A 288,358-nucleotide genomic window follows, 5' to 3' on the forward strand; every position below is an offset into this window, starting at 1 on the left:
GAAGTTCTTGTATCTTTTCAGGACAATCCCTTTAGAACTTTCACAAAGCAGCTTGGTAAAGGCGGATAGGATCTGTCATAGGTTTATTTGGGGGTATCGCCGCTCATGCAGGGCTGCTAAGTGGAGGTGTCTTCCTTGGGATCGAGGTGGCTGGGCGGTACCCAACCTGTTATTATATTACTGGTCTGTGATGGTGCAATTTCTGGGAGTGCCACTGTTGGGGGATAGTGTGGATGTTCCGCCATGTAATAGACCTACTATTTTTTAAATCGGTCTGGGCATGGCGGCTAAGGGCATTTTGTTGGAGGCTTTGGAGCCGAGATACTTTAAGAGAACCAGATTCAAGGTGATTATGGCTATGTTTCTAATTTGGCAGAAAATTCGGCGGAAATTATCTCTTCCCAATGATAACATATATACTCCATTTAAAGCTGCCCGACTCCTACCCTCTATTTTTCAGGATCAGATTATTTTTAGATGGCAAGTACATGGTCTGCATGTAATAGGTGAAGTAGTGGGGGGTGGACAAATATCTTCTTTTGCGTCCTTGCGGGATAAATTTCAGCTGAATATTCGCGATTTTTTCAAATATCTTTAGATTAGAAGCTTTATTTACAAACGCCTTAGTGAGACTCCCTCAATGTTAGATAAATTAATTATATTTGAATTGTTTCAAAAGAATGCCAGAATAGGGACGGTGTATCAACATTTACTCTCGAGGCTTCCGGATGATTTGGAGGTACAAAATCTTAATTGGGAAGGGAAATTCGGAAAGACAGGGGTTGACTTAAGGCCTGTGCTGGAGCTAGCTAGTGAGGTTCTGGTCTCTGGTAGCCTTCGGACCCAAAACTATATGGCCGTGTTCGACCTTTACTATACCCCTGCAAGAATAGCGAAATGGGGGGGGGGGGGTAGAAAGGGCGATCATTGTGCAAGGTGCGGGCTATACGCAGCTGACGCTATTCATATGTTTTACTCTTGCCCTAGCTTGTCTGATTTCTTGTCTGAGGTGGAGCGTTTTATCAATTCTACACTTAATATTCCGTGCATTTTGACCTCAGAGATGGTGATAATGGGTTTCGAAAGCTCAGGGACAACCTTAAACTCGAGGTACGTCTCTTCGTTTCTGTTTATAGCCATGTCCATGATTCGGCTGTGTATAACCTCACAATGGCTATCTCCTGATGCACCTACATTTATGAATTGGAGAGCTAGGTTGTTAGCCATATATAATTTGGAATTTTCAGTATTTACATGAAAGGGTAGGCAGAGGCGGAGGATGGCTTCTAAGATCTGGGCCCCGGTCGAGGAATGGATAAAAAAGTAGTGATGTCCATTATCTTTACGGTGCTTATTTTAAGGTGTCTTAGTACTCTGAAATTTTTCTATTTTATGTTCCTCTGTCTGTCCTTTCCCCCCTTTTTATTTCATTTTTTTTATTTTTTATTTTTCCTGTCCTATCATATTGTAAACTCTATTGTATTACTTAATTTCGCTGGTTTTCTTCTCTGCTGCATATGAAATTTGAAGTATAATTGTACTGACTGCCAGAACTGTATTGTGAAGTTTTAAAATAAAATGTAAAAAAAAAAGGAATTTTGCCATTTTGGTCTTGTTTTGTTTATAGTATAGTAATCTGTCTTCAAAAACCTGCGCAGATTCTTTATTGTGGTGTAGTCATTATGTTACTGTGTGTGTGTTGTACATTACTTTATACATTCCCTCATCAGATAGACCTGACTGCTCTGTGCGACCAAAGGATGAGAAGAGGTTATCTTTTAATGTGTATGTAACTTACCCTGATTAGAGGGGTGGTTTTTCCCTGGGTGCTTACTTCAGCCAACCAGGAATCCCAAATCTAACAGTGTCACAATAAGTGCTGCCGGGCCACAAATAGCATTTAGTTTACTAGCCCTGGGTATATGATATTCCACTTTACAAGGGGCGTATACGTAAATTAAATATGCCACCTAAAAGCAACTGAGGAGCAGCCCATGAATGGGACTGGTCTCAGGCAGCCACCATAAATTCAGCATAGAGTTTAATCAGGAGCATGCACTGGTTATGAGGCAACTGCAAGTATAGGATTGAATTAAAACATTTACAGCTACATTGGTCTATAGAGAAATATATCACAGGCATAGAAATTGTTAAGAAAGTTGTTGTCCTTCACCAGACACCTTTTGGGGGGTAGTTTAGGAATCCATATAGTCTTGAAGATGGTGACTGTATGAAAGTATCCCTTTTGTATGGCCACTGGGAGAGGTTGGCCTGGTATATGCTGTCCACTAGTTAAAGTGGGCACGTCGCACCAGTCCAGCCAACCCTTATGGTGATTTCAGCGGTCAAAGATAACCTTAGAAAGCTATCCAAGTGGAAGCTGTGGAGGGCCGCCTTCAGGCTTAGTCTTGAAGGAATGTTAAGCAGCTTGTTTTACCAGAATGCAACCTTATTGTATTGGTTAAATGAAAGGAGAACCACACAGTAGTTATACAAAATATGTATTTATTAATATAACACACTCTAAATACGTCACAATGTCTGCTACATGCAGATAAACATAAAGCACACAAGACTGTACCACAGAAACAATCGTAAGTAGCACTAATACACAGTGGGCTCCAGGGGTGGACCAAACCATATACTAAAATAGTTGTATAAGGACCACAACTTAAGTCAAGACAGTGTCTAGAGCATGTAGAATCGCTGGGACCCAAAGGAACCACCCAAGGTGAGTAAGTAGGGACCCCACGGAGGACGGGTGCAATGTGTCAATACAGTTCTATGGGAGAGCCGCAGTTGAAGTTTAAAGTTTAAGGACCCTTCTTCTAAGTAGACTTCGAAGAAACCCTGTGGAAGTTAGGACGTTGGAGTGCCACCCCACCCATGGATACCGTAGTACCAGAGTTACCTATCCCAGGGAGGCCAGGTGAATAGCCCTAAAGTGGCATCAGAAACTGCAGTTGATCTCTATGGAGGACTTTGAAGAAGAGCCACTGCTGGGAAGAAGAAAAGTGTCCAATGGAACCTAAAGGTTGATTCTTGTTGAAGAGTGCCTGAAAGCAAAGGGGACAAAGTCTGGGTCACTCAGGAGTGACCAGGGGCTTGGTAGACGAATGCCCACTGATGTCAGTTGCTTCAGGTACATTGAGGGGGTTCTAGACTCTGCAGCCAACGGGACCAGGAGATACCAAGGACAGCTAGGACCCTGATACGAGCTGTCCCACGAAGGATGTCGAGTGCTGAGGGGTCAATGTCTAGCGGGACCACCAACAGGCCTTGGTAACAGCAACCCACAAAGAAGGCTAAGAAAGGTTACAGTTTGGCCCAGCAAAGTCCAGGAGACTCACCAACCACAGAGCAAGCTTGGAGCAACCAGAGGAGCCCTAAAAGCAGTGTTTACCCTCAAGAGGTCCCACATGCGGGAGGCACAGGAGTCGCAAGGGGACCTTGAGCAGTTTTACAAAGCAGCAGCCCATTGAGCACTCGGTGCGAGGAGGCCTGTAGTTCTTTGTAGGAAATGGCGACAGAGGTTGGGGCTACTCGGAGCCCAGTGCACTTGTTTTGGAATGCCAACAAGCATATACACCTTCAAAAGTATGCGGTGCACAGGGGTATGGGTATTGCAGCCCCCACCAGGAATTTTGACCTCAAAGTTGGTGAGATGGCAGCTCAGAACTCGAAGGACTTGGAAACCCACCTCCTGTGTTGCCGAAGTCTTTGGAGTCTGTAGGAGTTCAGGAACAGCAGACCTGTCAATCGTGATCTGGTGCCTGTGGTTGGAGGGGAGTGAATCCTTCACTCCAAGCGAGATGTCTTCAGTTGTCCTTGATGCTCCACAGGTCTTGCATTGAGCCTGTATCCTGCACAGGCACAGACGATGCTTTGGACTGAGAGGGAGATGAAGTCAGGTCCAAACAAAGTCCAGCAGAGTCCAGAGTGTCCATACGGTCAAAGTTCAGTGGTTTCTGGTTCAGAGTCTTGTCCAAGTCGAATCTAGGGTCCTACAGCCCGGTAAGCCCTTTTGTACCCACAGGAGAGGGTTAGACCAATCCAGAGGACCCTCCCAGGTAAGGGTCTGGACAGTGGGGAGGTTACTCCCATGTCTTTGTCCAGTTTTGCGCCAGAGAAGGAGCCAACGGCACCCAGGACTGGTTTGAACTGGACTATGCAAAGGGACACCAAATCTGCCCCTCATGCAGACTTTCGGTCTCTGGCAAGCAGCCCCACTCAGGCCTAATACACTAAGTTCTGTCTGGGAGGTGGTCACACCTCCCTCTGACAGGATGTCTATTTTTCTGCCTTCCCCTGCTCGAGCTTGGCCTAGCAGCAAGAGGGCAGAAATGTGCCTCTGATCGGCATCAACCATTTTGGCCCAGGACTAGTAGGCTGGTAACGGGAACACCATGGCCCTCACAACGCTCGTTTCTGATTCCACTATGCTTGACACCAAGCACGATAGTGTTACTTTCAGACGTTTTAGAGTTGATCATTACACGGTCGCATAATGCCACTCTATGTCGTAAATGGCAGATGGACTGACAACCCGGCGTGAGAATGGACTCCGTAAGCTGCAGGGGTGCCCTGCTCATGCAGTGGTACCCTCTAGCTTAGAACTAAGCACCCTGCCTTCAGGATTGTTAAGCCCTGCAATAGGGGTAACTTATAGGTTTTATGTGCAGTGACACTTAAATGTCGTAAATCCATATCTAAAGTAAGGGTGCATGCACCATCTTACACAGGCTGCAATGGCGGGCCTATAATTCCATTTTGTATGGCCTCTCATGGGTGGCATAATACATGCTTCAGTCCATGGGAGGCATCTGGGTTACCTATGCCCTGGGTACATGGGTATTATATACTAGGGACTGACAAGGGTACCCCAGTATCCAATATGGAGTGTACCTCAGTACATAACATAACATTTTAGGGAGACAGCTGGTAGACTGGGGTCCTGATTAGCAGGAACCTAGCCAGACTAGTCAAAAACAGTATCACATGAAGCAAAAAGTGGGGGTAACCATAAGAAGCAGATACCACTTTCCTATAGGCAGCCCTCACGTTTTGCTCCAAATGCTGATGGTTATGACTCCAATAGTGCACCAGAGTCTGCTGTCCAGACCCCAGTTCATGTGCTCTCTCCCAAAACTGTTATGTACAACTTGGTAATCCCAAATTGGCAACGACGTTACCACCTTATATGTCCCTAGTGCATGGTACCAGGGGTCCCTAGGGCATAGGAGGAAAAGGGTTCCCCATGGCTGTAGCATTTTTTATGCCACCCTGGATGACCCAAGCAAACTACTGACTGCAGGCCTGCCATTGCAGACTGCAGGAGCAGTGCAAACTGCTCAAACTCAACTGTGCCATTACCTTGTATGGCACAGTCAAATGCACTACATTTACTATGTATAAACTAGCCCTTAGGTAGGCCTCCTGATCCCAGGAGGCAGGGTGCAGTATATTTAAGGTGAGGACATATAAGTGCACACCAATACGCCCCTACAGTGGTATTCCCCATTGGAAACTACTGTAAGTGTTAGTGGTCCACAGTATTACATGGGCTATCAACCGAGCACTCCTGAGATTGACAGCTCCATTATGGTACAACTAAAATATGTCCTGCTTGGTATCAAGCAACATGCCTTCTCACCTCTGACATGCATTTTGTGTTCTGGGGGACTTGGCATGCACCCAGATGGTGACCTTGGTGGTTACCCACCTGGATGCCCAGCTACACCATGTTCTGGCTTACCAGCCCATGCTTTCCCCCACCTACTGCCACCAAGACAGGATTCTGACCTACTGCCAGACAGTTTGATCACACCCAGGAGTCAGGATCAAAGGCTTGGGCCAGTCTCACCTCCCTCCTCCCAAGCAGGCTAGTAAAGCGGAACATCAAAGTGGTGTGCTTCAAAGGCTGCACCACCTCTGATATGCATCAGGGCTGACTCCCAGTGGAGGAAACAAGCTTCCCCCTACCCCAGGTACGATTGCACCTGAACAGACAGGGAATTAGCTATGCAGGGAGGTGTGCACCCCCTGAAGGCTGGCCACACCTCCAGGGAGAGCAGCCTGGTCTGTACACCGAATTTTGAATTCAGCTATTTTTTTTTTTAGGAATGACAGGATAGAGGTTTCTGGGTAGAAAAGGTGACCTACACCCCCAGACGTGGTGATCTCAGGGGATGACTACCAGCAGGGACTAGCTGCCCATTGGCTACTAGCTCCCATATCCCATAACTCCCCATAATCTAGGATTAAAGGGACCTCCGGACCCCAGAACCTCAGATCTGAACAATTTGCATGAAGGAAGGACCTAGAGGAGACCTGTGTCACCGACAACAGTTCTTTGACCACAGCACCAAAGCAATGGAGGGATATTCTTTCCCGTGGCAACAGAATTGGAACTGAGTGAACGACCCTTGTCATTGGCTAAAAATCAGCACTTCTGAAGAGAGGAACCACTGTGGAAGTCAGAAACCTCAGCTCCCCCTGGACAAGTGGCTCTAGTCCCCTGCACACTGGGGTTAAAAACACTCACCAGATCCCAAAAATTGTTGGCCATCGAACCATACATGTCATCGCCCCAATCCAAGTGGTCCGGTGCATTGTGGGAGTTGTAGTCCCGCCTATCCAAAAGTTTTAGCTCACTACTTCCCTCCCCCGGAACCAGTGAAGTTCCAGTACATTTTTGCTTTTCTTACTGCTGTCAGGTCTTGTTGGTCTTTAATCTGGTAAATGACCCCCACACTTGACGCTGCATATACAGGGAACACCATGCAGCTATCATCCAAAGTCAGCAGCTGTGTATCTATTGGATTTTTGCATTCTTTTTTTTTTGCAGCGCTGTGTAAGAGGTAAAATCGACAGCCCGCTCGGCTCCGGTTCAGCACCAAAGACAGCCAGGACAAATCTGCACCTGGACTCCACAGGTTAGATAAAATTGATCTACCTGTCGTGGCCTGGGGCCCGCATGGCCATAACCCTGTAAGGGTTCCAAGTAACTCGATCTACAAGTGACCGATTGTCACCAGTGATTGTTTTTGCCATTGACTGCAATGTTATCTTTTCCACGTATTTTACTACACTTATTTAATATTGCTCCATCAATCTATAACTCCGGTTATATGGGTACTATTTCATTCAGTTTGGTGTCTAAATTCAGAATCAAATACACTCTATTTTTATAAATTGGTGTTGGATTGCTCGTGAGTCATGTCAATTACTTATCGTCCATGTTGGTACTCTGAAATGCTTAACACATGTTCTGCTAGTAAAGCCACTCTACGAGGACTGAGGGAAGGATTTATTCGTGTGAATCCAAGGACCTTCTTTGGGGGTATTGTGATAATATTACATGGTAAGGCTAACCAGCCATACCACATGATATTTCACTTCCCTACTGTGGCATTTTAGTGTTCTTTCTCGGAATAGTGTGTCTAGCCACTGCAGTAACAGAGATTCAGGGCCTAGGTCCTTCCATGCCTACCAGATCCAAACAGGAGAGTCAATTCAGGGAGGCACTCTTTCCCCCAGACACGTCTAACCACAGGAAGCCCAGGCAATGGATACCTAGGCAAATGTGAAGAAACTGCCTGCAGCCTTGTCACACAACATACTTACATCACAACTCAGCGGAGTTCACATTTTAAAAAACAGCAAAGCTTAAGGCTTTAACATTTTTCCACAGAGACATTTATCTAACAACAGTGTCTATCTCTGTGGATGCAATTTCAAAAGAATCCCCATGATATAGGTATGCTAATGATTCTGCTATAAGATCAATGGAGTGATTGATGATTCAGGCACACATCTAGCAAGGACTATAAAAGGCAGTGTTGTTGGTGGACCTCATGGGTGCCAAAAATGTATATACCACACATTAGAACAAGCATGTACCAATGTTGCTTCTGTGAAAGATTTCAGGCTGACTCTGTTTTTTGGAATCAGTCTGAAGGATTGTGAGAAGTTGGCCTGATAGGTGATGTTTCCAATTCTGGAACCACCGGTTATCAGACCAAACAATCCCTTATGGTGTCTGGTTGTAAGTCAACCTTATTAGACAAGCTATCCTAGGGGTAGCATGGACTAAGCAGCCTAAAGGCTTAACTTAAGAGGTCGTGTTAAGCGAGCTGTTTTACCACATACAATCCTGTAATATCAAATGAAAGGACACCACACAAGTATATATTATAAAAATATATGTGTTTATTACTAAAAACAATCCCCAGTATTCTTTATGAATAAAGGGGCACAAGCTTTAAATCAAAAGCACAGTTTAAACATATAAAGTTGCACAAATATGGATGAGGGCGGGGGGCCACTCAAACCATATACTAAACAAGTGGTATAAGAGATACCAATCGAACAGTGGTTAGGCCTAGGGCCTAGGGAATTGCTGGGAGCAGTCGGGACAAGCAATGCTGAAGTCGGGAGAGGCCCACGGGATTCGGGTGCAGTGCGGAAAGCGCACGCATGCACCAATGTTAACCAATGGTGCGTAAAAGTTGTAAAGTTAAAGTTTAAGGACACTTCCGCTGAACCTAGAGGAACAAAACTTGAGACACAGACCCTAGAGATGTGTACCAGTGTGGGAACACCGGCGGAGCAAAGTTACCTCACCCACAGGAAGCGGGTGCACAGGGTCGAAGTTGAGTCGGGTTTCGTCACGCAGGCTCTTGGTGCTTGAAGCTGAAAGGGCTGCAGGCGGGGTGAAAGAGAAGTGTCCGGTGGAGTCCAAGGGTGGACTCAAGTCGAAAAGTACCTGAAGGCAGAGGGGACAGAGTCTGGGTCACTCAGCAGTGACCAGGGTGGAACCAGGACGGAACCAGGCAATGTTGGGCGCAATCAGGTGGTCGTCGAGGAGCTTCTCTCCGCTGTCACGTGGGCTCTGGGGCATATACGACGTCCAGGAGCAGGTCACGATCTGTCCCACGCAGGCTCTCGCCGTCGGCGCTGTCGGCTTCAAGATTGGAGCAAACAACACTTGGCAAAAGCAATCCACGCGGAACCGGGAGATTGCTTCTCACTCGAACCAGGAGGGTCAGAGTGGGGGCTCCTTTTCAGGGGAGCTGGTGCAAATCTGGAGCAACCAGAATCGCAGGTTGAATTTCAAGTTTCGTCGGCACAGGGGCCACAAGCCGGCTGGCAAGTGACCGGGCCAACGCATTGAGCCAAAAGAAGCAGAAGGGCCCCACGCAGCACTCGTCGAGTGTGGAGGGCTGAACTTCGGTGCAAGTGTGGCTCAGGGTTGGGGCTTCTCAAACCCCGGTGTACAGCTTCGAGGGTCACTTGTGGGCTGCACGGTCAGCGTCTCGTGGTCTTTCCAAGATGGCGTGCCCCACGCTTCCGGTCGCCTCCACGGGTCTCAGCTCTGCAGGGACTGTGGATCGGGCTGTTAGAAGGCAGGCAAGCTTGATCTCGTCGATCTCTGTCGCTCGAGTTCCGGCGGGAACTGCGACAAAGCAGACGTCGATGGCTGGATGGTGCCTGTTTGCACAGGGTGGTCATTCCTTGACCACAAGGGAGATTCTTCGGGCTTCTACGTCGAGTAGGATGTCGAAGGGTCCAGAGTTTCGTTTCTTATGTTTCATCAGGATAATCTGAAGTGCATTGGCACTGCTCCCAGTCTTATACTAATTTTGGGGGCTGGATTACCTGCTAGGTCCCCTCCTATGGGTGGGACCCAGGAAGTGGGTGGATACACCCCCCTTCCTTTGATCCAGGCCGCCCTGGCACGAGGGCTGGAGTGCCCCAGAACCGGTTTGGCCGGATTATGCAAGGGGCAGCCTTGTGCTCCCCAGGCAGTGTCTGGTTTCTTTCAAACCTCCCTGCTACAATCCACTATCTCCTGTCTGGGGGGGGTGTAACACCTCCCTGCGACAGGAAACCCTTTGTCCAGGCCCCATTTGGCTGAGTTTCAGTCAGCTTCAGGGGGTCAGACTCGTGTCTGTGGCAGAGGCATCCATTTTTTGGATCCAAGGTCCTTTTAGAAATTAACCGCATTTAAGTAAAGTAACATGTCTTACCCCTCTAGAGGGGTGGAATGCTATCCCCGTCGCCAGAACTGGCGAGGGGATAGTATTCCAAATCGTATGACACCTTACACGACATGTTTTGATAAAGCCAAACCAAAGTTGCTATATAACCGCGAGGATTATAATGCACTTAAGAGTATATGGTATGGCATTATCCTGAAACAGCTTAGGGAGTGGTTCCCGACCGCTGCAGACAGGCTCAGCTCATGCTAGAGCTCCATCTCTCATTAAACCACGCACTCTGCCTCCAGGATTGATGAGGCCTTCCATAGGAGGGGCTCACAGGTTAATATGTGTCCAGATATAGGTTTAGATATAGGTATACTATACCTAAGTAAGGGGTGCTTACACCACCTTACCCCAGCTGAGTGATCAGCCAGTTGTGTCAATTTAAGAACCAGCCAGGGGTGGCAAAAGATATGCTGCAGCCCCTGGTAGGCCTTGGTGGCTCCTATGCCCTGGGCACCTATAGTGCATTATACAGGGGCTGACAAGGAGTCCATTTCCAATTGTGGTATGTACCTAGGGTACATGGAATCCATTTTACAGAGAGAGCAGATGGCCTGGGGCCCTGATTAGCAGGGAACCAGGTCAACTAAGTCAAAAACCAGCTAAACACAAGGCAAAAAATCTGGGGTAACCATAGTCAGGTAGCCACCTTCCTACATAACCCCCCCCCCAAACGAAAGGAGATAAGGCTATCCTTGGCCAGGTAAGCCTATATTGCCTGAGTGGCCATATAAGGAAGTACCTGCACTAGCATGGGTACCCCCTGTCTCATGTTCCACTAAGCAGTCCCTCACCCTTGGGGTATTAGAGGGTCTCCACCATAGGGAATCACTACCTTGGGTGTGTTTATGCAAAGTTAAAGGCTGGTTTGGATATGGAGTATTGAAGTGAGGCTCCACTAATTTAGGGCTCAGCTTCCTCCAATTATCTTCCACCATGTGTGCCTTTCTTTCTTTAACTGAGTTGCACTGTGCTCTCAGGGTCAACCTCTGGCTACCTAAAGCTGGAGGCTGGGTCCCTCTGTTTGGCTTGCTGGAGGGACAGTTCAGGTTTGGGCCCTTTGGGTCCCAGGTCTGGCTGTGCCCAACAGAATCCATCTGTGGGAGGTCCCTAACTACTTTTAAGGGGGCTCCCTCGGGAGTTTTTAAAGTTTTCACCTCACTAGGGCTACTAGTTTTGGTGCCCCTAATCTGTTGATGGGGGTGCTTTATTTGACAGGGGGGCCTCTGGGTCTCACTGTCCTTCTTGTCCTCTGCAGCCCTGGGCTGACTAAGGCAAGGTAGAGAGGGGCAGGTTACCTGCTCCAGACTGGGTCCCACCTGAGAAGGGTCCACTGACATCAGAGGCTCTGTCAGGCTAGGCCTAACCACCTCTGGGGCAGTTCCTTCATCAGGGGTAAGATCAGTTCCCTGAGGAGGCTGATCCTTTCCTAAAGTCTGGGGCGGGGGGGATTTCTCGTCCTCCTCTGTGCTCTCAGTTTGTGTGGAGTTATCCATCATTTCAGGCTTCACAACACACATATCAGTTTGAGTTTGGGCTGTGGCCATCACAGCCCCACCAACCTTTTCAGGAGGAGACTCAGTTTGGGTTTCTGCTGTTATCATAACAGCTTTGCTATTCTGTTCAGGAAGAGCTTTTGCTAAAGATGGGACAGAGAGTTGCTCAGCCCTACCAACCTTTTCAGGAAGGACATCTTGAATTGGGGCTGTAGCCATTACAGCCCCACTAACCTTTCCATTGGAATTTACCATTCTAGAATGGGTTTCCTGTTCAACCTCAGCCCAGGCTGAGATTTCCAAATCATTACCAAGTAGGCAGTCTACAGGCAAGTTTGGTGACACTGCCACTCTCTTTGGGCCAGTGACACCTCCCCAGCTGAGACTTACTACTGCCATGGGATGATTTGTTTGGATTCCATCACTGTTTGTTACCTGGTATGTGGCACCTGGTAAAAGTTGCTTAGAGTGGACTATGCAGTCAGCCACCATGGTGATGCTAGCCCCTGTGTCTCTAAAAGCTTCAACTTTCAAACCATTGATGATGGGTTCTTGTCTATATTTGCTCAAAGTATTTGGGCAATCAGAGAAGTTGGCAAACCCCATGCCAGTCTCATAAACAAGATTATTTGGGGATGGGGACCTGGATAGGCCAGGGTCCTCCTGGGCTCCAAAAGTAAACCCACCCAGATTCCTGGGTGTGCTCCCACTTCCTGGGGGATTACTGCTGACAGTAACAGGAGGTGTTGGAGCTGGCTTTGGAGGTATATTCTCTTTATTGCCATTCTTGGGACAACAGTTGTCTGTTTTGTAATGCCCAACCTGCTTACAGACATGGCAATAGGGCTTTTTCTCAGTTGAAGAAGTGTCTTGGGACCCACCCCCATTCTTGGAGTTTTGGGGCCCTGGGGAAGTCTTTTCTTTACTTTTATCCCCACCCTTATCTTGAGGCTTGGTAGACTCCTTCTTCTGGTTACTGTCCTGATTCTTAGGCCTAATCCTGGTTCTGACCCATTTATCTGCCCTCTTTCCCAATTCTTGGGGACAGGTCAAATCTGAGTCCACCAGGTGCTGGTGTAAGAGCTGGTTCTGACAATTACTTAGGATCTGCTCCCTCATAATCAAATTATACAATCCTGTGAAGTCATGTACTTTGCTGCCATTTAGTCAACCCTCCAGAGCCTTAGTAGCACAATCTACAAAATCAGTCCAGTCCTGTGTCTGTGTCTTCTGGGTGTCTCTGAACTTTAACCTGTACTGTTCAGTGGTTAAGCCAAACCCATCTATTAGGACACTCTTCAGGACTTTGTAATTGTTTGCATCCTCATGTCTGACAGTGAGGAGCTTATCTCTCCCTTTCTCTGAAAAGGAGTACCATAAGATTGCTGCCCACTGTTCCTCAGGAACCTGCTGTACCATGCAGGCTCTCTCAAGAGCAGTTATCCACTTGTGGATGTCATCCCCTTCTTTGTAGGGGGGCACAATCTTTGTCAGGTTTCTACTATCATAGGACCTGGGTTTCTCTTTAGGAATATTGCTGCCACCAGTGGCATCTAAGCCACACATTTTCTGTTCTCTTGCCAAGGCAAGTCTAGCTTGAGCCAGGGCTACCTCCTCCCTCTCTATCTGGAGTCTGACAGCCCTCATTCTTGCCTCATGCTCTTTTTTCTGAGAAGGGGTCATCCCTCTCTGAGATTCTCTTGAGGCACTAGAAATATGAGAGTCCCCTGCTGGAGATCTCACTCTTCTGTTGCCTGGGAGAATGTTATAGGGTCTGGGGAGGTGCTGGCCCTCTCCATTCCCAAGTAGGTTTAAGTTGGCCTGGCTAAGCCTGGCAACTATAACCTGGCTACCCCTCTGATCCTGATCTTCTAGGTCCTCTACATCTGAGTCCTCCTCCTCTTCTACCACTGGGGGAATCTCATTCTCAGGGGGGTGTACTCCATCTCCTGATCCTAAGGGAACTGCATTCGCCTTTTCTAAGTCATCCTGTTCTAGAATGGCTATCAGGGAAGGACGGGTGGGACTTCTGCCCCTTTTTAACCCTCTTGAGATGCACAAGGCAACCAAGTCTTTGTGGGTTAGTTTGTCATAGCTGGAAGTTGCCTTGGTAAGGTCAACTGTCACAGGCAGAGAGCCTGAAGCTTCACCTGTGCCAGACATGACTGCTAGTGAGGTGTAAGTGGTGCACTTACCTACACTAAGTGTTTTCCTACTGTACCTTGCTAGTGAGTTGTAGTCAGGGTGTGCTAATCCCTTTAATCTACAACTACTAAGTTCAGTAGAACTTAATATGCTAAGCTTTTGATTTATATGTACCTAGAGGTACTTGATGTGATCTTTCAATTTGATAAAAGATTGCAATGGTAAAACAACAGCAAGCTCAAATCCGCACCGCTGCTCACCAATGTGAGAAGTTGGCCTGATAGGTGATGTTTCCAATTCTGGAACCACCGGTTATCAGACCAAACAATCCCTTATGGTGTCTGGTTGTAAGTCAACCTTATTAGACAAGCTATCCTAGGGGTAGCATGGACTAATCAGCCTAAAGGCTTAACTTAAGAGGTCGTGTTAAGCGAGCTGTTTTACCACATACAATCCTGTAATATCAAATGAAAGGACACCACACAAGTATATATTATAAAAATATATGTGTTTATTACTAAAAACAATCCCCATTATTCTTTATGAATAAAGGGGCACAAGCGTTAAATCAAAAGCACAGTTTAAACATATAAAGTTGCACAAATATGGATGAGGGCGGGGGGCCACTCAAACCATATACTAAAGAAGTGGTATAAGAGATACCAATCGAACAGTGGTTAGGCCTAGGGCCTAGGGAATCGCTGGGAGCAGTCGGGACAAGCAATGCTGAAGTCGGGAGAGGCCCACGGGATTCGGGTGCAGTGCGGAAAGCGCACGCATGCACCAATGTTAACCAATGGTGCGTAAAAGTTGTAAAGTTAAAGTTTAAGGACACTTCCGCTGAACCTAGAGGAACAAAACTTGAGACACAGACCCTAGAGATGTGTACCAGTGTGGGAACACCGGCGGAGCAAAGTTACCTCACCCACAGGAAGCGGGTGCACAGGGTCGAAGTTGAGTCGGGTTTCGTCACGCAGGCTCTTGGTGCTTGAAGCTGAAAGGGCTGCAGGCGGGGTGAAAGAGAAGTGTCCGGTGGAGTCCAAGGGTGGACTCAAGTCGAAAAGTACCTGAAAGCAGAGGGGACAGCGTCTGGGTCACTCAGCAGTGACCAGGGTGGAACCAGGACGGAACCAGGCAATGTCGGGCGCAATCAGGTGGTCGTCGAGGAGCTTCTCTCCGCTGTCACGTGGGCTCTGGGGCATCTACGACATCAAGGAGCAGGTCACGATCTGTCCCACGCAGGCTCTCGCCGTCGGCGCTGTCGGCTTCAAGATTGGAGCAAACAACACTTGGCAATAGCAATCCACGCGGAACCGGGAGATTGCTTCTCACTCGAACCAGGAGGGTCAGAGTGGGGGCTCCTTTTCAGGGGAGCTGGTGCAAATCTGGAGCAACCAGAATCGCAGGTCGAATTTCAAGTTTCGTTGGCACAGGGGCCACAAGCCGGCTGGCAAGTGTCCGGGCTAACGCGTTGAGCCAAAAGAAGCAGAAGGGCCCCACGCAGCACTCGTCGAGTGTGGAGGGCTGAACTTCAGTGCAAGTGTGGCTCAGGGTTAGGGCTTCTCAAACCCCGGTGTACAGCTTCGAGGGTCACTCGTGGGCTGCACGGTCAGCGTCTCGTGGTCTTTCCAAGATGGCGTGCCCCACGCTTCCGGTCGCCTCCACGGGTCTCAGCTCTGCAGGGACTGTGGATCGGGCTGTTAGAAGGCAGGCAAGCTTGATCTCGTTGATCTCTGTTGCTCGAGTTCCGGCGGGAACTGCGACAAAGCAGATGTCGATGGCTGGATGGTGCCTGTTTGCACAGGGTGGTCACTCCTTGACCACAAGGGAGATTCTTCGGGCTTCTACGTCGAGTAGGATGTCGAAGGGTCCAGAGTTTCGTTTCTTATGTTTCATCAGGATAATCTGAAGTGCATTGGCACTGCTCCCAGTCTTATACTAATTTTGGGGGCTGGATTACCTGCTAGGTCCCCTCCTATGGGTGGGACCCAGGAAGTGGGTGGATACACCCCCTTCCTTTGATCCAGGCCGCTCTGGCACGAGGGCTGGAGTGCCCCAGAACCGGTTTGGCCGGATTATGCAAGGGGCAGCCTTGTGCTCCCCAGGCAGTGTCTGGTTTCTTTCAAACCTCCCTGCTACAATCCACTATCTCCTGTCTGGGGGGGTGTAACACCTCCCTGCGACAGGAAACCCTTTGTCCAGGCCCCATTTGGCTGAGTTTCGGTCAGCTTCAGGGGGTCAGACTCGTGTCTGTGGCAGAGGCATCCATTTTGTGGATCCAAGGTCCTTTTAGAAATTAACCGCATTTAAGTAAAGTAACATGTCTTACCCCTCTAGAGGGGTGGAATGCTATCCCTGTCGCCAGAACTGGCGAGGGGATAGTATTCCAAATCGTATGACACCTTACACGACATGTTTTGATAAAGCCAAACCAAAGTTGCTATATAACCGCGAGGATTATAATGCACTTAAGAGTATATGGTATGGCATTATCCTGAAACAGCTTAGGGAGTGGTTCCCGACCGCTGAAGACAGGCTCAGCTCATGCTAGAGCTCCATCTCACATTAAACCACGCACTCTGCCTCCAGGATTGATGAGGCCTTCCATAGGAGGGGCTCACAGGTTAATATGTGTCCAGATATAGGTTTAGATATAGGTATACTATACCTAAGTAAGGGGTGCTTACACCACCTTACCCCAGCTGAGTGATCAGCCAGTTGTGTCAATTTAAGAACCAGCCAGGGGTGGCAAAAGATATGCTGCAGCCCCTGGTAGGCCTTGGTGGCTCCTATGCCCTAGGCACCTATAGTGCATTATACAGGGGCTGACAAGGAGTCCATTTCCAATTGTGGTATGTACCTAGGGTACATGGAATCCATTTTACAGAGAGAGCAGATGGCCTGGGGCCCTGATTAGCAGGGAACCAGGTCAACTAAGTCAAAAACCAGCTAAACACAAGGCAAAAAATCTGGGGTAACCATAGTCAGGTAGCCACCTTCCTACAAGGATACTTGAACTAAGAAGATGGCAACAAATGTTTATGAAAACACAATAACAATTTATTTAAACTATTATCTTGGAGAAATTGCAAGACCCATTGATGTAAGATTGTTGACACCCATGGACGATTTAAAAAGTAAACAGACAACGTGAACAGATCATCTCTTGTACAGTGTTACCATAGTCATGAATTTGTAACTGCAAGCGCAGTATAACATTTCTCCTGTTAGCGCCTCCTAAAACAGAACCAACTACTAACAATGATGATGGGGAGACGATGGGGCGTAATTGCCAGAGCTGCCTACTTTGGAGCTGGAGAACCAGGTTTGAGTCTCAGTGTCAGCGCAACATCCTGTGATTCTTGGCAAATGACTTAGGGCCAGATGTACGACCCTTACATTTTGCAACTCGCAAAATGCTATTTACAACAGTGTCTCAGACACTGTTGGAGATTCCTAATGGGGTCGCAAATTGCCTGCCTCATTATTATTCATGAGGCTGCTGCTATTTGCGACCCCATTAGGAATGGCCAGCACTCACAGAGATGGTGGCCTGCTGGGGTCAGCAGACCGCCATGTCTGTGATTGTTTTTTTAATACAGCAGGTTTTTTTTTAAATGCAGCCCGTTTTTCTTCAAGTAAAAAGGGGTGCATTTAAAAAAGAAAAATGAAACTTTTATGTTTCATTTTTCAAGAGCAGGCAGTGGTCTCTGGGACCACTGCCTGCTCTTAAAAACATTTTCGCACACACCCACAAAGGGGAAGTAGTCCCCTTGGGACTCCTTCCTGTTTGCGAGTGGCTTACCACTCTGACGTAGGTGGTAAACTGCGAGTGCTTAAATACGCAAATGTGCTCGCAAAACAATCGTACATTGAAGTGCATTTCACTATTAGGAAGGGATGCCCTTGGCACGCCCCTTCCTAATAGCGAGTCGCAAACCCTATTTTTCGAGTCGGTCACAGGTTACTGACTTTCAAAATACGGTTTGTACATAGGACAGTCCAATTTTGCAGTCAAAAACGGGCTGATTACCCATTTGTGACTGCAAAAACATAGTTGTACATCTACCCCTTAATCTCCTCGTGCCTACCGTAAATTAATCCATCCTTAACTGCTGCTCATGAAAAGTGCTGGTGTAAATGATTAGTGTCAGTGCTGAGCACCGGAAACCAGCAGCTCAAATTAACCCCTTTCGCAATGCGGGAATTTGCACGCTGTGCAGGGGGTTTATTGAGAGGGCCGGATTCGGACGCCCCCCCCCCGGCCTTCGTCAGCACACGCCCACCATGACGTCGGACGGCCAGGGGCCATCCGAAGCACACAATGGGTTAAGTGCTGGCGGGAATTTGTCACCACGTGACATGTGAGAAGCACCATTAGCAACAAGCATTTACAATGCAATGGTTTCGCCTTTGGAAAAGTTAGTTATTGGCATTGTAAATGACAAAATTTGTATTTATGTGTTGGTTTTGAAAACAGATAAATAAATGGCATTGTCATTTACATTGCCATTAGCTTAATCTCTGCAGTCACTCTGCACTCTCTAGCACTCTCCACTCCCTCTGCACTCTCCACTCCCTCTGCACTCTCCACTCTCCACTCCCTCTGCACTCTCCACTCCCTCTGCACTCTCCACTCCCTCTGCACTCTCCACTCCCTCTGCACTCTCCACTCCCTCTGCACTCCCTCTCCACTCTGCACTCTGCACTCCCTATGCACTCTGCACTCACTACTCTGCTCACTCACTACTCTGCTCACTCACTACTCTGCACACTCACTATGCACTCTGCACACTCACTTTGCACTCTGCACACTCACTTTGCACTCTGCACACTCACTTTGCACTCTGCACACTCACTTTGCACTCTGCACACTCACTTTGCACTCTGCACACTCACTTTGCACACTCACTTTGCACTCTGCACTCACACTCTGCACTCAATTTTATCAAATACCGAGGAGAGGGGACTGCCTGGAGTGTGCTTATGTGGAGAGAGAGGCCGCCTGTGAGTTAAAACACCCCGTCATTTCTGCTCCACGTAGCCTGGGTGCATTCTCCAGGGCTCCCGTGACTGACATAGGGGAACTAGGTATGAAGCATCCACTCAGTACACAGGGCAGGCTGCATCTGAAGCGGATGATTAAAGTCCGTGAAAAAAAGATGTAAGTAAATGAGGAAGTGAATTTACACAGGGCACCAGTGCACTGCACACGAACGGTTGATGTACTCACCTCATTTTTAAGCTCTATCAATTCACTTTGTGGTCTGTGGTTACGGTTCAAAATAATGCACAAACAGGATGTCAGGGAAGCCCTTTGTCTGATGATACCCTACGAACGGCGGTCTCGGAGCAGGGATAGTCACAGCTGGGCAGAGCAGAATTCAACCAGTAACTCGTAAGTCTTACTCAGCCCCCAGCTTGGCCTGCAACGTTCAGTATAATAATTGGAAATGTACTTCCTAGTACTTCACTTCACACATTCTCTCTCTGCAGGTACAAGTCTTATTGGACAGATCCGAGCCCGTATCTTCTCCACTGTTTAAGGACTCCCGGTCGTCAAAGAATGTTTCACTTAATATTTCGAAAGGGGCTCTTCTCTTTACTCTCACTTACTTCTTCCTCATCACTCTTCTAAACTCCACACCCAAAACACACAATGCTCTGCTCTCCGAACTTCCTCACAGCGACAACACTCTTTCTTAAAAGGGCAACAGCAGTCCTGCTCTTTTAAAGCGGCGATAGGAGTTAGAGGCAGGAGGATTGTTTGGAGAGAGAGAACGTTCCAGGATGTCACTCAAAATCCAATGATAATTAAATAACAATGGAGGTGGGCGAGCCAACGAATTAACTGTGAGAGCTGAGCATAGGTTCTTTTATATTAACTGTTGTATGCGTAGCTGCTAATTCCTTCACTGGCCGGGCCGTGGTTCTACTCACTCTTGGGATGAAGCAAGACCCTGGATTTACTCGGATTGCCTTGTGCAGCCCTGTCAAGTGTCACGCTTTCCAGGTTAAACTACCACCTTTTTATAATATTTCTGCATCCCCGACAGGGACTACAAATTACCACGCAATTTCGTTGCACTTACCAGAGTCGGCAAAGTTGTCTGAGAAAATACAATAAAGCAGATGGTCGCGCACATTCCGCCCTATAGTTTATAGGAGAGAGGGTCCGTCTGCCCATAAAAAAAGCCTATATATAGGCTCTGTTGAATTCAAAGGGAAAGTTACTTTCTAAACGAGTGAGATCTTTGCAAAAAAAGAATTAAATAAATAGAAATATTCACATATTTTAAGATCATTTGTTCTGAGGATGGGGAACATATGTCTGTGTGAATAACTTAATTAATGATGTGGGTGAAGAGTTCCGATCTCAACCCTACGAAATGGACGCCAGGAGGCTCGCACGCTCTTATGAATGTGACTAATGCCTTTGGCCACCTCTGCTTTACAGGAGGACAATTTGCATTCTGCCCATTGACGCATCTCTTATCTTTTTAATTTACCAAGAACGGACTCCAAAGTCCCGGAATGTTCGGGTCAGTGAAAGGACATTGTTAACTGACCTTGCATATGTACTGCAGAAGCATCATGACTGTTTAAGGCAGAAATAACGAGGCAGTTCACGCATCTCCCCGTCTCTCGGCTGGTGCAGCGCCCAGAATCTCTGCACTAGTAGTAAGGCACTCTTACCCGCTGTACTTTGCAACTGGAACGATGGTCCGCAGCGGCTGGACAACTCCCCCTTCAGCGCCACGGGAGAAGTTGGCCAGGGCTCTCTCCAGCTGCTGGATGAGTTCAGGAAATCTTAAAAACTCCTCGACGACTTCTGCCGCTATGAAAGCCGGGCGCGCGCTCATGGTGGCAGGGTTCACAGCTGAAGAGGGCTCGTGCTGCAGGTCCTGCTGCAGTACAGGCGAGCGGTCAGCGAGGTTCGGCCACGCCTCCTCCTGTGCTCGGGCAAAACGAATCATCCAATCGGGACCCCAGTTCTGGTGGGTAGAAGCCTTTCCAGGCAAAAGGGTGCCTTGCAACTCACAACACGATACAGCCCAGGCTTGTGTGTGCTCTGCCTCTGCCAAAAGTGCATTTAAAGGTTGGCGGATGTCACCGCCTGATGCGTGACAGGGCAAATTTACAATGAACTGAGCTTAGAGGTCGCCTCCTGGAATTGTTTAGGCCTTAGTTACTTAAAGTGAAACTACAAGACAACAAGCACCTACGAGGACAGGGGGGGGGGCGGGAGAGGACACGAACGGCGGGAGAGGACACGGACGGCGGGAGGGAGACGGGAAACGTGCACAGGACAGCGAGGGGAGGGGGGACGGCGGGAGGAGGGACACGGAGGAAGGCAGGACAGCAGCAAGCACGGCCCGGCCGGACCAGATTCGGGGGCGTTCCCGGCTTTTGGCTGACGTAGCATGACGTAGCCAAAAGCCAAAGATTCTCGGGAACGCCCCCGAATCTGGTCCGGCATTGACGGACAGGCCCCTCGTCCAATGGCTAGGCTCCATTTATGGAGCCAGCCAATGAATGACGAGGGCCGACCCAAAGCCACACTACAGTTCTCATTAGATTTCTCCTGCGCAAAAGCTGCTTGCGCAGCTTTTTGCAGTCGAAACCTAAAAATGCATGCTAGACAGGCCTACATGTGCAGCCATGTGCAACTATTTCGGCATTTTGTAATTTTAGGAACAAACCCCCTAAATAGGGGTTTGCTTTTGACAATCGAAAAGCAAATGTCTCTTTACAGAGGGAGATAGATTGCTTCCTGCGCTTCGGGGACACTTCTGCTTTTCGCTCACGTGCTGGACACAAGCAGAAGAAAATAAGATTTGAAAGCCTAGCTAGCATAGAGCGGACCAAATAATATTCACATACTGGTGATATTGTAGTAAATGGGCCAGAAACAAGAGTCCGCCATTCTATCATAACACATTAGCCAAACAAATTACATGTATGTTGAGAGCGGCCTATTAAAAGGCACATTTGATCATTATATTACGCTGTTTATACTACGGGATTGTGCACACTAGTTTGACTTTAGGCACTTTGTTAAATAAACTTCAAGTTGTTTGATATGCCTTTGTTGAACAATAAAACATTTATTGGTTATATTAAAATTTTCATTACAAATTACTGTGCTACGAAGTTGGATCAAGACATCTTTCTAGAAACTATATGCAATGAATACATTGGAATATTATTTCTAATGAATCTAAAATTAAATGTGAAACAGAACCTAACAAACTGCTTTAAAACATTAAGGACTGTAAAACGATGTAGTTGATTACTACATCACTTGATTTGAGCAGAATTTTTAGACTGAAATTAGAATTAAAAAACGTCCACTGTTGTAAGAGGGCGGGCAAAAGAGTGTTAACCACTTTAAAACCAAAAGAGAGCATTACAAGTTGCTACAAATTAAAGATAACAAGTATAATCGCATTAAAGTAAAAGTTTCAGTGACGTTTATAGAAAAATATAACACATTTGCATGAGGGCAATAAAAGAGCTAATGCATTATGCTTGTCTCCACATCTTTAATAGAATCTGAGTTTTCTTGTCATATTTTATTTGCAGAATCATCACTCTCCCACCAAGAACTATAGGATTGATGGAAGATTCAAATGAAGACTTTTCATTTCCTGCAGGTGGTCTGTACAAAGCAGGGTGCACTTCTCGAGGAGAGGGAATGACAGCCGAGTTCGGGAAAAGCTCCAAAAGAGGTATGGTAGAGGGAAACGACCAGGCCCCAACATAAAGCACATCTTTTCTACAACACTATCAATGATTTGTGATTTGTTTGCTGACATCAGCCCCAAAGGTTGCACTTTAAATTGACTTAGAGTGATGTAAACAGAAAAATTCAGGGGCCTCATTTATGAGGCCTTGCGTCAGTTTTGCGCTTCCGATGCATCACTTTTTGTGACGCATCGGCGGCGTAAAACATGCCTCCTGATGCGCACTATTTACAAAGTGACGCATCTAAGCAGATGCGGCACTTTGTAAACCCCTGCGCTACATTATACCTGCGTCAGGTATAATGTATGCAGAGGGGGCGTTCACCCGCAAAAAGCCTCGTAATAGTGACGCAGTGAAATCTATGAGATTTCACTGCGTCACTTTTAGGACGCTGTTGCATCAAAATCTTGCGCCTGCCTCACATCAGACGTAAGACTGATGCAAGCCCTTTCACATGGGGCTTTCCCCATGTGAAAGGAAGCATTGCTGGAGTTGCGTCACTTTTGTGACACACTCCAGCAATGCGTCACTTTTGCGCCTACAGATACGTCAGAAATACTGACGTATCTGTAACTCCTTGCGACATGATGCGTCATATTATAAATATGACGCATCAATCATGTCGCAGGGAGAGCGCAGTGAAAAGTGACGCATCGCTGTTTTCACGCAGCGATGCGTCACTTTTCATAAATGAGGCCCCAGGTCATTATAATTCAGGTAAGAAAAGGCAGACAGCAGGGAAGAACATTTTAAATTCTGATCTCGAACAGTGAATTCAGAAATAGGAGGTTCACTCTAAGCTGGAAGGGCTTTAAATTCACATACAGTAATCCCAATGTCATAGCACTCTTTGTCATTCCATTTTCCATTTGCAACCATTTCTACACAGTCTTCGTCGCCACCACCGTTGTTTGGTTCATTGACATTCCAGTTTGCAAAGGTGATGCGCTTTCCATCAAGACGCTTGAAAACTCCTTCCTCTTCCTTGTCAGTTATCCCCAGGAATACCCTCTTGTTCTTGCTTTTCCTGATCTGGGCGATAGCGCTATCTTCTTCAGGGTTGAGTGGCGTTGGCAAGATACCTCCGGCCGCCTCACAGGCTTTTCTGGATGCTTCAAAATTAACTTCTTTCCCATTTGTAGCATAGATTTTATCACCAACTTTCGCGAATTCCTCTTTAAACGTAACCCCTGTTAACACATAAACATGTTAACATCTCCATCACAAAACTACATTTTTCTTTAAGGCAGACAGCTTCCCTAGGTAGAAAAGCTATACATTTATAAGAACTTGGATTACATGGTCTTATAGCTAGAATTGATCTAGAAGAGACTCCATAGACAGAGAGGCCATTATCTGAATGTGCATTGAGAGAGTTGCCACAAAGGAAGTATTTCTAGGGGTACCAAAGTCCACCGTTTGCGGGTTCTGTGTTGCAAGGCCAATGGTGGAACAGGAATTGAATCTGTTCCTCCTAGTAAGGATTTCTTGCAGAACAGGCATTGAAGCTGAACCAAGATGTGGTTCCACTTTTGGTAGATTGGCAGAGTAGAGGCAACAGATAGGTGTTGGATTTAGTGTTGGGCACAGTTTTTAATTACGGTTTGCTCCCTGTACTGTCATCATTGTCACCCTATTCTACCAGCCAGGGCTAAATCTTCAATTTGAGTAATTTTTAACACTTGGTATTACCACATAACAGTTGTTGGAAAATGTCACTAATAAAATACTCTATATTTCAATACTCAATCACCCTTGGAACAGAATGAAACATTGTTTATCAAAGAGGGAGGGCTTTTTGTCAGAGGTCCAGCATACGAGTACAATGCAACAGAGTAAAGTAATAGAGTATGCAGTTCCTAAAGAGACCAGAAGTGACTAGGAGGGAGTGTACAGGTGACTGTCTACCAGGAAGGTGGAGGGGAATTCCTCCTTTCAGATTTAGGGCCCTCACACACCCAACCAGCTGGGTGTCATGCTTCATCATTGGGCATGCTCCTCATCGGGTCAGCGCTGCAATACCCGACGGGCCCCCTCAGTGGGGGCTCTTTGGCAGAGATCTTTTAATCCTTGCCGTAAGGGTGAGTGCGTGTAAGGGACCCTATTGTGTAGGAGTGTGGTGAAATGTGATAAAGTGGAAGGTTAAACAAGGAGAGGGAGGATCAGGGCAATTAATTTAATAACCCTGTCTGCCGCCTTGGTTAAAAGGGAAATGGTGGCAACTGTCTATAGTGAAGTTATAGTCAGTTGCTCAGAAACTCATAGGGTCAACATGTTTCTTGCCTTGTATGTCCCATCCGGGATCAAGCGGCAATTCTTCAGGACCATTGGCTAATAATGTGTACTGTCCTACACTAAATAACTGGTGATGCGATGCAATAATCTAAATATTACTAGCTTTGTTCGCACCCATGGTGTTCGGTGCCCGAGGGTGTTGTAGACAATCTAGGGAAAAAGCACAAGCATAAAAAACAGTAGTCTCTAAAGGTCTGACTAACCCAGGTCGGGTTCTCATAGAGCCACTTGTCTGCATTAGAAGCCAACAAGTTTGTAGCACATTACTGCGGTACTAATTACATGTGGAGAAATAAAGGGAACAAGTGGTGAGAAGGTATATAACTAAATGCGTGGTAAAATGGAGTAAAAACAAAGTCATAGATAGCAGCAAGCAGTGGTGGTAGCATGGGCGTAGCCCGTATAGCCACTCACCTAAATGAAGTGAAAGATTTGCCCCTTAAGCAATGCGGCATCAAGAGGACACGTTTGTCCTATTGAATGTCCTAAAAGAAGGGACCAAAAGTTAAAAAGTGATTGCGGTAGGTGGCCTGGAGTGTGGTGGACCCAGCGTTCGTGGATGGCATGAGCAGGACTACCCAACGGCACCAAGGGGTGTGCCCTCCTGTGGCCGCCCCCTTGCGCCCCCGCCACGAGCGCAGAGCCAACACCAACGCCCATTACACCAGACAGGTAGAAACACCAATGTCCTAGAACGTAGGGAACTTGGTTATTGAGCGTTGGTGGATCTTACCTCGTATGCCCCTGTCATTCGTACGGGTAGGAGTACTTACTGTAGATCGAGCCCACTTGGCGTGTAACCTGCATCTGTTTGCCGCATCCGGGGTAACGTCTCTATCGCTGACAGGTTGTTATTGTATCGTCATAGCGCACGAACTAAAGCGTTACTCCGCGTACATTCTAACGGGTGGGTGAGGTGGCCTTGTTTAGTTATGTGTGACCGAGGTAAACAAGGGCGCCATCTATAAGTTGTGTTTCTTGATGATTGTACTCTCTAATCTCTGGAGAGGAGGTGGCCAAAGACTTTTGAACAGAACAGATGCACCAATGTTGGTATTATGGGATGCAAAAATGTCAAAATGTAAGAGCACACTGGGTATCTTAAGAGCCTTTGTACTCGTGTTCCGTGAATGTACGGATGACCAGTAAGCCGTGATGGTGTATCGGCATAAAGCCTGCACGTCAATAAGGCTAGTGTGGCCCAAGCTAGGATTTATTTTGGTCTGTGGTGGCATCGGTGTCCACAGTTTATTCGGAAAGGGACCGATGATGCTAATGTAGACATGGTAGAGGATCATGCGAATTGAGCAGGATGTTGAAGGACCCTAAATTACTTCAGCCATGTCAAAACCGCTGTCCCAGAAGAGCAGTGCACTAATGTATCCCTTTATACGGTCTGTTGTATGCTGGCTAATGATGTGCGTGTAACTCAACCATAGGTGGTGCAGTGTTGAAGATGCTGGAGGGTTGAGATGATGTGGTTGCAATCAAGGCCCCAGTACGATCCAAGGGATCATGAGGAAGTCCATGAGGGTCTGAGATTAGTTGGTTGCCCCAGCGTTGTTCTATTCGAAATAGCGCTGCTGGGGTTACGGATGCATGTGCCTCCAGGATTATCCATTTGAGTGAGACACATGTTTGCCAGCTTGTCAAGAAATGAGTGTAGAGCTGTGTTGTTGTTTTCTGGCATCTAATATTGCTCCTATGTTCCGTTAACCAAACCCTGACTGGCCTGCTGGTCATGCCCACATAGTGGAGGTTACATGGGCAGGTTAGAGGATAGATGCAATTCGCAGTGTTGCAGTTAGTATGCTTGCGCATCTGCCATGTAAAGTTGTTGGCAAAAGGCATCTCCTTGGTACGTTCGGTTTGGGGGCAAACCGAGTATGTTCCACAAGGGTAGTGGCCAGTCACGGGAGGTAGACCCCATAGGTATGGTTGACTCTGTGTATTTTTTGGTCTTGGTCTGGTATGTATTAGTAGATCCTTCAAATTCTTGGTCCTCTTGAAGGCAAATCTGGGGGAGGTAGTGTCAGTTCCCCTGTGTTTAGAATGCCCCAGTGTTGGCGAATGATCTTTCTGATCTGGTTAGATGCCGGGGTGTATGATGTTAATAATAATCAGTACAGGGTTCGGGCCTGAAATCAGCAGGGCTAGGACGACTCAATAATCCAAACACAAAAGTTCCAATGCTGATACCACTAGTACAATCAAATATACCAATCACTCGAGCCACTCATAGTGATTGAAAATAATTTTTCAAATTATTTAAATAGATTTCTTTTTATTTAGTATTTTAAATCTACTATTTGGAATCTTTTTATTTTTTGATACACAATAGAACAATTTTCCATAAGGGGTGTATGATGTGACACATGCGATTGCCTCAGTGGGTGTTTTTACAGTTTTCTCTAGTAGTGCTTCCCTATTGTTATTTCTAGCTCTTTTAATAGCTACTGCAGCTGTCTGCTTAGGGTATTCTCATTGGCATAGGTCTGCTGCTAGTTTAGCGGCTTCTACCTTGTAGTCCTCAATAGAGGTACAGTTCTTCTAATACAGAGAAACTGTCTGAATGTTAGATAGTTTTTCAGAGATCTGGGGTGGTGGCTGCTGAAGAGCAAAAGACTGTTGCAGTCTGTATGTTTTTTAAAGAGTGTAGTAAAAATTGTACCTGACCCCAAGTTGATTTTCAGATATAGAAAGGAGATGCTAGTCCCGAAGGTGGTGTGGGTGAACTTCAGGTAAGGATTTAAGGTATTAATCCACTGGCAGAATGCCACACAGCTCTCCATGTCTCCCTTCCAGAAGACTAGAACATCGTCGATGTATCTCTTCCATAGGATGAGATTGCTGGTAAAAGGGCTGGAAGGGTGGAAGATGGATCTCGACTCCAAAGCTGCCACATACAGGCAGGCCACACTGGGAGCGAATGTGCTACCCATAAAAGTCCCCTGGGTTTGGTGGTAAAGCCTCTTGTCGTATTAAAAGAAGTTGAGGGTTTACCACCTAGCGCCGACCCGATGAGGAGCATGCCTATTGATGAAGCATGACACCCAGCTGGCTGGGTGTGTGGGGGCCCTAAATCAGAAAGAAGGAATTCGCTATCCATCGTCCTGGTAGACAGTCACCTGCTCACTCCCTCCTAGTCACTTCTGGTCTCTTTAGGAACTGCATACTCTATTACTTTACTCTGAAACAGAATGAAACAGACATAGAGGGAGATCTCCCAGCTTACCTCTTTGAAAGGCAGTTAATTGATTCCTTAATATTGAGATTTGATTTTCCAAAGAAGTGATCCGTTCTTCTGTGAGTGTATCTTAAGGATAAAAGCACATGGTAGATGTTAAAAAGGGTACTAATAGAAAGAGGTCTAGTTGCTGCCAAGGCCATCCCTGTATAACAGTTCACGGTGAAGAAAGAGGAGGCAGCTTCCTGTTACCGAACACATAGTAGTGCATAAAGGTCAAGATGAAATCAGCAGTATCATTTCAAATACAATTTGTAATACAATTTGCTGCATTGGAGCTGCTAAAACTTTGCAAACATTATTTATTATTTATAATAGATAGCTTCTAACTCCTTATGTTTAAACAGAAACTATTTTATTTTCATATAGTTTCTATAGTTAGAACTGCACCCATTCGGGTTCCCCTGAGCTGTACAGCATGGAAATAACGATAACAAGAATAGAGGATGGCTAAAGGTGTGTGTGTGTGTGTGTGCATGTATGTGTATGTGAGTGTGCATTTAACGTTGTTTAGTCTAGTGTTTGCAAATATTGAAAATGGGGAAAATCTTTATGGGAGAATTTAAACTTCATGTCTATTGACCTTCTTCCATGCCAAATTAGTGTGTCTGTTCTGTGTGTGTCTGTGTGCTTACTCAAGTGTTTGCAATTATCCACTGTACATTTGTGGGGTTTTTCCAAGTCTGTCACGGGGTGACCCTTGGCTACAGTAACTTAGGGTCCAATTTAGAGTTTGGGTGAACTGGGTACTAAATTGGACACTGACAAATAATGTTTCTGCCAGCACCTAAGCATGGAATATTACAATGTGATTGTAGGAAGCAGAGTTTTTTGTTTTTATAAATTAGCAGTGGGATGGGGGACTAGGAGAGTGAGGAGGAATCTCTCCACAAAGCAAACAAAAAAAACATGGGCACTGGGAGTGACCTCTGAAATACAAGAAAAAAAGAGGAATGAATATCAGGGCAAATACCTCCCTTTCCACATTAAGACATTTGACTCAGGGGAAGGCAACATGTATTCAAAAAGGTATATGGGGGTAAAAATGGAAAAGGGACAAGGAGTGGTGTGCTATCTGTGGTAAATTCACTGTCCCAAGGTGAAATTCAGGGAGTTTCCTGCAAAGAGATGTCCTAGGATCCTATGACATCACTCTATTGCTTGATAGACAGCATGATGTATGGTTTTATTGCCAGTCTGATGTGTTAAGAAAATTTTAATTTACAGATGAGTCATGCAGCAAAGTTTTGTGAGCTTCATAACTTGATTAATGATTTGGCTGGGAGGCCTCCATTAATAATATTGCAGTGGTCATTGCTTAATCAAGCATGCTCAGGATGCTGCTATAACAAGGCTGATTCAATCCTAAATGTGAAGTGATGGGAGAAAGGCCTTGAGGCAGCAGAGGTGGAAATCATATTTTTATTATGTGATTAACCTCTGGAAAATGGAAAAATTGTTGTTGAAAGTCATTGCCAGATTTTTGACTGAAAAAGCAGGGAAAAGGGATGCGAGAGACAGAGACCAGATCGATGCAGGTCTCAGGTAATTTGAGTTCATAAGCAAAATCTCAGACTCTGCAATTCTGCAGAGAGTGTTGCGTCTCCTTTTTTGAATGATTTGGAGGCGACAAATGATATTGCTGCTTTGTTTATTTCAGAAACCTAAAGCATACTTTAGGTATTGTTAGAAAACAAATGACAGCCAACATTATGGCTGATGTAGATTATTTCAAGGGCATCCTTGAGCATTGAAGAGGGCGAATGAAAAAGGTGGTCCTAGAAGTAGGCCACAGATATTATGAGTAATACTGCACACCAAAACACTTAGGGCCCAATTTCTATATTGACATTAAGCATACTCCACTGCAACGGCGAAGAAGTATGGTTGCAAACAAGATAATGGTCCACCCGCCTGATTTAGATGCGGGCGGACAATAGGTTTGACTATGGTGGTGACTACTCCTTCCCAGCCAAAGCCAAAAATTACAGACTAAGACCTATTGGAAAAACGGCAACCCAATTAGGGTGGATGGACAAATAGCCATTTTTTGTTTAATGGCCACCACTGCCAAAAAAATCTCTGGCAGAAAGGGACAGTAAAAAAGCAATAATGCCATCCGTCCCATGGGTGATGACTCCTGTGGCGAGGAGGGAATTTTCTTTTTTATTTTCAAAAAGAAAATCTTGCTTTGGGATTTTATTTTTGAAAAGAAAAAAGAAAAGTATTTGACGCAGGCCTCCATCTTGTGGCCAGAGCCCTGCACCAAACAGCGAAGAGCATTGACACAAACCACTGTGATGTCGACTCCTGCCAATGCTTCATGAATGACCACCATTCTGGCAGTCCTCTATAAATTTGGTGGGTAGTCCTCGACCAGAGGGGCGGAGCAATCTACTCCTCCCCCTGATGGAAAAACATACCATCCACTGAAACATAAATCAGCCCTTAGTTTCAGTGACATCATAAGGAATTGTGGGGGCTTGGGCAAGAAATTATTTAGGACCCTGTTCTTTAAAACAACTGGATTACCCCTTTTTCGCTCATCCAAGCCCTCATGATGCTAAATGATATTGAATTATATGTTGAACCTTCAGAAATGGAGCCAAGCAAAAACAGTTGAAAGCTCAAGTTGCCTGTTGCCCTCAAGCCAAAAAGTACCAAAAGAAAGCTCAAACAAGCTTTGATAAATCAATTTTTTTCTTAAATCTAGATTTTAACTCGCAACAACATTTTATAAGGAGTACGGTGTTTAACCTGAGGAGAGGTTGTGGCATTATGGCCAGAGCTGCCGACTTTGAAGCTGGGGAACCAGGTTCAAGCCTCGGCGTTGGCTCAGCTTCCTGTGATTCTTGGCAAATCACTTAACGTAACTGGTGCTCATGTGAAACGCTCCAATACCTTTGGGTCGAGTTTGGGCTATTTAAAGTTGCCACTGGATTCAAGCTAGAAGGGTGACATACCTTGAAACCGGTCCGAGGATGATTGTTTCTGGTCCAGGGAGGACCTGGCCTGGCAGTTCGGTCCGGACTATTACCATGAGGCACAGGGTCAGGACTGATTTGCATATGGCTGGGTCCAAACTGGGGTGGCGTAGTGGACAAACGAACAATGGATTTAACCCAGATCTTTTGACTTGGGGAGAATGTTTGTATTGTCAGCATTCCGTCCATCATTTGTTTTCTGTAACACTTTTCGCCCTAAGAGGGATGGGTATGCCCAGACGTTTGTCCCTTACTCACTGTGCCACTGGATTCAAGCTAGCCTGGCTGAAGAAGTGTGACATACCCTGAAGCTGATCCCAGGATGCTTGTTTCCGGTCCAGGGGGGACCTGGTCTGGCAGTTCCGTCTGGACTGTTGCCATGAGGCACAGGTTCAAGACTGAATTGCAAATGGCTGTGTCCAACCTGGGGTGGCGTAGTGGGAAAACCCAGATCTTTTGACTGGGGGAGAATGTTTACATTGTCAGCATTCCGTCGATCATTTGTTTGCTGTAACAAATTTGATCTACAATAGGCTAAAACATGATAGCATTGAACACTCTACTGGTCCAACGCCATGGGTGTTCCCAACAGTGGTCATACTTAAACAGTGGAGGGTCTCTGTGAATCACTGTTGACATGCGTCAAGTAAACAAGACAATAGAAGGAGAGCTCAATCAAATGGTGCCAAAGTCTTCTCGCGACTGGATCTGAAGAAAGTATATCATCAACTCGAACTGGAAGAAATTGGCCTGTACATTCCTGCCTTTTCACATCATGATACAAAAGATTGACTTTCTGAGTGTCTTTAGCTGCCAACATTTTTCAAGATGTTATTTGTTGCATTATACAGCCTGTCATGCATGCTTTCAATTAATATGACGACAAACTAGTATTTGGGGCCACACGGAAGGAACATGATGAAGCCCATACTCTAATATGCTGTCTGCTTGCTATACTGGTCATATGTTGAATGCTGAGAATTGCAATTTCCACAAAATAAAACTGAAATTCTTTGGGCACACTTTCTCTGAAGGGGGAATGACTCCAGATCCAGCCAAGGTTCAGGTTTATTTATCTGCCTCTCCTCTACAGGATGTAACCATGATGCGTTCTTTTCTTGGTATGGCCAGCTACTGTTCGAGGTTCACCTGTGACTTTGCCACTTGAGTGTCCCATTGAGAGAGTTCATGAAACAAAATGTTTAATTTCAGTGGTCACAGGAGTATGATCAAAGTTTCAAGATGATTAAGCATGCAATTGAAAATACTACTGGGATGGCTTATTTTGATCCGAAATTGCATACAGAGATTGTTGTGGATGCCAGCCCAGTGGGCTTTGTTGTGATTCTTCCCAACATAGTAGATATGGAAATGCACAAAGGCATATTGTAGCTTAAGCTAGCTCAAGTTTGTCACAGGCTGAACTAGCTGACTTGGAGCCTGAGAAAGAAAGCCTATTTGTTGTGTAGGCATGCACACATTTTCATGTGTTTCTGTATGGGAAACATGTTACGCTTGTTGCTGATAACCAAGCATTGCTTACCATCTTAGTCAATCTAAAGGACAATTTTCCCCCTAGCATTGAGAGGTGGGGGTTGAGATTGCAAGAGTAAGACTACACCATTGTGCACCAGCCAGAAAAAGACCAAAACCCTACTGACTACTTTTCTCGACTGCCCATGTAGGGTCAGGGTATCCCTTCCAAAATGACCAAGGCCTATGTTAACTTTATTGTGAGACCCAGGACTCCTACAGCTGAGTTCATATAGCAAATAAGTGCTACTACTAACACAAACAAGAATATGCTCAACCTCAACGACATTATTATGCAGCAGTCCTGGAGAACACATGCTTGCCCTCTTGATAATGACAGTGAATATCAGCAGTTCAAGAATGTGCGCGGTGAACTGTCCCTTACACAAGAAGGGATTTTCTTGTGAGGGTCAAGAAATGTAATTCCTGAAAGTCTATGACAGCAAGTAATTGAGGTGGCACATGAGGGACATTGTGGAATTGTCGCTGAAAAGCGAGCCCTCTGAGACCATGTTTGGTTCCCTCATCTTGATGGGCGAGTTTAGTGAGAGCTCTAGGCATGTCATTTGAGTAACAGTTTATCTCCCAGAACAACACAGCATCCTTTGAACATGTCAGATCTTCCAAGACACATCTGGGAGGAAATTACATTTGACTGTTGTCACCTTGAAAATGTCCATTACCACATGGTAATCCTATATAAGTACTCCCAGTTTCTTCTGGAGCAAGACTTTTCGTCAATCACTCTTAATCGAGTAATTGAAAGACTAGAAGGCATATTTGCAACCTTGGGTGTTTCGTCTATTCTAAAATCTGACAATGGCCCACCAATCAATGGTTGGGAATTCAAAGACTCTCATACTCATTTGAACATCAAGCAACAGAAAAGAACACCTTTATAGCCATAGGCTAATGGGGTTGAACAATGTTTTATGAGCACTCTTAAGTAGGCTGTCCAGGACACTATGCTATAGGGACTCAAATCTATTCTTCACTCTACGCTTTGTATCCACAGATCTGCCCCTCATTCTATAACTGGCGGATGCCCGGCTACCCTGATGTTTGGGAGAGCCGTGGGTACCAATCTGCCTCAGTGGACCACTGAAAAAACAATTTAGATGCTCAGAAAGTTTGATTCTCTGATTCATCTTGCAAGTCCAGAATGAAGACTTATACAAACAAGCATCAATGTGCTTAGGACATTGTGTTTCAGACAAGAGACTGTGCCCTTATCAAGCAGAGGCGGAAATGCAAATCCATTCGATGTCAATTCATTGCAGGTTGTGAAACATGATGACTGCTGACCATCCTAAAAAAAAGTTCATTAAGAGGGATTCCTCACATTACAATTGCCTACCTGGGATACATCTGGACTGAGTCTTGTTGGGGCCAGGAGAACTACATCAGCGATTGGATCACTAATGCCTGGTGCTGTTGTTTCTCCTGTGTTTCCTCAGCATTACACCTGAAGATCTGGAAGAGTTAATCCAGCACCTCAATGACTCATTGAGGATCTAAGATGTATATGTATTTATTTTGTTTGTTCTTTTTATTTAACAAAGGGGGAGATGTAGTGTCTTGTGTATTTTAGAGCTGACAGATGCAGTAGTTACGTAAGTGATTGGGTATGGTTAATTAAATGTGTAACGCAGTTTTTGCCAGTTAACGGCTACATTCTAGACAATAAAGACGTGTTATATTGATCTCTGTGTGTGGCATGATTCATTAACATGCCACTGGGCTGGGGAGGTCGCTACAATGTGAGGTAGGGAGAAAAGTAAATAATATAAAGAACCATGAGTAAGCCAGAAGGAAAGATAAAGAGAGGTCGAATGAGGGAGATGCAGGTAGAGAAACGGAGGCAGGGAAATAGGTATGGTTCTAGAGTGAAATAGATAGGTGGGGTGAGACATACATTGGGAGAAAGAAACTGAGAGAGATAGCGGGATGGAGAGGGAGAAGTAGAAGAATACTGTGCTTGAAGTTGGTGAGGTAGGGAGGGATAATTTAGGAAAAGAGATGAATTGCAGAGAGGTAAAGGCAGAAATAGGTAGAGGTTGACACATAGAATGACTTCTGAAAAAACAAAGATAAAGATGAAAATGAGAATAAATATCGAAAATTGTGTCAGGTAAAGTTGTGGAGGTAGAGAGAACAGTGACAAGTAGAAAGGAACATAGTGTAGGGTAAGGACAGAAAGTTGGGAGATGTACATGAAAAAGAGAAAAGGTATGAGGTTGATATAGAGGTAGACTGGGTTGTGAGATTGACACGTTAAGGTACACTGATCTATAAAGAAGGAGGGGGAGAAGATTGTTTAGGTGGAGAAAGTGAGTTGAAATGGAGAAAGAGATATGTGTTTGTGTCTGAGAGAAAGAGGAGTTGAATGATAGAGGTAGGGGAGTATACAAAATCAGAAAGTAATGAGATAGTTAATGAGGTGAAGGAAAGGGGACAGAAGCAGAATGAGAGAAAAGGAAGACAGAGGTGAGATAGTGAAATAATGGTGATGTAAATTCAGAGGTTTGGCAAACAGAGAGCTGTTAGGTAAATAAACTTGAGGTAGTGTGGTGAGTCTGAGGTAGAGTGAAAATTGTGATAGAGAGTTGAGAGGGAGTTGTGAGTCAACGAAAGGGCTAAAAGAGAGATAAGGTAGAAGAGGCATGGACAGAAAACTGGAGAGTTGAGAAGTGAAGTAGATGTAGGAGAGACATAGAAAAGAGCACTGGGGAAAAGATGATGGATGAGGAACAGAGGGTGTTAATGCAGAGAGAGGGGATTGAGATTGATAGATTTAGAGGCAGGCACAGAGATTGGCATAGAGGGAAAGTCAGGAGAGAGACGTCGAGAGACATAAAGTTGAATATGTTTTATTGGGTATAGTCAGAGAGAGGTGAGATAGACAGAAGTCATTAAAGGGATGAGGCAGAGAGAGAGGATGTAGGTGCATTTAGCTGTAAAGAAAGAAAGAGTTAAGGTGTCAGTTGTGAGGTGAAGTAAGAGCGATATGACACAGAAAGATTATTTTTCAATGTCATTGTCACTACCTACCTGGAGGAAATATATCTTGCCAGTAAACAAGTAAAAGTAAACACCTGTATTTACTGTTCCTAGACAGAAGAGACCTGCTGTACGAAGCACTATGTAATATACAAGTGTTTATGAATAAAATATTTTTTTACCTTCATGACATGTGCTTTGTGGCCTCCCTTTGCTAAATGTATAGCATTTCTTTCATGCTGTACCCCTGATGTATGCTTTTGACTGAATAGCTGAGTCTACGTTTTAACTTTAGTATACCCTATGCCTATAACTAGCAATTGTATATGTGTCTGGTGGCTTTCTCAGCCTTATTTGTAACGTTGCTTTCGCCCTGGTCAATCAATCAATCAATCAAGCATTTGTATAGCGCGCTACTCACCCGGAGGGTCTCAAGGCGCTTGGGGAGGGGGGGTCCGCTACTGCTCGAACAGCCAGGTCTTGAGCTGCTTCCTGAAGGTGAGGTGGTCCTGGGTCAGGCGGAGGTGAGTCGGGAGGGAGTTCCAGGTCTTGGCGGCGAGGTAGGAGAAGGACCTTCCCCCTGTGGTGGCTCTTCGGATGCGGGGGACGGCGGCGAAGGCGTGGCCGGTCGATCGAAGCTGGCGTTTGGGAGCGTAGAAGTTGAGGCGGCTGTTGAGGTATCCTGGGCCTTGGTTGTGCAGGGCTTTGTGTGCGTGGGTGAGGAGACGGAAGATGATTCTCTTGTTGACTGGGAGCCAGTGCAGGTCTCTCAGATGTCTGGAGATGTGGTTGCGACGGGGGATGTCCAGGATGAGTCGTGCTGAGGCGTTCTGGATCCGCTGGAGTCTCTTCTGGAGTTTGGCGGTGGTTCCGGCGTAGAGGGAGTTGCCGTAGTCCAGTCGGCTGGTGACGAGGGCCTGGGTGACCGTCTTCCTGGTCTCGGTGGGGATCCACCGGAAGATCTTGCGTAGCATGCGTAGGATGTTGAAGCACGACGAGGAGACGGCGTTGACTTGTCTGGTCATGGAAAGGGAGGAGTCCAGGATGAAGCCCAGGTTGCGTGTGTGGTCTGTTGGTTTGGGTGCGCTGCCTAGAGCGGGGGGCCACCAGGAGTCGTCCCAGGCGGATGGTGAGGATCCCAGGATGAGGACTTGCGTCTTGTTCGAGTTCAGTTTCAGGCGGCTGTTCTTCATCCATTCGGCTACCTCTTTCATCCCTTCGTGTAGGTTGGCTCTAGCGGTGGCGGGGTCGTTGGTGAGGGAGAGGATCAGCTGGGTGTCGTCGGCGTAGGAGGTGATGTTGAGGTTGTGCTGGCGTGCGATGGCTGCGAGGGGACTCATGTAGACGTTGAAGAGGGTTGGGCTGAGTGAGGAGCCTTGAGGAACACCGCAGATGACTTCGGTGGCTTCTGATCTGAACGGGGGGAGGCGGACTCTCTGTGTCCTTCCGGAAAGGAAGGAGATGGTCCACTCCAGTGCCTTCTCCTGGATTCAGACGTTGCTGAGGCGCTGTACTAGGGTACGGTGGCAGACAGTATTGAAGGCCGCGGAGAGGTCTAGGAGGATGAGGGCCGCTGTTTCTCCGTTGTCGAGCAGAGCTCGGATGTCATCGGTGGCTGCGATCAGGGCGGTCTCGGTGCTGTGGTTGGCCCGGAAGCCAGACTGCGAGAGGTCGAGGGATCCGTTTGTCTCGAGGAAGGCAGCCAGCTGCATGTTGACGGTCTTCTCGATGACTTTAGCGGGGAACGGGAGCAGAGAGATGGGTCGGTAGTTCTTAAGGTCGGTGGGGTCGGCTGATGGCTTCTTTAGTAGGGCGCTGAGTTCGGCGTGCTTCCAGTTCTCCGGGAAGGTAGCGGTGTTGAAGGAGGTGTTGATGATGTCCCGCAGGTGGGGTGCGATGACAGCGTCGGCCTTGTTGAAGACGTGGTGAGAGCAAGGGTCGGTTGGAGATCCGGAGTGGATGGAGTTCATCGTGCGGACGGTGTCTTCGGTGCTGATCGGGGTCCAGGCGCGGAGGGTGGTGGTGGGGGGCGGTGGTTCGGTCGTGCCGTGCGTCGGTTGAGTGCTGAAGCTGTTGTGTATGTCCGCGATCTTGTTGTGGAAGTAGGAGGCGAGGGAGTTGCAGAGGTCTTGAGAAGGGGTGATGTCGTTACTTCCGGCGTTGGGGTTGGAGAGCTCTTTAACGATGTTGAAGAGTTCCTTGCTGTTGTGTGCGTTGTTGTCCAGTCGTTCCTTGAATGCAGTTTTCTTGGTGGTGTGGATCAGTTGGTGGTGTTTTCGGGTGGCGAGCTTGAGGGCAGTCATGTTGTCCGGTGTTGGGTCTCTGCGCCAGGCTTTCTCAAGGGCTCTGCAGTTCTTCTTCGAGTTCTTGAGTTCGTCGGTGAACCATGGGGCTTTCTTGCTGCCGGGTCTGCTAGGCGAGGCCCTCAGGGGGGCGAGGTCGTCTGCGCAGTCGCTGATCCACTTCGTGAGGTTGGTGGCCGCTTGGCTGGGGTTCGTAGCGCTGGTGGGTGGGTTCTTGCTCAGGGAGGTTGCGAGCTGGTCGGCTGTGATCTTGTTCCAGCTTCTGCGTGCAACCTGTTGCTGTTGGTGGTGGATCGTGGTCCTTTTGAAGCTGAAGTGGACGCAGCTGTGGTCCGTCCAGTGGAGTCCGGTGGCGTGGCTGAAGGCGATGTCCTTGCTGGAGGAGAAGACGGGGTCGAGTGTGTGTCCGGCGTAGTGGGTGGGGGTGGTCACCAGTTGCTTGAGTCCGAGGTTAGCGAGGTTGTCCAGCAGGGTGGTGGTGTTGCGGTCTTTGTTGTTCTCCAGGTGGAAGTTGAGGTCCCCGAGGAGGATGTAGTCAGCGGAGGAGAGGGCATGCGGGCTGACGAAGTCGGCGATGTCTTCGCTGAATTGTGTGCGTGGTCCCGGGGGTCTGTAGATGAGGGTGGTCTTGGGGTTGATGTGGATCTGGAAGTGCAGGTGCTCGGCGGGTGCTCGGGTGTCGTCGGTGTTTGTCGTGATGCGGATGGAGTTCCTGTGGATGATGGCGATGCCTCCTCCTGTCTGGTTGACGCGGTCCCTCCGGATGATCTTGTAGCCGTCCGGGATGGCGATGTCGGGCGCTGAGGAGGCGTTCATCCAGGTTTCCGTGAGGAAGGCGACGTCTGGGGTTGTGGTGTCGATCAGGTTCCAGAGCTCGATGGCGTGTCTGTGGACTGAGCGGGTGTTGAGCAGGATGCACTTCAGGTGGCTGCTGCTGTTGCTCGTCGAGGTCTTGGGCACTGCTGGAGTGGTGCAGGTCCAGATGCAGGTGAACTTGCAGGAGTTGCAGCAGAAGGGTCCGTGGGTGCGTCTCGGGGTGGCTCGGCAGCAGCCCGGGAGTCTGCCGGCGTTGAGTGCGATGAGTTCGGTGGCGTCGTAGGACCGTCGGGTCGTCTTCCGTCGGTGGGGGCCAGGGGTCCGGGCCCTGGGCGCGGTCCAGGCGCGGACGGGCGCAGACGGGCTTACCTTTGGCGCGCCTTCGGCGCACAATCGGCGCGCCCGCTGCGCGTCAACGCTGGTCATAGGGCTCACAGTTTGTGCCTTTCACCCTTGGGAAATGTAAAAGTTGGTTGTTATGTATGGTACTGCATTTTTTAATGAATATCCTCAGACATTAACAATTTCTAGACAGTGACAGGCATTCATGATAAAAGTCAAATATTTTTCTATTTAATTTCATTGTGAATACAGTTGTACCTGGGTCTCCTTTTTGACCTCTTTCGCCCTTGATTCCTGGTTGGCCTGGCTCGCCTTTCAAACCTTGTTTTCCTGCATCACCCTGTGGGCCTGTAAATATAGTGATCATTATAACATAATATTCACAGTTAAGGACAAAAAGTAGCATTCATCACTTTTATTATAATCTTTTGAATTTAGAAATAAAATAGCATTTTTATGTGTAATTTCCATGTTAGCAGTAACATAATCTAGGATCCAAAAACGATCTACACTTAGGGACCGATTACGATGCCACAGACAAAAAAAAGGCTCCGACCTTTGGTCATAGCTATTTCTACTGCATCATAATCAGCAGTTTGGATTCATTTCTGACTGACCCATTTGGATGGAGCCAGTCAGAAATGAATCCAAACTGGATTTCCGAATGGCTTCCGATGGGTTCGAAGAGCTTGTCTGCCATTCAGAAAGCCTCGTATAATCCCAAGGGAGACTCTTTCTGCCCAAGGGATTACAATGTTGGATTCCGACAGCCTTTCTGTGTCGACCTTTCCAACATAGAAAGGCTGTTGGAAGTTGACTTTGGGGGCTGCCAGCAGGCTCCCCTTAGGTGCAAGGCAATAGGTGCCCCCCTGTTGATCCCTGCACCCCGAGGCACGCACCTTAAGTTGCCTGCTGCAGGGTGCTGGGATGAACTGCACCACTTCTCTTTACAATGAGAGCATACAACCGGTCAGAATGCATGCTCCCAATTAAAGAGTAGAATTGCGACCGGACAGTGTTTGGTCACATCCTAAATGCTGGGTTGGGACCGCAGACAGGTTAACAGTCGTTCCCAGTACCCAATCGATGTCGGACGGACTCAGGCCCGTCCGACACTGAAATCGGGCCCTAGAAGCAAACTACCTTCGGACAATAGTAGAACATGAAAGGCAACTAAATAAGAGATTGAAACCAAATTTGCAAGAATTGGAAATTTATAGTAAGCGAATATATGCAGCAATTTGTGTAACGTGCCCTAGAAAATATGCCATCATCATTATAAAAAAAAAAACACACCTCAAGTTAGTGCAAGATGCTCTCTAGACAGATGTATTCAACAGACATATCAATTATACATTTCTATTCATTCATTTAGTTCTTTTGTGGGGCGATATTTGTCAACTTTTGGTTACATCAGTGCACTTGTAAAATACACAGACCCTGATTACGATGCTGGTCGGACGAGCGTCCAACCGGCATTGAGTTGGAATGGAAACCGACCGACTAGTAGTCAGTGGTTCCATCCAATGAATTAGAATGTGACCACCAATGAGGCAGTCGTAAACATCCATTTTTCTATTGTGGCTTGTGTAGCGTCCAGAAAGGGGCCACAGCACAAGCCGCATTGGGCAAATGGATGTTTACAAACATCCATGCACTGTGTGAAAGGTACCATGTGGTGCATGGCACATGGGTATTGATGTTTGGGAGGGCACCACAGGTGCCCCCAAGGCCTCATAGCGGAGGCCACAGAGGGACGAAGCCCTGCTAGGGGCCCCCAAAGTCTGTTTTCGACAACCTTTCAATGGCAGTCGGACCACCATTGAAAGGCTGCCTGAAGGACACATAGCAATCCCTGCAGTGGTGCCTGACATGTTGAAGTGACTATAGGCAGATAATTACATTCAGGCATAGCTATACATCTATGTCTGGGAATCTCAGGTTTGATGTATCCCTTTCAGATTTGTCTCAAAAATATGCATTCATTTATGAAAATCTGCTAACATTGTGGAGTAAAATTTCTTAAGAAATGGCTGCAGAGAGTGAGGGTGTGAAGACGTAGTCATTAAAGGGAGATGAGGCAGAGAGAGAGGATGTAGGTGCATTTAGCTGTAAAGAAAGAAAGAGTTAAGGTGTCAGTTGTGAGGTGAAGTAAGAGCGATATGACACAGAAAGATTATTTTTCAATGTCATTGTCACTACCTACCTGGAGGAAATGTATCTTGCCAGTAAACAAGTAAAAGTAAACACCTGTATTTGCTGTTCCTAGACAGAAGAGACCTGCTGTGCGAAGTACTTTGTAATATACAAGTGTTTATGAATAAAATATTTTTTTACCTTCATGGCATGTGCTTTGTGGCCTCCCTTTGCTAAATGTATAGCATTTCTTTCATGCTGTAGCCCTGATGTATGCTTTTGACTGAATAGCTGAGTCTACGTTTTAACTTTAGTATACCCTATGCCTATAACTAGCAATTGTATATGTGTCTGGTGGCTTTCTCAGCCTTATTTGTAACATTGCTTTCGCCCTGGTCATAGGGCTCACAGTTTGTGCCTTTCACCCTTGGGAAATGTAAAAGTTGGTTGTTATGTATGGTACTGCATTTTTTAGTTAATATCCTCAGACATTAACAATTTCTAGACAGTGACAGGCATTCATGATAAAAGTCAAATATTTTTCTATTTAATTTCATTGTGAATACAGTTGTACCTGGGTCTCCTTTTTGACCTCTTTCGCCCTTGATTCCTGGTTGGCCTGGCTCGCCTTTCAAACCTTGTTTTCCTGCATCACCCTGTGGGCCTGTAAATATAGTGATCATTATAACATAATATTCACAGTTTAGGACAAAAAGTAGCATTCATCACTTTTATTATAATCTTTTGAATTTAGAAATAAAATAGCATTTCCATGTGTAATTTCCATGTTAGCAGTAACATGATCTAGGATCCAAAAACTATCTACACTTAGGGACCGATTACGATGCCACGGAAAAAGGCTCGGACCCTGGGTCAGAGCTATTTCTACTGCATCATAATCAGCAGTTTGGATTCATTTCTGACTGACCCATTTGGATGGAGCCAGTCAGAAATGAATCCAAACTGGATTTCCGAATGGCTTCCGATGGGTTCGAAGAGCTTGTCTGCCATTCAGAAAGCCTCGTATAATCCCAAGGGAGACTCTTTCTGCCCAAGGGATTACAATGTTGGATTCCGACAGCCTTTCTGTGTCGACCTTTCCAACACAGAAAGGCTGTTGGAAGTTGACTTTGGGGGCTGCCAGCAGGCTCCCCTTAGGTGCAAGGCAATAGGTGCCCCCCTGTTGATCCCTGCACCCCGAGGCACGCACCTTAAGGTGCCTGCTGCAGGGTGCTGGGATGAACTGCACCACTTCTCTTTACAATGAGAGCATACAACCGGTCAGAATGCATGCTCCCAATTAAAGAATAGAATTGAGACCGGACAGTGTTTGGTCACATCCTAAATGCTGGGTTGGGACCGCAGACAGGTTGTCAGTCGTTCCCAGTACCCAATCGATGTCGGACGGACTCAGGCCCGTCCGACACTGAAATCGGGCCCTAGAAGCAAACTACCTTCGGACAATAGTAGAACATGAAAGGCAACTAAATAAGAGATTGACACCAAATTTGCAATAATTCAAAATTCATAGTAAGCGAATATATGCAGCAATTTGTGTAACGTGCCCTAGAATAGATGCATCATCATTATAAAAAAAAAACACAACTCAAGTTAGTGCAAGATGCTCTCTAGACAGATGCATTCAACAGACATATTAATTATATATTTCTATTCATTCATTTAGTTCTTTTGTGGGGCGATATTTGTCAACTTTTGGTTACATCAGTGCACTTGTAAAATACACAGACCCTGATTACGATGCTGGTCGGACGAGCGTCCAACCGGCATTGAGTTGGAATGGAAACCGACCGACTAGTAGTCAGTGGTTCCATCCAATGAATTAGAATGTGACCACCAATGAGGCAGTCGTAAACATCCATTTTTCTATTGTGGCTTGTATAGCGTCCAGAAAGGGGCCACAGCACAAACCGCATTGGGCAAATGGATGTTTACAAACATCCATGCACTGTGTGAAAGGTACCATGTGGTGCATGGCACATGGGTATTGATGTTTGGGAGGGCACCACAGGTGCCCCCAAGGCCTCATAGCGGAGGCCACAGAGGGGCGGAGCCCTGCTAGGGGCCCCCAAAGTCTGTTTTCAACAACCTTTCAATGGCAGTCGGACCACCATTGAAAGGCTGCCTGAAGGACACATAGCAATCCATGCAGTGGTGCCTGACATGTTGAAGTGACTTTAGGCAGATAATTACATTCAGGCATAGCTATACATCTATGTCTAGGAATCTCAGGTTTGATGTATCCCTTTCAGAATTGTCTCAAAAATATGCATTCATTTATGAAAATCTGCTAACATTATGGAGTAAAATTTCTTAAGAAATGGCTGCAGAGAGTGAGGGTGTGAAGACGTTTATTTTTAAATTATCTTCCTGTTTTACTAACTTGTTGATTTTTTTGTGAGTTTCAGAACAATATTTGTTAGGGATTTAAGGATATTATTTAGAGGTCGACAGGTGGGCTGACTGTGGGCTGGGGTGGCAGATCACCTTGCAGCTCTGGCCACAGTTCAATCTCTATACTGAAAGCTGCTTTCCTTATCATGTGGGCTTTTCCATTGAAAACAGGTGTTTCTTTTGGTAAACAATCACTGTAACTCGTAAGCTGAAAATATTCTCTCTTTGCATGGGTTCATTGCAATTTTTTCTGTCCAGGACTGCTAGGCTTTCAATAGCAGGCCGTTGCAGGAAAACCAAAACAAACACAGCTAAAGAAGACTCACTCCAAATGTCTGATCCATCAGATCCATATCTACTGCTAAATGGTGGCACAAGACACAAACAAACATTTTACTCAAGCTTAGACATACCATACAAATTGCAACTCTTGTGGGGTTATTAATTGCATTCAGTGTCTGTGTGCCCAGACAATTTTTGGTAGACCTCTTAAACAATCATAGCATAAGTTAACCTCTTCCATGCTCATGACAGCTCCCGGCCGTCATGAGTCACGGTGGGCGTGTGCTGATGACGGCCGGGAGCCGTCATGACCACGCCCGCGATTGGAATGCTCAGCACTGCGGCGGAATTCGCACTGCAGCGATGAGGTTAAGCATAAGTTAAGTAACAGCGGAGAAACATTTGCTGCATGTGAAAGGACACATTGCTGGAGTTGCGTCTGTTTTCAGACACACTCCCGCAATGCACCACTTTTGCGCCTACAAATACGTCAGGAATACTGACTTATCTGTAAATCCTTGCGACATGCCACATCCATGGTGTCCTCCCAACGAGAGCGTACTGAAAAGTGTTGCATCACTGTTTTCAAGCAAAGATGCAACACTTTTCATAAATGAGGCCCATAATGAGAAGGACATAAGATGGCAGGTCATTATAACCAACACACTTCTACAAGGTGGTGATCTAGCTAGCCTATTCAACTTAAAAGAAATACTTGGTTGGTTGAAATCCCCTAAAGATGGCCTAAATGAAATTGATGAATGCAGTTCAGCTCTTTTCTCTTGTGGTCCCGGAGTCACTATAAGTTGTCATGTGAATATTCCGATTTCATTGAACACATTATACTCATCTTAGGGATCTTGCTCATAGATTTACTTTTCAAAGTGTGCATACCTTCTTCTCCTTTGTCTCCTTTTTGACCAGGGTCCCCTTTGCTTCCTGGTGGTCCATATTTTCCAGGTGGTCCAGGATGCCCCCGTAAGCCTGGAGGTCCATCTAGTCCCGGTGAACCTTTTAACAAAGCGTTTTATTCAAAATAGTTTAAAACATAAATTATTGTTTTATGATGTAAAAAATATCTAAAATAGATCATATTTTTTATTTAATTTTGACATGTTTTAGTAACCTGCTTTCAAATAAAAAAATTAAGGTAATGTTATTTTTAAAATATTAAATTGTTTTAAATTGACACTATGCATCACTTTTAACAATTCTTAATAAATAATACAAAATATACACTTTCTTATTTTAGTTATGATTTTAATTTACACTTAAGAAAAAGGGCCTGATTACGATGGCGGTGGGCACCATAGGGATTACAATGTCCCTTTGCACCCACTGTTTCATGGCGGTTAACCTGCCATGAAAATTCAGGCAGAAAGGGGCTTTGGTGGCCTGAAGTGGGCACCCCTTCCCCACTGGCCCTCAGCTGTGGGTTTTGGGGGGCACCTATGGTGCCCCATACATATCCCTGCACCATGTGCCAGGCACCACATAGTGCCTGCCATGTAGTGCAGGGATATGTGAAGTGTCCCCTATTTGTACTGGGGCGTGTGCTGCAGCAAGTCGCACCCGCCACAATACAAAACATAGGAATTGAAACCGCATGGTATTGGTCGCATCCTAATACTTATGGTGGGACGGCAGACAGCCTTTCTGGTGATCCCATCCAAGAAAGGATGACGGTCGGAACGAAAAGATGACGGTCAGACTGAAGTCCGACCGCCATTCTAATCAGCCCCATCGTTTTAATTCAAGTAAACATCAAAATTAATGATATGTTATATTTAAAATAAGTTATTAATGCTGTCATGAGGTAGTTTTTTAAATGTTGTTCTACATTTAAAATACATATAACAAGAAATTAATTTACAACAATATTTAACAGCAAAATATTCTTTCAATTTTTAAAAAGTTTAATAAACATTTTCCTTTTCCGTCTAGTATACCATAGGGAGGTCTCCATCATGACTGCCGAGTCTCCCTATGATAGAGTATAGGTAAAAAGTAGTTTGGGAACCGCATTTTCCAAGACTTTTGTATTACTATTGTAGTACTATAACAGGTACGACAAATACAGTTGATAAATTCGCCCCTTAGAATTTATCAGGTCAGGATGCTATATAGTGTCAGTGACACAACCCTAACAAATTGCAATCCCCCAGCTCATTTAGAGAGAAAGGAACTGCGGGATTTTCAACAGAGGTGCCCCAACTGCCTCTACTATGAGAACTCCTTAACCTGGGGGCCCATCCACCACATGGTCGCCAGAGCAAAGAGGAGGTACTTTTATAGATTTTCATTGTTCGAGCCACAATGCAATGCATGTGCATCAATGACATCCGTTTTTATTTTACAGAAACCAACTGCTGCCTTTGAAGTTCCAAATGCCTGGCATATGAAATACACATTTCACACGCTCAGGATTCATCTGTATTGTCAGTGTATCCTCCCCACCAGTAGCCCTATCAGGCAGATGTGGATCTCTAAATGTGGCAGGTGGTCTTCAACCATGATGGTGGAGGTGATGGAGCAAGGACTCGTGAATAAGAGACTTGCTCAGATGTAATCCTCTCTTATAATCTCGTAATAAAGTATTAATAATGTTTGTAATACTTCCTTTACACAACATTTCACATTTCTAGAAAAGGGGGAAGCTTGCCTATGTGTTTTACTAACAAGTAATCCGAGTGCAACTAAAGTGGAAAATAAACTGCACATGCGTCAGCTGCATGACGTCCTAACGCTTGGAGGGAAAACTTTGCTTCTGCGCAATAGCATTTAAAATGTCCGCATGAGAACTCATGTGCTGAGCATCTGCTTTGCTGAAACTAAACTGCGTTATATACTAAATGCTAATGCATAAATAGTCTTTATAAGTAAATGGGATTAGAATATAGATAGGTGGTATACAGTGAAATCATTTCATTTGAATCTAATACTTTGTCTTTTTGACCTCTCTATTAGTTTGTATTTGGGCCTCTTAGAACGCTAAGGTCTGATAACCACGTGAATGGTGGGACATGCACAAGAGAGACCACTCTGGAGCAATGAGCTCAAGTCTTGGGACTCTTCCAAGGAAATCTAGTGGACGAACCCTGCGAACCAGCTGAACATCTTAAAGATTCAATGAACAACTGTGAAATCGTATACATTGTTGTCACATAACTTTTTCAAATATGGGTGGGAAATAAAGCTTGGGAGAACAAATTAATGGGCTGTACCTTAAAACAATAAGCTGTTCAGAAAAGTATTAAACTTAGCATGGTGTGATGATCATCCCCTGAGCTTGTCCAATCAGAATTAGGAATTTCATAAGGTTGAAACATTTACGGGTTGAACATGCCATTAAGAACGTATAATTGGGGTAGTTAGTTAGTTTAGGGGGTCAGCCGCTACCAGAGCGCTGTAAGACAGAGATGCTGTCTGAATGCTGATCGAATACCTGATGAAGCAGACTTAGAATTGTACAAGAAAATTAGAATTAGAAGAATAATGTGCAAGAACTGAGGAGGTAATAGAATTAGAAGAAGATTGCGGAAGAATCGAGGAGGTAATAGAATTAGAAGAAGATTGCAGAAGAATCGAAGAGGTAATAGGTTTAGAAGGAGGTTGCGGAAGAACCGAGGAGGAAGTTAGTATCAGAGAGGGGTGAGATGCAGGCCTCAAATCCAATAGTGGTCATCTGTCCTGTCCTATCCTGTCTTGAAGAACCTGTAACCAGAATTTCTTTAAGAGGCCCTTAACTCTTGGTTCATGGGGTCTAATTTTCGCACCATTCTAGGTAAATATAAAGCTGTGTATTTTGTCCATGTGCTTTCTCTCTCTGTCCTCTTTTTCCTAAGGCACTATTATTGTGAAAATTTAAATAATTTTATAGATAGATTCTTCTTCCTCTGAAAGAAGGAGTTATTACTTTAATATGTTTTGCTCTTTATGATTAATTTAGATAAATATTTAACATTTTCCTGAGTCTGTGGTCATTTAATAAGAAATCAGTTGAATGAGACCAAAGTCATTGGTCATCAACTCTAATCAACTAAAATAGATCCATGTATATTGAAAGGGCGTGGATTAAATAAGGATTTTAGTCAGATAAGCAATTTATGTATGAATTCAGCCCTATAAATTGATCCCCAGTGGTGCTCCCTGGCCTATATTGTGTGAGTGTGTTTATGGGCCCAAATGAGTATTTAGTGATAGATGTCCTCAGGTTGGTGGCCCGCTGGATTAGAGGCAAGAGTCTCAACCAACCAGACGGATTGGATGGCGAGCTACAACAATGTAAGTGGGCCCTCAAGTACCTTATGATCCCTATATGTGGCATCCGGTCCTCAGCCATGGCGGTGGAGGCCAGAGTCTCCACTGACCTGACGGACCGATGAGTCAGCCATAGCACTTTAAGTGGGCCTCTAAATACCTCATATCTCTCTTACTAAGATTTCTGGCACATACTTTGTACTGTCCTGGTACCTTTTCTTAGGACTGTTTATTCTTCTGGAGGAGCTCTGTCCTTTAAAATTAACAGAATGTTCCAGGAAAACAATAAATTACACAGTAATAATATATTTTCGCATCTGATCCTTGAACCCAGGGATCCTTTTCGCCCATCCCTTTACCTCCTAATGCTTCAAGGTTGCTGAATACCAATTAGCCCCCACTAAAACTGCTTCCAGGGATTTTGTCAAATTATTTGCTCAAGTGTTTTGCTTACACATTATCAGCCAAGGTATCTTTGCTTGAACAAACTCTAGTAAGCACTCCTGAGGGCTCAGATAGCTTGTTACAACATGCCTTTCTTTAATTCATTTCCATACCTGGGATTCCAGGAGAACCAGAAGCTCCATCTTTGCCATCTCTCCCATCCTTGCCATTAAGTCCTGGTGGGCCTGGCACTGCTGGGCACATGTTTGGCAAGGGCTCTGAAGATACATCACATGAATGGAACAGAAACATAATTGCCACCAGGGCGCTCGAACTGATGTGGTTATGCATCGCTGCAGCCGAGAACCAATGTATATAACAGTCTTCAACCAGCTTGGACCACTATTTGAAAGTAAATGTCTGGCGTCTTGTTTGCCACTTATTGTAGGTGGAACCAGTTTGTAAGTGTTTTCATTACTTCAAGATTATGAAACTGAAAGACAAGGAGAGAACATTGTTGTATTCAGTATAAAGTGAGATAAGGTAAGCTTCTAGTTATTTATCCAAAGACAGAAACAAAGGAACATTATCATTTTCGTAGCACGACTAGCCAAGTATAACACATGTCAAAGTCATCACCTGTGTATTTGTAATGAAATTCAGGAAGTGACAGATGTGGGTTACCAGCTGCTTCTCACTTTGCAAAGCACCCTTGTGTATGTTTAAATGTTGATTGAGCCTAACTCATCTGTACAGCATCCATTTTAGGATATCCTCATTCCTCTGTCCTCATCCCTTTGTCATATTCATCACCCCCTACTTCTCATCACTATTTCTTATCGATCATTTTACTTTTCATTCATACTTTTCATCCATAATCTCGACTTCACATCCATCATCCCTACTTCTCACCCTTACTTCTCATCCATCATCCCTACTTCTCGCCCCTAATTCTCAGCCATCATCCCTACTTCTCATCTTTACTTCCCATCCTTCATCCTCACTTCTCATCCCTACATCTCAACGATCATCCCTACTTCTAATCCATCATCCTAACCTCTTAGCCACCATCCTTACTTCTCATCCCTACTTCTCAGCACTGCTTCTCATCTTTACATCTCATCCATTATCCCTATTTATCAGCCATTATACGCACCTGTCATCCCTAATTCTCATCCATCATTCTTAATTCTCATCCCTACTTTTCACACATCATCCCTACTTCTCAGTCATCATTCCTACTCCTCATTCATCACCTCTGCTTCTCATCCCTATTTCTCATCCATCATCCCTAGTTATCATCGATCACCCCTACGTTTCATCCGTAATTCTCACACCTGCTTCTCATTCCGACTTCTCATCCGTTATCCCTACTTCTCATCCATCACCCCTTCTTCTCATCAATGATTTTTACTTCTCATCCATCATCCCTACTTCTCATCCATTATCCCTGCTTTTCATCCATAACATGTACTTCTCAGTCCTACTTCTCACCCAGCATCGCTTCTTCTTATCCAGCATCCTTACTTCTCACTTATCATTCCTACTTCTCATCTATCATCTCTACTTCTCATCCATCATACATTATCCCAATGTATCATCCTTACTTCCCATGCATCCTCCACTATCCTTACTTTTCATACATTATTGATCATCCCTACTTATCATCCATCATCCCTACTTATCATCCATCATCCCTACTTATCGTCCATCATCCATGCTTGATGCAACCTTCTCTCTTAACTCTGATTGGCTGTTACTAACCAATCAGTATCAAGGGGTGGTTCAAAACATTGAAAGTGGCATGAGTGAGGAATGAGGAATTAGAGGTAGGGATGATGGATGAAAGCTAGGGATGAGAGTTAGTGATAATGGATGAATTGTAGGGATGATGAATTGGGGAGGGGTAAAATGTACTATTCCTAATCTAGTCAGTGCAACAGTAGGGAAAGTGTTGGGTTGCGGAGGGGTAAGATTTGCTATTACCATTCAAGTCAATTAAACAGTAGGGAAAGTATTGAATTTCGGAGGGGTAAAATGTACTATACCCACTCCAGCCAGTGCAACTGTAGGGAAAGTTTGGATTGCAGAGGGGTAAAATGTACTGTTCCTAGTCCAATCAGTGAAACAGTAGGAAAAGTGTTGGATTGCAGAGGGGTAACATCTACTATTCCTACTACAGTCACTGCAACAATAGGTAAAGAGTTGGATTACGGAGGGGTTAAAATTACTATTCCCATTCCATTTAGTACAAGAGTAGGGAAAATGTTGGATGGTAAATGGCTAAACTTTAGTACTCCCAATGTACTCTGTGCAACATTGGAAACAAAGATATTCACTTCAACAAAATAAAATAAATTCAAAACTATAATTATTAGCTAAAAAATTTAAATATGTAAATATAAAAAACGGTATATATATATATTTTAAAAATAAACAAATTAAACATTATTACAATGTTTGATAGATATCATAAAGTAATAGAATTATTATTTCGTTAAAAACATCAAACTATGGGCCTGATTAAGATGGTGCTTGTGAGAAGGTGGCCTTGTATATGCCGTCCACTAATTACAGTGGGCACCCTGTACTAGTCCACACGACCCTTATGATGTATGAAGTCAAAGATAACCTTATTGAAAGCTATCCTAGCGGTAGCTATGGAGAGAAGCCTTCATGCTTAATCTTGAGGGAATGTAAAGCGGCTTGTTTTACCAGAATATCACCTCCTGAATGACTAAATGAAAGGAGAACCACACAGTAGTTATATGAAAATATGTATTTATTAATATAACACTCTCTACTATTCCCTACGTGAGAATAGAACATTAAGCAAACAATACTGGATCAATAGAACAGTCGTAAGTAGCACAATATACAGCGGGCTCCAGGGGGAGACCGAACCATATAATAAAAAGTGGTATATAAATCACAACTTGAATAGACACAGTGCCTAGAGCACGTAGAATCGCTGGGACCCCAAGAAACCACCAAAGCAGTCACACAAGGAGCCCATGGAGGACTGGTGCAGTGAGGAAACACAACCGTGTGCTCCGTACAACTCTATGAGAAAGTCGCAGTTGCAAAGTTACAGTTTAAGGACACTTCTAGGAGGACTTAAAGCAAACCCCTTGGAACATCAGACCTTCTAGAGCCAACCAACCAGTGAGTACTGAGGTACCCTTGTGACCTATCCCAGAGGAGCCGGGTGCATAGGGGTAAAGTGGTCTCGAGAACCTTTGTCGTTGTCAATGGAGTGCTGAAGAGAAGTACTGCTGCCGTGAAGGTGAAAAGTGTCTGGTGGAATCCAAGCCTGGATCCTGGAAGGAAGGAACATGAAAGCAGAGGGGACAGAGTCTGGCTCACGTCAGGTGACCAGGGGCTCGGTAGTTGAATGCCACTGATGTTGGTGCTTCAGATGCGATGAGGTAATGCTAGACTCTGCAGCCACAAGGACCAGGAGGTGTCGAGGATGGCCAGGATCTGGAGGTGATCTGTCCCACAAAGGCTGTTGAGTGCTGAGGGGTCGGTGTCCGACTGGAGCACCAATCAAGCCTTGGCCAATGCAACCCACGCAGGAGGACAAACAGGTTACAGTGTGGACCTGCAAGGTCCAGGGGACTCTCCAAGCAATGGAGAGTCAGGGCTCATCTGGAGCAACCAGGAAAGCAGAAAAACAAACAAGGTGACCCTTGCGAGGACCCACTGGGCAACAGACCAGGAGTCACGAGGAGACGTCAAGCAAGTTAGCGAAGTACCAGCCCACAGAGCACTCAGTGTGAGGAGGCCAGAGTTCTTCTGTGGACATACTGCTCGGGGTCAGGACTAAACTGAGTCCAATGCACAAGCTAGGGAATTGCCAACAAGCATATGCACTTGCAAATGTATGCAGTGCACAGGGGTTCAGTCACACCGTCCCCACGAGGGATACGGGCACGAGGGACTTTTGGAAACCCACCTCCTGTGTTACTGAAATCTTCGGAGTCCTCAGGAGCTCAGGAGCAGCAAGCCAGTCAGACGCGCGTAGGTGCCTGCTAGTGCAGGGGAGTAACTCCTTTACTCCAAGGGAGATTCTTCAGTCATCCAGTATTGTGCAGACAGTCGATGTATTTGATTTCTTCTTAGTAGAATTTTGTCCAGGTAAAATCTAAAGTCCTGGAGCAAGGTAACCCACCTTGTACTCACGGGAAAGGGTTGTACAGTTTCAGTGGATCCTCCTAGGCGAGGGGCAGGACAAAGGGGTGGCAACACCCATGTCCTTGCTCAGTTTCGCGCTAGAGCAGGAGCCAATGGCTCCTAAAACTGGTTTGAGCTGGACTATGGCATTGCAGCCGTCTTCAGCCGGGCTTGCTTGAATCCAGTGGCAAAGTGAGCAAGGGACTCACGTCTCAGCATACCCTACCAACTTATGGGGAACAAAGTAAAACCAAATTAAATGATGGACGGAGTGTTGACAATACAAGCACTCACCCCCAGTCAACTGATCTGGGTTTAATTCATCACCATTCTTTAGCCCACTCTGCCACCCCAGTTCAGACATAGCCATATGCAAATCAGTCTGACCCTGTGCCTCATGGGAACAGTCCAGCCCAAACTGCAGGGTATGCTCAGACGTGAGTCCCTTGCTCACTTTGCCACTGGAGTCAAGCAAGCCCATATGAAGACGGCTGTAATGCCAGAAACCAGACCTGGGAAGCTTGATTCCGGTCCAGGGAAGACATGGCTTGGCAGTTCGGGCGGGACTGTTGCCATGAGGCACAGGGTCAGACTGATGTGCATATGGCCATGTCTGAACTGGGGTGGCGGAGTGAGCTAAAGAACGGTGATGGATTAAACCCAGATCAGCTGACTGGGGGTGAGTGTTTGTATTGTCAACGCTCCGTCCATCACCACCTTTGGTTTTTCTTTGTTCGCCCTAAATTGGCAGGGTATGCTCAGACGTGAGTCCCTTGCTCACTTTGCCACTGGAGTCAAGCAAGCCCGGCTGAAGACGGCTGTAATGCCAGAAACCGGTCCTGGGAAGTTTGATTCCGGTCCAGGGAAGACATGGCTTGGCAGTTCGGGCTGGACTGTTGCCATGAGGCACAGGGTCAGACTGATTTGCATATGGCCATGTCTGAACTGGGGTGGTGGAGTGAGCTAAAGAACGGTGATGGATTAAACCCAGATCAGTTGACTGGGGGTGAGTGTTTGTTTTGTCAACGCTCCGTCCATCATCACCTTTGGTTTTTCTTTGCATCACAGACAACCCTGGAGAATGGTCTCCTCTCTCATAAAACCCAGCACCCTGCCTTCAGAATTGATAAGGCCTGCCTTAGAGTTGACTGATTTTTTTTAGTGTAATGATGTAGATAGATATAGTGAACCTATAAACTAAGTAGGTGGTGCAAGCACAAGCTTACACAAGTTGCTGTAGCAGACCAGTTGTATCATTTTGAATGGCCTCTCATGGGTGGCATAATACATGCTTCAGTCCATGGGAGGCCTCTGGGTACCTATGCCCTGGGTTCATGTGTACCATATATTAGGGACTGATAAAGGTACCCCAGTATCCAATCTGGAGTGTACCTAAAGTACATACATAACAATTTAAGGGAGAAAGCAGATAGACTGGGGTCCTGGATAGCAGGCTCCCAATCAGAGTAGTCCAAAACCAGTGAGATATCAGTAAAAAGTGGGGGTAACCATAAGAAGCAGATAGTACTTTCCTACAGGGGTGGGACCACCACTATCTGGGCATCGGTGGCTGGCAGTGACATCGGCCCCGGCAGGTTCCCCCACCGCATTACGATGCAGAGGGCTGAGGCATCTGGCGGCTGGACTGTCCACCGCGCTTTCAACGGGTAATCCCTTGATTAGGGGCAGTGCCTGCTCTGGCATCGCCATAGGGGTTACAATGTCCCTTTCCGCCTGCCCTTTCATGGCACTCTGCCCGCCATGAAAAGGCAGGCAGGAAGTGACTTTGGGGGCCCATAACGGCCCCCTTCCCCCCGGCCCACTGCTATGGGGCCTGGGGCACTTATGGTGCCCCCCTAACCATCACTGCACCGTGTGGCAGGCACTGCATGGTGCCTGTCACAGGGTACAGGGATGTTTACAAACATGCCTCTTAGCAGTGAGGCTTGTGCTGCAGCACTTTTTCGGGCAGCAGCAGAAGCCTCAATGCTAAGAGGCATGTTTCTGACAGCCTCCCCGGCTGTCCGATCGTAATTTGCCTGGCGCGACCGCCGACTCCCTGCCAGCGGTTCCATTTCAACAATGATGGAGGTTTGATGCATGTCCTTCTGCCATCAGATTCAGCCCCTATATTCTCACTATAAGAACAAGCAATTAATACATTCTTATTCAAATTGAGAGTGGTGCAACACAATTATCACCTACAATAATAATTTACATATTTTTTATACTATTTTACAATTTATTACTTAATTAACTTTTCAACCTATAACTCTACAAACTACACAATACAGCCTAAACATTTTTAAAAAACGTATATCATTCACACATTCCACATAATTAGCATCTATTACATTATTATTAATATTTATCAAAAACAAAAAGAATTATATTTAATTACCTTTCCAATCTTTATCCATACAAAGCGAAGAACCCACACCTAACATTTAAAATTAAAAATATATTAATGTCATAATCTACATATTTAATTATCAATTACATTTTTTTTTAAATAATTAACTAATAATAAATCATATTTAATGACCTTCCCACCCTTTACGACTACAAATGCAACAACTCACACCTAATATATATTAAATGATATCTTAATTACACATTTTACATACAAATTTATTATTTAAATAAATACTTAAAATGAACATAATTTTTTAAGTAAAATAACAAATTACCTACTCACCCTTTATCCATAAAAAAAATACACTCACCCAATAATATACTAAATCATACAGTTTACCTATTTAATTACTAATCAACTTATTGATATAAATAAAACATTCATTATTAATTAATTTAAAAAATGTCCCACCTCCCACCCCTACAAAACCTTCAACGCACACCTAAAACATAATTTTACAAAAAGAAAATTACACAATTAACATAGTTATCAATTAAATAATTAATATTATTTAAACATTAATTATTAGTTATAATTCATTTACTTCCACACTATAACCCTACAAAACCCACAACCCACACCTAAACTTAACTTAAAAAAAGAATTACACAATTAGAATACATATTTATTATTTGACTAATTAATAATAATTAAAAAGGCATTATTACTTTAGTATAATTAATTTACTTCCCACCCTATTCCCCTACAAAACCCACAACCCACGCCTAAAATGTAACTGTAAAAAAATGAATTACACAATTAACATAATTAATGATCAATTAAATAATTAATATTAAAAAAATTGAATATTACTTAATCATAAATGACTACCCACCCTATACCCCAATAAAACCCACAACACACATAAAACTTAATGATAAATAAATCATTACACAATTAACGTAATTATCAACTAAACTATTAATATGAATTTAAAAACTATGTATTCATTAATTATAATTAAGGCTCCCTGTTTTCTGTTTTTACTGATTTTTACAGATAAATACAGACAGAAAACCATTTATTTTCCTGTATGTATTTATTTTTAAAATATGGATAAAAACGGAAATTGGATTGTTTTTGAGTGATTCAAATGGTGTCAGTCATGACTGCCAGGCCGTTAGCTGTGCAGATTGACAGGCAAGAGGATTAAAAAAAAATAGTGATTTTAGTAAAGAGCCTAAATTAGCAGTAGATTTGTACAACCTTAATACAAAAATTTACATATTTTCTTATAAGGGCATATTTTACCATCTGAGTGTGTATATATCATTGAATGCTGTCAGGCGTTCAGGCACAAGTGTACATTAACTGGTTAAATAAATGCAGAAATATACACATTTCAGCTTCATTTTTTCACAAAACCTAAAATAAATATGGATAAATACAGGTGAAATTAGCAAAAAAGAAATATGGATAAATACAGAAGGAAAAGACAAAAATATAAATACCATAAAACCGGGAGCCCTAATTATAATTAATTTACTTTCCACTTTGTACCCGTATAAACCCCATAACCCGCTCCGGCATTAAGAATCACAAAAATTTATTATTAACTACTAAAAGTGTAATAACTGTATTAAAAATATAAACAATAGCTATACAATGAATTTATTACACATACTTTTAACATATATACTAAAATACATATCAATAATTTAAAAACGATATTAAAAACAACTATATTTTTGGAAACAATATTAATAATTTCCATATTTTTTAAATTGATATAACTTACCTTAAAATCGATATTCTTGATGACGATATTTCTATATCGCAATATTATCGACACAATATGTTGGTATGAAGATTTTTTAAATATTTTGTCTTACTACCAGCCGCCAGAGTTCTCGGCTTGGAGACGGGACTTCCTGGAGTGGGTGTTGGCAGATAGTAAAGTAAAGTAAAGTCCACATTTGTAAAGCGCACAATCACCCGTAAGGGTCTCTAGGCGCTGGGGGCCGTCGGGAAGATTAAGCGAGCTATTGCCCAGAGTCACATGGTGCTGGACTAACCTGCCGCCGGAGCCGGGGATCGAACCATGGTCCCCAGATTCCAGCGTCAGTCGCCCTGGCCGCGGCGCCACACCTCTTCCAGATAAGCAGCACGTTAAGCGCATCCGAAGGGACGAGCTTGCAGAAGACATAACAACATAACAGGAATTCCTCTGCTGATAACTCACAGTGAAGGATGCAAAGGGGCACCTTGTAAGGGTATTGGGTGAGTAGATAGTGGATTTAAGGCAGGACTGGTGGGGGGAGAGTACTGCTCCATGGTTTGAGAGAAATTGTACTGTATGTAACTTGACTGCACTAATGACACGGTTGTGTATTGTTATACATCTCTGTTGATAAACCATTAAAAACTCAAATAAATACATAGAAAAAAAAGAATAAGCAAGTTATCCTGTTTGCACACTTCCCTCTCCAAAGATATAGATAGCAAGAAGACAGGGTGTCACTTTTAAATTTGCATTGATAAATGTTTTATTGTATCTAAACCGAGAATGATAATGCTGTATAAACTGTTAAATAAATATTTTGTTGCATTTTGTAAAAAAAATATCTGCAATCACATTTGATGTAGGGGTTTAGGGACCTTTAATTCACAGGGTATGGCTACATTATTCCTTCTGAACTCTTGTGTGATGGCCCTGGAGAATAAGGGCCCGATTACGAGTTTCGGTGTTGAAAAAGTGGGGGGTACGCCACCACCCGCCCACCCGATTATGACTTTAAAGTGGTCTGGCGGTCCCGCTGCGGCGCCTCTTTAAAAGGCAGCGATGCCTTTGGAAAAAAAGCACCTAAATGGGAATGCACAACAAGGTTCCTGCATGCCATTGACTCGAAAGTCCATGCCATGCAGGAACTGTTGTGCAAATGGAAGAGGCACAGGGGACCCTGGGGGCCGCCTTTGTTTTCTCTCCACCTTGGTGTACATGGAGGATGAACCTCCAGACACCCCTGGCGAAGAGGAAACTCACAGTATGCTTGGTGGGACTGCGGCAGTCACACCAAACATATTGTCGCCCCTGACCACCACAACACCATCAGGGAACAGCGGTTCCTTGGCGGCAGAGGAGGTCCCAGGACGGTCCTACCATCCAAATTGTAGTGGGCAGTCTGACTGCCGGAGTGGCGGTAGCGCCACCACCATCTCCCTACTAGTCTAGTGGTCCTTGGACCGCCAGTCTTGTAAATAGGGCCTAAGTTTCTGCTTTGCGTTCAAGCAAATTTAGCTGCCTCTGGCATACATTTTTCTTCTGGCATCATCTCATGGTGTTATATTATGTTAATAATTATTTATACAGCACATATACCTAGGCTTTGTGGCATTGTAGAAAACCCAACAAAGGATAATATTACATGTTAGGGGCCTGATTACAAGTTCAGCGGTCCATGGAACAGCCAAAGCTGTGGTGGAGGTGCGATGGCTGTGATGGACTGCCGCACCAGTGGTCCGACCGCCGCATTCTGAGTGCGGTGGTCGGACCATGTGAGGACTGACGCATCAGGGGGAGAGCTACAATTGCCGGTGGTATTGCAGTGGTCCTGTGGCTGCAATATGCTTGGTGGTGCCACTGCGGCACCGCCAAGCATATTAGAAGTTTCCTCCCTGCATCTCTTTTCAGTGCAGTTAGCCCCTCATGAAAAGGATGGTGGAGATGAAACAAAGGGGTCCCTACAGGGCCCTCTTCTGCCTCACGGCCTGGGTTTACATGCCGGGGAGGCACATGTGCCCCCATGTTCATGCACTCCCTATTCCTGCATGGCATGGACTTAGCAGTCCATGTTGTCCCCCTCCTGCACCACCAAAGTCATAATCTGGCCATAGGAATTGAGGACTGACACCCAACGAAAAACAGATTGTTGGGTTGAACAGCATTGGGAAACCTGAATCAGTCCTGTTCAATGTAATTTATCAATTAAATATTGACGTTTCAGATGTTTTCTAAAGTTCATTGGGTTGACTTTGAATGAAGTATGAGAAAAATAGTAATACATATTTCTATGGTCTGATCACCGAAAGTGGTATTGCAGGGTATGGCGGGCCCACTAAGCATATTGCGTCCTCCTGACTGCCACAACCTCACCAGGGAACGGTGGTTCCATAGCAGCTGAGGCCAGGATATGGCGGTCGCACTGCCCTAGTTGTAATAGGGCGGTTGGAAGATCGCTGTGTCCCCATGAGTCTGGCGGTCCACCCTCATAATTGGGCCCTAAATGTGTTGATATGTTTAAGAGCCTTAATAAGGAGAAAACATATTTGAGACTTTAATAATCTTCACGTCTGATAAGAGAACAGTGGCAATGTAATTGCTGATATTACATATAACTTTAGCTACGTGAGGTGAAGGAGACATTATCTTAGTATATAGTAATGAATTGCAGATAGTGGGGGCTTGTTTGGTTAATAGAAGCTCTGTTTACAAGCAATTAGGTTTTTGAAGGTTATTAACCATTGAGTTCATGAAAGAAAGTTCACTAATGCTGATGCTGAGATATCCAGAGCTAACTGTAAATAGGCTGTGAGAGATCATTTGGGTGTGATCAGCCTCCATTTAGAACTTGGTCCATGAGGCTAGAGGACACAGGTTAAAAAAGAGGGGAGGCAGAATAGATCCTTAATTAACACCACAGGATATCCTGTTGGGCTCTGGTGGGACAGCTATGGCTTGATTTATTTTGGAGAGAAATGAATGCATCCAAGAGAGATCAGTGCAACTTACATCTGCCTTGTTATATCATGATGTCGGAATTGTATGGTCAACAATATCAAATGCTGCTGAAAGGTCGAGCAAAACCAATACCCAAACACCACTGATATCAGCTATTCTTCTAAGATGGTGAAGGACTGACACAATGACAACATTTGGTACTTCCACTTCAGTGGATTCCAACTTGAAACTAGTTAACAGTTTATTAATTTCTACATGTGTTTGCAAATTGCTGAAGAATAGTGATCAAAGATTGTTTTATTGTTTAGGTAGAAAGCAGGAAAAGGGATGAAAGCTGTTATGTTTGTCTTTTCCGGCAGTGTCTTTTAGCAATTGCTTAATGTTAGCCACTTTCCAGCTAGATGGATGAGACTTTTTTGGACAGAGCTCCTAAATAATTGCAGTAGCTCTGTTGTTCGAAAGGGGTCTCCATGGTGAAACTGGACCAAATGGTCGTTTTGCTTCATGTAGGTGTATGGATAGAAGTCGTGTGGTGACACTGAAGGACAGCTACGGCTGAAATCTACCTGCAACAAATTATCTGTAATAGGAATAAAATGGTCCAGTGTCACCATGGAGACCTTTTTTGTAAAAGGCAGAAGCACATTCATTCTGGTATTACATTTTGCTTCTAATTTATTTGGCTTCTGTTGCTCCCCCTAAATTCATGATAATCCCTCAGATTTATACAGCATAAACGTGTGTGGTATAAATCATTCAGATTTGAAGTGTGTTGATCTTTTCTAACATCACATGTTTGGTCCGAGAAGACAACACCTGAAATATCAGCAAATGTTGACAATTGTTCTCAGAATTATTAACAGTTTGGTTTGGATTTACTTAGACCACTGCAGGTGCATATGGGCTTTATTGAGGGCAGAACGTTTAATCTGAAAGACTTACTTTCTACTGCACATGTTCATAACTTACTTCAATTTTTTTAAATCAATGCTGAATTCACCAGCTCAGAGATCAAAGCCATGGTATGCACATTTACTGTAACCGCCCTACAGTCCATATTTATTGTCAGTGTCAGGTCCTGGTCTTTATCAAAATACTAATTTCCTCAGATTTCAAAATGACAAGTGGTCCTATTCATTGATCCTTGAGATTTGCAGAGGATGGTAGACATTATTTTGATTTTATTCATCCGTGTCCTGTAATGGTGACTGGAACACAAGGATCTCTGCCAAAAACATGGTACATTATTAAAGTTTCAAAGACAATATAGATTTTGTTTTGGATTGAGGGCCCTGGGCATTTTACCCAACATATTTTCATAGACTTTTTATCAGTTTATTTAAGCTCAAAGTTACAGTGCAACAGAAAACAGCACTGGCTTTAAAGAGGCTCACATTTTACTCTTGGAATAAACATTTTTGTCTAATTGAAAGCTGTACGTGTAATTAGGACTGGGCATAATTCAAATTAGGGGCCCTTTACCACGCCTGCAAGGGTGATGCAAAAAGTGCCATTCCAACATCACTGCTGACGTTTTGAGCTTAAAATAAATAAACAGAACACATCATTCCTTTCACGTGAATCAGTGTTCAGATTTCCAAGCTGCCCTGAAAGTCTGACTGAGGGCTTGAATCCCACTCAAGGCTCCAGGAGGCTGTCTCCATTTTTTTGGATGTCCCCCTCTATCACTCGGTGTTCTTGGATTACAAGAATTGGTAGTGCTCAGGCAGGTCCAGGGTGAGGACCCTGGGACCTTGTTTCTGTTTCTCAAAGTGCCCCAGATGGGGACTAGCAGGTCTGGGTAGGCCTCCCTTTCTTGTCTGGGATAGGAAGATTTGACCAGATCCTTGGTCAGAGCACCAGCAGGACTGGGGGTGGAAGACCTTATCCCTATGCTCTGTTCCATGGCCCACCGTGCCAATTGAACCGTGGGACAGGGACCCACAGGCCCAGGGAGGCATCTCCTGCTTGCCCAGGATAGGAAACTTTGAACGGCTCTGTTCAGCGTCTAGCTGGTCTGGGGTAGAAGGCCCTCAGCCCTGGTCTCTCTTCAGTCCGCCATGTCACAAAGTCCCCGGGAAAGGTTCTCGCATGCCCTGGGAGGTCTCCCCTGCTTCTCTGGGTTCAAAGTGTCAGAGCCCTGGAGTGGAAGACCCCAACACTGCACTCCATTCTCTTGTCTGCAGTGGCGCAGAGTGCTGCTGATGGGGACTCTCAGGCCAGGGGAGGCCTCCCTCCTTTTCTTGGTTCATAAGCTCTAACCAGGCCCCAGGATGAAGCTCCAGTAGACCCAATGGTAGAAGAACAAGACCCTGGGTTCCCTTTTCCAAACCGTCTTGACACAAAGTGCCCAGGGAAGGATCCCATAGGCCAAGGAAGGTCACCCCTGATTCTCTGAGTTTAGAATCTCTGACCGGGCAGCAGAACCGAGCCCCAACAGGCTCTGAGTTGGAAATCCCAGTCCCTTGGGTCCCATCTCCAGCCTGCCACATCGTAAAGTGCCTAGGACGAATTCCTCAGGCCTGGAGAGGCCTACCCTGCTTGTCTATGTTAAGAAGCTCTGACCTGGCACCAGGTCAGAGCCCTGGCAGTCCATGAGGTGGAATACCCTGGCCCTGGGCTCTGTTCCTTAGCCGGCCATGTCTCAAAGTGCCCTGGACAGGGACCCTCAGGCCCAGGGAGGCCTCCCCTCCTTTCAAGGGATATTAGGCTCTGACTGGGCCCAGGTCAGAGCTCTATCGGACCCTAGTTTGGAAGCCCCTGCCTCTAGGCTCCCTTTTCCATCCTGCTGTTTCACAAAGCTGATGGGATGATGTCCTGGAGTACAGGGGAGGTCGCCCCTGCTTGTCCGGGTTCAGGAGCACTGACTGGACTCCGGGCAGAGCCCTGAAGGGCCCTGGGTTAGAAGACCCTTGTCCCTGTTACTTTGCCCACCATGTAGCAGAGTGCCACTGATGGGGCCCACAGTCCTGGACAGGCCTCCTCTGCTTATTCAGGATAAAAAGCTCGGACAGGGCTCTGGAACAGAGCTCAGGCAGGTCCTCGGGTGGAAAACCACGGCCTTGCACTCTGTTCTCTGGCCCGCTGTGTCTCAAAGTACCACGGATGGGGACTAGCAGGTCTGGGTAGGCCTCCCTTTCTTGTCTGGGATAGGAAGATTTGACCAGATCCTTGGTCAGAGCACCAGCAGGACTGGGGGTGGAAGACCTTATCCCTATGCTCTGTTCCATGGCCCACCGTGCCAATTGAACCGTGGGACAGGGACCCACAGGCCCAGGGAGGCATCTCCTGCTTGCCCAGGATAGGAAACTTTGAACGGCTCTGTTCAGCGTCTTGCAGGCCCTGGAAGTTCTCCCCTGCCTGTCCATATTCAGAAGATCTGACCATGTGCTGGGTTAGAGCCCTGATGGGCCCTGAGGTGGAAACCCCAGGCCGTGGGCTCCCTCCCTAGCCAGTTTTATAAGTTGCCCTGGACGGGGCACCACAGGTCTGGGGAGGCCTCTCCAGCATACCTGTCTTAAGAAGCTGCGACCAGGACTTGGGTCAGAGCTCCGACGGGCACTGGGTTGGAAGCCCCTGGCCCACTTCTCCACCCTGCCATGTTGCAAAGTGCATGACAAAGGGTCACGGAGAACTGGGGAAATTGTCCCTGCTAGACTGGGTTTGGAACCTCTCCTCTGGCCCTGGGTCAGAGCTGTGTAAGACCCACACCCCATGCCCCTTTCTTGATAGCCTGCTTGGATTCGGAGAACCCGGATCTTAGAGTACCTGTTGCATCCATGGAAGAACAGAATCCTTTTTCAGACGTCACGGTCCAACCAGATGTCCATCCTTTGAGTCCGGTATCTTTTCATTCCAAACCCCAGACATCTGGATGCAGTGCATGAGTTCCAATGGTGTGTCCAGATGTATCGGCTGCCCTGGAAGTCCTGATGAGGGTTCATTTGATGCTTCATTCTCAGAAAGGGCTCCATGAGGTTGAGTGTATTTTCTCCTGCAGCCTCCTTTGTCACTCAGCATGCACTGATTACAAGAAAAGGGGTTAGCCTTATTCTGGATTATTATGTGCAGGTCCCTAGGACACTCTTGTTGTCTGTTCGTTCTCACCCAGGTGCTGCCTATGCCTGGCAGGGGCCTGGGGGCACCGGGGGCATGTGTCTGCTGTTGTCTGACAGCCCTGTCTAGTGGGCCATTCCTTCAAGCCTTGCTTCTTGCCGAACATGCAGGGATACAAAACTGACATCTGTGTGCAGGGCAACCCGCTCCGGGGGGAGGAGGGTGGCTTAGCCAGCACTGTGCTGTGATCGTGATGGCTTGGCTGACTTGAAAGTCCAGATGACGGCTTATTTGACACTCCAAGCACAGCCAGGGCTCCAGAAGGTTGGATGTGTTTCCTCTGATAGCCCCGTTTCACACAGTGTGCATGGACTGAAAGAGAGGCAGGTAGCCTTCCTCTGGATAATTAGAGACAAGGAATGAGGCACCCCATTGTCCTCTGATCTTTCGCCCCAGGTGCTACGGGGGCCTGCCTGGCCAAACCTAGGGGTCTGAGTCTCTACTGTTCTTCCAGCTCTGTCCAATGGACATTTTAATCGAGCCCTGCTTCCCTTAGAGCAGGCAGGGATGCAAAGACAGCACTGTACTCTGATTGATTGGGTTCAGAATCTTCGACTGGGCCCTGGGTCAGAGTTCCAGTTCACCAAGTGGCGGAAGCCCCTGGCCCTTGGCTCCCTTCTCCGACCCACTGTGTCACAAAGTGCTCAGGGCAAGGTCCTGAAGGTGTGGGGAGAACTTCCTTGCTTGTCTGGGTCCAGAAGCTGACACAGGACCCTGGGTCAAAACTCCATGATCTCCCCCAATAGCACTTTGTGCCTGATTCCCAGTTCTGGCTCTTAGAACCCAGGCCTTAGAATCCCTATCCTCTCTAAGAGAGAGCGGACTACTTTTTAAAAATGAGGCACTGAGTGACCAGATGGCTGTCCTTCAAGTCCAGGCACCTGCCTGCATGCCATGGTTTCCCTTGCAGACATCCAAAATGAGATTTTACAAATAACTACTATGGCCAAAGAAGCAGGGTATATCTCCAAAAAAGAGTTTGAATTCCTCAATGCTGAAAATCCCAGGACCCCAGTGTTCTACACCCTACCCAAGGTTCATAAGAGCACAACGAGCCCCCCAGGTGGTCCTATACTATCAGGCTGTGGATCCATTTTGGAACCCATTGGGGTGTATATAGATTACTTCATTAAGGAATATTTTCCCCTACAAGAAACATTTGTCAAAGATACCATGTATATGATTAACCTGGTAGGTTGGATGCCATACAATTTGGAAACGGACATGTTGGCTACTTTAGACATCAGTTCACTATACACCAACATACCCCAGACTGAGAGTATATCAATCATTGAACAACTGTTAGAAAGCAGACCTAGACCCATCCAGGTACCCACCACATTTATCATCACACTATTACGGATTGCCCTTCAGAGTAATTACTTTGTATTTATTTATTTATGGGTTTATATTGCGCTAGAATAAACTCCCGAAGGAGTATCTCCGCACCCAGAAACACCAGAAACACAGATTAGGAGAACAGTCACCTATAGAGAGAGCTAGTTCTGAAACAAAACGGTTTTCAGCTTTTTCTGGAAGCTCAGATGTTCAGGACATTGCTTAAGAATCAGGGGGAGCTTGTTCCATAATCTGAGGCCGACCACTGACAGAGCTTTACCGCCCTGTCTTGCCTTCTTCACAATAGGCACTCAAAGGAGGAGCTGGTTGCTAGACCTGAGGGAGCGAGCAGGATTATATGGTACAAATGTATCCGTCATGTATGAAGGTCCAATACCGTTAAGACTCTTGTGGATTACACAACAGATCTTAAATCTGACCCTTTGGCAAACGGATAGCCAATGAAGTTTGTCCAAAAGGGGTTTGGACGGAGATCTAGGAGGGGCATTCAAAACCAGCCTAGCAGCACTGTTTTGTATTACTTGAAGTTTGGCTAATACTCCATCGTTGGCCAATGCCAACAGTCCGTTGCAGTAGTCAAGACGACTAAGAATAAGGGCCTGCACCAAGGTTTTCCTGGTATAATCAGGGAGTAGGGGGAACACTCTGCGGAGAAGACCTATAACATGAAAGCAAGACCCCATAATGTTGTTCCCATGCTGCTTTAGGGTTAGCTCCTGATCCAAGCGCACCCCCAAGTTCTTAACGATCTGCTTAGGATCAGGGACCGGACCTAGATCTTGCGGCCACCAATCGGGGGTCCATAAAAATGTGGCCTCCCCAAAGAGCATAACCTCCGTCTTAGCAACATTGCATTGTAGGACGTTCGAAGACATCCACTGGGCAACTGTCTTCATGGCGTTAGAGAAAGCTGTTTTAACCTCGGTGGTGAGGGATTTCAAAGGAAAAAGGAGCTGTGTATCATCTGCGTATGATACCGGGATGAAACCAAATGATCTTATGATCCTAGCCAGGGGGGGCCACATGAATATTAAAAAGAGTGGGGCTCAGACAAGAGCCCTGTGGCACCCCCTTTGTGATCTCTACCTCAGCCGAGCGGAACGCCCCCATGTTAATACATTGGGTGCGATCGGATAAATCACTCCTCAGCCAGGCCAATGCCATCTTCTCAAGGCCAATCTCTGCAAGCCGTCCGAGCAGGATACTATGTGATACGGTATCGAACGCAGCCGATAAGTCTAACAGTACCAGAACCACGGCGTAACCCTTGTCCTGGTACATGTGGAGATCGTCCATGACTGACAGTAATGCTGACTCCGTACTGTAATTCGGCCTGAAGCCGGATTGAGAATAATCCAGGCTACCTGACTGTTCGATGAAATTCGAAAGATGTTTACTCACATGCTTCTCTGTGAGTTTTCCGAAAAATGGAAGCAGAGATATTGGTCTGAGGTTGGACAAATCCGTCCAAGGAATTGCGGAGTTTTTCCGGATAGTTCTCACCATAGCCTTTTTCCACTCTAGCGGGACTCGGCCTTCGGTCAGCGAAAGATTGATAAGGCGCTGAATCCCAGGGCCGAGTGTGCTGTCAACCATCGGCATTAGTCTAGCTGGAATGAGGTCAGATGGACAGCCACTCTTAATTTGGCTCACTAAGCTTTCTACCTCTTCTAAAGAGATAGGAGGGAGCACAGTGAGCGTCATAGGGTGTGCTTTTTCCATGACCTGGGGCAAAGGTACAGGCTGACTTATAGATAGATTGGAGATAGTGATTTTTTCATAAATCGTATCTATTTTATTTGTGAAGAAACCGGAGATTTCATCACATAGATACTGCGACGAAAAGTCCGAACTCTCACAGGCAGCTGGTTTCACAAAGGACTGCAAGATCTGATACAGCACCTTCGGAGCACCACCGGCTTCAGAGAGTTGTAACGCAATGTAATTTTTACTAGCGGCTCTAATGGCTTTATGATAGATGGTTAGGGTTCTCCAATAGCGGTTCTTGTCCTCATTCAAGTGGGATGTTCTCCATACCTTTTCGAGCTTCCTGGAGGCTCGTTTCAAGGACCGTAGATGTTCAGAGAACCATACTTCCTGCCTATGTGCAGGACGTAGTTTGAACAGTTTCAGGGGGGGCAATGGAATCTACTGCTGTGTGGAAAGCACTTTCATATTTAGTTATAGCCACCTCAATGCCCTCCCCAGGAGTAATGTGGGGTTCTACAAACCTCTCCTTAAGAGCCTCTTTGGTCATGTTATGCCATTGTCTCCTCCTGGTGGGTAGCGCCGATTGTTGGGGGGGAGATTTGTAAAAATCAGGTGTATAAAATTCTAGAATAAAATGATCAGTCCAATTTACCTGCCTAGGAGGAAGGCAGTTGATCGTGGGGGAGTTCGAAAAAATTAGGTCCATTGTATTCCCTGCCTGATGCGTAGGGCCACTGTGGACCTGGGCTAGACCCAATGATGAGAGGTCGGATAGTAGAGACTGAACCTCCCCACAATTTTGCAATTCGCTATGGACGTTAAAATCCCCAAGGAGTAGAAAATCGCTATCAGGGTTAACGTACGGGGCCAGCACCTCAACTAGAGAAATGGAAAAATTCATACAAGGGCCAGGGGGGCGGTACACCAGTGCCCCTTTTCGGCTAGCCTTGGTTGAAATATTGATCTTAAATATCAGTATTTCCAGTTCCGGGGTGCAGCATTGGTCTAATATGGAGATCGATGTATCGCTTCTATATACAATAGCTATCCCACCTCCTGTCTTGATGGGACGGTCTAATCGGATTATTTTATAACCAACAGGGATCCCTAAGGTGATGGCAGGGACCGAATGGGGTTTCAGCCATGTTTCTGTTAAGAAGCACAGATCGGGTTGTGATGATAAGATAAGATCCCAAACCTCTGTATAGTGCTGGGTAATGATCTGATATTGCAAAGCAGATTCTTCCAACCTGGCTGAGTGTTAGGGCCCGCCCCCCTTACTGATGCTAGATGGTAGAAGGCATGCTCATCGTATTGTGCCTGAAAGTGACAGTGACGACAAGAAAACGGGCCCTCTGGGAGGGATTCCACCTCCCTTATGCAACCCAGCTGAGGAGTAATCCACAACCCCATAAGAGCCTGTGAGGAGTAACTCACCCGGGACATTGAGTAGCCGTCTAGGTCAACAGATGTAAGAGCCATGGCCCCTGGCCCCGTCCCGTCACGGACGGGCACAGACTGGCTTCTCTTTGGCTTGTCTTAGGCTTGTCCTTAGGCGCACCCCTGCGCGCGACCGCTGCACGCTCAGAGCGACGAGAGGGCTAAATAGCCCTGCCAGCCGGAGAGCTAGAGCACTAACCGCTTGTGTGGGCTGGAGTGTCTGGCTCTTCCTGTCCCGCCCTCCGCTCAACGGTACTAATTACCGAGTCGGACCGGGGCGTGCAGGCTGTGAGATCGAGCACACACCTCCATGTTTAGGATGAGCCTCAAATCCCCTTGTGGCCCCCTGAGTATAACGTGATCAACAGTGAAGTAAGTGAAATAAAATTAAATCGGCAACAGGTTAAAATTCAGCACTTTTTAAAAGAGTCATTCTGGGCATCAGGCAACCAAAACACATCAACATTGGCAATGCGCTCGAAAACTGCTTACTGGCATTAAGCGGGTCGGGGAGACTCTGCCACCGTCCTCCCTACCGCGATCAGCCCGCGGCTCCTCGCTGCCTAAATAGCCCTGCCAGCCGGAGAGCTAGAGTGCTAACTGCTCGTGTGGGCTGGAGTGTCTGGCTCTTGCTGTCCCGCCCTCCGCTCAACGGTACTAATTACCGAGTAGGACCGGGGCGGGCAGGCTGTGAGATCGAGCACAGACCTCCCTGTTTCGGATGAGCCTCAATTCCCCTTGTGGCCCCCTGAGTACAACGTGATCAACAGTGAAGTAAGTGAATTAAAATAACATCGGCAATAGGTTAAAATTCAGCACTTTTTAAATGAGTAATTCTGGGCATCAGGCAACCAAAACACATCAATATTGGCAATGCGCTCGAAAACTGCTTACTGGCGTCAAGCGGGTCGGGAAGACTCTGCCACCACTACCAGCAGTGCTCTGGCACCAGCATGGGAGCAGTTTTTGCGCCAAATCTGGCAAATATCTTTATGGACTATGTGGAGCAAACATTTGCTCTCAACATTGACAATGTGTACCGCTCCAACATTAAATTTTGGAAGCGGTACATAGCTGACATCTTTCTGATTTGGTGGAGAAGCGTGGCTCAGTGGTTAGAGGCGGCAGACCCGGAAGCTGAGATCGGCCGTGGACCAGGGTTCGATTCCCCGCCTCGGCGGGTCTCGGGCTCAAAAATTCCACGGACTCGACAATTCTCGCTCCGGTGCCTACTCGACTCGCGGGGTCACATTCTGCGACTCTGGGCAATAGCTTGCTTAATCTCCACTACGGTCCCTCGCGGCGGGATGCCTGGCTTTCACCTTGTGGATACCCTGCCGGGGTATCTCACAGGGGAATACCAGGACGGGTTCCCTATGCAAGCGCCTTGATACCTTCGGGTGATACGTGCGCTATATAAGTTGCAATACATTTACATTTGGACAGGAACTGAGACAGACGTTGGCAAATTTGTCACGTACCTCAACACCATCCAGACCGTTATCACATTTACATCCACAGTACATATATCCGCCATCGCATTCCTTGATTTAAACATCAATCATGACGAAGGGAGTCTATACACTTCCCTCCATAGGAAACGCACTGAAAAGAACACCCTCCTTTTATACCAAAGTCAACCTCCACATGCACTTAGGGATGGACTGCCTTCGGCCAATTCCTTAGGGTACGCCACAATTGCACCCTTAAAACAGACTACATGCGAGAGGCGGATATACTAAGGACCAAACTAGTCACGAGAGGGTACCCCAATAGACTTGTAAAAAAGTCTCTCATACGCGCCTGGCACTGCCCCAGGGAAGAACTTCTCAAGACAAAAGAGAAACCCAATCTTAACAAGATTGTATGTGTCACCACCTTTGGCACACACCAATCAAGTCCGCAACCTGATTACCGAAAATTGGAATATTATCCAGAGTATTGATCCTACAATAGACATACCTCTGTTTGCCTACAAACGAGGAAAACATTTAAAAGATCATCTGGTCAGGTCATCAAGAGACTTAACCACCAATAGGACAAACACACTGCCTACTGCATGGGGCCTACCCAAAATGCAAGGACACCACAATGTGGCAACTGTGTTTCCTGCAATTTCACGTTCAATACCAACACATTTGAACATGGTAGTGCAAAACACGATTTACAATCATTCTCTAACTGCAACACAAAGAATGTTGTTTATTGCATATGGTGTCCATGTGACCTCTTCTATATTGGACAAACACAGCAACCGGTCAAGGCTCGCATTGGCCAACATCGCAGCCATATATGCAGATCAGTTGAAAACGCACCACTTGTGTCTCATTACAATGTAAAAGGTCATACTGCTGATGAAATAAAGTGGCAAGTAATTGAGATCGCCACTCTTTCAGAAAGAGGAAGTGACATCCTTCAGGTGCTCCAACGGAATGAATGCCGCTGGATAGACAAGGTTAATTCAATAAATGAAGGGCTTAATTCTGCTGAGGAATGGAGAGGAAATGCCACTACCATTTGTTAGACAACTGTCTTTGATATAACAATTGTGGCCTAAATACACCTGTATGTCATCTGACACCCGACTATGCCTGCTCCAACAGCTTTATTTAATTCATTTTTGCTGTGACATTTGAACTGTATATATTAGATCTACTCTCATGAAATACGTGTTCACTAACTAAGAATTACAACTGTGAAATGTCTGCCCGCATACAATGTTCACACTCCATGAACGCTCAGCATGTGTGATTGCATATTACAAATACAGGCGAAATTCAGATTTTTGTAAATATATAAAGTGTATATTTCTTTTTACCTGTTCTTTCCTATTTAGTGCCCATCACCGATATTATGCCTTAATTTCTATTAACAGAGAATTCTCCACTGTCATTAGCGCAGCAACACCACCATTGTGCCACACCATCTAGTTTTTCACCACCCACTTTTTTCACTCTTTACTGATCACGGAACCGGAGCACTGGATTGCTCGGTGCAACGGTTTTCGCTAGCTAGGTCTGCTGGTTTTCCTTGGCAAAAAGAGTGGGAAAACTTGTATATAACAATCCTCTCTGGATGAGGATCTCTTTCACTGTACCCTTTCAAGCTGACGGATGCAGCTTTCTCTGAATCTGCACGCGGAGCACTGTCCCACTTTTCTAATCTTCTCCCGAGGTAAGAAATGGCACATCCAGGCTGCTTAGCCCTTGCGCTCAGCCCTTATTTTAGCATACTGACCGCTATATCATTATTATTTGAATTTCAAAGAAACTCCTGTGGCATTGTTACTGTTAATCCACAAAGGGGTTCTACAACGCTATGGCTGTGGCGTAAAATTAATTGAGCCCCTCTGGCCTACCTACATACCCCATTGGATTGACAGCCTGTCCTCACATTGAGGTAAGATCTTCGGTGAAACTTGTATTTGATTATACACAGCGCATTGTCCTATTATCAGGAATTGCAACATTCTTCTTTGCTTCTTTTCTCACAATCATAGTACCCGGACGGGTGCTCATGTGAGTAAACCTTTGTACTCTATTCTTCACATGTGGCATATCATTTTCACAAGGCTGCGCAATAATAAAGTTAGGTACCTTTTATCCAACAGCCTTTATTTTCCTTTTTTCGCATTTGGCCGATATATGGGCCTTATGCTATTTTTATTTCATTCCCATTTAGATGTCCCTTCATCAATAGTCCTGAAGAGACCCCACATTGTTTTGAGGGTCAAAACGCCGTCGAGAAACAGAAGAAGCGAACCATTTTCCCAGCACATATCATTGTATATAGCTGCTGTTTACATGGAATTATTTTGATAATGGTCGACTTGTACAAACTTCGGAAACCTTGTATATAATATTCACATTGTCACTTAGGTTTAGGTTCCCTTTGTTACTTGGGACACTATGCACAAATGTTTTGATGTATAATGTTTACTCCTAACTTTATTGTTTAATAAAATCCTTAAAATACACTACACTGGAATCTGTGTGTTAGTAGTTCCTTCGCGCTCTGCCATTATCTAACCCTCTATATTATGATTGTGCTTATGTATCATAACCTCATAATATATCATTCCACAGGAACCACTGTTTTTCCTATATATAGATTTCCCATATGGCTCCTGGGCTGCCCTGGAAGTCCAGATGAGGGCTCATTTGACTCTTTAGTCCCAGCCAGGGCTCCAGGAGGTCAGGTGAGTTTTCTCCTGTGCCCCTCGGTCACTCCTGGTACATGGATTACAAGAAAGAGGGGGCAGCCTTGTTCAGGATTAGTAGGGATAGTGTACATGGGACTCCCTTGTGGCCTTCTGACTCAGATGCTGCCTGGGTCTGTGTCTGCCTTCCAACCCAGTCCAGTGGGCATTTCCTCCGAGCCTTGCTTCCTGGAGAGCAGGCAGAGATATGAAGTCTGACATCCCGATGCAAGAGGCATGCTTGGGGGTGGTTTAGCCATCACTGTACTGTGATCGTGAAAGCTGGGCTGATCTGGAAGTCCTAATTAAGGCTCATTTGACTCTCCAAGCCCAGCCAGTGCTTTATGAGGTCATATGTATTTGCTCTAATGGTCTCCTTTCTCTTAGTGTGCATAGATTCCAAGAAAGAAAGGTGACTCTCCAGTGGATTATTAGGAGCAAGGTATGAGGGACCACTGTTGTCCTCCAGTCTCGCTCCTCATGTTCTGCGAGGGCCATGGCTGGCCCTCCCTGGGATCTCAGGGCATGTATCATCAGCTGCCTTCAAGCCCCGTCTGATGACTCTTTCCTCTGAGCCTTCTTTCTCAGAAAGCAGGCAGGGATGCAAAGCGACACCCCCGTGCCAGGGGCCTGATTGGGGCTGGTTTACCCAGCACTGTACTCAGATTGAGTGGGCACTCTCGGTCCACTTGGGGATGGACTGCTGAAATAGCCTCAGCAGTTGTTTCAAGCAAAGCTTACATTAGCGGAAAGCGGCAACAATTGCCTATCGCCCCCCTTGATAATATGCCCCTTGGGCCCTTCCACTTGCTACAATTAGTTGGCTTTATTGTCACTCTCATTTGCTTGCTTTTTATTCGATGCTTGCCTTCCTCATCTTATGTTTGTCCCTCCCATGGCGCACAGCCTCTTTACCATTCTTTTGATTAGCTTGCTTGTATCCTTTTACTGCTTACTGTTAAGGAACTAATTAGTTAAGCACTCTAAGAGAGTGCATGTGTTTTTCAGCTCTCTCCCTCTTGTGCTTCTCCTGTTAAACACACTAAGACAGTGCATGTATTTTCCAGCTCTCCCACTCCTGTACCTCTCCTGAACAACGCTCCCCACACACTCATTTGCGATCTCCCTCGTGCTGTCTTTACCCTCAGCTCACTACCCAGCTTTATTTTTATTTTATCTGTCCACGAGTCCCCCTCTCTATCTCTCCTGACCCAGTTCTCCATTGCTCCCCCACCGCTTGAAAGCATTTGCATTTAAAAATAAATAAAAACAATTCAGTACACAAAAAAGTGCTTTGCACACTTAGGGCCTCATTTACAATATTTTGATGCACAGCAGTTCAGCACACCTTCCTGCAGTTCTGCCGCCATGCATCACAATAAAAGGGCAGGAATGCGCTGTATCTACAAGATGCAGCGCATTCCTGTCCTTCTCCCCTGCGCCTGAGCACAAACAGCAGCAGTGCACCAGCGCAGACACCCTTGCATTATTTTTCAACTATGCCTGCGCTGACGGGATGATTGTTTTTGTGCAGGAAAGGACACCTTCCCACATAAAAACAATCATTAAAGGCATTTTCTTCTTTCTAAGCATGCTACAGAATGCATTATGCATAGAAAGAGGAAAAAATGAGGAGAAATCAAGCATTTCTCCTATTTGCACCTCCTTATGCCTCACCTGGAGAGGCGTATGATTTTGATGCATTTCCAAGTTTATAAAGTTTTGTAAATCTGAGAATGTGTCAAGTTCCATATTGCGGGGTAACACCCACAGAAATACGCATGAAATTACCCTTTCACGCAAAGTTATGTGTGAGAGGGAAACATATTTACAAGGTCATGAAAAGTCACGCAGGGTAACTTTGCATGGCCTTATAAATATGGGGAAGCCTGATGGAGCAAGAATTCGTACGTAAAGCGGCTTGCTTGTATTCGAGAACCTCGAATAACTATAATGAACTAAACAAATATGTTTGTCTCACTAATTTCCCATTTATTCTGACATTTGGGGTGTCCCAGAGAAGCTTGCATATGTGTTTACTAACCATAATACGCTTGCCACTAAAATGGCCGCTGCTTAGCGGGAATTTCTTCTGCGCATGCGTTGGTCACACTCACGTGACGTGACGTACTCGCAGTTCTGGTGGGAAATCTTTGCGCTTGCGCACTAGCTTTAAAATGGCCGCTTTGTGTTCTCACATGCTGAAGCTTGCCCTGCCGCTTTCTGCATTGCTGTTCGTTTTGCATTAATATTAATGCTATAGTTAATATAAAGTAAGGGGAGTCATATAGGGATTCTTGGTATACAGTGCATTCATTTATTTCTGTGTTCTAAATTGTTTTCCTTTACTTTTCATGTATCGTAATCCTTGGGCATGAGGGATGGGAATACTCCATATTGAACAGCCTTTCTGCGCATGACAGTTTCCGCCAGAGGATGAACTCTGTGACATTGAACGTGCGCCAGCCCAGAGGTCCCCGCCAAGATGCGCCTGGGAAGATGCACCTTCGCCTAGTAGAAGAAGCTGAACTGTACTGCATTTGTAACAATTGTATATAATCTTTGTATTCTCCATTGTATTTTGTGGAATATGTCATGGGAACCCCAAATTCACTAGGCGGTCCCAAAAGATGCAAATTGGGGCTTGTAGAAGTTTAATCCTGGTTGGTGTGTTCACCTGTCCTACTTGAGGACCAATCGAAATTGGGGATTCTTACACTTGCAACATTTGGGGGGTGGTACACTGACCCGAAAACAGTATAACTAGACTAGGTTTAGCTAGAGAAATTGTCCGACTTGTCCGAATAGCTGACCTGTCACTGACCCAACGCACTCAATAGGTGACTGATACAGAGAGCTGCGGAGCACTCTGTCCGTAATTTCCATAGACCCAAGCGAGGTTTTGGGAAACCTTAAGTGCTGGCGGAGCACTTTGCTGGAGAATTCGATAACCCAATCGGGGTTTTGACTGTTAGCTGCAGAGAGGGTGGAGCACAGGTGTTGCTTCCGAACTGCGGGTGCTGGTCTTACCTTGGTGGTCCTATCCTGATCCTAATCTGGTTTTCCTGTCCTGTCCTGGGGTGTCCATTCTGCACCTGCTGGCCTACTGGCGACTGTCTTTCCTTGGGGTTTCTCCTGTCCTTGACTGACCCGAGGCCAGGGTTGGTCTCCACACCGTTTTAGGTCAATATAAATCTGAGGGAACCCATTTTGCATTCTCCATTTCCTTGCTTTGAATAAATTCGTACTTGTTTTTAATTCCTTTTTCTTACCTTCCCGTTGCTGACAAATGATAAAGTCCTACATTGTAGTTGTTATACTAGCATGTTCCAATTTTTCCCCATCCTATGAGTACTGTTCTACATACTGTTCATAAAATATAGATGTTCCTTTTCTTTACCCATCCTTTAAGTCGACTCAAGTAATTACACTGTCTTATTAGTATGGTCCATTCTTACCTTATCTATAGTTCCTCTTCAAGGGGTAATACTTCACTGTGAAATTCTAGTATGTTCCTTATTTTTCCCGTCCTTTAGACATCATACTGAGTCTAAGCTCTGAAACTTATATTAGTATGTTCCCTGTTCTTACCTTTCCTTTAGACTCATAAATGGTTGGTCTTATCTACTTCCTATATGGATATGTGCTCTTTATAATCTTAGTTATAGACAGTTTGCTTACTGTGAACCTTATGTTTTCTGAAGATGATGAAACTAGATAAAGATTTTAAAACTTCCCGAGTCTGTGGTTAATATATGAGTGCAAATTATAGTATATGACTTTTGTATTTTTTGTGTCTGCCTTTCTTTTACAGCTAGCTCCCTGATCCATTTTGATCATAGGTACCCGTGATAGTGGATTGGTAAGTCGGGTACATTGGCAATAAATAGGAAGGAACAGGGTTACTGGTAGTAGAGTGTAAGGTTTAAGCATTGGTGTAAAATCCGTTCCGCTCGCGGAATTTGCGGATTTTCGGCAAATTCGCAATCCGCGAACTCTCGCAAATTTGCCAAAAATTCGTAAATTCGCACACGGCGGATTTTTTTGCTTGGTGATACAATATTGCGGCGCGCGCCGTTCACTTACCGTCATTCAGCGTTTGCCGAGTTGTTTTTCTCGATATTTTGCGAGTGCTGCGCCATTTTGGATCTTGCTGCGGGATCCCGCGGGAGTTTGTCGACCGCGATTACGTCATCGCGGCTTGCCACATTGCACAGCACGCATCGCGAGAGTTCTCAATTGCGAACACGTAGGTGCGGCGGGCAGCAACAATCTCGCACTCGCGAAATACAGATTTTGCAATTCTGCACAAGAAATCCACCAGCAAACAGCATAAACCTTCAGAAAATGATGTTTATCAGAATCACTCCTCAGGTTGACATTTGCCTGCACTTTTTTTTAGCAAGGAGTCCATTTTTTTGGGAGGGGGGAAGGAAGTGCCCCACAGTCTCCAACTTCCTGTTCCTGTCCAGCAGGCTCCTCCCAGTGCTTTTTTCATGTGCTGGTCACTTTCATTTTGGACCTTGACCTGGAAGGATTACTCTTTGTGGATGCTGCTGGATATTTGGATTTAAGGCCTTTTTGACTTTCTTTGGATCACTTTTGGATTAGAAATCAACTTTCACAAGTAAGTTTGTTTGGGGCATTACAGTTGCTGCAACTACAATTTTGGAACTTTTTCAGAACATTAAATAAAATATATTGTGGGTAGCCACAGTATCCAGTAGGACCAGGGTTAGTTATGGGTGCATGATACAACTGTTTTGTTGAATTTAAACATCATTGAGGCCATGGATGGGCTGGGATTGTGCTGAATTTTGTGGTTTTTGTCAATTTTTTGGGGCTGCTGTTGTGGCCTTTTGTCCAGGGGTAGTGAGTGGTGCATGGACTGAGTCTGCCTGTGGGGTCTCTTTAATGTAAACATCCTGGATGGCATTGGATTGTGGTGATTTTTGTGTGTTTTTTGTTTTTTTTGGGGTGTACTGTTGATGTGGACTGGCCATGTGGGTGGTGGTGGCCATTTTGAGTGCTTGTACAGGCAGGCCCTCCACATGTGCTTGGGGTGCAAGGGGCCATTTTGAAGACAGGCAGTGTCTGAGGCCTGCACCCATTTTGCCTAGCTTTCATCCATTATGCCCAGGGGTAGTGAGTGGTGCATGGGCCTAGTCTTTCTGTGGGGTGTCTTCTTGAATTCAAACATCATTGAGGCCATGGATGGGCTGGGATTGTGCTGAATTTTGTGGTTTTTGTCTATTTTGTAGGGCTGCTGTTGTGGCCTTTTGCCCAGGGGTAGTACTAGTGAGTGGTGCATGGACTGAGTCTGCCTATGGGCTCTCACTCTCTTTAATGTAAACATCCTGGATGGCATTGGATTGTGGTGATTTTTGTGTGTTTTTCGTTTTTTGGGGGTGTACTGTTGATGTGGACTGGCCATGTGGGTGGTGGTGGCCATCTTGAGTGCTGGTACAGGCAACATGTGCTTGGGGTGAACCCATTTTGCATAGCTTTCATCCATTATGCCCAGGGGTTGTGAGTGGTGCATGGGCCTAGTCTTTCTGTGGGGTGTCTTCTTGAATTTAAACATCATTGAGGGCATGGATGGCCTGGGATTGTGCTGATTTTTGTGTGTTTTTTCGACTTTTTGGGGTGTATAACTGATGTTCCTCTGTCTTCCATTGCTTTTAGGTGCACAAGAGAACCACCAGTGCCAGGAAGAAGTCCTGCTGTGGTGTGTGCAGCACAACGTCACGTGTGGCCACAGACAACTCTGCAACTTGTGTGAAGAAGATGGCCCCAAAAAAAGTTCCCCGTAGCTCCTCTAGCAAGAAAGTTGCCAGAAAGGAGCAGAAGAAGCAAGTTACCAAGCAGACTGGTGTGCCGCCCGCCACATTTTTTGGGAATAAAAAAAAAAGTACGCCTGCAGCAGCAGCGGGATCTGCTGGGGACCAAGCTGGGAGCAGCACCCCCGCTCCATTGGCCTCAGTGCCACCACCCCAACTCCAACTTAAGTCCAAGCCCTTGAGTGCTGCAGAGGCAGCCAGTCTACTTGTTCAATCAACATCGACCAGTGATGTTGGCTCATCGCAAGAAAGCAGCAGCAATGTCGCTCAATCAACACAGGTTACTGTAACTCATCTGACGAGTGTTGAACAACCACAGCCGCAACAACAACCACATGTGCAAGTACAAGCCCAAGTACATGTGGAAGGAGAGGCGGCGCAAGGAGAGGCGCAAGCAGAGGTGCATGGAGGGGCACAACAAGTGCCCACAATAGTTGTTCCTCCAGAAGTAGGGGCACAACTGGAAATCGACAATCAAGCCGAGGTATCATTCGAGGAAGCCACTCCTCCTGATGATCATTCATTGTCTTCCACATCCAGAGCAAGGAAAAGATTAAGGGTGGTGGTGTCTACATCTTCTTCAAGCCCACCTCCTTCTGATGATATGGATCTTACTTGGGAACCAGCACCGCTGCCGTCTGAGAGTGAGGCTGAGGCACACCATGATCTGACAAAGGTAGCTAAGCGTAAAAGGAAGGTCGTCAAAACTCTCATAGTTATGGAGTGTGATGACGCTCAACAAGAAGTGGCGTATACTCCTGCTGCAGAAGACTCTCACGACGACGACGCAGTCATCACTAACATCACTCAAGCCCCAGCGGGCATGCAGCAAACAGACATTTTGACCCTAGCTCGACAAGCTGCTGAGCGTGATGATGAAGTTGACGAGGAGGCAATGGGAACACCACAATCATTGAAGTTAACTAGTACACTACCACCTACCGCTTCCATATTTCTTCCTCGCCAGAAGGAACCTCCATCCACCTCGACCTTAATTAGTGGTGGGCAAAGTGCACAACGTAGTAAAGTTCAGCAATACGCATCCTCCACTTCATCTGGCATTAGCAGCATGACCATCACCAGTATCGCCTCCTCCGGCCCCCGCAGACATTTCAAGTCCGCAGTTTGGGACTTCTTTAGTATTTGCCCAAAAAAGGAAAACCCAGCCATTTGTAGCATTTGTAACCTTGCAGTTAGTCGTGGTAAGCTTGGTACCAACTATGGGACTGGAGGCCAGAGAGGTCATCTTAGGAGACAGCACACTGTCCAATGGTTTGCGCACCTAAAGGAGATCAAGGAAGCCCGAATTGCAAGTCAAGAAAACGTTGATGTTCCATCTGATGATGACAAGGAGGAAGAAGCGCCACACACTTCACTTACACCCAGTACCCCTGTCAGCACACCCCCTGTGAGCCACACTAAGAGTGTGGGACAGAGTGAGACACCAATGCGAAAAAGTTCATCAGCGAGCATAACTGGGTCGAAGAAGTAATCATCATCCCGTAAAATGGTCCAGGGCAACATTAGAACCATGTTGTTTTCAGACGCGCCATATGAACGCAACCACCCAACGGCGCGTCTGTATAACACTAAGCTGGCTAAAATGCTAGCGCTGGATCTTCTCCCTTTTTCTTTTGTGTAAGGGGTTGGTTTTCTAGAATTAGTGGCAGCGCTCTGCCCTAAATGGAAGGTTCCTAGCCGGTTCTATTTTGCCCGAGTTGTGGTTCCAGCACTACATGAAGATGTGCTGGAGGTGATTGGGGCAGCTTTGCAGAAGAGTGCTGTTCACACTATACATCTGACAACAGACATGTGGACCAGTGGCGCAGGCACTGATTACATGTGCATCAATGCACACTGGATCTCTTTTTCAGGGGTTAAAGCAAAGCTAAATGCAGGTGTTGACCTGGACCAAGTTTTTAAAGCTGCTCGGAAACATGCAACACTAGCCATGTTTGGCTTGGAGAAACGTCATACAGCAGAAAACATTTTGAATGAGTTTAACACAAAGGTCTTTCACTGGCTGTCCCCAAAAAAACGCGAGATTGGTTATGTTTCCACGGATAATGGCGCCAATGTAGTTAAGGCCATGGATCTGGGTCATTATTTCAGAGTGCCGTGTTTGGCGCACTGTATAAACCTGGTTGTTAAAAAACTCTTGGATAAAGACAGTCCAGCGTGCGAGTTAGTTAGCCATTCTTTTAAGGCCCGGAAGCATCTGAGGAGCCTGCTACATGAACGTCGAATGCCAGTGAAAGCACTCATCCAGGAGGTGCCAACACGTTGGAACTCAACCTTCTACATGCTTGAGCGTCTGTATGAGCAGTTTACGGTACTCAATCAGTATTTCTTAACACTGGGTACAGCTCAGAAGGACCTGAGGCTAGATGCGGCGGAATGGAAGCTAGTTAAAAGCCTGAGAGACATGCTTCGTCCTTTTGAGGTCTTCACGCATGCAGTCACCAGGGAGGACTGTAATTTGGGAAAAGCTATCCCATTGTTGCGCATGCTGGAGCACAAACTGAAGGCGGTGTCTTCTAAGTTTCAAAAAGATGAAGAAAAGCAAGAAGCTTTTGTTTTGGCGGAGAAATTATTAGAGCGCCTACTTTGCGATGAACGTCTTCAAAAGATTCACTCAGAACAGCATTACATTTGTGCTACTATTCTGCATCCACGCTACAAAAGGGCGCTGGCAGGCAGTGCATTATTTCCTTTTGGTGATGAAGATGTTACAAAGTACAAACATTGGCTAGCCTTGTCAGCCATGAGGTTTGACAGAGAACGGCCGAAAATTCAAGGAAAAGGCAGTACATCAGCATCAGCAGGCCATCCCCAGTCAAAAGACTCCACTTCTGCACCTGTGGCTGTGGCAGAAGTGACCTCTCAGCCGTTAAAGACACCGGCAACCGGATCATCTGCACCAGACACAACAGAAATATCGGGTGATGATAGTGAAGAGGATTGGCTAGCTGAGCTTGGGTTTGGTTCTCAAAAGGTCCCAGCAAAAAGTAAGCAAAGTGGAGGAACCGTGGAGAACCTTGAGTCGATGGTGCAGGACTATCTGAATGACTCAACAGAGGTCTATGTTAATGCTGACCCATTGGCGTATTGGCATGGGAAAAAAGGATTGTGGCCAGAGATCACCAACCTGGCTATAAATTACTTGTCTTGGCCACTCGCAAGCGTGTCTTCTGAACGTGTTTTCAGTGCTGCTGGTGGCATTGTAACTTGCAAACGGACCCGCCTCTCGCCCAAAAATGTGGAGAGGTTAACAATGATCAAGATGAATCAGCACCTCATCCCACCAGATTACAAAGTATCAGATACACGACGGATGAAGACGAGGAGGACAGCAATTTAGATGAGGGAATTTCTTCTGTGTTAGGTGACACTGACCTACTCCTGCCTGAATTTCCAGAGTATGAGGACGAACTCTTCTTCCCTGACACCGAGCCCTGAAAATGAGCCAATGAATCAATAACTTTCTTTTTCGTACTTATTCACTTTTATTCCTGTGTGTCTGTCTTTCTTTGTTTTGCACAGTTAATATAATTAAAACTTTAATCACCTGTACTTTTGCTTTTTGGCTGTTTGGGGTTCTTCTACTTGTTTTCGCCTAGGTTGACGGCTCTGGGGCCATTTCTGGGAAGGTCTAATACCGGATAAAACTGGTTTGGACAAAATCCATGAGGAAAAAGTTTTTGCATTTTCTGACATTTCGCTCAATGTAGCATTTTCGGGGGCCTGTGTGGGGGGCTTCCTGGTGTTTGTGGGTGGGTTTCGGGTTCTGGGAGCACTGCTGGGTATGGATAGTTTTGATAGCAAGAGGTTTGAAGGAAATCCATAGAGGCAGAGGGGAGTTAGGGCCTAGCTGCAGAGCGCGCACTGAGTGATTTTTTGAAATTTTCAGAAAAGTGACAAAGTCCCCATTTTTTTACTTTTGCTTTTTGGCTGTTTGGGGGTCTTCTACTTGTTTTCGCCTGGGTTGACGGTTCTGGGGCCATTGCTGGGAAGGTCTAAACCGGATAAAACTGGTTTGGACAACATCCATGCGGAAAAACCTTTTGGCACTTTTTGTAACTTAGGGTTCGTTAGGGTTAGCCCTAGCAGCAGGATTGCATGTGTTTCGGGGTGTTCTTGATTTTTGCAACTGAGTTCTGGGGTCTTAGAGCACTCGTGGGAATGTGTAATTTTGGTTGCAAGTGATTTGAAGAAAATCCATGGTGGGAAAGGGGGGATCACTTACTCTGTGAGAGGCACTTAGTGTTGAAAACATTTAGCCATTTACACTTAAAGGAAGAAAATGACACAGACTTAAGTTTCAGGAAAACAAATTTACTGTTAAACCCCCACCCACCAGACTCAAAAGCAGTAAAAAACAGGTATGCTCAGATAAAGTTTCAAAAAGTATATTTGTGTAGCCCTAACAAAATAATCTCCCGCAAGACCCTTCCTAACCCCAACGATTGTCCTTCAAAAGTCCCAAAAACAACCCAACTCCCAATTCCCACCCCCCAAAAGTCTCTAAAAAAGGGGCAAGGGACACTACAGCAGGATGCTGTTCACTTTAGCGGCCAGGGCATCATACTCCTTGCGGAGGGAGGCATGGTCGGAGCGGAGGCCCTCCACCAAGTTCTTATATGTTAAGACCTCCTGCTCCAGGTAGGACACTCTGAGGCATAAGCGGCGCTGGCGTGCCTTGCCACTCCTGTGGGGGGCAGCTGCTGTCTTTGCTGCTCGGTGGTGGCAGTTGGCTTTGGTAGCCCGGCTCCGTACCGCTGGAGCACTGCGCTGGCTGGCAGCCCGTGTGGGCCCGGAGGAGGATGCAGCTGTCGCAGTGGATGTACCAGTAGACTGCGTGTCCTCCTCCTCCAGGGCCAGCAGCCGCCGATATTCTGCGACAGTGGCATCCAGCCTCCGTTGCCGGGCCATTCGAGCCTGCTCCTTCCTTGATGGTTTTTTGATTTGGAAGGAGCAACTATATGAAGAAAGAAAGACATAGTCTGTAACCAATGCTCCTTAAGCTTAACACAAAATGATTGAGCAGAAACCTGTGTCACAGTACAACTAGCAACTTGAAAGCACAGTACATAACTATTGAGGCCAGTATCTATCTAACCTCCCACTTCTTCATCCTTGCTCTAACATTAGTGGGAGTTTAAGGAACAAATTCTACGAGCACTATGGACTTCCATTACAGTCGACTATGACAGTACACCAGTCTTATTCTTCTTCTTCTCTCTTGTTTAGGAAAATTGGTACGTTATCTTCTGCAAGCCGGCATAATGCCAGCGCAGTGAACTTGCACCCGAGAAAAACAGACGCACACCATGATGAGTGAGACAGACTGCGTTACTGTACTGGTCCAGTACATGCAGGTGGTGAAGCTCTTACTTTTCTATTACGGGCGGCACTGAGAATACTCTGTTAAAAGGGCTACTGCTTAATTAATTTAACTTTCACCCTACAGTGCAAATGAGTACTAGAAAAGGAAAATGAAGAAGCTAAATAATCTGATAATCTATCACTTCACATGGGATGTATTTGATTACATAAGGGATGACTTTAGGTGCTTTGCTTTTTATTGAGTGAACAGTGATACACCCACACATGAATGACGTACTACTACTAAACTAAACTTATTAAGAGAGGTAGGGAGTGTCCACCGTAATAACCGGATATATGCTGTGCTTGCAGTTGCAATACAAACTACTGCTACTATTCATGGTAGTATTTGGACAAAATTACAACTTCTTTTCCTTGCCTTTCCTACACTGGAACGGACGTGCGGGTGCGGTGTTACATGCTCTTCAAAGTAACACTTAGTTCATCCAGTTACCGTCTACTCTCTCTAGATACACATATGCTATCTAAGAGTCAGATAGTACCATGATCCAGGCATCCATCCATTCAAAGTATATGCACACATACAGTTTCTGTTTCACCCACCCAGGCTGTTCTCCTTCCACCCATCCAAGCTTCATCATTCACCCAGCCATGCACCATACCATATTCTTTCCTTCCCAGCCACCTCGGGGACCAAGCAAACACATATCATTCTTCTTTGCCAGTCATCATTAAATTTCTCGTCCTTCCACACTTACTTACACCCTTCTTTCGCTTTTCGTTCATCCCATCCATCAAGTTCATCTTAGATCTGATTGGGATTCTTCTCGCCAAAAACTTCACAGGTAAGTCGAAGTACATTTAGAGGAGGCTACTACATGGTTGATTTATAATACACCCGTGCAGAAAGCACACTCTGCAGTCTTCAATCTCAATAAGTAAGGAATATATAGCTTACCTCTGCCCGCCACCACCGTATGAACCCTCACAGGCACATTGGTGTCGTCCGGCACTTGCACCGCCTCCTCCCCAGAAGTGTTCTCCTCATCCAGCACCACCACCTCCGCGCTGGCCCCGCCACCAGATGTTCCACCTACAAAGTACATTTAAGAATGTTAGAATACACCACTCACTACTATATAATATTTGGTCTAGGAATAAAGAAATGTGAAAAAAAACAAAAAACAATGTAATAATTTGTGACTGTCTAACCTAAAGTAAAAATGTCCCTTTTTCCAGGGAAGGCTCAGTGCATAGAGCTATTGCTGACTAGAATGGGATTCCAATGGAATTGCCAAATGTGCAATCTTAGTTTGCTACATAGACAGACTAATAAGAATAATCTATTAATACCACAAGGAGTCATAATCGAGGCAGGATAAGAATTTAGATACAGTCTACAAGAAGATCAAAGACGATTTAGAAAAAATCGAATGAGGAACGCTAGGAAAAAATAGGTACTCTATATTAAAATGAAAACTTACTGAGGCCAGCAAAGGAGCCCTCGCCTGGCCGATCCTGGCCTTCTACAGCAGCAGCAGCAACCACCTCCTCCTCTGTCCTCTTGCCCCTGGGGGGAGCTGATGTACAACATGAAAGAAAGAAAGACCCGAAAACATGGATGATTGTTGTCAACCAAATCAAACATTTCAAAAGAACAATAACAAAATATTTTGGTGAAATAGCAAATAGACAACTATTCCACGGGATATATTGACCGATCTCATGTGGTCTACTACGTTATTAGTATTGCTTGATTTGCGGACCGTCGACTTGGAAAGTTCTTATGTAACTCACTAAACAAACTACTAAAAAGGTTCGCCTAGGACTGGCAGGCAGCAGTCCGCAGCACACAAAGTGACAGACAAAGTCCATCGTGATTGCAGATCAGCGACAACACTAAAAAGTTTCCTACTACATTAACCAGTCATTAAAATACTCAAACTATCAATCCACCACCACTATTTCTTCTTATCGCCATGTGTACAAAGGAAGGACTGGACTTGAGTCTGTAGGGGCTGATTTAGAAGCCCCTTGCGGCTCTTTGGCTCCATTGTTGCGTGACTTTTGTGACGCAGCGGCAGAACAAAAGAGGCGCCATGGTGCGGCGTATATTAACAACGTGACGCATATGGGAGATGCATCACGTTGTAAAGCCCTGCGCCATCAGGGGGCGTTCCGGCGCAAGGGAGGGCGTTCCTGCGCAGGAACGCATCCTAAAAGTGGCTGAGGGACATCTACAAGATTTTAATCGGTCACTTTGAGGACAATGATGCGTGACTCAAACCCTGCGCCTGCTTGAAGAAGACGTACGGCTTGACGCAGCATTGGGGAGATAGGGCACCCCAGAGCATTGCTGGAGCTGCACCATCGTTGCGACGCAACTCCAGCAATGCGCCGCCTTTACGGCACAGAAGCGTAATGCTTCGGTGACGTTTTGGGCACATGGTGCGCCGCATTGTAAATATGGCGCACCATGGGTGGTGGTGGCGTGGTGCACAATTACTGGCGCATCCCTGCTACTTTGCAGGGATGCGCCGGTAATTAAAAATCTGACCCTTAGTGTCTAGCATTACGCAGTTCTTTAAACTACACTCATGCATAATTTCACAGGCCAATGAAATGAATAGAAAATCGAAAACAAATAAGCATAGTAGCAGCGCTACTGAGAAGGAGAGCAGTGCACCTGAAATGCACAGAAGATTTTGAAATATAATTTACCTACAATGTAATCAGCAGCATTATTGCTCTTGGTAAAAAACAAAAATTTGCAGGATAATAACACACAGAGCAGGAGAAAACAGAGTAGTAAAGAAATAGCTACTACTACTCACCAAGCCCGGGGATCTCAAGGCCGAGCAGGTCCAGCAGATCGCGTTCCCGGTCCAGGATATCCGTCCAACGGTGGGTGACTTGGTTTTAGGTGCGCCGGACCCGAGATTGTTGGTACATGGCCCGGCACACCTTCTCCCACCGCTTCCGGCGCTCCCGGATCCCGTACCCGCTAGCGATCTTGCCGCCTGCCATGATGGTCCTGGGGAGGCGGCGCTGAACATAAAAAACTAGGGCGCCCACCTCCTCGGCGCTGAAGATCTCCCGGGCTTGGACATTCTCCCCCCTCAAACGCCCGCACGGGAGCCGGGCACGGGGTGCTGGACCCTTCCCCTTCTCAGGATGCTTCCCGGCTCCCTTTACCATGGTCTGGGCAGAAAGGAAGCTAAATAATAAAGAAGAAATAGAATAGGGAAGAAGAAAAGAAAAGAGTTTAAAAAAGTAGTTTAAAAATAACAAAAAGTAGCAGAAAACACAAAAATATAGAGCTAGAAAAATAGAGGGATAGATAATAAGTAAAATAGATCAAAAAAAACTTCAAACAAGCAAAGGATGGCAGAGATTCAGAGAGGATACAGCAAGCATGCCCAGAACCATAGCAATGAATGAGAAACAAGATGGCCGCGCCCGTTCACGACTGCGTGGGTAAGTTAGCGCAAGATTTTCCTCGCGATCACACGCGAAATTGTACTAGCGAGCCGCACACTTTGCGAGATTACACATAGCGCCCGGAAACGGAATTACGTCACACAAACAAGATGGCCGCGCCCATGTACGACCGCTAGGGTAACTCCGCAAACCTGTGATGATGAACCAGACGTAGAAACAACATAGTCGCGGCCGTTGCAAGCCGACAAGTAAGTTCGCAATTGCGAACTGGTACACAAACCTCGCGAACTGGCAGAAACCCTTTCGAACACAAAAAAAAAGAAAAATCTGCAAATTCGCGAGAGTTCGCGGATTCTGCGGATTGCGAATCCGTAAATACGCACATTCGCGAACGCCAGATTCCCAAAATCCGCCCATGCTTAGTAGGGTTACCCGATTAATAAATATGGTAAATTGAATTTATGGGCCTGACGCGTATATGGTAAAATTGTGAGTCGGGTGACCTGCGCGCTCTATCAGTAATTTTCTGGTAGCAGAGGAAATGGTTAGGGACTAGTTAAAGGTAGGTAGGACTAGTTAGGATAGGTAGATAGGTTATTTGCTGCTAAACTGTGAAAATTTTAATTGCTGCTAAAACAATCGATTGTACAATTGTTGCTTATTGCTTTGAAAATTATGAAATGTTTTAAATTGTTTTTCTTGCTGATATATTGATATATGTTTTAACAAAACTCATTAGTGATTGTTATATGTTTGTCTGGAATCCCCGGGGGCAGAATAGCGGGTGGTGAGGAGAATCCACGTCGCAGTGAGGTCAGTGGCTCGAGGAAAATTGGTGCAGGTTAGGCAGGACTGGAAGCACTAATTAGGTTTTTCTGAATAAATGTGTGAATAAATGGTAGCAAAGAGTTCGCTGGCAAAACTTCTATTGTGATATAACCTAGTAAGGGTCACACGGAAGGAGTAGCAGGTTTGTCTAAGCTTGATTGATAGCAAAGGAGTTCACTAGTGAAACTATTGGCTTAGTATATATCCCAAAGTGGATGAGTCGAAGGAGTAGCAGGTTCACTAATGCTTGTGTGAAGAGTAGGCAGAAGGGATCTACTCGTAGTATTTGAAAAGTAAATAGAAGAAGTTTACTTGCAGTGAAACAAATCTTTTCTTTCTAGACACTCGAGTACAGTGGCGAATGTGTTTACGTTGTAAATTAAATAAAGCACTTGCACTTTAAAAGGTAGAAATTGAAGCGTTTCTTACCTTGTGAAGGAGGGAGTCAGTTGCGGAGATGCGCTGACGTCACTCAGTGCCGCGCTGGTATTGGTCGAGACAGCGGGCGTGTAGCTGAGGCAGAATTGTAAAGGAGGGGTGAGCACAGGAGCGTGAGAACTCGTTTACGAGAAACGCCGCGCACCCATTGGTTGAGGTTATTTGAAATCGCGCAATTGATTGGTTGCACGAAAATAAAAGACGCCTTTGTATTGGAAGTGATTTTGTAAACAAAAGTAAGTTGCGGAAAGTATATGTGGCATACGTATACTCCGGAGACTAGACCTGATCCAAGATATTTAGGGTTTGCTAAAGAAAAGTGGAAAGGGCGTAACTGTAGCATTATGTATGGAAATAAGAGGAAAATGACCTTAGTAAACAAAGTAAAGAATTATTTCAAGAAAGACAAGCCTATCAAAACTAGAGAAGGAGTTGTCATTCCACCACCTAATACTCCCGCATCATTCATGATGTTTGATAAAGGATACCACTCTTGTGTATGGTTGGAAAATTGGGTGGAATACACTAAAAATGACGGAATTTTGGCATTTCCGTTAGATGGTACATTTGATAGCAGGATTCTGTTCAATTTGAGGACCCGAATGAATGATTTACATCCCAGACCTAGATTAACGCAATATGAGGCCTTAGAGGAATGGGAGATAGAGGCTTTTGAGCGAGACAAACCCCGAATGGACAAAGGGTTAACCAAATGGTATCCAAAAGTGAAACAAGAAACCCGAGAGAAAAGAATGAAACAATGGAGACAAAACATGATAGTAGAAGGACTGTACCCTGTAATAACCCTAGAAGCACCCATGGGAGAGAAGAGGACAGAGAAGACAAAGCATTTGATGACCTGTGGGGATTCAGATGATGATTATTTGGAGGAATTATTAATGAAGAATCCACCTCCTTATAATGAAGGTTCAAGACCCATAAGTGCGAGAGACACCTGTTTAAGACCCCCCTTATAGTGAAGGATCAAGACCCCTAAGTGAGAGAGACTATGGTGTACTACCTCTTTATGAGGAAGAGTCCAGACCCTTAAGTACAGGAAATCCATTCCTAAAACCAAATTATGGTGAGGGACCAAGTATGACACATCCGAATGCCCCGAATTATACTCCAACCCTAACTCCGCAAATATTGCATGAAACCTCCATGGAAAGGGCACTACAGGATAGAGAGCGAGAGGCTCTAGTTAAACAGAGAACAGAGTTAATTCAGAAAATTTCCCAACTAAATACAAGTCCTGAAGCTTTGACAATCCCAGTAACTATTGGACCAGTTGTTCCTTTGTATGAGGATAAACAGGGAAATCCAAAGACTCCAATTATTACCCCATCAGTAGTACAGCCGAGAAAAGAGCCATTGATTGTAGATAATCAGGCAAGTGAATGTGAATCTATGATTTCCTTGATAGATTTGCCAGTAAGGGAGCCAGAGAGGGGTTCACAGAGAAAGAACACTCCTTTCACTTCAAGAGAAGTGTAGATTGAGTCCTGTACGGGTACTAGAAGTGCCACGGTAGTGACTCCTGAAGAAATTGAAAGATTGAGTCGAGAATTAGAGAAACAAAATCCTCAGACGAAACCATTGGCTATTTACAAATTAAGAATAGAATTGGAAGAACTGATGGCTGGAAATGTGAGGTTAAACAGACTGAATACCTTTACTGAAGAAGAATTGCTGTTTATTTGCAAAAGTATCACCCGTAATACCAGAGTGTTCCATGAGAAATTAATGGACACCGCGGCTAGTATGGGAATAGATATTGGCAAATCTAAAGTACTGCAAACACCCTACAGAGCAGAGTTCTCAGACAGAGACTTAGAAAACATGAATGTGTCAGGGAAAAAAGTACAGATCAGACAGTTATTGAACTTTTTGCAAAAATGGGGAGAATTAGAAAAATGGAAAGCCAGGTGGGCAAAGAAAAAAGAGGAAATTAGAACCAAACAAATTACTTCTGAATATGTCTTAAAAGAAACAGACAAGGCAGGAAAATGTTATCCTATGAGAGAAGTGCCAGGTGGAAAGTATGTCCATGTTCCATGGTCCCAACAGGATATTGTGTCCTTTACCAATGACTTCCCAAAATTACGAGAAAAACCTGTTTGGTACCGACAGGTTGAGAGATTCGTGAAGGTCCAGAAGTGTCTCTGGAAAGATTTGGATGGGTTCTTTGACATTGTAGTTCCCGTAGATTTGTGGACAGAATGTAAAATTGCTATTGATTGGCCTAGTGAGGAATACCCGAGAGACCCAAACACAGGAGCTCCTTCTGCAGAAGTAATGAAAAAGGTACAATCAGGTAATATTACATTTAAAAGGAAAGGTGCCTGCAAAGGAAACTGATTGGACCCGAATAGACAGAACTACCCAGAATAGAGATGAAACTGTGCACTCCTATTATGAACGACTGTTACAGGTGTTCAAGACGTACAGTGGTCTAGACAACATTGAGATGAAGGACATGACCCATTTCATTTATAGATTCATGCTAGGATTAAGACCGGAAATTTCACAGTGGATCAAAGAAAATAAAATCTGCTGGCAGTCTAAACCAATTGATGAGGTCTTGAAGTATGCTAAGTATTGCGAGGATAAATTGGCAGATAAACGAAAAGAATTAAAGGAAAAAGTCATGTGGGCTCAGGTGAAATTAGCAGAACACCAAGAACAGCAGCTAAATAAATTGACCAGCAATCAGAATCAAGGCCCCGGGGGTGGGGGAAAACCCAGAGTAAAAATGAGCAGAGAAGAGGCCAAAAAGAAATTCCCCTGTCACGGGTGCGGACAGATAGGTCACTGGAGAGACGAGTGTCCACATGCACAGAATGGTAATGTACAAATAACTGATTTAAATCCACAGACGCAGAATGAGAAACCACGAAAGACCCAGCAACAGGTAAAGCAGAATCAGTTGCCTCGTTCACCTAGACAAAATTATAGGAGCAAAGCACAACAGGGTGAAGACACCGAAGTATGGGAAGGAAGGGAAAATAGAAATGCAGCTACTTCACAATTTCTGTTAAATGACATGTTTCTCTGTGATGACACCTACTGACGGTGCCTGAGGGGGGAGGACGAGGAGGGCGTGCTTGGCGCCTCCTTGCCGGTGGACCAGTCAGGGCCATACATTGAAGGAAAGGTTGAAGGAAATGACGTCACCTTTCTGTTGGACACTGGTGCTACCCGTTCTACTGTGAGAACAGCAGACGTTCCAAACCTACCCCTCTCGGGAGAAGCGATCCAAGTAGTGGGCGTTTCTAATCAGCTAATTAGTACCCCAGTTACAAAACCTATGGAGATTAAAATTGGGAATTTTAAAGAAATGCATAGGTTTGTTGTCTGTGATTCCAGTCCTGTAAACCTGCTAGGACGAGATTTGTTGTGTAAAATGAACAGCACTATCTTTTGCACACCAAATGGCATTGAAATTCAAACCCCAGACGAAGATGGAATTTACAAATTAATGTTAGCAAGACCCGACTCAGAAATTAAAAGACTGACAATACAAGACTTACCTGAAGAGCTCCAAGAGACAGTGAAACCAGAAGTATGGGATTTTACTGGTAAAGATGTAGGATTAATGGAAAATGTTGACCCAATTAAAATAGCCATAAAGAAAAATGCAGTATACCCAAGTATTAAACAGTACAAAATGAGTGCAGAAGTAAAAGCAGGAGTCGCCATTGAAATAAAAAGATTGTTAGAAGCAAATATCATTCAAGAAGTGATGAGCAGCCCATGTAATTCGCCCATAATTGGAATCAAAAAGCCTAGTGGTAAGTACAGGGTAGTACAGGACCTGCGCAAGGTTAACAAAATTGTGGTTCCTTGTTGTCCTGTCGTGCCAAACCCTGCAGTGATTCAGTACCAAATTCCATGGAATGCTGGATGGTTTACCGTCATTGACTTATGTCATGCATTCTTTTCAATTCCATTGCACCCAGACAGCAAATTTCTTTTCTCATTTGAATTCGACAGTCACGTGTATGTCTGGAATCGCGTCCCTCAGGGGTATACAGAAAACCCCTCAATCTTTAATCAGATTCTGAAAAAGTGCCTTGAGACCCTAATTTTGCCCCGAAAATCAGTTTTGGTGCAATACATAGACAACCTATTGGTGGCGTCTAAAAGTCGAAGAGACTGTGTAACTGACACCATTGCCTTGCTGAACCATTTAGGTGAAGGAGGACATAAAGTATCACCAGAAAAGCTGCAATCCTGTACCACATCAGTAAAATATCTGGGGCACCAGATAGAGAGAGGTATCAGAAAAGTCACCACGGAAAGAATCAGGATAATTCAAAACATGGAATTGCCAAATACCCAGAAGGAAATCAGAATGTTCCTTGGAGTTGTAGGGTACTGCAGGCAGTGGATTGTGGGATTTGCAGTCCTAGCAAAACCATTGATAAAAATGACAAAGAAAGGAGCAAGTGATCCAGTAGAGTGGGATGACGAAAGCATGACAGCTTTTACAAAATTACGAGAATGTCTGTGTACTGCTCCTGCATTAGGAATGCCCGATTACTCAAAATATTTTGCATTGTTCTGTGACACACAAGATAATTGTGCACTTTCAGTTCTGACCCAAATTCATGGTTTGACTCGACGTCCAGTGGCATATTTTTCTTCCACATTGGACCCAGTAGCAGCTGGATTACCTGGATGTTTGAAAGCTGTAGCTGCAACTTGCATGAGTCTTGAACAGAGTGAGTCCATTGTTATGGGACATCCTGTAACTGTGTATGTTCCACATTCTGTTGTAATTTTACTGACAAGAACAAAAACCCAGTATCTCACACCTAGTCGGCTGACTAAGTATGAGAGAATCCTTGTAGGTGCAGGAAACGTGACCCTTGAACGATGTAACATTCTGAATCCAGCTACCTTACTACCTAGCTCATTTGCAGAGGAGGTGAGGGAAGAGTTTGCACATAATTGCTTTGATTTGACTGAGTTCAGTACCAAACCACGCCCAGACATCAGAGAGAGCCCTCTCTACTGTGAAGATTATGAGCTGTTTGTAGACGGCTCATGCATGAGACATGAGGATGGTGGCCTAAGCGCTGCCTACTCCGTGTGCACTCTAGGGCGTCCAGTGGAAGCATCCTATTTGTATGGAGTCAAGTCTGCACAAATAGCCGAATTAATTGCATTGACAAAAGCATGTAAATTTGGGAACATTTGAGAATAACCATATACACTGATAGCCAGTATGGTTATGAGGTTGTGCATGACTTTGGCCAATTATGGCTACAGAGGGAGTTCCTGACTTCTTCAGGCATCCCTATCCGAAATGGAAAATACGTGCAGGATTTACGGGAATCAATCCAGTTACCTAAAGAATTGGCTGTGGTCAAGTGTGCTGCTCACAAATCTGGCGACGACAATGTGACAGCAGGTAATCGATATGCTGACCAGTTAGCCCAACATTGTGCAAAATACAAAATGGCAATCAATATAAAGGTTGGGGGAAACGGAAGCAGCTGCCAACTTTTGATGCTAGAGGGAGTGAATACATGGGAGGAAGTGAGAGACTTACAGGAAGCAGCAGAGACACAGGAGAAACAAAGATGGAGAAGCTTTGGTTGTCGTAGGAGAGGTGCAGATGGTGTCATTGTTTACCTTGATGATATGCCTGTGTTACCAGACTGTATGCTTGCTCCTATGGCTAGGCTGATACATGGAGATGCACATGTAGGCAGAGATGCAATGATTCGCATGTTCCGCCAGACATGGTTCAATTCAAAATTCAGAAGCGTAGCAGAGGCACTCTGCCAGAGGTGTTTGACCTGTCAGCAATTTAACCCTGGAAAGAAAACAATAGTCTTGCCAGGGAAAATTGGAAAGGCAGAAGGCCCTTTTATCAGACTACAACTTGACTTCATTCAATTGCCCCCTTGTCGTGGAATGAAATACCTACTTGTCATTGTCTGCCTGTTTTCAAAATGGGTGGAAGCTTTCCCTGCACGAAGAAATGACAGCATCGCAGTAGCAAAATTATTACTTAGGGAACTCATACCTCGTTACGGTTTCCCAGTCTTAATTGAATCTGACAGAGGAAGTCATTTCCAGAATGAAATAATAAGTCAAATCTGTGAAGCATTCAAAATCACGCAAAAACGGCACTGTGCATATCGTCCAGAGGCTTCTGGAGTGGTAGAACAGATACATGGCACAATCAAATCAAGATTGGGAAAGATGTGTGAATACACTCAACTGGAATGGCCAGATGCTCTGCCTCTTGTTCTGATGGGACTCAGCAGTATTCCAGATCGGAACACGGGCTTGAGTCCCCATGAAATCCTGATGGGAAGAGCAATGCGGCAAGCATGGGTGCCAAGATACAAAATAATAAGCATATCTGATGATTTGGTACTGGAATACTGTAAAGAGCTGGCTGACCAAGTACGTTCTATCTCTCGCCAGGTTGGGGGAGAAGACGTCGCCAGGCCAACGACTCCAGCCCATGGCCTGAATCCAGGTGACTGGGTCGTAATAAAGAAGCACACTCGGAAAAGTTGCCTCGAACCCAGGTGGGGAAAGCCACGACAGGTGATTCTGGTTACCACCACAGCTGTGAAGTGTGCAGGAGTACCTCGCTGGATCCATGCCAGCCACACGAAGAAAGTGACTGAACCTGACGAAACTGAGGCTGAAGGTTGCGCAGCTGAAGGATCCCAAGACATCGGTCCTGAAGTAGCTGAAGAAGTACAACCGAGCTCCGGTCAAGAAGAGTGGATTCCATTAATCGATCTGACAATTGACCCTATACGAACTAGAAGTCAAGCCCAGTTAGATAGACATTGGGATAGTGAGGACGAGACAGGGGAAGAAGAAGCTACTCAGATCATCGAAATCCACGTAAAATCTGATTCTGAGGAGGACCGGATAGGGAAAGAGCAGGTAATTGACACTCCACCCAGAACACCTGCACCAGAAAAGGGACAGATAGAGATTAGGGTGGAAGTTCATGCAGAAGAAAATCAAGAGTTCGAAGAGCTTGAACAGGAACAGATAGGACTAGACAATTGTGTTCAGGAAGAAGAAATCGAAACAGATCAGAGTCAAAATCAGCATACACCTGAACAAGGCCAGTTTAGGGATCAGGCAGAAGAAACAGATGAAAGACCTGGACCTAGTCAGTTAGGGAATAATACAGAGGACGAACTTGATCCCATTGTGCCACAACTGAAAGAAAACAAAAGAGTGTTTGAAAAAAGCCAAGACACTGTGCCAGTAAAGAGACTGAGGAAAGGTGACTCAGTACCTAGATTTGTAAAAAGGCTGAGATTGCGTCTAAAGACGATAAACTAGGAGCCTGAACGAATAAAGGAGATCTCGAGTCAAACTGACCCAGTGGTGACAAAGCAAAAGAGAAGAAGTGCTCGCATCAAAAAGCTGCATAATAAGTATTCGAGCCCTGAATGGACTTACTATGTACTGGAAGAATTTGAAAATCTGGAATTAAGTGACGAAAGTACTGAAAGTGACGAAGAATTGATTGCTGAACAGACTGAAGAAGAAGCAGAACCACCCTGAAAAGTTACTCGAGTAAGCAAGTTGTGCAGAGTTACAAAGAGGGGTTGAAGCTTCTTTAGAGCCAAAATGTCTGATTTCTCTGAGAATGGGAGACTGAGACGAAGTTGTTGTAAAACATGCTGCCAAGTATGTTTATGTAGTGTAGCATTAGTACTGATACTTTGGATAGGACTAACAATAACTATTCCTTCTATGATGAGCAAGAACCCGAGTTTGTACCCAAACAATAACTTACCTGATGACACTGTAGAAACGCACACTAGAATTACATCACGGAGAGTAGACACATTGGACAAACCACTTAGCCTGAAACGGAGACAATTAGATTTAGAAGCACCAGATGAGGAAGGATTACACTTTAACAAGATTAAGAACAAAACTCATTTAAATGTTTTCGCAAACCTGTTATTGCATTATGTAGAAACTATGGAAATAGTCGACTGTTATGTCTGCATGAAGCTACCCACTTCTGTAGCTGAAGGTGTGACTTACCACTACTTGCCCTTAACATATGGAATTTCCTGTAGTATACTAACTAGTTTATTTTATAAAAGAGGACCATTACAGTATTATTACTCAAACTTTGACGTAACATTTTCTGAACTTCCTGTCCGACGAAACCTGAACCCTGTACATACAACTTGAGATGTAGCTAAAATACATGAGTGATTATTTTCTAACTGTAGGAAAAATTAATATAGATGATGCACACAAAAATAACCTAACCTGTTCATTACATGAAAAGGAGAAAGAGTTTCTGGATATGGTAGAAAAGAGAAGAGAGGGTTTCCAAAAGAAACCCAAGTACAAGAACCACAAAGTTCCTAAGTGGGCAGAGAGTATAGGGAGCACCCCAAATGGTGGAGCTAATGCTGCGATGCTTCTGGATTTCGAAAAGAAGGGGAAACTCTGTCTTAAAAGAGAAATGACTAGTTATTATAACAATATTTTCTTTTTTTTAATCTTTTTTTTTATTTTCACCTGGTATAAGATTACAAAACATTCGACAAAAATTTCCATACAACCAATAGATACAGAATTTAACATAAATTAATCAATCTTTTCACTTTGTCAGAAGTAACTAAACATAAAATCAAAAAACATGAATGACCATATAATTATCTTAAATACATCAATTCGTTTCTAGGTTCCCCCAAATTTTCTCAAATTTTTTGAGCGATCTAACACCCCTGAGTTCTGCCAGTGTACATTCCATAATTTTTATTTCGTTAACCAAGTACCACCATTCCAAAGCGTTGGGTGGGTTAGGGTTGATCCAGGCCCTGGCTAGAGTTAATTTGGCACAGGAAAATAGAATTGATAGTAGTATGTAATGTGGTTGATTTGTCAAATGTGGACCTAATATTGCCATGGGTGCAGTTATTGGTAAGCTAAGAATTTTTTTTGTGGTTAAAATCTTTCCCACTTCTTCCCAGAATTTCCCTAATTTCGGACATGAAAACAGCATATGGACAAGATCTGCCGCGTATTCGTCACATTTCAGGCATTTAGTTTTTTCTCTCATGATGTTGTTCGAGGGCCATTTAGAAAATCTTTCTGGGGTATAATATAGCATATATATAGTTCTAAATTGTTGTAATCGTAAACTGGATGATCTTACATTGTCATGAATGTTAGTGTAAGATGTACTTATTTGTTTCCCAGTTAAGTTGGTTCCAAATTTTAAATTCCATTTATTTGCTAATGTGTCATTATCGTCGGAACTTAGACCTATAAAGAATTTATATGCCGAGCTAATTATTGATTTCTCTTTTTTAGAGTTTAAAAGTTCCCATATACCCCCACTTGATATAGTGTTAATTCTGTTCTTCCGTATTAAAAAATCGTATATTTGCATATATTTGAATCTATGTGATTCAGAGAGACCATATAATTGCTTTAAAGTTAGAAAATTTAGTATACCTTGCGAGTTATATAGGTCACCCATAACCTTAATTCCTTTCCGTTGCCATTCACGAGTTGCCCCATCGCTAAATATACTAGGTAGTCCGGGATTATCCCATAAAATTAATTGTGAGTGAAATAAAGTAGTTTTACAATGTGAAAGTATGTCCTTCCATATCCTTACTATGTCTCGTAAAGTCTTAAATTTGACCCTTTTATAGAAATTTGGGTCTGTAATACGAAGAAAAAATTGTTTAGCATCAACCTTTAATGATAAATAATGATAAAAAAAGTAGGTCCTCTTCATTTAGTAGTGATCGAATACGTCTTATGAAAGAAGCCCAAAAGTATAATCTCATATCAGGGAAGTTAAGACCACCAGATCCTATTTGATTTTTCAGTGTTTTTAACGATCGCCTAGCCTTCTTGTAACCCCATATAAAGTTACAGAAGATCCTGTCTAGTTGTTTGAAGAAAGGTCTATTCTGTGCCAAAGGAATTGATCTAAATAAGTATAAGTATTTTGGTACTATTTTCATTTTTATCAGATTTATTCTGCCGATTAAATTTAGTGGAAGTCGGTGCCATTTTTTTAAATTTGAAGTGGTACTTTTCATTAAATTTTTGTAATTGATGTTATTAATTTCTTTGATATTTGAAGTAATTTTAATACCGAGATATGTCGCGGGCTTGCAAATTTCAGGTATTGGTTGAGGGGGGACAAAGTTAGCTATTATTTGAGTTTTGTGAGTATTTAATTTATATCCTGATACGTTGCCAAATTTTGATGCTTCAGATTTAATAGCTTTTAGAGAATCAGTTGTTTCGATGGAGTAAATAGCGATGTCGTCCGCATACGCAGTAATTTTTAAGCTTTGACTGCCAGTCTTGAAGGGTGTTATTCCTGCCTGAATATCCAAAGCCTTTAAGAACGGTTCTAATGAAAGGGCAAACAATAAAGGTGATAAGGGGCACCCTTGGCGAGTGCCTCTCTTGATTGGAAAACATTGTGAGGTAAGACCACCATAGCTAGTGTATGCTATTGGATTGTCATAGAGTGCCCGAATCCAGTTTAAAAAATTTCCGCCGAACCCCATTGATCCCATTACGTGCCATAGATAATCCCACCCAACCCGATCGAACGCCTTTTCGGCACCGAGCATTATCATAGCCAGGGGGGTAGCCTCTGTTGCTGCTATATCGAACGCTGTTATTGCTGTATTAACATGGGCAGATGTATCTCTCCCTGTTATAAACCCATGTTGTTGTGTGTTTACAATTTTAGGCATTAATGGTGCTAATCTTCTAGCCAAACATTTTGAAAAGATCTTAGCATCCACATTGATCAGGGAGATTGGCCTATATGAGCCCATCTCCTCTTTAGGCTTACCCTTTTTATGAAAAAAGATGATTTTTGCTTGATTCCAAGAGCGAGGGGCTGACCCGGTTCTACCAATATAGGTAATTACCTCTAAAAGAAAAGGTGTTAGCTCGTCCAAACATGATTTATAAATTTCTAAAGGGATGGTGTCCTCACCAGCAGATTTTCCTAATGGCAGTGACTTTATGGCTTCTTTTAGTTCTTCATTGGTTATTTCTGAGGTCAGATCCTCTGTCTCATTGTTTGTTAACTTATTTGTTAAATTTTCTTTTAGATAGTTTTCAATTATTTTATCGTTAGACCTATTCTCTGGTGTATATAAGGTTTCATAATATTTGGCAAATTGTTGAATTATATCCTCTGGCTGATTATATCTCTTATTATCAACCCCCGTAATTTGGGAAATCATAGATTGTGCTCTATCCTCTGCTACTTTAAATGCCAAAATTTTCCCAATTTTATCGCCGCCTTCATATTGTGAAAATTTATATTTGTAAACTTGTGCACTTCTTTTCTTTAAAAGAGTTTCTTTAGTTTTGCATTTTAGCTGGCTAAGATTTGCACTAATCTCCAAGGTTGGGAGGTTATCTCTTAAAGCTTTTACAAGTTTTATCTCCTCAGCTACAATATCGGAAGTCAGAGTTATTTTATGATTGCGTCTTTCGTGATTTTGTTTTAAGACAAAGGTTTGCGTAAACCCTCGAATACTGGCTTTACACGTATCCCACACTGTTAAACATGAAGCTGTGTTTCTGTTGAAAGTCAAGAATTCTATAATGTGTTGTTTTAATTGTGAAATAAAATTCATATCTGATACTAAATTCCTGGGAAAGGTAAAAGCCCTTGGAGGTTTATGTTTCAAAGACAAAGCAATTTCAATCATAATGGGGTTGTGGTCAGATGTAATACGTGGATATATTACCATATTTGTGGATCTCATCAGAGTGTCTGATATAAAAGCCATATCTAACCGTGAACATAGCCTGTGGGGGGCTGAATAAAATGTGTAGCCTGGAGTGTTTGGATATAATGAACTCCATACGTCTTTGACATTATGTAAATTACATAGGTCTAAAATAGATGCTCTATTTTTAGGCATTCGTTTATCATTGCCCGGACGTGTTGTATCCGTCTGACAGTTCAGAATACAATTAAAGTCACCCATAATTATTACTTCTCCCTCCCAATCTAAGAGCGCTATGTTTAGTTGTTCAAATATTCTAGGATCTTCTATGTTCGGTCCATATATAACACATACTACAAACTTCATATTATCAGAACAAAGTTGAGCGATTGCCCATCTCCCCCATTTGTCACCCTGTGTTTTAATTATTTCTGTCTTCAACCTTTTGTCTTTTAATATGGCTACCCCTCTAACAGAAGACGTTGCTGCAGAACTTATTATCATCTCAAAACCCAGTTGGTTTAACAGCTTTTTATCTTTGTCTACGATGTGAGTTTCTGACAGAAATACTAAATCAGGATTATATAACTTTAATTCTTCAGCCACTAACAGCCTCTTGCGCTTGTTGTTCAGCCCTGAAACATTCCAAGCCAAACATCTAATATTATGCATCTCTAATGAAAAAGATATTGTCAATACTCAGCATTATGTTTTGTAATTCAAAATAACGAATAAATTTTAATAGCAAAAGACTTTCATCAAGCTTTTCTACCAGGTTGAAAATATTTTTTTTCTTTTCCTCCCCAACCCTCCCTCCACCTTCCCCCATCTCCCACATCCCCACCCACCCCAGCCTGCGAAGACCCACCCGCCCCTCCCCCCCCTACCTACTGCTGCCGCTGACAAGGCAGCGCCTGCGACCGGAACCATGAACCCCCCCCCAACTCCACCCTAGATGCAAACTAGTGTTATTGTTATACTTCATCGAGATTGGTGACTAAATGTGTTACCAGAAAAAAAACAAAAATTTAGTATTTTAATGCTAAGGATGTCCTTATCCGTGCCCTAGCCTATAACCCGGCCTATATCCTATAACCTATAACTAAAATCTAGATACTCAATTATCATCTATAAAAGTTTTTCTGAATTTCTTATATGAGGACAACTGAAGACAACTGAAGACGGCTGAGGCGCTCCTTGCTACTTTTCAGTCTTGACTCTTATTAGTTCTTACTGAGACTGACCAAATATTCCTGCGCCTCATCGACTTCGCTGAAGAAGTTAGTGTGTCCTTTCATGATTACTTTAAGTCGGGCAGGTTCTTGTAAGTATGCTAAGCCTCCCAATTTATTTATAGGGTCTATCAATTTGCGCATTTCCCATCTTTTGTCCATCGTGGTTTTGCTTAAATCTGACCGAGCAAAGATGGTAAGATTATCAATAATTATTGGGGAGTTAGGCTTAGCTTTTTGCCAAACCGCTTGACGGAGCAGAAAGTTACCGAAATACATCAAGACTGGGCGTGGGAATTTACTACTCTGACGCTTTTGGACAAGTGGAAGTCTGTGTGCACGTTGCACTTGGGAGTCCCAATCCCAATCTGAGAGATCCGGGAATGCTCGAGAAAGTAACTTCACTAGAAAGGCCCTCGGGTCGGGCCCTTCCAGTCCTTCCGGGATCCCATATAGTTTGAGGTTGGACCTTCTTTGACGATTCTCCAAGTCATCGACTTTCGCCTGGAGTCGAGTTAGCTCTGCGTCATGACGTCCCACGGTGGTATCTAGTCGTTGTGTTCCTTCTTCAACTAAGACTGTGCGTTGCTGGAGTTCTATTATCTCCTGTGTAATGCCCTTTAATATAGAGGCTATATCAGTTATTGAGCTTTGCAGTCTTATATTATCATTTTTCAGCTGTTGATAGTGTAGCTCCGATTCTGCCCTTTGATTTAACAGGAGTTTTAGTATAGTGTCTAATTGGGAGTGATCAGTACCTCCTAGCTTAGTAGCTTCAGTTGTGTTTGCATTCGACCTTTCATCTGATAGTTTGTTTAGCTCAAGGTCTGTATCCACGGATACTGGTACAGCAGATAGAGCAGAAGTTGTTGCCTCTGCCGTTGATGGAAATTCTTTTTCTTCTTTTGTAGACTCTATGGTAAGAGCATAGTTATGAACTTGCAGTGCCTCATTATCTATAGGACTATCTGTAGGACTCCCCCCAGAGAGCCTTAAAGTCATATTCTTAACTAGCCCTTTAGCCTCAATCCACTTCCTTAGCGGGCTTTTTACACGTTTTACGCTGGCCATTCTTTTTGAGTTCAAAAGAGCTGTTCCTGTAGCCAGGCTAGACAAGGCTTTACCTTTCTTCTTGTAGGTTGTCTTAGCTTTACCTCTAAGTCTCTTCTGGGGTATCTTACTCAGAGTCTTGTCCATGCCCTTATCCTGTTCCTCTTCTGTATCGTAATCACAGTCTTCAAAAGAGAGATGTTCATCAACTAGCTCTAAAGTATGTTCTGAGCCACGGTTGTTCACTGCAATTATGGCATGACCATCGCATGCTTCTAGAGTCTCTTTATCTTTATCCGTTAAATCCTCTGCCCTCGAATATGTAGCCAAATCTGAAACTGAATGAAATGAATTTAGTGATTGAGACCCCCCTTCTGTTGCCTCATTTAACTCCTTTTTCTCTACTGTTATCTCAGTATGTATTAGTGCTTCCTGAGTCTCACAATTTTCATTGGAGGTAGGAGGTGCTGTCTGGTGAATAAATAAGTCTGAATCGTCTTCATGATTTATATTGGCCAGAGCGGTGTTATTCTCATAGCTTTTTATAGTTCCATCCTCCTCCAGAAAAGACCGATCTTTACCAGTTTCATTAGCATTAGTATTTGCGTTTGTATGTATTAGATTTTTTGAAGCAGTCCCACAGTTGAATTGAGGAGGACGCAGAATTGTCTTACCTGCCGCCTTCCTGTTGCTCCCCTTTAAAGTACTTGGCGGAGCCGGCGCTGCCAATGCTGCTATCTCAGTGCTCCCTGTCCTGTTCTCAGCCTTCCCCGTCTTTGTGTCTTCAGTAGCTACCAAAGCCGTCACGGGAGTAGCGCTGGTTGGAGCGGGGGTTATGATTGAAACTGAGGCTGGGGACATAGTTTCTAAATTGCATTTATGTGCCGCTGCCGCCGCAGCTGCCGCCGCAGATGCAGCGGTTTTAGTGTTCCGCGTTATGCGAGGAAGATGTTTAGGTAACATAGTCTCAGATGAGAAAAAAGCAAACCTCGCCTTGGCCAGACCCAGACCCAGACCCAGCAAATCGCTGCCAGATCGATCGAGCCTTTTCTCCAGCCAGCCCCGCACTGCACGCCAGATATCGGAGGAAAGCCACAGCATCGACCGAAGTATCAACTAGGAGCAGTCGGAGAAAATGTGTTGCTATATGTATAGCAAAAGCGTTACAGAGCTTTACCAGGTGAGCAAATCCGGACCTGATACTATTTCTGCACTTCCCGCTCCACCGTTTGTTTGTCTCAGTAGGCTCCGTTTCCAGCCGTTTTTTTTTTCCTTTCACCGGCTCTATCACCGGCTCCGCACTGACTTGTGGCTCTCAGCCTGCCGCATTAGCAGTTCAAAAATCACCACTCCAGGCTTTGTCTCCGTTTCTTACGGTTCTTGCAAAACCTCACGGGGTGACTGTAGTCGCTGTCGGCATCAGAGTCGGCATCCGAGTGGAGGAAGAGGGAGAGAACTCACGGTCCTGCCGCCAGCAGAGTCCTCACTCCGCCATCTTGGACCTGCTTTCTCCTATTATAACAATATTTTCATTGGTTCCAGTGAATGCAAACATAATTACAAGGTAATTGGAGGGTGGGGTTTCAAAGATGGGACAGAGCCTGTGTTTACTGGAATTTATTTTATATGTGGGAACAAGGCTTATTTCAAATTGCCCAACCATTGGTACGGGAGTTGCTATCTTGGTATTGTCTTCCCAAAGATATACCATATGGGGAAAATCACTGGAAGCAATGAACAAACTAACCAATTAGTACGTAATAAAAGAGAAAGTGCTGCTGAAATTGTAGGAGATATTTTTAGTGCAATGATACCTACAGTGGGAGTGGTTCTGAATACACACAGAATTTGCAAATAGTCAACAGTAGTAGATCGGTTATCTACTGACACTGCTGGAGGTTTCCTGATGGTCAATACCGAAATGGTTGCGGTCAGATCAATGGTTTTACAGAACAGACTTGCTCTTGATACGCTATTAGCAAAAGAGGGCGGAGTCTGCAGCATGTTGAAAGTGCAACATTGTTGCACTTACATACCTGATAAAAGTATAGAGATCAAAGGGTATGTAAGGAACATTACTAATTTGGCGAAAGAACTCAAACCACTGGCGGTTGACAGTGCCTGGAAGAGACTTACTGATGGTCTATCCACCGTAGGTCATTGGTTTGCTAATTTAGGTAGAAGTTTTCTGATTGAAGTACTAATGCCAATTGCGGGAATAGGTTTAGTTATATTCATCATATTCATCTGTTGTAAATGTCGAAAGCACCAAAAGAAGTACACTGTGAACCAGAGAGGAGTGAAAAGAAATGTGGATGAACTTGAATTAGAAGAAATGAATAATCAGATTTATAAAAGGGTGAAAAATTCTCACCCTAATAAAGAGACAAAGGAAAAGCTGAATCGAATGTTTGAAGAAATTGAATTGGGAAAATTGTGAAAAGTTGTCATCTGGTTCTATTTTTTATTTGTGATGATATAAAATATCATCAAAGAGGGGATTGATGGAGCAAGAATTCGCACGTAAAGCGGCTTGCTTGTATTCGAGAACCTCGAATAACTATAATGAACTAAACCAATATGTTTGTCTCACTAATTTCCCATTTATTCTGACATTTGGGTTGTCCCAGAGAAGCTTGCATATGTGTTTACTAACCATAATACGCTTGCCACTAAAATGGCCGCTGCTTAGCGGGGATTTCTTCTGCGCATGCGTTGGTCACACTCACGTGACGTGACGTACTCGCAGTTCTGGTGGGAAATCTTTGCGCTTGCGCACTAGCTTTAAAATGGCCGATTTGTGTTCTCACATGCTGAAGCTTGCCCTGCCATTTTCTGCATTGCTGCTCATTTTGCATTAATATTAATGCTATAGTTAATATAAAGTAAGGGGAGTCATACAGGGATTCCTGGTATACAGTGTATTCATTTATTTCTGTGTTCTAAATTGTTTTCCTTTACTTTTCATGTATCGTAATCCTTGGGCATGAGGGATGGGAATACTCCATATTGAACAGCCTTTCTGCGCATGACAGTTTCCGCCAGAGGATGAACTCTGTGACATTGAACGTGCGCCAACCCAGAGGTCCCCGCCAAGATGCGCCTGGGAAGATGCACCTTCGCCTAGTAGAAGAAGCTAAACTGTACTGCATTTGCAACAATTGTATATAATCTTTGTATTCTGCATTGTATTTTGTGGAATATGTCATGGGAACCGCAAATTCACTAGGCGGTCCCAAAAGATGCAAATTGGGGCTTGTAGAAGTTTAATCCTGGTTGGTGTGTTGACCTGTCCTACTTGAGGACCAATCGAAATTGGGGATTCTTACACTTGCAACATTTGGGGCGTGGTACACTGACCCGAAAACAGTATAACTAGACTAGGTTTAGCTAGAGAAATTGTCCGACTTGTCCGAATAGCTGACCTGTCACTGACCCAACGCACTCAATAGGTGACTGATACAGAGAGCTGCGGAGCACTCTGTCCGTAATTTCCATAGACCCAAGCGAGGTTTTGGGAAACCTTAAGTGCTGGCGGAGCACTTTGCTGGAGAATTCGATAACCCAATCGGGGTTTTGACTGTTAGCTGCAGAGAGGGTGGAGCGCAGGCGTTGCTTCCGAACTGCGGGTGCTGGTCTTACCTTGGTGGTCCTGTCCTGATCCTAATCTGGTTTTCCTGTCCTGTCCTGGGGTGTCCATTCTGCACCTGCTGGCCTACTGGTGACTATCTTTCCTTGGCGTTTCTCCTGTCCTTGACTGACCCGTGGCCAGGGTTGGTCTCCACACCGTTCTAGGTAAATATAAATCTGAGGGAACCCATTTTGCATTCTCCATTTCCTTGCTTTGAATAAATTTGTACTTGTTTTTTATTCCTTTTTCTTACCTTCCCGTTGCTGACAAATGATAAAGTCCTACATTGTAGTTGTTATACTAGCATGTTCCAATTTTTCCCCATCCTATGAGTACTGTTCTACATACTGTTCATAAAATATAGATGTTCCTTTTCTTTACCCATCCTTTAAGTTGACTCAAGTAATTACACTGTCTTATTAGTATGGTCCATTCTTACCTTATCTATAGTTCCTCTTCAAAGGGAAATACTTCACTGTGAAATTCTAGTATGTTCCTTATTTTTCCCGTCCTTTAGACATCATACTGAGTCTAAGCTCTGAAACTTATATTAGTATGTTCCCTGTTCTTACCTTTCCTTTAGACTCATAAATGGTTGGTCTTATCTACTTCCTATGTGGATGTTAGGAATCAGCTCTCAGTCCTCTATTTATGATCATGTTTTGCTATCACATGACCTATCTGTTTTAGATATAAGCCAGTCCTACCTTGCTTTCAGTGCTTGATATTGCTAACCTGTGGGTTCTGGTTTTCTTGGTTCCTGTGTTGCTTGGATCGTTTTTGCCGTTTCTCACGGGCCCGTGAGAAACGCTGGAATTATTCCCTTTCCCTTGGAGTTCTCTTCTGGGGTTCTGTTCGAATCCTTTTCCCTTCCTTTCCTTCGTTTTCCCTTTCTTAGTGAGTTAGTCAGGGAGTCCTTGTCCTCGTTTTTGTCCCATTTTTGGTGCTAGTACAAAGGCTTCTATTTTGCCGGGTTTTGGGTATTGGTAGGGGCTCCTGGTTCCCCCCGACTTGTAACCGTTTCCTTTTACTAACGTAAGGAGCTTCGGTGTTGTTTCAGCGCTTCTCCTCTGTTATGCGCGTTTCACATCGGCACCGCTCCACATCGTTAGTCTCCGGAAATGACGTTTGAGGTCATTCCGCGAGCGTGATTTCCTTTTCGGTTGCTAAGCCATCGGCACTGTAAGATTATTATTCCTTGCCCTTTACCAAGTCACAGGGATTTACGTATTTACAGTCAATATATAAAGGGGTTTTTTGTGCATGTCGAAAGCAAGACGTGTATTTTTTCCCCTGCAAACGAAAAGAGCAGAGTGATACTCCCTATGGGTTCAGTCATTTCCCTAGTATTCAAGAGACGTTATCTTGGAGGGGTCTTGCTAGTTGACTGAAGCCTCCGCGACACAGAGCCTGCACTTTCCACTGGTAAGATTATGTTAATGTTATAGCAGGATATGGTCATTCTATGTTGAGACGCTGGGGACAGATTGTGATTGTGAAGTGTTTCTTCCCTGTCTGTGCAGGTGCGGAAGCGCGGAGGAGGGAACAGTTTATTCTTCGCTCAACAGGGGTGGAAGACTTGGTGTCTCTGCGTACTCCACCCCCTTTTCTGGGTCATTAGTGCACTCACTGTTTATATCTTGTGAGTGGCTGGTGAGTCGGGGAAGTGGATTGGAACATACCTCGTTCCTGCAGTGTGTGGGTAGAGGGGGAACCCAACAGAATATCAAGCCCACGAATCAATACACTGCCCGGACGGGTATGGATGTGGACGCAGGACACATGTTGGGGGGGGGGGCGCTGAGGCCTCTACCATGCAAGATGTGATGGGGGCTCTGGCAGCCCTACAGGCACAGGTGCATGACTTACGTCAGGAGAACGTGGGCCTGAGACAGGAACTTGGGGCTGTGAGGGCCAGAGAACAGTCACAAACGAGAGGGCAGGGTCCCGTTTTACAGCCTGCAACGTTTCAGTATGGAGGGGCGGGACAGAGTACTAGCGGAGGTGGGGCTCCTATACCGGTCACCGTGACGTCCCCTGTTCCTGTTCCTTTGGCTCCTCCTGAGAGATTTTCCGGGGACAGTGAGAAGTTTGGGATGTTCATGAATCAGTGCCAATTACATTTTATGTGTAAGCCTGGCGCCTTTCCCGATGACTCTGTCAAAGTTGCTTTCACTATTTCTTATTTGGCTGGCACGGCTGCTCAGTGGGCTATTCTCTTGGTGGAAAGTGGTGATCATGTGTTGCGCGATTATGCGGCGTTTAAGGAGTTGATGCGGGGGTTATTCGCTAAGCATGCTTTTATGCAGGCGAGTGATTCGGAACTATTTTATTTTTTTATTTTTTTTTTAGTATTTTTTATAAGGCGCGCAGCTGCCCCAGCCAAGGGGCGTCCCGGCGCCTGATCAGGTACCACAACATAACAAATCGGTGCTGGAAAAGACGAGAAGAAATCATTCAACAGTTATTATTATTATTATAGAGGCTTTTGTAGCGCGCTCTGTTACTAAACCAATAGTATCCTGGCGCGAGAGAAAGGGAAAACAGATCAGAGTAAATCCAGAGTAGAGAAACAGCCATTAAGCAGTGACGTTAAAGAGATGGGTTTTTAGGCCCTTCCTAAACACCATGATGGATGGAGATGTTCTCAACTGGAGAGGAAGGGTATTCCAAGCTCTTGCCGCTCTCACAGAGATGGATTGGCCACCAAGCCTGCTATATTTAAACTTTGGTACATTCATTTGGTGAAGATTAGCTGACCTGAGAGGGCGATTAGGAACATAAAGGGAAAATCTTCTCCTTAGATAAACTGGGCCAGTTTGATGGACTGCTCGATATGCCAGAACAAGGATTTTAAATAAAATCCTTTGAGCAACTGGCAACCAGTGAAGAGTTCTAAGAGGTTGACGAACACTAGAGCTTCTGGGTATATTAAACAGCAGCCGGACCGCAGCGTTTTGAATGACTTGGAGGCGATGAATCAGATAGGCCGGAAGTCCGCAAAAGAGGCCATTCGCATAATCCAATCTGGATAATATAAGAGCGCGAATGACCGTCTCCTTGGCCTCTCTCGGGAGCAAAGGAAGAAATCTGCGTAATGTTTTAAGTGTGGAAAAGCAAATCCCAGTAAGTTTTTTTAGATGATCCTCATATCTGAGGTTATTATTAAACCAGACTCCTAAGTTTTTTGCAGGTCCACCGATGGATTTGGGGCATGGCAGATCGGTGGGCCAGAGAGAGTCGCTAAAGTTATCAGGAAAAGAGCCATACAGCAGGATTTCAGATTTGCTTTCATTACATTTAAGTTGGGCACGGGCCAGCCAACGAAAAACCGATGATAGACAAAATTGAGCTCTCGACGTGTCCAAGTTGTTTTTTGACCATGTGAACAGAAGTTGTGTGTCATCGGCGTAGGCCATAATTTTTGCTCCCAGCTGTTCCGCAAGATAAATGAGAGGGGTCATATATATATTAAAAAGCAGGGGGCTAAGGGTGGAGCCCTGTGGAACACCAGTTGTAAGTTTTTTGGGAGAGGAGGCAAAGGGCGGCATCCACACTTGCTGAGATCTATTATCCAAAAAAGATGTCAGCCAGTCAAGAGCGGCGCCAGTTATGCCTATGGCCGCTAATCTAATAAGCAGGAGGGAGTGAGGAACCGTATCGAAGGCGGCAGAGAGGTCCAATAAAATCAGAGCCGCTCTGCCACCTCCGTCCAGACATTCCCGGATAGCCTCAGAAACTTCAACTAAAGCCGTCACTGTGCTGAAGGCTGCTCTAAAGCCTGATTGTGCTGGGTGAAGAGCCTGAGAGCTTTCAACAAATTTGTCCAGCTGTGTAAAAGCAACCTTTTCGCATATCTTTGCCAACAATGATATGGGCCGGAAGTTAGCGGGGACCGTAGGGTCTAAGCCATTTTTTTTAAAAGTGGTAGCAGTTTGGCCTGCTTCCAACATGCCGGAACAGTGGCAGTGGAGAGAGAGAGGTTGATAATGTGTGTCACCTCATGTCCGACTGTGTTAGCCAGGCCTGCAAGAACTCTGGCAGGGCAAGGGTCAGAGGGGGATCCTGATTGTAGAGTAGCAAGAATTTTAACAACGTCTGTTTTATCAGCTGAAGTAAAATGGGCAAACTGATCCGTAGGGACAGGCATAGTGGGGGATGGGATAATCATTGAGGGTGAAAAATTATTACATACAGTGAGTAGATCGTCTTGAATTTTGGCAATTTTGTCCACGAAGAACACAGAGAGTTCTTCACACCATTTGACCGAAGAGGTTAGAAGGGGTTGAGCAGCACATGGTGAAACAAAGCTTTTGACAATAGCAAAGATTTCCCTGCTATTGTTGTTAGCCTTGGTTATTCGCCCATCGTAGTATAGACTTTTTGCCGATTTAATCGCTGCGTAGTACCTCTTTTGTGCCGTCCTCAGTTCTTTCTTAGCCTCAGGGAGATAGGCTTGTCTCCAACGTCTTTCAAGTTTTTTGCAGCCTGATTTAAGATCGCCGAGAGTGTTAGAAAACCAAGGTTTAGAAGGGGTAGAGCGCACTCTACAAACACGGCCTGTTTTAATTGAGGCAGCAGCTCCACATTCAATCCATGAGTTGAAAGAACTAACGGCTGACTCAATTTCAGAGGGGAGAGTAAGGCGAGAGTTATCTAGTTGATCACATAAAATGTCTATATTAATTTTCTGTGTATGAGCAGCTGAATGATTGGTCTCAGCGGGGCGGGATAAGGGCCAGGTGAACCTAATCAGCATATGGTCAGACCAGGTCACTATTTCAGGGTGAGTCATATTTATATCAAAATTAGTGCATACTAGGTCAAGGACATGTCCCCCAGAATGAGTAGGAGCCTTAACCCACTGTTTTAGCTGAGCCATAGCAAAAGCATAATTTAACCGAACAATATCAGGAAGATCTAGATGATCCACATGAATATTAAAATCCCCCAAAAGGAGATATCTAGAATATTTCAAGGCCCGTGGGACTATCATGTCCTCTAGTGCCTCTAGAAATTTACCTGCATGGCCAGGTGGCCGGTACACCAAAGTTCCCCCTAAGGTAAAATGTGCCCCCAAAGATAGGGAAAAGTGGAGCAGCTCAGCATCAGCTGGGGGGCCCAGAAGATCAAGAGAGAGTGTCCATTTTTCTCTAAAAATGGCTGCTATGCCACCTCCTCTGCCTAAGGGGCGATCTTGTCTAGTGATTTTAAAGCCACGTGGAATAGCAAATTCGACCGCTGGATTGCATGTCTCATTGAGCCACGTTTCTGTGACAAAGAGAAGGTCAAACTCATTATCACTTAGTAATTCAAATATGTCATTAGAGTGCTTGACCAATGATCTAGCATTGATCAAGCCAGCCCGAATACATGACGTATCGATGGGAAGCTGGATAGGACCAGTTAGAGTAGGCTGAAAGCGAAATTTGCATGCTTGACAGATCGGCCGAGAGTTATCGACCAGCTCCCATCGATCCCTGCAGGGGCAGGAGTTCGCACTAAGTGCCGAGAGATACTCACGGGAGTAGCGAACTCTGGACCTGTCAGTAGATGGAGGAGCACCGGCAGGGGGGCTGGCGCTGGCCACGTCCGGGACACGGACGGGCACAGACGGGCCCTCCTTTGGCGCTCCTTCGGCGCGCAGACGGCGCGCACGCTGCGCGTGGCCGCTGCGCGTCCTAAGGAGCATGGCTGATTATAGGCAGGAGCCCCAACCTCCGCTGGACCGCTAACTCAGGTCCGGCAGGGTCCGACCCACACTAAAGATGGCGGCCGACCTAGCCCTCCACAGCAAACGGCACGTGAAGCCGCGGTGGAACGGGGCTTAGGGGGACCACAGTCAATGAAAAGCAAGTAGCGGTAGGTTTCTAAATGAGCACACAATATTAAACACAGTAATGGTTAAAAGTATTTAAAAGTTTAAAAAACGAGTCAGTTCAAATGCATCAGAAGGAATAAGGTGCAAGCAGAGGAGAGCCCTCGCAATCTGCTCCCCTTTCTCAAGCGTTGTGCCGAGGTACTGTCACTGCCTCTACACAAACGCGCTGCCCCACAAGCATGAGTTCTAATTATAGACAGGAGCCCCAACCTCCGCTGGACCGCTAACTCAGGTCCGGCAGGGTCCGACCCACACTAAAGATGGAGGCCGACCTAGCCCTCCACAGCAAACGGCACGTGAAGCCGCGGTGGAACGGGGCTTAGGGGGACCACAGTCAATGAAAAGCAAGTAGCGGTAGGTTTCTAAATGAGCACACAATATTAAACACAGTAATGGTTAAAAGTATTTAAAAGTTTAAAAAACGAGTCAGTTCAAATGCATCAGAAGGAATAAGGTGCAAGCAGAGGAGAGCCCTCGCAATCTGCTCCCCTTTCTCAAGCGTTGTGCCGAGGTACTGCCACTGCCTCTACACAAACGCGCTGCCCCACGAGCATCAGTTCTAATTATAGACAGGAGCCCCAACCTCCGCTGGACCGCTAACTCAGGTCCGGCAGGGTCCGACCCACACTAAAGATGGCGGCCGACCTAGCCCTCCACAGCAAACGGCACGTGAAGCCGCGGTGGAACGGGGCTTAGGGGGACCACAGTCAATGAAAAGCAAGTAGCGGTAGGTTTCTAAATGAGCAAACAATATTAAACACAGTAATGGTTAAAAGTATTTAAAAGTTTAAAAAACGAGTCAGTTCAAATGCATCAGAAGGAATAAGGTGCAAGCAGAGGAGAGCCCTCGCAATCTGCTCCCCTTTCTCAAGCGTTGTGCCGAGGTACTGCCACTGCCTCTACACAAACGCGCTGCCCCACGAGCATCAGTTCTAATTATAGACAGCAGCCCCAACCTCCGCTGGACCGCTAACTCAGGTCCGGCAGGGTCCGACCCACACTAAAGATGGCGGCCGACCTAGCCCTCCACAGCAAACGGCACGTGAAGCCGCGGTGGAACGGGGCTTAGGGGGACCACAGTCAATGAAAAGCAAGTAGCGGTAGGTTTCTAAATGAGCACACAATATTAAACACAGTAATGATTAAAAGTATTTAAAAGTTTAAAAAACGAGTCAGTTCAAATGCATCAGAAGGAATAAGGTGCAAGCAGAGGAGAGCCCTCGCAATCTGCTCCCCTTTCTCAAGCGTTGTGCCGAGGTACTGCCACTGCCTCTACACAAACGCGCTGCCCCACGAGCATCAGTTCTAATTATAGACAGGAGCCCCAACCTCCGCTGGACCGCTAACTCAGGTCCGGCAGGGTCCGACCCACACTAAAGATGGCGGCCGACCTAGCCCTCCACAGCAAACGGCACGTGAAGCCGCGGTGGAACGGGGCTTAGGGGGACCACAGTCAATGAAAAGCAAGTAGCTGTAGGTTTCTAAATGAGCACACAATATTAAACACAGTAATGGTTAAAAGTATTTAAAAGTTTAAAAAACGAGTCAGTTCAAATGCATCAGAAGGAATAAGGTGCAAGCAGAGGAGAGCCCTCGCAATCTGCTCCCCTTTCTCAAGCGTTGTGCCGAGGTACTGCCACTGCCTCTACACAAACGCGCTGCCCCACGAGCATCAGTTCTAATTATAGACAGGAGCCCCAACCTCCGCTGGACCGCTAACTCAGGTCCGGCAGGGTCCGACCCACACTAAAGATGGCGGCCGACCTAGCACTCCACAGCAAACGGCACGTGAAGCCGCGGTGGAACGGGGCTTAGGGGGACCACAGTCAATGAAAAGCAAGTAGCGGTAGGTTTCTAAATGAGCACACAATATTAAACACAGTAATGGTTAAAAGTATTTAAAAGTTTAAAAAACGAGTCAGTTCAAATGCATCAGAAGGAATAAGGTGCAAGCAGAGGAGAGCCCTCGCAATCTGCTCCCCTTTCTCAAGCGTTGTGCCGAGGTACTGCCACTGCCTCTACACAAACGCGCTGCCCCACAAGCATCAGTTCTAATTATAGACAGGAGCCCCAACCTCCGCTGGACCGCTAACTCAGGTCCGGCAGGGTCCGACCCACACTAAAGATGGCGGCCGACCTAGCCCTCCACAGCAAACGGCACGTGAAGCCGCGGTGGAACGGGGCTTAGGGGGACCACAGTCAATGAAAAGCAAGTAGCGGTAGGTTTCTAAATGAGCACTCAATATTAAACACAGTAATGGTTAAAAGTATTTAAAAGTTTAAAAAACGAGTCAGTTCAAATGCATCAGAAGGAATAAGGTGCAAGCAGAGGAGAGCCCTCGCAATCTGCTCCCCTTTCTCAAGCGTTGTGCCGAGGTACTGCCACTGCCTCTACACAAACGCCTGTTGGAAACAGAAGAGTTTTTATGAAGCTACGGCAGGGCAGACAGGACCTTCTAACGTACATTGCCTCTTTTAACCGGTTGGTTTCTGAGACTCATTGGCCGGCGGAGAAGCGGACTTCTTTATTTTACCAGGGTCTTAGTGAGGAACTTAAGGATGTGGTATCACAAGTGGTAGACCCACCAGAGGAATGTGCTGCATTCATAGACCTGGTGGTGAAATTGAACCATCGACTACCCGAAAGGAATGGTGGTCGTACTCGGTTCCAGGCATCCCGGGGAAGCTATATAAAATCAGACGCTAAGCCACTTGGGGAGCAGAAGACAGCGCCTGAACCAATGGAGATAGGGGGAGTAAGAGGGCCATTGACCTCTGTGGAAAAGAAAAGGAGAAGAGAGTTGAATCTATGCCTATATTGCGGAGAGGGAGGTCATTTTGCTAGGGAATGCCCTGTTAAACCATCAGGTGCTGGGTATGGTAAGAAGGTAGCATATGTTCAGGTGGACGGTTGCCCCCAACAGGAAGAAGAGTTGAAGGGACAGTATGAGGTACTGGGTGCAGTGGATTTGGCACCTAGACATTTCGTCATTACAGCCCATCTTTTGCTTTCAGTGCACAGACGAGTACCGGTGTCTGTGTTGTTAGATTCCGGCGCCACCGGCAATTTCATTGATATATCTTTGGCGGATAAGCTGAGGGTTTCCTGTCATTATAAAAAACAACCAGAGCCAGTAAGAGCCATAGATGGGACGGAACTGACATCAGGGTGTATCACCCGTCAAACCGTTCCTTTACGGTTGTTATGCGAGAATTGGCTCTCCGAGATGGTGGTGTTTGATTTGATCGATGCTCCTTCCTTCGGTCTAGTGTTGGGGGTTCCATGGCTGCAGGAACACAATCCTAGGATTGATTGGGTGCAGCGTTTGGTGACATTGGATTCCGCTTAATGTTTGAGACATTGCTACAGTGAGGCCAGTGAAATGGTCCCTCCGCTGTCTTGTGCAGCGACGGGGGTAGGCGATGTTCCATCACAGTATTCCGCCTACAAAGATGTCTTTGATAAGGGATATGCTCAGAGCCTTCCCCCGCACCGATCATTCAATTGTAAGATCGATTTGGTGCCCGGTATTCCTTTGCCAGGCAGTCGCATTTATGCGTTATCCGAACCCGAAGAACAGCATCTCAAGGAATATCTGGATGAGATGCTGAAGTTGGGTTTTATCCGTCCCTCCTGTTCACCTGTGTCATCAGCGATCTTCTTTATACCGAAGAAGGAGGGGTCGTTGAGGGCTTGTGTGGACTATAGGACTTTAAACAAGGCCACGGTGAAGAACAAGTACCCTCTTCCACTCATCCCCGTGCTGTTGGACCAGCTCCGCAAGGCCAAGGTGTTTACCAAACTGGATTTGCGGGGCGCTTACCATCTTATTCGTGTTCGGCCCGGGGATGAATGGAAGACGGCTTTTAAGACCAAACATGGCTTGTTTGAATACTGTGTGATGCCGTTTGGCTTATGTAATGCGCCGGCGGCGTTCCAGTATTTCATTAATGATGTTCTTAGTGAGTATCTGGACAGGACAGTCATCGTCTATCTGGATGACATCCTCATATATTCGGAGACCGGTGCTGAGCATGACGAACACGTGACACAAGTGTTGCAGGAATTGCAGGAACATCGACTATATGCTAAACTGGAAAAGTGTCAGTTCAGCACCTCAGAGGTGGAGTTCTTGGGTTTCCTTATTTCAGCTGACGGTATCCGAATGGACCCAAAGAAGATACAGGCGATTGTGACCTGGCCGGTACCAACAACTGCGAAGCACATACAGGTGCTCTTAGGGTTCGCCAACTTTTATCGGCGATTTATTTCTCATTTCTCCGATATCGTGGTACCCATGACCCGCCTGTTGAGGAAGGGGGTTCCCTTCGTTTGGTCAGTTGAGGCTCAGGAGGCCTTCCGGTTGTTGCTTAGGAACTTTACGTCTGCACCTGTGTTGGCACATCCTGATCCTGCCCTGCCGTTTTTTGTTGAAACGGATGCTTCATCTTGTGCGGTGGGTGGGGTATTATCCCAGCGGGAGGAGGGTACGGGCCATATGCACCCCATCGCCTTTTTCTCTAAAACATTGTTGCCAGCCGAACGCAACTATACAGTAGCGGAAAAAGAATTATTGGCTGTGAAACTGTCCTTTGAGGAATGGCGCCATTATCTATGGGGCGCCCGGCATACTATTACGATCTACACAGACCATAAAAACCTGGAGTTTTTTCGGTCTGCCCTGGCCTTGACTCCACGACAGATGAGATGGGTTCTGTTTTTCAACGAATATGACTTTGTCATAACCTACAGACCCGCAGCTCAGCAGATTAAATCTGACGCTCTTTCCCGGATCCATGTTGATCCGGGTGAGGTGAGTCCAGTGAAGGAAGAAAGACCGATGATCGATGAGGAAAGGATCATTGGGGTAGTAACAGCTGATGACTTCCCCTCTATGGTGAAAGAGCGGTTACGTCAGACGGATCTAGCACCTTGGTTGGCATTGCCTCAGGTGGTATCTCGGGATGGGTTATTATACCATGAGAACCGGTTGTTTGTACCCCCAGACTTGAGAGGGAAGGTCTTGGAGTGGTGTCATTCCTCAACATTGGTGGCACATCCGGGGATGGGTAAGACGAAGGAGTTATGCATGAGATGGTTCTGGTGGGAGTCACTGGCGAGAGATATTCAGAGCTACGTGTCCGCTTGCCCTGTTTGTGCCGTTTGTAAGCCATCACACAGTAAGCCCTCTGGTCTTTTGCAGCCTTTAGAAGTCCCTCCTGCTCCTTGGCATACTGTTAGTATGGATTTCGTAACTGACCTTCCATCTGTGTCTGGATTTACCGCCATTTTTGTCGTGGTAGATCTGTTTACGAAGGTGGCGCATTTCATTCCGCTAGCTAGGATCCCTACCGCAAAGGAGATGGCTTTGGAGTTTATGACCTCGGTTGTGAGGATACATGGCTTACCGTCGGTAGTAATATCAGACAGGGGGGCCCAATTCGTGTCCCACTTCTGGACAGAGCTTTGTTTGGTGCTTAAAATGGAAATACGCTTGTCAACTGCATATCATCCGCAGTCCGATGGTCAGACGGAGCGTACCAACCAGACCATGGAACAGTACCTGAGGTGTTTGATTATGTCCCTGTCATGCGACTGGGTAACCGCTCTTCCCATAGCAGAATTCGCCTATAATAACAGTATGCATGCCGCCTTGGGTATGACTCCGTTCTTTTGTTCATCAGGCTACAGTCAGAATATCTTTATTCGACTTATTCCAAGTCATACAAAGAAAAAACAATAAAAAACATGACATGCAATACATATTCCTACATTTTTCTAAAAAAGCAACAGTCTAGATGCACATTTAAAAAGCTATATACATAGTTAAAAATAGACTTACATTTCATGTCAAGAAGAACATAGTAACCATTAATTTTAAGGCGAAATTTGGCCAACAGCTTTCGCCCTAGCAGCGGCCACTTAAAAGTTAGCAGTGCAGAAAGTGATGCGAGGATTTGACAGGAGCTGTAGGAAGAGCAGCGCCGGGCGCACCTGTGTGAAGCCCGCTTCTTTCAAGATGGGGAGCAAATATTTTTTCCTCTGCTCATGATACAAACTACAAAACATGACAAAATGCATTGTGTCCTGCACGGAAAAATGGTCGCAGCTACAAGGAGGGGCTAAGTCGGGCTTCTGCCAGCACTTAAAAGAACCTAAATAAAAATGTAACCGGTTAAACCTAAACTTAGTTAATAAAAACCTGTGATAAGGGAATGTAACGAAGCTAAGATAAGGTGCGAGTGAGGATGCGCTAACCAAAAGGCTGTGTGCCCTTACTGCTGGTTTCATCAGTTCGTGTTCCTCGCGGCGCGCTTCCTTCCTTTCCCTGAATGACTTTTTTATATAATCTATGTCCTGAGCCCTAATTTTTTCTGGGCATAAAAAAAGTTCTGGACGACCCAAATCTGAAAATGATTTGACTAAATAGGCCAGCCATGGAATGCTGCTGTATTTGTCAAGCGATAAGACATCGTGTAAAATTTTATGGTTCAAAGGGAGATCTTCATTCAACCACATTTTCAACCACAGGGTCAAGGGGGCTAGACTCAATGTATCTGACAGGTAGGGTAGGCCCACCTCTTTGTGAATAGAATAGGTGGGGTTGACTGTGGTACAGAGAGGAGAGATCTAATAAATCTATTTTCTGCTCTCTGAATAGGGTCAAGATTTACATACCCCCACAAAGGGGACCCATATAGTGCGATAGCCACAGGCTTACACTTATAGATTTTTAAAAGGGCTTCCATAGCAGAATTTGCCTATAATAACAGTATGCATGCCGCCTTGGGTATGACTCCGTTCTTTTGTTCATCAGGCTACCATCCTAGAGCGTTAGCTATCCAACCCACTGGGCACGTGCCAGCCATTGATGACGTGTGTAAGCGGTTGAGTGATATCTGGGAAGAGGCAAGAGTAAGGCTGCAGGAAGCTAAGGCTGCTATGAAACACCAGGCAGACCGGCATAGGGCCCCTACCCCTAGTTATCAGGTGGGCGATCAAGTTTGGTTGGCTTCCCGTAATTTGCGATTGCTGGGGTCGCGTAAGTTACAGCCGAGGTTTGTAGGCCCTTTTCCGGTGATCCAGGTGGTTAATCCGGTGGCGATGAAATTCCTGTTGCCACAGGACTATAAAATCCATCCTGTGTTCCACACTTCGTTGTTGAAGCCCTTTGTCCCTTCGGATCAGGTGCTGCCCCCTCCCGCTCCTGTGGTGGTCGATGGACAGGAAGAGTTTGAGATCCAGGCTATTCTTGACTCTAGGCGTAGGAGGGGACGTTTGTTTTATCTGGTTGACTGGAAGGGGTATGCCCCGGAGGATAGGACGTGGGAGCCTGCTGGGGGGGGTGCATGTGCCTCGATTAGTCAGGTTGTTTCACAGACAGCATCCCCTGAAACCCCGGCCGGTGGGGAGGATCATTGGGGGGGGGGTACTGTTAGGAATGAGCTCTCAGTCCGCTATCTATGACCATGTTTTGCTATCACATGACCTATCTGTTTTAGATATAAGCCAGTCCTACCTTGCTTTCAGTGCTTGATATTGCTAACCTGTTGGTTCTGGTTTTCTTGGTTCCTGTGTTGCTTGGATCGTTTTTGCCGTTTCTCATGGGCCCGTGAGAAACGCTGGAATTATTCCCTTTCCCTTGGAGTTCTCTTCTGGGGTTCTGTCCGAATCCTTTTCCCTTCCTTTCCTTCGTTTTCCCTTTCTTAGTGAGTTAGTCAGGGAGTCCTTGTCCTCGTTTTTGTCCCGTTTTTGGTGCTAGTACAAAGGCTTCTATTTTGTCGGGTTTTGGGTATTGGTAGGGGCTCCTGGTTCCCCCCCCCTACTTGTAACCGTTTCCTTTTACTAACGTAAGGAGCTTCGGTGTTGTTTCAGCGCTTCTCCTCTGTTATGCGCGCTCCACATCGTTAGGCTCCGGAAATGACGTTTGAGGTCATTCCGCGAGCGTGATTTCCTTTTCGGTTGCTAAGCCATCGGCACTGTAAGATTATTATTCCTTGCCCTTTACCAAGTCACAGGGATTTACGTATTTACAGTCAATATATAAAGGTTTTTTTTGTGCATGTCGAAAGCAAGACGTGTATTTTTCCCCTGCAAACGAAAAGAGCAGAGTGATACTCCATATGGGTTCAGTCATTTCCCTAGTATTCAAGAGACGTTATCTTGAAGGGGTCTCGCTAGTTGACTGAAGCCTCCGAGACACAGAGCCTGCACTTTCCACTGGTAAGATTATGTTAATGTTATAGCAGGATATTGTCATTCTATGTTGAGGCGCTGGGGACAGATTGTGATTGTGAAGTGTTTCTTCCCTGTCTATGCAGGTGCGGAAGCGCGGAGGAGGGAACAGTTTATTCTTCGCTCAACAGGGGTGGAAGACTTGGTGTCTCTGCGTACTCCACCCCCTTTTCTGGGTCATTAGTGCACTCACTGTTTATATCTTGTGAGTGGCTGGTGAGTCGGGGAAGTGGATTGGAACATACCTTGTTCCTGCAGTGTGTGGGTAGAGGGGGAACCCAACAGAGGATATGTGCTCTTTATAATCTTAGTTATAGACAGTTTGCTTACTGTGAACCTTATGTTTTCTGAAGATGATGAAACTAGATAAAGATTTTAAAACTTCCCGAGTCTGTGGTTATTATATGAGTGCAAATTATAGTATATGACTTTTGTATTTTTTGTGTCTGCCTTTCTTTTACAGCTAGCTCCCTGATCCATTTTGATCATAGGTACCCGTGACAGTGGATTGGTAAGTCGGGGACATTGGAAATAAATAGGAAGGAACAGGGTTACTGGTAGTAGAGTGTAAGGTTACCCGATCAATAAATATGGTAAATTGAATTTATGGGCCCGATGCTTATATGGTAAAATTGTGAGTCGGGTGACCTGCGCGCTCTGTCAAGCCCATTCCGCTGCCGGTGCGCCAATAAAAGTGACGCACCGGCGACGGAAATGGCTTGTAAATAAGCCCCATAGAATGTAACGTTTTTCAGTTACCAATCTAAGCATCATCAGCAATCTTTGATAAATTATTGAAAAAGAAAGCACAGGCAGCGTGGCGGTGCAGAGCTGCCCAACTGCTGGTGGATGCTCAGACTGCGAGGTATATGGAAGCTTTCACGTACAGTCTTTCCTTGCTGCCTCAGCATTTAGAGGTGTCTTTTTCTATGGGCCTTTTTAGGAGGACCACTGGAAAATCCCAGTAAAATCATTACCCTGGAAGTGACGCAGACAGGGGAGGCAAAGCCGGACCAGAAAGGGGCCCTCAGGTAAGCCCTACCGATGGTGGGAACACCAGAAAGTCGAGACAAAGGCATACGAAACGGACATGCAGTGATAGGCGCACATTTTTTGAACCGCCCAATGGAAGCAGGAGGGCGGGGAGTGTGAAGGGGTCAAAAGGAAGGGCGTGAGATCCTTGGTCACAATTGACCCTCGCCATTGAGCCCATCCACCCGCAACAGTGGAGGAGTCCTAGGCGAAGGCAGCACAGAAAGATACCCAGAGATACCCAGGAAGAAAAGCTGCTGAAACTGCGTCCTTGGGGTGCCACACGGCAGGACCCTGGGAGCAGGCGAGTGGTCAGCAATGGTCTAGGGCAGACGGAAATGACACTTGCAGCCCAGGCCAGGTCAGACGGCCGCCCTCAAGCTCGGTAGCAAGGGAAGCCTAGAATCCGTACAGCACTGAGACACCTGCAAAGGGGCCATCACTCAGGGTTAGTGCTGTCAGCCAGAAATGGAGGTCAACAAACGGGACAACGTCTGATATTGACAAATGTGATGTGTAACAATCAAACATGAGGATTTCGAATGACCGGCCAATAAGTTGTGAAATGTATGATCCATGTTATGTGTAATTTATGGGGCCTTTATGCACTATAAACTGTTCATATGTGATTTGGGAGGTTGTTAGAGGGTGCACTGGGTGGCCAAGAAGGTGGGGGTGAACTTCCACATCTGGTAGGGGCTTTACCTCTACTTGGATTCTAGTAATTCTGATGGCAGGGAAGACATAACACGTTTTGAGGGTAAAACTTGTGGGAATCTGTGTTTCTGCTCCTATTCCTGCATGTTTTTTTCACTGGTGTGTCATACAAATTGGAGCTTCGTTTAATAGCTGAACTTTTTGTGGTAAACTCCACAATGTGTTCTCCCAGTGGGACAGGTAACTTCTGTTACCGACCACATAGAAATTAACAGGGCACGCTTACTAAGGCCCTATGTGTATTCAGTGCCACAAAGATGCTTTTTCCCTTCCACACTATCAAACTGACCTCAGAGAGGCTGATGGTTCTGGAAAAAGACTGTCACATATACCAGTTACAGATATAGGTTGGTTGCAAAATTGGGAGATTTTCCTACAACACAGCGGTATCCGGTCCCAAACTGTTTACAGAGTTTGCCTGGTTAAGGAAATTGCCATAATGCTCTTTTTTTAGGTGAGGGTAGACATCCTTCATGAATTAACATCTTAGGGAAATGTTTTAAGCACTGAGATGTTAGTAACTGATTGCTTCTCATTACTTAATATGAGCCGGTGGTTGCAGGTGGGGCTCGTTGGCACAGATTTTTTAGGGAGCAGCACTTATTGATTCAGAACAAGAAGCAGAAAAACACAAAAGATTAGGTGAAAAAGTAATAGGAAGATGGAAAAAAGCGAAATGGGGGGAAAGCAGGGGTGTAAGAGAACCTGCCGATGTGAAATAAAGGGGCAGGGAGTTCCTCGTAGTGCATAAAGGAGGCATGAATTAGAATGAAGACTACTCAGCCATGGTATTCTGCACCCAGGACCAGCTCTAGGGCGGTGCGATCGGTGCCACCGGGCGCTGACTTGGGGTGGAGGCGTTATTTTTCTAAGTATATTAACATTTTAAAAGTACCTGCTGCCATTTTTCTAGCCTCCGGCAATTTTCAGGGATCATTTAAAATGTCAAGATTACTACAGTGATTAGTCGTCTTCCTGGAAAGAGACCCGAGGTTTGCCTAGTGGAAGTTTTGGCTCATCCTAAGGTAGCTCAGAGGGTTAGAATGTCTGCTGCTAAGAACGTGTATCATGTGAATCACAAGGTACATATAATGTAAATAGGTCAGTGGAATACTGCTTCTGTAAAAGAGTTATTTTTGTTACTTGTAGTTCATAAGTCAAAATCCTAATATAGAACATTGAATTGACTGTCATCACAAAACTGCATGCAAACTGCAAGGTATATGTTAGAGCTATATTTTTTTTGCACAGTCTTTCATTATCCTAATCTTCTCAAAAGGGTTCATTTGCGCAGAAAACAATTCTTAATATTAAAAAGAACCCCTTAACAAAGGTGCTACGTTTTAAATTCTGAATTTGTGCTTTTCCAGAATAGGGACTCTTAAACGATACTGCCTACCAGTATCAATGACATGTCACTCCTATACTACACCTTGTAGTCCTGTCTGATGTAATATTTCCTATACACTGATTTACACACATATGATTGTCTCTGTGCAATGTGTGCGTGATGTAAAGTGCACTGATACCTTACACTGGTGTAAGTGGTGCTTTAAAACTACATGAAACTGAGAGACGGTGGTTATGGAGACTTGAGGGGCAGTGCTAAAAGGTGCTGGTGAGGGAATCCGTGGCAGAGGTGGTCATGGGGGGGGAGGGAGGGGGAGCGCCAACAAACATTGTCACACAGGGCGCCACCAGTGTTAAAGCCAGCCCTGTCTGCACCCCCGACCTTCGATAGCGCTGATGGAAGGCTTCTGAGCAAAACTTTGGACCCCGGCACTCAAACGTCTTCAAATTAACGACGGGCAATGCTCCTGACAACAACCCCCTTAGGATGTATGACATTACAATGCATACTTTTACATCGCATGCCTTTACAACGCTGTTTTTACAACGCATGCCTTTACAACGCACAGTGCTTTGGGGCGCTGGGAAGTGAATAGTTTAATTTACTATTCCAACTCCAGTCCCCGTGGATAGTAGGGAAGGTGTTGGATAGTAAAGTAAACCTATTCCCTATCCTAGAGCGCCCCCCAGCGCAATGCGTTGTAATGGTTTGCATTGTAAAAGTTGCGTCGTAAAGGCACTGCGTGGTAAAAGTTGCGTTGTAAAGGATGTTTCCCACCCCCTTAAGTCAACCACAGTGGAGCTACTCACCAGCAACAGAAGCCGGTCGATGCCCGCGTCCCTGTTTATTCTCGTTGGTGCTGGCTTATAGAATATATTTCTTGCACTCAGATTCAAGCTTGGGATATTTGATGCAGGAGGGCAGATATTCCAAGAGAAGCGCCAGGTTGTGCCAGTCTCGCTTTCCCCTCCTAACTTACCGGAAATAGAAAGCTTAGCTCTGAAAGATAAGAGGTCGAGGGAGCTCGCACGGCCCCCTTTAACCTGAATTTACTTTCAAAGCGGCGGTGAAAAATAGGGAAGCATAAAAAAAACACACTTGGCAGAGTCATAGCAGTCCTGTGCTCGTGGGTTTAACCTGTGAGGTTTCTTAACACACCATCACATTTGCGTAAGAGCTTGCTGGCACTCTTTCACAAATACCATGGCTGACCTTAGTTCATGTTCTGATTAGAATTGATTGCCAGAATTGATTCTCTCACTTTTCATTCCTGTATGAGCGAATAATAGTTAAAAGTACATATATGGTGATGCTCAAAGAGAAGAGTAGAGGAGTTGCACAAAACCATAAAAGGGATACTAACCATTAAATAACTTGTTTGGCAACTTGTTCGATAATGTAAATAATATGCACCATGGAACTTTTATCATAAAACGTGTGTGCCGTTTACTGCCACTAAACGTTTGCAATGGTCTTATGGAGAACAAGATACATGCCAATGCCTATGCAATAGTGCAGCTCCTGATCCAATTAGCAATTTTCTCTTCTTTGGCGCTCTTTTAAGATCAAATAAAACGACTAATGCCATTCCAAAATCAAACAGTTTTAAAACAATTCAAACTACCTCTCTGTTAATGGTCATGGATTCACGAAATGGCCTAGGGTAGCAAAAGTTAAGTCACATTTGACCCTGATCACATTCAAGGAAGCCACTTTGCTAAAGCAAACATAAAGATCACTTTTAAAGAATACGTTCAAGATTAAAACAAAATTTAAACAATGTTAAAGAAGGTAGACACATTTTTGTTATTATACCAATACTAATTTGCTTCCAAGCATGACATGCCAGGGAGGCAGCCATTACAAACCAAGGGCCACCTAACAATCGCCAGGTGGTCCTATCAGAGCTTAATTTGAGCCAGTGAATGCAGGTGGGGCCCACGGCACTGATTTTTGGGGACCAGCACTTACTTTATCTCAACAAACTTTGATCCAGAGAAACAAATAGAAAAACACAAAAGTAGGGGAGAAGGAATATTAGAAAGAAGGAAAAACAGCAATGAAGGGAGAAAGCAGGGGTGGAAGAGAACCCAAAAGAGTGAGATTAATGGGAGGTAGGATCAAGACGGCCTTTGTATTCAGCACCCTGACCTTCAATAGCACAGGCCATAGTCTTTTCAGCAAAACTTTGGCCCAGCATCTATTGCTTTACAAATTAAGCACTCAAACTGGTGAACAGTCACAACATCGAAAAAAAAATATCGACTGCATAGATTATCGAGTTTTTTTTATATAGAATGGACAGAATATCGAATTGCAAAAAATACAGTGGTGCAGAATATCGAAATTCAGGTAAGAAATATTGATTTTCATAATATCGAAGTTAGTAATATCGAAAGTCATAATATTGTCGTTGAAAATATCGATTTTTTTTATAGTGTTATAAGTGTTAGTATATGTGTTAAAAGTATGTATTATTTTTGTAATGTATGTTTGAATTTTTTTAAAGGAATGAATTTTATATTATTTTAATTTTTGCTACAGGTTGTGGGTTTATTGGAGATTAGAGTGGGAAGTAATATAATTATAGTAAATTAAATATACATTTTTAGGAATTATTAATAATTTTTAATTTAATTTTGCGTTTTAGTTCTGTAGCAGGTTGTGGGTTTATAGTGGAATAGGGTGGGAAGTAATTGTAATTAAGTAATTATTTATTTTTAATTATTGGTATTGCTAATTAACTTATTGTTAATTAATTATTAATTGGTAATTAATTTTTATTAATTGGTAATTCATTTCAGTTGATTGAATAATTGAGAATTATATTAATTGTCTTAATTTATTATTCAGAGCGGGTTGTGGGATTATAGGGATTATAGGGGAATAGGGTGGGAAGTAATTTAATTGTAATTAAGTAATTATTGAAGTTATGTTTGTCTATTGATAATTAATTTACTGTTAATTATTAATTGTTTTTTGTTATTACTTATACATGTTTGGTATTGAAATTAATTTGTTAAATAATTATAGGTAATTCATTTTTAATAAATAATATTGATTGTTATTTGTAATTAATAATTAATATTACATATTTAGTAATTGGAAATTAAGTTTAATTAATATTTTATTGATATTGATGATTCATTTATTTTTATTTAATTATTACATCATTAATTTCCCTACTGTTGCACTCACTGGAGTGGGAATAGTAATTTGTACCCCTACGCTATCCAACACTTTCCCTACTGTTGCACTCTCTGGAGTGGGAATAGTAATTTTTACCCCTATGCTATCCAACACTTTCCCTACTGTTGCACTCACTGGAGTGGGAATAGTAATTTTTACCCCTACGCTATCCAACACTTTCCCTACTGTTGCACTCACTAGAGTGGGAATAGTAATTTTTACCCCTACGCTATCCAACACTTTCCCTACTGTTGCACTCACTGGAGTGGGAATAGTAATTTTTACCCTCCCGCTATCCAACCCTTTCCCTACTGTTTCACTCACTGGAGTGGGAATAGTAATTTTTATCTACCCGCTATCCAATGCTTTCCCTACTGTTGCACTCACTGGAGTGGGAATAGTAATTTTTACCCTCCCGCTATCCAACGCTTTCCCTACTGTTACACTCACTGGAATGGGAATAGTAAATGCTACCCTCCCGCTACCATACGCTAAAAATATTGAATATTTTTAATATTATTAAGTTAATATATATGTATTAAAAAAAGTATCTTTATTTTTTAACTTCCATTAATTATTTATTAATTTGAAGGTTATTTAAGTATTTTTAAGTATGTTTTATTTAATAATATTTATTATTTCATTAATTTGACATTACTTTTAAGACTTTTTTAAAATTCATTATTTTAACATACTAAATTATTTATAACAATATTTTGGATTCGATATTTTTGTACTTACCTGCTTGTAGATAGGAATTTGATATTCTGGTAGTCGATATTTTGTCACCGATATTTTTGCAGGTTGATATTTTGCTCCTCGATATTCTGTCAGTGATTCACTCAAACTATGCTGCCCATTAACAGCTCCCACTTCCTAAATAGAGCCCCCATTGCCAGACGTAGCCCAAAATGAAAAAGGCACAACTGTGGTAGGAAGATTCCCTCGGGCACAGGGATCAGGAACAACATCAGCTGTGGCACTGGTGGCTTAAAATACACTCAGGAAACAGGTACTGCAGGAATAGCAGTACACACGTCACCACCACACAAAGCTGACACAAAACTGGCAGTGGTAGTAGAAACATGCATGCTGTAACACAGGCAAGCAGAAACCTTGGTTTCTACCCACAACAGTTAATATTCCATGCCACAAGCTCCAGGTGATAATGCTTTGGGTGAGAAATATAGCAGCTAAGTGCTTGAAACACTGCAAAGAACATAATATCTTTCAAAGTAATAAAGATATTTCACACTTATGAAGTTATGAAGTTGTAACAATCATATTCTATGTATAGATACACGTACAGGAGTCATGCATAACAATTCTCGGGTGATTCCAATATAATCTGACCGGCAATCACTAAAATTATCAGTGGACATTGCTATTAGTATAATGTTCTACATGGCTGCCACTGGCAGTGTTGTTTAGTAATGTGTCAACCTATCAATTGCGCATTCCGAGGAATGGGTGGAGGGTGGGGTTTGACCAGCCTCTGAGGAAACTGGCCACCTCCTAGAACGGCTCTGTAATTTGACAATCTAATCCCCCGACATCCGTAAAGTGATCCGTCCCAAGACTGTAATCTAACAATATTCTTTGGTCGACAGTCAGTGGGAAACCGATAAGCCCATCATTATTGAATTCCGTTGGTGGATGACAGCTGGAGGACACTAGGGCTTCGCTGTTACAACGGAGCTCTGGCCTCGGATTCATCTTGGTCGTCTGTGAAGGCGCTGTGGAAGGCTACGGCTGTGTTTGCTGCCACGACCTGGTGGTGGTATACGCCTGTTTTTTATGTTATCGGGGCTGGTAGGCCCACGATTGCAGGAGACGTGCCCACCCCCCTCATGATGCCATGGGAGCATTCACATCACATGCTGATTGGCATGTGAAGCGGTTCTGCCAGCGGACTGACTCAGCGCATCCCAACTTAAAGTGGTGGGAGGGACCGCCTGAAACAACCTCCACATGTGACTACCAGTGACGGGCCCATGAAAGAAGTGATGGCCCTGCGACAACCAGAGGTGGTGCTCAACTGCGGCGCTGGCCCCCTCTGTAAACGGGAGCTCAGAGAGGTGACGAGGGCTGCCTGTGATAGATGTGACTTAGGTGGTGAGTGGAGGCAATACCTTTGTTTGGAGGAGGTCCCGGGGATTTGAAAGCGGTAAGGCGACTTCCTGGACATCTGGTGACTTTGAACGCCAGGAACACTAGCATAACAGCCCCAAAAAGTTTATTGGGTAGATTCTTCATTAACTCTGCCTGAATATACTTTTTGAGTACATCTCTCAGCTACTAGACCTACCTCACTGTATTGGGTGTGAAGATTACTGTCTTGCCACTTCCCAGGTCAGAGGAGCCCTTCAGAAGCCTGCTGTCTTCATTCTCTGTAAATTGTTGATTTGAATTGGGGGAACCTGGAGGCCTTGAGGACTTGGGGTGGGGCGGAGAAACATGGTGAGAAACCTGTCAGGCCGCATGATGTGCAAGTGAGCACCCACAGATAGGTGGCAGCAGGTATCCCCATGGCCCCAGAGCCTTCTCTATCTTGTTCTCCCACTGCAGCTCTCCCACCATGACAGGCAACAAGAGTTTACAGAACTCCCATGAAACCAAACCCCAGGGGTCCAGAGGTCACTGATAGATCCCCTACACTATTGTCACTGACTACCCATCTGGTCGCTTAAGGGAAATCTATGACACTCCACAATATTATGGCGGCTATACAGTGAGTACGAACCGCACTGGAAGCATGAATAGACTATTTCAGGATGGAGGTCTCGTTGATGAGAGCTGACCTCAGCAGCATGAGCTCCAGAGTTAAAGAAACGGAGGAAACAACGGCCACTCTTCATCAGAATACGAAGACCCTTAGAGCCCAGGTCGGTGAACTTCAATCCTCAAGCACGATCTTAGGAGCCTAGCTTGAAGACTATGAAGGCAGGTCAAGGCACAACAGCATGCACATTCTGGGTGTCCTGAAATGGTCGGAAGGGCCAGCAGTGGACTTATTCACGAAAGAGCTCATTCTTAAAAATCTACAATCCCGCAGCCTGTCTAAATATTTCTCAGTGGATTGAGCTCATCGCTTAATGGGTGGATGTACGCGACTGGGATTCGCACCGCACCCCATAATAGCCTGCATCTTCAACTTTCGGGACTGTGATGAAATACTACAGATGGCCAGCAGTGCCCCGCAGTGACTTGTGAAAACGCAAATGTAACATTCTTTCCTGACTTCACGCTCAAGGTCCAGAGGCAGTGTTGTAGCCTTTTGGAAGTTAAAAAGAACCTGAGAGACAAAGAGGTGAAATATTTAATGCCCTTTCGGGCACAGCTATGAGTAGAATCGGAGGGGAAAACATTGTTCTCAACCCCTGAACAGGCATGGGACTGGGTCGACGGGTGGCAGACGGAGAGGGGCAACGGCCCCAGGATGCAGCGAGAGCGGCATAGGAAACATTCTCTGACATCAACCGGACAGCAAATGGATGATTCTAGCCAGGGTGGAAAGAATTGCAGCAACGGTTGCCTTCAGGAATATCTGAATCAATGTAATAGGCAACATGCTTTCCCACGGGTGCTGTGGCGAGGACTGAGGGCAAAATTACTCTGCTGCCTGGCGCCTGACCTGGGTGTTGCTGCTACCTGGTTCCTGACCTGGGTGTTGCTGTGGCATTTATGTGCATCGGGTGCCCTGCAGAAGTAGCCTGACAGGCAGAACAGCACCATGGCTGTGGGTAAATGAGGACTGGACTCCCACCAACCACCTTACTGTTTCATGGACCATTGGTAACTGTGTGATTTATTTGGGGGAATGGTGATGCATCCAGTGTCAGCCACAGTCTCCTTAGTGTTACATGTTGGGTTGGGACGATAGGCACTCTGCAGAGCTGGGGGGGGGGGGCAGTTTTAAGACCACAATTCAGGGAAGTGCGGTGTGGGGATTTGTTATCTTAAGTTTTAATCTGGAATCTTCAGGCTGAAAAGGAGGGTGGGAGGTAATGAGGAGAGCACCTTTGATTGTCTTTTTTGTAGTTCAATTGATTGACTGACAGCAACTGTTTTACACCACACTGACCATAATTGGGTCATCGTATACACATGGTCCACTGCTTGCCAGGTTACTTGAGCCTATAGCCACGTTGGGGAGTTCAGTTACACTACTCTATAATAGAAAACTATGATGGCCACACTTACCACTTCCGATATTAGAATAATGTTAGAGTAATGTCATGGAATGTAAACGGCCAGGGAGACAAAATCAAACGGGGGTGGTACTTTAATATATAAACTGACATTCTCTTGAAATGGGCAATAACTGCAAGGCTGTTGATCACTGGGGCTACAAAATGGTGGTTCATGAGGGTTTTACCTCCGGTTCCAGAGGGACAGGAATACTCCTTTGTAAGCAATTCCATCTCACTATTGCTCGAACCTGGCCTGATACACCGGGTAGATATGTGTACCTCTCAGGGAGGTTGGAGGGAGAGACAATAAACATCCTCCCTGTTTATGTCACTCCAGCCATGCATGGTGTCACTCTTCCCGACTTGTGCTCTCTCTTGTTGGTGTTGCCAGATGGTGAAGTCTTTATGGGTGGAGATTTTAATATGACAATCGCCAACATCCAGCGCCTCACTGGTAGAATTATTCTCATGCCTAGAATTGGTTGGTGTGTAGCGGACCCATAATCCTTACATGCAACAGTTTACATTTCACTCAGGAGCCCATGGTAGCCTTTCTTGCCTAGATTGGCTTATCCCGTTCCCGGCTTCTGCGATGTCCGAAACCTTAGGAGGGGCATTTTTGATCATTCTCCACTGTGGGCAATCTATAGTCGGAACAAGTCAAAAGATCGGAGGGCTATCACACTCAATCCTTGGTATTTGAAGATCCCAAGTGTGAGGGAACGACTATTGTAGGCCACATAAAACTATTTTACAGACAGCAAATCCTCAGTCGAATCTCCTCAGATGTTATGGGAGACCTAGAAGGCTGTCAGTAAGGGATAGGCACTCTTCTTCCTAGTTGGGCACAAGAAAGAGAGGAGAGTCGCAGTGGAGAAGATAGAGTACAACATACTTGACCTTGAGGCGAAATTGGTGACAGATGAGAATGGGGCCTTAAAACATAAGTTCAGCCTCAAGCAATAGTAATAAGACATGTTAACAGAGGCGACCAAGGCCAGATACCGTGCGATGCAGTATCGTGTTTATAAGGTTGGAGATAAAGCAGGAAAACTACTATCATGACTGGACAGACACAAACGGTAAAATAAATGGCTTACAGAAATCTGCACAGAAGACGGGGGACACATGCTTGATCCCCAAGATGACGCCAATGCCTTTGCTGACTACTATTCCTGTCTCCACTTTCCTACCGGTAACGCTACCACAGAGGATTGCAGCGATCTCTTCGCTGATCTCAGGATGACATTTCTCTGGCGATACGAAGCCTACGATTGGGCAAGGCACTGGGGCCAAACGGCTTACGTGTAGAGCTCTAGGAGTGCACATCATTTTATCCAACACAAAGAGAATCCCTATCTTTGGTGCCTTAGCCCACTGAGCAATGAAAGCAAAATACATACTGGAGGTGGATAGCACATCTGACAGTGCTGGCTCTGACAGAGCTCCATCATATCAGCTCTATCCTGGGCATCAAGACATGGGGAAAGGTGGAGCAGTTTCAGTCAGCAGTTCTTGTTCCCGCCAACTCCATCCATCACCAGACTCACACTGTGGCGATGGCAGCTTGTGTCTGGCCCTGGCTCCCCCGCTCATTGATGTCTTATCTCACTTACCCATGCCCCCCTCCAGGCATTTCTGGTAAGGCTATTGATATCAGTGATCTGACATGCTCTTTAAGCCTGCCTTTGCCCAAGCGGCTGGCCCTTTAAAATCTGCACTCAAGCTAGGGTTCGAGGGGGGCAGGCATGTGCCATTTGCAGTCTTTTCTACCCTCTTCATCTCCAGGTCACGGACAGCAGTAAGGAAAATAATCTTATCACCTTCTCTTCCTCTCCCAGCTCTTTAGCAGCTGAGACGAGACTGCTGAGAGCATGAAGAAGGTACTCTTTGAGAACCTTGTTTCCTTATTGTACTTGGCACTGCCAGTAAACTCTCAGCCAGGGATTACAAGGGCAGTACCCAGGGTTGCAAATGGAAAGGCAGTTTTAGCAGCAACTACCTCTGACTACCCAGTTGACGTCCATGCCCTGGGGCGCAGCTTTATCAATAGCATTAGAGGTGGGGTAGCCTGAGATTTCCCAACAAGAAGCATGGAGTACCCAACTAAAAAGGGCAGAGTGTGGACTGGGGTAAGGGAGAGTGAGGAGGGATGGAGCGGGCATGATGGGCCGTGTAGAGGGTTTAGTTCATAGTTACATGTAAAAGGAAGAACATTCTAGGTAGCAGTAATAAACACACAGAGACATGAACCACAACACAAAAGGTCACAAGACTCAGACGAAAGAGCAGTATACTCTTATTCAAAATGTTTAAACTTTACTTGAGGACATGACAGCACACTTCTAAACAGATACCAACAATTTTCACCTGACAACTTGAATCCACTAAATTCATTTTTTTCCACGAGTCTGGTACTGTACATTGTTTGGTACACTGAGAGTTAATATTATGCATTTGACCAGCCTCATTCATATACATAACGGTAGTATTTTGTGGTTTTCTCAGGAGAGGAGCATTCTGTTTTTGCACTGATACACTTCTGCTTCACTTTAATCAACTGCTAAGCAAAATAGGTCAGATTTGCAAATGGTCTGATGACTGATTTTAACAACACCCATACAAAGCAGAACATAACCAGTCACCTACTGAACCAGACGCCACACTGTAACTCTGTCAGAGCAACTGTACTCCAACATTTCTAAAAACAACAACCCATTTTCACATAATGAGGAATATGCGAGACAACAACATGTATATTGAGCCATGAAGGAGTCCCTGGTGGATGAAACGCGTGGTATACTGCACGTTTGCTGTGTTTTTTAGAAAAGGATGATGAATAAAGATTTTTTGGGAAGAAGAAACCACTTTCACATTTGTTTATTGGGACGACAATAATTGATCATTACAAATTGTGCACTATGTACTGAAGACTTATGATGTGCATATAATTAAACTAGAAATTGAGTGCTGAACCACTGCTGTTTATAATCTATAATGTTGCTGGGCCATGTTGATAGAAGATAATGTAAGCCAGTCATGTATTTGTAAAATACTGAGGGCCTTATCACAAGTTTATCCGTCTCACAACGGACAGTACAACGCACCGTCCGCTGTGGAACCACCAAACACGTGGCGCGACCACCTCCCAGATCAGGAGTTTATTCCTGGTCGGGCGTGCAGTCCTGCGGCAGTCTGTCAGGCTAATATAAGAGCCTAACAGGCGGACTGCCGCTCTCAGAGCGCCGCCTGCCCAATCCTGCATGGTTTGACATACATGCCACACCATGCAGCAACTGGGGGTACATATTTACAGAGGGGCACGACATGTGCCTCCCTGCATGCACTGCCGGGTGCAGAGGCACAAGGGGGCCCTGTCAGGGCCACCTTTGTTGCCTCAATGCTACCCTTGAAAAGGGTGGCGGTGAGGCAACTCAAAATATGCTCAGCAGTGGAGCTGTGGCACCTCCAGCATATTTGGCCTCAAACCATTGCAAGACCGCCATGGGAACCTTGATCCACAGCGGTAAATTGGCGGTCCGACCTCCACACTTAAAATACTGCGGGCGGGTACGCAGTGCGAAAGTGGTTGGACTGCCAACACCGCCAAACTTGCAATAAGGTCAATATTTTGTACAAGAGCTGCAATTTGTGTGAGTTGTGTGATTGGTGCCATAGAATGATGAGCTTGCTACAGTCAGGTTAATCAGTGACTTAGATTGGCAAGAATGGTATGAGGAGTGGTTAGTGCCATAGCATGCCAAGATTAATCATAACCAAGCCTAGATTGTGTCATATCAATCAGACATTGTTTGTGATGCAGTACCTATCCTGAAACTTCTCCAATAGAATACCGAATCTGGGCAGTGACGATGATAATTTGCTTCAATACCAATGTGGATTGGGAGTGGCTTGATAACAGCTTGTTTGCATATTCTGAAGATGTCTGCATATACTGATGAAACTAGTGCAATATTATGCTAAGTCGTATTCAGAAACTGCTGAGAACTGGTGCAATAATATTATGAGAAGCATGGATACAGTAATGAGAATAGTGCAATATTATGTTGCCTGATATGCAAATGCAATATATGCAGCAGCGATATATGCCTACCGTACATGTGCTGCTGAGAGTTGTGGAGTAAGCTGATATGCATGCATACTGGGCTGAGATTGCTGAAGTTTGATGCTTAGATATAGGCCTACACTTCTGTGATCAGTCCAATATTATGCTAAGATGTAAGCATCTGCTACTGAGACGGATGCAATGATGTGAACAGATTTATTCCTACACTATTAAGACTGGTGCGATGTTGTTCTTAGATATATGCATAATGTGTTGCGAATAATGCAAATGTACTCTGAGATATATGCATGCATTCCTGCTATTGGTGCAGTATTATGCAGAGATGTATACATACTTTAATATTGCTTCAGTGTTATGCTGTGATGCGTGCACATTGATGCGTGCACAAAGTGCTGACATTTTGTATTCGCCATGTATCACTGCCTCTAAAGCTTTTCTTGACTGGGAATCCCATGCTATTTGATAAAAGAATGATCGCGTCCACATTTTTAAATAGTAAATTGTGGAAAACTACTCATTTACCCATTGTGCCTATAAAGCATGTATGCTATGAAAAGTTCACTTTTGAAAAAAATATTTAGAAGATGCACCAATTAATTAACATTTTACGTAACATTTATAGCAAAGTACCAAGACAAGAATGAGAGCATTTAATCACTTTACTGTTTTCCTGTCAAATGTATTTTAAAATACACTTTTTGAATTGCATTACTCATAGATCCTTTGGAACTTAAATTCGTGAAGTCTACCAAACCAAATATTAGTTACCTAAAACCCCGATATTCTTAGCAGAGTTTTTAAGAGAACCTTCCTTAATAAATCACCATTCAACACGTTTTATCTAAAGGTTACTAGGCAGTGGCTAAATCCTTTTGAACCGGCTCACTTGTGAATCCTCATAGAATTTCCAGTTGACCAGTTACAAATGACTTCAACTGTATACGAGCATGGCATACGGTCTTTTTGGACATTGGACAACATTTGACGACGTGTAAAGCAGAAAAAGAAAATAAACTTTACTGGTAAAAGAACGACTGAAACCACAGACACACATAGATGCCACTAACTAGTTTAATATGTAACTGTATTTTTTCCGTGACAGTCCAGCAGATAGATGTTGAAAAACTATATGCCACATGCGGGATCGGATCTAAACCATTTGTAAGTGGTTAACTGGAAAAACGGGGAAAAATTTGATCTAATCCACTACCAGGAAACGTAAGACCCGAGCCTGTTTAAAGTTCAAAAAATTTACTTCTGCGTAGTGTTAGTAAGGGATGGTGTGAGCATTGGTGAGTGCCGAGAACCTACCTTGACACCGATGCAGCGGAACTGTCTGGCGAGTATATGTCGCCCAACCGGTGAAGACATTGAGAACATTGCAGGTTTATTAATGATTTATTCACCTACCCCATTTTGAAATCCCCATTGAACTTTAAATGATTGTTGACTGTAATCTTGGTTGATGACCTTGTGCAGTGCTCCATTGCCCTTCGCCAGTTTTTTAGGTTTTACAAATGCATGCATGTATGTCCACTAGTCAGTTTGAAAAAAATTAAATCCCAGGGCTAGAAATTTTGCTCAGAGATCCGCTGCCGGCGCTATTGAATGTTGTGGAATACCAATGCTGTCTAGACTTGATTCCACCTCATTTCTCTTTAATCCACCACCAGATGCTCGCTCCCTGCTCCTTCACCTCACTCTTGAATGTTATTTTTCTTCCCTGCTTTTTAGGTCGAGCCTATCCCATTCCGCAGGAATGGATTGGGGAGAATTTTAGTGTGCAAAATAGGTTCTCAAACCATCGGGCAGATTTAAGACAGTTCACGTGAAATCACGTGAACACAACAGCACGCTCATTTCCCCACATCAAAGCCATCAGCCTCCCTCCCACAGGCTTCCGCAGTGTGCGCAGTGCGCGCTGGCCTCACTTCTCCTCCCCCTAATTGCTTTCACTTTCACGGCAACCAGGCCGTGAGCTACTTCAAAGGGTTCCGCTGCCCCGCCCCCTGCTTCACGGATGCTTCTCAGGCCACCAGCCTGCCCAATACTTGGGTTTCATGACCCGCTTTGGCTTTCTAAAAAAAAAATGCACTCATTCACCGCCTGTTACAGCTCTACTTATATTATAGGAGTGTTTCCTTTTAATAGTATATTCTCCTCTTTCCGTGTGACATCAAAGAGGAAGCTGTGATGTTTCATGGCCCGCTTTAGCTTTCTAAAAAACGCGCTCATTCACTGCCTGGTACAGCTCTACCAGCCTGCCCAATACTTTTTTTTTTGCAGTTTGTTTTGTGTTTTAGCAGTTTTGATATAGAGCAAATTGAACTTGAAGCTATTGAAATGCTTAACATGGCACCAGTTACATTACACAAGGACACATTCGCTTTTTTGTACACACTGGAAGATAACGGGATTTGCCCAGAATCACAGGGTGTCAAGGCAAGCCGACGCCAAGATTAGAACCTGGATTCCCACACTCAGAAGTCCCAGCCCAGGCCGTGATGTTACATTCTCTCCCCGTGGCCGAAACTTCACAAGCCCGTGTGACATCAAAGAGGAAGCTGCGAGGTTTCATGGCCCGCTTTGGCTTTCTAAAAAAAAAAAGCTCATTCACCGCCTCTTACAGCTCTACTTATATTATAGGAGTGTTTCCTTTTAATAGTATATTCTCCTCTTTCCGCTTGCCCTTTGTAATTGCAAACTTACGCATGGGGCTCCGTTACTTAATAATGAACATTGAACAAAGAGCATGCAGGGCGCCAGCTCGTACAGGGGGGGGGGGGCCGGCATAGAATATTTCTTGTGGCGTGTGCCTCAAGCACAGAGCCCTAGCCGCCCGAGTCTTTATTTCAGGTACTATACAAGAGCAAGCCTTGAAATAAATAAATACTGCTCAGGAAAAATAAACCAAATTGTCCAATACATTAACAGTACACAAACAGGGATAAATGTGTGGAGGAGGCTTGATTGAAATATTTATATTAAAAAAACACACACACACCAGCATCAAACATTTTGTGAGACTAACAGTTTCATGGCCCTCTTTGGCTTTCTAAAAAAAAAACGCGCTCATTCACTGCCTGTTACAGCTCTACTTATATTATAGGAGTGTTTCCTTTTAATAGTATATTCTCCTCTTTCCGTGTGACATCAAAGAGGAAGCTGCAAGGTTTCATGGCTCGCTTTGGCTTTCTAAAAAACGCGCTCATTCACCGCCTGTTACAGCTCTACCAGCCTGCCCAATACTTGTTTTTTTGCAGTTTGTTTTGTGTTTTAGCAGTTTTGATATAGAGCAAATTGAACTCGAAGCTATTGGAATGCTTAACATGGCACCAGTTACATTACACAAGGACACATTCGCTTTTTTGTACGCACTGGAAGATAACAGGATTTGCCCAGAATCACAGGGTGTCAAGGCAAGCCGATGCCGAGATTAGAACCTGGTTTCCCACACTTAGAAGTTCCAGCCCAGGCCGTGATGTCACATTCTCTCCCCGTGGCCGAAACTTCACAAGCCCGTGTGACATCAAAAAGGAAGCTGCGAGGTTTCATGGCCCGCTTCACCTGTTACAGCTCTACTTATATTATAGGAGTGTTTCCTTTTAATAGTATATTCTCCTCTTTCCGCTTGTTTCACTCTTGATGTAATGCCCTAAATTGCTGCCGCAGCTTTTTCCCCGTCAGTTCCTTTCTTCCCCATTTGTTTCTGGCAGGTTGCTCATCTTACTTCAACCCTCTGAAACACTTGTCTAAATGTGAACATGATGTGACCACCACAGCATCACTCAGCACCACTACAGCACCACCACAGCATCACTCAGCGCCACCCCAGCATCACTCAGCGCCACCACACCATCACTCAGCACCACCACAGCACCACTCAGCACCACCACAGCATCACTCAGCACCACCCCAGCATCACTCAGCGCCACCACAGCATCACTCAGCACCACCACAGCACCACAACAGCATCACTCAGCGCCACCCCAGCATCACTCAGCACCACCACAGCACCACTCAGCACCACCATAGCATCACTCAGCACCACCACAGCACCACTCAGCACCACCCCAGCATCACTCAGCGCCACCACAGCATCACTCAGCACCACCACAGCATCACTCAGCACCACCACAGGACCACTCAGCACCACCATAGCATCACTCAGCACCACCACAGCACCACTCAGCACCACTCCAGCATCACTCAGCGCCACCACCGCATCACTCAGCACCACCACATTATCACTCAGCACCAACCCCAGCTCCACTCAGCACCACCACAGCATCACTCAGCACCACCACTGCACCGCTCAGCACCACCACAGCATCACTCAGCACTACCACAGCATCACTCAGCGCCACCCCAGCATCACTCAGCACCACCACAGCACCACTCAGCACCACCACATTATCACTCAGCACCACCACATTATCACTCAGCACCACCACAGCACCACTCAGCACCACCACAGCACCACTCAGCACCACCACAGCATCACTCAGCACCACCACAACATCACTCAGCACCACCACAGCATCACTCAGCACCACCACAGCACCACGCAGCACCACCACAGCATCACTCAGCACCAGCCAGCACCACCACAGCATCACTCAGCACCACCACAGCACCACCACAGCTTCACTCAGCACCACCACAGCACCACTCAGCACCACCACAGCACCACCACAGCATCACGCAGCGCCACCCCAGCATCACTCAGCGCCATCACATTATCACTCAGCACCACCACATTATCACTCAGCACCACCACAGCACCACTCAGCACCACCACAGCACCACTCAGCACCACTCAGCATCACGACAGCATCACCACAGCACCACTCAGCACCACCACAGCACCACTCAGCACCACCACAGCACCACCACAGCATCACTCAGCACCACCACAGCACCACTCAGCACCACCACAGCATCACTCAGCACCACCACAGCACCACTCAGCACCACCACAGCATCACTCAGCGCCACCCCAGCATCACTCAGCGCCACCCCAGCATCACTCAGCGCCACCCCAGCATCACTCGGCGCCACCCCAGCATCACTCAGCGCCACCCCAGCATCACTCAGCACCACCACATCATCACTCAGCACCACTCAGCACCACCACAGCATCACTCAGCACCACCACAGCACCACTCAGCGCACCACCACAGCATCACTCAGCACCACCACAACACCACTCAGCACCACCACAGCACCACTCAGCACCACCACAGCATCACTCAGCACCACCACAGCACCACCACAGCACCACTCAGACCACCACAGCATCACTCAGCACCACCACAGCATCACTCAGCACCACCACAGCACCACTCAGCGCCACCACAGCATCACTCATCGCCACCCCAGCATCACTCAGCACCACCACAGCATCACTCAGCACCACCACATTATCACTCAGCACCGCCACATCACCACTCAGCACCACCACATCACCACTCAGCACCACCACATCACAACTCAGCACCACCCCAGCATCACTCAGTGCCACACCAGCATCACTCAGCACCACCACACAGCACCACTCAGCACCACCACAGCATCACTCAGCCCCACCCCAGCATCACTCAGCACCACCACAGCACCACTCAGCACCATCACATTATGAATCAGCACCACCACATTATCACTCAGCACCACCACAGCACCACTCAGCACCACCACAGTATCACTCAGCATCACCACAGCATCACTCAGAACCACCACAGCACCACTCAGCACCACCACAGCATCACTCAGCACCACCACAGCATCACTCAGCATCACCACAGCACCACTCAGCACCACCACAGCATCACTCAGCACCACCACAGCACCACTCAGCACCACCACAGCATCACTCAGCACCACCACAGCACCACCACAGCATCACTCAGCATCACCACAGCACCAATCAGCACCACCACAGCATCACTCAGCGCAACCCCAGCATCACTCAGCACCACCACAGCACCACTCAGCACCACCACAGCATCACTCAGCACCCCCACAGCACCACCACAGTCACTCAGCATCACCACAGCACCAATCAGCACCACCACAGCATCACTCAGCGCAACCCCAGCATCACTCAGCACCACCACCGCATCACTCAGCGCCACCACAACATCACTTCGCGCCATCACAGCATCAATCTGTGCAACCATTAAACAACAACTGGTTCAAATATGTTCTCTCAATGTTTCAAGCTTTATTACAAATGTCACAAAAAGATGTCAATATTTCACTTCTGTTCTTGGATTTTCATCACAATAAAATACACTGAACATAATCTTCACAAAAGTTATTTGCAAAAGTTTAAGCTATTGCCATTATAAATTACAATCACTTTTATTTAAGTATTAATTATTTAAAAAAATTAAAAGCCATTGTTATTTGTAATATCAATACATCTAAGTCACGTAAATACAAAACATGTTGCATTACAAATGCTATAGGTGTCACATTTGCGAAAGTTATAACTATTGGCATTGTAAATGACAAAGCTATTAATTTAGCTATTTTCAAAACCAACACATAAATAAAAAAATTGTCATTTACAAGACCAATAGCTCAAACTTTCATAATGCGAGACCTATTGCATTGAAAATGCTTGTTTCCTTTGTCACTGGATGTTATGTCTTTCTAGTCCTTCTTTCCCCCTTTTATGTTTTTCTCTCTCTTGCTCTGGATCATGTTGAGAAAAGATTGGTGCCAGTCCCCAAAAATGAGTGCCTGCCGGCCCCACTTGCAACCACAGCTCAATTTTGCTATGTCATGTTATATGTATTTATATAGGGTGCTCATCACTCGGGTATTAAGGCACTTTGCAGGTCGGCAGACAGCTGTTGCATGGTAATCGAAGAGCCAGGTCTTTAGCCTTTTGCGGAACTAGAGAAGTGATGAGGTGGTTCTGAAGTGTTGCAGAAGGTAATTCCATGCCTTGTGGGAGAGATTTGAGAAGGAGCATCCTCCTTCTGGGGCTTTGCGGGTGGAGGGTATGCATGTCAGTGGGAGACCAGATGAGTGGAGGTGGCTGGAGGTATGTAGAAGTGTATGACTCTTCAGGTAGTCAGGACCTGCTTTGTGTAGTGATTTGTATGTGTGTGTGAGCAGTTTTTAAATGGGTGTTTTTGTGGATTGGGGGCCAGTGCAGTTCTCTGAGGTGAGGGATGATGTGGGTGCAACAAGGTAGGTTGAGTATGAGTCTTGCTGCAACGTTTTGAGTGGTCTGGAGCATGTTCAGGAGCTTCTTAGTGATGTTGGCATAACATTTGTTGTAGCAAATGTGTCTGCTGGTGATCAAGGCCCGTATAACTGTTTTCTTGATGCTCTCAGGTAGTCATTTAAAGGTCTTTTGTAGCATCGTAAAGATGTGGAAGCAGGTGGAGGTCACTGCGCTTACTTAAACTGTCATGTTGAGCTTCTTGTCCAAGGTGATTCCAACATTTCTTGCATGGGAGGTGGGGGTGGGTACAGGTCTGAGGTTAGTTGGTCACCAGGTGGAGTCCCAGGAGATGGATTTCCTTCTGAAGATCGCTACTTCATTTTTGTCTGTGCTTAGTCTGAGGTTGTTGTTTTTCATCCATGTGATTACTGCGGTCATGAAGTTGTTTTGTGTTTTAGGGTTCTTATCTGACAGGGAGAATATCAGTTGGGTATCATCTGCGTAGAAGAGTATGTTGATAATGCATGATCTGATGAGGTCTGCTAGTGTAATCATGTAAATGTGTAAATAACGTTGGGCAGAAGGATGATCCTTGGGGGACTCTACATATGAGACTCTTGGCCTTCGATGTGAAGGATATCTGGTTGCCTCTTTGTGGTCTACCTGTGATGAAGGAACAAATCCAGTTGAAAGTGTGTCTTTTTATGTCTGTCTGGTGTAGTCTCCTGATCAGAGAGGAGTGGGAGACCATGTTAAAGGAGGCAGAGAGGTCAAATAGTATAAAGGCTGCGCAGTCTCCATGGTCTAGAATCATCCTGAAGTCTTCGGTTGCAGCAATGAGGGTAGTCTGTGCTGTAATTCATCTGGAAACCTGATTGAATGGTGTCTAGGAGCTGGTGTGCATTGAGGTGGTGAGAGAGTTGTGTGTTTATTCTTTTTTTTCATCAGTTTGGCCAGGTAGAGTAGAAGGCAAATCAATCAGTAGTTTGCTAGTTGCATGGGCCCTGCTGCGGGTTTCTTAAACAGTGTGTTGACCATCATGTGTTTCCTGGCCTCAGAGAACATCTTGGAAGCTATGGAGGTGTTCATGATGTCGGTGAGGATTTCACTGATAGGGGGGCTCCAATGCAGTGGATGGTGTGGGAGCAGAGGTCTGTAGGTGCCCCTAAGTGGATGGTTCTCATGGTGCTGGCTGTGTCTTCCATGGTGAGTGTTTCCCAGGCTGGCGGTATTTTTCTGTGGGTGTTCGGGGGTAGGCTGGAGGAAGGGGGTAGGGATTTGACTGAGGGTCGAAGTTGTTGTATATGGCTTTGGTTTTGTCACTGAAGAATTCTTAGAGGTTGTAAAATTGTTCTTGCGCAGGGGTGATGCAGTTAGAGGTGGCGGCTGGTGAAGTGAAGTCCTTGAAGATTGTGAAGATTTATTTTCTGCTGTTGTCTATGTGCTCTCCTAGAGCCTTCTTCTCGTTACTTTGGTTTCTTGGTAGTAGCAAGTCAAGGATCTGATATATGTCTTTTTTTCATGTTCTAAGTGGTTAATTATCCATTTCTTCCCATTTGTTTGCAGTGTTGCTTTGCTGCAAGGAGTTCCTCAGTGTACCAGCTGGCCCGCTTCCATAATCTTCTCTGTGCAATGTCTTTATGATGTGATAGGCAGTGGACACATTTTGTGATCAACTCGTCCAGTGTTTTGATGTCACTGTTTAGGTCGTTGGTGGAGGTTGGTTGATTCAGGTGCAGGGTGTCTTCCCACTTGGAGTCCTGGATGCTCCTCCAGCTCCATTTGGCCATGTGGAGCTCATGTGGCCAGGGATGCTGTTAAGGTTGATGGCATAGTCCATACATGCCAGTGGCACGATTGCTGTGGTTTCAATGTTAAGGGTGGGGAAGAAAAGGTTGAAGGTGTGTCCAGCAGAGTCTATTGATTTGGTGACCTATGGCCAGGTTTTCTAGGCTCTCACGGAGTCCAATAGTGTTGAAGTCATTCTTGTCTTCAAGGTGGAAGTTGAAATCTCCTAGTAGGATGTAGTTGCTAGAGTTGTTGGTAAAGAGGGCGATGAAGCAGCAAAATTGTCGGCAAAAGAGGCTCTAGGTTCCTGTAGTCGGTATACAAGGGTTCTGTGCAGTGTATGCAGATGTCAACTGTAACTTGAAGTGCAGGTACTCCATGTAGAGGGGTTTCGGATACTGTGGTTGTAGTGCAGTTGAAGGAGTCCTTGAATATAATTTTTATTACTCCTCTTGGTCTGTGTTGGTGGTCTCAATGTGTGAGTCTATATACTGCTGGTATAGGAGTGTCAATGTTGGAAGCTGACTCAGAGAACAGCCATGTTTCCGTAAGGAAGAAGAATTCCGAGTGTCGTTGTTAGGATGTTCCAGATTTCAATAGCCTGTTTGCTGAGCGAGCGGGTATTGAGAAGCATGCATGAAAGCTTGTCTTGGTGCGTGTGTGTTTGTAGGTAGGTGTGGAAGTTGCACTATTATTGGGTGGTGTGGGCGTAGTGAGTGTTCTGTTGCAGGTGAAGTGGCAATTGATTCGGGTGAATACTATTTCCAAGTGGCGCAACATAGCAGCAGCACAAGGATGGGTGCACCGGGTTCAGAGACTGGAAGAGAACTGCAGAGTAGTGTCCAGGGGCAGAAAGACCAGGGTTTACGCAGCTGCCCATGGCCCGAGCATGAACAGGTGCAGATGGGCTTGCCTTTGGCGCAACTTTGATGTGTCAGCGGTGCATCTATACCGCGGCTAACATTAGATAGGCAACATTAGAGAAACAGGGAAGGGGCTGAGGAGAAGGAAAGGTACATGGAAGGTGGGAGGCAGGAAAATGGAGCCTGGGGAAGGCAGAAAAAGGCAACAGGAGAGGGAAAAAATAGTTATAAAGAACAAAAGAAAGTGCGATAAAAGAGCAAGGAGGCACAAAAGAAAGAGCAAGAAAATAACAAAATGCCAACAGAAAGCTCGGAAAGAGTATGAGAAGGAGCAAAACGACAACAGAAGGTTGAGAAAGAGGGAAAGCAAGCTGAAATGCATCTAGGAGCACTATATATATCTTGATCATCCCATCAGTCATGGCAGTTTGCTTGCAGCTTCGGGTGATGAAGTAAGCTAACGTGAGAGAATCAAAAACAGACCTGAGAAATCCATTTGATAATATAGCATATTACGATGTACAATCAATAATGGCGATTTGCTACTTCTATGTGTGCTGCATTTTGCAGCACACATAGACATAGCAATTTGCCATTACTTCATTATTGTTTATGTGCAGGAAGGGACACCTTCATCCACATAAACAATAATTGAAGGCATTTTGCCTTTTGTAGCAAAAACGAGGAGAAATGAAAGTATTTCTCCTTGTTGTGCCAATCTAACGCCTGCTTTTGCATGGCGTTTGTTTTTGGCGCTGCTTCAGATTTACAGATCCTTGTAAATCTGGGGCAGTGTCAAAAAGCAATGGGTGTTGCAGTGGAAAGCCCACAGCAACACCCACTGCATGCCCAATTTATGCAGAAAATTGCCTGTAAGGGTCCAATATTTATAAAGCAGCATTAATTATTATTATTATTATTATATAAAATTTATACCGCGTTCAGTAACCCGGGGGCATCCCGGCGCTGTAGAGTGGCTTAACACCACTTTGTAAATATTGTGCAGGGCATTGCACCACCAGAACGTCATAAAAAGTGATGTTTTGGTGGCTCAATCCCCTTGTAAGAATGCCCCTGAGGTGTTCAAATTTTTTAGGTGGCGAGCACTCAGAGTTTGCTGCAAAATCAGGTCCACAACTGTATAATGAAGCAGCTGAGCTACCACAGGGCAATATGGCGCTCCCAGAGTTGTGTAACTCTCCAGGACTATATGGGATTTCATCAGTGTGAAATATTTCGACAGACCATGTGAAGTAAACTCTGTTGCCAACCACTGCTCCAGGCAACCCCCATTTCCAGTCCTTCCCCATTTTCTAGCAGTTCCACCACTCTAAAGTCAATACACCTGCTATGGCCTTCTGAATACTCAGTTCGTTTACTAATTGATCTATTTTCTCAGAGAGTTCTTGTGTCCGCTTGTGGAGTGAAATCCACTATTGGCCGCATTTCTCTGCATGTCCTCATTTGTTTTGACTTTGTCAGTCAACTTGTGATGATTGTTGAGTACGATACCTAAGTTCATTCCAACCATATCTATTTTCACTTCTAGTACCACTCTGGATACATTATAGCTTCAAGTATAGGGCTCAGTTTTGCCATCAACGTGTACCACCTGCTCTTTCGAATGTGGCACTGAATGTTCAGACTCAGGCCGTGACCGATGACTCATAACCTTTACTGACTTAGTTCACCCCATTTTATTGACCCAGACATTGCTAGTTTTAAGTTCCCTTTCCGGGTGACTAGTATGCCAGACTTGTGGACCCTCTTCAGGATTTCGGTGTGTATTTGATGAAGTATACCTTGATGTGAGAAATGTAATGGCTATACCCTTGGTATATCCTGGCTTACCACTGGATTATCAAAAAACATCAGTAGCATGTCAGCAGTGTAGGTAAGGTATGAGGTAAGTTAAATAGATTTTCTTTTGCTGTAGAAGCTTATTGTTCTTAATTTAGTAATCTTCTAGTAATTTTGACTTGGTGACATTACTTTCCAAACAAAAACAAAGGAGGCCCTCAGAAGCCAAGGACTAAGGGTAGTAGAGGTTATAAAGAACAGCGGCCCCTAAGTACTATACAAACCGCTTGTCTATGTATAATTGGTTCCTTGAGTGCAGAAGTGATGTTGGAATATTAAATGTGACACTGTTATTTTACGTGATCTCTTTTTTCACAAATTTGTTGCCTGTATTAAAAAGTCCCATTGTCGCCATGCCCACAAAAAGGGGGCTTGTCACCCCTCAAATTTGTTTTTCTCATCTGTTTGAATAAATTACTGATTGAGTACTACGCTTCCTGAGCATTAATTGTATACCCAGAGTATGATTTTTTTGTATAGCACAAAGGGACTGTTGTTCCTTATAACATCATTTTCCGTGATGTCATCGAGATAAAAAATGGTGTGAATGAAATATTTTCTAATCTGAGGTTATTGAACTCAGTTTAGATTCCAATGATATGCGCTGACTACAATAAAACACGCATTTTCAAGTTGCTAGCAACATTTTTAAATACAAAGGGATACACCGTGGGCCCAAATAGCAGCCAATGCACAATGCTAGCTTCTTCCATTAGTGACAAAAGTTAAGAGAGATCTGCAGAGCTGGCATGGCAGTTTACTCTCATGACAGGGACGTATAGCTTCTCTGAATATGAACGTGTTGCCAACAGTGTTGTTTGTTTTCCAGGCCATACTTTGAAAGGTTGACCCAGATGTGCTGGGGCAGCTACAAAGAGCAGGCTTAGATTTTATAAATAGAGAAAGAAAGTCTAGGGTGTCTGCAATGCACACCTATCAGCCTAAGGGGAAGGTTGGCGATCCCGAGTTTTAAGACCAAACAACAAGTAGCACACCTGAGCTTAAAATGGTCCAGGGCAAAACTAGAGCGCCAATGGTGCTTTGGTGATCACCATTTGCCAGGCGGCTTCCTCTGAGAAAATATGTGGCAAAAACTAAACTCAAGGGCTTCCAAGCCAACTCGTTCCCTCATAACAAGGACAATACAGCAAATATGGGAAATAAGAAGAGAACAGCTAGCACTCACGAAACAATACGCCCCTTTCACAGCATGTTCAGGAACCCAAGGTCTCGATAAAGGGACCTTTAGGGAATGAAAGCTGTAATAAAATAAGCAATATGTTTCATCAAAATGAAATAATATCCTTTGAATTGGTAAAGAGACACTTCGCCTTGGGATAAAACAAACATCATAGATACACTCTGCTTTTTTAACAGGATCTTAGAAAAAAAGATTAAAAAATCAGTTACACATCCCCCCTTACCGACTTTGAAAATCTACTAAGAAGGGTAGCAGAAGTCATTGGTTTCTGGATGAGAGACTGCACTCCTCTTTTGAACAATACCACAGTTATTAAAAAAAAAACATTTAAACTCATTTGAACAGAACTGAGGACTAATATCTGAGAGAATACTGTTAGGAAAGCTCACACTCTTAAAAATGTCTTCTAAAAACTTGATGACACATTCCATAGAAATATCTCTAACAGCACCCACCTCAATCCACCTGGTATGCAAATCCAAAACAACAATTAGATAAGGAGTATCACTCACTCCGTGCAACGGACCAACGATGTCAATAGCAACCTCATCCCAGGGGTGATTGAGCAATTTCCTGCAAACCATGGGCATTTGCTTAGTCTTCAAGATCTTATCACTAGCACAACATTCCACATACTCCTGAACCAACCTTTCAATTTCTGAATCCATGAAAGGCCACCAGAATTTGCAACCTCAACAACTCTTTGGTCTTAACTATTCCAAGGTGACCAGTGTGAGCAAGATTCAGTAACTTGTTCCTAATACCTGTCGGAGGAACTGATTTCATGCCTCGCGCAAGCACACCATCAACAACTGAAAGTTCTTCATTAATCAAAGCCCAAGGCTTCTCAAGACGTTTGTTATTCATCAAAATATCTATGAATGTCTTAATTTCTTGATCCTTCTCAGTTTCATCCTTCCAATCAGCTTCACTAACAGCACCATCAGTGATTTCACAAACATTGAGCACGTCATCATCAAAATTCTCTTCATCCGGGTCAAGTTCCTTAACATTAACCAACCGAGAAAGACAATCAGTGGATTTGTTGATAGCACCAGGAATATATTCAACATCAAAATCTAATTCTTGAAGAGAGATAACCCATTTCTTAATTCTCAATGAAATTGAATCAAGACATTTTTATGAAAATACTTCTTTAAGGGGTTTATGGTCAGATAACACTTTTACCTTTGTACCCCAAATCAGATTTCTAAACTTCCTCAATGCCCAAAATATGGCCAACAACTCTTTTTCAATGAGTGAATAGTTGAGTTCCGAACCTCTTAGACATCTGGAGGCACAGGCAATTAAATGTTCCACACCATCATTTCCATCATTTTTTTTAAGTAAAACCGCACCTAAACCTTTTGCACTTGCATCTGTCAAAATGAAGGTTGTGTCACCCAGCACAAACACCTGTAAAGATGGAGCTTTTCTCAACTCCTCTTTAATGGAAGAAAATTCTTTCATACAATCATCAGACCATTGAAAAACAACACTTTTAACAGTGAGTCTCCTTAAATTTGACGTCTTATCAGCATAACCTGGAATTAATTTACTATAAAATTCAACCATACCTAAGAAAGACAACAGCTCCTCTTTATTGACCCGTTCACAAATATTAACAATAGAATCAACCGGGTCTTTCTTGGGGAAAACACCTTGTCCAGTGATGAGATGCCGAAGATAATTCACCTCTTCAACACCAAACTTACAGATAAGCCAGCCTCTCTAAGACGTTCTAACACAGCACACACACAAACCTGATATTCTTTCTTTGAGCTGCCAAAGATCAATAAATCGTCTTGATAACACCTCACAGCTGTAAGACCCTTTAAAATTTTCGACATGATACGTTGAAAAAGCGGCGCAGCGGAAATAAGCCCAAATGGCTTCCTCTGAAACTTATACGTCCCCATTGGTGTCACAAAGGCAGTCAACTCCTGTGAAGATTCACCTAGCTCAACCTGATGATAGGCTGACATCAAGTCAAGTGTGGTGAAATATTTAGCGCCCACCAAAGTACTAACCATCTCGTCAATATTTGGCAAAGGAAATCTGTCTACTATAACTTCCTTGTTCAAAGAGCGTAAATCTATGCAGAGACATAATTCCCCACTGGCCTTCATGGCCACAACTATGGGAGCCAACCATTCTGTTGCTTCAACCGGCTCAGTGACACCCATGTCTACTAACCTCTCGATTTCTTTTTGACCACCATATTGTTCATTCAAAGGAATTCTCCTAACTCTTGCAACTACTGGGACAACACCTTCTCTCCACCCAATGTGATGTTTATAACCTTTGAGACACCCAAGATTGTCTCTAACACATCAGCAAATTGTTAGGCAAACATAGAGGCTGAATCATTCACCTCTTGAACCTGGACCTGTGGAACTGCATTGGGATTAAGACAAACGCCAAGCAGGCGTTGATGAGGCCACCCTAAAAGACCATCCCCACGCTTGGCCACATACACTTTCCCAGCAACCATCTGTCCAAACAATTCATTTGTAGCCAACAAATACCCTGACATCCTAATGGGTATTCCCCCATAACCTAAAGGAGAAACATCATTTTTAACTAGCTTGACTTTAGTACAGAAATACTGCCGAAAGATGTCTTCACTTATCATGGTCAAATGAGAACCAGAATCAAACTTAAACTCAAGTTGTACACCTTCAATTTCAACTCTTTGTTCATTAACCTGAAAAGTAATGACTTTCACCTGTGGTTGATTTTTTGTTACAGATTGATCTCCTCTCTTAGCTTTGCTTTTCAACATCTTGCAAAGTGACCTCTCCTACCACAGGTGTTACGCACAATCCGTAAAGCAGGACAGAAATAAGCATTTGGAAGATGTCCTAATCTTCCACATCTAAAACAAGTTGGTTTCCCATCAAATGTGGAGGTACCCGCAGTAGCAGTCATAGAAATGTTTTTGTCTTTATCCTTTGAATTTTTGTTATGTACTTGACATATAACCTCATCAACATTCGTACTGGTTGTGACGGGTTTACTTTTATCAACACTCAACTCATCAACAGATTTCATCATGTGTTCTACTTGTTTTGCAATTGTTATGACCTCCTCTAAAGGAGGTTCATCCTTTAACCACAGTTCTTTTCTAATATTATCGTGAGCACATTTCAATACAAATTGATCCCTAATTCTTTCCTCTATGGCAGCAGCAAACTTACAAGAAGATGGCAGTTTTCTTAGAGCTGAAACAAATTCCTCAACTGATGGTTCACCTGGACTGGTCAATAAGAAAGGAGGTTGCGTCACATTCTGCATGGTGTAGTAATGTCACACTCACAAAAATATTCTTAAAACAACTAACTTAATTGTTAATATAATTGTGTCACAAATGTATATATATATATTTAAAAATATATATTTTAAATTATGTGATAAATGTTTCAGAAATTTGTAAGTTCAAACTCATAAATATGTCAGTCACTGAAGATATCAGCATCAAATATCCAACGCAACCAATGGACGTACTATCCAAATTTGTATATTGAGTCGTGTTACCTTCTTTTATATCAAGGGTGTGCCAGTCACCGACAGAGTTGGCTATATAAAACTCTTTCACAGTGGCATCTCGTGAAAGGCGGCATGAAAATCAAGCTCCACCACAGCGATAAAACTAATATTACAAGGAACCGATGACAAGTGACACAAGATTTCATTGTGGTCTTGTAACCGCAAAAGACACTCACTACAACAAGTAGAAACGCTTCACGGTATGTCAGAAATCCATATGATTAGATGTAATTCTTCCAAACATAACAAAATTGATGCCGTGCGTGACGACTCACATCCAACATCCAATCACAGCTTCCCAGCTTCAAAATGCGCTTATGCGTAACTGTGTCAGCGCAGCAGTCACTTTTTTTCTGGAACGCAACGTAGATCTGGCCTATGCTAGGCCACAATTTTCAAATTTCAGTGGAACGCAAATGCGTGTCACCGCTCACCCCTCCCTCTTGCCTCCTCACCAAGTTATTTTTGTTACGAAGTCCTGAAACGCCAAAATCCAGACTCATAGAACAGCTGCTGGAGAAGAAGGACCTTCTCTTCTAAAATAAAAAATGAACTGCCGCTGGAGGAGGATTTCTTTATTTTGACGAGGATGGCATAAAACACAGGATGTTGAGGTGAAGATACTCCCATCCTTGTCGCCAAGAAAATGTGGTGTTCTCAATAAATGATGAGACAGGATCACAAAATGATGAAAAGGCAGGTAAGGTTTTAATCACCTCATCCATCAACAGCCAAAGTGAACTGACTCAAAATGTTTCTGAAATAAACGTTCTACAAAGAATGTACAATATGATTCCATGTGGAAGTTCTATGTGAAACAAGCTGGAGGTTGAAAGTGACATAAACCTTATACAATATCACATAGATCTCCATCTTTAGCAATGCCAACAGAGAAATCACATGTGCAGGGAAGCAGGTGTCAGGAGGCATCTTACCTATAGGCTCTATTTAATAAATGTAAACACTTTGTTAGATCAGTCAAAGCATAAACACTTACCTGAGCCTTCTGGTTGGCGGGGGCATTGAAGCGATGACAGTCCGACCCCTCCCCTTTGTATTTTCCCTGAGGGACAAATAAGAACTGCCCTTGCAAGGCGAACACGTAGGGGAAAGGAGGAGTGGATAAAATGAATGAATGAATGAATTATGAATTTGTAAAGCGCAACTAAACCCGAAGGCATCAAGGCGCTAGCAGATGGTACGACTGTTTGAGCAGAGGGGAGAGGAGAGCAGATTATAAATAGGCGTCAATGAAGAGCCAGGTCTTGAGTGCTTTGCGGAAAAGAGCATTAGAGGCCAGACCCTTGAGGTCGTCTTGAAGCGAGTTCCACAGTCTGGGTGCAAGGGAGCGGAAGGCCCTTCCTCCCCATATGGCCTTGGAGAACCGGGGGATGACTAGCAGTTTTTTGTTGGCAGAGCGGAGGGCCCTGCCAGGAGCATAATAGGACACAAGGGACCGGATATCTTCGGGTCCAGTCTCAAACAAGGCACAGTGCGTGAGGCAGAGGACCTTGAAGTTGATCCTGGCCTGCATAGGGAGCCAGTGCAGATCCTTCTTGATGGCGGAGGCTGAGGAGCGCTTCGGGGCGTCTACAACAAACCGGGCAGCTGCATTCTGCACTATCTGAAGGCGTTGGACCAGACCTTTGTTAGTGCCTAAGTATAGTGCGTTGCAGTGGTCCAGCCTGGAGGATACAAGAGCCACCGCAACCTGTTTTCGGGCTTCAAAGGAAAGATAATGTGTGATCTTTCTCAAGATCCTTAGGGCACCACAGCAGGTAGAAACTGTCCTGCTTACTTGTTTGTCAAAAGAGAGGGTGGTATCCAAGATTACACCCAGGTTGCGGGCCGATGTAGAGGGCATGGGGCAGGCGCCGAGAGCAGAGGGCCACCAGTCCATCGACCAGATCTCCTGTTTGCCTCCGAAAATAAGAACCTCAGTTTTCTCCCTATTTAGCTTGAGGAAGTTCTTAATCATCCAGCCTGCGACTGCTTCCATACAGTTCCTAAAATTTAAGGCCGTTATATTAACTGATTGTGATAGGGAAACCATGATCTGAGTGTCGTCGGCATATGAAAGAACTTCCAGCCCGAACGATCTTACAAGCCTGGCGAGTGGGGCCACATAGATGTTGAAAAGTGTGGGGCTCAGGGATGAGCCCTGGGGGACCCCACACTGCATAGGGTTGACGGGCGAGAGGAAGTCACCCAACTTGACCCTTTGATTTTGTTGGTCAAGAAAAGATGTCAGGAGGCTAAGCGCTGGTCCGTCAACTCCTAACTCCCTGAGGCGGGTAGCCAGAATGGAAGGGGACAGGGTGTCGAATGCGGCAGTAAGGTCGAGCCGTACCAGCAAGGTAATCTGGCCACTGTCGACCTTAGTGCGGATGTTATTGACAACCACTGTGAGAGCCGACTCAGTGCTATGTGCCCTCCGGAAGCCATGTTGGGAAGGGTCCAGGAAACTGGCGCTATCCAGGAAGGCACTCAGATGGTGGTTGAGGTGGGCCTCTAGCATCTTAGCGGGGGCAGGGAGAAGGGAAATGGGACGGATGTTTTTCAAGATCCCAGGGTCTAAGGTAGCCTTCTTTAGGAGAGGCTTGACTATGGCCATTTTCCAAGATGATGGGTAGACACCTTCAGAGATTGCCAGGTTCATAACCTCCAAGAGAGGGGGCAGCAATACCTCCCTGCACTCTTTGAAGGTTCTCAGTGGACAAGGGTCCAGAGGGGATCCGGAATTAAGCTTGTCCAGAAGCAAACTAAGTTGATCAAGAGTGAGGAGGGGGAACTTGGAAAAGTTACTGCAGGATTCAGAGGATTCCAGTCTTTCCAGAGGGAGTAAAGCGGGCAAGGAGGGGCTCTCAGGATTGAGGTTGAGGGCTTCCAAGGCAGTGTGGATATCCATAATCTTTGTGTGGGAAAAAGTGGAGATCTGATCACACAGTTCTTGGGAGGCTACTATGGGGTCGGGTGACTGGAGGAGAGACAGGGAGTCGACAATTTTAAACAGTTCCCTGGGGGAGCTAAGTGAGGAAGTCAGTTTAGTGAAATACGCTTTCTTTCCCGCCAGCACCGCGATTTTGTATCCTTTAAGTAAACATTTATGTTTATCCTTCTCTTTAGGGTCTAGATGAGACCTCCGGAGTCTTTCTTGTTTCCTGCACCCCTGTCTAAGCAATCCGAGGGAATCTGAAAACCAGGGGGCCGAAGGCCGTTTCCTGGCAGAGTAGTGTTGTTTGACCGGCGCAAGAATATCCACGGCACTTGCCAGGGTGTTTGACAGATCGAGGGCAGCTGCGTCGGTGTCCCTCCAGAGGGGGGGCTTAAGGTTAGCCATCAGAGGGGCAAGTATTTCATTATTCAGCCCCCTGAAATTCCTCCTCACGTCCCACTTATTATGGTCCAGCGGAGAAAACCCAGGGTGGGAAGGTGCGAATTCGAGGGGGACGGACAGGGGTAAAGGGGAACCAATTTCAAGTCTGGAGTCGTTGGTGAAGACCTCATCCAGGGTGTGTCCAGCTCAGTGGGTAGAGCTCCCTACTCCTTGTAGCAATCCACAGGAGGCCAGGGAGTCTAACAAGTGGCCGGTATCAGAGGAATTCGAATTTTCCAAGTGGAAATTGAAATCCCCGAGAATGGTCATATTGGGTCTGTCAATATAGGGTTCGAGAGTCTTAAGTAAATCTTGACTGAAGGCAGACCTAGGGCCTGGGGGTCTATTGATCAGGATCCCAGTGAAGGACACGGTGAGGGAGGAGTTTAAGGCGAAACACATTGCCTGGAAGGAGTCCAGCGGTGAGGGCAAGGGCTCAGTTCGAAATCTTATTGAACTTTTGTGTAATATGCCCAGCCCACCTCCCCTGCAACCTACTCTGTCCATTCTTGCCAGAGCGTATCCCTCAGGGATTGCGTTTATTAGTTCAGGCCCTGTAAATTCAGAGGCCCAACTCTCTGTAATGAAGGCCCAAGAGGGATTTCTATCCAAGATAAATTCTCTGAACGCCAAGTTATTTTTAACTAGTGAACGAGCATTGATAAGGAACCCAGTATCTTTTATCAGGGGAGGGGGCCTGGCCTTTTAGGAAGGGCCCGCTTATGGGAGGAATCAGAGATGTTTTGATGACTTCCTCTCCCATTACATCAGCAATTTAAGGCGCCAATGAGCTTTTCCGGGGCAAATGTGTGATGGCAGGGCAGCCAGGGGGGTTTGAGGGCTTGTAATGCACACAAGGTGTATAGGGGACTGGCAGGGACATGCATGTGAGTGGATCTAGTCTCCCTGGCCCCAGGCGCTTCCTTAGCGCTGACGGGTGCAGACGGGCTCGACTCTGGCGCGACTCTGGCGCAGATGCGGCACGTCCGCTGATCGCGTCCGCTGCGCGGAGGCATGCCCGTCTCCTTAAGTACTGACGACTAGAGTGCAGAGTGTGATGCCTCCCACCCAAGATGGCCGCTGCCAAATTGCACCATCCGGGACCGAGGGACTCAGCACCTGAATCGGCTGTGTACCGCCCGGAGTGCGGGAAAATGAAGTATAAACTGCCTAAATCAGAGCAGAGTGGAAGGTAAAAATTTAACAGTGAATAATTTTTTAATTTGTTTAAAAGGAAGAAGCACCGCGTTAAAAAATCCGTGACACAACACAACATGAGAGTTCACCCACGCACGTCTGATAGTTTACTCAGCACACCTCCCGGCTTTCCGCCTCAGGAGTAGAAACAAACAGCAGTCTCGCGCCTGGCCCACGAGTGCTCCTTAAGTACTGACGACTAGAGTGCAGAGTGTGATGCCTCCCACCCAAGAAAATAATAAAGAACCACTGCAAAGACGACCCTCTAGCTGAATCTGCACCTGAGAGTATGAGAGCTGGACTGGGAACGCAAACCGGTCCTGGCAATTAAGTCTGACTGGCTGCCGGGGAGGGTGGGGGGTGGGTAGAAAACACTGCAGCTGCTTTCATTACAGAGGACCAATAAAACGCCCCCGTGACAAAAACGCCCCCAAAGGGGTCCAAGAAAAGGTCCCCCACCCTGGCGACCTACCAGGGAAACGCCAAGTTCCCGCTATGGACAGTCCATACCTGGAGAGTATGCTTACCAACAAAGGCCAATAAGGGTGAGTGCAACCTGCAGGTAAAGGAATAGTACATTAGGGTTATCACAGTAATCCCTAACATTCCAGTCAGTTACCTTTCTCCTGCCCTAATCCTCCCACCTCTGATACCCACTCATGGAACATACAAATCAAGCTGGGCTGTTAGTAGAAAAAAGTTGGAAGCATTGCTCCTGCTTCATACATCCGATACCAAGCAGCCAAAAATAAAAGAACATCCAATAATCCTGAGATAACCTCTCTCAATATTTGGCGAGGTAAGTCAAACAGCTAAATATCTAATACGAAGTTTATCCCAGGTGAGCAGGTTTGTCCTCAGTAGAATGCTCACGTGTCAGAGTTCTGTTTATGAGCGGGATGCAGGAAGTCATAAATAATACAAGATTGTCACCAAAAACGAATCCTTCTTTGTGCTGCTAACACAAAGCAATAGTCATTAAAAAAGAACATAAGGAAATAGTCACCCAGGAGGAAGAGGGTGTGTGACTTACCACACCGAGCCTTCAAATTAATTAGGGCCTGAGCACCAAATCTAGAGGTTGGCCGGAAAAGAAAAGGGACGTGCTCACATTAATGATAGTGAATTCCTAGCTGGAACCACCGAAGAGTACAGCTTTGACGAGATCACACCAAGCGAAGGGCTCCCTACCAGCACAAGCGAAACTGCAGCCAGTAGAGAAAGATATTGGCAAAATCCCTGCCATGTAGAATCCAGCAACTGACACAGGGAACTCTGCGGCTGCAATAGCCTGAATGCAGCCAGTGAGTACTCCCACGCAGGAACACAGTAGACATTTGGAAACCAACCAGCAGAAGTGGATCGAGAGAACTAGTATGGAGCCAACAGCTTAAAGGTCAAGAGGTGTTTGGGGAGCAGTTGACCATGGGGAAATCTGTCCCTCTGGCATGTTGAGAGGGTGGTGCAGTCCTGCGACTGCCATTTTGTGTTCGGCTATAGGATAGCCAAAAGATAGCCCAACGTCTATTTAGGGGTACAATTTAGGCTACCAGCCACCATTTAGGTTCAGGTGACCTGGTGGCTGGTAACCCTTAGCAGTGGTTGTTTCTTTGCTCCACCCTCCCATCCCCTTAAATAGAGTTACAGGGGGGGGGGGATTTTTAGATTGGTAATTTGGGGGGCGTGCGTTGAGACAGGTGTGCAGGGGCCTGTGTTTGTGTACGTTGTCACTTTAAGAGGTGCATTGGGGAGCATAAAAGGTTTGACAGGCGTTTGCAGAAGTTGTTTGGTGTTGTCAGTTGGGGATCCATTTGCAAGGGAGGGTAGACAGGTAGTTAAAGGTTCACTTTAGGACATTTGGTTACTTACAGGTTCATATAGATACTCAGGATGTAGAGGGAATTCAATTTGAAAATGTTGAAATGCAATACAGTTAATGAGGCCGGGCATGTTTGGGGGGTCATCGGGGTGGGGCTGGGGTAGGGGCTAGTTCTCTGCATGTATAGCGAGTTTTCATTTTGTAAGGCAGTTGGCCAAGAAATGTTGTGATGTGCCCCTGTTACAATAAATCAGCCTTTATCACACACAAAGTGGTCAGTGTTTGCCTGCACCCCTCACTCCCAAGGGAAGATTGTCAAGCACCCGTAACATCAAAAAGGGGCGGTACTTAAGCTCTCATGTTCATCAATCATAATGTATAGCAGCTGAGGCGCATTTGCACCGTCTCAGAGGATTCTGGGAAATGAAGTGCTTCCCCAGATTTAGTGCTTCTTCAAACATGTCTCATGCATTCTTTTCCCTGTAGCCCTACTATATTTCCTGAGCTGTTCTTGGGGGCTACCACAACAGTAAAGGATCATGACCCACTTCCAGTCTGTGATGGGGGATGCACCCATATTTTTAGGATGTAGCACATAATATGGGACTGCCAAAAGGTGACAACAGTCATGAAAAATATCCTAATAAGATAAAGATGAGATAACCAAAACTAAATGACTACGTACCTGGCCAGTATTCTATTAGGCTGTATTCCAACTCTGAAATGTAGCAAACAGGGAATGAGCATAAGCTTGGTAAATGCTTTATTTCTGGCAGTGCATCATCGCGATGTGGAGTAAACCACTGCTCCTCTCCGCCAGAGACTGGTGCAACAGACTCTGGCAGATTGTGGGCATGGAAAAGATCACCTCAATGCTTCACAGCGATGACCAGAAATTTGAAAAAACTTTGGGCACAGTACAACATTACTTCGCTAAAGGCTACAGAGCCTTTACATGACCTAGTTGTCCTAGAGCCCTACAGATAGTTACACTTTGAGTAGAACGCAGCGGGTAGGAGTGCTGCACGTGGACTGTCTTGGTAGACCATTGCTAGTGAGAATGGGATGTATGACGTTACAACGCATACTTTTACAACGCCTACCTTTACAACGCATTTTTACAACGCAACATCCATTACAACGCATTCCATTACAACGCATGCATTTACAACAAATTTTTAAGAACTACCTTTACAACGCATTCCATTACATCGCATACTACCTTTACAATGCATACCATTACAACACATAACATTACTTTGCATTTAAGGTAAGTATTGGATAGTGTAGGGGTAATAATTACTATTCTAACTCCAGGGGGTGCAACAGTAGGGTAAGTGTGGGATAGTGTAGGGGTTAAAATTACTATTCTAACTCCAGGGGGTGCAACAGTAGGGTAAGTGTTGGAGGGGGTAGGGGTACTATGTGTTGTAATGCTATGCGTTGTAATGGTATGCGTTGTAATGACTGCGTTGTAATGACATACGTTGTAGTGGTGTGCGTTGTAGTGTCATGCGTTGTAATGACTGCGTTGTAAATGCATGCGTTGTAATGGATGTTGTGTTGTAAAAGTTTCGTTGTAATGGTAGTGCGTTGTAAAAGTTGCGTTGTAAAGGTTGTACACCGTGAGAATGGTACGCTGTCATTTTCGAAGTGGGTGGAGGGGTTAATATAGGGAGATAAATTATTGGTCCTGTGTATCTAAATAATTCAATAAAAAACGAATTGAAATTTAAAACTAATGAGGTGTCACTTGATGTAATATTATACGGAGAAGACAACATGGTACACAGTGTGGCATTCAATGCTCTTGGGCTAAGGGTAACTCGAATTTTAGCCTGTGCTACTGACTGATTCATTTAGCTCCAGAGGGCTTTGAGTTTCATTGATCATGTTTTTTTTTACCTTTAGCCATCAGCATGCCAGCCAAAGAGGCGAATACGGATTAGATTGTCACTCAGACTCCAGTCACTGCATCTTAATCACACAGACCTTAGCTCCAAACGGGGCACCTGTATGCCTGACCACAAAGTATTCCTCTGCTGCCTAGTACGATCATCACTGTTGTTGAAGATCTGTACTTAGGAACGGATTGTCCTATAGGGCGATATGGCAGTGCCCGAAGGTTTGGCTTGACAGATCAGTGTGTGGGCCTTTTTGGGCTGATCGTGATCCTGTTTATGGTCTGATGGGCCGGCTTTTACTCTTGATTTCTCTGATGTCACCACGAACATTGGGCCCAACTCACAAAGGTAAAGTGAGACAAAAGTCTAACCTTACGACTTTCGGTATCCACAAAGGGCATTTACGAGTAGTAAATGCCCTTTGTGAAAAGCAAAAGTCGTAAAGTTAGTCTTTCATCTAACTTTACGTTTGTGAATCTGGGCCATTGTCAACAGCAAGCACACATTCTTCCATATGTTCCAAAATACATATTCAGCTTGTCGTTTGCAAGTGTAAAACTGCACTGATTTGCAAATCTATGACACTTTTTTTAAAACTATCTCATACGCTCATGGGGCCACTTTTAAAGTGGTGCACAGACCTATTTTCTGTACCAGGTCAACCCAGCCTGTGCTCTTTCCAAGTACGTTCCTGAACTCTGTTTGATCAAGGTGTTACGTTAGCTGGCTGCTAAACCATACGAAGAAGTTTTGCTGTAAATATTTGCACGTTTCAAATTCTTGATGTACACGTGACATCCAGTTGCGAAAGACACACCAGCTCCGTGTCCAGGTAAACATTGCTCTTAACTGCAATGTTAAGTGGTGCCAAGCTCCATCACAATTATTAAAGGAAGGAAAAAAAATACACACATAGAGCACTTGGGTTTCTGTCTGTGCCAGATTAATCCCTGTGGACGCCCGTAGTCAGTCGAATTTTAGGGACCCTCCTCATAAATTGTCTACTAATACCCAATGCACCGGATGCATTTTACAAACGGACAGCTGTCAGAAGAGGAGCTTTTAAGAGACAAACTGTTATGTGAATCTGATGTCTCTGGTTTACTCCCTTCAGTTGTTAATGGGTGCATTACATGAATACAGTATTTTCTCTATAGAGTCTTTTTTTGTGTTGAAAACGTGTTTTTATTTTCAACAAATAACAATCGGTGCTAGTCATACAACTACATTTCATCAGCATTTCGTTACATACGTGTATTCAGTTATAGCATGTCTGGAACTAATTGGCGCCATTTACAGTGTCTACAGAGAAACAACTCATATATATTGAGTGGACTATATGCTAAGTACACAGTCCCCCCTCATTCTCATTAGTTTAGTCACCAGGGGGCATATTACCAAGCAATAGCGATAATTATCGCTATTGCTTGGTTAGAGACAAAATTTTACCGCTGTGCTGCGGCGATTTTTACCACAGATAAACCTTGCTATTACCAAGGTTTATCGCAAATGCGATAAAAACGGCCGCAATGCATGAATATCGCTGAAAAGTCAGCGATATTCATGCATTACCGAGCTAATGCTCTTAGCCATGTTATCCACCTCCCATTGGATAACATGGCTAAGAACTGCTCAGGGCAGGTGTTAGCTTTTGGAGATATTCGCGCTTAGCGCGAATATCTCCAAAAGTTGGTAATAGGAGTTGGCGATGTTAGCGACTGTTTCCAGTCGCTAACATCTTGGCACGCCCACTTTGCATGTCATTAGTGATAAATATCACTGACATGCAAAGTGGGGCCCAAGATGGTTGCTATCTCCTACTAGCTGTCGCTAGGTAATAGGGAGATAATTTTATCTCCGCTTTCTTGGCTTTTAAAGCCAAAAAAGCGGAGATAAACCCCCTTGATAATATGCCCCCAATATCGGAGATTGTTTCTTCTTGTGGGGGCTTGCAGATATTGCTGCGGTAGGCGTTCAATTTTCCCCAAATGTGGGCCCTTTTTTTGGGGCAGCCCTTATGGACTTACACAGCTCGTTCAGTCACCCTTGATGTGTCCATATCGTGGCACCATTTGTGCAGAGTCGGGGTCTGCCTGGATCCCACGACGCCTTAGGGCAGCAGTGCGCTTTACAAGACACATACATACATACATACATACATACATCCCAGTTAATCGCTACATTCCTTTTGGCTAGGGCCAGACCAAGGGTTACCCAGTCTTGATCCGAATGAGTAAGGTCTGTTGGCTCTCAGATATTAAGCAGGCAGCATTTTGGTTCTGGGTGAACTGCTATCCCTGTGACATGGTGGTCATAATTGATGCCCAATATGACTTTATGTCTGGGCACTCCCAGATAATGTGTATCGGGAAGTCACACTGCCTCATCTATAGAGTCTTTAATGTAAAGTTTTCGTTTCTTTGAGTGGATTCTTTTTTTAATATCTTTTGGAAACATTATTTAAGATAGCTTAATTTGTAATTTTCATTCAAGATCAAATCAATATTATTTTGACCCATTGTCGCAGAGCCACCAAAAGGAGTGGGGCCCATAGGATAGTGCCTACTTTGCCTATTTGATAATCTGGGACTGGTTTCTGTATAGCACAAAATGTGAAACTGACCACAACCAGGCACTTTGGAGAAATTAGAGCATACATGTGGTACTGGTGAAAGGTTTCTCATTGCTACATAACAACAAATTTCTACTTTAAGTCGCTCTGGCACCTTCAGATAATGTTTGCCCCACAAAAATTGCAAATGAATAAATACATAAATGTTAGAAGGGGCGATCTCAGGGGGCCAGGTTATGCTCACCCGGTCACCCCAAGACCCACCTCTTCCACAGAACTTGCCGAGTCTTGATTGTGAGCTCCTTCACCGGGGAGGACTTTGAGTCTAGGATCGTACACACTGAGCTCACACCACACTACGAACAGACACCACACCGTTGGATTCTAGTAACAAGTTCTTTATATAAGCAATAAATGAAGAAAGCACTCTTATGTACACAGTGATCGAGGGACCACAACGTTTTTGTGGATTCGGGAAGGGGGAAGCGGGACAGTCTTTTAGTCTCTGGGTCAGTACGAGGCGTACCCTGCGCACAGCTCTCAATCCTCGAGCCGGGGGGTACGGGATGATGGTCGTACCGACTGCTTCACCTCGGTCAGGTCGGCTCGGTCGTGATGGTAGTCTCGATGGTCCAGCCGGACCAGAGTACTCCTCGAGCGGCGACGAGGTCAGCAGGGCTCAAACTGGAGAAGTTCTGGAGGAGCCGCGACAGCGTCAGCAGGGCTCGGATGGTTGCAGGTGCAAGCTTGAGCCGCGACAGCGTCAGCAGGGCTCCGAGGTCTTTAGAGGTCGAGCCGCGACAGCGTCAGCAGGCTTCCGAGGTCTTTAGAGGTCGAGCCGCGACAGCATCAGCAGAGCTCCGAGGTCTTAAGAGAGGACGAGCAGCGACAGCGTCAGCAGGGCTCCGGTGGTCTTAGAGGTCGAGCCGCGACAGCGTCAGCAGGGCTCCGATGGTTACGAGTTCAGCTCGAGCCGCAACAGCGTCAGCAGGGCTCAGGTGGTTCAGTTCCTTGAGGCGAAGAAGGAGCCGCGACAGCGTCAGCAGGGCTCGGAGGTTCAAGATGAGTTCTTCTTAGGGTCAGCCGCGATCAGATCAGCAGGCTTCAGGTCCAAGATACAACTGCCTGCTAGTTGTCGGGCGGGCCCAGTTATAGTCCTTTTGCTCTTTGATCTCCGGACCCTCGCAGGCAGAGGTCTCCTGCCCGGGGGGCTGGTCATTGGCGGGGTCCGGCGGTCAGCTCTTTCATCCCTTTGAAAGATGGGTCCGGGAATTCCCAGACGCCCAGCGGGTCTGGAGCCAGCCCTCGGGGAGACCAGAGGGGTGATCGAAACTGGCCCACAGGGGAGGGCCAAAGATGTGACAGATACCAGCCCCTCAGGGGAGGCCGGAGGTGCCATCGAAACTCCCTGGCTTATCTCACTCGGGGAGCCCTTACCCCCCATCTGGGACTGGCACGCCTTTGGAGTCTGGGTTTCGCTGGGGCCGGGGTCACGCTAGGCCCAGGGAGACAGGTATGTCGGGAAGGAAAGATGGCGTCCGGGCCTTGTGGGGCATGCCAGGTTAGGCGCTCGGAGCCGGACGTGGAGCGGGAAAAACAGGCCTGGTCGAGGTTCTAGGGGATCGGGGCTTAACGGGAGTAGGACGACCAGGCTCGGGGTGCAGGCTACACTAAGGGGGAGGCTGCGCAGGGGATTCGGGGTACAGGTCTACGCACACAGGGCGTGGAGGGACAGAGGTGAACCACGCCACGAGGCCGGGTCCAACAATAAATAAATAAATGTCGTGAGGGCTCTAAGGGCACGATGTTCGAACCTTTTTTGTGGTAGCACACTGGAAATCAGCCCGTTTTCGACCGCAAAAAAGGGTACTGGCATGTACAAACGCTATTTTGTGAGTCTGTGACTTGCAAAATAATATTTGCGACTCTCGCTATTAGGAAGGGGCGTCCCTTCCTAATAGTAAGTCACAATGGAATGTACCATTGTTTTGCGACCGCATTTGCAAAACCCTCGCAGTTTACCACCTACTTCCAGTAGGTGGCAAGCCATTCGCAAACGGGGACCACTGCCTGCCCTTAAAATATGAAACAGAAATGTTTTATTTTTATTTTTTAAATGCATCCCGTTTTCCTGTAAGGAAAACGGGCCACATCAAAAAGAAAAACTGCTTTATTTAAAAAAGCAGTCACAGACATGGAGGTCTGCTGACCCCAGCAGGCCACCATCCCTGGGAGTTCTAGCCATTCCTAATGGGGTCGCAAATTGCACCTGCCTCATGGATATTAATGAGCCATGCAATTTGCAACCCTATTAGAAATCGCAAATAGTGTCTGAGACACAGCTGTAAATTCCAATTGGCGAGTCACAATTGTGAGTCGCAAAACAACACAATGTGCAACTCACATATAGGTAGGGTTGTATAGCTGGCCCTGGGACCTTGAGGGTGCTAGAGCAACACTGGGCATCAATCCTCGTGTAGTATGAGGGAAAGCAGGAGGTGAAGGGAACAAACACATTCCAGGGCATGGTAGAGCTTGAACAGCATGGGTGTAAATAAGCTTCCCCACAAGTAGAAAAACAAGTACCAAGTAAGGCTAACTGAAAATAAAGAATAGCATAATAGGTCTGTTTAGTTTACACCAGAACATGATACTCGTTGGATGCACTGCAGCCTGCAGTCCTCCACTGGTTCAAAAGTCCACAACAGCAGTGCACATTTCTCACAGTGTGATACAGCCAGCTCATGTAAGCATACTGGAGCAACCTCATCTTCCTTGCTTTGGGAGCATGTACTGCTGATTCTTGTGTGAGGTTACATTTGGAATTGACAGCTTTAATAAGAGGTTAGTGTTGGAAATTGTGTTTCTGATTGGCAATGGTGTGTACTCTGTCCAACCAGGGACCACAATCTAAGTCAAGGTAAGCTAGATACACAATAAAAGATAACCTGTGCTCACCCTCTGGTAGATTGGCACAGAACAGTCAGGCTTATATATACAGGCAATGTGTAAAGTATTTGTGGGGCACACAGACACATTAACATAATGAAAACACCCCAAAAAGATTGGCTTACAAAAACTGAATTTAATTGTATGAAGAAAACTAGACCAAATAGACAAAGATACAATATGTAGATCTAGAGTTATGAAATTTTAAAGAATATTTGAAAATGTGGTGCTTAGAGACTTAAAGCGCCAATTGGGAGATCTGGTCACGCTTGACAGGGCTAAATCCAAAAGTTCAGGCCAACAACAATGGAGTATTGGTCTGATACAGGTAGCAGCCGGGCCTGCTGAAACAGAACCTGTGAATGAATGGGAGCTGGTAGACATCAAGGACAAGCTGCAAGCATGAGGGATGCGATGCGTTGTTGTTGATCTGAGGGATTTGTGCGTGATGCATCATCGCCAAACGTTGATTTTCTTTCTTCAAAACGTTCCTTGTTCAGCAGCAATGAAGTTGGGCATGTCTTTCTTGAGCCGTGCACTCCTGGAAGCTTCGTTGTTGATCATCTCTGAGGATGGGTGATGCGTAGTTGTCAGGTGAAATGCACCCAATCTGATTGGCGCAATGCAATGATGTGTCATTATTGAGAGTTGCAGCACAGAAAACTTCACTTCCAAGGGCCCAGGACTGGATTGGCACCACTTGGCAGGGCAGGACTCACAGATGATAGAGTCCAGGTGCTGTTGTAGGGTTGAAGGAAGTCTTTAATGTCCCTGAGGCTTCAGAACAGGAGGCCAGCCAGCATGCCCTTGGAGTCACTCTGGGTTCAAGTGGGATGGGTCCAGTCTTTTCCTCAGCAGGGTAGAGAGCATTAGGTAGCAGAGCAGCATAGAAGCGCACAAAAAGGTTCTTCCAGAGCAGCAATCCAGCAGAGTGGCAATCCTTGTAGCAAAACAGCAGTCCTTCCTCCTGGCAGAGTTCTTCACAGGTCCAGTAGTGTCTGGTTTGGTGGAGTCAGAGACCCCGCACTTCTACCCAGTTATGCCTGTGAAGTTTCTTTGTAGTGCACAGAGGCCCTTTCTTCAGAGTCCTGGCTCCAGACTATCAATGGGGGCTAATCAGCACTTTTGTTCTGGGATAGAGCCCTGCCAAGTCAGGTGTGTCAGCCCCTCCCTTTCATCCTGCCCAGGAAGAGCCATCAGAATGCAGATGGGTACTCAGACCCACCTAAATGTCCTGTGTGTGTGGCTGTGTAGAGGGAATGCACAAAGGGTAGATGTCACCCACCCCAGACGTGTATTGGAGAAAGGCTGCAGGCTTACAGAGCTGTAAGAGCAGAAACATTTCCACTTTCTAAAAGTCTAAAAATACACGATATGCCTAGACCACTCTTTTTTCACAAAAACACAATTATTAAAGGTCAAGAATACTTTTTATTGAATTCTGACCAGGTATTTATATTTTATGTAGTTGTAATACTTTATTCGAAAAAAATATTTCATAAAAGTACAAAAAATTCAACATATGAAATACATTACAACTTGACAATCCACAGATGATAAAACAAAATAAACTATTCCTACTGTACAAAAAAAATATCAATCATCGGGTAAGAATTTTGACCTGATAAACCAAGCATTTGCCACATATTTGGCCACCGCACAAACAATATACATTGAAGAGGCATTTGTTAAAATGACTCGCATAGCTATTCTATGGTCTCTCACCCCAAGGTCCCTACAAACAGGTTTCAGCCATTTTGCTCTTGATTGTTTATAAGCAGCACATGCAAACAGGAAGTGGCCCAACGATTCATTCAGGGACAACTAGGGCATTTTAAATCTGTTCCTCTACGTCCCTTCCACCCTTCCTTGAATGAATTAAGGGGTAATGTGCCATATCTAAGTTTCAAAAATAGCGATCTGTCGCGGGGAGCCTGGATAAAGTCCAAGAATGGCTCTAATTTCCTAAGAGGCTTGTGGTCAAGGAAGGAGTTAGTAAGAGGACCCCAATTTGGATTCCTAAGTTCTTTAGCCACAATCCAATCCCAATAAAGTTTTTTAACAACTAGTTCTGGTGGTGGCATTTGGGATATCCAGCTGTCCTCCAAACCTATAGATATCACCAGTCTCTTTAGATTATTGAGCCATTTGATTTTATTAGCTACATTCAAAGTGATCAGTTCATCCAGAACCAAAGCATAGTAAAAAAGTTCAGGGGTCCTTCTAAGCCGAACCCAAAATAACAAGGGGCGAATTTGGATCAGGTCAGAAATTGATCTTTTACCCAAATCTAAAAATAATGGTTTCAGGGGGGTTGAGACAGGCAGTGAAACTATATTTCTAATGAACTTGTTTTCCGCCACTACCAGTGCTTTAGTATTTTCCGCACCCCACAATTCTGAGCCATACACTGCCGCTGCCAGCGCTTTCCCTTCATAAACCACCAAAGTAGGAGCTATGGGTCTACTAGTAGATAGCCGCTGGTTCTTAAGTATTACTCCTGATACCCTTTTGAGGTTTAAAACCATTTTAGCGATATGGGAAGACCAGCTCAAATTATTACTAAGTCTTACTCCAAGGTATTCGAATTCGTCCACCACCTCAAGTGGAGAGCCATAAAGCAAGAGGTTAACCTTCCTGTATTTCTTTTTGCCGGACAACACCATCAGCTTTGTTTTAGTGGTGTTTACTGTCAATCCTCTATCTTTACAAAAGGTGCAAAAACGATCGAGCAATTTTTGCAAGCCCATAGGGGATTTCGACATGAGAAGAGTGTCATCGGCAAAGAGGAGGGTAGGTGTTTTCTCTCCTGCAAGGACAGGGGCATCGGCAGGGTCCTCCCTCAAATGGTCCACCACCCCATTTATAAAGAGGGAGAATAGGGTCGGAGCCATCACACATCCCTGTCTTACTCCCCTATTAACCGGTATCTTCTCAGTCACTTGACCCTGGGTTCCCCAACGAATCCTGGCATAATTCCCCTCATGGAGTTTAATAATATGTTGCAATAAATAGCTAGGAAATCCCATATCAGATAGGACTAACCAGAGCTTGGCCCATGGGATGACATCGAATGCTGTCTTTAAATCTATGAAAGCCAGATATAAACTGCCCTTGGCTATTAACACTGACTTCCAACAGACCGCACAAAAACGAAAGACCTGGTCTATTGCACCCACATTACGTCTAAACCCGGCCTGAAAGTGGGACAGGATACCTTTATCCACGAGCCATGCTTCTGTACGATTTATGATGACCCTGCAAACTACCTTTTGGATGGAATCTATCAGACTTATCGGTCTGTAATTGGCAGGATCATCTCTTACTCCCTTTTTATATATGGTTATAACCTCGGGACCCTTCCAGGAATCTGGAACAGGGTAACCATATTGTATCAAGTTCAACAGACATGCTATGTACTCAGCCCAGGTTTTAGAGTCATGCTTTAACAAATCCCCCGGGAGGCCATCTGGACCGGGGGCCTTCCCCGGCAACAATTTAAGAATAGCGTCTTGGACTTCACGCTGGGAAAATAGGTCTGTCCTGGCAATCGGCTTTTCATAGGACATACTTTGAGTGACTTTAGATGATAATAATGACGTACATTCCAAGCTGTCCTTACAATATAATTTTAAAAAATGGGAATACCATTCCTGTTCGGTTATATGGTTTAAAATGGGCCCTGCACCCCTTCTATCCAAAACATTCATTAGTTTCCAGAAAATAACAGAGTTTTTCCCATGAGCTGCTGCCTTTAGCTGCTGCCAGTGTTCTTCCTCCCAGTCTCTCTTTGCTGTTTTTAAGCTATTTGAATATTCCAACCTGGCCAGCCGTACAGCCACAGGGTCCTTACTTTTTATTGCTTTGATGATTGCTTTCCTTTTAGTTCTACAGTTTGATGTATACCAAGGATTACTCTTAGTATGGACGCCGGTCCGACAAGATTTCGCCCTAGGGTTCTTACGGAAATGAGCTCCTATTTTAATTATTAATTTATTATAGGAGTCCAACAGACTAGGTTCTGCCAAATTGGCCAGTGCTGGAGCTAAAGCAGTCAAACTGCTTATTTCTTCTACAACCAGCTCTTTAATATTATGGAGCTTCTCCTCATCCCATTTGACCACATTCCATTTTAGCTTCCGGTTGTCATTTGAAGGGAAAACCTCTTTAGTGATCAACTCTATTTTCCCACTAGTATCACGCCCTCTTACCCAATGGATTTCCATACACAGTGGGTTATGATCACTATCGGAAGAATGCCTGACCTCCATATCAATAACGTCAGGCCAAGATTGTATATCTAAAAGGATGTAGTCAATACGGGAGGGGCAACCCAGCCTGTTGAAGGTCTTTGCACCCTCGCGGTCTGACCGTGTCCGGCCGTTGAGAGCCCATAAATTGTGATCTAGTACCAGGGCATTCAGCTGGATAGCTCTTGATGTCCATTTCTTGAGGGGAGTAAGCATTAAAGGAGGTATAATCTGTCTACCATCCTCAATATTAAGCCCCAATGCCTCTTCATCATATAGGGGTTCGAAAGTGCAATTAAAATCCCCCCCAACCAGAATTTTCGATCGGGGTGGTAGGTTCGATAACCTCACATCTAATAAATCTAATATCGGGCACGCAAGCCCACCCTGAAGGTCTCTAGCATAGATGCAAAAGATTTCATAACTATAACCCCCTGATTGATTTTGAGGGTAATATGCAAAATGTCGTTTGAAACATGATTGTGGGAAATAACCGTGCAATTTAAAGACACTTTTACCCAAATGTGTAAACCACCTGATGGGCGCCCTTTCCCCATCGAAACTGCTGGTACATAAAAAGTTGAATAACCATTCTTATATTGCGGGGATATGCACCAGGTTTCTTGGAACATGCATATATCAAAGGTATTAATAAAATCATTCCACTCAGGATTATCCAAATTTTTCTTTAATCCCGCTATGTTCCAAGATAATATATTAATAGAGGCGGAGGGTACCATAGCTTCCATAATTCCAACTGAGTCACCAGGTGCCTGTTCTCCTAATCCTTCGCAATGTAGTCCAATATTAACTACGTCTAGCATAGGGGTTTCAACTATAACATAGGATTCAGTCACATCTCTACCTTTACTAATGGGGCCTGTAGTGACTACTCCCACCACAGTTGAATTTACTTGATCCCCAAGTGGAGTTTTTACCTCCCCACCCTGTAATTGCTCAAGGGACTGGATAGGGCGTCAATCGACTCCTTCCAGACCATTGAAACGGTTATAACAGGGTATAGGGTAATCAAGCTGAGGTCCCAACCAACCCTCTTTTAACCAATTGCCACCATTTAATGGTCTACCAGCTCCTCTTCATATTTCCTGACAGCCACCATTTATGTCCTCTCCCCAATTAAGGGAACTTTGCCCTCCATAATTAGGTACCACTACTCCTGAGGCTCAGCCGGGAGGCAGACATTAGCGCAAAACCATTTTTTTAACCCTGATTTTTAAAACTGTGTGATATATTTGTGTGTGACAAACTGCTTACTCTCACCTCGATCTAGGAGGTCCTACCGCTCTCCCTGACTCTGTGCAGCCGAGCTAAACGCTGCCACAGACAGGCTTTGTTTCCTTTTCGTGCCGCCATCGGCGAGCCTGAATAGAGGCCACGCCCACTGCACGAGGCCACGCCCCCCGCCACTTTATAAACCTTAACGGACCGCGAGCTCACTTGTACCACTACTCCTGAGGCTCAGCCGGGAGGCAGACATTAGCGCAAAACCATTTTTTTAACCCTGATTTTTAAAACTGTGTGATATATTTGTGTGTGACAAACTGCTTACTCTCACCTCGATCTAGGAGGTCCTACCGCTCTCCCTGACTCTGTGCAGCCGAGCTAAACGCTGCCACAGACAGGCTTTGTTTCCTTTTCGTGCCGCCATCGGCGAGCCTGAATAGAGGCCACGCCCACTGCACGAGGCCACGCCCCCCGCCACTTTATAAACCTTAACGGACCGCGAGCTCACTTGTACCACTACTCCTGAGGCTCAGCCGGGAGGCAGACATTAGCGCAAAACCATTTTTTTAACCCTGATTTTTAAAACTGTGTGATATATTTGTGTGTGACAAACTGCTTACTCTCACCTCGATCTAGGAGGTCCCACCGCTCTCCCTGACTCTGTGCAGCCGAGCTAAACGCTGCCACAGACAGGCTTTGTTTCCTTTTCGTGCCGCCATCGGCGAGCCTGAATAGAGGCCACGCCCACTGCACGAGGCCACGCCCCCCGCCACTTTATAAACCTTAACGGACCGCGAGCTCACTTGTACCACTACTCCTGAGGCTCAGCCGGGAGGCAGACATTAGCGCAAAACCATTTTTTTAACCCTGATTTTTAAAACTGTGTGATATATTTGTGTGTGACAAACTGCTTACTCTCACCTCGATCTAGGAGGTCCCACCGCTCTCCCTGACTCTGTGCAGCCGAGCTAAACGCTGCCACAGACAGGCTTTGTTTCCTTTTCGTGCCGCCATCGGCGAGCCTGAATAGAGGCCACGCCCACTGCACGAGGCCACGCCCCCACGCCCTCCTCCGGTATAAAATCATGTGCAACGCTCGGACGCGCAGCGGACGGGCGCAGCGGGCGCGCCGTCAGCGCGCCGAAGGCGCGCCAAAGGCAAGCCCGTCTGGGCCCGTCCGGGACCAGCCGGACCTAGGCCCAGGATCTCTGCCGGTTTCAGCGCAGGCCCGCGTAGTGTACACTAGTGAAACACTTCGGGCCCTCAACCAGGAAAAAAATCATGACTGCCATTATGTCCATACTGTAGGTAGGTCCTTTGTTAACTGCGCGTGCTGTAACCCAGCCTCATCCCCCTCGGGAAAGCCGGGATTACAGAGCGGCCTCCTTAACTGCCGCTCCCTCCCCAAACATGCGCAGGAAATCAACCTGATGATACAAGACCAGGGCCTGGACGTCCTATACCTCACAGAAACCTGGCTTTCTGCTAGCACGGACGCAGATATTGTCAATGCCCTTCCCCCAGGCTATCTTATCCAAACCTTACATAGACCTAAAGGGAGAGGAGGGGGGGTGGCAATTATCCATAGAGAACAGCTTACGTGCCGGATCAGCAATGCCAACATCATAGATTGCGAAAGTTGCCACTTCTCACTCCAAATTTCCCCGGGACACTCCATTTTAGGATTACTAATTTACCGCCCTCCGGGAACATCAGGGAAGTTCATTAACGCCCTCACTGACACAGTGTCACAATTAGCCTCCTCTGCCTCGAATTTTCTTCTTGTGGGTGATCTCAATCTTCACCTTAATGACCCCGTAGACTCTCCAGCTTCGGATTTCCTTCAGGACCTGAAGTCATTAAATATCCGACTGGTCAACAAAGAGCCTACCCATGATAAAGGTCACCTTCTGGACCCGGTTCTGACCAACATCGCGGATATTTCCTCAGATCCCCCCATCTTTCTTCCGTGGTCAGATCACTGTCTGGTCCCCTTTTCCTGCCCCCACACCATAGCACCCCTCCAACTGCCCAAAATCCAAGTGAAGGGCCGACGCTGGCACAAGCTGGATTCAGTTGAATGGGCTGGCTTACTAGCAGACTCTACCCCTATTCTCTCCACGGACCCGGCCACGGCCAATGAACAATTTAACTTCTGGGTCACATCCTCCCTGGATAAACTTCTCCCTAATACCACCACTCTTAAACATACTAAAAGAGTGGCCCCTGCCCCCTGGTACACTCCGGCTCTTAAACCTCTGCGTCAGGAGTGCAAGAGAACGGAACGCTCCTGGAGGAAGGACAAGTCGTATGAAAACAAGAAAGCTTACCAAATTGCATTGCAAAACTATAAAATTACCATCCGTAAAACCAAAAGTCTTTTCTACCAAGAAAGAATAGAAAACTCCACGAGCTCCAGTAAGGAATCTTTTATCATTTTAAAAGAACTCCTCAAAGTCCCTGACCCGGGACCCAGAGATCCCCCAGACCCTAAAACTGATGAGGAGAAATGCCACAAGCTAGCGGAATTCTTCAAGGAGAAAATCCAAATGATCCTCGACTCCATTCCATCCACGACTTCGAGCGAGGGAAAAGATACAAGCACACCTCTCACCCCCCCATGTCTCACTTCCTGGGAACAGGTGACAGCTAAAGAAGTAGAAGACACGATGCAAGTCATCAAAAGCGGATCACCCAGAGATCCTGCCCCTTTACGTATCCTCAAAAGGGTAGCACCCACGATCACCCCCCTCCTCACCGACCTTATCAATAACTCTCTCCAATCAGGAGTTGTCCCCCCCAGCTGGAAATCGGCAGTTGTCAAGGCATTACTAAAAAAACCTTCCCTTGACCCTGCCGACCTGGCAAACTACAGACCTATTTCCCTCCTCCCGGGAACGAGTAAAATCGCGGAAAAACTGGTGAACAGGAAGCTTTCACAATTTTTGGAGAACAACAACTGTCTTAAAAGCTCACAGACGGGATTCCGCCCCGGGCAAGGTACCGACATCGCCCTTCTCATGGCAGTGGAGGAGGCCAGAGCACTTTTAGACGAAGGGGGATCAGTGGCAGTGATCCTCCTCGATCTTAGCGCGGCCTTCGACACCGTCAACCATCAGCTCCTTATCCAACGACTTAGGAGCGTCGGCGTCGGAGGAATGGCTTTGTCCTGGATAGCGTCCTTTCTGAGTCAGCGCTCCTTTCAAATCTGGGAGAATAACACCTGCTCCTCCGACATCCCCCTCCAATGTGGCGTGCCTCAGGGCTCCTCCCTGAGCCCCACATTATTTAACATCTACATGTCCCCCTTGGAGGAGGTTGTAATTCCGTTCGGAGTGAGCATCGTCAGCTATGCGGACGACACCCAGTTAGTGGTATCCCTCTCGCACCCTAAACAACAACCTGCAGACCTTTACAACTGTCTCACGCAGATACAAGGGTGGATGAACAGATCGTCTCTGAAGCTCAACGGAGCAAAGACTGACATTCTCCTCCTTGGTCAGAAGGGACCCACTTCACTCCAAGACATCTGGCCCCCCTGCTTAGGCCCTCTCCCGGATTCGAAACCAGAGGTGAAGAGCCTGGGCGTCTGGCTCGACAAAGAGCTATCATTCACAACACAGGCACAAAAGGTTGCCGGGATGTGTTTTGGGCTGCTCAGGTCAATTCGGAAGATCCTGCCCTTACTCCCTCTCAACTCCCAAAAACTTCTGATTCAAGGCCTGATTCTCTCCAGGCTTGACTTTAGCAACTCCATTTATCTTGGGGCCCCGGAGGCAACCCTGAACAAACTTCAAAGGGTCCAAAACACAGCGGCCCGGATCCTCACTAACACCCCCGCCAGAGTCTCGGCCAAACCAGCTCTGAAGCGCCTCCATTGGCTCCCGGTGAGAGAACGGGTAAAGTTCAAAGCCCTCTGCCTGGCACACAGGCTGACCCAAAATACTGGCCCCTCAGGACTAAAAAAATGTATCAAATCCTATAAAGCCCCCAGATCCCTCCGATCCGATCAGGAACATCTAATCGTCATCCCTAGAGTCAGAAAGGCTCGAACTGGAGGCAGGCGCTTCTCGGTCCATACCGCACGCCTCTGGAATGCCCTCCCTCACCATCTGAGAACTGAACCTATCTACTTAAGGTTCAGGAAGCTACTGAAAACTCACCTCTTCCCTTAAACTTCCCTCTCCCCCCCCGCTGACCCGCCAGGGGTACTGATCCTAGCGCTGGGATACCCACGGGTGACTACGCGCTCTATAAAATTAAATAATAATAATAATAATAATAATAATTGTCAGGTCTCCTCCTATCACTGCCATGGGTGGGAGCCTTCAACCAGCTCCATCTATTATCAAATTTCCCTATAGGCGTGTAGAAATAAGACAAGGGTTTAACAGTAATTGCTGTGTCGTTCCTACACCAAGACCCTGAGCAAATATACTCTACCAAGCGTGGGTCTTCAAATGTAATCACAACACAGTCTCCTGGCAGATGTTTCTTTTTATCACCTACCCAGGGCGCTCTCTCTACCATAAGCAATTTTTTGTTGATGTTGGGAGGAGGGGGAAAATTCCTATCCAGCCAATAACAAACTTTATTTTTAAGACCCCAAAACGGTTCAGAGGTGGCTGGTGCAAGCTCGGGGACACCCGTTAATACTATCACAAATCGGCTGGCGTCCGGTGGTAAACTAATATTCCGCCGAGCCTTTAATGGCTCCGACTGGGAAGATGGTGGAACAGTGGTTGGAGCAGTGATTGGAGCAGTGGTAGGAGCAGTTAATCCCACTGTTTCCACAGGCTTAGTAACAACGATAGAAGCTATCTTAGAGACTGCTTTACCAACCTTTGGTGCTGATGGTGCAATGGGGCATCTCTTGGAGGATGGGTTAGGTACTAATGTATGGTTCTTGGGAGTTGGCAAGGAATTACTAATTGGACCTGAATTGTTTGGTGTCTCCTGAGTAGAATTTTTTCCATTAGAGTCCAGACCCCTGGATATGGTCTGAAGATGCTGTTCTATACCCTGGAGCCTAATGTCCAAGGGCAAAAGCAAGGACTTAATGAGTGTCGCCAGAGAATCAAAAAAGGGTACATTCTCATCATCTAGATCCTCCAGAGATTCACTAGAACTGTTATTATCAAGAATGCTAACCAAACTTGTGTCTGAGGCTGATACATCTGGTAAACCAATAGGTAGGGGATGAGAATCTCGCTGGGCCCTAACAGTCCCTTGTGGTACTCCCGTACTAACCACCCCCTCCTCCTCCCCCTCCTCCACACCATTGCCCGCAAAAACTAGATCCCCCGGGCTAGGCAGCATATTCTGATTAGTTGGAATAGTTGGAATAGCACTGGGCATGCGGGGGGGGAGTTACATTTGGGGGGGAAGTTGTACCTTCCACAAGGCACCCTTCAGATTGTGAATGAGCTGTGTGTATAATAGCAGAGATAACAGCTGAATTATTTGGAGGGGGGGCGCAATTAGAGGTAACAACTGTGTAGCTGCAGGGAATATATCTGTACACGTGGACTCGGGCACAGTAGGTTTTAGAGACACTAAGGCCACCCTTGACTGGGATGGATCAGGGTTACTCTGGTTTCTAATCGGGGTACATGCCATGGCTATATCACCCAGAGACGATCTTTTGGCAAGTATTAAATCTTGCGAAACTCTCCGTTCCATAAGAACGATACCCTCATCAATTAAAGTATTGGTGCGTAGAATAAAATTGTCCAAGGTGCTAGTAAGTTTTTTAGTTTTATTCTTCGCTCCAACCATCGCCTGACTACGGGTTTTACGAGATGACATGGTAATTGGGCCGTGAACAACTAGAGGGAGAAGCTCAGAATATGCACGTAAGTAACAACCCTGCAATCCTAAATGCTAGCAGGCAAAACTAATACGTTTTATAGAATCACTGTGTAGATATTAACATCCCAGGAATAATTACAGCACGTGAAATGCAACAACTAACATATAGGGAGTAAACCTGCAAGGGGATACGAGCCAGTCCAGTCCTTACGGTCCTCGGAGGGCCTCAGAGGGCCCGCCCTTTGCCTGGGCTTAGCCCCGGGCTGGGTCCCGCGTGCGTCCCGCGTGCGTGATCACCAATGCATTTAAATAGGAGAGCTGGGGGCGGGAAGAGACACCAGGTGCGCTGTGGTGTTAAAGCGCTAGGCCCCCTGGGTCTCGCAGTCCCGGCCCCGGCAGCGTCCGCGTGTGTCCTAAGGTCCTCGTGGATCAGGATGCAGGAACCAACAGTCACTAAAAGTATTTAAAAGGCCAAGTTCAGCAAGGGTATTCCCGGTGAAGGCTGCGAGCGGCTCCCGCGGAGCGGGGGCCGCGAGCCTTATGTAGCCGCTGGAGAGCGGAGAGCTGGGGGCGGGAAGAGACACCAGGTGCGCTGTGGTGTTAAAGCGCTAGGCACCCTGGGTCTCGCAGTCCCGGCCCCGGCAGCGTCCGCGTGTGTCCCAAGGTCCTCGTGGATCAGGATGCAGGAACCAACAGTCACTAAAAGTATTTAAAAGGCCAAGTTCAGCAAGGGTATTCCCGGTGAAGGCTGCGAGCGGCACCATATTTTATACCTTTCACTTTCTTTTTTACATTTAAAGGTTTTTTAAAACAATAATTAGCAAAAAGCAGAACAAACTGTACATATATTTACAATACAGTGGTTGTGCAGATGTAGTGAACAAGGCGGGAGCAAGCCGCCGAAACGCGTCTAAGCAGCGAGTAGAGACAATACATTTTGTTTGAATTACAACTCACGGAGTCAGCGCCTCACTGGATCGTACGTGTGGATTGGTTCCAAATATTTACAATACTATACACAACAATTTATACAACAAATATGTCACAATGTCACAATATATCTACACTGAATCAAAACAGCAACATCATCACAACAAACACAGAATAGTACATGTCCTACCTTTTACCTTCACAACACCCTGTCCTATGGACTATATAGGACCTACTTCAGGGAGGGACTTATGTGTCATAAACGGGGAGTTTAAGGCTTGACTATGTATTTAAATGCCAAGTCGAAGCGGCAGTAAAACCACACACATGGGCTTTGCAGTAGCAGACATGAGACATGTTTAAAGGGTTACTTGTGTGGGTGGCACAATCCATTCTGCGGACCCTCTAGTAGCATTTATTGACAGAAGGAGAAGTGGAGCTTGCCAAGCCAGAAGATGGCCACTCACAGAGCGAGCTCCTTCGGCAGCACAACTATCCTACATAATCCTGCGTCCTGCGTCATAAAAGCCAGATTCAATAAGCTACCTACTGTCATTACACACCTGCAAGTCGGTGATACTGGAGAAGTGCGTTTGGCCCGGATTAACAAGCCAGTGAACTGAACGGACGGCCCACAGAGGCGTCAGCGAGAGTGGCCTAGCGGGAGCAAACGAGGTGACGTAGGCCCCTCGCCAAACAAGGGTGAGCTCTGCTGTTGCGAGAGGGTCGCCTACAGTGGTACGAAAGTAAGTGCACTGGGAGAAAGCATGCTCTGTTGGCAGTCTCAATCACTGCAACCCCACACACATGGTGACATACTCGGGCCTAGAGTCGCTGGGTGCCTGAGGCTGAAGAGATCCGCGATTGGGCTGGAGACCGGGCAAAAACCAGAGGCTCCCCACACCCGGTTGCGCCGAGCGGAGCAGACAGAAGCGAGAGCAGCCGATGCGTAGCAAATACCGGAGCTGCACTGCCAGCATGCCAGCATGTACGTATTGCAGCGCCAATTAAGGACAACAGACCTGGGCTGGTAAGAACATGCCTGCGATGCCTGGGGGGACAAAACACAGTAAAGAGTTCTGACACCATTGCGGTATGTGGTGGCAAAAGCAGAGCAGCAGCAATGAACAAATGCAGGGAGTCCACCTTGATAGACAGTAGGAGCAAGCAAAGTCGCAACACAGCGGTGGCCCATCGGGGAGATGAGGCACGGTGAAAATATCCTACTACCAGCCCAACATTAAAAATACTGAAAGAGGGCGTCAAATAGAGCAGGATGGCCAGGTGCCCAGCTCACCACTAGGAGAGCCATGGTCCACTCCCACTTCTTCGAACCGTCATTCCAAGAATTTAAAATTCAATAAATCACAGCCCCTAAAGGCCCAGGGGGCTGTTGGACCTTGGCTGAAAGGAAGGAAGGAAGAGACGGCGTATGTCGTAACGCAGACAGCAGGCCCATAGGGACACATAGCAGCAATCAGAAATACACAGAAAAGGAGCTCACACACATACAGAGGAGAAATGTAAAGGAGGACACAGTGTATGCGACTACGACCTCTCGCTCTACCACAGCATAGAGCTGCAAATTCCAGATAAATCTACTTGGACCAACACCCCACAACTATGGGGAAATCAGTTAACTACAATCAAAGTTGCATTTTGATCAGCGAAAAACGATGGGGTCACGCACAGAAAAGCAGGAAGCCGCGAACACCCCAGCCCAAGAAGGGGAGGTGAGTGATATCCTAAAACAAATCCTAACTGCAATATAGACCCCACTTTCATACATTGACGGAAAGATAGATGCATTGATATACAAAGTCGAATGGATGTCGGAGCATCTGGATAAACATGCAGAGGGCATCGATGCGGTGGAGCGTAGAATCTCAGATACGTAAGATACCAAGCAGCTGCTCAGTGCCAAGTGTGAGAAAATGGAAAAAGTATTGGCAACGCTCCAATCGAAGACAGAAGATTTCGAGGCGAGGTCCTGCTACAACAACCTCAGAATCAGGTGGATTGTAGAAAACGACAAACACAGGCTACATGGAGCGATACATCAAAAAGTTATTACTAGGCTTGCTAGACAGAGAGACCTTCTCGGAGGTGCTTGTAGTAGAACGAGCACACAGATCCTTGGATCCTTGGCATACACCCCCTCCCCCCCCCCCACCATCGGGAGCCAGACCACGGCCCATCATAGCAAAGTTGCTAAACTATAGAGACCGAGATGCCGCGCTGTGCTGAGCAAGGGAAATACATACTCTGAGGCATGCAAATGCAGAGGTCTCCATCTATCCTGATTTCATATCTCAGGCCCAGGAGGCAAAAAAAAAGTTTAAGATGGCTAAGAAAAAGCTGAAAGACCTAAAATTACCATATGCTTTGCTATATCCGGCCCGACTCAGGATCACGGACGATGGTAAGAATAAAATCTTCAATGATCCTAAAAACTTGATGCAATACCTGCAGCTTAGAGGGCAGCAAGGACCACGATGGAAGTCATCGTGAGGCGACGCGGACGAACAAGACCAGATATCGAGCCCAGAGGACAATGTCTAAAGAACTGAACAGGGCCTTAGATGAGGACCTCAACAACGGTGACAACAGATAAGTGGACTGTAAATTATAGAACACGTGTTGATTTTAAATGATAAACATGCGCACATGGGTATGAGGTAAATCCTAAGACAATAGCTGAGGATTTAGAGACTGAGAATGGAATCTGTGTAGCTCAAAGAATCAGAATTAAGCTTTAGCACTGAATTTTTTTTTTGTTGGATGCAAGTATATGATAATAGGCCACTGTGGCCCCTCATGAGTACACCATTGTCGGGGTTTTTGGCTGGCCACTCCTACCCATGTGTGCACCACGCTAAATTTTTTAAGTTAGCTGGGAACAGTTGGGAGGGAGAGGGTGGGGGGTCCAGTTCATGGGAAATGTCTCTACTGCCATTGGCGCAATGGAGTGGGAAGGGGGTGACAGGAGGGGAGAAGGGGGAAAAATGGTCAAAGACATGAGTGCAGACGACATATTCATCGAAATACCTGGGTCCACACAAAACCACTCACGCAATTTGACATTATAGTGAACATAGTACACAGTGACACACAATAATAGACCCTTAAAATTATTGACATGGAATGTGCGAGGCCTCAATAACCTGCAGGAAATTCAGAAGGTCTTTGCCTATCTCGATAGATATGGGGTAGAAGTAGCCTGTCTACAGGAAACCCACCTAACTCGATTTTCAGAAGCACGATTAGGAGCTCGCTGGGCATCCACCCGGATTGTTCCTCTTACTCGAACTATGCTAGGAGGTAGTAATGCTCGTCAGACGTGGCATCCCATTCACACTATTACAGTCAGTTACAGTTACCCAGGGACGTTACATCATAGTTCAGGGGAACTTTGGGGGCACTACGTTGACTCTAGTTAACGCATATGGGCCGAACACAGACAATCGTACTTTTTTTGCACAATTATGGGCAAAACTCATACAGTACTTATGATCAATACAAACTGTTGTATAGACACCAGCTGACGAAGGGAATGACTGGGAGGCCACACCAAATTTTTGTCAGTGGAACAACATAGTAGTAATTACAAAAAGGAAGTACCAACTCATGTAAAAATGTATATAAGTCATAATTGAAGTTGCCGCATAGGATGGATCGCTGAATGTTATATAACTGTATACGTTGTTACAGAGAATACATGTAAATGTATAGGCATTTATATAGCGCACTACTTACCCGTAGGGTCCCAAGGCGCTTCGACCGCTGCAAAACCCTTCCTGGCTTCCCTGAGAGATGGTCCCTTAATGGGTATCTCCAGGGTGAGACCAGGCATCCCCGGCGGTCTGGTGGGGCCGTTAGTGAAGATGAGGCAAGCTTATGCCCAGAGTCGCCGAGTGTGATCGCTGATCAGAGTGGGCACCGAGGCGAGAGAATTATCGAGTCCGCTGACCCTGGTCCAGAAACCTGCCGCGCTGGGAATCGAACCCTGGTCCCGGGCCGTCCTCTGCTCTCGGGTCTGCCGCCTCTAACCAGTGAGCCACACTACTTCACTACATACAGACTCTAAATAATTTACAAATGCAACAAGGAGGACTGTTGTGCTGTGCTAGGTATTTGATCATTAATAAAAACATTTAAAACAAATGTATAAATTGTGTATACACCAATGTTACCATGTTTAGGGGAGAAGCATAAGCCCTTTAGCACTGGTCAGCAGTGGTAAAGTGCTCAGAGTCCTAAGACCAGCAACAACAATTCAGCAAAATGAGGAGTTAAGCAGGCAAAAAGGTTTGGGGGAAGGACACCGAAGGCTGACAGGTCTAACAGTTAGTGTCAAAAGTTATCTGTAGATGCTCTAAATTAACATCATGTGAGATGATCATTTTCGGAACTCACAAAGACTTCCCACTTGTTTGTGATGGACCCTTGCAGGAATGGAGAAACACAGCCAGTTCAGCTTTAATCAATAGTTTTATTTAATTTGCAAGTCTGCTTTTTAGTCCATGGCTCAGTATTGAGATGAGCATGGTTTAATCCATAGTAAACCAATGCAGATCTTGAGGCAATTTATGTCTGTCTTCCCGGTTTTCACATCCACTTAAAACAGATGAACACAAGTTATGGCAAAGCCGATAGGCCTCGCCTGTATAATGTGAGTGCGGAGCTGTTGGCATTGCCAACATTTGTCTATAAAAGTGTTGCTTAAAAAAAGTAAAAGAAAAGACATTTAAAATTACTGAAGAAAAATCAAACACATATCTAATGGTATCTCATAATGTACATTGAATTAAAATGTTTCAAATCTTAATAAATAGCATGGCTTGTTTTTCAAATACTTTTCACTCAGGTAACTCTGATTTAAAAAAAAAATGAAAATGTAGAATGAAAAGCTTTTCAAGCTAATTTGCTTTAGGCTGCTATTTGGTTGGTCCTCTGAATTAGTTAAGGGAACATATTATTGAAGTGTCATGTTAAGTAGGACAGTGCGAGGAGGTTGGTATTTAAGGGGGGAGGAGCAGTACTAGAGGGAGAATGCTAGAAAACATTTGCACTCTCGTGGAGTGCTCAATGAAAAAGAAAATAAGTAGTTCCTTAAATGTGAATAGTGGAAGAATACAGGTCAGTCAATCAAAGTATTGCAGAGTCTATTTTCCAGGGGTGTGACAAAGACAAATAGAGTAAGACAAGCCATCTAATAAAACGCAAGCAAAGAACAGTGACAACAAATCAAACCAAAGGTAAGCAATGAGCTGGTTGTAAACTACTATAAGTTAACAATAGGTCTTTTGCAACCAGTCAGCTTGCACTATATGATTGGCGAGAACTAAGAAGCAGAATGCAGGCAAAATGTATTGCAATGCACATAGTTATTAGGTTCCCTCAGTGTGAGAGCTGTGAAACGTGTGTTGTGCAAGGTATCAGCCACAGAGGAACCTCGCAGGACTAGACCACCCTATGTTTAAGTTTGGCCTTGCTAAATAGATCAGTTGACAGGTAAAGTTCCAGGTCTTGCTTTTAATTTAAGTGATACACTTCTATTTAGATCAGAAAAGGACAGAATGGAAGCTGCTGTACAAGACATACTTTACACTTCGATATATGCATTTCAAAAGTAGCACATTTTCCTTTTCTTTAACCCCTTTGCTGCTAGGCCTTTCCCCTCCCCTGTGCTAAGCCTTTTTTAGACTATTTGGGGTAGTTCGCGCTTAGGCCCCTGTAACTTTTTGACCACATAAGGTATCCACGCCAAATTTGCGTCCTTTTCTTTCTTCTGGCCGAAACATGGCTTCATGCCAGTTAGGGCCCTGACATTGCCACTGCTCTTCCTCCTGGCTATATCATCGCCAGGAAAGATCGTGACACAGGCAAAGGCGGGGGGATTGCTATAATTTATAAATCTACAAATTTTTGTAAATTTGAAGCTATTTCCATCACAGAGTCTGAAGCTGCTTTGTTTAAACTCTCGGTATCCCCTCAGCTGACCTTGTCTGGCATTTTAATTTATCGCCCTCCGGGGAAGCCTGGCCCCTGGGCCTCCACTTTCCCTGACCTTATCACTCCCTTTATTTTAAAGGCAACGAATTTTACAATTCTAGGTGACCTGAACCTTCACCTAGAAGATAATCAGAATAACATCTGCCACACTTTATTATCTGATCTGGAGGCTCTAAGCTTATGGTTATGCAATCAGGGCCCTACACATTAGGAGGGACACCTTCTGGATCCAATTTTGTCTAATCTGTGCTATGACTGTAGTACTCCTGCGCTCCAGTAAGATTGGTCTGACCATTTTATAATTACATTCAACCTGCAGCCTTCTACATCGAAGGTAGTGGCCCCTCCTACTAGCTCAGGTAGTCTCAGAACTTGGGGCAAGCTGAATATGGAGTCTTTTAACACTACAACAATACAGGTGTGTGGAGGGTCAAGGGGTGTTATTTAACGACCTGTCACCTTATGCCCCAACTACTAAACAAACAACAGAAGAAGGTGACCAGGTCATGGACGGCGTGTCGACCTGATGATACCAAAGGATAACAGGGGAGTGTGTGCCAGAGAGTAGAAAGAGTCACTACTAGCCAATGTGATTCCCATCTGACCACCCTCTTGGCGGAATATCATCATCTGGGAGTTGTAAATCGCCTCGAGCACCATGCACACCATAATTAGCGGTGCGGAGGTAACTGTCGATACATTGGCCATATTAGTGCTCAAAGGAATCATGCTGGTGAAGTGCAGTGCTTAAATAACCATGTGTGAAGTAAAATTGGCTACCTATGACACAAAGGGAATATTTGATGTAAGGTGTCTAGGTGTCAAAAAGATAAAAACCCGCCTTGTTGTCAAGACATGGGACAACATTATGGCGATGTGAGCTGGTCAACATGTTTCAGCCGATTTGAGCATTGCTCCGGCTTTCGTCAGGACCTAAATTGACACAAATGCTACTGCAAACAAATTACACACAGACACTCAAGAATGTATCAGAGTGAAGTATAAAATTGCTATCTGGATACTATTATATCTACCACGAACTTGGAGCCCCAATGTCCGCTGGAGACAGTGAAAGTTCTTCTCCCTGTCAACAAAAAAAGAAAGACATATAGAATCTAATCACTGGCATACACACAACCCCACCACCTCCCAGTAAACATACAGGAAGACACACATGCGGCAATAATTTACATCCCGCATTTCGGGAAAGCATATTAGCTACATCATTCAGAGGCATTTCCTACAAATGATACTCACCCAGCATTGTGTGGGTGATGGCCTCACCTCGCCCGGCAACCGCTCGGGAAAACTGAGGCCCCGCTCTAGAGTGTGGAAGAAAATGGGCACAGTAAGTACCAAGTTCCACTGTGTCCTGCCAATTGGCTCTACACAATTAACCTAAAAAACGTGTGGGACATTGTGCCTCTTGTCAACCTCGCTCCCAGTATAGACCAACAATTTCGAGAAGAAACGCTCACTATATTCCTTCCGCTAATATTCAGACAGAGGGTCTTTTGCCCACTGGATTCGTTCTGGGATTTATAAGTTTCCGTGACCACAATAAACCATGGAATCCCTGTATTCGATTTCACGCATGCGCAGGGACAGATAGCCCCTACTGGATAGTATTACCAGATGATCGCATGCGCAGAGAGCTCGGCGCTCTTCCTGTTTGACAGCTTTTGATGAAATGCGACTAAGCGGTCGTTGTCAGAATAACATAGAAACAACTTTTCTTTTCCTGAAACGCGACGTGTACCTTCGGGACGGGTGAGTACGGGTACGCATATGTTGGATTCACCCCAGGTGCGGACCTATTTGTCCGCTGTCGTCATTTCCTGTGTCTTCACGTACCCAACCGGCTCCATTATTTAAACAGCGAGTATTGTCCAGCCGGTACCTCCACTTCCGCTCGATGTGAGCGCGAGGTACCGACGGACAGGTAAGCCTTGTCTAGCCGCATTCAAACTATCTCTTAAGGTCTCACTTAACCATGAGCAGAACCAATCGAGTCGGGAGGAGTCTGGAGGGCGTCCTCAGCCCTCGTATGTGTTTAGGGCTGTCCACATTTCGGCCCCTTTAAATTGAGACCGGTTATGTATCCGTGGTCTCTCCGTGTAATAATGTATTGTTTTTCTGAGTAGGAATAGCATGTGCTTTACCTATGAATTATTTGTAAACTCATGGTTGAATTGGTCATTATACATATTTCAAGGGTCACTACGTATCAGATGAAATTGTTGGTCTATACTGGGAGCGAGGTTGACAAGAGGCACAATGTCCCACACGTTTTTTAGGTTAATTGTGTAGAGCCAATTGGCAGGACACAGTGGAACTTGGTACTTACTGTGCCCATTTTCTTCTACACTCTAGAGCGGGGCCTCAGTTTTCCCGAGCGGTTGCCGGGCGAGGTGAGGCCATCACCCACACAATGCTGGGTGAGTATCATTTGTAGGAAATGCCTCTGAATGATGTAGCTAATATGCTTTCCCGAAATGCGGGATGTAAATTATTGCCGCATGTGTGTCTTCCTGTATGTTTACTGGGAGGTGGTGGGGTTGTGTGTATGCCAGTGATTAGATTCTATATGTCTTTCTTTTTTTGTTGACAGGGAGAAGAACTTTCACTGTCTCCAGCGGACATTGGGGCTCCAAGTTCGTGGTAGATATAATAGTATCCAGATAGCAATTTTATACTTCACTCTGATACATTCTTGAGTGTCTGTGTGTAATTTGTTTGCAGTAGCATTTGTGTCAATTTAGGTCCTGACGAAAGCCGGAGCAATGCTCAAATCGGCTGAAACATGTTGACCAGCTCACATCGCCATAATGTTGTCCCATGTCTTGACAACAAGGCGGGTTTTTATCTTTTTGACACCTAGACACCTTACATCAAATATTCCCTTTGTGTCATAGGTAGCCAATTTTACTTCACACATGGTTATTTAAGCACTGCACTTCACCAGCATGATTCCTTTGAGCACTAATATGGCCAATGTATCGACAGTTACCTCCGCACCGCTAATTATGGTGTGCATGGTGCTCGAGGCGATTTACAACTCCCAGATGATGATATTCCGCCAAGAGGGTGGTCAGATGGGAATCACATTGGCTAGTAGTGACTCTTTCTACTCTCTGGCACACACTCCCCTGTTATCCTTTGGTATCATCAGGTCGACACGCCGTCCATGACCTGGTCACCTTCTTCTGTTGTTTGTTTAGTAGTTGGGGCATAAGGTGACAGGTCGTTAAATAACACCCCTTGACCCTCCACACACCTGTATTGTTGAAGTTTATGAGCAACCGCATGGTTGCGGGTCTATATATAGTTGGGATGTGAACACATTCCGTTTACCCCTCAGCTCACCTGAATTAATTGAGGGACCGTGCCTCTGCCTGCCTCGTTCACCAGCCTTTGACCAACTATCTTGGATGAATTGTTCCATGCTCTGTTGACACTAGCGACTAACCAATAGGTATTCGTCTGTAATGTGCTCTCATATCGCTTTTTCACAAAAAACTTAAGATTAAGCTTTGAGTCAACCTGATTTACGTTTTAATTTCCAAAACAACATGCATGCGCAGGGATTTTATCTTTTGCCCCTATCGAGGCTGCCACCAGAGCGCATGCACACAGGTACCTAAGCTGGCCTTTTATTGAATGAAGAAACGCTCACTATATTCCTTCCGCTAATATTCAGACAGAGGGTCTTTTGCCCACTGGATTCGTTCTGGGATTTATAAGTTTCCGTGACCACAATAAACCATGGAATCCCTGTATTCGATTTCACGCATGCGCAGGGACAGATAGCCCCTACTGGATAGTATTACCAGATGATCGCATGCGCAGAGAGCTCGGCGCTCTTCCTGTTTGACAGCTTTTGATGAAATGCGACTAAGCGGTCGTTGTCAGAATAACATAGAAACAACTTTTCTTTTCCTGAAACGCGACGTGTACCTTCGGGACGGGTGAGTACGGGTACGCATATGTTGGATTCACCCCAGGTGCGGACCTATTTGTCCGCTGTCGTCATTTCCTGTGTCTTCACGTACCCAACCGGCTCCATTATTTAAACAGCGAGTATTGTCCAGCCGGTACCTCCACTTCCGCTCGATGTGAGCGCGAGGTACCGACGGACAGGTAAGCCTTGTCTAGCCGCATTCAAACTATCTCTTAAGGTCTCACTTAACCATGAGCAGAACCAATCGAGTCGGGAGGAGTCTGGAGGGCGTCCTCAGCCCTCGTATGTGTTTAGGGCTGTCCACATTTCGGCCCCTTTAAATTGAGACCGGTTATGTATCCGTGGTCTCTCCGTGTAATAATGTATTGTTTTTCTGAGTAGGAATAGCATGTGCTTTACCTATGAATTATTTGTAAACTCATGGTTGAATTGGTCATTATACATATTTCAAGGGTCACTACGTATCAGATGAAATTGTTGGTCTATACTGGGAGCGAGGTTGACAAGAGGCACAATGTCCCACACGTTTTTTAGGTTAATTGTGTAGAGCCAATTGGCAGGACACAGTGGAACTTGGTACTTACTGTGCCCATTTTCTTCTACACTCTAGAGCGGGGCCTCAGTTTTCCCGAGCGGTTGCCGGGCGAGGTGAGGCCATCACCCACACAATGCTGGGTGAGTATCATTTGTAGGAAATGCCTCTGAATGATGTAGCTAATATGCTTTCCCGAAATGCGGGATGTAAATTATTGCCGCATGTGTGTCTTCCTGTATGTTTACTGGGAGGTGGTGGGGCTGTGTGTATGCCAGTGATTAGATTCTATATGTCTTTCTTTTTTTGTTGACAGGGAGAAGAACTTTCACTGTCTCCAGCGGACATTGGGGCTCCAAGTTCGTGGTAGATATAATAGTATCCAGATAGCAATTTTATACTTCACTCTGATACATTCTTGAGTGTCTGTGTGTAATTTGTTTGCAGTAGCATTTGTGTCAATTTAGGTCCTGACGAAAGCCGGAGCAATGCTCAAATCGGCTGAAACATGTTGACCAGCTCACATCGCCATAATGTTTTCCCATATCTTGACAACAAGGCGGGTTTTTATCTTTTTGACACCTAGACACCTTACATCAAATATTCCCTTTGTGTCATAGGTAGCCAATTTTACTTCACACATGGTTATTTAAGCACTGCACTTCACCAGCATGATTCCTTTGAGCACTAATATGGCCAATGTATCGACAGTTACCTCCGCACCGCTAATTATGGTGTGCATGGTGCTCGAGGCGATTTACAACTCCCAGATGATGATATTCCGCCAAGAGGGTGGTCAGATGGGAATCACATTGGCTAGTAGTGACTCTTTCTACTCTCTGGCACACACTCCCCTGTTATCCTTTGGTATCATCAGGTCGACACGCCGTCCATGACCTGGTCACCTTCTTCTGTTGTTTGTCTTTTAACACTATTCTATCTACTAGCATACCTGATGTCACTTTCCATTTGATTTCATTAAATACTGCTGTCTCGGACTGGCTAACCAATGCCATTGACATCTGTCTGCCCCCTGTACCCAAACACAGCTTTATCATCACCCCCCTGCCCAATGGTTTACAAACGATCTAAAAGTTATTAAGTCTAAATGTAAAGCACTAGGAAGAAGATGGAGGAGATCATATTCTTTAACTTGTAAAGATGCTTACAAAGCTGCTCTTAAAAGTTATCATTCGGCGTGTAAAGAGGCAACCATTCTTTATGTTGCTAACACAATAAGCTAGCCAGCTAACTTGTTGTGTTAGCTGGCTATGATGGTATCATAGCCAGCTAACACAACAAGTTAGCTGGCTATGATACCATCCCTCTCCCTCCTGTCCTTGATGAAATACAATGTAACAACATTGCTGACTTCTTTATCCAGAAGGTCGAACTCATTTACTAGTCACTCTCTGCTCCTTCCTCTTCCTCGTGTAGTAAGGCTTCTGAATTGGACCCTACATATCACAGTAATTGTGACCAGATAGCCAAGATTTTTTCTTGGCACTCATTTGAAGAGACGTCTTTCCAAAATTGTTTAAACAGTATTAAATCTGGGTCTCCTCTTGATCCTTTGCCTATTAACATCCTTTGTCAGCTCTCTGCCACTTCTAAAGGCATCCTTATCGATCTTCTTAACGCCTCTATGCGGGAGGCCTTGGTACCCCCCCGAATGGAAGCGAGCCATGGTCATCCCTTTGTTGAAAAAGGCCGGAGCAGATCCTTCTGTACTATCTAACTTTAGACTTATATCTCTGCTTCCGGCGTTCTCCAAAATTCTGGAGAAACATATCAATACTCAACTGACACAACACATAGACAAAGTTGGCTTTCTTCATTATTCACAATCCGGATTCAGAGCCAACTTTTCGAACTGAAACCGCTCTGCTTGGGGTTACTGAGAAACTGCTCCAGCATTTAGATCAAGGGGAAACTGTGGCACTCATTCTATTAGATTTGAGTGCCGCATTCAACACTGTGTCCCATAACATCTTGCTCAACGCCCTTAGGTCTCTTGGGCTGGACGGCACTGCCCTATCCTGGTTTGCTTCATTCCTTGATGGTCGCACTTTTCAAGTCTTTTCTACTAAGGCATCATCTAAGATCTGCATATGAGCATATGGAGTCCCACAGGGATCCATTTTAAGCCCCCTACTCTTCAACATCTATGTCAGCCCTCTGGCAGAGATTGTGGAAGAGGCGGGTCTTTCTCTATATTCGTACGTGGATGACACGCAGATTGTCTTTTCGCTGTCCACCACTAAAGACGCTACGACATCTGCCCTTCAGTACGGCCTACGGCAAGTGACAGAATGGATGCGCCTTAACTTTTTTAAGTTAAATGGGGATAAGACTGAGGTCCTTATCCTGGGCAAGCACAGGGACCTATGGGACCCTCACCACTGGCCTCAGGAAATGGGTTCCTTTCCCTTACCAGTCACCCATGTCCGTAATCTGAGCATCATTATAGATGATAGTCTCTATGTGAGACAACAGGTGGCGAGTGTTGCTGCCATCTGTTTCACGATCTTGAGGTGGCTTCGTAAGATCATTTGGATGCTTCCTTCCTCAACCCAAAGCACGGTAGTCCAGGCACTCATCACCTCTTGCCTCGATTACAGCAATGTTCTCTATCTCAGTAGCTGCCAAACGGTATTGAGAAAGCTACAGGTAGTCCAGAATTCTGCTGTACGCCTTCTTTGTCAAGTTCCTAGACATGCTTCCATCTCGCCGTATTTACGTGACCTTCACTGGCTTCGAATTGATCAAAGAATTAAATTTAAAACCCTGTGTTACATCTTTAAAATCAAACAAGGTGTGGCACCAGCGTATCTGCAAGAGCTCATCCATCCTTACATTCCTTCTCGTCCCCTGCTCTGTACAGCCCATGGAGACTTTGTGATTCCCAGATTTAAACTTGCAAGTATGGGAGGCCATTCCTTTTCTAGTCTTGGTCCTAAAATCTGGAATTCTCTTCCAGGTGTCCCTAAAGAATGACCCATCCTATCTCAGTTTTCGAAGAAATGTTAAAACCTGGCTTTTTTAGTAGCAAATGTTTCTTGACTGCTCTTTTCTAGCAATTTGTGTGCTAGGCGCCGGGAAACCCTTTTTGGGTAGCTGCGCACGTTACAAAACTAATTTAATAATACTATTAATAATAATAATAATCATGGGGATTCTAAAGGTACCCAGAAATTAGCCAAAATACAGCTACATTTTGGTTTTTTTGTGAAAAATGGGGAAAAAGTGCTGCAAATGAAGGTGTCTGTTTTTTTCCTGCAAAATATCAGCAAAGGGTTTGTTGGGCTGAAATCATCATTTACCCAGCTTTTAGGGACTGACAGACTTTTACCAGAAAACCAACATTTTTTTACACAGTTTTGGCATTTTACTGTGATATAGCCTATTGTTGCTATTTGTTTGTGCTTTCAACCTTTTTCCAGTTAATGGTAGAAATGGGTATGAAAGCAATAATGGATCCTGGAAAGCTATACATTTTAAAAAAGTGGACAAAAATCTGAATTCAGCAAGGGGTCATTGGTGTAGATCCTTCAATGTTTCTTTACAGAAACTAACAGTTAAATATAGGAAACATTGACAATTGGTTGAAAAAAGAGCCATTTTTGCCAACGTTTTCACCTGTAACTTCGTCTAATTGTGACAACTGTTTCAAACCAATATACCATTACATCTGCTGGACCTTTCATGTTGTGGGGATTTATAGGACTTGTAGGTTCACTAAGAACCCAACGAACACAAAGCCAATAACTGAGCAGCATCTTTCAAAGGTTTTTCATTATGTACTGGGTATATAGCAATTCATTTGGGAAAATATATGCATGGAAAAATCGGTATGAAAGACACCTATGTATTTCTGAAATTGGAACAAAATATAGAGGTTTAGAAACAGTAGGGGCCATATGTAGGTAGCCAAATACCGGTCGGTAATGGCCGAAATTACCGAATTTCGGCCGTTACCGACCGGTATTTAGGGTTTGAGATGTAGGAGGCAGGTTTAAGGATTCGGTAATTTACTGAAGGGTAATTTAAATACCGATTCGGTAAATTACCGAATCCTTAATGTAGGGAGCACTCAAGTGAGTGCATTTAACATTAAGGATTCGTTATTTACCACCAACTACAAGTTCCTCACCTGTCACTCCGCATGACCATAAGGGAACCTCAGAGGCCGGCTACATGCAGAGACTGATGCCCAAGACTGCCACCATGAGATGGTACCGGAGAACAGGCTTGATGGTAGCAAAACAGGGTCCAGGCAGAAACGGTCCATATCGACGGGCAGTGAACATCAGGTCCGTGTTCTGGCTCGTCTCAAACAGCTGATGTGACCGAAACTACATTAAAAATCTTGTCACCTCGTTAAGGTGCTTGCAGACTCCAGATCCCATTCAAATGGTCACCAAAATTGTGATGTATGCTTCAACAAAGGTACCGGAGACAGCTTGAGGTAAGAGACGTCTTTATTAGCACCTTCACCGACAAAGACATTAACTGTCACTCTGAACAGCCAGAGTTCTAAAACATGTCATAGCTACAGCTGAGATCATAACATTCTGAGAGGGAGAGGGGGTGACCAATAGGAGCACACTGTCACATAGGCCTAGTGCCACAACAGGAAACGGCTCAAACGGCAATGTGGACACACTTTATTTTTACAGTGAAAACTGACTCCTTTTTTGCAAAGTGCCTAGCCGTAGATTTTGAACCCTAGCTCTGCCTGCAGCTAGGGAAACCAATCAAACCTATACATTTCTGAAAACTAGATACCCAGTGGAATCCAGGAGGGTGTGCCTTGACTGGCTCTCACCAGATTCTGTTACCCAGAATTCCTTGCAAACTTAAAAATGTGTCCCAAAAAACACATTTTCCCCGCAGTTCTGTGGTGGAAAGTTATGGAATCTGCGTGGATCCACAAAATTCCATGCACCTCGCATTCCCCAAAGTCTTCTGAGAAAAACTGTATCTCACTTGTGTGGGTAGGCCTAGTGTCCGTGACAGAAAATGGCCCAAAGCGCAACGTGGACACACCAAATTTTCACAGTGAAAACTGAACCTTTTTTTGCAAAGTGCCTAGCTGTAGTTTTTTAACCCCAGCTCTGACGGCACCTAGGGAAACCTAGCACACCTATACATTTTTGAAAACTAGACACACAGTGAAATCCAGGATGGGTTGACTTGACTGGCACTCACCAGATGCTGTTACCCAGAATCCCTTTCAAACCCAAAAATGTGTCCAAAAACACATGTTCTCACATTTCTGTGGTGGAAAAGTTCTGGAATCTGTGTGGATCCACAAAATTCTACCTATCCCACGTTCGACATAGTCTTCAGAAAAAATTGTACCTCACTTGTGTGGGTAGGCCTAGTGCCCGCAACAGGAAACGGCCCAAAACGCAACATGGCACACCACAGATTTTGAACCCAACTCTGCCTGCACCTAGGGAAACCTAGCAAACCTATACATTCTTGAAAACTAGACACCCATCGAAATCCAGGATGGGGTGACTTGACTGGCTCTTACCAGGTAGGACATTTGTGCCGGCACGGTCATTCCACACAAAAATAAGTGGAACGTGTTTTTTTTCATCTAAAGGTGAGGTGTGTGGGGCATTTTGGGTAGGAAAACGTTGGGGGATCCACGCAAGCCATACTTCGTTGGACTCCCCTGGGTGTCTAGTTTTCATAAATGCTTGGGTTTGGTAGTTTCCCAAGATGGCCTCCGATTCCGGGGTCAAAACCCCAGGTGCCCCCCCAAAACCAGGTAGTTTTGTTATAGGTAATTTTGAAGTCCCCACGGTACGATTTGGGCCATTTCCTGTTGCAGCCACTATGCCTACCCTCACAAATGAGGTACCATTTTTATTGGGAGACCTGGGGAAACGCTGGGTGGAAGGAAATTTGTGGATCCATGCACATTCCAGAACTTTCCCACACAGAAATGTGAGAAAAAGTGATTTTATCAGCTAAATTTGAGGTTTGCAGGGGATTTTGGGTAGAAAAACATTGGGGGACCCATGCAAGCCATACCTTGCTGGATTCCCCCTGGTATCTAGTTTTCAGAAATATGTGGTTTTGGTGGGTTTCCCTTAATGGCCGCCGAGCCCAGGGACAATAACTCAGGTGGTCCCCCCTTGCAAAACCAGGTCCTTTCGAAACGGGAAACATCCTTTACAACCCAACTTTTACCACGCAGTGCCTTTACGACGCAACTTTTACAACGCAAACCATTACAACGCATTGCACTGGGGGGCGCTCTAGGATAGGGAATACGTTTAATTTACTATCCAACACCTTCCCTAGTGTCCACGGGGACTGGAGTTGGAATAGTAAATTAAACTATTCACTATCCAGCACCCCAAAGCGCTATGCGTTGTAAAGGTTTTCGTTGTAAAAACCACGATGTAAAGGCATGCGTGGTAAAAGCATGCGTTGTAATGTCATACATCCTTTCAAAATAGGTAATTTTGATGCCTCCACAATACGTTTTGGGTTCTTGGCCCACCCACACAAGTGAGGCCAAAAACTCATGGGACCCCCCTTGCAAAACCAGGTTGGTTTGAGATAGGTAAATTGGATGTCGCCTCAATAGGTTTTGGCCCTTGCCTGTCGCAGGTCCTTGAACGACCCAAGCGAGTGAGGTTCTATTTTAATCGAGATACCTGGGGGAATGCTGGGTGGGAGACAATTTGTGGATCCATGCAGATTCCAGAACTTTCCCACACAGACATTTGAGAAAAGAGTGATTTTGTTCAACTAAATTTGAGGTTTGCAGGGGATTCTGGGTAGGAAAACTTTGGGGGACTCACGCAAGCCATACCTCGCTGGGCTCTCCCGGGTGTCTAGTTTTCAGAAATGTGTGGGTTTGGTAGGTTTCTCTAGATGGCCGCCGAGCCTAGGGACAATAACTCAGGTGGTCCCCCCTTGCAAAACCAGGTCCTTTCAAAATAGGTAATTTTGATGTCTTTACAATACGTTTTGGGTTCTTGGCCCACTCACACAAGTGAGGTACCATTTCTATTGGGATACTTGGAGAAATGCTGGGGGGTAGGAAATTTGTTGTTTCTTTCTGAAGCGTGAAAATCTTGGCACAATAATGCAAGGAAAATGTGACAGACACATTTTGAGTTTTGCAGGACATTGTGGGTAAGATAACATGTTGGGATCCACAAGAGAGACATCACCATGTACTCCCATGGGTGTTTAGTTTACAACAATATCTACAGTTGGTAGGTTTTTCTTAGATGGAATGTACACCCTGGCAGAGAGACAAAAAGGACAAATATTACTACACAGCCTTCTATTCCTCAAGCACGTACACATACTGTTTCGATTTGGCACAAGAGCGAGTGATGGTTCAGTATATTAAATTGCAGTAACAAAAGATTTCACAAAAATGAAATGCACTGTCAATAACTGAACGGACAAAAAACTGAACCAGTGACTCGCAGCTCTTGAGCTGTAAAGCCACGTCAAGGCTTCAGCCACTTTACAGGCCATTCACACACCTTTCATATGCGATACACCCAAGACCATTCACACCACCAGGCACAAAACCAACACATTACAACATTCACAAAAAGGGACAAGGTACACCCTGCTTGTGAAAAACAGAAAAGACAATTATTTCTGCACAACCACCTATTCCTCAAGCATACATACATACCGGTTGGATTTGGTATGAGGTTGAGTGATGGTTCAGTATATACAGTTGTATTAACCAGAGATTTCACAAAAATTAAATGCACTGTTAATAATTAAAATGACGAGAAACTGAACCATTGACTCACAACTCGTGAGCTGTAAAGCTACGACAAGGTACCAACCTTGTTACAGGCCATTCATACACCTTTCATACGTGTGACACATACAAAACCATTCACACCGCCAGCCATGGGCTCAGAACATTACAACACTCACACCAGCAGACAGCGCCATTCAAGGGCCCATCACTTTCACACGCCCACATTCCTGACACAGCAACCACACCAGCTCACGGATTGGGTGGAGTGTCATTTGGCTAGCAGTGTATGTAGTGACCAGCAGCAAGTCACTACTCACAAACTGTCAGCCAAGCGCCAGTCCACGCACACTGCCAGCCAAGCCCCAGTCTACACTAATAATTTTCGGTTACTCACGGAGTTTCTCGGCTTCTGGGACAAGGCACAAAGCATTAGACACCTGAAAGTTAACCGCATCTCCCTTTACATTCACAAGGATGAGATCAGCAACTATGTCAAACACTCCGACTAGCCTCATTCCCAACTCAACTGCCGCCTTTGGACTGTGCTCATCCTGAACACGCTTGATCATGGAGGGTAGCAGTCATTGAAGGTGCGCTGAGCACTTTGCATACACTGCCGCAAATACTTTACCCCAGTTCTTACAATCTATTACCTCTGGGATCAAGTCTTTTTGCAAACTAATAGTGAGTATCCAGTGTTTTTCGACAGGCGTGGTATTAGGAAATACTGCTTCCAGCTGGTCAAATTTCTCAGCAAGCCAATAAGGTAAATCATCCTTATTTGTGGGACGCTTGCCCATAACCAAATTAACCATGACGGGACTAATCGACATCCTGACCTGTTCAACTGGTTGCGCCGCAACCCAAAGTGCTTCCACTTGGAGATTGCGGGAAACGTATTGGACTAAAGCCTGATACACCCCTATCAAGGAGGTGTGTAAAGTACGCAATTCATCCAATGGGACATTCAGATAACGTGGTTGCGCTGTGTACCTGGTCAAAACTGGCCAAGTGGCCCGAGGCAATTGATAAAGGGCCTAAACGGACTGGAGTCACGGTGTGAGGGAGGGTGCCATTAAACCAAATACGATGCTGCCATGCAGAAATCGGAACTTAGAGGGTTGTATATGGCCGATAGACTACAGGTATGGCCTTGGACATATATGAATGGAAAAAGGCATCATATCCATCCACAGCCCCAAAGGTAACCCAAGAGTAGAAAATCTCAAATGGGAACTCTGCGTTGGCACCAACCACAAAAATGTGCGCCATACCTGCGTCAGGCACTCCATATTGTTGTAAATGACGACAGAGTGGTGCGCGACTATGCACAGCTATTTCAAGTGCCATAACGACTAAGAAAAAGGAAACAACCGATAGCTGTTGTAGCACAAAAAGGGTTTTTTAATTCAATACAATAGAGTGAACCTTTTTAAAATCTTAAGCTTGAATGAACCTATAACTCATCTATATAGGTAGGTTGTGCCATCACAACTGTTCTCCGGAAACAGGAGTGAAGGTATTGTGGACAAGTATAAGCACTACTAAGGTGTCTCAAAAATAAGACCGAACGTTGGGTGCCATGTTGCGGGGATTCTGCTCATGAACAGACCTATGCGCAGGAAAACTAGGAACTTGGTGTATTGTGGAGTATCAAAAACCCACCTCAGTGCTCAGAAACCCGATCCGACTAGCATTAGTGTCTCATTCGTTCTGCTTGCTACTGCGAAGCTATCAATAATTAGACAACCCAGAACATGCAACTTAGTAAACTCTCAGTGGTGGGAATCAAGAACATTCTTTCGTTCTAACTCTCTTACCAGTCCACAACATAAGTAATCAGAGACATGGTATAGTTTAAAATGTTTAATTTAACTAACCTGCTCTAAGATGCAGTGCTTTCGCCAATACTAACAAACATATGCATGAGAATAATACGATCAGCATTGTTACAATTCCATAAAACACAAAAGGGGAAATCATATTATAAATGACAGTGGAAACAGGATTATAGTGCCTTTACCACCCTCCCCATGCTAGGAGCTAGTTTGAATTAATAATAGAAGACCTGTAGGCTTTGACGGTGGACCCCATACCTCCAAGATCAGATGGAATATATCACATCCCAGGACAAAAACAGCTCCTCGAGGTTGGAAAGGTTGTCTCCAAGTGCCGCCTCATGCATGCAATGGAATATTAAAAGCACTCGAGTTTGAGCAGCTGTATTTTCTGTTATGTCTAATGTGCGTGGGACTGATCAACATGAATTAACAGCATACATTGTTATTCAACCTTGAACGCGCTGTGAAGACTAAGGGCACAGAGCGCGCCTAGATTTGTGAAAAACAGACCGTTCTCATGTGAAAGAGCACAAGCAGGTTATTTACAAGAGCCATATAGTGTTGGGTGCAAAAGCGGCAAAAGCAGCAAAATGCCGTTTAAGCATATACCTCAATTATGCTAACATAGCAATGTCTGCAGTTGACCCCGTACCCTCACTAGAGGGGCCTGATGTAAGAGGTTAAATGAGCTTCGTTCCGTGAGAAAGTAACACTATCATTCTAAAGTGAGATGTTCAAAGTCAGCAATTTCCTTGAATAGAACATTGCTAGCACCAGGATCTAAAGCAGGCTTTAGTAGCGTTGGAGGCGGTCAGTATTTTATTAACTATCATGGCCAACACAATGTGATCCACACTACTTCCATCTTGACAGAAACTATATTCAGCCACAGGCTCCCACTATAAGGTACTGAGGACATTCTGATGCTGTGAACATCTTTTGAATGCCTAAAGGAATGATTGTAAATGTTACTTACCTATAAAGGTACACCAGATAGGCCTACACTTCTACCAGTGACTGAAGAAAGTTCAGAAACTGAGAATACACCATCAGCAGATGAATCTCTGAGTCTACTATTACAAACAAGTGAAGGAAGTGCTGCAATTGTAAGTGCACCAGATGTATCATTGCTGCTACCAGTGTTCTAAAGAAAGTGAAGAACCTACAGATGTGCAACTTGTGTCAGCAGTATTGCCAAATATTGAGGAAGAAAGTGAAGACATTTATCCATGACCTTGGAAGTGCCTTCCCAGTGTGTTCTGCTATTTATTGCAGTATTATCCTTCTACCTGTGTTTGGTACTCTTTTGTACTCAGGTTATATTGAGCTGTTATGTTTGTTCTAGTTGATAAAATGCCCATTAGATTCCCAATGTTAGGCTAATGTTCTGATTTGTTACCTTTGCCTGAAATTGTAAAGCACTCTGATATCCTTCGGAATCAAGTTCGCGCTATATAAAACTTTATAAATAAACTAGTATAAGTTTGTGTTTCATAATGTGGCGATCGATTCAGATGCAGAAGCGAGAGCATTATAGACACTTCCTTTAGGATGTCACCTAACTATTAACTAAGACCAGAGTTCCTTGGGCAACTCTAGGCTCCAGTCTAATTTGTACTGTGTACTTTATTGAAAATCTAGTCACCCGTATTTTGGGAAGGAAGCCCAGGATATATATTTTTGCGAAACGCGACTCCCAGTACGGTAGAAATCAAATGAGGATTTCAGTGCTCAAGGAAACACACAATTTCATCTGATGGAGTGCTCCCCGGGTTATTAAAATAAACTTTTTTGGGGCCTTTTGTATTAGTGTAAGGTAGCAGGAGCATCCTTGATGAAAAAGAGAATCGAATATGGATGTTAGTTTCTAACGCTTGAATTAACCTCACAGAAGATATAAACAGTAATACAGATTCCAAGTTGGGCAGGAGCCAGGTCAGTTATATGTCTAGAGTCTCATAAGTCATGCACTTTTCTGATCTCCTTCCCCTTTTTAAGAATACTTTGGATGCAAATATTCATTGAATGATCAATTATTAATCAAATAATATTTGTCAGGTAGCAAGCAAATTGTGGCTAATTCCGATTGGCCATGCTGACAGGGATGATGGCCTGCAAGGACAGCAGGCCATCATGTCCGTGACTGATTGTCAATAAACTACACTTTTTTTTATTTAAATGCAGACTGTGATCCTTAAACGAAACAGGGCAGCATTACATTTTTTTGTTGGTTTTTTCAAGTTTCCTTAAGAGTTGAAAAAGGTCCTCAGGACCACTGCCTACTCTTTTACACTTCCTACTCTTTTACAAAGTTTGTTTTAAATTTACGACTGTGCCTTTACCTTTCACAAATGAGTTACCAACTCCTTTGAGGTACCTGTAAATTCCCAATGCTTTGCAACTGGATTTTGTTTGCAAAACATTGATACATACGGTACCAATTCAGTATTTGGAAGAGACACCTGCACACACCCCTTCCAAATAAGTATCAGGGAGAAATTGGGTTATATGTTGTATTGAGGTGGATGAAACCATTCTCGAGCGCAACCACAAGCCGGACAACCACAATAGTCACTAAATTAACCTGTGCTTAAACCTCTGGCAGCTTGGCACAAAATTAAGTAGTCAGGCTTGTTTGTATGATGGAACCATACATGCAATTCCTTAGCAAGCCTTTTAACAACGTGCTCTTTATCATGATTGCGCCTTTACCTCTCATGCTTTTACAATGACTTTTGATGTAAAGGCATGATTGGTAAAGGGATATGCACGGCAAAGGTTACATCCCAGCCTCGCCCTGAGACCTAAAGCTGCCCCAGCCCTGAAAACTACCCTACCCCGTGCCGTAAAAACACCCCAATCATTTGCCCTGAGCCCTAAAACTGGCCCTCAGCCCTAATTTCTACCCCCATTGCCGACTCCGAGCCCTAAAACCTGACTCGCAGCCCTGAAAACTACCCCAACCCCAACCCTGCCCAAAAAACTACTCACTGAGCTGCTGGCAGGAAAAAAGGAAGAATAAAGTCCAGGCAGGAAGTCTCCAACACCTCCCACTCCCTCCATTTGCTCCAAGTCCAGAGCTCTGATTGCCTTTACCATGCATATGTCTTCACAGGTCACAGCACCACTTCAAAGGCACACAGGTGCATCCCAGGTGAGCCATTCGCTCAAGGGACCCTTTTAAACACAAAGGGGGAGGTATCACACTGCCTCTCGTCCCAGCACAGTTTACCCCATTGCATTCTGGTAAATTTAGTATGCTTACTTTAAAGTTGTTGCAGGTAGTGCTGTTATCTCTAGATGTGTTTCTGGGTTTAACAGTGTGCTCCCTCCCCCTTGTGTTTAAAAGCCTCCCTTGAGCCTACAAGCTGACAACCTCACCTGGGATGCACATGTGTGCCTGTAGAGTGGTACTGTGACCTGTGAAGACTTGGGCAGAATTTCAGCAACCCCAGATGCCTTTTCTCTCCTCTCTACTACTTTTGTTCTCTACTGGTGAAGCTGGTGAAGCGTTATACCCAGAAACATGTGCCTAGAGATAACAGCACAACCTGCACCAACGTTGGTGAAAAACTACTGCAACTCTACCAGAATGCAATCAGGTGACTGTGTTGGGATGTGAGGCAGTGTGTGCCCTCCCGCCTTACATATGTATAGGATTGATAACGTAATAGTATTAGAACCCTAGTATACTGTGCAACATACACAAGTGAATCACTGCAAACTGTGAGCATTTCCTGCTTGTTCTTTGCAGTTTGTATCCTTAAATATGTGAGAGTGCAAGCGTGCAAAGCAGCGCACATCCATGTGCCATTCACTGTATTGATAGGTGTATAAATAATTATAGCGCTTACTTGATTTTTTTAATATATGTATGTATTTATATAATATTTATAGATACATGATGAGCAGAGGCATTCTGTCTTAAGTGCTTCATAGTTCGCATCCTTATTAATGCATTGAAGACTAATGTTTCACTTCAAAGTTTTGCTGATGGCTATAGAAGGAACAGTCTTGTATCCTGCACCAATAACTTTTATATATCAGTAATGCGTGGATAATGGACAATGGTTTGATACGATAAATTGTTTAGCACTTTTAATGCAGGATATTACAAAGTTAAACTTCCATTTAGCAGCACACAGATGTTTATTGTCTTTACTGAATTAGCAGGAAAGGGTATTTATTTACTTATTTTCAGGTTACAAATTGACATTTTTGAAGTTATTTTTATGTACTAGTTTTATTACTATTACTCTTCATTCAAAATAATATATCTCAATATTCCATACGACCAAATAAATCTATTCTCTTCAAAGATTTAACCAACCAGTATGTATCGGACATTTGCAAGGACATTTCTCCCTAATGTCTTATTTGTGTTAAACGTTGCAGATTAAAAAGCATGTTTCATGCACAGGCATGTGATATTGTAGGCCTTTTCATGAGTGTCTTGATGTTTGGGTTAATATTTATTGGACCCCACAAAATCTGACTCCACTGGGTTGAATTAATCAGGTGGGATAAATTAATCTCAATTACGAGTTTCTCCCGATAATGGGAACTGACATGCAGATTTTGGTTTAAAGCAGCCTATTCAGCATTTCTCGGTAATTATCTGAGATTTTCCCCCAATCGGTTCAGCAGGTTTGACCTGCTGAAATTTATCTGAGAAAAACTGCAGGAGTGGGATTTTAGCTACCCAACTCGTAAGTGTGATGTATGGTGGAAGGAGTTACCACAGGTATCACAACGAAAAGGGTCACTCACAATGAAGGCTTTAGGCTAACATATATTCACCTTAAAAAGAGTTTTTTTGTTGTTAAATTATCTTAAAATTGGTAGATGTTTCTTAGTGGGTCATATATTGTCATTCAATGCCCCAGCCCTCTGTTCTGTTGATATTTAAATAATATAGTGGGGCTCGAAGGGTAGGGGTGGGAGAATATTAAGGAGATTTCTTCTCTGTTCTGCCCAGGCAACTTTAACAAAAAGAGGCCACCCTACCATATTTTATAGTTCACTCCATGTGTTCGATTTCTGTGATGAAAAATGCCATATTCTTATTGGGGTCTTTCCCATTTCTATGATTGTTGGTCTGAATCGTAGTGTGATGTTACCCATGGATTCAAGTTGTTTGGATGTAGCCCAAGGATTCTGTCCATTAATGCACCCTTCCGTTAAATGGTTCATTGCACAGGGGTAGTTGTTGTCAGCTGCACCATCAAGTGTGTCATCACATCAATATCAAATATTACCATTCACATCTTTTTGAGTCATTCCCAAGGTCACCAACCTCTCATAGCTGCATGGACAATACACAGATTATCTACCAAATGTTAAAATTCACAGACGACAAGCCGCGGCATTGTGCATGGTATGTCATTCCATCGTCCATTATCAAGAATTTCTACACAGTCCTCGTTGTCTTTGCTGTTATTGGGCTCTCCCAAGTTCCAGTTATAGTAGATAATTTTCTCTCCATTCAAGTACTTGAAGATCCCTTCTACATGCTGGTCACTGATGCCCAGGAAGGCCTTTCTGGCATCTTTCAGCCCCAGTATGTCCTGGATAGCGGCATTTTCAGCTTCATTCTTTGGTGCGGCCAGCAGCCCCCCAGCTTCGGTGCATGTAATTTGGGAAATGTCGAAGGTCTCCTCCAACCCGTTGGTTACAAACACCTTTTCACCCACTCTCTTCCCTCCATGGAAAAGAAGAACTGAAAAAAAGAAGAATCTCTTTTGTGCATTAAGTGCAGTCTATATACAATAAATGCCCAATATGATGCTTCAATTATACTGCAACTGTTGTTGTAGGGAGGACATTATTTGGTAACAATGTGATCACAGTTGTGGGTGGTGGACTGACATCAAGGACGGTTCAGACTTGTGGAAGACAAAATGCTTCATTTTGAATGTGCTTAGGAGTGATTGTATTTTCTATTTAGTACCTACTGATTTGGGTTTAAAGGTAATTAAGACTACTGTGACTCATGAAACTTAACCGAGTTATTGAAATCCTAGTTAAAACTACAGTGACTTAAAATTATAAACAAAAGAACTGAGGCAAGCCACGTGACTTGATCCATTGCCAAAAGAGAGATAAGGAAGTCTTTAAGGAATGGCTAGACCTGCGTTAAAGTCAACCACATGCTTTCCTGAAGTCTTTTGACTCAACCCTAGCCTGGTAGTTATTTCATTGGCAATTACTTGTTGGATAATTATCCATCCTTGCAACTTATTGGAAAGTGTTGGTTAATTATTTGCTATATTGGAGCTTTCTGATCTCATGCACTAGATTATTGTTAGCACATCCCTTTGGGAACCAACACTCAAAAAAGTATTCAACTATGTTAACTAGTCCCACTCTTTGTCCTAGAGCAAGGTACTATCCTTGTCTTCACTATCAGTTGTAGGGTAATTTGTGTTTATGTCTTACCCTAGGTATGAGCCTTTATAGCTACTGTCAGAGGACAAGAATGTTGAAATCATGCTCTCCAACCCCATCCCAGTCTTGTGGACTCACCGACCATTCATATACCCCCCTTTCTCCATGTAGTGACAAACCATCACTTTCAACCTGGGCATGTAAGCTCAGCTTCAATGTTTCTCATCCTCACAAATCCTTGGCCCAAAGCAGCACCTCATAGAAGAATACCATCTCTTAAGGTAAAGATGCACTCTATATTATGAAAAAGACACATTTCCAAATAGGGAGCTCTGAATAGTCTGAATGGGATCCCATTCACTTTCACTGTAATGCAAAAAACAGTGTACCTCAAGACAATGTAATCATCAGAAATCCTGAAACTAGGCATAAGGCAATTCAATTAACTACATAGAATGTTCATTGGCAATTCTGAATCTTCTTTATGGATTCAAATCATACAAATTTCACAATTTAGCAATCATAATTCTAATATTTACATTCTCCACTCACCCAAATTTCGTACTCCTATTAAAAGCCAAAGAGGACCACGTTATTTTCCACATACCTTGGGCTTGAAACCCACTTGAAAGCTTAACTTTAATGGCAATGGATCGGTTGCCTTCATGCACATTGTGTTAATATGTAGGTGGCAGTGCCATACTGGTCTAATAAATGTTTTTTGTCTGAGGGAAACCCTGTTTCTCACCAAACATCACACCACAGGGCTGAACTGCTTCCAAAACACATATATATGTCATAGAACCTAAGCAAATAAGAAAGAAACTTACTTTTCTTGAGCTTAGAGAACGTAGCTTGTATATCCCGAAACTGTCCATCTAAGGCTCGGATTTGTCCTTTGAGAATGTCCAAGTCTGCAGGAAGAGATTTTGTTTGGAAATGTTGATCAGGTTACAGAATTTTAACACCTAACTTCATTCACCATATCTTCTTCTGTTTCTTCACACAGACCTATCATCACCATCGGTAATTGAGAATTCAAATATTTATTTCTCAAATTCCTGTATTTCTGACAGAAATAAACTTTCTGGTGTCTGAACAATCCGTCAGTAAGTCCCTACTTGACTTTAAGGCTTTAGATTTCAAACATTGCTGCAGTACACATTCTTGTGGGTAACAAACCCTGAATAATATTCTCCAGCACAGTTCAATCCCCAAGTTCCCCAGGACATCTACACCATCCTGGAATGCAGCCATGATATCAATGTAGACCTAATTAAAAGAGGGAAAGGATTGATAATATTGATCATTTAAGATGCTCTAAAGACAACCAAAGCAAGGCACATGACTAAGGGTGAACATTCAAATATTCATCCTTTAGAAAGTGATGTCAAATAAAAAGGTGGTCAAAATGTATACACATGTTTTATTACCAATAAACCTGTGTGAACCATTTTGCATCTCTTGTATCTACCTGGATGCATGAATCACACATTATCATCGGCCTTCTAAAGGTAGTATTGTGTTAAGGGAACAAGCTTCAGCATAAGGGAATGCTGAGGAAAATTCTGTCCAGTAGGCAAAGGTCACTCAACTAACCATCCACATGAAGTCATAGGTCATAAAATGTAGTTAAAATATTCATTCAGATACTAGACACACTACCGCTCTCACCATGAGTCAATATTACTATTTCGTAACAGTACTTCATGGTTTAACTTCATAATGGCAGCTATTTCACAACAACTGCACCTCCTTGCATTCACAAGTAGACTCACCCACAGCCACACATAACCAAAACCTTCTCACTAACATAAAATGCTTAGCAGTCAGCTTATGTTGATTTGAAATGTCCCACAACACTGTACCAATAACCATCAAAACATCTGAGAATAGACAACACACTCAAGCTGCGTGCTACCCCGAAACAAAAACAGAAATATCAGGAACCCGTCTTAATGTCAAGTCGGGAAAAATACATAACCTCTTCTCCATCCATAAGTTCAACTGCATCTTTATTTCAGATATATGGCACACCTGCAAAAAGTAGTCAATTTCTGATGACGTAGTTGCAGATGACCTTTCCATCCTGACTTAGCACCCATTCTCCATAGAAGTGGGGGTCTGGCACTCATCTAACAATCACACTTCCGAGTTTTTAATCAGGCAATAAACCATACTTCTTATATACTTCAAATTTCACATTATACGTAACATTCCATTCCTCCTCTATAAATGGGCCAATTAAATAGACTTGCTGGATTTAGAAAAGGCATGCAACTATCCTCCACTTTTAAAGTCTATAATGCAAGCAAGATTCTAATCAGACCTGCAGATAAAGGTGAAGTCACTTAAGTAAGGGACTTGGGGCCCGATGTAGGTAATCCCAGATTACCGATTCTTAAATACCGAATCATACCGATTCGGTATTTAAGAACAGGCAAATGGGATGTAGGTAATTTTACCGAAAAAATTACCGAATCGGTATGTTTCGGTAATTACCGAATCGGTAAATACAGATTCGGTAATTGGCATTCATTCCTATGGGCCTCCAGGCCCATAGGAATGAATGCCAATTACAGAATCAGTATTTACCGATTCGGTAAAAGGGGGAAACATTGAAGGGTGGCAGGGTGTCACTTTGACACCCTGTTGCACCCCTCAATTGTGTATGGGTGCACATGTTGCAGACATACATGACCTAAGGGCATGTATGTCTGCAACATGGCACTATTGGAAAAGCAAAAAAAATGCTTTTTCCGAGGTTTTCATTATTTACCACCAACTTGTAGTTGGTGGTAAATAACGAATCTTAAAAGGGGAAAATCACTCATTTGAGTGCTCCCTACATACCAAAATCGGTAATTTACCGATTCGGTATTTTAAGGAATCGGTAATTGACCGATTCCTTAAAATACCGATTCGGTTAATTACCGAATCAGTAAAAAGCCCACCTACATCTCATTTTCCAAATACCGGTCGGTAACGGCAAAAATGACCGAATTTCGGCCGTTACCGACCAGTATTTGCCTACGTACATCTGGCCCTAAGAGAGGTACACTGAGTAAGCCTCAAGATGTCTGACAGATGCACCATCTAAAGGGCAACTGGTTACGATTTAGTGCATGTTTTACAATGATTAATTTATTTGTTGGTTTAAACAGGGTAATATAACTAATGCATTTCAAATATGGAAGTTGGAATATTTCTTCATCAATACGTTTGGTACACCTACTGTATATTTTATCTAATTATAAAGCTCAAGAAGAATCAGCAATCACCCTGCGAGACTAATTACATTCAACAGTTCATCAGTAATGGAATCTTGGGTGTGGAATTGATGGGGCTCCTGTGTGTAATCTGTGGTATAACGCAGAATGTAAAGAGGCCAAAAAGACCTTACCTAGTGCTCTAAAAAGTGAAAATGCACCGATGGTCAGAGAGGCCAGGGACAGTCATAATAAAGCTCCACTTAGAGCACGCAGAAGCTTTGAGGAGATGACTTAGAATTACTTTTTGAAAGTGGCAAAGTCCAAAGATACTGTGGCATTCTGGAAAATAGTTGCCCATGGAAGCATAGACTCTGCCACCTGCAAAGAACATTTCCTTTACCATAGCCACCCGGGTTCGACCTCTCACAGACCTTTTCTCCGAACCAGTAGAGTACCTGCATGAACAATATCAGCCTCTGAATAACCCCACATATGCAGATATGGAATACTCAATCCATCGGAAGAAACGATGGAGAAAATTAATCCTATCAAGTTGGGTAAAGTCCCTGGTATGGATAAAATCCCTGGTGATCAGTTTAAATATGATAAAGATATTTGGATTTCCTATGTCAATCGAATCTGCAATGCAGTTGCATCAGGAGCACCTGTCCCTTCCACATGGAAAAAGATAAAAACAGTACCAAATTACAAAAATGGGAGCCAACATGAACCGTGGCTGATCAGTCTCCTAGATGTAATGTAGCAAATGTACACTAGGCAATTCCTGAATAAACTGAATAAATAAATCACCAATAATAACATCTTAACAGTTTTTCGGGCCGAGTTTAGGACCCGCATAAGCAAGATTGACCAGGTATTCAGGTTACTATGCATCCTGTGGAAGTAAATAGAAATGAAGGGGCCACATATACATTGCATTTATAGACCTGAGGGCGGCATTTGACCTTGTCCCATGTGTGCGCCTATGGGCTGCACTAGAGAACCAGGGTGTGCCTGATGATATTTTCACCCAGAAAATTACATTGCGCCAAGACAATTTTGCCAACGTCCTCTGGGTCCTGAATGACATTACAGAATACATCCCTATAAGCAGAGGAGTGAGGCAGGGGTGCATACTTGCACCTACTCTGTTCTCTACATTAAATGATGTTGAAGACTATCTTAGGAATTCTAGCCACGATTCCCCAAAACTCAGTGGGACCCCCTATTCCAGCTTTATTTTTTGTGGACAATATCATTCTAGTCTCACAGACGCCAAGGGGTCTCTAAAACCTATTAGATGGGTCCAACACATACTGTATCAAAAGGGTTTGAAAATAAATACTAGTAAGACTAGGTGTTTGGCCATAAAACCCCATAGGACTTTCAATAGAAACTAAATAGTTGGCAAACGAAAACTGGAGCTATTATCCAATTTTAGTTATTAAGGCTAACACTTGATTCTAGATTATCATGGAATCCCCCAAAAAATCAAGGAAGAACAGTCCACCACACTGCTCAAGGGCTTTTTCTAATAAACATCAAATGTCCACAACCAACATGATCTTACCGGCCCTGGAGATCTACAAACACAAGGCCCAAACAGCATCCCTATAAGGAACAAAGCTGTGCATGATAGGCAATATAACAAGGCTTGACTCTGTGAGAAAATGTATATGAGAGGCTTATCAGGCTTGCCTTTGTCAACACCATTAATACCTATGTACCAGGATCTAAAAATCAAACAGAGCACATTGCAGTTCTGAGACCAATGCTCTTCTGGATCAGATTATGGACTTAACAGGAACTTGTACATTACAGGGAAGGCCTAGGAGAATTGCTTAAATTAGATAGAGTTTTAACCTTCCCTTGGTTCTGGCATGCTGGGGCTTGGCTTATCAAACTTAGCCTAGCCGCTTAATGGAGTGAGCACATGCATTAATACCACACTCTAAGAAACACCCGAAGCAAGTATATTAGGATCATATTTTTAACACTGCTCACTATAATCCAAGCTTAGGTAGGCTGACTTTGCAATTTCTTGCCATAAAACTGAGCCCCAACTTTGAGGAGTTCCTAGATAATATTCAACTGTATGTAGGTAAAATATTGTACCTGAAGTTCTGTTATGGAACTCTATAAGTCAAAGCCTTCACTGTAAAGTGGAAACCACACAATAAAACCGATGAAGCGTCTATTTGCACTTTATGCACCCAAGGTAGCATTGAAAATATTGCACAAATGTGTTCTTTTGCATGGCCTATGACAAGATCAGGAAGAAATGGATCTGCCCTCTATGCATGCAACAAAATGGGGTTAAGAACCACTAAGAGTCCTGAAACACGACACTACCCCTTATATAAATGTTAGTTTCAGTAGATACCTACTCGCAGTTGGATTTGCACACAATTAGAGGGGTCAAACATTTTAATGAATGGTGAGTTTATTACAAGATGGGCCTAAGATCCTAATGTTGCATGATACTACTATTTAATGATTTTAACCGAATTATGCATTCGGTTTCTTAAACGATCAAACATGTATTAATTGTATTGATTTTTTCAAATTAAATATCTAATTGTATGTATGTTTTAATTGTTTTAAATGAGCAAATAAGTATGAATATATTGATTTTGTTAAATGAAACATTGGATTGTATGTACGTTGTTAATTGTTTTTACCCAAACTAAAAGCAAATAATATTAATAATGATGGGGCACATATATAGAATTAAGTGTGATATGCCAAATAATGTCTCAGTAACAATGGGCAAAAAATGAGCATACTATAGGGTACTAAAGACAGCTAGCAAGGAAGACATTTTACTCAATGTGCCAGGGGCATTTTATATGTTCCTACCGCAATCATCTTGCATTGAGTTGGCATTTACAAGGCATTATCTTTCCAGTGAAAACCAAATTTATTGTAAAGTCCAAGGAATTCAAAAGGGGCTATGGCGGTTAACAATCTGGAAAATCTGTACAGCAATAAATGCATACCTATGTACAGGCTCATTCTTGTGCCAATAATATTTAGGTGTGGAAAGGCTATATAGATGATGTCTTTATATGTCAGGAACATATAAGATGCATGGGATTTTTTAAATGGCTGAATACATAAGTCAGCAATTTGGATTTCACTTTAAATAGAATAGACTCAAAATACTGACACTGCATACTAAACTGTAAGCAGGAATTCGCTCCTTCAAACCCAGAACTTTCATTCAAGAGTAGTGACAGAAAATATAAACTAAGGCGAATTTCTAGGATGATCTGCTACTGGTTCACACAGAGAAATATGTCACATGCGGAAGAATTAGGCTGCAAGAGGAAGAAAATATGAGAGTAATATTTAAAATAGAGCATGTTGGAACATCTGATGCAGCCTAAGGCAAATTACTTTTGTGCTGACAGGTTCTCTACCATATAGCTTGAGAAGCGCATTCTTAATCGTCAGAGGAAATTGAAGGTTGTGAACCCTCATTGAGACCTTCTTTGTGCGATCAAATCTCGGAGAAAGAAAATGTTGGTCCATACATATAAGTCATAAGGCAGCCTACTCATGTGTTATATTTTGTGAGTATAAATTTGAGAAACCTAATAAGACCTTCCCCTCGGAAAAGTCATGCAACTAGAAAATCGACCATGTGTGCCAGCATTTTGCCAAGGATTTACATACATTTTTTACAATCTCAATCAAACCGACTAGCTGGTCTATAGGATTGGCACCTGGCCTTGATCTTATCTGTTTTGGGAAATATAAACAGATTTCTGAGTATTTAGAGCCGCTTGCCAGGAAGAGTGAGATAGACTACTTTGTACAGGGTGCTCATCAAATGGTTGTTTTGTTTTAGATTCGGTTCTTTACTGATGATGTTGCCCTCCATTGATACCCAGGGATTAGATATGTGAGCCAAATGCTCAGTACTATAGATTGATAATCAGGGCATCTGGCTATAGGATTATTACCTCAAACACAGAAGTGAATTGATGTCAGAATATCTCTGATGGAGTGAGTTCTCAAAGCAAGTGAGGTTCCTAGTAGTTTTTTCAATAATAAGATGCAAAGGCCTGTGTCAATTCAACTGTAGGACCATATTGGATAAAAAGAAAATGAATTCGTGAATTGGTGGTTAATCTGTGTGTCTCTGTTGAGCTAGATCAAATTAATAAAAATTGTTATACTCCCTAGGTGCCTCTGCCTTTTCAAGCACTTTTTATTTCTAAATTAAATCAAATTATAGGGGTCTTTACCTGGAATGGAAAATCAAGATGTATCATTTTTGGGTAAGATATAGACCGTTAAGGTTTTAGAAAAGATTAGATTTACAAATGATTAGGCAGGACGCTCAAGTTTAAGAACACAGATGGACTATTCCCCTTGTCTAAAAACTTGACTCTTCCTGTGGAGATAACTGAGACTGGCCTTACAGTTTGGTTTAATCCTGGGGATCAGAAAAGTGGAAGCTTTTTTGACTATTCAAGAGTTTTACGGGTTCCCAGCATGAGGTTGCTATTGATAAATATTTACAATTAAGAAGCCATTTTGATTTGATTTGAATAAGGAGACTGGGATCATAGTAACATTTTAGACCTATTTTCTAACTAGAATTCAGGAATGGCAGTAACTCCAACAATGTTAAGCGCTGAAATTCTCGCAGTTTAATGAAGATAGTATAGACATAATAAATAAATGGGAGGAGAAGGGTAGATTTGGAATTATTGAAGAAGATCTGCTTGTTCACTCTGGGACATTCATAACATCCCTGTAGTGGAAAATTGAAGAAGAAACCAGTACTTCTTGCTTTACCCTCTCGTGTACATCTCAGGGTAATTAAGTAAGAGGGGCATCAAAGCCTCATCAGCCGGTCAAAAGATGTGGTTCCTGCTCTGGGTTTTGGGAAGATCAACACAATATCTGGGGTCAGACTTGAACCTGGCAAAAGGATCGGTCTGGCACTTGACATTGAGACAGTCCTATAGTAAATGCAAAGTTTTAATTTTTTATGATCCCTGGTGTACGGTCTATCATAGCCCAGTTTTGGATATCAGATGTGATTTTTAAAGTTGAAAAATAGATAATAATATTAAGTAGATTGTGCGCAGGGAACAGTGTGTAAATAAGGGTGGGCTAAATGAAAAACTTTAGAGGATCTTTGGACCATTTCATGGGAAAATCTGATATGTCCAGAGCAAAGTGTGGAATGAAGATGGCAGGTAGCACACATTTTGGCATTTTTCTTACTCTGGCACACAAGGCGAGAATGAGTTTCATCATTTTCAGTACAAAAATAGTATATATGATTAATGATTTCGCAAATTCCCTGGCCGAGATGTAGGCAACTTTAGTGTCGTATTTTGGCAGCTCCTGAGTTAGCGTTTAGCTCAGCTACACGATCTTTTCGCTTAACTTGACTAAAATATACGGGGGCCATTTTGAATCCTTTGGCTTCCATTTGTATGAACACGCTGCCTCGTGGTCAGCATGCCCTTTCGTCCTTTCTCGATACCCATGATCATTTACCTTGCCCAGCAACAGGCTATTTTTAGTACTGGTCAAGCGCACATGCGCATTATACATCAACTGGTCATCCTTTAGGAATGTTATCCCAAACTGACCAGTACTACTGGACTCCTCCCACATGCTGGCTGTGTTCCAAAAATGACCTTATATGTACCTAAAATGTGTAAACTTGTAAACGCCTATCTTTTTATTGCTATTAAACTGTATAAAAGAGGTCGTGCACCGATACTCGGTGTGCTACTTCTTGCATTGCCGAAGGGTGCTGTAGGAATGTACCACCACCCCATGGGGTCTTAATAAACTTGTCTTTTGCATTTTCCAGTGTCCGTGCCAACTTCTATACTAAGGTGTTCGAGAGTTTAGCAGAGTATGTAGGCCTGATTGAACCCAACACCACAATTGGGGACCACGAAGGGACTCATCGGCGACTCGGATGCCCGAAGGAGAGGTCGTGACGAAGGATTGGAAACTCGCCATGGAAGCGATCGCTGCCTTTGAGTGACCCGAGTCTTGGCACCCACGGTGTTTCTTCCTTCCTTCTGATCTGACCTTCCAGGTGGCACTGCTCCTCGACTGAGATTCTGATCTTGGATTGTCGTGTAGTGCTGTTTGGCTGATTCGATTAAAGAACTTGGCAGTTGGACTTTGGACGTTTGAAGATACTTGGTAAGCTTATGATTGGTAAGGTAGTCTACTGACACTTACTGTGGCTTTTTGAATTTGAATTTGAATTTGTTTGAGTTAGCTAACGTTTGGACCTATGAATTTGAAGTATATGTGGAGTGCACCTCACATAGGCAGGCATGTAGGGATATTTCTCTGATTTTGCTTTTTGTTTGAGCGGCACATCGTGTATGAAGCACATTAAGTGCCATTTTAGGTAGTATCACGTTTTCGTGATATTTTAACATGCCTGTTCTCAGCACACTCCGAGGAATGTGCTGCCTTGGAAATGGTACCAGTTATCGATTAAATAAATCACAGCCGGCTCCCCCAGAGGGGACTCCAAATCGAGAGATGTATGTTAAATTTGGTATTCCGCCAATAATGTATAGTTCATTGTGGCATAAGTATACCAAAGCAGATCGTGAATTGCAATGGCCACTACATGGGTCATTTGATTTACGAAAGGTGCAATATGTAGAGCAGTGTTTGTTTCAGCGTAGGTCTAGGCAGGATATGTTTGATTGTGTGCGTATGTGGGAGAAAGAGGTGCGTGAACGACTGAAGCGTGAGGAAGCCTTGGCGGAGAAGGTACAGCGAAGGGCTGCGCGTGACAAAGCTTTACAGCTACAGGAGAAGGAGTTACAGGAACAGAAAGAGAGGGAGACTCGAGAACGTAATTTGCAGATTAATGGGCAATTCCCTATCCGACGTCCTCTTTATCCGGTCCTTACTAATGAAATAGATGATTTTTCGTTATTAGATCGTTGCCCGCCTCCGTATGTTGCACCTACAGCTCCGAACGAGGAATCGGATGAGGAAGATCAGAATACACAGCGTACTAGGTTATCTTCGGATCGAACTGCGGAATTGCGTTCGCTTGCACGAAAAATTAATATCAATACTGTAAATGTTTCTGAGATCAGTAAGCATATGGAACAATGGTCTGATAAGGAACAATTGTATTTCTTAGATCATTTTGGAGATGAGGTTGTTGACCGATTTAGAAAGTATTCTTCTGAGCTAGAACGTAAGGATATATCAAAGGGTCGTGATAACATTCGTAAAGGTCTCTTTGTTCTTTCAAATGCGGATGAGTTTTTCAAGCGCTTGGTTCAGCTACGGAATGAGGCGTCGCGGCTACGGGAGTCGGAAAAGACATCGGGTTCACCTGCGTCTGGAACGATGGGGATATCCAAAAAATGCTCTATCTTTGGAACAGATAAGAACGCTGCGATTAATGTTAGACCTATGCGAGAAGCTGCGCCTTTGTATGTCCCTCATAAAGGGGATGGCACAGATGACGATAAAACGTCTACAGACGCGAAGGGTTATTTTATATATAATTGGGTTTATACGCCTTGGAATAGAGCAGATGTTATGGCGCTTAAGAATGCTTTGCCTGATCCCCGTAAAAATTCAGCGGCTTTCTATGAAAGTGTTGAAAGTGCAATTTCTTCGTGTATTATGACACTAGTTGATATTGATCTGTTTTTTGGGCTGATATTGCCCCCTGATATGTGGAGAGCGATTCGTAAGTTTGATGACCCAACGGTCCTTGGGGCAAGTTGGAAGGACATAGCTCAAGCTGATTTAGACAGAGAACCAGCATGTAAGCCTTGTCAATTAATATTGGAACTCCCAGGGGCTATATTAAACAAATTAAAAACGCTCGTTCCCGCTAAGAAAATTGATTGGACCATGTTGGCCTCTTGTAGCGTGGTCGAGGAAGTGGAAGGTCTAGGAATAATTATGGAGGATCGAGGGGTGGAGCGAATGATCGTGGAAGGAATGAAGCGAGGGGTCGTGGACAGACAGATTATAATACGTTTGATCGACGAAATCAATACCAGATAAATGAGGGTGACTCGCCTGAGTCACGTGACGAGCGTCATGCATAGGATTGCGTAGGATGGGGTGTGGAATAGGTTGAGGTACCAGTTGATCAAAGGGGTCCATATATAGAAGCACATGTCTTGGGTTCTACTGATCAGTTTCTGGTTGATACAGGAGCTACTCGTAGCGCTTTGTCCAAACACTTGGTTCCAAGGGCTCCCCTGTCTGGCGAGGTAATTACAGCTATAGGGTTCGATGGAACACCTACTTTTAGCCCACTGTCTCAACCTGTTACATTTTATGTTGATAAATTTGCTGCCCCATGTCCATTTTTGCTGTCCCCAAAAACACCAGATAACATTATGGGGCTCGATATGTTAAAACATTTTCGAGCTACTATTCGTTGTGCTCCGGAAGGAGTACGGGTTGTGTTAAATGAAAATTATCCAGAAATTGAGCGAGTGTGTCTTCTCCAAGAATTTAAAGTATTAGCCTCCCTACCAAAAACGTTGTGGGCTACTTCTGATACTGATGTAGGGCAGATGATTATTCCTCCAGTGCGTATTACTGTAAAGGAGGGAGTATCTCTGCCACGTGTCCCACAATACAAGATATCTAGGGAGGGCGAAATTGCATTGATACACATTGTAAATGATTTGATTACGGCAGGGGTGGTTGAGGAAGTTCCCTATAATGTTTGTAATAGCCCAATTCTTCCGATCCTTAAGAGAGATACAGATACTAAGGTTTACCGTTTTATTATTGATTTGAGGGAAGTTAACAAGATAGTAGTGCCTCAGTACCCGGTGGTGTCTGACATCACCACGTTGCTTACGTTGGTTCCACCGACGGCAACTACTTTTACAGTCATCGACTTAAAAAATGCATTTTTCTCGATTCCTGTACATCCTGACAGTCGATATCTTTTTGGTTTTACATTAAATAACAAATCGTATAGATTCTGTCGAGTTCCTCAAGGGTATACAGAAAGTCCTAGCATTTATAGTCAGGCTTTAAAAAGACAGCTTGATTCTTTTGAATTACAGGCTGGGGTGGCTCTTATTCAGTATGTGGATGACATTTTACTCGCAGCAGACACACAGGAACAATGTGAGGAGAGTACTTTTTCTTTGCTTTCCTTCCTTGCTAAAAACAATCATAAGGTTTCGAAGAAAAAGTTACAATACTGTAGACCTAAGGTGACCTACCTCGATCATCTTTTGTCTAAGGAGGGCCGTGCATTGACACCAGATCGAATTCAAGCGGTATTAGATACAGCAGTCCCCCGCACTCAGAAGGATGTTCGTGCTTTTATAGGTCTGACGACCTTTTGTAGACAATGGATACTAGGATTTTCACACATTGTCAAGCCTTTGTTAGCATTGTTATCCAAAACTACACCGATTCCTATTGAATGGACAGATGAATGTCAGAATGCTTTTGAACAATTGAGACAAGCTCTTTGTTCTGCACCAGTGTTAGGTACACCTGATTATAGGAAGATCGTTACATTGTACGTACACGAGAAGGATGGGTGCGCGTTGTCAGTGTTAGTGCAGACACATGGAGATAAGCAGAGACCCTGTGCATATTTCTCGGCGGTACTCGACCCTGTGGCTCGAGGATTGCCTGGATGTTTTCGAGCAGTTGCAGCAACGGCAGTAGCTATACGGCAAAGTGAGGGTATAGTTCTGTCACACAAATTGTTGGTGTTAGTTCCCCATGCGGTAGATGCTTTGTTGAATCAAACGAAAACACAGCATCTAACCAGCGCCCGCCTAACAGGATATGAGCTAACCCTGTTGGCGCCGCATATCACACTAAAGAGATGTGCTACACTGAACCCTGCTACTTTATTGCCGTATCCTGTTGCTGAGACCAAGAAGGAAGAACAACATGATTGTGTTTTTCTGACTGAGGAGCAAACAAAGGGTCGTATTGACTTACAGGATACACCATTTCCAGATGTAGATGGGGAACTGTGGGTTGATGGATCGTGTGTGAAGTTACCAGATGGTACGACTTCCGCAGCCTATGCGATCACGACACTTAAAACAGTGGTAGAAGCAGCACGAATACCCCAGAAATCGGCCCAAGCAGCGGAATTGATAGCCTTAACGAAAGCATGTGAGTTAAGTGCTGGACTATGTGTGAACATCTATACGGATAGTCGCTACACTTTTGGAGTAGTCCATGATTTTGGTCTACTCTGGAAAGAACGAGGGTTCTTGACCTCACATGCAGTGCATATCATGCATGGAGAATTGGTACGCGATCTCCTGAATGCACTCTTGTGTCCAAAGAAAGTAGCGATAGTCAAGTGCAGCGCACACAAAAAGGTAACAGACAAAATAGGACAAGGAAATGCTTTTGCAGATCGCATTGCGAGAGAGACTGCCATGTTACAAAATGACTCTCCCATGTATGTGGTGAAATCACAGGCAGAGCGATGGTATGATGCTAGAGAAGAAATATTAGATATACAGAAATCAGCATCTGAAGCAGAACTTGCAATATGGGCAACCGAAGGAGTGTTGGATGATGAGGGTTGCTGGCGTAGTAAAGGCATGGAAAAATGGAAATTACCTACGGCCTATTTAGAAACAATGGTTCAAATGACACATGGGCTGGCACATGTTGGAGCTCTTGCAATTACTAAATTGCTTACACGGGTTTGGGAAAATCCTGAGATTGCTAGTACGGCCAAGAGAGTGGTTCAGACCTGTCTGATATGTTTACAGCACAATCCTGGACAAGGGACTTATACTCCCAAAGGAGGGTTTGTTCCACCTACTGCACCATTCGAAGTACTGCAAATGGATTAAATTCAGTTGGAGCGCTGTAATAACCTCAAGTATGTCTTAGTGGTGGTGTGTGCCTTCAGCAAATGGATTGAGGCTTACCCCACGAAAGATAATACAGCATTGACAACAGCTAAGGTGTTACTCAAAGAGTACTTCCCGCGCTATGGTGTTTGTAAATTTATGTGGAATGATAATGGTCCTCATTTCATTGGGAAAGTAGTGGAGTACGTCCTGAAAGGATTAGGAATCAAGCAAAGATTCCATGCTGTCTTTCACCCACAATCAGCAGGTTTGGTAGAAAGGTATAATGCAACTCTGAAGCTGAAGCTAGCAAAGATCGTGGCATCCACATCTTTGAAATGGCCGGACGCCCTGCCTTTGGCATTGCTGTCTATTCGATCAGTGCCACATTCCCGATCTGGCCTCACACCCTATGAAGTGGTGTTTGGAAGACCGATGAATATTTGGGGAGTTCCTAAGCCTCGTTTGATACATGATGTGCCTTGTATAATGATGAACGATTATTTGGCACGATTAACAAATGATTTACTTTCTATTCATCAACAGGTTCGAGAAGCGCTCCCTGATAACTCCACTGGTGAGGCTCATGATCTTCATCCTGGGGACCACGTGATGATTCGTGTGTTCGAGAGGTCCCGCAGTTTGGAACCGAGATGGCATGGCCCTGAGCAGGTGCTGCTTGCGACCCGAACGGCAGTGAGGGTTACCAACAAAAAACGGTGGATTCATTCCACTCATTGTCGTTGTGTTTCCCCGGGCCTGGTGAACCCTGCGGTGCTGTCCGACTAGAGAGACATCTTGGATGCAGAAAAGAGCCCAGCTGTTACGCCTAATGAATCGGAGGGAGCCTTCCCGGACCACACTGTTTCTGATGAAGTGAAGTACAATCTACGTCCCAGGAAATAATTTTTTTTTCTTGCATTTTTGAACTGGTTAGTTACCGTTCTGAGGTTTGTGAAACGGAAGCCGGGAATATCAAGGGGGGGGGGGGATCAGTTCTGTCCAGTGTAGCGACACCCGTCTTGAATCTCTGAGAAAAAACCAACGGCAGCCTCAGTCCAGAACTACCTTTTTATTTTTTAGTTTTGCTTCTGAAGAATTTTGTTTCGTGAACTATGGCACCTCCTCCGATACGAAATGGGAGAATTCTTGGTGCTGTGCTGTTTGTTTTGACTATAGTGGTAATAGCAGTAATAGCTTGGACTATAGAACAATTGTTTCCTGTGCGAGAACACTTACTGCTCACCACTCCAAGCCCATCTGAGCATTTTCATTTTACTTTGCCTTATCATGAAGAGAGACATAGACAGACTTATTTAAATAACAGTTTCATTCAGATTTTGCACCACACTCATAAAATGACTAACACGACCAATTGCTGGGTATGTGGAATGTTGCCTGGACATCAGAAGAGAGGAGGAACACCACTTATTCCTCTCCCGTTTTCTCATAATGGTTCCTGCAATGCTTGGTACACTCTTCTTTTTACTTTACGATGGCCAACGAAAGGTGGACTACTCTTTCGATTAAATAAAATATGCTTCAATGATAAGGATGGCTATCCACAAGCTGAAGGAACTCAATTTGAATGGGAAGAATACCGTCCGGACAATGTATCTACACCTCGTATTTTTACAAATCAAAGACTCATAAATGTGTCGAAATCTTATGTGATAACTGTTATTGATACGAAAGCAGATCTTTGTATTTGAAATAAAGGTACAATCCCTGTAGGCCGAAGTGAATGTAATACCACGCTTACATTTGATACACCAAATGGAATTGCATTTGTAGCATCACGTAATACATATTTCATTTGTGGAAATAAGGGATATCACCGTCTTCCAATTGGATGGTTAGGAGCTTGTTACATATCTTTTGTATTACCGCCTGTGTTTATTGCTCCACCTATGTATCATAATGATTATGTATTGTACCATGATTTTGTACTAAATAGGGTTAAAAGAACATTAGATATTGATGGAGTAGACCAGACCGATACCTCTTTACAGCAATATGTAGATTTCAATTTAGGATTATTTTCATTTGTAGGAGCTGCATTAAACAGTAGAAAGATAAGACGACTTACACGTATTGTAGAAGCAGTTGCTAATGAAACTGCCTCTGCTTTAGGAAACATAACTGAAGAATTGCAGATTACTAGAATTGTGACGCTCCAGAACCGGATGGTTCTAGACGTAATATTAGCTGATCGTGGAGGTGCATGCAGCATTATCGGTAGTAGTTGCTGCGTGTACGTGCCAGATAATTCACCTTCCGTGTATGATGCTATTACTAAGCTGCATAAAATAGCTGCTGAGATTCACCCAGAGAATGGAACATGCACCTTTTCTAGTTGGTTCTGGACTCTACTTGGTACATGGGGTTGGAAGCTATTAACTATTCTATGTATTATTATCGGAATACTGTTTTCCCTTTGTTTATGTATTCAATGTGGCCCTGCCTTATGCTCTGTATGTATCACAGCTTGTATTCCATCCAAAAGAGCTATTATTAAGCAAGAGAAACGAATTAATGATGAAATGATGAAGATAATGGCCATCAATATTGATGATGAAAAACCTGATTATTTCCGTTATGAGGTAGCTTTTGCTAAACGCTAAAAGGGCCGTCTGTCGTATTTTGGCAGCTCCTGAGTTAGCGTTTAGCTCAGCTACACGATCTTTTCGCTTAACTTGACTAAAATATACGGGGGCCATTTTGAATCCTTTGGCTTCCATTTGTATGAACACGCTGCCTCGTGGTCAGCATGCCCTTTCGTCCTTTCTCGATACCCATGATCATTTACCTTGCCCAGCAACAGGCTATTTTTAGTACTGGTCAAGCGCACATGCGCATTATACATCAACTGGTCATCCTTTAGGAATGTTATCCCAAACTGACCAGTACTACTGGACTCCTCCCACATGCTGGCTGTGTTCCAAAAATGACCTTATATGTACCTAAAATGTGTAAACTTGTAAACGCCTATCTTTTTATTGCTATTAAACTGTATAAAAGAGGTCGTGCACCGATACTCGGTGTGCTACTTCTTGCATTGCCGAAGGGTGCTGTAGGAATGTACCACCACCCCATGGGGTCTTAATAAACTTGTCTTTTGCATTTTCCAGTGTCCGTGCCAACTTCTATACTAAGGTATGTAGGCCTGATTGAACCCAACACCACATTAGGTTAACCACCAGGCCCTATTACCATCTTTTTAGCAATGTGTACTTGTAGAGTACTAAAATAGAATTTAGATACTGTCACTTAGGCTCATGGGCTACCTCATTAGTTTGAGGCGTGTTTAACTTGCTTCGGGATGAAGAAAAAATATATAAATGAAAACTTTGGTGATACATTTTCAGATTCTCTCATTCCATTTTTAAACCAGAATATAGTCACATATTCACTTTTTTATCACCTAAATTGGAGCAAAATTCTAAGTAATTTTAACATTACCGTAGTAGGAGACTACAGCTGGAACCAGCAGACAAAAAATGTATGGTTAATAACAAAGGGCCTGATTTACAGTTTGGCAAACAGGTTACTCGTCACAAACATGACGGATATCCCACCTGCTGTATAACAAGTTCCTCAGGATATAATGAAATTGCAATATGGTGAATGGGATATCCGTCACATTTGTGACGGAGTAACCCTGTCCTCCAAACTCTATTTCAGGCCCAAAGTTAGGTTACCTTCCTATGTTGTTAGAGAACATTTTTTAAAAAGGAAAGACCTTATGTATATTGCCTTCAATCTCATGTAGGTAGCCTCAGTGATTGAACAGAGTACTGCACATTGGTTTGGTTATGAAATATTATATGCAGTGTTGGAACAATGTATCCCTTGAGTGAACAAGGTAGCCTCATTATCAGTACTTATGAAGATAGATTTCAAATCTATATTAGACTCTATTATTTTTGATCTCATGCGGGTGGCTTGAAGGACGGAATAGTAGTATAATGGATTCTAAAATAAGTATTACATTCAATTTTGAGCAATAATCTCATGTTGTGTAAAACGTGCCTACCTAATCAGATATTACAAAATAAATCCTCAGAAACAGAGTAGAATTGATCTAAAAATATGGTTATTTGATTTATTATGCTCAACTCATAAATGTGAATAAACATTGCAGGGCAGTATGGAATCACTTTTTTATGCAAATTAAATGCATGTAAGTAGATAGCCTGTGCTATAAGATACGTTTTGCAGTTCTATGAAGTGTTAAGAATGTCAGATTTATTATAGAAGGGCAATCAAGACCATGTAGGAGGTTTTGACTTTTATGAACATCTCATATGATTTGCACTCCTCTGGGCAAGAGTTTTTTCTCAATAGATGGCATGCAAATAAGGTTCCTTCCAGTATGCTACGAAAGAAACAGTGTCTATATCAGGGTCTATGTGCCCAACCCATGTGGTATAGCTCTCATCATGGGTTCCATGACCGTGGCAAGACACTGGGGTACACGTAGTCACATACTTGCCTCCTCAGGCTATTATGGCATTACTAGGAAACGAGTGCCTTACAAACTAAATTACCCAGCATCCTTTGGGGTTTTCGCAGGTAGGAGCAACAGAGGTTAGCTGTTGAGGAAAGGTAGCCTCTCCTGTCCGCTGCTCTGTGCTTGTTGTTCCAGCTTCCTCGTTGAGTTTCCAGTGACCTGTCATCCTGTTTGTTACTTATTGGACTCCTCTGCTCGCATTTGCAGGCTTCTGGCGCTGCCTCCTGTCAGCGCATTGTCCCAGTGGCACTTGACCTCGCAGCGACCCCTGTTCTATGCGAAGTCATCTTCCATCAGCTGAAGGCGGCATCTCTGTCAGAGCCGATTCTTCGTATCCTCAGTTCAGGGGGCCGTGCGGGATACGTTTAGTTCCCGTCAGTTAGTCCTCTAAGTCCGTTCCACTCCTGTGACGGAACAAGGAGCTACTCTGAACGAAGAACAGCTAAGTGGTGGGTGCGTGCTTCGTTCCCGGACTTTACTTTTTGATTTAGACTGTGTTCTCCATTTTTTGTTCATAAAAACTTAGCCGCTGTGTTTATTTCTATCAAGCCTAAGGAGACTTTGCTTGTTTTGGAACATTTTGACATTTAGGCCCCCATTAGGATGGCGGGTGGACTTTGCCAGCCTGCCATCCCATCGTGAAAAGGGACCACCCGCCATAAGGGTGGGGGTCCCGTGGGGGAAATTAGGATGCGCCCGCCACAGTGGTATGCTGTATTTTTAACATTGTGGCGGGTGGTGGTGAAAGCACCGCCCGCCCCAATGGTAAAAATACCTGTTGTGCATTTCAAAGCACAACATGACAGGCACCACCGCGGTGCCGGCCACGTTGTTCTTTGAAATGCTGGGGGATACCATAGGTACCCCCCATGTGCTGTGCACCCCCCACTCCCCCTGAGTCACAGGACCAAACTCCACATGCCTTTCCGTAGCGGCAATGCCGTCATTGAAAGGCATTGGAAAATGCCCATTGTAATATGGCTGGCGGTGTCTGATAAACACCGCCACCATAGAGAATCCTTTTCCGCCCGGTCACCTTGCGACCGGGCGGAAAAAGGATTCTCTATCGGTCTTTCCGTCCGCCGCAGACCCTCCAGCCATACTAATATGGCGGGGGGTCATTCCAGCACAGATGGCGGGCGGATTGCCCTCGCCAGGCTAGCGGTGGCAATCCGCCCGCCATCCTAATGGAGGCCTTACTATTGGATACAGCGCATAACTTCTGGCTTCTCCATTTCAAGAGGCCACATTCGAGATGATCATATACCGTATCCTTCTTTGCTGCCCTTTTAGTGGATGCCGGGGGAAGTGAGTTTTTGTTGGTGTAGACTAGAGTGCAAATAAAATGTATGCATAATTTTATAGTATGTGGTCCTCTTATGTTTAAATAACCTCATGGCTTAAATAAATAATGGTGTTTTCGATAAGTAAATGCAGATAAATGTAATTAATTATTCTTCGGAAATGCTTACAAAATAGTTTTATCAATACAGTTCATTGTTATAAGGATGAGATCATGATTTTATCATTAAAAAAGGCCACCAAAGGACAATTATAATGGAATGCATTAATTAATATATCAGACATGTTTTATTACTTATACAGGTTTCCTCTGGTCTATACATAAGACAGACTGTCCCAAACAACCAAGGAGCTCCAGAAATAAACAATCAAAGAAGGTAAAGCCGTCTGAAACTATTTTCAGTGCCTCATTCTCACATGTGTTATATTTTTCACATGTGAGTAATGTCAAATAGAAAATAGAAATCATAACCACAATGTTTCAAATGCTTCATCAGAGAGTTCTAGAATGTAGCACGCAGGAGCATTGTTGTGAGTAGGCAACTATCCTATTTTTTCAGTATTAATTGTTGGTAGGTGCCAATTACAAAGATCCCTAACTCAAATGTTCTTTTCTGCACCAGTGCTACCTTCCGTTCAATTTATAATCTTTTCAAAGACTGTGTCTTCCTACTTTGTGCCAGAATAAGACTTAAAGTATATGAGAGTAGACTGAATAAACGTTACTAGGGCCTCCCTGCCGAAATATTAAAAGCAGGAGAATCTAGTGACAATGCCCACATGTTCAGGTCTACCCCCACATATGTGAGAAGCAAGAAAGTATGACATATGTAAGAAGCAGGTAGTCCAAAGCTTTCCAGACTACCACACATTTTATGTATGTTCAGGTATACCCTAAAACAAGTCAACATCCCAATGTGTGCACAACATGTATTCTATTACTTATGGTGAGAATCTTATGTTGATGTTTAAAAAATCTTTCATAACTCGGTGCAGCATGACTAATGGAAAATCAAGTATTCTTTTGGAATCACTTATTAATATTGCCAATTTTAGATAAAAATGAATCCTTGCATGTTGTCTAGAGTATTAAGAAAGCTAATAATGAGGGAAGACAGACATAACTACCCAATATTGCTCATGGCCATTTACAGCACTGAGACAAAATCCTAACTTTAGTACTCCTAAATGCCTTCTGTAAATATCGAAAGTCATAAAGTTATGATTTTGTCTCAGATTACTTTTGTGAATCGGGCCCATTAACTTTACTACTCCTAAATGCCTTTTGTGAATGCCGAAAGTCGTAAGGTTAGGATTTTGTCTCAGATTACTTTTGTGAAGGAATAGGATGATTGGGAAGCAGGTAATGTTGCTCCTAACTTAAGGGCTGGTTTAGATCTCGGCAGACAGGTTACTCTGATGAAGGATAGCCCATCCGCCGGAATAAAGATCCCATTATATCCTATGGGATTTATATTTTGCTGCACATGATATCCGTCACAACTGTGATGGAGTAACCCATCCCGAGATCGAAATCAGGCCCCTAGTCTGTACATAAGTGAAAATATGATAGAACATAGGAGACTGCCCTGTACCCTTATGCACAATTAAGCAGGTGAGCCCTTGCAAGTAAGAGTTGTGGGGTGGGGGCAGGGTGGAGTGGAGTGGGGAGTCGACAGACGATGATGAGGGAAACTTAAATAAAATGTAAAAAACACTTACCTTGCGATCGCCACAATGTCTAGTCAGCGATGCATCGAGCGCAAGGTAAGTGATTTTCGTTTTTTCAAATTTCAGTTTCCCTTGTCGTTGTCTGTTGACTCCCCTCACCCTGACCCCCCACCAGTCTTAACTGCAAGGGCTGCACCTGCAATTAAGACTCAGACAGTTTGTGTTTTTTACTCACGTAGCAAGGGTTCCAGGACACTGCTGCATTGTGTAGATTGTTTGTGACATAAATGAGTCTTTTGAGTTTTTTTCATTTTATTTTCACTCAAAGTTGATGAATGTTAGATGCCCTATTTCATGGTTTTACCTACATATTGCAATTATGAGGTGGCTGTAGTGGTACCACAGAGGAAAGGGGCTGGGGATAGTGCTCAAGATGATTTCAAGTGGATTGCTTTTTCACTATCTGAGATTATCAGGCACAGCAACATGAGGCCCAATTTTTCCTGGTACAGAAACTCACCCAGTAAAACTGCATGCATGTCTGGACAGTGGCTGAGGGCAGAGGCATAACTCAGCAACAGCATGCAACCCAGGCTCTCCTAGACCATGCAACTCATATCCGCCCTTGGAAGCACAATATTCTAGGGGGCAGATTTACAAGCCCCTTGCGCCACTTTTGCGTCACTTTTAACATGGGAAAAGTGACACAAAAGTGCCGCAAGGGGCTTGCAAATCTGCCTCTGGATTTATATGGAGGTGTTTCTCTACTATTCTCTACACCTGTATGTATGCTTGTACACTTTAACAGGTATCCTTCTGGCAGAGGCAATAGTTCAAGAAAGATAACTTCGGCATGTGTGTCTCTGCCTTCTGGACATCATTAATAACTTTAAAATCTATTAAAAAGGTGCCATCCTGATCATTGAGGGACAGAGTGGTTTTGCACCTTGGTGCCAAAAAGGGAGAAGCGGCAAGGTGCATATTCCCTCCTCTTCTGCCTATAATATGTCTAACTAACAGCAACCCAAGAGGACCAGTTTCAAACCTCAGCCCCATTTTCGCTCTCAGCTAACTTATTGTTGAACAGTTCATTCTGTTTGACATCAAGAACACTGAAGTACATTTGCTACATGTCGAGTCTTCTTTTGATGTCAAGAAGTATCTCAATGGCAAAACATGAAAATCAGATAGTGTTAGTCCCAACATTGATGGCACCCTCTGTATGGTTAAGCCTGAAGTTTTGGAGAATGACTAAGCCAGTGTAGACTTGTCCTATTCCATCACAGCACTTGACTGAGTAGTCATAGCTATTTTGCCTTTAAAAAATGACAACTTTGCTCTGTTCACTTGCATACTATAGCAGGCGCTCTGAAAACAGCATATCCACCACCTGTAGTGCCATTCTCTACCTTCCATGTGCTAGTCCACCATCTTACTCAACTGCCATCAAAGAAAAAGTCATTGTGACAAAATGGCAGGAAAGACAGGCCATCTGGAAGCCGCCACACATAATGGAACCACAAACAGAAGACCATTCCAGGCATTGGTCTCCTCCTAATGGACATCACCCGGGATAAGAGGTTCTTATTAAGGACACATGCACATGGACTGTTTTAAGGAGTCAATTGCTTTTTAGTATTCCTCTGTCCAAATCACATTCCTGGGTTGCTTAATTGAAGTTAGCTCAGTAAAAGGGCAAGCCTCCTGTGGTACCCTGTGAGTCCTAAGAAGGATCTCATCTCAGTTTGTGATTTTAGGGGCTCCCAGTCTATCTTGGTCTGGAGGGGCTGCACCTTACCCCTGCCCACCAAGTGTCCTAAGTATACCAGATCCCCCAGCCCTATCTGGCTCTTACTGGCCTTGATAGTCAGTCTAGTCTTTTGCAGGGCCTTCAACACTCCTGCAGGTGAAAAAGGTGGTCCTTCCAGCTGCTACTGAAGACAGCTATGTCATCTAAGTAAGCAGCACTGAATGCACTGAATGCCTCTATCCGGTCATGACCTGGTTCATCAGTCTCTGGAAGGTGGCAGGGGTATCCTTTAACCTAAAGGGCATCACCGAGAACTGGTATGAGCCCTCCTGGGTGGAGAAGGCTGACCTCCCCTTGGCTCTTTTGGTTAGAGTAATCTGCCAGTACCCTAAAGTAAGATCAAAGGTACTCAGGAACTGCACAGTCCCTAACCTTTTAATCAGCTCATCAGCCCAGGGTATTGGATGAACATCAGTATTTGTGACTGGATTGAGACCCCTGTAATCCACCCAGAACTGGAGTTCTGGCATGGTGCCCTGGGTGGCAGCTCATGGTACCAACATGTCTGGGCTGGACTAAGGGCTACTGGAGGGTTCCATCACCCCTAATTCCAACATCTTTGATACTTCATCTTTGATACGGGCCCTCACTTTATCCAACAGCCCATAGATTTTATTCTTGATGGGAAAAGTGCCTCCTGTGTCCACATCAGGGATACAAAGATAGGTAGTCTCAGGAGTGAGAGAGAATGGAGAGGAGGACTGCCCCAGCAACTGGTGACAAGCTCTCTGCTGTTCTGAAATCAGGGTAGGGGAAAGATTTACACCTTCCATTGACCCATCCTTCTCTTTGGATGCCAAGAGGTCAGGAATATGTTCACTATCCTCTTCATCCCTACCATCTGTCACCAACAACATAGTGTCCTCAGACCTCCCAAAGTGTGGTTTGAGAAGCTTGATGTAGAGATCCCTCTGGGGGCCTTGAGGTCCACCAGGTAGATGACCTCCCCCTTTCTCTCATCTAATTCATAGGGCCCCGTCTAATTGCCCTGGAGGGCTCTGGGCTCCGCAGGTGCCATCACTCGCTCTTTCTGCCCAGGGTGGAATTCCTCAGGGGTAGCCGGTTGGTCGTGCCAGTGCTTCATTACCTCCTAGGAGGCCTCTAAGAAGTCAGAAGCTTGCTTCCACAACATGGCCATCTGGCTTCTTAAGACTAGAATGTGGAAGGGGGGTTCTTGGGAGCTCGCTCCCTCCCCTCCCTAACCAGACTAAAATATCCCCTTCTAGGACGGCCATACATAAGTGCAAAGGGGTGAAAGCCAACCCGCTTCAGTGGTACCTCTCTGTAAACAAAGAGCATGCATGGTAAGAAGGCATCTTACTTACCCCACATGGCCTCAGGAAGGTCCTTGATCATGGATTTAAGGGACTTGTGGAATATTCGATCAAACCCATTGGTTTTGTGGATGGTAGGGGGTGAAGAACTTGTAAGTAGCTGAACAATCTCTCCACATTGACTGCATATAAGCAGACATAAAGTTAATGGCCCTGTCACACACATCACTTTCTTCAGGAAACCCACTCTGGGAAAAATTCCTATCAGGGCCATAGCCGCTGCATGTGCAGTTGCAGTCCTCAGAGGGATGGCCTCTGTGTACTGGTGGCATGATTCGCCAGATCAAGGATAGACCGGTTGCCAGGGGCTGTCTGGCGATCCATGAGCCCTACAATGTGGAGGCCAACCCTTTCAATGTGGGTGTCAATGGCAGGCAAGGTATTCAGGGGAGCTTTCAGCTTCCGCCATGCCTTCCAGCTGGCCTAGCAGGCCATGCAAGTCTTACAGAAGGTATGCGAGGAAATCTTAATCCAGGACCAATAAAAGTGAGGGATAAGCTTAGCAAAGTTGTTTTGCTGTCCCAGGTGTCCTGGCAGGGGTATTCCATGAGCCAGCTCTAATAGAAAGGCCTTGTGTCATTGGAGCATGACGAGGGTCCTTGTTGCCCCATTCATAGGTGCCTTAAGCTCACTATAAAGGAGGTTGTCCTCCCAATAAATGTGTTGATTTTTAGAGGCATTTCCTGCTGCCTTGGCTTCAGCCTGTTGCCGCATGCCCTCCAAGGCTGGGCACTCCTTCTGCACCTTACAGAAGTCTTCCCTGGTGGGTCCTCCTTCTACTTGCCATCCAGCGAGATTAGGCCGGTCACCAAGGGAGGCAATGTTGTCACCTCTGTGCTCCGGGGCAACCTCCTCTAGCGCCCCTTCCACCTCAGCTTGGAGAATTCCAGGGGCTGGTTTCCCATGCCTCTTGCCTTTCACTCTTTTGGCAGCTGTCTGGGCCATCTTTCCAGCTCCAGACATCCTTGACTGCCTTCCTGGGCAGTCATGGACCTGGTGGTTGCACACAACCACTCAGGCAGGGCTCACAGCTACTTTCAGAAGACATGAGACCTCCTTCCACTCATATGGAACAAGGGCCACTAAGTAGTGACACTCACAGTTGTCAACTACCACAACCTGGTGTAATGTATTAGGAACAATCTGCTCAGGGGACTCCTTACCATAGGTATGCTGCTGGCACCTGTATCCCTTAGAGCCTCAACACCTTGCCTATTGATGGTAACCCACTGCCTTTACTTTGCCATATTGGAGGGCAAATGGGTTTTTGGAACCATCCACACATCACACAGGGACACTAGTGTAACCTCACTGTGTCCCCCCTTTAACTGGGGCAAACTACTCCACTATCACTACCCTAACCACCCCTGGTGTCTTATCTCCAGTGGGCCCTTTTTAAGCACTTGGGATCCCCCTTGTAATGCCCATATTCTACTAGGATTCCCGGCACAGCTCACCTCTCTTGACGATAAAAATATAACAACATGACTCATATATTACTCCTAACACTTATGAATGGACAAATGTCTTGTACCCTGACTTTTGACCATATTACATGCTGTTGAAAATAGCTAACTGCAGCTGGTGTTCCCCAGTTTATTTGACTGGCTTAATAGCTTTTACAAATGTTTTACCATGTAAATGCAAGGTCAGGTTTCAGGTGCCAGGGAAACATCCATAAAATCCACCAGAATAAGCATCAAACAACCAGAATAGATAACCTCAATGCGGACCTTACAGAAGACATCCCTCGTCCAATTAATCATCTACACCTGTTCCTTGCTATAAGAAATTAGAACGTGACCTCTGTGAACATTCTAAAACACCTTCTCGAAGCCTGCCTCATCTAATTAATCATCAGCACCTGTTTCTTGCTATAAGCAATTACAATGTGATCTTTTTTAACATTCTAAAGCACCTTCTACAAGATAGCCTTATCAAATTAATTATCTGCACCTGTTCCTTATTACAAACAATTAGAATGTCAATCAATCAAATAAGCTTTATTCGGTTCTTTTGTTTAAAACCATAAAAGCAGGAAGTAAAAATACATACATGTATAAATGACTCAACATATCATGCACATGGTAAGAAGGAACCAACTATTAAAAACAGACTAAAATCAATTTGACAATTCAGCTGAAAGAAAAGGTACGTGCAAAATCGAAAAAGAGTAGAGGGTTAGTGGTACAAGGTTCATAGAATCCCTTTTCACCAAGGATTGTTGTTCAATGGCATTTGCCTTAGGGACGGATGGGGTCGGGGGCCGGGATAGAAATCATACAAGTCCCAGATGCAAATGGGGCCATCTCCCTCTTTGGGCTGGGAAGATCGCAGATAGGGGACAATGTTCATACTCTTGAATTTAATTAAAATCAGGTCGCCCGGGATGTCTTTGGGCGACGTACCTAGCCACCCCACCCTCCTGACACTCAGGATTCCACCATCTAAAACAGATGGCAATGGTCTGTTTTGTTTTAGCCAGGAAATGGTTTTGTTTAACAGGTCTTGGTGAGTTTCAAATTTTCTCTGACTAGGTACAGGGACCCCAGAGAGAACAGCCACGTAAGGGGAGGCTTCTGGCGGTAAGTTAATCCGAAGTGCGGTCCTGGGAACTCTATGGGGTACAGGTACGGAGTTAAGAGTAATGTTCCGACTTCTTGGATTAGGTATAGACATAAGGGGTTCAAGAGTTTGAGCTTTCGTACTTGTCGTGGGCTTGAGCTTTTCATCGTTGCTGGGGAGAATGGGGTGAGTGGGTATAGCAGTTTTTTCAATTGGAGTATAGTTCCTTAGTATTGTATTTTCAATACTGGTCAACCTGTCTCCCAGATCGTTGATTTTTGTGACCAGGGGTGATAAAGCAGATATTAACAGTTGCTCGATCTGGGCCAGTAAGGTCAGTTGAAGTGGTGATACGGAGTCAGGTATTCTGTTCACGGCCTCAATCGGCAATAATATAGGTGGGTTGGAGGGAGATAATGAGGGGCTAGTGCACATTTTGTCGGCATTAGATGAATGCTCAGTGTCATTGTCTTTTTCCTCAACAGCATCTCTACCCACTATAGGGGCGGTAAATACGTCCTGAACGTAGTTCGTACCACACAAGGCATTCAGCTCCTCCCAGATGGACATGTTGAGAGGAAATCGGAGAAACAGTACAATGTGGGATCAATAAAAAGGATAAATAAAACAACTCGGTACCTCCTCCTTCGTTGAAGCCAAGTGGGGTGGCCCGTCCCGGCCTCCTCGTGCCTCTGAGGGCCACAGAGGGCCCGCCCTTTGCCCGGGCTTAGCCCGGCGTCCCGCAGAGCGGAGCAGAGCGCAGCTTTGAGGTGCCTCCTGGCGCACTTATGTCGTCGCGATGCAGCGCCGCCGCTGAGGCTGCCGGGAAATGTAATCCCGGGGCGGCGGCGCTGTGGGCAGGAAAGAATGACTCCTGGCGGTGGGGGCTGCAGTGGGGGCCTCCTCACCTCCCCCCTTCAAGCAGGTATGTGTCCCCCCGCTCCGCCGAGCAGAGCGCAGCTTTGAGGTGCCTCCTGGCGCACTTGTGTCGTCGCGATGCAGCGCCGCCGCTGAGGCTGCCGGGAAATGTAGTCCCGGGGCAGTGGCGCTGTGAGCAGGAAAGAATGACTCCTGGCGGTGGCGGCTGCAGTGGGGGCCTCCTCGCCTCCCCCCTTCAAGCAGGTATGTGTCCCCCCGCTCCGCCGAGCAGAGTGCAGCTTTGAGGTGCCTCCTGGCGCACTTGTGTCCTCGCGTTGCAGCGCCGCCGCTGAGGCTGCCGTGAAATGTAGTCCCGGGGCGGCGGCGCTGTGAGCAGGAAAGAATGACTCCTGGCGGTGGCGGCTGCAGTGGGGGCCTCCTCGCCTCCCCCCTTCAAGCAGGTATGTGTTCCCCCACTCCGCCGAGCAGAGCGCAGCTTTGAGGTGCCTCCTGGCGCACTTGTGTCGTCGCGAATGTAACCTTTATGAATGTTCTAAAGCAGTCTTTTTTAAAGACCGTCAACACTCCTCCACTTAGCCTGTTCACCTGCCACTTAACTGTTTCCCGGCTTCCAGAACTCTGTCTTGCCAGCTCCCTTGTTCCTTCCAATTCAACCTCACCACAAAGGAAGCCCTGCATTAACAGACTTGATTTCGCTATGCGCTGACCTCAGTCGCAACACAGCACTTACAGACAAACTAGTATTTTTGTTAAACTTGTACATTCTGTTGGCAGGGCTCTGCCAGAAAAGACTTGCGCGAAGCTAACCCCATCCAAATTAACTTGTGGATTTGATGCTGGAATCATACTCACTACAGTTTCGAAACGTTGATGAAGGAGCCTCTAGGAACTATCTAAATACAATTGACAAGAAAACTAAAGGTTGGTTGAGATATTAAAACCTTTTCTTAGGTGATACCTAAAAAGATATAGCTAATACTAGAATAAATCCTTATTATTTTTTCATAAATAACATATCTGCTGATACCATTCATCAAACTGGTGTGAATGCCTGCTGTAGTGTTGCGGTTGATGAGACAAGCCACAGCATTTTTTTGACTTCATGCGCTCACTCCATCCCAACTCCCTCCCCCCTGGGATTTGTCAGTGAATCAATGTCTCCTTCTGTACACTGAGGGCAAGCTTCAAGAAGATTCAGGAACTAGCTTCGCCGCCCCATTGGAATCAACTGGGATCCTGGTAGGTGGCTCATGACATATTCATTGAACTCATAGCACCTGGGAGTCTTGTTCTGACGTTTGTAAGGGAAGCTGTTTTTCTGGTGGCCAGATTGGGAAAGGATTCCTTTCCCCTGTGAACTGTTTGGGGGGACTTGAGATGACTCCTTCTTATACCGCCCTCCTTCTTCTGGTGGGAATCCTGATATTCCTTTTGGGAGTCCCCCAGATGCCTTCGTGGACATACCGGTGCTGACACAGATGTTAACCTCTTCAACAAGCTCCCTGGGGTCAGTCAGCATGCTATCAACCAGGTGTTGGTGCGGCTCTGGAAAACAAATATCTAGAATATGTTCCTTCAAAATCAAGTTGTACAGCCCAGAATAATCACCAACCTTGATGCCCCTCTCCCAGCCCTCCAGTGCGTTGCTGGAATAGTCAAGGAAGACCGCCCAAGTCTGTGAAGAGATTTTGTGATTGCCAATGAATGTCTGCCTATACCTCTCAGCTGTCAGCCCAAATTAACTGACTAAAATGTCCTTCATGGGGTTGTACTGGGTCTGATCCTCTACCTCTACTGCCAGCATGTATCTCCATAAACTACACCCCCTTTTTAACTGTAGAATGATACTTTTTCTTAATGCTGCATCGTGATTTTTGGACCTTTTTTTATGTGTGTGTCTTGTACTTTTATGGTTTTTGAATATTGAGCCGAATAAAGTATTTCTTGACTTGACTTGAAAACTACACCCCCAGGACTCCAGAGGAACCTTGTGTATCTTTAGCGCCACTTCATAGGCGGAGAACCAGTTGTCAGTGTAATCCCCCACAACAAAATTGGGTACCAAATCCTTTGGGATGCAAACCTTCCCTTCTCTAACGACACTGACTGCAGGTACGCTGCCACTGTTACTGCTGGAATCAACTTGCATGGTTCCAATTTGTTCTTCTAGAGTTGCTCCCCCTCTAATTTTGCAAGCTTTTGCTGTCGTGTATTTCTATAGGTTCTGATTCGATCCCCCTATTCCTGACCCTATTCTGGTTAAACTTACTAGCTAGTTAACTAACAGTCAGCCCATGAGGCAAGAAAACCCCCATGATGCAGATACCGTTATCTGACGCAGTCACACTACGGCACAGGAACGTGTTATCTGATTAGGTCATAACGCTTGAGATCTAATTAGACAAGCGACATTCCTCCAGCCCCTGATAAGGCATACGACGTTCTCATAACAAATCAAACCTATGACAACCTGGATAATCCGTGCGGCCATTGTTTTGATTTCACAGAGAACTTTAGTAAAGAATGTGCTAACGAGCAAGTCGTATGACATCTTTATTGACGTACCTATGTCCATCCTTACGTCAATCTCGGCACCTTTAAGGTATAAATATTGCCGACCTTGCCCTATGCAAAGACACGCGTGGTGACAAGACGGAGCAGCCATACTTGCCGAAGCCGAGAGCAGAAGCAGACCCCGCAGGCAGCAGCCCCGCCTTCCTGACGCGCTGAGAGACGCGCTGCTATCTCAAGCCGAGAGACCCAGCACCGGCGCTTCTGGGCAGCCCTCGCAGGCAGCCTGGAATATCGAGAGCAGAGAAAGAGATACCATTCCTCATTCATCCTAAATTCCAGGTACAGAACTGAATAACCCCTCCTAGAGAATTCTTTAGTTATTCACTTGGCAAAAACAAACTTAACTTAAACTGTAACTTTCTATTCCCGCCCACGCATTAGACTTAGGTCAGGTACACGGGGTAGGCGTATTTAGAAACACCAGTTGAGTACGTTTAGTCAAAATGTATATGTGTATGTAAATATATTTTAATCATTTTAAACATCATATGGCTCAGAAACCATATCAATGTTTTTACAGTATTATTTTATACTATTGCTTCTAATGTATGCACTTTACTTAACTATAAGTATTGCAATAATATCGATCCATTTCTCTTGTACGAGAAAAGAGACTGATCAATAAATAACATCTTTTATTGAACACGCCCGTCTCTTCCTTTTCTCTACATTCTGATGAGACTAAGAATGCACGTACTGACTGAGTAAAATAATTGCCTTGTGCTCACACGACTCTCGAGATTGACTCTTGATTAGGGGAGAGCAAAGTTGTCATGTTCTATGGTTGTCAGAAACTAAATCCCTTCTTGTCTAATCAGGGGAGTTCATCCTTCCTTGAACATTCGAGAAAGTTTCTAGCGAACTCTGAGCTTAGCTGGCAAACCCAAAAATTAAGTCTAGTATCGACAGTAGTAGACCTAGTTAACGTCTGGCCTAGGCCTTTACTGCTGTAGGTACTATTCCAATGCGCAGAGCCTATTGGGAAAATAGGAGCTACACTACATGGCGCCCAACGCGTTTGGAAAGGGCGATAAAACTAACGTAAGACATTTAGAGTAACTCAGTCGTGCTTTCTCACTCAGACCCCTTCTCCCAAATACTCCAAAGACGTCTGGAGTGGGTGAAAGGTTAATTATATCCTCCAAAACCTCGCAGGAGGGAACTCCTATGTATGGTTCTTGGTCTAGTCAACGTTGAAGGATAAAACAGTTCCAGAATATTGTGCACCTAATCTCTGTTTCCATAAAGAAACCTGATCTGCAAACAAACATAATACCATCCTTTCTGTAAAATGGCAGAGAGTGATGATGAAAGAGAGGCAATTAGATTAGCTACTGAAATAGCAGCAGCTGATACTACAGCACTCGATGCAGATCCGGATATAATACTCATCCAGGTCGCCAAAAGGAGAGCTATAACTCTAAAACTTATAGAAAATGGACTGACACCTAGAGGTGGTACAGTCATATTCGTAATCGAGGCACACGAATATCGGCAGACAGAGGTATACTATACATGGATACATTTTCCAGCAGCAAATGCTGTAACAAAGTACTTCCACTATTACAAAGTAGAGGAACCTCCTAATGAGTACACTCCTTTCGAGGAGGTGGAAGTACCACTCAAATTCCAAGAGCATTTGCTCTTATTTGATGGCGCCCTAATACATAACAATCACATTACAAGGCTCGGTCCTTTAGGAAGACCAGGAGCAACGTGGCCGGTCCTAGCCGGATACACACCACATCCAGACATCGAAAGAATGCCTGCAGCAGAGCTGTTAATACAGCTAAAACAACTACTAAAAATTCACAGACAATTAGTTCAGTATGTAATGCGGACTTCAACAATTCAGCCAGCGATTAAACTTCCACAGCTGACCCCTCACCAGGGGAACACAAATAAAATTACACCACAGAACATCCAATCCTGCCTAGGTAAAGTTCCAGCTAAACGGGAACAAATACCATTCTGGTTGGCACAGAAAATTACCCAAATAGAGGCGGTGTTTCCTGACACCACCCCGCTGGAAAAACACAGGATTCTGACTATATGTCTCCCAATGGGAATCGCACCACACATTGAGGACTGTGACACTTGGGGTACAGTCTTTGCTTCCATCTATACAAAAACGCACGGTGTTCCATCCATTTCGGTAATACCAGATGTGCTAAAACAAATTCAAGATGAATACGGTCCAGAACCTGCTTTAACTCTTGGTATGAAATTACTGAAAGACTTCAAGCAAGTCTCGGCTATATTACTAGCCAACATAAAAGGTGAAGCAGCAAACGTGGCGATCCGCCAGAGGTTAAAAGAGACAGATATAGCAGACCAACCAGCTGAAATTGCCAGAATCATAGAAAAATCCTATGAAGAACTAGGCAGAGATAGTCTAGGTGGAATACCAGTAAAACCGCAACTGACTACAAGTCCAGAAAAAATATTTTTTAATAATAATTCACCAAAAAAGAACTGGGATGGAAATAAACAATCCAATCCTAAAGAAAAGAAATTCCAGTCCAGAGGAAGGTCTCCTAGGCGAAGAGAGAAATCTCCAAACCCGAGACAAAGGTCACCTCAGAGTGAACCCTCTGGGAATAGATATAACCTTAGAAATAGGGATAATATTAAAAAACCTGATAGATATCAAGACATTGATACACGTCCCTCTCAATCTTTTCAGAATTCCTCGCAGAAATCGGAAAGAAGAGGACGATCAGAAGAGCACGCCAAGTCCAAAGACAAGGAACCTGCTCAACTGAAAAAGAAATCACAATTTCCAAAAAAGAAGGTAGCCAGTATCAAGGTAGTTAACAATGCCGAGAATACTGAGGACACAACTGAAAAACGGAGAATGGGCTCAGACAATGCTAGACAGCGCAGCAGAGGTGAGCATAGCTCGCAAAGTCCTTATGAATCATCTGGAGACAGTGGACACGAATGAATACCTTCAAGTGGAAACTGCAGATACCAGAGTTAGCAAGCCCCACAAAATATACGAGATAACATTACGTATAGAGGGAGATAAGACTAGGAAAATAAGGGGACTATTTTGGGATAACCTATCCAAGGGCTATGACATCCTTCTAGCTGAAAAAGACTGGCCACCAGAGTTTGTCAGGGAGTGCCCTCATGGTGAAGAAGTAATTATGCCTGCCTTCTCGAATCAAATACCGATTCATAAAAAATATACACTTGCTAGAAAGTGGGCAGTGGCCTTAGCACCTGCTTTATATAAAAATCCTGTAGGATGGGATGAGGATTCTCCTCCTCACAAAGTCCAGTTAAAATCACAACCTACTGCACAAAGGCAGTACCCAATTAAGCAAGAAGCTAAAAAACAAGTAAATGAAATACTAGATCAGCTAGAATACCAAGGGGTGATTGAAACTTGCACCTCACAAATGAACAATCCTTTGTTTCCGGTCTCCAAACCAGACAATTCATATCGTCTAGTTTTGGATTACCGACACCTTAACACATGTTGCAAAACTTTTGCAGTGCAAAACTCACACAGTGCTGCACTAATGAATAACATAGTGCGCAAAAAATACAAAACAACCTTGGACATCTCCAATGGATTCTTTTGTCAAAACATAGCACCAGAGAGCAGATATTTAACTGCATTTTCAGTAAATGGCACTCAAAAACAATTCTGTCGGTTAGCCCAGGGGTACAAGAATAGCCCGGGGGTATTCTCAGCGAGAGTAACAGAATTACTACAACTATATGATGATGAAGCATTATCTTATGTCGATGACATTTACTTAACAGATGATGACTTGGAGACTCACTTGAAAAGAGTGAACACCATAATACTTGGTTTCGCTGCAGAGGGTTACAAATTCAACTTCAAAAAGTCCAGAATTGCCCATCTGACGGTCCTATTCTTAGGATATGAGTTATCAAGTGAAGGCAAAAGCCTGGCAGACAATTTCCTAGAGAAATGTGCCGTAATCCAAGCTCCTAAAACACTAAAAAACCTACAGTCAATTCTAGGCTTCCTAAATTTCGGAAGAACATATATTGCAAATTACGCAGAAAGGGTCAAACCCCTTTACGATCTAATTAAACCAGACTTTAAAAGATCCAGTTGGACTCAAGCACACACAGAAATTTTGAGATCCTTACAAACAGACATGCTAATTAAAACAAAATTAGAAACCCGTGATAATACACGCAACCTTGTGATCCGAGTCATCCCAGGGAGATACGGATTCACATACCTAACCTCTAATGAGGGAGATAAGGTACCAATTGCATTCAAATCACATTTGTACACAAAAGCTGAACAGAGATTCAACAACAAAGGAAAAATTGTTCAAGCAGTTCAAACCGCAATAGCTAGAGAAAAAGACATAGCTGACGGTAGACATATCACAGTCAGAACAGCAGAATCAGCCTTTGAGGCATTAACAACACCGTGTAATTTACCAACAACAACATTGGATCCAGAATGGTTACAATGGGTAAATTCAATCACAACGGACAAAGTATATTACTTCTTTGATCCAGAACTAGAAGAATTAAAAAATCTAAAATATGAAAAAACGTATCCTCTGCCAATCGACATTCTGCCTCTACGACACTACGCCTGTGTAATCTATACAGACGGACATGCTCAACCCTCCGTTTGGGGAGAACATGCATACAATCCCACATGTGAGATTACAAAAGAAGTGTGGCACGGAGGTAAACTAAGACCTCTATTAACAAAATCACACTCAGTAGAAACTAATTCAGAACTACAAACTGAAATATTAGCTTTGAAAATGGCGCTAGATAATGCGGATCGCGAATTCCCGACACTTATAGTGTCAGATTCATATTTCTGCGTCAAAGCATATAACAAGGATTTGCAGACCTGGATTCAGAACGATTACAAAGATGACACGGATGCACCAATAAAGCAGAGACTGCTCTGGGAACAGGTAGCTCTTTTGAAAAAAGAACTACCAAAGACTCACGTGACACACTCACTGAGTCACCAGCGTGATGGCGTTCACGTTGTAGGGAATTCATTGGCTGAAACAGCCGCAGCGGCAGCCAGTAAACCGGCTCCCGTAGATCGAAAAAAGCGTACATTAAAATACATTGACGGCGAAACATTGCTGGCAGTAAAAACGTCATCAAAAGGCGACTGCTCGGCGTTACCGATCAACTATCCACTCAATTACACATACATCATAGATGCAAACTCCATTCCTTTTGCTCGAATCCCTGGAGTGGGGGATAGAGTGATTCCAAACATGGACAGGAGAAACTTGTTAATCGCAGACGCACACATGGGCGAGGGTCTCAGACACCTTAAATTAAAAGATTCTCTGAAAGAATTACAATCACGGTACTGGTGGCCAGGCATGAGCCTGCACTACACCATGTTTGTAAAAAACTGCCCAAACTGCAACAGAGATCGCAGTGGGGAGAGAAGCAGTTTAATACCTCGTCGTATCAAGGCAGATAACATCACCACTAAAAAGAATGGCTTGCGATTAACATATACAGGCTAGTTCCCACTTATAATGTAGATCCACAGCACTCGGCTGACGTCCGGACTGTTATACAAGATTTGCGAGTCTAAATGGCATATACGCTAAGAGCATGCTACGTTCGACCATTTTTTTCTTTTTCTCAGGCAATCCAGCCTGGGGGGGGAAAGAATGGCCAAATGAGCACAGCCCAGCGGGAATCTTCTCACTTCCTTCCTGAGGGTATGGGATGGTGTAAAGAAAAAACCAAGACAGAAAGCAATCTATAATAGAAAGGATATTAGGTTCGGGAGCTGGGTGGGTCAAACATCTAATAAGTGTCCAACGTAGTCTAAATAACTTGCCAAGAAATTCTCTGAAGGGATTCAGTCCGTACGAATTATTATTCGGAACTAGGATGTTGATCTCTGACCTTGATAGTCAGACTTCAGTGGTAACAGAAAAAAGCTTTGATGTCAAAGACCGTTTGGCTATTTTGCAGGACTTAAACAAAACAAGAAAAGACCTGAGCAACATACAGTTGAAAGAACAGCCAACGACCACTGAAGAATCACCACCTGTCCCAGCAAGACCTGTCTGGATTCCAAAAGTCGGGGATCTAGTCAGGGAGAAGATCGCGGTAAAGAAGGAATTTGGGCCTTCTTACAGAAAAGCAGTTCCTGTCTTGTCTGTCAACGGGACAAGATCAGTTGTACTACCGCCACTTGCTGGAAAAAAGGAGAACCGAGTTGTATCCATCGACCTGGTAAAACCACAACATGTGGCCGATAACAAACAGTAGGCCAAGTGGACTCCCAATAAGTAGCAGAACACCAAGGTTTGCTACCAGTACAGAGGTCCTATCAAAGAGGCTCATCACATTCGAAACGCCTACAGAAGAACAACAAGGACTATGCAACAATGCAATAGAACTAAGACCTCTGAAAACCCAAATAAAGACATTTAGCAGAGACACACCAATCTATACAGAAGTACCAAGTGAAAATGCGAGAAACAAAAATCCTGAACCAATTGGAACAATTGACAGAACTGCATCCGGTTACTTCATCAACTTCGATGATTCCTCTGAAGGCTTCAGCGAACAAAAGACACAGCCATCATCAAAATCCTTTAAAGACAAAGCTAAGGAACTTTTGAAACAACTGAAAGAAACATATCTAGTTTCTCCATGGATTGAATTTTGGGTGGGTTTTGGTGCATTTATCCTCATACTTTGGCTCATCATGGTATTTACCTTGGGACGCTTCATTGAGGGAAAATATGCTAAAATGGACACAGCAAGTCAGAACATCAACTTGGTCCTCAAACCACACACATCTTCACACGTCGAGAAAAGAGAACTTTCTTCAGAACTTTCTTCAGCCAACTTCACAGCAATTCCAATATCTGGTGGGGTAGCCTGGGACAACACTGACTATGAAATTTATGGTCCGGTCGAGATCCTGAAATATCCACACCAAATCAAGATCTCCTTGAGTGACTTTGCAAAACCAAACTCATTTGCTGATGATTGGGACTTTGAAAGTATAAACAATATGATGTCTGACTTAGTAATGTCTGCTAAATTTACAAAACATGATTATTTGCAGGGTTCTACAAATTATGACAGCATGTACTGCTATAACCATTATGGTAACCATTTCTTGCATAAATCTGCACAACCTAGAAATGTTTTAAATTTTAATCAATGGGAACATTGTGCTACACCTCCAAAAGGGAGCTCTAGAACCGTGTATGGCAAATATTCATATTTTTCAGGTTTTAACATAACTAATGCTGAAACATTTTATTACAAATTGTCAAACAAGACAGGGATGAAAACCATGATAACCAACACAAAATTGATATATTCAGATTCTTTCTTTGAAAAAATGAATACTTTTGGATTTGATTATTGGGACAAACATGTTGATTTGAAAAGTGTTTGGGGTACAAAAGAATGGCAAGTACAGGGTATAGAAGCTTTGTTTAGAGCCTGCATGATCCCAGAACAAATGATATTTTTAAATGACACCGTTCAACAAACCACCTGTCTTGGCTTAGCCAAAATCAAAGATTTAAATAACCTGTCTATTCCAAAGCCAATAATGTTTAGCAATAACTCTGAAACAGATGAAGAAATAGACATAAACCATATACTTAACCAAAACAGAACACATCCTGATTGGAAACAATGGTTGATCTGGCCCACAGATACAAATAACTGTCAAGATAGATTCCTGAATAAAACACAGGGTTTCAAAATGACCAGGCCAGACCCTAGATATCCTCAAAGACATCACCCAGGGATAATAACAACCTACAGTGTGGGCAAATTATGCCTTCAATGGCTACAAACTTCCACACTGCCTGAAATTAAGCAACACCTAACTTTACTTACTGATGGTGCTGACTTGCGTGATTTCATAATGGGACCACGCAAACAGCGTCAAAAGCGTTTCATAGCAGCCTCTGTATATGCAGCATACAATGAGGCCTGGAAGGTTACTCAAATTGAGACAGCAGAGAGAATACGGGAAATTGACCGTATTAATTTGGAAAAATCACTTTCTGTAGTGGACAATGGGTTAATGACTCTGTCCTCCAGAATTTTTTCATTGGACAGCATTGTGTCTTCAGCAATCGACATATTATCGCAAGACTTACTGTTATTACAACATGGTCAGTCACAATTGCGTTCTATTGTACAGCTTGGCTGGACGTTACAAAATCTGCGTTCAGGCTATGTGCCTTGGCGTTTAATCAACACAACGTCACTATTTCAAATCTTTAACCTTACTGATAGACAGATCGGTATGGCGCAGAAGGGTGCTGATTATACAATCTTGAGCATTGAAAAACTAGAAAGATTACCGTTGACAATGTCAGAACGACCTGTCAGTGAATGGATAATCCACGGAATCATAAATATTCCAATCTCAACCTTCAGGTTTCAATACTGCCAAAAATATATACAGGCTGGCATGTACGAGAAATTGGGAAAGGGGTACCTTAAAACAACATGGAACCTGCCCTATTCACATGCATGTGTCAGTAACAAAGGACAGAAAGTGTTTCTTAGTGGCAACAATTGTGCTATGTCACTAAGCGGCACGCTTCTGTGTAACGGTATTAGTTTGCACGGAGCCTGTGAAGGGAATTCATACAACCTTTCATGTCACCAGCAAGGCGCACCTGCAACTGAAATAGAACCATTCTTTCAAAGACTCTATAATGGGAGTTACATTCTTATTGTAGACCGCAGATGCTGTAGTCTTATGCCCGGGACTCCTTATCTCGTCACTACGACGGCGAAGGTCAAGTGCTGTGGACGTTCTTTGTTTCCCAGCTCCTTTCCAGACAGGGAGGCAAGGGCATGGCCCGGTCTGAAAATTACTTCTATTCGAATAGACACTTTAAGCAGAATGAAAACAGTGCTTCTTCAGACGCCTACAAGGCTCACGTCATCTAAAGAAACGTATGATCTACAAGTCGCAAGGACGACTGCAGAAATACATACATTATTATCAACTAATTCCCCCGTACATTTCGCTGAAATTCTGAGCGAAATCTTAAATATTTCTGATACCACTGGGGTCTCAAAGGTATTTAAGACAGTATTTTCGATGGCATTAACACCATTCAAAGCCATACTGGGTATTTTTCCAGACTTCGTCCATTCGATTTTTGGCGGACTTCCCTTGATCCTGGGACTAATTGCAGGAATCCTATTCCTAGTCCTTATTTTTCGTTATGGCAACCCATGTCACAGATCAAACTCTCGCGACAATGGAAGATACGATCCTAGCCATTGGATACCGGGACCGGATATCAAAAATCCTGGGACTATCCCGGCTTAGAGACCTAAACATGACTTGGTTTCTATCATTTCGACCAATGTGGCAAAGGTGTGTTTTACCTGTACTAAGGTGTCTGCTATGCGGAGAAGAATGCGTGTTAGACACCTGTCTGACGCTACAATCGGATGCGCCGGTGGATGCAGATACACTGTTGGTTCCTACCAAGGTTCACGCACTGTGCTGCCCTCAAAGGCTGCCAATTCTGATGACGGCATTCCTGGAATCTTCACCACTGCGATTGAAGAGTAGTGAAGTTCAAGATGAAAGCAGCATCGAACAGGTACGACCTTCTGTCAGCAATGCAAATCAGAATGTCAATGGAGACAATCATGCGCATGAATGCATGGTTACCCCTATTTCCGACTTAGAGGAACTTTCCCATGAAGCTGTTGACAGTTTTTTTCGAAAGCCTGAATGATATGATGTTCTCTCCGGAACAGAAATAGAGACTTTTGAGTAAACTCGCACACGGCGTTCCCTGAATTCGGCCTTCAACTTTAAAAATAAAGTCACATGAACAATTACAATCCAGTTCACGGACAGCAACTTTTTTCAGCAAGCCCCTAAAATATTTTTCTATATATTTTTTCCCGGGACACTGATTTTCTGCTTAAAGTAAGAGACTATTCCTAGAGAACTAAGATTTCTATTTTAGATACTTTATAGACTTTATAGACTTTAGCTGCCCGCTGGTATGTTCGCAATAGATTTTATGTGATGAAATGGTTTCGACTTTTTTTCTGTATAGCCATATTAAGAGCCATTTCATGTGTATTTCTCATATACCAACAAGCAATAATACATAACAATGCGTGTTTACTTTTGCATTTAATTCATAGCTTAAGTGCATACAATATATATGACTGCAATTTTTCAGTATATTTGAAAATTTCGAAATGCATTTATGTATTTTGGGGTGGTAAGGTATACACTATACTCTATAGTATGTTGTACTATGTTATACTATGCATAGATTAGTAGATATGACCATAGTTAGCGTGGAGTGGGTGTCGTGTATTTCTATAGGTTCTGATTCGATCCCCCTATTCCTGACCCTATTCTGGTTAAACTTACTAGCTAGTTAACTAACAGTCAGCCCATGAGGCAAGAAAACCCCCATGATGCAGATACCGTTATCTGACGCAGTCACACTACGGCACAGGAACGTGTTATCTGATTAGGTCATAACGCTTGAGATCTAATTAGACAAGCGACATTCCTCCAGCCCCTGATAAGGCATACGACGTTCTCATAACAAATCAAACCTATGACAACCTGGATAATCCGTGCGGCCATTGTTTTGATTTCACAGAGAACTTTAGTAAAGAATGTGCTAACGAGCAAGTCGTATGACATCTTTATTGACGTACCTATGTCCATCCTTACGTCAATCTCGGCACCTTTAAGGTATAAATATTGCCGACCTTGCCCTATGCAAAGACACGCGTGGTGACAAGACGGAGCAGCCATACTTGCCGAAGCCGAGAGCAGAAGCAGACCCCGCAGGCAGCAGCCCCGCCTTCCTGACGCGCTGAGAGACGCGCTGCTATCTCAAGCCGAGAGACCCAGCACCGGCGCTTCTGGGCAGCCCTCGCAGGCAGCCTGGAATATCGAGAGCAGAGAAAGAGATACCATTCCTCATTCATCCTAAATTCCAGGTACAGAACTGAATAACCCCTCCTAGAGAATTCTTTAGTTATTCACTTGGCAAAAACAAACTTAACTTAAACTGTAACTTTCTATTCCCGCCCACGCATTAGACTTAGGTCAGGTACACGGGGTAGGCGTATTTAGAAACACCAGTTGAGTACGTTTAGTCAAAATGTATATGTGTATGTAAATATATTTTAATCATTTTAAACATCATATGGCTCAGAAACCATATCAATGTTTTTACAGTATTATTTTATACTATTGCTTCTAATGTATGCACTTTACTTAACTATAAGTATTGCAATAATATCGATCCATTTCTCTTGTACGAGAAAAGAGACTGATCAATAAATAACATCTTTTATTGAACACGCCCGTCTCTTCCTTTTCTCTACATTCTGATGAGACTAAGAATGCACGTACTGACTGAGTAAAATAATTGCCTTGTGCTCACACGACTCTCGAGATTGACTCTTGATTAGGGGAGAGCAAAGTTGTCATGTTCTATGGTTGTCAGAAACTAAATCCCTTCTTGTCTAATCAGGGGAGTTCATCCTTCCTTGAACATTCGAGAAAGTTTCTAGCGAACTCTGAGCTTAGCTGGCAAACCCAAAAATTAAGTCTAGTATCGACAGTAGTAGACCTAGTTAACGTCTGGCCTAGGCCTTTACTGCTGTAGGTACTATTCCAATGCGCAGAGCCTATTGGGAAAATAGGAGCTACACTACATTGCTCTTTATTTAGTTTTGCAAGCTCTATTTTAAGCTCTCTCTCATTCCTCATGTTTTCCAGCTCCTATGGGGACAGGGTCCTGGATGACACACTGCTCCCTGCACATTGGTGGATTGCCAATCCTGGAAGGATGTTTCCTCCCTCCTCAGCAGCAGCATGCCAAGACCCTCAGGCAGGTCCTGCTCCAATTCTTTCTCTAATTCGGATCCTTCCTATTCATTTCTGTGTAGGTCTGGAGGGCCTCTGTATATGCTATCATAGCTGTTTGGACCTCTGCTTTCTTGGCACTTCCTTTGGTAAATAACCTCTTCTCCTTGAAAAATCCCTTGAGCTGGTCAAACAACAACAGCAAGCAAGGAGGCATGACCACAGCAAAGAACACATGCAGGCCTTTGGCAAAAGCACACTGGCTGGCTAAACAAAATGGCCACATGATGAAACAAAAACAGCAAGCAAGGATGCATTCCCACAACAACAAAAATATGCAGGTCTATGCCAAAAGCACACTGACATGCTACACAAAATGGCCACTGGCCACGTGGTCAAACAACAACAGCAAGCAAGGAGGCATGGCCACAACAAAGAACACATGCAGTCATAGGGCAAAAGCACAGTGGCTTGTTGCACAAAATGGCCACCAGCTGCATGTTCAAACAACAACACCATGCAAGGGGTCATGGTTACGAAAGCAGAACACATGCAGGCCTATGGCAAAAGAACATTGTCTGGCTACACAAAATGTCACCGGCCACATGGTCAAATAACAGCAACAGGCTAGGAGGCATGGACAACAAAGAACACCTGCCGGCTACTTGGCATGGAGAACAAAGACAAATGGTGGCCTATGGAAAGCACACACAGACACACACACACGGCTAGACAACGGAGGCATGGCAACACTAAAGAAAACACTTTAATTAATTCAGCAACGCCAAAAACTAAAATTAAGTGAGCTATAACATTTTTTACAACAACACACATCCTCTCAAGGCATCAAATATTATCCCACCATAATACACTTTTTGCAGAAAAAAACATGAAATACAAAAAAAAACCACATTCATATTTTAATCCTTAAATGATGTTTTAAAACAATAAATGCCACATAAACAGTTGTTTAATGTATCCATGACTAACACTAGCTTTATGGTCCACGGGCAGTCTATGCCACATAGTAAAATAAATGAAAAGTGGAAAAAATAACAAACCTGGAGAAAATGTGCTGAACTCTGGAACCTTTACCTTGTTCCACTTACAAAACATAAAAAATGAAAAATAAAAAAATAACTAGGTCCCTACTAAAGCTCCAGACCACCCACGACAATCTAATTTAAATTTTTTATAAAAGTAGGAATAAATGCTGGGGCATGCCCTCTATCAAATAAACAACATCCTTACACAAAGGTTTTTCAACTTACTTGGTATATCACAATATGGAGCCGAAAAAGCAAGTGAGTAGCTTCTTGAGTAGAGAAAGTGCTTGAGCTGCAGGTTACAACAATGGCGCCTAAAGGTGAACTGAAGCAGTGCTAGCGGCAAGCAAATCTCTTGTGCACTAGCTAGCAGCTGGCAAATGTTGTTGCACTTGTAAGTGTATGCCAAAACAAGCTTCGCACAAGCCAGCAGAAATATAATTCCTCCACGCCCCAGATGGCAAAATTTAGTGGGTATTTTGCATTACACGCGTAGCTCGGAGTTCCAGAAATCCACCAACTCCACCAGGGGAATTATATTTCCTCCCAGGCCTAATTAGAAGCAAAACATATTTCAGAGGTTGACACTTCAAATAGTAAATCATGAGAATTTGTAAAAATGTCAGTATTTTGTCCCTGAATATACATTTATAGATCTAGCCTGTTCATTCTAAATTGCCTGCGCTGGATACTAATGTTCCTGATATGAATTAATACCTGTTTTAAATGAGCGTGTAAACTAACATATGAAATAAAACCCGTTCCACAAATAGAGGAACAGATCTCTGAAAAGTGGCAGTGTTAGCAAGATGACATTTGCACATTTTTTCCACATGAGGCCTATCTTGCAGCCTCTCTTTCACGTTACAGCAACCACTTTCAAGAAGACTTTTCTTACCCATTTGATTCTTTCCCTTAACCCCTTCGATGCTCATGACGAGCTGGGCTCGTCATGCAGTAGCCTCCTGCTACGCTCATGACGAGCCCAGCTCGTCATGAATAATGGTAATCATGATTTTCCAGCACAGGGGAAAAATCCCCATAGCATTCAAAAGGTTAATAAGTGAGGACATAAACATGTAATGTGGGCTAAGGATTCAAGTTTGTACGCATAAAAACTGGAACTAATTGTAGAGTATATATGCTTTGCTCTACCGTGGCAGAACTCCAGTATTGAATTGATAAAAGGCACACGTGAATAAAGGAATGTCTCACAACCTTGGTCATACTGGTAAGAAAATAGGAGGCGGCTGTGTAATCAGAGTGTTTTTATTGTGATTAAAATGATCCAAGTCTGCAGTGTAGGATTGTATTTTCATTTGCTTTTTTGACATCTTCCTAAGCTGTTCCAATGACCGGCTGATTGACACTGGCAATCTCCATAGAAATTCCACTTGTAGAGTATTTATAGCAGTTAAGATTGCTTCCCTATCCCTGGCCTTCCTCAGCTTGTGGCAAGTGACTAGGAACTGGCTGGATGTGCTCTTACAGGAGGCATACTTACATATTCCAATCTGCCAAAGACATATATATAAAAACAATAATATACAGTCCTTCCTTTTAGTTTAAGGTTAGCTCCCTGAGCGTTTTCAAAGGGGAGGGATCACTATGGTCAAAGGGGAATCTTCATTTAAAAAAATAGATTTTCCTTGCCTTCACTGGCCAAAATTGAATTAACATCTGCGAGTGGAGATGGACCTAGTTTAAGTTGAAGGTCTTTAAATCACACAAAAATATATCTTTCTTCCTCACAAATAATTCAATACATAGGATAAGTGCCTCTCTCAAACACATCAAAAGTGCTTCCTTCAGTAGACAGAATATATTCATTTCAAAAAGAGTGTCATCATATCCAGGAATCATCTCCTTCCACAGTCAGACTTATTTACCCGCTCCTGGGCTCAAAGGCATCTTCTAGTGCCAGAAGTCAAATTTCAGCTGGGAGACCAATAGAAAGGACTAAAGGTTAATGGTGTCAAATACAATTGATTTGGATGACAGAATTAAAATGTTCATGAAAGGTGTACATACTTTTTCATGATGGTGCATAAAAAGAGCATGTTTTAAAGGTCCCCATTTTAGCCATCACCTGTGGAGCTTGTGACTGATACGCCTCTGTAAGAATGGGGAGCTAAATGACAAATTCCTCTTGTAGTATTTTCAAGTTAGGACACCCAAACAAGTACTTGTTCAATACAGATGAAATCTCAAAATGTTCATACTGGCCTCCTTGTACACAGAGCCTTGGCCCAAAATTCTCGTAAGGCTCATCTGGGACATTTATGTATACTTCTCTGATCAGACTTCTACTAAATGTGATCTCCAACCTCAAATGCAAAATTATTCGAATCTCTCTAGGGTACTTTCTCCAACAGCAATAATTCAACCAAGTTCAGAAGACTTCCTGGGAGACTACATCTCCTTTCCAGGATGCCAGGGGGGGTTCTACACGCTAGGCTTGGTTCCTGAGCACCATCATTATAGTTAATCAAACCTGATGGAATGTTGCATGCCACCCAGAAAGAAGCAAAATGTATTTCACCAAGATAATAATGAGTCTTGAATGCATCATTAAGAGTGTTCTCGGAATTCAAAAATGTTCTACCTGACTCCTCGCAGACAATTATCACAATTTTGAACCATGTTCTGTTAGATCATTCCTCAATTTCAGCATGATGAGATAAGTCATCATTTAGAGTTACTGTGAATTTTCATAATTTTTTTAGTCTAGCTATAGGGCAACCAATCACTGCTTTATTTTCCTTCGAAGTACACATTGCTCATGCGATGTTATTAGTAAAATTGTGAAAGTCAAATTGTTAACAAGTAAGTAATAATCTTTATTCACTTAAAAAAGGAACCATAAAAGATGCAAAATCATACAACATATATGTCAAATGTCAATCAATTAGACATATAGTCCTAAATCCACAAGTATCAAGAATGTATGCACCATCCCCATCAATAATGTTTACTATAAAATCTGTAATAAAATCACTTAAACTATAAAACACCTTGGGTTCAGCCGATGGCATGATAAAACCATGTTCTAGCATTTATAAGTATGTGAATACAAAAACTGGTTTAATAAAGTGCTTGTGCATTGCTAACAATTTAGTGGAGGGGGTGATAAAAAAAGGTCAGAAAAGGGTTTTACTAATATTTATTTTTGTTTTTAAAACATGTATACTATTGTTTAATTCAGAGAAAATTTACATAGTGAAGAACAAGGATTACAAGTAATTAACATTTCCTTCCTTTCATGCTTTACTGATTTAAATTTCAACTAACACATTGAAAAGAACCACAGTCTATTTTCCTCTGAGATGTAATCCACTGGCTCAACTTTGTTTAAAAACCCACAACTTGCCTTTTATTAACAAATTGAAAACCTGTCAAGACCGCATTTACACCCATGTACAAAATGATAAGTATAACTTTTAATGAAGCACACTAATTAATACTCAAAAATTCACATCATTCATCTTTCCTACCCCAAAGGACAACAGCAAATACAAGCAACATTCACACACTTATTCAGATCAACAAACTAACCGCATTCATCATCAAAAAAGTGAATGAACCAACAGTTATCAGCACTGCCACACAATACCTTCAGAGAAAATATTCTGTACTCCCTCTGCCCTTCAAACCTAGGGACCCCCCCTCTCTATAAAACAAACACCACACCAATAAGAAATAATGGCTGGTGCAAAAGCTAACTCAGTTCCTTGATCAGAAATGTTAAAAGTATACAACAGTCTGGAGCTGCTCACCCACAATGTTCAACGCCAAACATTATAAGGCTATCTACAAAAATTTTCTCTGTAAAACAACCATTTGATTTTAATTCTCGTAGTGGAGCAAACTACCTCCAACAGTAATTCCAAATCACCTGTAAGGCTATAAACCCTACTTCTCTAAATCCAATATCACATAAATCTTAACAATTCTACTAAACATAGCCAACCATTGAAATGATAAAATCTGAAAGATTTGTAACAGCATTCAAGTACATTGAAGATTACTCTCCAAAAGCTACCATTAAACAGATTTCTAAAACTAATCAGTAATCTGTCTTTCCCATCTCTTTGACACTGATCCATAAACCACCTCTAGGACATGATGAGATATTTATGAAGCAGCTCCTCTCTCAGTGACATCTTACCCCCAAAATTTCTGAAAAGTGTGGAGCAGCTTTTGTAAACACTTCAATCACCACTTTCGTTCCATTTTGCAGAGTTATGACAAATGAGAAGCACTTTCATTCAAGTATTCATACCACAACTTTTTATAACTTTGCAATTGTTAGTGGTAACATCAATGATTAGCTTAATATATTTTTATAAGGAATACTCAAAAGTTCAATAATGGGTAGAAGTCAGTTTTACTCAATTCAATTCAATTGTAACTTTATTCAATAGTCTTCACTAATATAACATTTGTGCTACAAAATAGATTAAAAAGGTTAACATTTAAAATGACTCTTCACATATACTGTGCAATTAATAACATTCAGAAAAATCAATGAATTAAAAGATGACTCTTTAGGGAAGCAACAATTTTACTGCGGGGGTACCCCCACATGCTTTTCATTATTTTCCATACCTGACATATGTTAGAAGACATTGCACAGCATATAAGTGGGTTATGTAATTGTTGTCAAAATAAGAGTGCTGGTCTACATTGTCTATAATTAAGTGCTTTAAAAATAAAGGTAAAATATATCTCTTCCTTGGGATTTCATCGAATTTACAAAAAAGTATGATGTGCTAATTGGTTAAAAGTGACACACTGTCACATGGGTACATTGCTGACTTGGACATGGAATGGCAGATATTTGGAAATCCTATCATCAACAGTAACATACTTGCCCTAAATCGGGTTAGGATGAAAATGTTCTGGTCATTACGTACCAGGGTTAAATATGGCTTCAAAACCTCCTGGAGGGTCATTCTATTATAGGTGACTACAGATGGTTTTGTTCCCTCAGCCATCCCACTCCTTTCTATTACATTGTTTGGAGAAAGCTGTTTCACATGTTCTTTATCTATTGATTTACTGGATTCAGGATTGGTAAAAGGTTTTGATAAACCAATCTCCTCACAAATGGATTTGACATATATCAGCCAAGGGATTTCCATTGCGTGGTCTAAGTTCATTGCATTGCTAAGTGTTAGTTTGTTGAATCCTGTTCCTTCATGTGATCAAATTGAATGCCAAAGCAATATAGGCACTATCTTTAATCTGTCTGAGATGTATGGGATTCCCAGTTCAACGTGGACTACGTAGATCGAGGAGCTGAAGGGGAGGAAAATGTGCGTTAAAGAAATGAATCCTAAACTCTTTGTAAACTTTTTATATTGGTCATTCCTGAGACCCCCGTAACGTATGAAACTACTGCCACTACTTCACTTACATATATGACAAGGAGTTCCCTTATTGCTTTCAAACATAGTGTCTTTTTAAACGTGGATGCGCGCATCTGCTGGTTACCATCGTGGACCATGAGTTCTTACTGTAAAAAAGTATCCCTAAGTAGAAGAAGGTGGGCGATTCGCTCAAATTATGTCCTTCGGCATTGAAAACGGGTTTTGCCTTGTTTACTTTCCTATTATGGTACTTAGGTTCAGGCATTGATGTACAGTGCTCAAACCTTTTTTTAAACCAAATTGGGTGTCCACCAATATGTTATTTGTGACTGTCCAATCTGTTGAGCAGAATGCACCCCATGACCTTCGGGTGGTGTCCAGCAATGATTTTGGCTGATAGTTTTGGGGTAGGGATTTGTCACCTTTTTATGGATCAGGATAATAATCGAAGTTTTCCATGAGGGGGGAGGACCGACCACTAAAGTGGCGTTATAAATGTTTGTGAGCATTGGACCCAGAGTTCTGGCGGCTACCTATACATATCTAAAGGGCTCCCATCTGGGCCTGGGGCCTCCCATTTACTACTATCATCTAGAGCTCTTTCTACTTCATGCAGGGTAACAGGCTGAAGGGGGTGCTGTAGAGTACTACTGCTGTGTGTCTCTAAATTCCTAGCACTGTAATGTGCTGCTTGGTCAACTCTAATTATCAGGTGAACTTCATATATGGTAGTCAAATTATTTGCCCAGACTTCCTCTGCTATGTGAACCTCAGTTGACAGCTCATGTGGTCCCATAAGTAGTTGTTATTTTTTACCCTCCATAAGGATTTACTAACCTTTAGGGCACTAGCTTTTAACAGTTCCTCCCAAGCTGTTTCTATAATACGGTGCTTTCTGCGTGTAATGGTCTACTTGAAGAGCACAAGAGACAGTCTGATAACTTGCAGGTCATTTAGTTTCTGCTTTAACGGTAAATGGAGCTACTTTCTTGCTAGTGTGCACTCTGAGTCAAACCAACCTTACTTGCGTGCTTGTGTTGGGTGCGTACTACGGCTCAATGCTTGTTTAACACTGCGTGTGATAGCAGAGAAAGAATTATTAGTATGTACTGGTTCAGTCTTGGGATCTAAGCATTGCATAATCTCTGGCATAGTATGCCCTATGAAAGATGGGAGACTCAGTGGTCTACTTTCTCCCATTTAATGGATAACCCATATGTAGATGTCAAGATTGGATCAAAAGTTGCCTTTATTCTGCCCTTTGAACTCATAGGTAAGGTCACCCTTATCCCTATCTCTGAATGGTCACTATAGCCTGTGAAGGTAGCTTCGAAACCTCGATGTCTAGATCTAAAGATCTAAAGCTTCAGAGGTCATGATAAAGTCTGTTGTGGACATTTCTAGAGTAAGTAGGTGCTATGCTATTGTTCTCGTTTAGCACTCTATTTTGTATTCTGAGACTTAGTTTCACCATGAGGCTTTTCAGATATAATCTATATGTGTCATGTTTTAAGAGGGAGAGGACCATGCCTTGAGTATCTGTAATACCGTAGATTGGTTTAGCTGCGTATTGACAATGATGTATGTTGAAGTCCCCAATAGTGAGTACCAGGTCTATTACTACTTGAGTTCTTAAGCTATTACAGCAGTTGTTGTAAAAGTTAATTAGTAGGATATTCCATACTTTGCCCGCTTTGCATAGTAATAGATGGAAATAAGGGGATTTGTTAGACCTGGCATCTTTTGGCGTGGTTTCCCCTGTCTTTTTTACCTCTACCTCCTGTATTTCTTATGCTGTGCTGGATTTCGTTTTTGTTGGTTTAGATGCTTTGGACACTCTGCTACTGCTGATCAGTGTCAGAGTGTAAGTGCTCCCTGGGTAAATTGATATTGTGATTGGATATACATGATTGGCATATTTGTATCACCATGAAGTCCCTAGTAAGGTGCACTGGGAATGCCAGGGCTGGTGATGACAAATGCTACTAGTGGGCCTGCAGCACTAGTTGTGCCACCCACATGGGTAGCCCTAAAATGGTGTCTCAGGCCTGCCAGTGTCCCCACTGACCAGGCCTAACCCTTCCCTTTCTGTGCACATTGGTCACCCCTATGGAAGGCCCAAGGTACCCCCTTGGGCAGGGTGCAGTGTATGTGAAAGGTAGAGCATGTACTTGTGCAGGTGACATGCTCTGGTGGTGATTTACAGCCATTTTCGTTTTTCACTGCTGCAAGGCTATCTTGCTCCATAGGCTTTCATGGGGGATGCTGGCTACAGTGGCTGCCAGCATATCTTCCCATAAGAGCAAGGTAGGACATACAAGTTTGGTATCCCTAAACTCAGAATTTAATAACACATCTTTTAGGAAAGGTGTTTTTTAACTCTTGTGGTTGAGAATAGCACTTTTAGAAAGTTACTGTTCTCTTGTCGGACCTTTCCGTATGCTTTGGCCTGTTTGTGTATTGACTGTCTGGTTTGAGAGTGACAGGGGCTGGGGATTGCCCAGGAGGCTGGCTGAGTCAGCCCGAGGCTGAATGACTGCATTTGCAACTTGAGTGGTGGGCGGAGATAGCACCTGGGCCTGAATAGGGCTGTGCCTGCCTTCCACAATGCTGGCTCCACCTCCTGCTGGGCGGCTGATGACCCTGCCCCTCACTATGAAAAGAAGGGAGAAGCCAGGAAAACAAAGTGCTCAAGTAACACCCAGAACTGGTTCAGACTGGGCTCAGAGCCTTCCAGCACAAAGCGAACAAGGACTTTTAGGGGTATAAGTACAGGACCCCTGACTACAGAAAATTAGATCATCCTGGAATCTAGAAGGAACCTCTGCCAAGGAGAAAGCTGAAACTGAAGAAGGAAGATTGTCCAGCTGTTGCTCTGTTGGATTGCCCTGCTGTTGCTTTGCTGCCAAGGAGAGGGGAAGGACTTTGCTTTGTGCCTTGTCCCCTTGCTTGAAGGAATCTCCAAGGGCCTGAGAAAAGCTGGCTCCCTGTTTTTGAAGTCCCAGGAACAAAAGGACTTCACCCCAGCTTCCCCTGAGCTCTACTGAGAGAGTTCTGTCCTTCCTGGAGTGCGTGGCCCACTTGTGGTGCCTCTGGAAGTTGTACTTGTGTTGGGGAGCTGGAAATCAAGCTTTAAAGACTTTGCTACAGAAAAGTTATGGCATCGCTCGCTGCTGAGCACATCCACGACAGTGCAAGGAAATTCCCGCCGCTACAAAGGCTGAGATCGTCGCAGCGCCTGTTGCCGCTGCCAGAGCCGTCGCATCCTTCGTTTGCGGGAAGCACCAGACCGGTGCGGGAAGACTAACATCGCTGCGAGTGTCGTCGCAGAGCCTACTGCTGCTGGGTGAGATCGCCGCACCACTTGCTTGCGGACCGCATCACGTCGCTGCGAACATCGTCGCAGAGCCATCGCATCGAGGAGCTGCGAGAGAGAGATCACCGCTGGATCGCGCATCATCGCCCCAAAGATCGTCGCAGCCCCTGCGAGATCGACGCATTGTGCCTTTGCGAGAACAAACTTCCTACAGAACCTACGCACCGGAATCCATACAAGTGGCCTTCCTCCCCAAACAGACCGGATTCGTCGCAACATGCCTACTGCTGCAGCGGGGTTGTCGCATCGCCTCCCCAAGGTCTCAAGAGCGATGCATCACTTGTTTCCCACCGCACCAGCTTCTGCTTTTGGAACTTTGTCACAAACTAAAGGTACTGTTGGCTAAACGTGACGCAACTGTGAACTTTTCACGCAACTGTGGATTATTTTTATCGCAACCTTAAGAACTCTTTTGCAACCATATTTTTGAACTGTGTATGTTGAATTTTTGTCGTTTTGGTCTTGTGTAGTTTAGATTAAATACCTTTATTTTTCTAAACTGTTGTGGAGTCAGTTTGTGGTGTTTTCACTGTGTTACTGTGAGTATTGGTACAAATACTTTACACAATACCTTCTGATTAGCCTTGACTGCTCGTGCCAAGCTACCTAAAGGGTGAGCAGGGGTTATCTCAGAGGGTTTACCCTGACTAGAAGCAAGGGTCCCTACTTGGATAGTGGTACCTACCTCTGCCAACAGGAGACCCCCCAGTTCTAACAGGATTAATTAAAGAATTCCAGAATTTTCCATGGAATGGTGTTCAGGATATAAGTTGCAAGTCCCCCTTTAGCCCTGCCCTTAGCGGAAGGTAGTGCTGGGGTGATGAATCCTAGGTATCCATCGATATAATGGGCCAATATCTCCCATGTTTCTTGGAGGAAGAGGATGTAGGCATCTGATATGGAATCCTGATCTTGCTTGTAAGCCCTGAGACATTCCATGATCTGAGCCCCACCCAAGTCTATTGTTTCATGCATGCTATTATTCTGATCTATGCTTCACCCTTGGGCGCACAGCCATCTTGGGGTTACTCCTTGCTATCCTCAGTTGTGCCTTAACAAGCGTTGGGACTTGCATTTCGTTCTCCCCTTTGGAAATGTTTTGGTGGATTTCTCTGGCTGGGGATCAAGTCAGTCCTGCTCATTTAGCTCAGAGAGGGACTCGAACCTGTTGCCCACCCTCTAGGGCATCCTTGAGTTGCTAACTGCCTCTGACTGTGGTCCCAACGGAATTTCCCTCCTGCGTTTGGCCAGTATCCCAGAGTACTGCGGTCTGTGCCAGCCTATACAGGTCTGTGGAAGTAGCCGAGAGGAATGACAGAAATGTTATTAGTCTCCAGGGCAGTTGAACCACATGTGTGGAGGACTATCCCAGCTATTGCTGGCGAGTGTAAGTTTAGAATCACACAATCACCTGCAATGTTTTTGTTTCCTCTGTCCACCCAATTTATTCACCTTACCATTATTATATCATTTTAAATTTCACTGACCCCTTTCGATCCAAACCGCCCCCCTCCCTATCCAGGGTGCACATTTGTTTTTTTGAGCCCCCACCCCCCCCCCAGGTTTCCTCATTAACTTTCAGGATCAGAAGGAAGCCTACAAGGGCTACCACATATGGTACACAATTAGGTGGCACGTCTATGGTTCTTAGGGTGGATGGGCTGATTTCGTGAGCTTGATGTTGGTTTGGGGCTAGTTCAAATTTAATTGGTTTGTTTATGTTACTGGTCTTCTCGCGATTCTCAGGGGCAATGTTAGATCCAGCGTCAATAATCTCTAAGACTTTTTCTTGTTTGGCTCCTCTGTAGGTGTCTAGTGCTATTTGGTTTAGGATCCTCTTATTACAGGCGGAGCTCTTTGTGCACTGGTCTGGTACTCTGGTATACGATTGCACTAGGGCCTCAACAGCAGTGAATCGATTAGTCAGGGATAGGATCAAGAGGCGGTCATTTTCTATTCCATAGCTGCCAATATAGCCCTAAAATCTTTAAGGGTTTTTATCGTAGGGCCCAGTCCTTCATGAACATTTTTGCTGGGGGCTGTTTATCTGGCCGTGCCTCCAGCCTTTCTCTTTCCTACCTTAATGCCCATTAGTAGGGGAGGTAGCTTGGAGTGGCCCTCTCCTATGACTTTCTGCTTTGATTTCTTCTTTAGGGGTGATGTTGTACTTTTCTCTGGAGATGTGGCTTTTAAGATGTCTTAGTGTGGGTCATTGCATTGTGATGGAAGTTGGGTAATGTTTTTTGTTTGTAGCTCCCATCCAACTGAATTTAAGGCTACAGGGTCAAGCGACTCTGCTAGTTTGGAGGACTTCTTTAGAGTAGCTTTAAGGGTTGCCTCAAGTTTGACCTCACTGTCTTTTATTTTTTTTTCAAAACCCCCATAGTACCTGTTAAGAATGTTTCTAAAGGGCCGGCCATTCTCCCCTCAGCTGCGTTAAGTTTCCGCTTCCTCATATTCAAAGCCAGTTGCCTGTGCACCCAGCTGTGATCCGTTGAGGTGTGGTAAGGGCAGGTAGACTTCAACGTTGTCTTCACGTGGTGAGGTAGAACCACGGGGGTGGTCCAGCCTGGACTCTTCCGGGCAATGACGGGCCCACCCTTGGCTCGAGCTTTGCCCGCATGCAGCACATGTGCGTCCTCCATTGCGGAATAGAGCGCGGCGCTTTGTAGGAACCAGGAGAAGGCGCTCCTCCTCCTCAACTGCTGACAGTCCAGGAGTGTGATTTCTGGGACTTGGAGTCCTGCTGTTGACTTCCCCCATTGCGGGAGAGAGCGTGGTGCTTTGTATCACCCAGGTGACAGCACTCCTCCCCCTCAGCTGCTGACAGTTCAGGTGTGTGCTCTCTGGGACCTGGAGTCTTGCTGTTGACTTCCCCAGTTTTATTCATTTTGTAGTTGCTCATGGTTTCATAATGCTAGGTTTGTATCAAACATGGCAAACTGTTTTACTTGTAATAAAACAAGAACAGTTTTAAGAGTGTTTTGATTGCTTCTTAAATGGTAAACACAAATTTCATAGTGTTTTTAGAAAAGTTGATCTTGTTTGTTAAAAGATAAGGATATCTTATATACATTTTATCTTATATAACTTTTTTTATAAAGCTACAAAGATTTTGTATAACCTAATACCTATTAATATGTACTGCTAATTAACTCAAAACCTTTAAATAACTTATCTCATGTTTTAACAACCAAACTCTTTTTTAAAGCAGTTATGAAACTGTTGAGTATGTTTATTAAAGATGAAGTCTATAATTGATAACTTTCTTCCAGTGAAAATAATGCATGTAGCAAACACATTTTCTTGCAATTCCAGCATTACCTTGCTGCGTTGAAATGGTCAAAATTTGACACCCTCACTGTCGGGTAAAGGTCCTGTATATGAAAAAAAGCCATACCTTGTATACCACTTCTGCCATCTAGTCCTCTTTCTCCTGGTGGGCCTATTTCGCCCTTAGGGCCGATGGGGCCTAATTTCCCTGGAGGACCCAGTGTGCCTCGTGATCCAGGCAAGCCTGTAGTTTATTTGTAGAAAAAACCCAGAAAGGAAGTACTTTATAGTTTGTTAAGCCTTGATGAAGCTGATTTGTTGGCAGTTTACATAGTGTACACATTTTCTACACATTTAAGCTTTCCCACAGACCTCTAAATGCAACAGAAATTCATATCTATCTTTCTTTGTGAGTGTAAAATGTGAAGTGCTTCAACATATCCAGATTTTCAGCACAACCTTTCTCCTTATGTTAGATTTTTTTAACAATATCTGTCCAAATGTTTAAAATGTTGAAGTGAAGAAATCCTTCATTTCAAATTCTCTGACAACCAAAACTAACTTCTGTTTAACTAGAACTCTGAACCTAGAGCTCAGATGGAATGTGGAAAGATGTAATGGATGGAAAAGAGAGAAAGGAAAGGTATCAGAGGTAGAGTAAAATAGAAAAAATGCTGGCAGAAGCAGTTAAAGAAGCAAGCTGAAGAAAGAAAAAGGAACAAGTGATTGGTCAAATGGAAAGCAGGTGGTCGGTAAGTAGTCATTGATGGATGGAAGTTGGTATGAATTTAGTATTTCCCATTCCAGAGTTCCACCAAGTATTGTCTTTCCCCCAGATTTGGAGTAGGGAGTACTTACCTTATTTTGTTGATAAAAAACACAAACAAAATATTTTGTAATTTTTAAATGCACACCACACTGAGCATTCATCCATAATTAATAGCATTTGAGAAAAGGGAAATATTGGTAACAAAAAAACTTAGTGCTCTGTACCTATCTCTCCCTTTTCGCCTCTAGGCCCTTCTTTGCCGTCTCGTCCATCGCGTCCAGGAAGACCGTTGATGCCGGGTGTGGGGCACGAAATGACGGCACAGGTGTTGGTAATCTCCTCACACGTTGCGGTATCTGTGCTTGACACCAGCATCCAGGAAAGACCCAGCACTAGTAAGTTGAAAGGTTGAAGAAGAAACATTACTCAGGCTTTAGTCCTGGAGAGGGAAAAATCATAAATAATCATCTTAGGAAACCGTTTACTGGATCTGCCCTGATCTTTCACAATTTTTTCAAGCATTGTAATCAAATTCCACAAGCCACAGTAATGTATATAAGCATATGGAGAAAATCAGCGTTTATATTAAATAGTTGTTGTTTGTCCAGGGTGCAATCCTTAAAAAAAGGTTTGACTAAAATTGAATCCAAAACATCAACTATGTCTCTCTCAAAATAAAAACCTGTTTAACGTACCATTGATAATGAGTACTATCTGTTTATCCCACTGGTGATCATGTGACAAGGATCATTAATATGATCTCAAGCTTGGAAAATTGGAATGAGCTAAGATCCACAAATGTGTTAGTGAAGATCTGTAGGACATACATTGACCATGGGGAGAAATATATTTGGTTGCATTTCTGTACTATAATGACTTGTGAGCTTCAATCCTGCCCCAAGAAGTGTTGCTGTTTTGTGCAATAAAAGAAAGGTACCTTACCTCAGCACAGACCAGAGTTCATATTGCTTGTCTGCTGCAGGCTCTATCGTGGAACGGGAGGAATGAAAGTGAAGAAAATGCCCCCCCAACATGAAAATAAACTACATTTCCATATCATTAATGTTTCATTTAAATCACATAAATCAGCTACATAAGTGTTGATATAGCATCGTACAAGCAGTTATATATTTTTACCCAACGTAACGATGAAATAAAGATGAAATGACATTGTCTGGTTTCAGTACCCTAAAGTCATCAAATGGAGATATGCTGCGCTTTGCAAAAACTGTTTCCATTACCAACACACTTCACATATCTTCAGGATTACTGTGATGTATCGAGCTCAATAATCAGTTTCTCAGTGAATAAAAGTATTTTGTGGTTTAGTCCTTGGTACATCAAGGTCATGTTGTTTTCATGTTTCTGATGACTGTTGTAGCAACTGACTGAGAAGATCATTCTAAAATGTATTTGTACCAAAAGGAAAAAAGGGAGAAGAAAGAGAGGAGAGAAGGAAAGAGAGAGAGAGAGATAGAGAGAGAGGATGAGTGAAAAGAGAGATAGAGAGAGAGCGAGGAGAGCAAAGGAGTGGAGATGCTTTGCGTATTTTTGCCTGTGCTGCTTTTGGTTCCCCAGTCTAGCCCTGCCTTTGCTAAGTGGAGGTTATTCACAAATTGAAGAGTGAGGGTGCTGAACCTTGCCCCTAATCATTGCACCGTCATCATTTGTTCTTGTTCCCTTACAACACATCGTCCCACCGCAAAGTTTTCTTCAGTGTAGACAATGTTTCAGTTGAATTAAGGCTAGGTCCAGGCTGTCAACACCTATTTCTTCAATAAAACATTCTGCAGATTGAGGTGAATGAGAACCTAGGCCAACAATGGCCAAGAATAACTGCTCCTTCTTCAGAACCATTTATGAGAAAATCACTCTTCCAAAAGAAAATGACCACACAATGTATAATGCCAAGGCAACAATCATGGCAAGAAGCAGAGTCTCCAATGAAAGAACCTAAGCCATTCTTCATCTCCAGGCTAGTAAACCACAAATTTCTGATAGACAAAAAGCAACGGTAAGAATGCTTGCAAACAGACTAAACCACTGGCAATCTCACAGGGTAGAATTCTAACCCATTTTTTTCACCCACTGTACCACTCAAGAGGGAGACCCACCTGATGCAAATCAGCACTTGCCCTTTTTTAATGGTAACAGTCCATTCCAAACTGCTAGGAGATGCCTTCTCCAGAAGGCACCGCAAGCATCCCCAGTCACGTTTCGGTCTTGCTATCCTAACATGCTCCCTCATGATTCCAGGGACCTCTATCCATCTGATCCTTTCCCCCATCCTATCCTTCCCTCCTTGCACACAGCTCCATTCCCCTGAACCCCTTCCTGTAGGACACAGTCATTCACCATCTGCCTGACTGTCCCCTGCCCCCTCCAGCTCCCTCCCGCTGCAGGGTACCCCAAACAGATCCTCCCATTCCCTTCTTCACACGTCATTGGAAGGCTAACTTGACGAGATAACTTAAGGCAGAGGTTCGCAGCCTTTTACTTGTCACCGAGGATTTGTCAGCTAACTCCAGGCTAAGCTGCTCTGTTAGGAACAACCACCATCCCTGCCCGCTCCCAGCTAGGGGTCGTACCTGGCTCCCTTCCCCCCTTACACTTGGCAGCCTCCATCCCGCATCACACATAGTTGGGCCTCCGCTCCCCACCCCAATGACCCTTCTCGCCCCTCCAGATGTAGAACCTCCTTGTCTGATAGATATCCAATCCCTACTACTCTCATATGATCCAGCACATCCCTCTCCCTTACCAAACTTGCAACTAATTGAGCCCATCCCCACTGACCCCTTCAGAGAACCTAGGCCAAACACCAGAACTCTAAATGAGAAAAATCTCAGGAGGATCACCACCACTCTTCCTGTACTAATGGAAACCAACATAAGACTCAAATGCGTACTCCTAAACTGCAGATCGGCTGTTAAACATGCGGCGGACATTGCCAACAACATCCTTGCCCAGGATGTTGACCTTGTATTGTTGACGGAAACCTGGCTAAATGACTCAGCTGCTGTTTCCCTGGACCTTTTAATGCCTCCCAACTATGATATCATTAGGTTGGACAGAGCTTGTGGGCAAGGTGGAGTCATAGCATGCTTGCACCGCAGCAAACAATTTATGAAAGTGCTTAATGCCGACCTCCTGCCATCTTGTGAATACCTTTGCATTGAAGTGACGGGTGGCAACAATCTCTCATGTAAACTGCACACCTTCTACCACCCCCCTCATGAAAAACTTCCCTTCACAGAACAGATCATTGACATTATCTCTGCTAACGCTGATTTCTTTGGAACTTAGATCTTCTTGGGGGATTTCAACCTCCACTGGAATGATGCAAATGATATGGTGGTTAATAGCCTTAAATCCTTCCTACTTGATTTCAACCTAACCCAAATTTGTGACAGCCTGACTCATATCAGAATGAGCTACCTTAGATCTTGTCATTAGTAAGCCCAACTCTAGCCTCCTTGAATCGATCCTCCTATGTGATTGGACAGACCACTATTGCATCACCTTCCTCATCCTGGATTGGGTAAGTGTAAATAGATCCCAGCCTAAGAACCCGAAACAGCTGAAAAGATGTCTTCGGAACATTAACTCGCAAGATCTGACTGCTCTCTGCGATAACATCCTGCCCCCTCCCTTGCGCATGTCGGACGTCCACGACCTCACGGCCTACTATAACCGCAAAATGCTTAATTTACTAGAATTGGTTGCTCCACTACACTTTAAGAGAATGTCTTCTAATCTCTCCAAACCATAGTTCAATGAGAGTCTCAGTTCCGATAGAAGAAACTTAAGGCTTGCAGAAAGGTCGTGGCGATCCAACCCCTCACTTGAAAATCTCCACCATTTGAGATCCCTGCGAAGCCTATACAATAAATGCATCAGATGCTCGCTGGCCACACTTTTCAGATCTCAACTAGACCAAGCAAAAAACCATCCCAAAAAACTGTTCAAACTCATGAAGTCCCAAGCTAACAGCCATCCTAATCTTTCATCACCGGGTCAAGGGTCTCTGCCGAACTGTGAAGAATTTGCTGTCTTCTTCATGGATAAGACTATCAAGATTGAGACTGAATTACGCTCCGCCCTTGATCACCTTTCGATCAGTGTTCTTATCACCCTCCATCCCCCAGGCTTGGATTTCACTGATCCTGCACAGGCCTACCTTCCCAAAAACAACGCATCTTGGAGGCACTATTTGCAAAATGCTGGGAACGTTGAAACCTTTCAATCACTACAATGAACCTTTGCCAGCGAACCTTTTCCCGGAGGTTAGAGCCTCCTTACTAACACTATGGACTACGATTGTCAATGTTTCACTTCGGCAAGGTGCAATTCCTGAGTGCCTTAAATTGGGTTAAATTACCCTGATTTTAAAGAAACCATCAGCGGATACCACGGACCTTCATAACTTAAGCCCAATTTCTAACATGCCCACCTTTTTTTTTTTGTTTGTTTTTTGTCCTCATTCCACCAAAAGCTGTGCAAATAAACTTTCTCAACCCATTCCGTCGTCGTGGGCACCCGGGGTTGGCGTTCTTGCAATAGCCTGGGCCTGCCCGCCCTGCCTCTTTATACCGAGGCCTGGTGTAATCATAGGACAGCCAGGCCTTAGACCAGCCTCATTTGTCTTCCCCAGTCTAATAAAGGACCCCATATCGTGCTATTTACTTTTTGTGCCAAACTAAATTCTAACTGTGCAGTGCTCAAAACCGCCCGTAACCAGTTTTAATATGTGGGAGGGCTAGTGTCTTTCCAGAGTTTGCAGATCTCCCTACGCGCTATTATGATAAGATTGAAAAATAAGGCCACTTGTGCCCCCCTTTAATAAACTAAAAAGCTGATTATCCATCCCAAAAATAACTCTAGCTAAATTTAATGTCAGGGACCCATGTGTTTTAAAAATGCCGTCTAGGGCCTTCTCAACCATAGACCAGAAGGAACCCAGAGAAGGACAGTCACAAAAGAGATGTATGTCATCTGCCTCCACTAACCAACATCTTGAACACGATGGAGGCCTCGTGAGTCACAAACTTCGCAATTTTCTTTGGCGTGTAGTAGAGCCTATTGATGGTAAAATAGTGATTCTTCTTCAGGGAGGCTGATCTGACATGTTTATACAAGGTATTGAGAGATCTGTCGTAAAGAGTAACCGATGTCTCCTCCAGCCCCGAGGCGTTCCAGATTTGATACATTGGGGGGCCATTTTTTCCTCCTCCTGCAACATTTTCCCATACCACAGTCCCACTTCCTTCTTCATTGGGCTAGGGGATTGAAGTGCAGACTCAATAACCCAGTTCCCACCGATGTTCTCTCTCTCAGCAGCAAACCAAGAACAGATCTGAATCTGTTACTATTGAATACTTGAATCTGGAGAAAGAATCCCCTATCTTCGTTCTCAAGACCTCCCATGGGAGAACTCCCTCTGATGTTGCTATATCTGCCCATACTGTTATACCTGCTCTCCTAATGGGAAGAGAAAGACTGTTGTTAAAGCATGTTGGCAGGCCCGGGGAGTCCCAAATTGGGGCAAGATCTGAGTAATACTTTCTGCCCCATCTCCCTTTGACTCTGGTCCATACTAAAAGTACATATTCCAGTATCTTGAGACGTACCTTTTTGTAAAATTTTGGCGCGCCAAATTTATAAAGGAAGCCGGGTCCGCCCCCCTCTTGGGCCACCATTGTGTTCAGTATCTGCCCCCAGTTACAATCATCAGGGCTGGTAAGAAGGCATCTAATGTTTTTCAGTTGGAAAGAAAAAGCATACCAGAGAATGTCGGGGAGCGCAAGCCCTCCCTTCAACAATCTTCTTTTCAGCTTTTTCCAAGAAATCCTTGAGTTTTTATTTGCCCATATAAAGCTGCCGATTTTCCCTTGGATTCTGGCTAAGACCTTAGGTGGAAAAGTCAATGGTATCATATTAAAAAGGTATGTTAATTTCGATAAGATCACCATTTTAACCAGGTTGATCCGACCATAGATTGTAAGCTGGAGGTTCTGCCACCTCAGGAAAAGGTGGTCAATATCCTTGGTAAATTTTTTTATATTAGTCAATGCTACAGTGTTAAGGTCTGGTGTTACTATTATGCCTAAGTATCTAAACTGAGTGCTTCGGGCTCCCCCCAATCGTCTACACCCCAGCACATTATTTCAGTTTTTTGGGTGTTTATCAAATACCCAGAGTGTTTACCGAAGTCTTTCATTATCTCTTCCACTCTAGGTAAAACCTCAGCCGGATTGCTTGTGTAAATTAGCAAGTCGTCGGCATATAACGCCACCTTGCAGCTAAAACTCCCGGCAGTGAAGGGTGTAACTTGATCGTCTAACCGCAGCGCTTGTGCCAACGGCTCGATATAGAGATCGAATAAAAGGGGCGAGATAGGGCACCCCTGCCTGGTTCCTCTCTTTACGCTGAAGCGTGATGTCAACCTGCCATTCAGTAATATTGCGGTGGATGCTCCTTCGTAGCATCCCCTCAGTGTCTGAATGAAAATTGCGTCGAAGCCAATCGTGCTCAACACATCCCACATAAAGCCCCAGTTGAAGCGGTCGAAAGCCTTCGCCGCGTCATAAGCTGCCACTGCCAGGGGTTCCGCCCGCGTCTTTGCTAAGTCTATGCTTCCAAACAACTGGAGAGTTAAGTCGTGTATGTATCTTCCTGGCACAAAGCCTTTTTGATCAGAGTTTATAAGCTGTGGGATTAACCTTGCCAATCTCCCCGCCAAAACGCTGGTAAAGATCTTGTAATCCGCGTTTAGCAGGGAGATAGGCCTGAAGGAATCGACCTTTAAAGGATCCTTCCTCGGTTTTAATATTAACACAATTGTGGACTCCTTCCAGGAGGGAGGTATCCTTCCCTCTGGACTGTATTTGTAATTAAACAATTGACAAAGTCGTGGCACCAAAGTGTCCTGTAATATTTTATAGAACTCCCCGGGGAGGGCATCAGGACCGGCGGCTTTATTATTCTTTATTTTTTTTATATAAATGCCAATTTCTTCCTCAGTGAATGGGCTGTTGAGGATATCTAGACCTTGGTCCGTTAATCTAGGAAGTGCTTGCTCTCTAACCACTGTAAGGTGTTGCCTGAATCAGGTATAGGCTCTTCCTCGGCATATAATTCAGAGAATAGTGAGAGTAGGTGTCTTTCCATGTCCTCCTGTTGGCAAGATGTTGTTCCCTGATCGTCAATGACAAAACTATTTATATTATTCCTGACCTGGTCCGCTCTGATTTTACTAGCCAATATGGCCCCGGCCTTTTCTCCATATTCATAGTTATCCATTGCATGTACAGCCCATTGTGCCTTCACTTTTGAGTCTAACAGCCCACGATATTCAAGCAGCAGGCGTTCTAAGTCTTCTAAAACCTGTGACAGGCTGTCAGTTTTTACACTGTGCCTTCTATTCTCCAGCGCAGAGATTTTACCTTCCAAGTGTTTAAATTTCAACGCCTCCTCTTTGTTATTGGAACTAATAAGGCTATGGATCTGTCCTCTAATATAGGCCTTATAAGCGTCCCAAACGAATTCTATGGCGGCAGAACCGACATTATCTATAAAATAGTTATCAGTTGCGTTAACAACTGCATCGACGATGTCTTGATTATGCAGTGCAGCCCTTTTTAAAGTCCATCTAGGGACAAGGAGTACCACTTGTACTCTGGATCAAGGATGTGAACATAATAGGTGCATGATCTGAAAGAATGGTGGGTAGCAATTTGATGTCAGAGGTAGCTTCCAATCCCTGCCTATCCACCAATACGTAATCTAGTCTTGAGGCATGTCCCTGTTTTTTTTACTAAAATACGTAAAGCCAGATCCCGCCCCCCCTTCATTCTCCAAAGATCCATAAGGCCTACTTCGTGCATCATGTTAACCATGGTTCGTCTAGAGCGTGGGGTAGTGACATGCTGGCTATAATTGGAACGAACCTTCCGAGGATCGATAAGTACATTAAAATCCCCTCCTATAATCATGGGGGAGGTATTCTCTATTAATTTGGACTGGACTTAAAGTAGCCAGGTGGGATCATCTATATTTGGGCCATAATACGAGACAATAGTCTGTTTGAAGCCACTAAAATCAACTTGTGTTAAAACCCATCTCCCTGACTGGTCTGTAGATGTTGATTTTATAATCCCCCTGGCTTCAGCCTTGATCAGAACTGCAACACCCTTAATTATTCCCGCCTGCCCAGAACAACTAAATGCGCCTATCCATTTTGTCTTCCCAAAGATCTCTTTACTTTCAATTGCGCTTAGGTGTGTTTCCTGGAGGAGAATGACTTTAGCCGGAGATTGCTCCAGAAAACACAATATCAGTCTCCTTCTCCTGGGACACCGGAGCCCATTTACATTCCATGAAATGAAAGATATTTTATTATAGGCCATTTATAGTGTCTCCACCCTCCCTTTTCCCTGTCCCCCTGTGCTTCCATCTGCACATCTGAAAGCCTCTGGAATTTATGGTTGGAATGAGAACTATTTTTTTCCTTTTTTCCCCCTGCATCCCCCCCGTGCTTCCTTCCTTACCCCCTACCCCTACCCTTATCTTCTCCCGCCCTCCTTGGGGAGCCCTCCTTTCCTTCTTGGGCATGTGCCCTTAAACGGATGCCCCCCGTGTGTGTCTATGTAAGTGTACTTATGTCAGGTTCAAAACAGTATTAGATTCAAACTGAGTTTGCCTTAGGGCAATGAACTCTGCTTTTCTACCTAATATGTGTGTAGTCTCAAGTGCTTTTTATTTATTGAATCCTTTCCTTTGAGCCCTTCCCTCTTGAACATTTTCTACTAAGCTCAGCCCGTACCTTCTCCGCCTCCCCCCTTACCATCCGTCCTAATCTTTTCTATAAGGGAGTCTGCCTCCTGAATCTGTCGCATATTGTACATGTGGTTATTCCACATTATGCGGAGAGTTGCAGGAAACTTCATCTGAGCTCGGGCTCCTAAAGAATTAAATATTGCAAGCCTCTTGCCCATCTCCCATTGCTTGGTGGCAGTTGTGTGTGAAATATCAGAGCGGATTGTAAAGGAAAAAGGTCTGGAGAACGAGGTTGACTTTATAGGCCCGGTTTTTAGTGCTGCGGACAGGATCCTTTCTTTGATAGAATATGTCAGAAAGTTCACCAGAATCTTTCTGGGGCGCTCTCTCTCTGGATTCCGTCTATATGGATCCCGGTGTGCTCTCTGTATATCCACTAAGAGGGCAGCCTCTTCATCAGTTGAGTCCTTCAGGATTGTAGATTTAAGTAATGCTACCACAAATTTCTTAATATCTCCTCCTTCCATATCTTCGGGGACATTCAAGAGTCTTAGGTTGTTCTTTCTGGCATGATTTTCAAGCCTCTCGATATCATCCTTCATTTCCTGATTTTGCTGCGCTAGTTTGTTCATGTGGGCTGAGGTTGTACTAAGTGCCTCCTTAATCCTAGGCATCTCTGCTTCTAATGCCTCTGTCGGTAGTTAGACCTCCTCCACCTTCTTGGCCAGCACCTCGCAGGAGGCCTGAATAGCAACCTGATTGGACTCTGAAATTTTGAATCTTTTCCCCATTTCTTCGAATCTCTTCCCCGTATCGTCCTTTATCCCCAGCAAGATATCTGCCAAGGAAATGGGATTAATTGCTGATGATGGAATAGTATTTGTGATTGTGTGTGCCCCTTCCCTCATTGTTTGAGAGCCATCGGACTCCTACTTATTCACATCATCCTGTGCAGGATCTTGTACAGAGTCTTGTATCTCCAAAGCGGAGAAGCTATTTGTGAGTTCTATTGAGGGATGAACCCTATCTCCCGCCGGAGACAATGAGTGCTGAGGTGATGGATCTGGCAAGGAGGGGGAGAGAACAGTCGCACTATCGACACCGATACTTGGTGGTATACTGGTTGGAGTGCTACTGGAGGCCATCTTCCCCGCTTTGTCTGCAGTTGACAATGACAGAACTTTATAAAATGATTTCAGAGAGGGAGTGACCTTAGAAGCTGCCAATGCAGTGTTTTTTATCTCTTTCTTTTTCCCTCTTGCGTTCTCAGAAGGACTGTGATTGTTTTTATGGTTTGTTCTTCCTGCCCGTGGTGTGGGGAGGATTTGTATTACAGATGGGATAGCCGGTAGCTTCTGGGGGGCTGGTGCTATGCTAGCAGCTCGATTTCGTAGGGTGTAAAAACTTACTCCTGCTTTAGCAACAGGTATTTTCAAGGGGGGGCAAGCATTACTTGCATTTAAACTGGCATCGGTTATACCCCTCGCCTCCGTGCAAGACTCCCAATACTGCTCCTGCCTCCTGCTGCAATAAACCTGTGTTCCACCGAGTAGCGTGCAAACCGAGACCAGGCTGGTAACCCCCTCACACTCTAAGTAATCTTTAAGAGCAACTCGTTCCCCTGTTTGTCCTTTGCTGTCTGCGGCGGTAACAATGTTTCCCTCGTTCTTTATGTCCTCATTACATTCCCTTGCCGTGATCTGTAAGTCTCCGCCCCCACCACTCCAGAGACAGTATCCTGTTGTGTATCTGATCTTACCGGGCAAACACCTTACCGCCTCAGTATGGGACCACTTCCTGGCTGCACCGATCCCTCGGAACCACACCGGGTTCTCACCGACCATCCGCGTTCCTCATTTCGCGCTCGTTTCGCGCTCCTCGTTTTCAAACAGGAAACCAAGCCCAAATCGAAGGTGAAAAAGAAAGAGAGTTATAGAGAGGCTTCCTCCACTACGGCCAGGAAAGGAACCGCGGTAAATACGTAACCCAAAAACTGCATGGGTAAATGAATGAATGAATGAATGAATGGGGATTTATAGAGCGCGTAGTTACCCGGAAGCATCCCAGCGCTAAACCAAAACAGAGAGACCGGTGCAAGAGCCAGAAAAAAAGAAAGAGTGGGTTAAGGGAAAAGATGGGTTTTGAGGAGGTGAAGAAATCGCAGATGGCAGGGTTCAACCCGTAGGTTCAACGGAATGGACTTCCACAATTTAGCTGTGTTAACCGAGAATCGCCGTCCTCCTGTACGTGCCTTTTTTACTCTGGGCACAGTGAGCAAACGTTCATGATCTGAACGGAGTGGTCTGTTGGCTTTGTAGGGTAAGACTTGGTTCTTTAGGATGGGGGGCCCCTTATCCTGCAACAATTTGTGTGCAATGCATAAGGATTTGAATTTTACCCTTTCGCAAACTCCGTAAACTCACTGCTGCTCCAGCTCTAGCGTGCCTCTAGCGAACCGTGGTAAATGTGAAGGGTGACCTGTCCTCAGGACACCCCCGCGCCGCACGGCCACCAGCTGTGTGTGTGTGCCCTCGCTGCTCCGTGTGCCTGCCGCCCTAGCTGCCCGCCTCGCTGCACGCTGCCCCCGCAGCTCCGCCGGTTTTTGTTGACTGAATTTTGTTTTTGGCTGAGAGATTGAATAGCCTTGTGTTTGTTTAATTCGTACTCTTCCCTTCTGTTTTTGGTGCTCGTTTTTCCCCCCCTGTTCCTTTCCCGCCCCGCTCCCCGTTTCCCGCCGCCGACCACGAGGCCACGCCCCCTTTGTGTTCTGTGCCCTCCCCGCCTCCCAGCTGCTCCTTTCTCCCCACTTGCCCTTAAATGGCGACCGCGCGGCGCAGGTGAGTGTGACCTGTCCTCAGGATACCCCCGCACCGCACGGCCACCAGCTGTGTGTGTGTGCCCCCGCTGCTGCTCGCAGACTCGCTGCTCCGTGTGCCTGCCACCCTAGCTGCCCGCCTCGCTGCACGCTGCCCCCGCAGCTCCGCCGGTTTTTATTGACTGAATTTTGTTTTGCCTGAGAGATTGAATTGCCTTGTGTTTGTTTAATTCGTACTCTTCCCTTCTGTTTTTGGTGCTCGTTTTCCCCCCCTGTGCCTTTCCCGCCCCGCTCCCCGCTTTCCGCCGCCGGCCACGAGGCCACGCCCCCTTTGTGTTCTGTGCCCTCCCCGCTCCCGCCTCCCAGCTGCTCCTCCCTCCCCACTTAACCTTAAATTTAAATGGCGACCACACGTACGCGCAGCGGTCACGCGCAGCGGGCGCGCCGATTGTGCGCCGAAGGCGCGCCAAAGGTAAGCCTGTCTGCGCCCGTCCGCGCCTGGCCCGCGCCCACGCCTGGACCCCTGGCCCCCGCGGACTCCAGCCCTCCCGCCGGACCTACGACGCCACCGAACTCAACGCACTCAACACCGCCCGGATCCCTGGATGCTACCGAGCCACCCCGAGACGCACACATGGACCCTTCAGCTGCCACTCCTGCAAGTTCTCCTGCATCTGGACCCGCACGGCAGCCGTACCCGCCAAGCCGAAAACCAGCTGCAACCACCCGAAGTGCATCCTGCTCAACACCTGCTTCGTCCACAGACACGCCGTGGAGTTCTGGAACCTGCTCGACACAACATCACCAGACGTCGCCTTCCTCACGGAAACCTGGATGAACGCCTCCTCAGCACCCGACATCGCCATCGCCATCCCGGACGGATACAAGATCACCCGGAGGGACCGCGTCAATCAGACCGGAGGAGGCATCGCCATCATCCACAGGAACACCATCCGCATCACGACCAACACCGACGACACTCTCAGAGCCGCCGAACACCTGCACTTCCAGATCCACACCGACCCCAAGACCACCCTCAGAAGCACCCTCATCTACAGACCCCCGGGACCACGCACACAATTCAGCGAAGACATCGCCGACTTCATCAGCCCGCACGCCCTCCCCTCCGCTGACTACATCCTCCTCGGGGACCTCAACTTCCACCTGGAGAACAACAACGACTGCAACACCACCACCCTACTGGACAACCTCGCCAACATCGGTCTCAAGCAGCTGGTGACCACCCCAACCCACTACACCGGACACACGCTCGACCCCGTCTTCTCCTCCAGCAAGGACATCGCCTTCAGCCACGCCACCGGACTCCACTGGACGGACCACAGCTGCGTCCACTTCAGCTTCAAAAAGAACACGATCCACCACCACCAGCAAAAGGTTGCACGCAGAAGCTGGAACAAAATCACAGCCAACCAGCGCGTCGCATCCCTGAGCCAGGACCCCCCCGCCAGTTCAGCGAACCCCAGCCAGGCCGCCAACAACCTCACGAGGTGGATCAGCAACTGCGCAGACGACCTCACCCCACTGAGGACCCCACCCAGCAGACCCAGCAGTAAGAAAGCACCGTGGTTCACCGACGAACTCAAGAGCTCCAAGAAGAACTGCCGAGCCCTCGAGAGAGCCTGGCGCAGAGACCCAACACCAGACAACATGACCACCCTCAAGCTCGCCATCCGAAAACACCACCAACTGATCCACACCCCCAAGAAAACCACATTCTAGGAGCGACTAGACAACAACGCACACAACAGCAAGGAACTCTTCAACATCGTCAAAGAGCTCTCCAACCCCAGCGCCGGAAACAACGACATCACTCCATCGCAAGACCTCTGCAACTCCCTCGCCTCCTACTTCCACAACAAGATCGCAGATATACACAACAGCTTCAGCACACAGCCAACGCTCCCCATGACCGCACCTGCGCCCCCCACCACCACCCTCCGCGCCTGGACCCCGATCAACACCGAAGATACCCTACGCACGATGAACTCCATCCACTCCGGATCTCCAACCGACCCCTGCCCTCACCACGTCTTCAACAAGGCCGACTCCATCATCGCGCCCCACCTACGGGACATCATCAACACCTCCTTTGCCACCGCAACCTTCCCGGAGAGCTGGAAGCACACCGAACTCAGCGCTCTACTACAGAAACCATCAGCGGACCCCACCGAACTCAAAAACTACCGCCCCATCTCGCTCCTCCTGTTTCCGGCCAAAGTCATCGAGAAGACCGTCAACAAGCAGCTGGCCGCCTTCCTCGAGACGAATGGATTCCTCGATCTCTCGCAGTCTGGCTTCCGGGCCAACCACAGCACCGAGACCGCCCTCATTGCCGCGACTGACGACATCCGAGCCCTGCTCGGCAACGGGGAAACAGCGGCCCTCATCCTCCTGGACCTCTCCGCAGCATTCGACACTGTCTGCCACCGCACCCTAGTACAGCGCCTCAGCAATGTCGGAATCGATGAGAAGGCACTAGAATGGATCACCTCCTTCCTCGCCGGAAGGACACAGAGAGTTCGCCCCCCCGTTCAAATCAGAGGCCACCGAAGTCATCTGCGGCATCCCCCAAGGTTCATCGTTCAGCCCCACCCTCTTCAATGTCTACATGAGCCCCCTTGCGGTCATCGCACGCCAACACAACCTCAACATCATCTCTTACGCCGACGACACCCAGCTGTTCCTCTCCCTCACCAACAACCCCGCCACCGCCAGAGCCAACCTACACGAAGGGATGAAAGACGTAGCCGAGTGGATGATGAACAGCCACCTGAAACTGAACTCAGACAAGACGGAAGTCCTCATCCTGGGATCGTCGCCCTCCGCCTGGGATGACTCCTGGTGGCCCCCTGCCCTGGGCAGCGCACCCAAACCAACAGACCATGCACGAAACCTGGGCTTCATTCTGGACTCCTCCCTCTCCATGACCAGACAAGTCAACGCCGTCTCCGCGTCATGCTTCAACATCCTGCGCATGCTACACAAGATCTTCCGGTGGATCCCCACCGAGACTAGGAAAACGGTCACCCAGGCCCTCGTCACCAGCCGACTGGACTACGGCAACTCCCTCTATGCCGGAACCACTGCCAAACTCCAGAAGAGACTCCAGCGGATCCTGAACGCCTCAGCAAGACTCATCCTGGACATCCCCCGACACAGCCACATCTCCGGACACCTGAGAGACCTGCACTGGCTCCCGATCAACAAGAGAATCACGTTCCGACTCCTCACCCACGCACACAAAGCCCTGCACAACCAAGGACCAAGATACCTCAACAACCGCCTCAACTTCTACACTCCCACCGCCAGCTTCGATCGACCAACCACGCCCTCGCCGCCATCCCCCGCATCCGAAGAGCCACCACAGGAGGAAGGTCCTTCTCCTACCTGGCCGCCAAGACGTGGAACTCCCTCCCCACCCACCTCCGCCTCACCCAAGACCACCTCGCCTTCAGGAAGCAACTCAAGACCTGGCTGTTCGAGCAGTAGCGGACCCCCCCCCCCAAGCGCCTTGAGACCCTCTGGGTGAATAGAGCGCTATATAAATGCCGTGATTGAATGATTGTTTGAAGCCCAAAAAAAGATGCATAGGTGAACTCACTGCCGCTAACTGTCGCTCCGGCTCTGGCATGCTTCTGGCGAACCTGTGAGCTCAAACTGCACACAAGGGGTGGTGCTCCGTTCCGGCCGTTAGCTTCCGGCCGTCATGCTTCCCCGCCCCTGCTAGCCCCGCAGGAAGTCCTCTAACATCCCCACCTTAGAGAAGGTGACCACCGCGTTTTTGGGCGCTCAGTGTAATTGCTGAACTGCGCTGCGCTGTGACTCGCGCTTTATATTTTAAAATATCCTATTTTGTATTTTTGTTAATACTGAGTTCTAATTTGCCCTGTTTTTAACCCGCTATTGCCGCGACCCCCCCTGGCCCTTACCGCACTATAAAACTGATTACAGCACCGCAACTTGGCGGGTCCGGGCTCCTGGGTTCCTGTGTCACGTGACTACGACGTGACGACGACGCCATCTTGGGAAGGCTGGTTCCTTCCCTGCTGGGGGTTAGCGCGCTAGCGCTTGTTACCGCCACCCACCTATTTAAGGTGAGCTTGCACTCGGGGTCAGCCTGGAGAAGGTGACCACCGCGTTTTTGGGCGCTCAGTGTAATTGCTGAACTGCGCTGCGCTGTGACTCGCGCTTTATATTTTAAAATATCCTATTCTGTATTTTTGTTAATACTGAGTTCTAATTTGCCCTGTTTTTAACCCGCTATTGCCGCGACCCCCCCTGGCCCTTACCGCACTATAAAACTGATTACAGCACCGCAACTTGGCGGGTCCGGGCTCCTGGGTTCCTGTGTCACGTGACTACGACGTGACGACGACGCCATCTTGGGAAGGCTGGTTCCTTCCCTGCTGGGGGTTAGCGCGCTAGCGCTTGTTACCGCCACCCACCTATTTAAGGTGAGCTTGCACTCGGGGTCAGCCTGGAGAAGGTGACCACCGCGTTTTTGGGCGCTCAGTGTAATTGCTGAACTGCGCTGCGCTGTGACTCGCGCTTTATATTTTAAAATATCCTATTCTGTATTTTTGTTAATACTGAGTTCTAATTTGCCCTGTTTTTAACCCGCTATTGCCGCGACCCCCCCTGGCCCTTACCGCACTATAAAACTGATTACAGCACCGCAACTTGGCGGGTCCGGGCTCCTGGGTTCCTGTGTCACGTGACTACGACGTGACGACGACGCCATCTTGGGAAGGCTGGTTCCTTCCCTGCTGGGGGTTAGCGCGCTAGCGCTTGTTACCGCCACCCACCTATTTAAGGTGAGCTTGCACTCGGGGTCAGCCTGGAGAAGGTGACCACCGCGTTTTTGGGCGCTCAGTGTAATTGCTGAACTGCGCTGCGCTGTGACTCGCGCTTTATATTTTAAAATATCCTATTCTGTATTTTTGTTAATACTGAGTTCTAATTTGCCCTGTTTTTAACCCGCTATTGCCGCGACCCCCCCTGGCCCTTACCGCACTATAAAACTGATTACAGCACCGCAACTTGGCGGGTCCGGGCTCCTGGGTTCCTGTGTCACGTGACTACGACGTGACGACGACGCCATCTTGGGAAGGCTGGTTCCTTCCCTGCTGGGGGTTAGCGCGCTAGCGCTTGTTACCGCCACCCACCTATTTAAGGTGAGCTTGCACTCGGGGTCAGCCTGGAGAAGGTGACCACCGCGTTTTTGGGCGCTCAGTGTAATTGCTGAACTGCGCTGCGCTGTGACTCGCGCTTTATATTTTAAAATATCCTATTTTGTATTTTTGTTAATACTGAGTTCTAATTTGCCCTGTTTTTAACCCGCTATTGCCGCGACCCCCCCTGGCCCTTACCGCACTATAAAACTGATTACAGCACCGCAACTTGGCGGGTCCGGGCTCCTGGGTTCCTGTGTCACGTGACTACGACGTGACGACGACGCCATCTTGGGAAGGCTGGTTCCTTCCCTGCTGGGGGTTAGCGCGCTAGCGCTTGTTACCGCCACCCACCTATTTAAGGTGAGCTTGCACTCGGGGTCAGCCTGGAGAAGGTGACCACCGCGTTTTTGGGCGCTCAGTGTAATTGCTGAACTGCGCTGCGCTGTGACTCGCGCTTTATATTTTAAAATATCCTATTCTGTATTTTTGTTAATACTGAGTTCTAATTTGCCCTGTTTTTAACCCGCTATTGCCGCGACCCCCCCTGGCCCTTACCGCACTATAAAACTGATTACAGCACCGCAACTTGGCGGGTCCGGGCTCCTGGGTTCCTGTGTCACGTGACTACGACGTGACGACGACGCCATCTTGGGAAGGCTGGTTCCTTCCCTGCTGGGGGTTAGCGCGCTAGCGCTTGTTACCGCCACCCACCTATTTAAGGTGAGCTTGCACTCGGGGTCAGCCTGGAGAAGGTGACCACCGCGTTTTTGGGCGCTCAGTGTAATTGCTGAACTGCGCTGCGCTGTGACTCGCGCTTTATATTTTAAAATATCCTATTCTGTATTTTTGTTAATACTGAGTTCTAATTTGCCCTGTTTTTAACCCGCTATTGCCGCGACCCCCCCTGGCCCTTACCGCACTATAAAACTGATTACAGCACCGCAACTTGGCGGGTCCGGGCTCCTGGGTTCCTGTGTCACGTGACTACGACGTGACGACGACGCCATCTTGGGAAGGCTGGTTCCTTCCCTGCTGGGGGTTAGCGCGCTAGCGCTTGTTACCGCCACCCACCTATTTAATGCTCGCTTGGAGCGCAGCGGTCCAGCGCAGCGGTCGCGCCTTCGCTACGCCTGAGTCTCGCCAGAGTCCTGCCCGTCTGCGCCCGTCAGCGTCCCGGAGGCGGGCGGAGCGGCGGGTGGGACTCTACCATCAGGGATGTGTCCCCCTGGGACCCCCGTTTTGCGCTATTCTTCTGGCGAACTTCGCTTGTTCCATCCTCATGTATCTGGCTGCCGCACTGTTTTTCCCGGTCGATATCATGGGAAATCCCGTTGCCCGGGTTGTGGCTGGTACCCGACCCGCTCGCTCACTTTACGGCCGAGCAATGACACTTTTAGGAGGGGCTTCGGTTGCATGCTATTAAACACCAGGTCAGCATGCAAACATGCGCAGGATATCTATGAGCTTCTCGACACAGAGAAGCCACTATGCCTCATGCTTACTGAGACATGGTGGACCGACTCTTCTAATCCAGACGTCGCTATGGCAATCCCTTCTGATTATAACATCTTCAGAAGGGATAGAGCCAAGGGAAGGGGAGGTGGAGTGGCGTTAGTGGTCCGGAAAGGAACGCCATGTGCGATCCTGCCAGCTATCGACATCCGAGGCTCTGAGACCCTAGCCTTCTCTATCACTCTATCGCCCCATCAATCTTTTAAGGGACTGCTTATATACAGGCCACCTGGTGCACCCGGCACCTTCTTTGAAGATCTGGACTTGGTGCTGATTGAGCTGGCCCTGAAAGCTGAACATTTTATCGTGGCTGGCGATCTCAATTTTCGGTTGGATGATCCATCCGATCCGGCTGCCACCAAACTCTCTGAGGCGCTAACCCCTTTGGGACTTATCCCTCACCTTCGGGAGTCTACGCATGAGAAGGGGCACACCCTTGACCAAGTTTTCTCGTCTGTCCCTCTTGAGGGTATAGAGGTTACTCCGGTCCTTTGGTCCGACCACTTCCTTGCCAAATTTGTGATCAAGGGCATAGGTAAGTCAGTGCCTACCCCGGCACATCAACAGGGTCGTGTCCACAGGGCATTCCATCGAGTAACCCCAGAGATGCTGGCGCAAGCAGTTGTGGCCCATCCTTGCCTCTTTTCAGGCGATTTAGACAGGGATTTGCAGACCATGCAGGACTGGTTTCTGGATAGGTTAAACGATCTTGCCCCGGAAGTAACATCTCGCCCGACACCGAAACGGGTCTCCGCGCCTTGGTTTACCGCTGCACTGTCGGCTACGCGGCAGCAGTGCAAGGTAGCCGAAAGAGCCTGGCGGGCACAATATGACACTGTTGCCAAGTTGACCTATAAAACGGTGGTCAAGGCTTATCACCGGGACATCCGCCTGGAAAAAAAAGCGTATCTAGCCAGGAGAATTGATGCTGCTTCCAATTCTTGCAAGGAGATATTCTCCATCGTGAGAGAATTTACCTCACCTTGGTCGAACACCTCGGACCAAAAACCATCTGGTACCTGGGCTGCGGATCTTGCTGACTTTTTCACGAGCAAGATCCAACGCATCCAGGAGTCATTCCTGGTACCAATGTCTGTGGGCCAAATTGAACGTGACACCGACACATCGCCACAGGCTGGGCCTAGGGTGACGTTGAGTGTGTTCCCTCCAATCTCTGCTCCGGACTCCCTGGCTTTAATGGGCAAATTGAAATCGGGTTCTCCCCTGGACCCATGCCCGGCTAAATTTTTAGCGAAAGTCGCGGAGGTGATCAACCCGCTGGCTAATCCGCTTCTGAATCTTTCACTGAGGCTAGGGGTGGTCCCGCAAACCTGGAAGCAGGCGATGGTGATACCCTTGCTTAAAAAATCTGGCCTAGACCCGAAGGCCCCAGTTAATTATAGGCCCATCTCCCTGCTGCCGGCCCTCACCAAGATTCTGGAAAAGCACGTTCAAGGCGTGCTTTCCAATTTTCTGGAATCTAATGAGATCTTGCACGCCACCCAATCGGGATTTCGTCCCCATCTTAGCACGGAGACTGCGCTCCTGGAGGTTTCGGAAACCATTAAAGGGGTTCTGGACTCTGGGGGCAAAGTCATGCTGGTGATGTTAGACCTGTCGGCGGCTTTCGACACCGTTCCCCATGATGGTCTTCTCGCAAGACTTCGCGAGATAGGCATACAGGGGACGGTGTTCGACTGGTTTTCTTCCTTTCTTGCCGGCCGCCGGCAGACGATCTGGGCCCCGCCTGATTCCGCCGTGATGCCGCCTCTGGGAGTTGGGGTCCCTCAGGGCTCTGTTTTGAGCCCGACCCTCTTTAACATCATTATGACCCCGTTGGCGGCACTGGTGGAGTCGCATGGTGCCCAGATCGTATCCTATGCGGATGACACCCAGCTCCTCTTCTCGTGTACGAGAGGAGGTGACTTTGATGGGGAGAGTATTCGGGATTGCCTTGGGGCTGTTTTCCATTGGTTCCATCTAAACAGCCTCAAGTGCAATTCCGATAAGTCCGAAGTACTGTTCTTCGGGTGTGACACCGAACCCGTTTGGCAGACTTGGTGGCCTCGGGATATGTTCCCTCCATCCTGTTCCTCTCAGGTTGCAAAGAATCTAGGGGTGAAGCTGGATAACAGGTTAACTTTGAAATCCCAGATCCTGGGGGTGTCGGGCATGTGCTTTGGCATCCTTAGGATGCTGCGGAGGTTTCTTCCCCTGTTATCCGTGGAACATAGGACGCTGACAGTTCAGGCTCTGATTGGGTCCAGGTTGGATTATTCCAACGTTCTTTACCTGGGCCTTCCGGAGTACTTGCTGCAGCGCCTTCAAGTGGTGCAGAACGCCGCGGCCAGGGCAATTTTCGGCCTTAGTAGGCGCTCTAGTGCCTCAGGCCTGCTGGTAACTTTACATTGGTTGCCCATCCGCAAGAGGATTGCCTTTAAGGCTCTGACCTTGGTCTATAAAGCTCTTCACAAGGGGGGAGCTAAGTACCTTCAAAAGAGACTGGTCTTTTATCATCCGACCAGATCTCTGAGGTCGGAATCCTTGCACCTTGCTGTTGTCCCTCGGGTAAAGAAAGCGCGCCTTGGTGGGCGCTCTTTTGGATTGCTGGCATCTCAGCTATGGAACTCTTTGCCGCTGGCCCTGCGGGGAGCCACTAGCTTGCTGGTTTTTAGGAAAGGCCTTAAAACGTGGCTTTTTACTCAGTAGCCGTTCTTTCTTGAATTTTTTGGCTTACTGCTCTTTTAGTCTTTCTTTTGGTGTTATGTTATTATGTTGCAGCTTCTTCGCCTTCTCCAATAAAAGCGCCGGGACACTCTTTCTGAGTAGCCGTGCGCTATAAAAATGAACCAATAACATAACATAACATAACATAACCTTAGCAAAGATCTTGGAGAAATGTGTGCTCGCCCAACTCTGTTCCCATATTGAAAATATTCAACTCGTAGACCAATACCAATCTGGTTTCCGCCATAGTACAGAGTCTGCACTAACGCACATTGTTGATGATGTGCTAAGAATATTGGACCATAATGAGTCGTGCCTACTGATCCTTTTTGACCTCTCATCAGCATTCAATACTGTCGAACATGATAACCTAATTGACCTCCTGAAACACAGGATGGGGCTGTCTGGGCCTGTACTTAACTGGTTCTGCTTGTTCCTTCAGAATAGATCCCAAAGCTTCAAGTTGAACCAATTCCTTTCCCTTACTGCACCGTTCACGCTGGGGGTTCCTCAAGGTTTGGCAGTGTCTCCCATGCTCTTTAACCTGTTCATGGAGCCTCTGAAAGAAATTCTGAAATCATCCAGCATTCACTATCACATGTACGCGGATGATACCCAACTCTACCTCTCGATTGCCTCCCCTGAGGACATTTAATCTCTCAATTCAATCCTGCTGGAAACACAAAGCTGGCTGCACGTAACCACCTGAAACTAAATGCTTTCTAAACTGAATTCCTCCTAATCTCACCCCACAAGCATTGCCCAGTCTTTGAACAATAGTTGAATCAACTTTCTGATCTAAACTGCAGACCTCTCCTCGTTGATTCGGCATCTTCTCTGGGTATCATTCTAGACAAAAGCCTGAACATGCAGTAGCACATCAGCTCCCTTCCCAAAGTAGCTAACTACCAACTCAGTATCTTGAGGAAACTCAAACCCTATCTACCGGCTCAGGACCTAAAGATAGCTGTGTAAGCACCAGTGATCTCCAAGTTGGACTACGGTAGCACAAAGCTTTGCGGATTGCCAAGAGTAAAGACAGGTCCTCTTAGGGTTGCCCTCAATTCTGCTGCTACCAAAAGATTCAAACATATTGCTCCGGACTTGCTAGTCCTGAACTGGCTTTTCTATGAAAGTTATAAATTGCATGCATGGCACACAATGCCATACAGTTCAAGACCCCGCTTTAACTCGCTCAGAAACTGGAGCTCTCATGTGGTTCCAGAGCCTCCAGAAGCGCCAGCACCCTTTTGCTCAAACCACAAAAATTAAAGGAAAAAAAAACATACAATCGAGCCTTTTCAGGTATGACCCCAAGGATCTGGAACTCCCTTCCCCCCGAAGTCAGGGTGAACTCCTCCACAATCCTCTTCAAAAAAGAGGTCAAAGGGATCCTGTTGAAGACATTTCTGCCTCTGTCGGGCCTCCCCATATGATTCGGGGGCCAGAGACGTAAATTTGTGGCCCAGCTGCCGGGCACACGAGAATGCTCTGCCAATTTTTAGACTTGTAATCTGTTGTTTTGTTGATGCTGTTTTGATTGCTTGTGTTCTTGCTGATGAATAAACTGTAAAGGGCTCTGATACCCTAGGTGGTCATGTTTGTGCTATATAAAACTTTCTAAATAAATAAATAAATTGAAAGGCCTCATCAGTGAGGTATAGCTTGGATCTATGTTTGAGCATACCCTTGGCAATTAGGGCATTACATCAGACATACAAAAGGTGATGGGAGAGATGGGTCTAAACCACTGGCAATCACTGTGGGTAGTATTCCAAACCATTGCTTTTCACCTACTGTAACACTTTAGACAGAGGTCTGCCTTACTCAAATCAGCACAGAATCTCTGCTCTTAATGAGAACAGTCCATTCCAAACTGCCAAGTGAAAACCCCTCCAAAAGGGACCATAAGCAACCCCAGATTGAGTTTGGCCTTTTTTTAAACAAATTAGTTGAAATTTAACTTTGCCACCATTATTTTCTATGGGAGGATATTGCAGTACATGTAGTTGGCCATGTGTGTGGTACTAGACTTACTCCAGCTCTGAGTTAGACTAATTTGCTACTGATTTGGATTCCTTTTCACTGGAGTAATTTTAGAAGTGCAGGTTGTGAGTAGCAATGGGCTTAGGGCCAGATGTACGACCCATTCTTGCATGTGCAAATGCGTTAGCGACCCGTTCGCACATGCAAATACTAATAGGGCCATGTACAAACCCTATTTAGCAAGTCGCAATTTATAGGATTTGCGACTCACAATTCGGAGGGGGCATTCCTAGGACACCCTTAACTAATTGCGACTCTCTACCCTATGTAAGACTGATTTGAAACCGCAATTGCAGTAGCTAAACACATGAAGTTTTCCGCCCTCTTCAAGAGGATGGTAATGCACTCGCAAATGGGAATGGGGTCCCAAGGGGACCCCTTCCCCTCTGCAAATGCATGGGTTAATATTTTTTTAAGGGTGGGCAGTGGTCCCAGGGACCACTACCTGCCCTTAAAAATTTAATGAAAACGTCTTTTTTTAAATGCATCCGGTTTCCTTTAAGGAAAACGGGCTGCATTTTTTTTAAAAACCTGCTTTTTTGAAAAGCGGTCTCAGACTTGGAGGTCTGCTGAGCCTAGCGGGCCACCATACCTGGGAGGGCCAGTCAGTCAGTCAAGTACTTTTATTCGATAACTTAAAATCATAAAAAGACACAGGTACAATTATTACACATATCAATAAATCCAGCAAACCTTACATTAAAAGGTTTACACATTCAAAAAGCATTAAAATTTCATTATAAATCCATCTCTGTACGGTTATTACACTTAAAAAATTCCATACACTATATACAATAACATTTTCTCATAGCTCCTTCTTAAATAAATAATCCACATTTATATTCATAAACTGACTACGGCCCTCGTATGACCTACTCTTTTCTTCAATTTGTTAATCCGCTCTGCGGCCACTAGGAAATTTGCGACATGAAACGTGATCCGCTTCCCTTAACACAGGTAACAAATACTTTTTCCTCATGTCTGCGTAAAATTCGCAAAACATAACAAAATGTAGGGTATCTTGTAAGGAAAAATTGTCGCACTTACAAGGGTCGGCATTATCTGGTGTTCCCCATTTAGGGAAACCTCCCAAAGTGAGGTGGATTATATTAATTCAAAATCTTGTTAGCAGGTACCGATGAAAAGGGCGAGTTACTAACTTCAAATAAGGCTCAATACCAGGTGAGCTCACTAAGCCAAAGTTCACTCTTACCATAGTTTTTCTCAGCTCTAGTTCCTCCCTTTCGGATGTAAGAACGTTTACCATGGCGGTTTTAATTGAAACTACATCTTCTTTCTTTATAGTTTCAAGGGCCAGAAAAATGCCAGGCCGTCCTCGTTTTTTAAATGTAGTATCAATTTTACCAGCATTATCTAGAGCTAAACAGTCCTTTATGATCATATGGTTCAATGAGATCTCCGGGTTAAACCAGATCTTAAGCCAACATGTCAGCGGGGTTATTTTCAGTGTGTCAGATACATAACCCAGCCCAAACTCCGTGTGGATATAAAAAGTAGGGCCAGTCATTCCTAATGGGGTCACAAATTGCGAGTGCCTCATGAATATTGATGAGGCATGCAATTTGCAACCTCATTGGGAATCGCAAACAGTGTCTCTGACACTGTTGTACATGGCATTTAGCGACTCGCAAATTGCAACCCACAATTAAGCGTAATTTGCGAGTCGCTAAATGCCCTGGTCGTACATCTGGCCCTTACTCTTTTGCAGGTGGGTTCATGTCTCGCCCTAAACCCATTTCGGACAGTCCCCTATGCCCTCCTTACTGCTCCTTAAACACTCCCATTTAGTAGTAAGTAAGCCCTTTTGTCTGGTCACTCTCCCTGGTCTCTCCCATATTACTTACTAAGTAGTGAACTTAAATGTGTGAGGATCTACCCTTAGAAAAGATAAGAGAGGTGGAGATGGAAATTTACACTTGTAGGTTTGTAAGTAGCATTTTGTTACACATTTTCTATTATTATATAGTACTTTTAAACATACTACAAAATGCAGTTTTTGAATACGTCTCATAGTTTTGAGACAGCCCCCGGGATCAATTATGTCCTTTTGCACATGTAGGCCTCATTCTTCAATGCAGAGTTACAACTGTAATCTTTCACAGGCGTATGTGTGTGAGTGGTATGGATGTTAGGATGTGTTTGTTGTGAATGTGAGTTGGGTGTGAGTGATATGTCTGAGAGAGCTGGGAGGGAGAGTTCAACTTGTGAGTGAGCTGCTGAGCATGACCATTCTCATGTAGGGCGTGAGAGATGGGTGTTTCATTGCTCATACTGAGTGTGAACAGCATCTTCATTTAGTGTGTGAGAGCTTGTGTGCAGAGTACATTATAATGCTAGATCACATTTGAAAGTGTGTGTGACTACTCATGCTAAGCGTCAGTGAGAGGTGCTCATGCTGGGTGAGAAATTCTGCTGTGTTTAGAAATGAAACCTTTGGCAGTATACACAGGAAGGGAATTAATGTATCTGCGGGTAATGCATGTGATATTTATGACCTTTGTTCCAACTCATCGGCCATGAAGTAAGGTTCCCAAAGTATTTTTACAAATAACGCTATGTAAGGTGCTTATCGTTTGCAGCTGAACAGAGTTACACAATGGATGTGTTGACACGCACGCTATTCCAATAACGTGATTGATAGTAGCAAGTAAACGTGCCCAAGGATACTGGATCCCTCAAATAGTCTAAAATCGTGTTTTGTGTTCTGACACACAACCACCTGTAAATCATGATTCAGCTCAATGCCAATAGCGAGTAAAATCTTGAATAAATCCTCAACTGCATTAGTCCCAAACAAGAAAATCAACGTCTCCTGAACCCTTCCCTACCTCCTGAAAGCCTTTATTATAAATTGTTTTCTATTCAAGTGGTCGGGCAAATGCTTTACATGTTCAACAAGAACCATTATTAAATCTGCGATAAAATGGCACTTACCACTTGCCCCTGGAAGGTAATGTAGAAGCCCTCTCTAGCAGAGCAGAGTTGAACAGGAAACAGGAAGGTCAAGAAAGTGCTCGTGCAAGTCCAAAAATGTCATCCAAGATGGCCCCCAGGTGTCCAAAGGCAATGGTGGCGCTAACGGGATAGTTGTTAAGCTCCTTTTTGGGGGGGTTGATTTTGCGATACTGTGTGGCCTTCACAGTGACATATTTAAGTCTGAAAGATTTAGTAATGCAGGATTTGTAGCTCGGCGTATGTTTCAGTCTAGAAACTTCTCTGTGCCTGCCAATTTGCTCTTCTGTTCCCGGACGCATTTAGTCAACATTTCTCACTTGAACTTTGGATCTTCCTAAGTGCAGAGCACACGTGCTTCCTGTACTCTGTTTGCATGACATTGACTAAAACAAAAACGTTGCTTTGAACCCTTGTAGAACAAGGACACGGTACCCTGCGTGGGGACGGTGTTCAAGCGTTATTGCACAAACAGTTGCGGAAATCTAAGCAAAACTTGGGCAAAATCAAATATTTTTTTTCACACGTCATGGGTGAAATTTCTCGAAAACTACACAGACAATCTTGGGTGGTTAGATCAGTTTCCCCTGAGACATAACATTTTGTACTAGCTTCCACAAAGTAGTTTTACAGAGACACCTCTTGACTGATTTCCTTCTTTGCTGTGATTTGCGATTATTTAATATTTTTACATTTGGCATGGAGGACGATTAAAAGTTCAGGGAACGAGAATGGTGACATCCATCGCTGAAATTGGAAAAAAAGGTATTCAAATAAATTGGCTTCAGGGTCAGCAGCATAAAGAGGGTGCTTTTTTGCCTGCCAAGAAGTCCTAGAAGCAATAGAAAGAAGAAGTTCCCTTAATCTGAGCACAAACATAAAATAATACCAGTCATCTGATTCAAAGGATGGTAAAAAACAAAAGATATGCTTCAAACAAGGGACACACACTTGATGGAAATAACAAGAAAGCTAACCAGTGCTAAGTAGTGGGCTGACAAACCTCGCTATAAGTACTGATATTGTCTACAATAGGTCATTCGACAATAGACAGCTAAAGCTGTACGTAGATGAGACCTGAAAATGTGACAGCAAAGCTGTTCTGGGTTACTTAACTGGTCTAGAACAGCCGGCATTTAAGATAACTTAAAGTTTTAAGGCATCTACTGCAAAAATCTTTGTTTAGCTAGAAGGATTAGGGGTACATTACTGTAGTGTTCTAGTCGGTGGACCAACCGACGGAACACGTCACACCCACGTCAGGCAAGTTAAATAAATAACGTCTACGCATGCACGTACGCCAGTTGGGCGACGTCGTGGAAGACGACAGGCAAAGCACCTCATTGTCCGAGTGATTATTTCATAGGGCCACAGTGTCACCCCCACTGCCCCCAGTCCTTCACTCACCCCTGTCATGTGTGCCCCACACGACACAACAGCTGGTGACGAGGGTGGGATTGCCCTCGCTGCTGTGTCGCCGCGCCTGCCGTGTGGCGGCCGCGAGCTCTGCCCTTGGCTCACGGCGCATCGTGCCCGGCGGGACACCGGCGTCCGGCTGTCTCTCCGTGCATCGGAGGGAGGGAGGACACACCGCGGCTGCATCGGCAGCACAAGAAGACGCCAGGTGGGGCGCGTCGGCCCTTACAATCCGGCCACTGCATCGGCTGGTCGCAGGCCCAGCGCCACGTGGCTCCCCGTGAGTGGGGGAGGGGCGATCCGTTTCCACTGTGCGGAGCTGTACACCGCGGTGCTCTGGTCTTCGGTGGGTGCGGAAGAACCGCATTGAGGTGCCAGGCCCCACAGTGCTGTATTTCACCAGGGGTAAAGCACTACGCTCCCCCCCAGCAACAGGTCACCCAAACTCACGAGGGTACCATCAAGGGGTGGGCAGCAGGCACTGGCCCCCACATGAACTCAGCAACTGGGGTAATAAGCACCACCACCACAAGAGCCAAGGACGGACACATTGTCTCTGTCATCCACACGGCCAGAATCAGCCGAGTCAATTCCCAACAAGCATTGGCAACACCAGCATTCCCGAATCTACACCAGAGGGACATCTCACACAGAGCAGCGTACTGGGTCAGGACTAGAGAACGGCGCTAAGTCATATCCAGGTGATAACGCGTCCAGATTCACATCATGGC

General features: G+C 44.9%; 2 protein-coding genes across 5 annotated transcripts; both read right to left on the minus strand.

Moving 5' to 3' along the window:
- Positions 1 to 21,779: 21,779 nt before the first annotated feature.
- Positions 21,780 to 136,121, minus strand: LOC144754746 (uncharacterized). 3 transcript variants are annotated; one of them, XM_078642931.1, is made up of 7 exons: positions 136,079 to 136,121; positions 48,606 to 48,925; positions 44,683 to 44,799; positions 41,669 to 41,758; positions 39,217 to 39,306; positions 27,969 to 28,049; positions 21,780 to 23,628 (listed from the first exon to the last, which is right to left on the minus strand). In XM_078642931.1, the coding sequence occupies exons 2-7, from the start codon at positions 48,781 to 48,783 to the stop codon at positions 23,234 to 23,236; spliced, it is 951 nt and encodes a 316-aa protein (XP_078499057.1). In that variant the 5' UTR covers positions 48,784 to 48,925; positions 136,079 to 136,121; the 3' UTR covers positions 21,780 to 23,233. The 3 variants fall into 3 exon arrangements, with proteins under 3 accessions (XP_078499057.1, XP_078499058.1, XP_078499059.1); XM_078642932.1 differs by lacking the exon at positions 136,079 to 136,121 and adding an exon at positions 55,010 to 55,030; XM_078642933.1 differs by lacking the exon at positions 27,969 to 28,049.
- Positions 136,122 to 201,455: 65,334 nt separating this feature from the next.
- On the minus strand, positions 201,456 to 286,543 carry LOC144754747 (mannose-binding protein C-like). 2 transcript variants are annotated; one of them, XM_078642935.1, is made up of 5 exons: positions 286,194 to 286,543; positions 260,390 to 260,557; positions 259,524 to 259,640; positions 204,590 to 204,673; positions 201,456 to 203,091 (listed from the first exon to the last, which is right to left on the minus strand). In XM_078642935.1, exons 2-5 carry the CDS (start codon positions 260,538 to 260,540, stop codon positions 202,712 to 202,714), a joined length of 732 nt encoding a protein of 243 aa, XP_078499061.1. In that variant the 5' UTR covers positions 260,541 to 260,557; positions 286,194 to 286,543; the 3' UTR covers positions 201,456 to 202,711. The 2 variants fall into 2 exon arrangements, with proteins under 2 accessions (XP_078499061.1, XP_078499060.1); XM_078642934.1 differs by having other exon boundaries at positions 260,390 to 260,604.
- Positions 286,544 to 288,358: the final 1,815 nt, after the last annotated feature.

The sequence above is a fragment of the Lissotriton helveticus genome, chromosome 5_1 (assembly GCF_964261635.1).
Source record: "Lissotriton helveticus chromosome 5_1, aLisHel1.1, whole genome shotgun sequence".
Taxonomy (NCBI): domain Eukaryota; kingdom Metazoa; phylum Chordata; class Amphibia; order Caudata; family Salamandridae; genus Lissotriton; species Lissotriton helveticus.

Coding starts and splice junctions, on each gene's coding strand:
- LOC144754746 (XM_078642931.1), bottom strand. CDS start 48,783: ATGCATAACCACATCAGTTCGAGCGCCCTGGTGGCAATTATGTTTCTG. Junction 39,307..41,668: donor AGGTCAAAAAGGAGACCCAG/GTACAACTGTAT, acceptor CTATATTTACAG/GCCCACAGGGTGATGCAGGA. Junction 23,629..27,968: donor ATTAACTGCCTTTCAAAGAG/GTAAGCTGGGAG, acceptor ATGTGTTAACAG/GGGTTACGTTTAAAGAGGAA.
- LOC144754747 (XM_078642934.1), bottom strand. CDS start 260,588: ATGTTTCTTCTTCAACCTTTCAACTTACTAGTGCTGGGTCTTTCCTGG. Junction 259,641..260,389: donor AGGCGAAAAGGGAGAGATAG/GTACAGAGCACT, acceptor AATAAACTACAG/GCTTGCCTGGATCACGAGGC. Junction 203,092..204,589: donor GTTCTCTAAGCTCAAGAAAA/GTAAGTTTCTTT, acceptor TCTTTTTTTCAG/TTCTTCTTTTCCATGGAGGG.